The sequence below is a fragment of the Athene noctua genome, chromosome 3, assembly GCF_965140245.1.
Source record: "Athene noctua chromosome 3, bAthNoc1.hap1.1, whole genome shotgun sequence".
In the NCBI taxonomy this organism is placed as follows: domain Eukaryota; kingdom Metazoa; phylum Chordata; class Aves; order Strigiformes; family Strigidae; genus Athene; species Athene noctua.
The window spans coordinates 37,171,509-37,459,866 of NC_134039.1; the positions used below are offsets into that span (position 1 = coordinate 37,171,509).

The 288,358-nt window shown below is 40.4% G+C and overlaps 2 protein-coding genes across 5 annotated transcripts; one reads left to right on the forward strand and one right to left on the reverse strand.

Annotated features, from left to right (window-relative positions):
- Positions 1 to 51,831: 51,831 nt before the first annotated feature.
- Positions 51,832 to 132,435, forward strand: EEA1 (early endosome antigen 1). Of its 4 annotated transcripts, XM_074902751.1 has the most exons (30): positions 51,832 to 51,972; positions 60,450 to 60,542; positions 74,551 to 74,678; positions 78,398 to 78,452; positions 78,628 to 78,693; positions 79,535 to 79,574; positions 80,422 to 80,529; positions 80,611 to 80,732; positions 82,297 to 82,452; positions 86,201 to 86,215; positions 87,510 to 87,626; positions 96,200 to 96,538; positions 100,701 to 100,850; positions 101,866 to 101,985; positions 102,214 to 102,417; positions 102,994 to 103,194; positions 104,627 to 104,740; positions 105,911 to 106,066; positions 107,908 to 108,047; positions 108,642 to 108,972; positions 110,461 to 110,562; positions 111,956 to 112,150; positions 112,996 to 113,178; positions 119,237 to 119,422; positions 119,852 to 119,983; positions 121,800 to 121,985; positions 122,274 to 122,512; positions 123,975 to 124,095; positions 124,439 to 124,537; positions 125,609 to 132,435. In XM_074902751.1, the coding sequence occupies exons 1-30, from the start codon at positions 51,949 to 51,951 to the stop codon at positions 125,729 to 125,731; spliced, it is 4,245 nt and encodes a 1,414-aa protein (XP_074758852.1). In that variant the 5' UTR covers positions 51,832 to 51,948; the 3' UTR covers positions 125,732 to 132,435. The 4 variants fall into 4 exon arrangements, with proteins under 4 accessions (XP_074758852.1, XP_074758853.1, XP_074758856.1 ...); XM_074902752.1 differs by lacking the exon at positions 86,201 to 86,215; XM_074902755.1 differs by lacking the exons at positions 51,832 to 51,972; positions 60,450 to 60,542; positions 78,398 to 78,452 and having other exon boundaries at positions 74,591 to 74,678; positions 78,628 to 78,766.
- Positions 132,436 to 135,095: 2,660 nt separating this feature from the next.
- On the reverse strand, positions 135,096 to 169,026 carry PLEKHG7 (pleckstrin homology and RhoGEF domain containing G7). Its single transcript, XM_074901178.1, is given in 19 exon segments — positions 135,096 to 135,167; positions 135,169 to 135,204; positions 137,822 to 137,919; positions 141,759 to 141,918; positions 142,964 to 142,967; positions 143,243 to 143,318; positions 145,594 to 145,687; positions 147,027 to 147,142; positions 149,024 to 149,198; positions 150,809 to 150,899; positions 150,901 to 150,920; positions 154,254 to 154,349; positions 156,309 to 156,458; positions 157,597 to 157,677; positions 159,640 to 159,680; positions 160,977 to 161,104; positions 166,456 to 166,478; positions 167,631 to 167,893; positions 167,896 to 169,026. Coding segments are annotated over 19 exon segments (2,160 nt in total). The 5' UTR covers positions 168,332 to 169,026.
- Positions 169,027 to 288,358: the final 119,332 nt, after the last annotated feature.

The following is a 288,358-nucleotide window of genomic DNA, read 5'->3' on the forward strand; positions in this document are numbered from 1 at the left end:
GGCAGGCAGGCTGACAAACAAGCATAGTCAAGGGATTTATTTACCATAGGCACTTTGCTCTTTACATGTATGAGGGAGCTATACATATCTCTGATATGATGCAGGTCCATAAAGTACCTTTTGAGGAAGTCTGTGGCAGAAACAGATATAGAATCCATTTATTCTTAGAAGTGTTCAGCTGTGGAATAATCCTTTCTCTTCTGGAAGATAAAATCTATTTTACCACACATTTCACAACTTCTTCAGTGAAGAAGAAAGGCTAAAGAGCCAGTGGTCTTCTCTGAAAGGCATCTCTGAGTAGAATCTTGTGTGCACTGAATATGAGGTACAAACTAATGGTATGTATTCCTGCAGTGAAAGATTATATTGTAGAGCAAATATATTGTAATGCAGGGGAGATGAAGACAAGGTAATGCAAGCAACTGTGCCATTTTCTAATTCTCTTCTGCAGCCTTAGATTTTTATTTTTTTTTTCTGCAGCAGGTTTGTTTTGTGCCACTTCACAGTGCTTAAAAGGCAAATAGAAATGCTTCATAGTATGAGGCCTACTTTATTAGATTTTTAAACAATTAGTGGTGACTTCACCAACATGGCAACGATATTGATGTTCTGTGTAAGCCATTTGAAGCCTTTAGATTAATTGGGACATATTCCCATCCTTCCCGTGTGCCCTCACCAAAGTGGAGGCGGTTAGTTTGCTCACATCATGTTTGCTACATCAGGAGAATGGTGAGATGCCTTCTCTGAAGGGGACCATGTCCTAGTGGGCTTCAATCCTTCCGCCTTGTGTAGACAGCTTTTTACTGTTCACCCTAACCTTTTTTTTTTCTCAGTTCTGAAATACAATCCTTATGATTGCTGTCCCAGGCTACCCTTCTCCCCATCCCCTCTCCTCCCATATATGTGAGAAGGTCTTTTCTTACACGAGGCTATTCCCTGCTAAGATTCAAACCTCTATCCCCAAATATGGGGATATAAAGGTTTCCAAAGAAAAAGTTTACCTGAATTTTTTAACTTGAGTAAAATGTGATCTAAACTGGCTTTTCTGTGGTTTCATTCTTACATGTTGTTGCACAGTTTTGACTGATACTTTCTTAAAGCAGATGTCCAGCTGGAAAATTTAAGCTATGGGGATTGAGATTTGGCAAAGTATTCAGTACTAAAAAAACACCATGGAATGAGAATTGTTAGACAATGCTAATTATAGGTGTGGCAGGCAGCTGTAACAACCAACATGGCAATTTCTGCTGTGTCTCTCTGTTTTGCAATTTAATGCTCTTACACTCTGTTGCCTAATTTTAGAGCACATGCACACTAGCAATTCACAACCAGGTAATGCTTGTAACCATCTGGAATGGAGATGATTTTAAATGGCAAGTAGAGGAAACACTTTTCCATGTGGTTGTGACGCTGTCTGTTCCTGACCTCTTGACTGGAATTTAGGGAAAGCAATCATTGGAGAGAGGAAAGGAAGGAAATGTGGGGGAGAAGGTGGAGCAGGACAGAGTGCTAGAGTGTCAGTCAGCAGAGTCAGTAGGTGTACTGACAAAAGTAGGGCCAAAGATTTACAGTGAGCAAGAAGTAGTCAGTGTGTGGATAAAACTAGTATCGGGGAGTGTAAGGAGCTCCAGGAAGGGAGGAGAATGCAAAAGATTACTTTGAAGAAGCAAAAATGACAAGAATGGGTAAGAGATAGTAAATAAGAACTAGGATTTGAGACTAATAAAAACCACCAACAAACTTCCATGGTGGTCCAGTCCTGTTCAGAGAGGCTTCTGTCTATCCCTGAAATTGTGTCAAGGAAGATCAGCTGCTACTTTTGAATTATAGTAAGTATTTTCTCTGAATAAAGGACAGGGGGAGGAAGTCTGTCCCCAAAGTATTGGACTGAAATCTATGCTCTTCATATAAAAAGAATAAAAATAATTTGCATTTTTGTAGCTTTTTTTGGTCCATTAGTACGTGAATCCTGCCCAGAGCTTTTACTCAGCCCATCTTACCTGCCTCTACTTTCTGCATATGAAATCTGTGAGAAGATTCTGCAGGGTTTTTGGTGAGAATAGTCTTCAGAGCTCAAAGATGATTTCTGTTGCAGCTCATAAATGCCTAACCAAGCAAGTTTTAGGATGTGGCAACAGGTAGTAATTTAATATAACTTCATTGTTTTTAGTATAGTCCCATAATCAGAGAGCATTGTCAGACTGACTGGCATGAACAATAAAGATAGGCATAATTTTGTATCAACTGTCATTAACAGTTGTTCATTCACTTTAATGTCAGCCACTTCCAGATACCATAAAAAATAGGTTGCATTACAGCTAGATGGAGTAAATAGCACAAAAGAAATTGTGCATATGTGTTGTGTGACAGTCATTCTCCAAACACCATCATAGTTCATCACAGTAGTAAGGTAAAGCAGCAGCATGATTTGGAGTGGTTTGAGGAGAGCAGAGGAGAAAAGGGGAGGGGAAGGGAAAGGAAAAGGAAAAGAAAGGGATATATTGTAATAAGAGTTACAATGAGACGGGGAGTCTAAACAACATTCCCTTCAGAAGCTATGTTGACTTTTGTAGATAGTGTTTTGTGTGGCAGAAAATCACCAAGTCTCTCCTGAATATAAAAACCATAAAAAAGTTCCCTTAAAAATGTTCATATTCACAGAACCAGAAAAGAAGTTAGGCAGGACTGTGTGGGAATCTACCTGGGGTATCAGGGGCTGGTGGCCTCTGGCAGTCTTTAGCTGCCTCAGAAATGATGGGGTTATGCTTATAGCTAGAGAAAACACATAGTTTAGAACAGAAATTTGTATCTCTCACTTCATTAGAAAAGGATAATTGTAGTGCAGACTCTGCATTATATAACACTGGTTTTGAGGTATGTCAAAAAGAAATGTCTTGCAAATCTGAAAAAGTTCTGAATAATGGAAATCTTGGGGAGGAAACAATACATGATCAGCTTGGCTGCAGTGTTACAAGAGCCTTACGCTGACTGGGGTGTAATTCTCCTCCCGTGAAGTTAAACTGTGTTTAATACCCTGCTTGCTCACAATGTTGTTTTTCAGTCACAGGAAAACCATTTAAATCAACTTTTATGATTCTGGAAAAAAAAATTGATATATAGATTGGATGAGCAAATGGAGATATTTCTGAACTGGTTTAAATAACTTTCTGTAAGATAACAGTTGGCTTTCAACAGATAGAGCTGGGTAATTAGTCAGTCATGACTAAAATCAGAACTGTATAGCTGAAACCTGTTGTTTAATTAACATTCTCCCACATTTGGAACTATCGTAAGACAGTAAATTGTTCTGAGTCTTCCTGAAAAAATGGCTGAATACCTGTAAAATCCATTATGTAATAATAGAACTGCTGCTAGCATTACATCAGCAAATTTGGAGAGCTGGCTTTGCTAGTCCTTTCTGGATTCTCTTGGGAACTTTTCGTCTCTGGCACCTCCAGCTGTAAACTTTACTGATGATTTTGCTCCCACAGTATGTTATAGCTTTCATCTCAGGGGATTCACTGAGATAAATTAAGTGCCATTTTGAAGAGATGTGCCTTCTGTTCCTAAAAGATTTGAATTTTGCAGAGTTTTGGACAGATTGTTTAGTATGTTTAGGGAGTTCTGACCTTTTTTCCACACTTTAGACTCATATAAAGAGCTTGTATTGCTTCCTTCACAGCTCAAGATGCATCATGTAAGGCATTTTTCTGAAAGCAAAGCCAATGTATTTTCTGTGGGGTGTGCTCCTGATTTAATAAAGAACAAAGGAGCTTGGTAGCACACTTACCACTTCATCTTTTATGTGTTGAAATAAGGACACTATCTTTGGTTGTGGCCTAACCCGTTCTATGAATCAGCTAGATTGGCATTTCCTAAATGCTTATGAAAGCTTCATTTAGGATCATGCAGTTCTGAATAATATGTTGCTATGATAAGTCTAAGTGATTTTCAAAATCAATGGGTCTGTGTTCCCCATGGTTCCTCCTGGTGCAGACACTAAAGCTTTTGTCTCAGAGCCACCATCATACTATTGTTTCTGATAGTTGCTCAGCCATATGTTGCAGACATAGAAGTGATTTCTGTTATCTCATTTCAGGTAATTGGATTTGAGACTTTGCTTTGGTCCTTTTTTTTTTTTTTTTTTTTTTTTTAGTAATTTTGAAACTTTAGAATTATTTAATTGCTTGCAAATCAATTAACAACTCACTCTGATTTAGATACTTAAAAATTAAACATCCAGATCTAAACTGGCCTTCCTGGGCTTTCTTTGCAGTTGAAAGAGAGAGAGTTTGACCTCCAGGGAGCAATGAATCTGATGGTAATCACAAGCTAGGGCAGTATGACTTGTCTCGAAGAGGTACTCAGTATGTTCACTGACTATATGTAGACTCAGGAATGACCACCCTACACTTTAGCATCTGAGTTTTAAAATCCTGGATTAGAAAAGATGAATTCTATCCTTCCTGTCACAAATATATTTGTTTGGGTTTTTTGGGTGGGGTTTTTTTTAGTTGTTTTGTTTTGGTTGTGGGGTTTTTTTGGTGGTAATGTGAATATCTTGATGCTTCTTCTATTGCTGTTTTTCAGTGCAAAAAATATAGATTGCTTGGAAGTTCCAAATCTTGGTTAAATTCAATACACATATGGAAACTCTGTGTAACTGGAGAACTCCATCATTCTCTTCAGACTGATCAAAGCATGAAAAATCATTCAGCTAGAATGAAAAGAAAGATATCATATTTCACAAAGTTATGTGCTAAGAAAATATTAAGTTATGGTGGATAAAATATCTCAGAAATGTGAATAAAATGAGGTATTTACTTTCTGGAGCAGGCAATGGAACAGAGTACAGTATGACAAACAACAGAAGTTGAGCTATTTGCTTCTGGGAATGTAGGATTTTTCTTCTTTAGTCATCTGTTTATTAATTGGTTTTAACACTTTAAAAATGCAACTTCTGATTGTATTTTGAGCTGTGCTTAACTTTGAATGGCAGAGGATTAGAGAGCTGAAACACCTGTAGATCTGAAGCAAACATCTATCTCACATGCTGGTCATTGCAGCATTTGTGGAGCAGTTTGGAGTTGGCAGAATGAAGAGAGAACAGCCCATACCAGACTCCTTATCACACTGGAAACAATCTACTTTTCTGTTTAGTAACCAAAGGCCATCAGTTCCTTTTTCCTCCAAGTACCTGACAAGTAAAATAAAAATCTAGGGGTGGCTGGAGGCCCACTGGCCTTTGGAAAGCTGAAAGTGCAAATGGGCTGTTGATTCTACGGTAAGTCTGTGCTTTTGTGGAGATCACTCACTGGCCTGGGATCAGGAAAAAAGCAAGATTCTAGCAGGGAATCTGCCTAAGAAGAGAGGTGGGATCTGGATCTGCCCCAGATGGCAGGGTTCAGAGATGGTCATCCTAGGGCAGGAGTGGCAATGAGAAACCTCTTGTAAGAGGAGGAACAACAGAGGACTCCTGGTGGAAAAAACCCAATAGGAGAACAACAAGAAGACCTCATGTAGGAACACAGGTTATGTCTTCACAAGAAAAGGAACCCCTTCACAGCCAGGGAAGAAAGGAGGTAGACCTTCTGCAGAGGAATTTCTCAACTTAGAGGTAGTTAACATTACTTGATTGTTCTTCATGGGGAAAGAGAAGGGCTTGGAACTGTTGAGAGAACCACAGAAGTGTATGCTGGAAAAGTGGGTATGTATAGACTGTGGCCAGAGGTGTGATGATGAGTCAGGTAGCAATACCTGGGGAAACTGCATTCCAGCTACCTTGTGTACAGTCACAGCAATGCAGCGATGGTGGGGGCTACACTGCAGGCTGGGAGGACCAGCCTACTCCATGAACATTAGCTGGGCTGTAGTGATACCTTAGGGACCCTCTGCGATGAGACTCCCACAGTTGCAGGAGGGATGACCCTGACTGCATCCCATCACTGCAGTGGAGATATAAGTAAATTCCTAGGGCAACAGCCCAAATATAATGACCAGCCCAGCTATAATAGGTAAACAGTGGACTCTAGCTATTATCAGCTTACTCTTTTTTTAACTACATCACCCTTTCCTCTGAGCTAAGAAAAGCTATCTACACCTCCTGTCTTTACAGACTTTGATAAAAAGGTAAAAAGTGCTGTGATAAGGTGAAGTGCTTATAGAAAAGTCTGAACAAAAAATGTAGTAATGTGGAGAAAATGAGGAGAAGGAGCTGGATCTAGGGAGTTGTCACTAGTGAAAGACGGTGGGTTTATTCTCTTCTTTTTTTGTTATATGCAGGAGAAAATCTAATATGTTCAAGCTACATCTGTTGACTGAGTTACTGTAGATCATGTCAATTCTTTCTTTCAAATAATAAATTATTAAAGATTGGGATTTGGAAAATCCTGGGTATGGTATATGCCTCTTTCTCCAGTGGCAGAGCCTGGCTACAGGCACTTTACAATGCCACAGATTTTTTTTGCACCAGACATGCTTTTTCAGAGCAGTTTACTTCTAACCAGCCCAAATCCCAGTTTGATGCAGTTATATTTAAATGGGAATGCTTTTGCTGATGTATGTCATTCTGGTCTGAGAAGAAAAATAAACTCTCCCTCTATACAGCTCTGTGATGCTATACATGGGGGTCATCTTCCCAAATTTAGGCACATGTGAATTAGTCGAGTGTTCTAGGCTTCCTTTCAGTCAATGGGAAAAATAGTACCTTCAGTGTGTGTATGTAAAATATTTACGACAAATCAGAGAAATCACCCTGGAGGTGTCACTCTCTCTCCATTGACTGTACGGGGTGCTTAACAGAAGTGAAATTTATAACTTTTGAATGACTATATTGGAATGAGATCAATCGGACCACATATATTTGCACTGGAACTCTAATCATTCAGCCACACTGGTGCAAAATTATGAATTCAACCAGCAGAGTTGTATGGGTATGACTTTCTCCTCCCATTGTAAACCAAAGCTTATACTTAAGGCACATGGCAGCTTTTGTAGGTAGGGACTTTGCTATGCCGTAGGAACAGCAGGCTGAATACTTATGTAGGTGGGTGGGTTTGCTAACTGTGTGGTAGAAATATTACTATGATAAGTATCTGGTTGCTTTTTAGTGCACATCCAAAATACAACAGCTGATAACATGTTTTGAGCTAGTGGTATAGAATTAGAAGCTGCTGAGATAATGCAGCTGGTAGTTAAGCTTGCCAAACATGTTCCTCTTTAAAAGCAGCAGTGTGTTTCATGCCAGTGTAAGTACAGTTGATTCTTGACTTCAGTGAAAATAGTTCTGATTTTTATGGAATGCAGAATAGTGAATTTAGACAAAAGACATGGGCTTTCCAAGAGGACCTCTTGCTACCTCCACCACCCCAAATAGTGAAGAGGCAGTTTACAAGAAGAGTGCTCATCATGGATTAACTTTCTGTGGCATTGGGAAAAGCCTAGGCTTGGTTTCTGGGAGGTATGTCCATTCCTTGTGTCTGGGAAGGGCTTTCTTACAGAAGACTGTAGTGCAGTCAGGCGTTGGAGGTGGCCTTCACTTGGTGGAAAAACAGCAGTGTGGATCTCATGGATTTTGTCCACAGTGCAGGCAGTACAGAGGGCATTGAAAGCTGTGTATTGAGGCAGGTATACACAGCAGCCTTCACCTATAGTGAGAGGTGATTGCTGGGAGGAATAGTGTTTCACACTGTGTGGAGAGTGTACTGTGCTGTTCTGAGCTGGTGCTCTGGGGCAGAGACCCCACGTGCCTGTACTTTATAAAAGATGATCTAAGTGCATGGGCCCTTCACCTTTGGTGGTAATAATTAGGAATACTGTTTGAGATACATATCTAAATATGTTCTCAGAATTATTTATCAGTAATCTAAAATTTTAAAATTAGTTCTACAGCTTGATGAAATCTGAAGTGCAGTTTTAACCCTGAAGTGAATGCCTTTATCCCCAAATCAGCAGTATCAACATCCTTGTGCTTGTATATCAACCCTTTACACCCTTCTACTCTTCGTCTGGTTTATAAATGGTTACTTGCCTGGCTCTATATGAACATTATTTGTGTCTGCAGCCAGTTACTAAGGTCTCAGCACATAGTTGAGTTACAGGGGGTTGAAAACATGTCCCTGAGCTAACTGTTGGTACTTGTCCAGGTGTGCAAACTTAGCCTGCTGCAGTTGTAAGGTGATTTAACTTGAGCTTTCATGGAAGATGTTTAAGTGAGCCATGTTATTTGGGTCAGTCTGAGAGTATGCACGTGGATAGCTGGCATGGTTAAACTGACAGGGTGCAACTTGTTAAAGTGCCATAATTTGATCATATGACTGAGACCAGAATATTTGGTCTGACATAGGCCTAGGTTGACACCCAGTATCCTTTGAGGTAGGGTCAGTGTAGTCTTGCTTGAAATGCCAGAGAAGATCCCTTTCCATGTGCATGTGCAGTTTTTCCTGGTCCTCTTCATTTCTGGCTGTGTGTGTACATGGTTATCACAGCACACACTGCCCTGTGCACATCCACGCGACTGCATCCTGAGGGAGCTCTGCTCTCAGCCTGGACAACATGGAGAATTTCCCAGGGAGCACTGGTACAAAACAGGTAGGCAGGAGGGAGTCCTGGCTGTGGCTGAGGTGGCAGAAAGTTGGCATGTGGTCAAAAAATTAATTACATTGTTGTCTGTTACTTTGTAGGGTGATTGTTCCTTTAAAGATGTGCAAAATCGTGGATAAGCACCATTATGAAGGATAATTCTTATTATTTAGTTTCTTTTAAGGTTTCTTGAAAGGTCTAAATGGACCACATTGTGATGCCCTCCCACTCTGCCTGCCTGTGTTTTCACCTTATAGAAAATAGTTTATAGAGGAAAAAGGATGAGAAAGCAATCTGTAAACTTTTCATTCCTTGCAAGCTGGATGCCAACAAGTGGCCCCAAGTCTTGATACGCCCCAGGTCATGACATGCCAAGTATGCATACACCTGAGATTTGCAAAACATTGCTGGTTCCCATAGTATAGATACAGCTTGAGAGAATTCTCTGAACAGATTGCTGAGGTAGCACAAAGGCCAGAAGTAGCATATGTATGTGGACTGAATAGGAACAATCAAGGGCTGGGGAAATAAAAATTATTTTACAGTCAGTGTATTATAATAGCAGAAACTCCTTCAGTTCCTTCCTTTTATCTACTTGGATCAAGCTGTCTGGAAGCTTTTCATGTCTTTTGTTGCATCATATGAAGAAAAACATGAAAAGAGAAGAATGCTGTGCTCAACTCTTGCTCACTGGGTTTATTATACTGAACTCACTAGGATCTGATGCAGATTTTTTTTGTTTGTTTGTTTTTTTTAAAGTATACAGACCTGAAATATAATGGAAGCTATGCTTCTAAATTCTCAGCAAAAGGCTGGGTTTATTTACACATTTTTCAAGGTGTTGTGCAAATATACAAGTTTACTAGCAATCATCATGGTTAGGGTTTTAACGAATGCTTAGTTATTATCTGTCAAGAACAAAAAGATTTAAATATGTTACAGATCCGGCTGCTGGTGACCTCCACTTCCTGTTTTGTAATGTTTAACATGCAGTTTCAATGTTTTGAATTTTTGCTTAGCAGGCCACACTGTAACTCTTTATTTTAAAATAGCCTTTGTAGCTTAAATGTTAACTGAAGTTTCTGTTGGGGGGGGTGGGGTGGGATTTAAATGCTGCCAATATAGCTTTATATGAAGCAAAGTGAGAATTAAGACAATGTGAAATATGTCCTTGTGTTGCATCAAAATGAAATTATGGAGTGCTACCAAACCTAGATTTGTGTGGTGTACCACAGAGGTGTGTTGTGTGGTATCCATGGAGTAAGATTGTTACCTTGTAAGGCAGAAGATAATGGAAGATAACCCACATCAATCCACATTACCCATTTCCTGTTAGGAAACAATGGATATTGTTTTTAATAGCCACACTTTTTGAAGCATGTGCTATGATAATTGTCAAGCACTGTGATACTTATTTGGTAAATCTTGTACATGTGGATGAGCTATTATTTTTCCATGGGTATGTTTATATGAGTTGCAGCCAGTGCCTCTACCTAGAAAACTGTGTCAATGTAATGCAACGTTATGTAAGTTTTGTTTTGGTTCTGATATGTTGCACGTCACAGGGTTGAATGTCTTCCAGAAGTGCATTAAGTGATGGGATTGTCATCTGCTACATATGGTTTTCTCTCTCCCATTCTTTCTAAAGGTGACTTTTTTGTGCTCTTTTTATTTTCAGTGTCTTTTAAAATAGTTATTACATGATCTGTACATGGTTCTGTATGTGTTTATGTGACTCACATTCAGAGTAAAAGACAGTGAGCTTTGTACTGGGGATAATTCCACTGGGAACTTGTCCAAAAGTTCTGAGACTGGCCTGAGAAAGCTCCGTTTTCTGCAGAGGTTTTCTTTGGTGATGGATAATCCCACTGCACCTGCACAATGAAGCTGCCGTTTTTCCTCATCCTGTCCTGTAGGTGACATGTCACATAAGCATCTGCAGTCCCAAACTTCTGAATCGCTTAAGAATAAAGATGCAACACTGAAAGTAACACCACAGATCTTAGACCTGCACCCATTCAGGGGTGGTTCTCACAGCATCTGTATCTGATATTTCTCCGCTCCTTTCTTTCGTTCGTTCCAGCTTTTTCAGGCAGAAGTCTAACACTGGGTCTTCAAATTCAGGTGTTAAAGCTGAAGCAGTGGCTGCTATGTGTCACACAAGTGATTAATTATTAGAGTAATGCAAGCCCTTTTTGTCCAAGTATTACTGCTGACTAGTTACTGCTTTTGAACTGTCGTTATTGCTCTTGAACTGTGGATATTGCTTTTGAACTGAAATGATCTGCATGTCTCTTAGGAGCTGAGCTGGCTGGAAAACACTTTGATCAAATTTCAACACAGTTTCTTCAAGTGTATTTCTTTTCCCTTTTGCTAGCTGCTTCCTGATGCTGTTTATCCAAAACACCACCTGCTGTCAAGGGCAGTGCTGGCCATTTGAAACATCTCCATGTCCATGAACCAGATGTACCTACTAGGCTTAATTTCTGCCATGAATTACCAAGTGTATGTAATTTAGAACCCACTCCTCTGCCCTCCTACCACCGCAAGTCATCTCATTTCATCTGCAAGCAGTGATGGAATTAGGTTGCCAACAACCTGGAAGGTTTGCTTTCTCTATACCAAATTTAACATAATATATGTATGACTTATGCAAGAAGGAGGACAGTTTTCCTGCCATATCATAAAACCTTGGAAACTGTTCTCCTCGTGAATAGCAACATTAACTATTAATTTCAGTTTATTTGGAGAAGAAGAAGAAAATAAAAAAAGGGTAATTAAGGCTAAGCTTGGGAGGTGTGCAAGATACAATTCTCTAATAAAAATTTTAAAATTCCAAGGGAGTCTGAATGTGGGAGTGATATGCAAGAAAACAGACAACATTTACATGTGGTGTGGATGTCCAAGAAGTCTGAATCAAAGTGAAACTGAGAATAGAGTTTTGCATTATTGTAGTCTGTGCTATATTTGGATCAAGCAAAGAGGGAAGAAAAGAGAAACAATTATTTGAAAGTACGAGTGGACTCCAACATCATAATAATTCCTGAAATAATTATTTTTCTTTCTTTTTTTTTTTTTTTTGTTCAGGAGATCCTCGACTACTATGGAATAATGGAAGAGTGCCAATAGTGGATTTGAACATGAGCTGACAGCAAGCTGTGTGAATGGTGTGACTGTCACACCCACTGAATATTCTGGAACTTTCCTGACAAGGTTTTAATTTTCTACCAGTGCAGACTGAATTTTTTTTTTTTTTTTTGAGACATAGTAAATTTTTAGCCTCTAAGCTATATCAGCAACTGAAATGATCTTCAAGGACTAACATAACTATTTGTTCCAAACAACCTGCATAGCTCTTTTTTTCTCCTTTGGCAAGTATCCATGAACACATTTAAGTTTTAGAAAACCTTGAAGTAATCATTACAGCTGTTTTTGACCAATGGATTATGTGGACTGCTCACCATCTGTAAGTGATGAGATCTTTTCAGTACAGACTGCCCAATCACTGCAAGGTTAACAATTTGACCCTCCAAAGAATCCTGATACTGACTTAAAAATCATGGGACTGGTAAATTTAGGGGATGACATTTAAAAGTTATACTTTATAAGTCATATTGTTACTGTCTTCTGATCAAAACCACCCATCTTTATAAACCAGTTTTTCCCCTTCCATCCTTCTATCCATGTTCCTATATCTCTTGTCAACCAAGTTTAGGAAGTTGCTTTTTTCAGAATTCTGTTAGAGCAGAGTGTTGGAGCTTGGAATATTTCTGAACAACTCATAATGAAGAGGTTAATTATTCAGTGAGGCTGTTTCAAGAAGGTTTTACATTATCTGAACAGCTCCAAGACTTGCTTACCTGGCTCCCCTGCACTAAAACACTTGATTTTTAATATTTGCTGGGGCTATCCCTAGATATTACATCTGATGTGAAAGTCTGTGACACTTGATTAGGTCTGTGAAAATCTCTGAACCTCACTTAAATAAACACTAAACAAAAATATACATTGCATACTTGGCAGCGGAGAGATGCCACAGTTAGATGGCAGAGCCACCCTATGAAAAGGGACTCACCATGCGTTCCCAAGGGACACATCTTAATAAAATAAAATACAAGGAAAATAAGAACATATCAAGAATAGTAGTCTGTGTATTTCAAAGACAATAAGGTATACCAAGAAAAACATTGTAGTCATGCTTCCAGTTTAAAACAACATTTGGGAAGCATTTTAAAAAGCTTTCTACTTCAGCTTCAGTTTGGTACCAATGTGGGTTTTCAGGCTTACAGGACCTTTTTTTTTTTTTTTTTTTTTAATCTAGGCACAATATAGAAAATAGAGAATTAAGAAAAAAGCTTTCCTAATGCTGGGAAGCGTTTGTTATCCAGTCTGAAAATACATAAAAAAGTAGGATGTCCTGGAACACAGAGAAAGAAGAATGTCCTAGAAAATAGCTTAAAACCCTGGAAAATCAACACTGGATGTATTTATATGCAATAACAGATAACATATTTATCAAACTGGTATCGGTTGAAAACCTAAAAAAGAAATTAGTCTTTCTTGCTATAACAATAGGTAAATGGTAAGCTGGTGATGAAAACCCTTGTTTTAGTTACTGGAGATCAGGCAAAACAGTCTTAGCTGCAGTGGAACATACACTGTCTTTTTAACAACATTACACAGCAGCTTCTGCTGGCTACATGCTATATAAAATCTGTTCTGCTGAATATTGTTCCAATTATTAGCAGAATAGGAATGGCACAGAGTTGGAAAGAACAAATCAAAATAAGTGTTATTTCAGACCACATTGTGATGGATAATCAGTGAAAACTGAATGGTAAGGGAATGCACATGAAGAGTAAAAGGGACAGGAGTAATGCTATCCAGCTTTAGATGACATCTGGCAAAAGGTGACATACAGAAAGTATAGCTGGTTTGGACAGGAATGAACTACAAACCAGCCAAACTGAATAGTGCTCAGAAGGGAATATAAAGGCTTGTGTTTCTGCGTAGTCCTTTGTTGTCATCTTTCCCTGCTCTAAAGAGCATAGCAAGCCTTAGTGCCTCTACATGGTTGCCTGCTTCGGCCATTACCTGAGTATCTGTTTTATTTTGCTGGATTACAGTATTCCCACCAATGAGGGGGATTACAGAACTCTAGAAAGGGAATCTGTATAAATTGGAAGAGTAACCTAACCCAGCTGTAAGGCAGGAGGGGAAGGAGGGATGCTGTATTGATATTGCTCCTGTGCAATGTGTTGTCGCTCTTGACCTCTCTAGTTTTCTTGTCTTTCCCTCTGGCTGCATTTATTGTATGGCACCACATTTTGTTTCTCTAGCTGTCTGTGTGTGATAGTTCAAGCTACAAACCTGGATATTATTCTATGCACTTGGTTCTGCATACTTCCAAAGATTAGAGGAATGTGCTTTTGGGTTTTAGATAGCAACATTCGCGATGGGCTGTGAGACACGGGTTAGAGCTGTGTGTTGAGCCTCAGTGGAGCAGGAAGTTTAGGACACTCCAGACCAGCCAGCTTTAATAGACTAAAACTAGCTTGTCCTATCTTCACCAGGGCTTTTTGATGTGCTAGATAAAGCAACCAAACCAAAGCTTTGTAAGGGGACAGAAAATGGGATCTCTATAAGAAGTTCTATAAACAAACTAAAACTTTCTGAAAAATAATGAGTTAAACACATTTCTGGAAATTATTTAGCTCTTAAATAAAAAACAAAACCATTTTGTCTTCCTTTCTCTGGAAAGTATCTGAGGTTTCTTAAGATGCCTGATGGGAGGCAGTGAAAGCCTAAGATCCTGTAGACTGCTATGTTAGGGAAAAATGTACCCTTTAAAGATGTATTTTATCCTGCCTCTCATATTACTATGCTGTTTTCTGCACTGGGTATTTGTAAATTATACTGATCTTCAGAAAACAAAAAGCCCAGACAGCCCCAAAGAAAAACAGCTGAGTTAATTTGAAAATCTTTTATTTGAGAAATAATGTGTGAATAATATAAAGATTGTCAGATTATTACAGTATCGGATGGGGGGCAAGGCACATTTCCCCAGCATTAGATACTTAAGATAGGTATTCATGATGTCTTAGCCAGCCCAGCTGTTGAATCCTGTGGCCTCAGGCACCATGTCAGCCAGCCAGGCTGCTTAGGCTTCCTCTGTAGGTAGCAGAGAGCAAGACCCCTGGACAAGGCAACTGTGAAAATACCTGAGTTAAGAGAATGCTGATCAGCCAGCGATAAAGAACCTCTCCTTCTCTGCTGCATATCCTGAGAATTGCTTGCTTGGGAGGTACCTAAAATCGGGTGATGCCTATTATACTTTCTATATAAATTTTTAAGCATCTAATAAATTGGCTCAAGTATTCTATGGACTATCATGTACACACATTCTGTTGGTTTCATTTCCCAGGAGTGTATTTTTATTTCTTTCATTCTCCTAAATTGTTCTTACCTAGTTTTCACCTCCCATTCCTTGCACCATTATGTTATGATCATCAGAACAACTCTTCATGATAGGTGAATCAAAACTGATGTACAATGGGAAATAGTGATTACTAAATTTAAACATCAAAGTGAACTGTTATTTACATGCAAGACAGCTTTATTGTTATGATCATTTATTTATTGCACTTCTAGTGTACTGAGAGCTTTGCAGCACATATTGCTAGGTGTGCTCTCTGCCCTTTGAATACTGGTATTTTGGAATTCTGAGAATGAAAGGCTGGTTGATCTACGTTGAAGCTTGACAGATTATATTCTTATCTTTTTAAAAATGAGAAAACAATATGTAATCACCATTCTTTCTGAGCATCTGGAAAAATGTGTATAGCAGACATAAGCAGTTGCAATTCTCTTCCTCTGTTAATCACACCAGGTAGGAATATTTACAGGTTTTATGATCTGATTGCCTTCGCGTAATGTAATTCGCCACCACAGTGGGGGATAAATACTGCAGGGAAGGTGCCATGAAAGGTAAAGTATACATTCTTCTTCAAGATTGTGCATTTATCTGTTTAATAAACTTGGTTCACAGCTTCCAACAGCTATAGCCAGCCATTAATAATGTAATTTATGTCAGCCCATAGCGGCCTGGTAGCAGAGCAATTAGGACACCTGGCCACAGAGCCAGAGTCATGAGCATGGGTTGTGCTCTGTACATGTGCTGAGAGTGGTTCCCAAGGGATCCTGCTTTAAATGAAGACTTAGTCACTCAGGCTGGCAAGTGGAAAGTGGGCAGGTGCCAAACAGCTCATGCCCATCCTTGCTGTTTTCTGCAGAAGTAGGCACGCTTTTAACTGTATTTACCTCAGTCTGATCCCAATACTCAGGAGGACGGTGGATGTGTTGTAGATGCGTATCACTGCCCTCTTTTGGATGGAGTCAGCAGTGATCAGGAATGTATTCTCAGTCCCCCACAGTAAGGTGCATGGTATGCTTCAGATTTAGAAAGCCTCTGTGCATCAAATGGTGGCAGCCTTAGCCTTCACAGCAGTAAGATGTAAGACCAAAATGTGCTGTTGCTCTGCCATTCTGGAAGGGGGGCAAGCATACAAAATCACCCAATCACTACACATTTATTATAACACAGTGGTTATAATTTGGCAGAACAGTAGTCCCTAACTAAAATCAATTCTTAACATGCCCCAAGATATTCTGCTGGGCCCCACTGGATGCAGCGGCTTTCAGCCAGCAAATAATGTCTTTACTATGTCCCGCTGCACAGACCCAAAGCTTTGTCTTGCTGAAGATGGCCACCTGGTATCCCCCTTATTCAAATGCACAGGCTGTCCTTGAAGCATGTTATGAAAGCAAAATAGATTAGGAAAATGGTATTATATGCAAGCAAACTGAGTAAGAGTATGAAATCTGGTGGGGTAGCACTGTGCAGTCAATTGAAACTAAGACTTAAGGACTTCTATCTTAAGGGATAGAGAGAGCGTATTCTTCTTAGCTGGCAGTAAACTTCCCTGCCTATATTTTTGGGCTGCTACAGTTTCAGTCTCTTCTTTAAGAAAGAATATAAGAAAAAATACAAAGCTCCAGCTCCATTATACTGGTTGTAACCTCTTTGCCAATCTCTTGGAGTCTCTTGGATCTCTGGTGTCTGTGCTGGATCAGGCCTTAATCACCACTCCTTGCAACAAACAGATGCTGCTTCTCTGTACCTATGAACTGCTACCTAAGGTGCCCCTCAGTCAAGGGCAGTTATGTGCTATAATTCCCAGTGTAGTGAATTACTGATTAGTGAAGAGGGGAGATCCTGGTGCTCTCCCCTGCTCTGTTTTTCCATCCTCATGCTACGTAGTTCTGGCTGTCCTCTCCACTGTCTCTGGGACTCACTAACTGTACAGTGACCTGGCTCAACTTGGCAGCACTAAAATAACCCCGAAACAAAAACAAAGTATAGCTTTTTGCTGCTTAGTAAGTTGAGGTGGCTTTATTGTGCACACAGAGCATCAGAAGTTACACAAGAGAGGAACTGAGGCTGTGTAGTTGGGGATGGGGATACAGGCAAGGAGGAGAGAGGAGAGTGGAGGAGCGGAACCATTGCATCCAGGTGTTAAATCTCCTCCATTACACATCTAGCTACACTCATAGGATCTCAGCACCTCTCTCTTTCTTGCCAAGCTTCCTTATGCCACGCCCGCAGAGTAATGGTGGTCTGCTATTGTCATTTTATAGGAAAAAGCACAGAGACAATCAGTGGGTCTTCTGGTGCTATGCAGATCAGCTGAGGCACAACAAGGAATTGGAGTCTGGTGTCACAAACCAGAGGTGAGTGTCTGAACCACTGCCCATTCCTCCTTACCAGAAGGTGCAACTAATCTTTCTTCCTCCCTCTTTATTCCTGCTCTTATATGGTAACTGTACTTCTGCTTATACATACAGGGGTCTTTTAATGCTGCACTGCAAAGGCAGAGGTTTGATATCCTTCTTCTGTCCTTTTATCCATGGACTATTGCAAATAATCTGCTAGCTAGGGAGTAAAATGGAAGTTGCTTTCCATTTGTTGCTGCCCTGCTGTAGTCTGACCAGTTAGCTGCCAGAATCTTCTCCTCTCTAAGCTAAATGTGCTAGCACTTGGATTTCAAATCGCAAAACCGTGTTCAGCATATTAATAATTGGAGTTTTTATTAAGTTTTTCTTTGTAGTCAGGATTGGTATCATGGAAATATATTATGCCTTCTGAAAGCCTCAAGCTAATATGCACCAAAGATTGGCTTGTTTCTACATAATAATCATGTGACACTTAAAAGTCACTGTGCAGACTGTAGATGACATTCAGGGATGTTTAAAAGCAGTGTAATCAACTTCCAGTCTGGTCTTTCACTCCGCATGCATTTGGAGTAAGTCAGACAGAAATATTCTACTTGCAGGTCTTGCTGAGATCTCTTTAACTACCCACTTGTAAAATCTTTTAGTAGCATAGTACAAAGGCAGAAAACAGCTCATATAACATCTTGAAAATCAAGTAACGCACTGGAGCTGTAAGCTTCTGAATGATGACATGTTAATTGCATTTCATATTAGTCCCAAATAATTTTTTTAATTGGCTCTGTTTCACTCAGTGAACATAACCTCTTCCGTTTGTGGAGTTTGTGCAGACAGACTGTGCTTTCCTTGTTCATATTCCATGAATATGCTTGCAGTATGGAATACTTGGTATCCACAATACAAGCTGCACTGTTGAGCTGTGATTAGTTACTTAAGTCATTTGTTTTTATTTCCATTACCTAATTGGGGGAGAAGGATTTGTAATTAGCAGGGTGAGTTTGGATTTCTGAATAAGGCAGTAATCTGTGGGATGGGATTTAGCAGGGAAATAGAATTAGGACATTTTCTTAATTATACAGATCTTGCCCATAGAATCAATCCTAGAAAATTAAGTTATTCTTAATACTTTAGGAAGCGAATGTATTAATTTTAAATACAGTAATCTAGTTAGAAAGGAACACAACTGTGCTCTTGATATTAGCTGTGAGAAATACTGTCATTACAGATTGGTTTATGTCAGTCTGTATACAACATGTACTGTGTCTATTATGTACTTAGGTATCTTTGATCTGTGGGCTGTGGCTCTCCTAGTCACCCTTCAGTTTGAACCTGTAATCAGTGATATAGCTGTAGGCAGAGGCTAAAGGTTTGGTACAGGGTTCTAGTTATAGCCACTCCTTGCTGTTAAGGCAGCTTTTCTGTGCTACTTATGTGGTACATGTGCTGAAATCAATTAGGATTTTTGACAGTTAGGAGCCAGGAGCTTACTCCTACTTCCACATTTGGTAGGACCAGAAGTCTTTATAGGGATACATTTAATGTTAAAGTCAGGGTAACAATGAGATTCAGGACTAGTTGGAGATCTTAGCTTCTGCTGAATCTATATGGGAATATTATACTCTGGTTAAGAGTATTATCCTTAAATCTGGGCAGATCAGTGTCACTCCTGTAGTTTTAAAAATAAGCTCAAGCTTCAGTATTGGGTTGATTTCAGTAAGCATAATCTCTGGCAACGCAAGTTTCAGTTCAATCTGCAGTTGGCTTTCAAATTGCATTTTGAACTCTGTCCGGTAGAGACTGAGAATGGACTCAAAAGTGACAGGGCAGTGTGTCTAGCCTCTCACTGGTCAGTGATGAGCATGAAGGTTTGAGTAGTGCTTGCAGGGCAGTCTTGACCTCTGATGGGTTTATACAGAAATGGTAAGTTAGATGTCGGGATGAATCATCTTCAGGGGATGCTTGTTACTCTTCATGGACTACACAAAGACTAGTGTGATATGGCTTCCAACTCGGATGTCTGCATTAAATACCTACTGCTGGATGGGATGAAGCAGGTCTTTTCTGCATGTTGGCAGCACCCCTAATGAGGATCAATTGCCTGAATTTCCAGTATATCAGTAGCAATCTAGTACTACTCTGGAATTTACTCAGATTACTTTGATCAGTGGTTGCTCTTTTTGTCACTTATTTTGAATAACATTTTGAATCCTTTTGACAAATATGGAAACACTGTGAAAGTGGGGAAGCTGGAGCCAAAGTAGGTGAGTTCATTCCAGCTTTGTTCAGGCTTGATCTAGTACTGAAGAAAGTACCTTTCCACAAGATGTTGGGTGGAGACGCCCCAGGTTCTGTAGCTCATCCAGTCTGGCTATTTCAGTTGGGAAATTTTCTTTTATACTTCTGTTCAGACCAACTTTATGCTTGCTTCTTCTTTCTAACACATGTACAGATTCACCTGGTTCCTATATATTTGGTAGCGTTTTTCCAATAAGTTTGGGTGTGAAAATAGTCAATAAGCAATACCTGTCATGCTTTTCATCTTTCATCTGCAAACTCTATGAAGTCAGCCAGCTCCCCCTTATACAGATCAGGAAATTGTAGTTGTGAAGGGATAGGAATTGAATCTTACTTCTTTGAGGGTTGGGCTTGGCACAGAATTCATTAATCTGCAGCTCTGGCTCAGACAGGCATTTTCCTTGCTCTTTCCTCCTCTTTTCCCTTCCTCCTCTTGGCTGCTTGTCCTTGTCTGGCTCTCCCTCCACCACGCTAGCACAGTTGTGGGTAGGATTGCAGAATAAGTTGGACTGGGGAACCATTCCAGCTAAGAAAAGTATTATTATACTGGAGGTACAGATTATATTTCAGCTGAATCACTTCCTTAGGAGACTACATAAATGTTTGTGCTGGGCAGGCACTGCAAGAACCAGGGTTGGATGTGAAGTAGGAACAGTGTCAGCTGGCAAAAGCATCATGGCTGCCAAAGCCTCAGTCACAGAAAAGTGCTGCGAGAGCAAGGGCGAACCTGAACAAGTGACCTGATACAGTGTGGGTGATGGACCTCCTCTGAGCAGGGGATTAGACTAGGTGAACTCCAGAGGTCCTTTCCAACCATGATTATTCTGTGGTTTTATGATTCAAACTTAAATCCTGTTTCAGGCATTCTTTGACTCTGTCATGCTGTTACACACAGTTCTTCAAGAGCACGAATGCAAAGATAAAATCAATACTGTCCAACAGAGATAGAGGCCCTCTGACCATCTGGTATGCTCAACATAGTAAAAGCCAGAACACATCATTTTTATTTAGTAAGAAGAACAACACTGTTGCAACTTTTCTTTATTCTTTTCTACTCTGTCCTAAGTAAGAATTGCAAATGTGACACTGTGTAAAGACTGTCGTATTTTGATTTGTTATAGCTTAATTGTAAATGTTGTGAAAGCTGAAAGGATGATGTCTAGGTAGAAACACTAGATAACCCCATACCTGCCACACTGTCTAACTCTCTGTGATACGCATGCTACTGAGCCTGTTCTTCCATAGCCAGTGACAAAGCAGGCAGTGCCTTCTGTGGTGCAGGACTATCCCTGAAAGCCATCTATCATCTCTCAGGATCAGGGGCACCGTGTGTTAGTAGTAGATGCGTAGCTATGTTGAATATATACCTCTGTTTCCTTCTTCCCTGTTGTGATGCTGGTGTTGAGAGTGATGTTCCTTTCCAGGTGCCTGGCCCCATGCACAAAATGCAGAGGGAGAGAAAGACAAGCCCTCACTCTAGCTGCATTGATGCAGATATCGAAGAAAGTGCTGAAGTCTGCAGTTCCCCTCTGTCTGAGATGTCCCCCCTGGTAGTCTAGTTCCATCAGTCCCTGCTACCTTCCAGTTCAAAAAGATCACAGCGTACTGCACAAAGAGATCCAAGGCCAAAGAGGAGCACCGTGTCCTGTGCTCAGAATGATGTAGCTCACTTTTTCAGCAGCCTGCACAATTTCAATTAAAAAAAAAAAAAAATTCTTTTTAGTATGCATGAATGTATAGGTGGGAGACCTAATTCTAAAGTTTTGCTATGTTTAAGTGAGAATCAACTCCAGCTATGCAAATGAAACTGAAATAAACCAGTTCCAAGCAGATATAAATGTATCCAAGTGGGTATTTGTAAGAAGTGGTGCAAGCAAATGCAGTTTCATTTGTTTGACATCTAGAATGGGATTCATTGGTGAGGAATAAATACTCTGCAATACATGAGTCATCTCATTCTAAGGTAGATATATAAACTAATTCAGCTAAGTTGTACTCCAGAAGTGCTTCTTTTACTCCAGTAAAAAGGTTGACAATTAGCTCAGTTTTGCATGTTTACCTTAAAGGCCTCAGAAGTTTTAGGGAGATGAATCTCATCCCTGGTTTATTACAGGCCTCACCTGCATCCAGGTTTAACATGGGGATCTGAGAGCCTCATCCTATTACTAATGTGAACATGTTTAGCTCTATTTGGATCTGATCCGTACTGAAGGGAGGGGCTTGTGATGAGGAAGGGCAGAAGCATACCAACATGCAGAGCCATGGCCAGAGCCAGGCCAAAGAGGATGTCAGCCACACAGGGGCTTCATGAAGAGTGTCATAACTTGGGGAGCGTACAGCCGGGGGATGTGTAAGGGCATGCCAGTAGCTGTTGCTGCCCAGACATAGGGCCTGCAGGTCCCTGGTGGCAACTAGTAGGAGTGTGAAAGGTGGGAAGAAGCAGCACAGTAGGCTGTCTGGGAGAGGGATGCTCCCAAATCTTCTTGTGACAGCTCTGCCTGCATTTCTTGCATGCCAGCAAGCATTGTGTGTGACACAGGGAGAGGCAGACAAGTTGCATTCTTTATGAGCCATCAGCAAATTATTACCTGCAACAGTGAGGGACATTTTAGAGAAACTGTACTTCAGAGAAGCATAATGGAGGGTCAAGACTTCTTGGGCAGCTTGGGGATGTAGTCTCAAGGGGAATTACCTGGTGGCAAACCTGATCCCGGCTGAGATCTCAAGTCAGATGGTTCTTTTCTCCATGTCAACACAGCTATTCATATCACTATGTGAGAGACTGGACAGGGAAACTGATGCCACTAAAATAATATGTTCTTTATTATTTTGCTGTGTGGTTTGCTGCCTTATGTGGCTCTGCTGCTGGATGTCTGTGGTGAGGTTCACACAGCAACCTTTGCTCAGAGCTGCTTTTTAAAGGCTCAGCATAGTCTATTGCATAGTCTTAGATTCCTGTTTATGTCCTGTCAAGCAGCTCTTGCTAGTGACATGAGTCTTTACACATGTCCCTGGCTAGCCTTCAGCCAGTCCTCAGAGAAGATCTTACGTAATGACCAGTCCCCATCTCCTTTGAGTGTGGTGAGCCAGGCTGTAGTCGCAGCACCTTTATTTGTTGTCAGTGACCTCCCTGGAGAGACAAATCAATCCCGAAGAAAGACTTGCTCTTTTAAAGGAAGTCAGTGAGCCTTTGCACATTACAGGTTGGCATGATATGTATTGGTTATTTGAACTAGAGAGGGCAAAATCCCTTGGGCCTGTTGCCCAGGCTTTATGAGTTTATTTGGGGATGGCTGACAGCTTGCTGTCCTCAGCTCTGTGCCTCACCCTGGACATGCAAGGTGCCTCTGAGTCAGCTGCTGCGTCACCTCGGTTTACATCATGGTTACGGTCTGTGGTATAATAGGACTGATTCATGTTGATTCATCGGCAGCTCAAATGTCTGTATGGTCTGTGCTGGGCAGGAGATTGGAGCATTATTCTTCTCCTCTTGTCCTATCTATCTAACACATTTCTTCTCTTCACCACAGCCCTTAGCCAAGCTTGAATATGGGGAGATCGTTCTGCAGAGCATTGCTAGAAATTCTTCCTTCTCCCCCCAGCGCCCTTCTTCAGTACTCACTTCAGTTGCAGAGAGTGTCCGATGCATCCTCGGTGTGCTGACAACCTGTGCATGTCTGCAGGGTGCTGCCCCCTTCAGTTCTTGAAGGCCCATTCAGTCAAATACCTGAGAATTTTCCTTCCCTTGCCTTTTCCCCTCGATCAACAGGGTCTTTAACCTGTTCTTGTCCCTTTTAACCACTCCTGCAGAACTAGAGAATGCTGCATTTTCTGCACAGCAGCTGTGGACAAAGCTCACAAAATGCCGTGTTATTATGTACCGCAGGGAAATATACTGCCTGTTGTATGCTGGCTGCTTCCTTGCTACTGAGAAAGCTCTTTTCTGACCCGCTGGTGTTCTCTGCAGACACAGATACCTTAAGTGGTTCTCGGCCTCAACCCACTGCTTTCCTCCTTCACCTTATGCTTAGCCTTTCATTCTCATCCTTGCTTCATCCTGGCTCTACTTCTGCAACTGTGTGCCAGGCAGCAGATTGAACACTATCACTGACATGATTCAATCTGAAAGGAACTTTGTTTCTGAGGGTTATATTTACTCAGGATGGCTGGAGCGATACAGTCAGAAGCACAGCCTCATCGTGCAGTTATCAGGCAGTGCCTAGCAGAGAAAACGGCTCTGGCTGGACAGGAATCTCTCTTGCAGAAGACAAAGTTTTGTGGATCTGGTCCTGCCTGACAGAGGTCTTTCAAAGGGGCTTCAGTGTACTAAGAGTGAGGGATCTAGAAGTTCTGCTCAGTGAGGCCTTAACCTTAAGGAGGTGGTGGGGCAGAGTGAGAAGAACAGAAAGAAAGGTGGAAATGAAGGTATGAAAACTCAGTGGGTCCAGACAAGACTGGGAGTGCTGTCAGAATGGAGATGGTGTTAGGGGAGGCTTTACTGGGTGAGAGAGAGAACTGAGCATCAAATGGAGGAGAGGGGTGTTGAAGGGAGGTGTCATATCTTTTACTAGACAGATATAGCTAGAAAAAGCTCAGACACACTTTTGAGTACACTGACTTTTCAGTGACATTGAGATGTGCTTGTGTGCCTGAAAATCTGTCTGTTTTTTCCCCCCAAATACACAATTTAATAAAAACTAGGACCTGTCCTTAGAAATATTGCCTTGGTTACGTCCTGAGGCCATCACAGCTGCAACAGACACACCATTACAGCCAGAAACAGAGACAGAATGAAATCTGGGGAACTGGCAGGTGAATAGGAGGAAAAATTCAAAGGCAGCTCTTCTTGCCGGCTTTCCCAAGGATATGTTAAAAACAAGCCTCTGACTTCCTTATGCAGTCCCTGCCCAGCAGTGGATTTTATATCCTCTAGGGTCCCTAGAGTTCAAACCCATTTAATGTCTAAAAATGCTTGCTTGCTTGTTACATAGCCAAGTCCTGCTTGGCTTTCTCCAAAATTAGCAGAGCTACCCACATAGTAAGAGATGACCAGGTTCAGTCTCTTCCTGTTATCTTTGTGCATGGTTTCCCCTGATCTTTACTAGATGAACTGCCTCATGCTACATATGTCCATCAACATATATGTCAGAGCTCTATCCCCAAGCTTGTCACGACACAGACACTGTGTGAAGGAAGTCCCCTAGCATATGAAAACATACTGCCTTTGTGTTTCTAGTTTAGTGAAGGGTAAGTGGTGGTATACGATTTCAGGGAAGACTGTTGATTTGCAATCTCTTCAGGAAATGGTAATGTTCCCTTAGACACTACCCTTAGTCTGAATACATTAAGCCTACTGGTGAAAAGATAGCCACAATTTAAGTTAATTGTACAGTTGCTGGAAACAATAAAAGAAGAAAAGAGTTCTCTTTGTAGTCAGTCCTCCCACTCATGGGATCAGCTAGTTTCATATACTTGCTGTCTCATACCACAAACCACTGGGCAGAAAACAGTAATTCTTGACTCTCTCTTTTTTGAAGTGGAGGAGACAAGGGAAGGACATTTTTGTATTCTGTACAGCTTTATTCAGCAGCAAGTTTGCATTTAACTGCAATTTTCAAGTGTCTCACAAAAGATTATCACACCTATCCTGAGAAATATCAGCAGTGGAGCTGTCACTTTATTGTGAGGAAAGAAAATGAGACAAAAAGAAATTAAATTGAAGGAATTGGTGTCTGGGATTTCTGTCTCTAGTTTTAGGCTTACTTTATTAGACACTGTTAAATGGGGAGGTGAGTTGTTTTCAAAAGGCTTTTTGGTAAAATGCACTCAAATAATAATGCTTCCAGACTTTTTCCTCCCTTTTATGATATAGGGCTGTGGAATATGTAACCAGGCAGTATTCTGTCTGATCAGTCCTCAAATCCAGACAAAGTGAGAGAGGGAGAAATAAGTTGTTTGCCTCTGAAGTGCTAGCATTTGACTCCAAAGGATCCTTGAGCTTGTTGTTGATGGGAGAAAGCTCTTCAGGTGTAAGGACTCTGTCTTGAAGATTATGGTCTTGGCCTTAAATGCAGGCAATAATTAGATATCACTGTACAAAGAACTTTTCCCTGGGTATTCAGGAGGAACCTTCGGTAGCTCTGTGCCTGTTTAGTCCCCAAAACAGGGGTTTATGTGTGCTTTCTGGGGACAAATGCTGGTGAAAGCAAATGCCAAACTATGGCACCACATTAAGGCCTGCAGATCTGCTTAAAAAAAGCAGACTGTTTCCCCTTCCTTCTCTCAGTCAATTATTCCTGTGCTTACAGAAACCTCCTTACAATTGCAGCACAAGCATTTTTATGACCTTGTGGGGAACTATATTGGAAAAACTGCATATTTTTTCCCTCAGGGGCTGTTTTTCAGCTGGATCAGTTCCCTGATCTGGTTCACCATGTAGCCACACAAATATTTATGATGGCACAGTACAACAGATTATCTGGAAGATGTGGGAGTGGGAGAAAGCAGGGACTGCTTCACTGGCAGTCATGTTCACTTAAAAGAATACCAAACTGTAGCTTAAAGAAGAAAGGAATAGCAGTGAGATGACACATCTGAGAAGGGAGTTGAGGCATGTGCATTATTCCCCAGAAATGAAAACACAGCTTCAGATGTCAGATGGTGCAGTTACAGGGGTGACGATCAGCTAACAGCCATTTCCAAATGATGCAATATTCAGGCAAGGAGATTTTCAGGATTTTAGCCACTCTGAAGCTTCACTTTGAGGGAGGTGGGAAGTGGAAGATGCAGATGGTGGATCCAAACAGCTGAAAAAGCAGTGGATCTGCATGTGGATGACCCTCCACCTCCATGTGATATGCAAGATCTGAAGTGAGATCCTGTGTGAGATTGTTTTGGATAAATATGCTGGTCTCTGTGTGTTGGTGTGTGTGCATGTGTACAGGCTGGGATTCTGTGGGGGGTTCTTATGTGTCTTTCTTCTCTTGAAGGTGGTTGTTGCAGGTTTCTTTTGAAAAGGGTTGTCACCAGAAGGATATAACGCACAGATTTATTTACCACTATTTTCTTACTAAGCAGCCTCTGGGCTGTGCACACTGCAATGGCATAGCAGCCTAGCCAAGTCCTGACAGAAGGATGATGTGGGGCTCCCTGTCACCTTTTGCCAGTGTTCACCCTGACCTCTGTCACCTGGCACTTGGGCTTGCCTGGCCTTGTGACAGATGCCCTGTCTGTACCTGCTCATACCCCTCAAAACTGACTTTGCTGGGCCTTTGATGGGTTCTGCCATTTGCTTTAATATGTCTGGGTTTTATGCCAAAATATTCTACTTCCAATGCTTCCAAGTGGAGAGGAGAGGAACTGAATAACTGTTGTTTTCTGCTTTGTGAGGCTCTACTGCATTTTATAAAACCCTTCAGAGACAATTCCCAGTCCAGAAGGGAGCTCACAACATGCTTCATTATTATTAAGCTAACACAGTTGCCAAGTCTATTCAGAGCCTTACAGCTCCATGTGTGTTGAAACGCTTTTCTGGACAGAGGTCCAAAAATGCTGGGCTGCTGCAGTCTCAAGCACCAGTTTGTATCTGCTCTTTTTCACCAGGACCGAAGGTATAACTTAGACACATCTGAGCTTATTTTGAACTTGTTAGCTCAGCTGCCTATAGCAGTCTAGCTAAGAGAGCAAGGAGTTCACCAAAAATTTCCTGTTAGAAAATCAGGGTAAATCAGGCAGCACTGAACTCCACAGAACTGCAGGTTTATGGCTGTCCCTGCCCCAAAAGATGAATGTTTGGATCTTTCCACACAGTACACTATTTTTGGCACTGTCATACCACTACATTGTGATGGACTGTGCTTCTTGCATACTACTAAGTATCCCCTGTTTACACCTGCCTTTTAAAAGACTTTCTACCCCACTATTGCATATAGTTGTACATGAGGTAAGATAAGGGTTTTTCTGGTCTATAGCCAGTGTTGTGTGAGGATGGACTATGTGAAAGTACTTTGATTCTAGACTAAATGCCACATATGATTTAGCATGGCACTTCTTGTATTAGCATTCCCAGGGACACATGAATGAGTTCCTTTCAGAAATGTTTTTTAATGAATTAAGTTCTAAATATCCAAGTGACTCTTCACTATTCACTGGTACTTTATTACAGTAGATGCAGTTTCAGTCAGTATCTCACTAGTTTTTAAGTGGATGATGTTATTATACCTCCACTTCTTCAGAGGCATTCAGGATCTGTGGTGAGATCAAAGATGTCAAACCGCCCTGTGATCTTCATTAAAAAGGAAAGACAACAGGGAGAGGGCTGGCTCAGGCAGTGAAAAGATCTTTTAAAAATCTTTGTCTCTTCAGAACATAATAATAGAGCAATGATTCTCACTTGGTTAAAGGATGCAGGGTGTAAGAAGCAGAACAGCGCTGGAATCAGACAATTTGGTAGTTTCCTTCTTTGTGTGTGGGGAAGGTCCTTTCCAGAGCATTACAAATTCTTTATTGCCCCTGCATTTAACAACACTGTAGGAAACCTGATGGGAAAGAACGACCTTGGGAATGGGTTTATAGCTCCAGCTGCTGCAAATAAAAGGACAGGACAGCTGAGCTTATAAAGCTATGAGTGACAAGGAAAAAAAAAATATTATCTCCATCAATTCCAGGAGCAGAAAGACCGAGAACACTTTTCTTAGTAATTCTGCACCTCTGCATGAGTGTCAGGGCCCTCAGGGCATCACCAGCCCTGACTGACCCTGCCCAGCCCCCCAGGGCTGCCTCCACCCTGCCTACAGCCCAGGAACCCATTTCAACCCCCTGGTCCCTGCCCCCAGCGATGCTGCAGCAGGGACGGTCTCCAGCTCCCCAGAGCCCTGCCCAGCCATGGGCCCCGCAAGCTGAGCCCACCCATGGGTCTCTGTTCCCATCCCCAGGGAGGTGCTCATTCCCCAGGGCTGGGGCGGCTTTGGGTGCCTCTGTGCCCCTCTGACAGCCCTGTTCTGGACTCTGCCCTGCCACCGCCCATGGGGAGCCCCCAGCACCCTGGTCCCAGGGAGCCATCAGCCCTCACGGGGTGCTGACGGTCGGGTTGATTTTGCTGGAATTGAGCCAGCACCTTTCTGAGTGCTTTTTCCTGGTGCTTTCTGAGATACATGAATACATCTGAGCTGACTAAAAATATTCTTATCTATTATTCAATAATCTCTTCATCTTTCACCTTGCTGCTGGGTTGCTTTGTAAAACTTTAACAATAAGCTCATTTGATTGAAGTGGAGATAAGGAGTCAGCTCATATGTGTAGATTTTTGCTAGAGAACAGTTTGTGAAACCCATGTGTATTTGGTCTGTCTCCTTGTTTCAAGACCTATAGACACTACTGTAAGAAGAGGGTGCTTGTTTGTTTCCACAGACATTTTGAGTATGTAACATAAGACAAACATGTTCTTTAACCTTTGTTTAAAAATATTTATTACAAAAGCACTGAACTCAATTCTAATACCCAGGAATAGCAAATGAGCTCTTCACTAATGTGAAGCGATGCTCTAAACAGAGTATTTTCATTGCTGTATATTTTTCATTTGAATGATTCTTTTTCATCAGTGTCAGAATGTTTGGTGAATGTATTTGACAATATTCCCTTAAAGACTTTATGACAGCCACATGTTTGAAGCTGAAAGAGGAGGAGGAAGGGAAGAGTTAGTTACCTAATGTGAGAAGAAAGAGCAGATCACAACCATCTCCTGCCCTTTTTATCCTGTTTTGGATAGTACGACACAGTTCTGGTTTTGGAAATACGTGGTTTCTTTTTTTTGCTCCTGAAGAAAAAAGTGAATGCATTTTTTAATGTGATGGTGATAAGTAACTGTCGTTCTCCAGCCTGCACAACCTGTGCGTGCACTGTGCACAAGCAGTGTGAGAACGTCTGTCTCATGAAGACACTTGTTCAGGAGTGGTGAGGGAAGCCTAACTCTAGTCCAGCTCTGAAACCTTAGTCCTACCTACTTCAGGAAATTTTACTGTGAAGTATCTGAGTGGTTGCCCTAGTACAGATAGGTGGATACCTGTCACCTTTTGCTGCTTTTGCCATGGAGGTGGTAGGTTCAATGGCAGTGTCTTCTCTACATTTGATGAAGAATCTCTTTCACTTAAGATATCCCTCCAGGTTTCCTGTGTAAACAGGACTGAAAAGTAAACCATCTATTTTTTTAGTACTTCCCTGAGTCATAATCCTGAAGGAAGGGAGGGTAGAAAGCATTTAAAAAAAGAGAGTCTTGTGAATTAAAAAATAATTAAAAATATCTTATTAAGCATCTTTGGCCTTAACTATACTGAAAAAAATATACTGATTTAGCACGTAACTTGCACAAAACACAGTTGTGTTTAATAATGTAGTAGCTTGTCACAAATTTCTGTCCTTGCTCATTCCAAGGACAAAATTAAGTTTAACATTGGGATAGTTAGAGAACATTTTACCTCATACATTTTAACACTGCTTTTTCCCTGTATAGTGTCAAGCTTAGTTATTCTAATTTTATCTTCAGTAATGGGTTCCTAATTTTATTGTTGTGGCTGTTGTTCTCTGAGGGCATTTGGAAATAAGATTCAGCATTAAAAAAACCCTTTAGCTGTAACAGACTTCTAATAATGAAATCAATGAAAAGAGTATTTCTGATTATAAATCCTGAATACTTTAATGTGGTTACATGAAGAGTTGCTACCATTTGTTCAGTGCTGAGTTTTCCAGCCCTGTTGCATTTAACTGCTTATTTGTCTCGGAGGTATTCTGAGCAGATCTGAAAATCTTCACTCAGAAGGGCCAGTGGTTTCCACCAAAGCATTTGTTAGATGTGGCAGAGTTGATAGGAAACCTTTTGAAACACAAGAGGACTGTGTAGCCAGTGCAGTATTATGGCATTATGACCAAGAAGCTGTTTTAATTTTGAAGCAACAACAGACATTTCCCCTGAGATAGAAATATGTGCAATTTTTCTTTCACTTATGTGGAAAAGCTGGCTACTCCAGATCTGGAAGGAGGCGTGTATATGGGGAAGTAGACTCTGGGAGTTTCCACCTGTGTGTCTTGCTAGGTGTGCGTTCTTGGGAGATGGGCTTTTCTTCTGGGGAAGGTCTTCTGTGGGTTTCCTCACTGACTGCAGCTTGTCTGCTCTGTCATGTGCCTCCTCAGCATTTTTATCTGAACTGTCCAGGGCATCTGGAGGTAAAAGGAAAGCCCCGGAGCAAGCACTCTGGGGTGGCCGGGTGCTCACTTCCCACTGATGCTGGTAGTATCAGTGGAGAAGAATCAGCAAAGGTGTCAGTGGGGCCCACACTTGCAGACTTCTTGATTTACATGTCTGTAGATTACTCAGATAGGATAATGTGTTCGAAAAAGGATTATCTTGATGGGTCTTGTTTGCCAAGTATCAGCTTGGAGCAAGTTTTTACAGCTGAGATACAATGGCCCGATAGCAATGTTTATGATAGAAATTCTGCCAGCTTTGTAATGCTGGCAACACACTGGCCTCTTCCAGTGACTACTGGAAGACTTAGTTGTCAGAATGACTCTTTCTTTTGCAAATAGCAATATGTTTGGAGAATATTGCTTGGTGTTTCTAAGAGTAAAGGCTCCACACTGGTTAGTGGTTAGCCAAGCCCACAGGTGCTGCGTGCAAACGTCCCCACGCAGCTCTGCCAGGAACAATAATGGCTGGCGCTTACGCAGCACTTTTCATCTTCAGACTGGTTCACAGAGGGGGTGGGACCCGCTGCTCACAACCTGCGGTTGCTGCCGGCTGCAGAGAGCTGCGATGGCAGCTTTCCTGCGGCTTGGGGCAGGAAGGGTCGAGGTGGTACGTGGGACACACGCTGCCTGTCCCTCCCGCAGGTTGCTTGGAGAAAAAGCAGGATGTGCTCTAAGCCAGGACACACAGCACATCCCAGCTCAGGCACTCGTTGCTTGCCAGGGCTACCACATTGTGCCCACCTGGAGATAGGACTCCTCTGTCAGCCTAAATAGACAAGGATCTCTTACTTCAGATATTTTTGATGGGAAACATGCCTATAAAGCCCGAAGGCACTATGGCTTCCTCTTTTGACTACCCTGTGTGTCACCATGGGGGATTTTGTTCCTCTTAAGGCAAATGCTTTTTGATCCTGATCTTATTTCCCAGACTTGGAGCACTCCTAGGTAAAGAATACCAAATATGCAAAATTATACAGTGTTTCTGCAGTAGTGTCACTGAGTACCATTCAATGCCCTTGTGCAAAAAAGGTTATGACACAGCAAACTCATGACAGGAACCTTTGTCCTCATGGAACTGTAGGACAACCTTTCTGTGGATATGCCCTTGGGAGATACTCAGAAATGATGGTCTCACATGTTGGTATGGACAAAAGCTACCTAGACTTTGGATAAAAAGGAAAATGAATTTGCTGAGCCATTCTTGGTAACACCAACACAGCTTGTACAGGAATGTATTTGTTGTCACTGGCCTGGTTTCAGCAGCAGGGTATGTTCAGGTCATATTCAATCATATAAAAACCATGAAAAATTACATTGTGATCCAAGACCACTGAGCTTGATCTTACATGGTACATTGCCTGCTTTTAGTTAGGCTCAACTTGAAGAAAACTGCCAGTTGTGTTTCATTGGTGCACCGCAAAAAGGGCTGCATTTTTGTTTTCCAGAAAGTTGCTGAATTACATCACTGTGCAGAATATATTCCTCAAATGGCCTCTCTCTAATGATGCAAGGAAAAAAAAAAAAAAAAGTCAAACCTGTATCAAATGGTGAAAGATGTTATATGGATTAGTTAAGGAAAAGTAATTTTGTCCTTTTTTTTTTTTTTTTTAGTGCCTCATGCTCCAGTCCCTGGGAATTGAAGGACATAGAGTATTCCTTTTCTCTTTTACTGCTGCGTGACTTGTGCTTAACTGTTTATGTTGCAATCCTAAAACCTGCTCTCGCTCCCCAGGAGACCAACATTAAAGTATTATTAGACCTTAGTGCGTGGGGGGGGAAGAATTCTTAGTGTAGTTTAAATGTATAAATATCGTATGCTTTATGACAGTTTTCAGATTTTTACAGAAATGTAAGTTAGCTGGTGCACACTCTTTCTTTCTATAGTGGCCAGTCTTTCTACAAAGAGAACTCACAGGTCCAACACTGTAAATAATGCATGTGTATTTGCCATGTATTGTGCACCACTTTTTCATTTGTAACTGTCAATTTTTAAGTTGAGAATGCATATGCTACTCAGTCAAGAATCTTATGAAAGTCATTGCTCCCAAGCAGGTATTTTTTAGTTTCTTGTATTTTGATCTCAAAGGTTGAGTCTGGGTTTGTTTGACAAGATCCGGTTTCTGTTAAACTTTTTTAGTCACAGCTCCCTATCCATTTCAACAAGGAAAAGAAAAAGAAAAAAAATCTTGTCCTCTCTTTTGTTGGGCTATTATAAACATGGTAAGGCAAAGGCTCTTGGTACAGATTTGTGTCATGCTCAGCAAATGCAATTCTGACTAGGCTGGGCCTTCTGGGCTTTACAGTTGTATAAATAACTACCAGCTTTCTGGACCTACAATATGGTATACGTGTGTTAAAGATTTTTAGAAATTTTTCTGTATGCATATGTAAATTAGAATAAACATAATGTTCAATTCAGGCTTCTACTGACAACAACTAACTGGTATTTCTGAAATTCTCTCTTCTGAATGCAGTTTTAATATTGGTTCTGCTTAATACTGCTTCTCTTATGTTGTCTGTGATATACAGTTATACATTTTCTATGTATATTCTTTTTGTTCAACAGGAAATGCCAGGCTTTTCTTACTTCATTCTTCCCTTACTTCTAGGCAGTGCTCTATTACTTCAGCCATAGGTGTTGGAAGATGAAATTCTGCTCAATTTCCAATCAGGCAAATCTCCATCCTGCAATGTGCACAGAAGGAGCTTAAGTGAGGGGACATCCCAGTGACTGCAGAAAGGGGAAAATACTGAGATTCTTGACTCCTTGTAGGGCTCAAAGCATGAACATGAAGAAGAGGGAAGAAGGAAAAGACAGCAGATGTGGATCTGCAGCCCTCTCGCCTATGTCCTGAGAGGCAGGTACTGCTGCTGCTCCCCCTGTTTGCAGGGTAGCTGCTCTGGCTCTTGGGTCTGCTCCCTGAGACATCATCCTCCCCCTTTGTTTCTTCTTTCTCTCAGGATCATCACTTAAGGTTGAAAACTCCTGTCAGGAAAAGAAGGCGACCTGCTCCCTCTATAGGCTTTCCTGGTTGTTGCTTTCATGAACCGACCATCCGGGGTTTCGGAGCTGCGTGCAGGCTTTGAAGGCTGGTAAAAACTCTGAAGTGAGACATATTTTGTATTTTTAAAAAAATTTAGAGATGATTTTCGAGTGCGTATGTGTGTGAATATATATATGTGTGTGTGTGTATATATATGCACACATTCTCTAACACCTATGTATATAGCTGCTTTTTCTGCAGGTCACATATGGAGCAACTTTTACTCTTTAGCTTTAGTCTTTTTTAAACCAATGCATCGTTTTGTGTGTGAACTTTCTGTTTGTTAATGGTTTATGATAACACCCTCCTGAGTGCATTCTACGCTTATTAGTGGAAGAGACACCAAGCCAGCAGTTCCATGAACCCAGGCACGCTTCCTCCTCAGTGCCTGCTATCCTGACTGTTTTTCTCTCCTCTCTGTCCACCCAGGGCCCTGCCTCCTCAGTTGCACCACCACTGCGGTTTCTGGCATTGTTCTGGTAAGAAAAGCAACCTGTATTAAGAACATCCCTGTAAATAAAAAAGATTATTTGTAACTTGACTCATCTCAGTGACCTGATTTACAGCACAGCCCCAACAACAGTTGCAGAACAGCATGAGTGTGCAGAAGCAGCCGGAGGCAAGGCAGGGATGGGAGAGAGACATTCCTAAGCAGGCCTTGGAGCTGAAGTCCACTTTGTGAAACTGCAGCTGCCAGCGTACCTTTGCTCTGGCACAGATATCAGAGGGAATTCCCCTGCAGTGCCTGAAATAACGCTTTAGGGAAGAACTGACACATTGGTGAGTTACATATTAACCATTATAGATGACCTTTCAGAGAGTGGCAGAGTAACAATCTCACTGAATTACTGATAAAGAAAAAAGGCAATTTTGTCATTATGCAGAGCATAGGTATTAACTCCTAGGAAAAACTGCCCAGCCCTTTCCACCAAATTACACTGTTTTCAGTTCTCCCATACTTTATTAAATGTGAATAAATTGTTCAGATATTTTCAATGCTAAATAAATGCCTCTGGTTGTTTCTTGTGGGGAGCTGAGGGGAAAAGGCAGGAAATGTTTTTCCTAAAATCATGCAGCCATTTACAAGTGAGAGGAGAGCAATATACAAATTACTGAGTTACAAAATAAAAAAATAATCTTAGCAATCACTCAGCACCGTGCTCCCTTTTCCTTCCCAAGGTCTGACCTTGCTCTCTCTTCAGCATTATCAGAGATCTGCTGCAATGAAGTTTATGTAGATATGTCACTTAGGACACAAATGAATGGCTTTAACTTAAGCTTAAAAGTAACACCATGCCAGAGATGACAAATATGACTACTATATATCACCAGTTAAATGACTAATGATTTATTTGTCTTTGAAGCTTCTGGTGAAAGCTGAAGCGTAATGGTGAAAGAAAAAAAATAACCTCACATACGGAATTGATAACGCTCTGTTTTCATATGGAATAAATTGCTCTTCAGTGGTTATATACACAGTTATAATGAGGATGATTTCATTTGGTGTCCAATGTGAGCTGTGCATATATTCAGGAGATTAAGAAGATTTAAACTTTTTGACTGAAGATTAGATTTTCACAGAAGATCCTTCTTTTCATCAACATATTTCAGTATTTAATGAAAGAAAACCCTGGTCATGTTCAAGTCAATTGTTTGTTTTTCAAGAGACTTTTTTTTTGACCTTCAAACCCACAAAAATTATCCTTGTTTTAGACCAAAATATTTTCTCCTTGAATTGCAAAAAATCTTTTTTTTTTTCCGAAGCACTTCTTACTTCAGTAGTAATATATTTGCTTCAACTTGTATGTTTGGAATTCTATTGTTTGGAATTTATGTAGGCAAGGCTCTAAGCACCCTTATATAATTAATAATATAAACCAAAATCCCTGTGGTCTTTCTATCAGACACTCAGCTAGACAGGCACCTAAAAGACTCTTTTCCTCACCATCATTATGGGAAGCATGCTCTGCGCTCAACAAGGTGAAATAAGAAGGAATTAATGTAATGAAAGGCTGATAATAAATACCAACCAGCACAGGAGAGTTGAGGGTAGGCCGTGTTCAGGGAAGGATACTGTTCAAATGTGTTTGGGGAGGGAAGGACTGACAGCGGTTGCTTATCCACCCCTTAGAGCTGCTACTGTTTCATGTGGGTCAGAGTTGTCCTGGGATGTGGAGGCTGCATCGCCTTTCATTCCACCCAGACCTCTTCAAGAAAAGAGAGGCATGAGTAAGGGAGAAGATGAATAATTTTGCTTATATAGCTGGTGCTGTGGCAGCCAAGGAGGTGACCGGGGGCACAGCAGAAGAGAAGTGAAAGGCAAAAAGGGGTAGCTGGGATTGGGTCAAAAGAAAGACTAAGCAAAACCAGAGAGAAACACTGAGACAAAGATAAAATGAGTGATGCAGTTTCAATGAAATCGGTACAATCCAGGATATAACAGTTCTTAGGAACAGTGTGGTGGTTATGTTTGGATGCAAGGGCATTGTATATAAACTAGCATTGCAGATACTGAGTATCTATAAGCTGGTGCCAGAGGTTTTTCACATACGTCAATCTGGAATTGCTGCCAGTTTTCTGAGTACAGCGTGTCCAAATGATTATTACATGAGACTCCAGTTAGAAGCATGCAAATTGAGTTGCATGTCAGTTATACTTCTATCTGATATTTGGGCTCTAAGAAAAGGGGAGAGATGTGACAGTTTGATCAGTCTCTTCAGGAAAAAAATTGCTTTGTACTTGCCCATAAATTAAACTTGTGTCATGATGAAAAGACAGCAATATCATTATTATGCTGGCTTTGGCAACATAATTTCTCCTCATGGGAAGAAGACTCTAAGAAATCCCAGCACTACTTTTCAAACAGTTATGCCATCAACCTGTTCTGTTGCACCACCAGGGCATTGCAAAGAATGCCTTAAAAGGTGGAGCTACCCAAACCTAAAAAGTCTTGGGAGCGACATATTCTTTACTGTATGCATGAACTCATCTTAAAAGGAAGATTATTGTTAGCAAACTTAAGAGGATGGAAAGTTGGGAGGAATTGTTAGAAATTTCATTTCAGCAATAAAATGGTTCAAAAAATACATTACTGTCAATGTCCTCTTTGCCAGTTCTACCTATAACTCTTCTATTTTATTTCAGAAGAGGCAATCACTGCAGAAATCAGGATGAACAAATTTCCCATGTATGTGCCAGAGCAACATCAGAAGGTGGTGTGCAGAGCAGCTGGTATTGCTATTCAGGCTGCTTGGCAGGGCTACGAAGATCATGCTCTGGGCTGGAGGCAGGTGCCTGTGACTGCCGAGCAGAGGAGGGAGCTGCCAGTAGCTGCCAGCAGCCAGCTCTGGTGTCAGATTTATGCAAAGTACGACTAAAACAATGTCACTGCTGAATACGAAATTCCCCCATTTCTTTCTTGCTTTAATGAGAAGAGCCCTGCAGATGTGGGGACAGGGACAAAAGTAGCCAGTATTTCCTCCCCTCTCTTTCTACATGCTAATCAGCCATGCTCATGAGGCACTGGCTAATCCCTCTGGCTTCTGAACTGAGAAAAGAAGATGCTCCTCTTCCAAGTAACTAATGAATCACCCCTTTTAGTACATAGTATGCATGACTGCATTGTTAAAAGTGGTCTTAATCACTCACTGAGAAAAATGATATTGATCATTACTCTCTTTTAGTTGTTAACTGGAAGTCTTGGGAGTTGTGATTCAGCCTGTGTGCTGTGGCAAGCCCAGAAAGACTTCAGTAGATTTTTAGCTAGTTATAGGAGCCCTTGGCATCTTATTCTTCACATCTTCTTAGTTTGGCTATAATTTGCAGAAATGTTAATTTTCTGGGGTTTGTACCTTTCTAGCAATCACTGTTCTGCAGATGGATTTGGCCTGAACTTTACGCCAAAGGTTAAAGAAGAGAGAACCATTTTTGGTAGGCAACTAACTTCTAGCAGGGGCTAGGGCAAAGCAACTCCTGGGCTGGAGGAAACGCAGCCTCCATTTTGCCTCTGTAGCAGTGTTGGACAAGCCACACATACAGCAGGTCAGCGTGGGTTACAAACACGGGACTGTGTGTCAACAGGACAGTGGAATAAGGAAAAAGAAGTCATAAAGAATAAATTTGAAAGTTTTTGACAGCTTCCTGGAAAGAGGGTGAATGGGTCTGAGGTGAGAAATGAATTCTGTTGTTGACTAGGAATTGCCAAAGGTGAAGAAAGTGAACAGATAAAAAGTTTTCAGTGGGACTGTTGTTGTTTCAAATGTAGACAGATATACTGATAGACATACTTGTGGATTAATTGCATAAAAAATACTAGACTGAACAATTGTTACAAATGCTGAATGGTCAAGTTTTCAACTGGTGGAGAACACCATAGTTAAGGCAGCCTATACCCTCTTATATCAGTCCTTCTGTGTATGTATGTGTATTATAATAGTATAATATGGAATAATTTTGTTATTACATCCAACTTTTTAAATTGGATCAGGCTCTCAACTTGACAGTTTCTCCACAAATGCAAAAGAAGCTGTGGGCCCTCTGTGGAGGAGGATGTGTAAGGACAGTTCTGTTAGTGAGTGATTGAAGCATGTTTCTTGTTACCAGTGCTTTCTGTTATTTCCCCTAAATAGCCCCTCTTGTTTACTCTGTGCAGAGACTCCCCACGTGCTCCTCCACTTCTGACACTACATGACATGTTGCTGGTCAGCAGGTCCTCTGCTGTCCCACCACAGTCTTTCTTAGCTGCTGAAAATGGCATTAGCTTCTGCTGCGAGCAGACACTGAGGAGGCAGGGGGAAAAGGGGAAAAAAGGCACCCAATGAACTAGCAATTGCCTGTGTAATGATTGTGTAATGATGGTAAAAACACATGCATTACAAGACTTAATCATGTTTGAATGTAGCTGTGAGCAAAGGTGATGTAAAACAATGCTGACATGCTGAGTGGTCAGGGTGGAGAGAGGAAAACTTTACCAGGAGATGCCTGAATGCTGAATGTTGATGCATCCTCGCCTACGCTATCTGCTAAGCTGAAGTTGGTGACATGACATCTTAGTGATCTGTTGGGTACTGTTCAACCATCACAGCTCTTTGTAACAGAAGGCATAATATCCTCAATCTCCTGAAGTCCGCAGCAGACAGGTCTCTTCAAAGAGATCAAGTTCATCCACAGGCGCTAATGACCTTTCCTTTCCTCAGCAGGCCTTTCTGGCAGCTCAAGCTCCGTTCTCAGGGGGAAAGGACAGAAGACACTCCTTCCAGGACTGGTTAAATGTAGGATTAGGATTCAGTTGCATGTACCCAGATGCAGTTAAGTATTTTTTATTTGCTGCCATGAAACATCAGCCATAAAAGTACATGTAGTCTACTCATAAATGCAAATTGCTAAGGTCAATAGGGATGGCCAACAAAAAAAAAATAAATCTCCAGATAAATGGTATACAAAAACATGCTTCAAGAAGGCATTAGTAATCATTATATGATCTGTCTACCCTTTGGGCTATGCTGGTAGAGGTGGAAGGGTGGGATGGCCCAGAGACCCTCAGCTTTAGCAGGGACTGTGGGGACACATTTGCTCCATCAGATGATAATAGTTTTATTTCAGCATATTTGCCTGGCATTGGATGACTGGCTTTTTGGTTTCTGGGCTCCGTTGCTGCAAGAAGTATTGCTGTCAGCTGTGGGTCTTAGAAACGTCATTTGGTACATGGAAAGGAAATGGGATTTATTTTGTGACCGAGTCTTACTCCCCTGGTGGGTTGCTTGATGGATGTGGTCACCTGATGGAGGCATGCTGCCATGGAGGACAGCCCCTGGGATCTGCCCCTGTGTCAGCTCAGCTCTCAGAGAAAGACATAAACCACTGTGGAGGAAGCAGATGTTCCCTGTGGTATCACAAAGAAAGAACAGACAGGAACACATCTGGGAAGAAGGGCATGCTAAAGATCCTTGCAAATCTGCATTTGGTGGGTTCAAGGGAGGATTTGGTGAGAGCAGGGATGAAGAGGGAGCCTTGCTGGGGAGTAGCTCCAAAGCAAAGCAAAGAAACCCCAGAGGCCTCCCCAGCCACCTCAGGCTGTTCGGGGAGGGGGGGTTGTTCAGGTTTTGTGTGATGACCCTATGGATGCAGAAGAGTGTAACTCAAAGCCACAAATCCCAGTCATACTTGGCACTAAATAGTCAGGGAGAAATACCAAATGGTAACTGTAAAAAGTTCTAGCCTTTACATAGTTTTGTCTCAGTAAGAAATAATCTGGACCTTGGCAATTAAAAAATGGACAGACCTGTTATAATAATCTGTAAATATTTTTGTGATGCAGAGATAGAGTAGCCAGCACTTGTTCTTTGTAAGTAGGGTAGCAGACATCATGAAACCAACATCTTTAATAACAAGATGCAATTTGAATTCCTGACTGCAACTTCAGTTTAAAATCTCTTTAGTATTCTTAAAATACATTTCGGGTTAGAAACCTCATTCAGCATCAATTTCTGCTCATATCTGAGAAGACCTTTTTGCTGTTTGTTACATTCATGAAAATAGTACTTAAACATCAATGGGTCCTTTGTAAACATGACTCTTGAATCCCTTCAGTAGATTACTTATTACAACTAATTGCCCACCACTTCACAAAACCCCTTTCTGTTTCAGGGCCTTTCCTTGCAAACCCCCAGTGAGATTGAGATAGCTCCATGTCTAGTATCCCAATATTTAAAGTATAAGGTTGTGAATCTCAATGCGTGGTTTTTTTTTTCTCCTAGATCCCATGTATGTCTATAGGTGAGCACAGGTCTCCTTGTGAGACCTCAGAGCAGGGGCCTTGTGTTGTGCAGCTGGGGGATTCACTCTGGTTCCCACACTCAACCAGGCCTACTGCTGTAGCCTCACACACCTTTCTGACATGTATTTGTACACGTTATCTGCCTTTCCATGTCAACAGAGTCCCAAACTGTGTTTCTACCTAACAGGAACACCAGTCCTTAATGGGAATCAAAAGTCAGGATGACCAGAAGAGCCCTGCCCAGTCATGAACCATGTGTAATAGTTCTCTTTCCTTAGTGTAGACCGGAATATTGATTTCAATGCCTTGCTGAGGTCAGCAGTAAAACTCCCACTGTCTGCAAGGGAGCCAGGATTCCAGCCTTCAATATCTGTCACCTATTAGGAGATTTTTTTTAATGTCTTGAAATGAAGAACTGAATGCCTGGTCATTTCTTTTTCTGCCTTGGGCCAGGCTATAAAATTAATGTCCTGTACAAACTGGCTGTGGACATCATGTTGCTGGACAGCTGAGACCATCGCCTCCTTTCAATCTTATATTTTTGCAATTACACTGTCAGGGTCTGTGATTATGCTACACAGGCTTAAAAAGGAATGATTTTTATACAAATCAGAATTGTCCAATTGCCTACCAAAAAAAAGGGTTTATTACTCACTATGGGAAATCACTATATTTGATCAGAAATATCTAATATGAATAAAATATGCCAACTTCAAAGAGTACATCTGATTTTCCATTTTTTGCTCATCCAAATCACCTGGCAAACTCATCAAGAGATTTTGGTGCACTGAACACATATTCTAGCCAAGTAGTTAAACCACCACTGAAACATTTTGCAGGTTGGATGGGTTTTAATCAGGTTTGTAATCTTTAACCTTAAAAAGATCTTTTATTTAGAAGATGCTTTTTCTTGCTTATTTGGTTCAAAAATTTACTGAGGCGGAGATGGCCCATGCTATAGACTTGTACTGTATATAATGTCTAGTTTTGGAGGAACCATTTCAGTATCTTATGATGCCAAGCCGGAAATAAGGAGCATATACATTACTGTCATTCCTCTTACCATTACATCTAGCAACTGTCTAATAAAAGACAGGTATAGAGGTCAAGCTGTTGTTACATGGCTTGGTAAATCTGGTTTCAGAGTGCTTAATGGTGGATTAGAAAAGTTACCAGCACAAATAGTAAAATTGCAGGTCTGGGGCAAACCTACCCTACCTAACAAAATGCGTTAGTATGGTTTTAAAGCAATGACTTTGTTCTGGCCAGCTTTATAATGCATTTGATGGGTGAAGTTTTTTTGTCTGCAATCAACTTACAGTCAAAAGAAAGTATAAAACTGCTTCAACACTATATCCCACACTCTTGTTAGTTCAGAAGATACAGATATACAGTGGTGCATGCATATTTGATCCAGATTAAAACTGTATTGTCAGTTGACCCAGTAAAGCATGTAGCTGGCATTAATGAAAGGGAAGCCTTGGCTGTTGAAGGGTTGATTCTTAAGAACCATGTGACCATATAGCATTTAATTATTCCACAGGAAATCCCAGTGCCCATTTGACCTAGGCTTTGGTATACACATTTTATTTTCCATATATAAAAAACCCAGAGTTTATTTGTTTGCAAACTTTATCGAGTATTTTATGAAATTACGAATCTTACCTGCTCTATACCAGGAAAAGAAGAGGAATGAAAGGTCCCACTCTTTTAGTGTGAACATTTTAACTTTAAAAAAAATGCTTAACTGAGAGAGATTTTTAATCCTCCTTTGCTTATACCTAAGATTCTTCCTCATGTCTGAATCATTACTACAATTTTTACTTAGACAGGTTTGGCAAGAAAATCAAGGGCTGGCCAAATGGGCATTTAGCAGTGTAATACTATATGGCTTAAAAATGGCACTTTAGATCCTAGATTCAGTAAACTTCTAACATTAAAATACAAATTTAAAGACTTTGATAGGTTTAGTTTATAATAACAGATGCCATTAAGCACTGTGTGATTACTGTAAAGCTACAAGACTATTTGTTTACTGTTTTAAGAAAGCCTATGAACCTCCTTATATAGTTAAAACTTGTCCTCTGTTTAGTGGCCTCTATTCTGACCATTTAAAAATATTTAACCGAATTGCTGATGCAATGCATATACACAGTGACTCCCAGCAAAACCAACATTTAGTGCATCTGCTTATATACAAAGCCATAAACAAATAGGGCATTAATTTTCAGAGAGAGGACAGTGTTTGAATCAGTGCTGTATAGACCTTCATATATTAAAAAAACCCAAAAACCTTTAGGTTTTTTGCAATTATGCAGAAGGGTGATCAAAACAATGCCCATAACTCTATTATCACTAAATCTTCGTATGACATTGAAAATCCATCTTACGTTTCTGCTGTACTGAAGACAGTCGTAATAAGATTAATTTAAACGATTGGTACTACTGGAATCCCCTACAGCCTGCATCACAAAGGGCTCCCTGCTTATTTCATTTGGCACTTTAAGCATTTTGCTGAAAAATCTTTTAAATAGACTCAAACGTGCCTAGACTGATGGAGATGACTAAGTTTGTGTTGAAGACCGAAAGAAACAGAAGCTATGTATGTATATTAATACATGCCAAAGTCAGCAGATAAGTAACCCCAAAGAATGTGATTAAAATACTCGAATTTTACTCTGCAGTAGAATTACACCAATCCCTTTTCCTGTTTGTATTTACCCATTTTCTGTGCTATTTACTGGAGAGTGCCTAGGAAACTTGCCAGCAAGAGCTAATGTCTCTGAAGTAATGGAATCAGAATGGCCATGGTATCACAACATCTTTTTAGGGTGGAATTTGAAAGTGTTTGTTTTGTGTCAGGCTTTCAGCTTCATGCAGAATAATTTCTGAGCTGAGGCATTTGGCAAAGAGTGCTCTGCATGACTCAGCAGTGGATCTTCTCTATCTCAGGTTTTGGTTATATTAATATCAGGTTTATTTTTTACATCAACTCATACATATTTATGACTTAAGTTTTCTTGCATGCTGCTGGGCTTTCTGTAATTCCAGTGCCTGTCTCTCCAGCTATTCCAGCAAAGTATGTGGCATATTCCACACAGTGATTCAGTCTTGGGGTGGATGGGAAAAACATCAGTCACTGGAGCAATTTTTGTTGTTCTATTATTTCTGTCTTTAATTAGGGTTAGTTGGGGGACCCATGCAAATCCTACAACATTCGGGTTCTGTAACACTAGATAGAAGTAATGACTTTGAGCGCTTGGGTTTGGTATTAATGCTAGCCATGCAATCATTTATTAGTACATATGCTTATTACTCATGCAAGTAATTGGACTGACTTGAAAGAGGATTTCTATAGCACAGGAACTGGCCTCCAGTCATCAGCTCTTTGTTACATACGTTGTCACAGTCAGCCTGGTTCTAAAATAGCTGAGCAAACATGTTCCCCCTAACACTTGTGGGGTGAAGTACTGATGCTCTGGCCAACCTTTTCAGTACCTCGAGTGAAGAACTAAAGAGCTATTAGTTTTCTCTGTAGTGAGAAGGGAATGGGTCATGAACAATTGGTGACTAGTTCAAACACAGACTAAAACCACCCTATGGGTTTTGCCTAGCTCCTTAGGGAAGCAGAGATGACCTCTTGTGTCTTTCAGTGTCCCTCCCCACCACATACCTTTTGAACCCAAGGGACAGTTTAAGTTTAAACTGAAAGAGGCATAGACACCTCAAAGGTAGTTATGATTCTTGTGTTTCAGACAAAATTGATGACTGGGTAGAGGTAAAAGATCTGCATTTATGCTACTGGAAAGATAGGTGAACCAAACTGATGTCCTGTGCAGCTCTGCACTGACAACAGCACATCCTGTCTCCTGTGTGGTGGGGGCCTTGAGTGGCCTTGGAGAGACAAGAGAATGGGCTGACTTTGGCTTGTTTAGGCAACTACTTGACAGAATCCCTTGGGAGACAGTCCTGAAGAGTACAGGGGTCCAGGAAGGCTGAACACTCTTTAAGAAGGAAGTCTTAATGGCACAGGAGCAGGCTGTCCCCAGGTGCTGTAAGAGAAGCCAGTGGCAGAGAAGGTCACCCTGGCTGAACAGGGAGCTTTGGCTGCAACTCAGGGAGAAAAGGAGAGTTTACAGCCTTTGGAAGAACGGACTAGCCACTCACAGTGATTACAAAGATTCTGTGAGGCTATGCAGGGCAGAAATCAGGAGGTCTAAAGCCCAGCTGGAAATTAATCTGCATTCAGCAGTCAAGGATAACAAGAAATGTTTCTGTAAGTATGTCAACAGCAAAAGAAAGACCAAGGAGAGTCGCCATCCCCTGCTAGACACAGGTGGAAACATGGTAACAAGTGATGAGGAGAAGGCTGAGGTGCTTAATGCCTTCTTTGCCTCAGTCTTTAATAGCAAGACCAGTTGTACTGAGGGAATCCAGCCTCCTCAGCCAGAAGACAGAGACTGGGAGAACGACTCCCCTGCAATCCAGGAGACAGTCAGTGACCTGCTGCATCACACAGACATACACAAGTCTATGGGACCAGATGGGATACACCCGAGGGTGCTGAAGGAGCTGGCTGGGGTCACTTTCCATCATTTACCAGCAGTCCTGGCTGACCAGGGAGGTCCCGACAGACTGGAAACTGGCCAATGTGACGCCCATATATAAGAAGGGTCGGAAGGATGATCTGGGAAATTACAGGCCTGTCAGCTTGACTTCAGTGCCCAGGAAGCTGATGGAGCAGCTCATCCTGAGTGCCATCACACAACACATGCGGGACAACCAGATGCTCAGGCCCAGTCAGCATGGGTTTATGAAAGGCGGGTCCTGCCTGACAAACCTGATCTCCTTCTACGACAGGGCGACCTGCTTATTGGATGAGGGAAAGGCTGTGGATGTTGTCTACCTTGACTTTAGCAAGGCCTCTGACACCATTTCCCACAGCATTCTCCTGGTGAAACTGACTGCTTGAGGCTTGGATGGGCACACGCTTCACTGGGTAAAAAAACTGTCTGGATGGCCGGGCCCAAAGAGTTGTGGTGAATGGAGTTAAATCCCGTTGGCGGCCGGTCACGAGTGGTGTCCCCCAGGGCTCGGTTTTGGGGCCACTCCTGTTGAACATCTTTATTGATGATCTAGACGAGGGGATCGAGTGCACCCTCAGTCAGTTTGCAGATGACACCAAGCTGGGTGGGAGTGTTGATCTGCTCGAGGGTAGGGAGGCTCTGCAGAGAGACCTGGACAGGCTGGAGCCATGGGCTGAGGCCAACTGGAGGAGTTTCCATAAGGCCAAATGCCGGGGGCTGCCCTTGGGCCACAACAACCCCCAGCAGCGCTACAGGCTTGGGGAGGAGTGGCTGGAGAGCTGCCAGTCAGAGAGGGACCTGGGGGTGCTGATTCACAGCCAGCTGAACAGGAGCCAGCAGTGTGCCCAGGTGGCCAAGAAGGCCGATGGCATCCTGGCTTGTGTCAGCAACAGCGTGGCCAGCAGGGACAGGGAAGGGATCTTACCCCTGTACTCGGCACTGGTGAGGCCGCACCTCGATTCCTGTGTTCAGTTTTGGGCCCCTCACTACAAAAAGGACATTGAATGACTCGAGCGTGTCCAGAGAAGGGCAACGGAGCTGGTGCAGGGTCTGGAGCACAGGTCGTACGGGGAGCGGCTGAGGGAACTGGGGGTGTTTAGTCTGGAGAAGAGGAGGCTGAGGGGAGACCTCATCGCCCTCTAGAGCTACCTGAAAGGAGGGTGCAGAGAGCTGGGGATGAGTCTCTTTAACCAAGTAACAAGCGATAGGACAAGAGGGAATGGCCTCAAGTTGTGCCAGGGAAGGTTTAGACTGGATATTAGGAAGCATTTCTAGATGGGTTGTTGGGCGTTGGAATGGGCTGCCCAGGGAGGTGGTGGAGTCCCCATCCCTGGAGGTGTTTAAGAGTCGGGCTGACATAGCACTGAGGGATCTGGTGTAGTTGAGAATGGTCAGTGTTAGGTTAATGTTAACAGGATAATCTTCAAGGTCTTTTCCAACCTAGATGATTCTGTTAGTTTCTGTAAAGGTGAAGCTGTGGGATATGTTCTTCATGGGAAACTAGACTTCCATTTATCTCACTGCTCATAAATCATTTGGTTATCACCACCTAATTGATTGCCAGTATATTTACATCAGTAGTAATACTTTTTTATAATGCTTTTCATCACAAGATTCCAGTTTCTTTTCACAATAGAGAGGTATCAGTATTTCCTTTTTATAGGTGGGGATTGTTACTCAGAGGACTAGTTTTGGGCCGAGTACAAAATTAAATGCTGTCTCCTAAGTCTTAGACTAGTGCCCAAGCCACTGAATGATCTTGATTTGCTAATACCAGTTTAAAACCACCCTAAATATTTTTCCAGGCTAAACACATTTCTTTCCCCTAATAAAGCTGAGGAGGAGCCAAATGGTAAATAATGAAATACTGAGAGTTCAGTCCTAACCATCAAACTCTTCTGAAGCCAAGATAGATACTGTCATTTTAATAGTTAGCCATTGTCCATTTTAAGGTATATTCCTACGTAAATAGCAAGATCAGTAACAAATACAGATTTTCATACTTGGATATCTTAGTTCTCCTCTGGCTGTTGTGGAGCAGATGTGCCCTATATATATATAGGTGGCAGGCAGGGAGGGATGGGCAGCTGCCTGCCTTAGAACTGTCTGGCAAGGTCCATGTACCCCAATTATATGGCAATGGCCCATCTGTGCTGCTAAGCAGCCCTGCCTTCAGTTGAAAATGTGTTTGTGCTTGAATCAGTACTTCATAAAGCTTTCAAATTTTGTCAAAAGTCTTTATGACTTTGTGTCTTTTAAGTCTAGAGAGATTATAACAAAATGACGAATTTCTCTCGTTTCCAATCTTTTCAACTTTTTTGACTTTTCACCTTTATGTGTCACTTGTAAAATTAATTTTTCTTGATGTACTATGAGTCTCACTGATGTCTTATCCCAACCATATAACACTTATTTCTCAGTATCACTAGATTCACCAAGAACTTCTCTTTTACCAAGTACCTCTTCAAGCTTATTGGTGCTGCCTGCAAGACTGGCAAGTTTCAGTTGTAGTTTCTCAGCAAAATGAAGAAAACGTGAATTTGAACTGTCCTCTGTGTATTTTGTTTGCAAATGTTTTTGAGGGGCCAGACTATCAATAGCCTAAACATTCTTCTTCAAGGTAGCTTTTCCTTCACGAATTTTCATCTGTCCAGCCATCTTCTTAAACGACAATTTGTAGTAGGCATTTTGATGAAATGATGCTTTGATTCCTAATTTTTTGCAAATTCCTCATAAGCCACTCGGAGGAATTTGAAAATTCCAGATGTATGTTTTCTCTCGGTTTCACCAATGTTGTAATTTAAGATGTACTATTTATGAATTACAGTTTTGCACTTACAGTAGCTTGCTTCTTTTTCTAGTCACAGATTTACTAATGTAATCTGTTTATGAAATGTTATGTACTTTACTGTCCCTTTAGAATCCAAAATCCAGGTGGCAGGTTTTCTAAATCATTGAAAACTGAACAGGAGATGATGGCTGTAATCTTAATCTCTGTATTGACTCCTTGGCTGCCATTTCATAAATATGCACAGTAGATGTTGTATGAATATTATATACAATTTCCAAGAGCTAACAAATTTGCTGTGCTTGTATGAAGTACTTTAAGATGAAATACTTCTTTTGATCAATAATTTCCATATGGTAAACTGTATCATTTCTTGGGGTTTGGGGTTGTGTGTGTTCATATTTAAATTGTGTGTAGAAGCCAGTTTTCTCCAATAACTCAAACACAGATTTGTTGGAGGAGCTTGGCTGAGGAGATAAAGGGGAGTTTATGGAAAGTTTTAATCTTTGAAAACAGATGGTTGGCAACTTTTTAATACTTACAAATATTATTTCTCTTTGTCTGTTCCATGGTTTGTGATGTGGATTTTTAAGATATTACTTTTACCTACTAGTGATTATGGATTTTAACATACAAATCCTTTAAACAAACTGTGTTCAACTGAGTTTCATAGAGTTTAACTTGAAAGGAGAGAGCCTCAGAAAAAGGTGTGGGTAAATTTGAAAACTACTTGCCAAATGTATGTGAGCAGCATAACAGTGAGAGTAAAAAATGTGCAATTAAACAGCTAGGAAGAAAAAAACCAAAACCAGAGGCTGATGACTTTTATAGGTAGGATACTTACAAGCAACATCTTGAAAAAATGGGATACTTTTCCAGTACAGCATGTCATGAACCCAAGGAGCTTGTGACCAAGAGATTTTGAGGTCAGGAACTTTACATGACTGAAAGTAATCATCTGTATAAACACTGAAAACATGTAGGACAGTAGCCCAGAATCTTTGCAAAGTTATAGGCCACAAGTCTAACCAAGCATATGTGCTGTGGACACACCACATATTATTTCCCTGGTATTTTGTACCAAGTGATGGTGGTTCCTTCTTGCCTTCCATCACAGCAGAAGATTTCATGAGTACTGATTCCTGTGAGAAATGGTCCAGAAATCATTGCTTTTATTTGGCTATATGCATAGCCATATAAAAAATAGAAAAAAAAAAAAAAAAAGGCAGTTTTATGTTGGAAGGTCTAAGTGCTGGTGTGTGCTGGGCCATCCTGAATACTGTTTGTATAGTCAAAAGATTGATTTCAGTTCTCTACTGAAATAAAGGCATGCTGGCCTCTGCAGGTGTGCAAGAGGTTGATGTAGTTCAGACTTAAAGCCTTCAGCTTCTGTTTAGAGGATGAAATACCCGCTTCCAGCTGGATGTGGGAAAGTGTTTGCTGTGATTGTGGTTTGAGACTTTCTGCCACCAGTGGGCTCCATAGAAAGGCACCTTTTAACCCTCCTGTTGCCAAACCCCTCAGAGATTTTATGAGGTTGGATGAAATGAAAATTTACAACTCATGCCTGAACACATAACCTATATTCTAACAGCCTGAGAGTTCAATATTAGGGCAGCACATGACATAAATTCATAGGCATTACCATACACACCATAATTAAAACCAAGAACTTCCACTGGAAATGGGACTGATTTAAGCTTATTTTTTTCCCTAGATCTCTGCCCCAAGGGTGAATTTTTATGTGGATTCTCTGGTACTTAGCAAGACTTTTAACTAGTGTCCTCAAATCTCTGTCATCTTCCTCTGAGCACTCAGTAATTGCTAAACTAGGAGAGTAAAAAATGTGTTGCACAGATGGGCTGTTTAAGTTGCCTAGATAGGGCAAATTGAGCACTCCAGCAGTTCATTGTCTATGCTGTTACTTGTAAAAGAGAGTGAGATAGTAAAATTTGCAGTCATTTTGATTAGATTTAATGTCTACAGCTTGCCTAGATATTTAAAGAACTGTACAGCTGTACAAAACCAATCCTATTTCCATTAATCCCATGTACAAAATTCAGAAACAAACCTAACTGCCAAATTTCAAAGCCCTTTCGTACTATGGACACATAAATGAAAATCACAGAATCATCAAGGTTGGAAAAGACCTTGAAGATCATTTAGTCCAACTGTTAACCTAACACTGACCATTCCCAACTACACCAGATCCCTCAGCGCTGTCAACCTGACTCTTAAACACCTCCAGGGATGGGGACTCCACCACTGCCCTGGGCAGCCCATTCCAATGCCCAACAACCCGTTCTGGAAAGAAATGCTTCCTAATATCCAGTCTAATAAAGTGATGTAATGGATGTGATCAGGATGTCACTGCTCATCAGCTGAAGCTATTACCAGCTGCATGTGCGCTCTTAACCTGCCCCAGTTGTGGACTAAATTACATGAGCACGAAACACACTGGAGCCTGTAGCTGAAGGAAACTGATTTCAATCACATAACGCTGCTGTGCTTCAAGCCTTAAGCTGCTGCAGTAGAATCCTTCTGGTCATGTGCTCATAACTCACACTAAGTCTGAGGATTTTAAAGTGCTTAGAAATGTCAGCCTTTGAGTGGAAAAATGCTTTCGATCTTTGCAGTACAACTGGTGCTCTGCTATGATATTTATTCTACTTGACACAGTTAGTCACTGAACAGGTTTATTATTTACTCATGAGCCTTTGTCTTGCATCCAATATGTAAAAGTTGCAGCTTTAGAGTAAAAGGAACTGTAGTGTGTTGAATTATGTATTCTAGAGACTACTGGTATTCCAGCAACTCTCCTGGCACGTCTCACATAGGTTTTTTCCTCAGCACCTGCAGATACAGATTGTTTCTCAGTTGAAGTGGTGTTTTTGGGCTGTACTTTTTTTCGAATGTTGGTGTTTATGCAAGCAAAACGTTCTTCTCTGATATTTAGAAAACACCTCACAGGTCATGCTGCAAGGTCACCTTCTCAGTTCAGGGCTCCAAGGAAGCAACTGCTCTTTCAGAATTAAATTCCCAGTGTATTATCCAAGCAAGTATGCTTCAACAATACTCCTTTAACGTGCATTCCTCACTACTTTCAATACCGCGCGAGTACAAAATAAACACGGAGCTGCGTTTGCGCCTTGCCTATACAGCGAGCCCTCAGCTGCGAGTTCATGTTGCAGCTTGTTTCCTTCCCCCGGCCGGGACCCGATTCCTGAGAAATGTCAGTAGCGATGGGGCCCTGCAGTTGCCGGGCGCCCGGGGCAGCCCCGGAGGGCGGGAGAACGGCCGTGCTGCCGCGGGGCTGGAAGCCCGCGGGGCCTCCTCCCCTCCACCGGGCCGGGCGGGCACTGCGGGCCGGGCGGGCAGAGGCCGAGGGCCGGCGGGGAGACACGGCAGCCCTCCCTCCTCCCCGCCCCTGCCCTCAGCAGCCGCGACATTCCCCGGGCGCCCGGCAGAGAGCTGCAGTGCTGGGCCCGGCGCGGTAGGACGGAGCCCGGCCCGGCCCAACCCCCGCAGAGGAGATGGGGGCGCAGGCCCCGCGCCGCCACAGCCGCCACAGCCGCCCCGTCGCGAAGGGCAGCCCCCGCCCGCCCCGTGTGCTCTGCCGGCCCCTCTGCCCCGTTTCGCTCCCCGCGGCGGGGCCCGTCCCTCCCCGGGGCGGGGCGGCGCGGTGCCGCCCCGGCGCGGCTGCTGCCCCGCCTCCCCGGCCGCGGCGGCTGTCACGGGGCGAGCGGGCCGCGTCGGGCTCCTGCGGGGCGGGGGCGGCGCTGTGCGGGGCCCCGCGGCTTCCCCCTCGGCTTGGCCGCGGCCGCCCGGCGGCATCCGGGCTCCGCCACCATGTTCAGGCGGATTCTGCAGCGGGTAAGGCAGCGAGACCCGCCCCGGCGGCGAGGGCGGCGAGCCCTGCCGTGGCGTGGCGGTGCCGCTTCCTGGTGCCGGCCGGGCTCGGGGCCGGGCTCCCCGCGGTGGGGCCGGAGCCACCGGCCCGGCCCGTCCTGCGCCGCACGGCCGCGGCAGGCCCCTGGAGGCCGTCGGGCTTGTCCGCCGCCGCCCCCTCTCCCGCCGCGGGGGACGGTGCGAGCCCCGACGGGCCGGGCCGGGCCGGGCCCGCGGCCCCGCGCCGCGTCCTGGCTGGTGGTGGCGGCGGCGGCGGCGTCGTCCCCGGGCTAGGCGGGAGTGCCGGCGGAGGGCGGGCCCCTGCCGCCGGGCGAGGGGCCTGTCGGTGGGGCGAGGGGCGGCCCTGCCCAGGCGTGGCTCCTTCCCGCAGAGCGGCGGTGTCTCCGCCCGCCGCCTTCGCCTGTCGCCGCGGCTGCGGGCCGCCCGCGCCTCGGGCAGGCTCAAGGGAAGCCCGGCCTGGGGAGAGCCGCCGCGGGGACCTGGGGGTATTTCCTTGGGGGCTAGCGGGGCAACAAGAGGGTCCTGACGGCGAAAGCCCGGGTGCCCGGCAGCCACCGGCCAGCCGTCCCCCTTATTTTAGAACTGGCTTTTCCGGCAGCTCTGCCTGCTTTGCAAAGCCAAGTTGTGACAGTCCTTTATGAAACCTTTCTCGCCTTCCAAAATCCCCGCCGATCTCCGCGGCGGTGCGAGCCGCCGTGCCGTCCTCTTGCGACTCGGGTCGAAGCCGCCGGGGAGGTGCCGGCTCAGGACAGGTGTCAGCCTGGCGTAGGGCTGGGGCGCTCGGTCCTCGGTCGCTGGCGCTCGGCTGGAGGATGCACCGAAAAGGGTTGAGTCACGCCGGCGGTGGGAAGGCAGCGCTCCAGATCCCGCCCGGCGGGAGAGCCGTGTGGCGTGCGGAGGGCGCTCACGGGTAGAGAGGAACCAGCCGCCCTCGGCGCTTTGATCTGGTGTTTCTTTCGACGCCTGCTGTCTGCGTGACACCTCTGTGAAAGGGTGTTTTATTGGAAATGCCGGCGTGCTTTCCTTATCTGCCACGCGAGGAAGCGTTGCTGCAAGGATGAGAGTTAACAGAAGGCAAGAAAGGACATCGGTATGCATACTGCCAACTTACTTTAGTGTAAAGCGTGCCTCAGGTTGTTTATCGGTCATAGACCCTGGGCAGGTGAAGATCGCTCTTCGTCTATTCGGAGCTTTGTGTTTACAGGGAAGAACTTCCTTCCTGAAATTTGATGGGAAGCCCTCGTATGGACCTAATTTAGTATTGGCAGCATTTAACTGGGTGTTTATTGGTTATGAGAAATAGCAGGCCATCAAGGAGAGCCTCTGTAATAGAGGAAAAAGCTTGATACGGTGCCAAAGGAAATTTGCTCCTAAGTACAAGTTAAGTTAAACACTTCCTATAAAAATCTAAAGTCAGTGCAAAAGTTTTTATGTTAGAAACAGCCATCTCCTCAGAAAAGTTTAAACAAACTATTACGCAGAGGTTCCCGAAAAATACAGGGTTACAGCAGAGTTAATTGTCAACGAAGGTGAAACAGACTTCTTCCTGCCCAAAAAAGAGAAATGCCAAGATTTTTAAAGGTGTTAATCTTTTAATTGGTGCAAATAACTATGCTTTTAAAAATCTGCCTCTTATTAAAAGGGGCTTTAGACCTTTAAAAGGTAGTGATTGCATGTACAACCTCATACAAACCTTTTTGATTTACAATCTGTGGTTGGCAAAGTGTGAAAAAGACTTCTGATGTACTTTGGCATTAAAAGTGAGCCTTAGCTTAGTTCATAAACAGAAGTATTAAAATCTTTCACATCTCTGAGGCAGTAATTTGAAGGCCAAGGAACCTTCTCTTGACCCTTGTGCATCACTAATGTAGCTGGCAAAAAACTCTACCTTCCAGTTACAGAAATCTCTTTTTTTGAATATGTATTGGGTTTATTATTTGTTTATAGGTGATGCCATCCTTCCTAGCCGGATGGCTAGTCATTAGTGGTGGTATAACTTGAGTTATGAAAGTATGGGGGTGTTTTTAAAAAAAGAAAGGTATTCTTTATTACGTTCCTGTTTTTTGTAATTCAGATGGCCATCAAGCTGCAAAGGAGGAAGACAAATACTACAAAGATACTGTTTATAGTTTTAGTCACTGATTAGAAATTCTGGTTCCTGAAGTCTTAAAACATCAGATGTTTCTTCTTCTTCTGTTCCCTGATCACCTTGTTATTTTTTCTACAGTTGTGATTTCTGTTTTTAAAAACATCTTCATGGTGACTCTGAATGACATATTTTCAAAGTAGAAAGTATTATATACTTTTTACTACTGAACATTAATAATTTAGTTTTTAAATTTAGTATCTCCATGCTGTCTTCAACTAGGTCGTCATTTTAGGTCCTTTCCCTGAAAGCTGTTTCTAAATTTTTGGTATGTTTTCACTATGACATCTCAGGGATCCATCTGTTCTGTATGTTTGTATTGTAAACCCTCCTTTCATTCCTTCTTGCCACTTCTCAGTTTCATGCATTGTTCTGGATCTAGAAAAAGGTAGTCTTTACTAAAAGACATCTGTGTGAAATATCCAAGACACAACCTTCCTGCCCAGATATTTTGATTTTTGTCAGCGTATTCTTTAGAGAGCTGTCTTTTCTTTATTATGTTCAACTCTGAAGGCCCTTTGTGGTCATTGTGTCCGCTCCCCGTAGTTCATCTGCTAGTGGGACAGTGGCTGTTGCCTCTAGTCTGTGAAAGCAGAGCTCACTTCTTACATTTGGAAGATACCAAAACTTAGGGGAAAAAAAATCAACACTGCAACACCACCGCCCCCCCCCTTTTTGTAAGGAGGAAGCATTTATATTCAGCTGGTGAAAAACTGATTGCTTTGACCTTCTTCTGAGCCTTCTTCCCATTGCTCACGTTTTGTCTGTTGGGCCACTGTGACTACTGTTTACATTAGTTTTTGCCTTCATTCTTTGTGTTTAACTGGCTGTCTACAGCTGTTAGCGGTTGTACTGTATTTGGGTTGTAAGATCCTATTGCTCTGTTACTAACAGTACTTCAGTTCTTGGAATCTAGGTGGAGAACAGGACTTTGCAGGCATTTCTGTAGCTCAGGTAGTACTGTCACTTTTTCTTTTACTCCAGGCTCGGGAGTAGAGATATTTACATGTCTGGGATGCATTGCATCTTATACCTTACCTATAATTCTTTTTTATATTTATGATTGCAGGGCTTCCTAGATAGTGTATTTACTTGGATTCATGCAGAACTGCAGCTGTACTCAAGCCCTCCCTGTGGGGTCGAAAGGAGCACGTGTGCCTCTTCCTGGGCACAGGGTCTGCTTGCGTGGAACCGATGGTGCAGTTGGAAAGAAAGGTTTTATGCCCTGTGAAGTCAGGAGTATTTTGTTTTACGGAATCATAAAATATCATCACACTTCTTTAGAAGTAAACAGTATTACTCTTCTCTATTGCCCTATACTCTGTTTCTAGCATTGAGAGTTGTTTGATAACAAGGACTTTGGCCTCATTCTTGTGTCTTGTCTGTTCCTTCAGGAACTCAATATGTTTGGACAATAGGACCCTTCTGAAGTATTTAAATCTCTGCTGGGAAAACTGGATAAATACATATTTGGTCACACTTTCTCAAGGCTTAACATTTTTTCAAAGGTTTAATTTATTCTGAATTTAAAACTGCTGAAAAAGAGTATCATAACTGAATGAAGTGTAGCTATATACAGATAAATGACTATGCAAAAATGACATAGTAGCGATCCATGTTTATACTCCATCATCTTAATGCATTAAGATTAATTCACTGTATAATTCTCTATTCCTTTTCAGAAAACAAGCTGCAATCCTTGTTGTCCTTTTTGTTGTTAATGATGTTTCTTTATATTAGCTTGCAGTTTTAAGAAAGTAGAGAACAACATTATGAAGTTTAGCATATTCTACAACTCTAGTGCTAGTAGTAGAAACATGCTTTTTTGCAAAGTAAACAGATATAACTCTGACAGCTAGGGAAGAAATACGTTGGGTGAGAGAGTAATTTTCCATCAGTCTTTCAACTCCAGGTATGCCTTTAAGGGTCAAATGTTAATTTTGTAAAAACACATATACAGAAGCCTGTGTGAAAATTTACTTTTCCTGTGGTATTCGTAAGTCATTCTTTCGCTCCCCTGTATAGTCCAGCTGAAAACAAAGAGTTTTTCCGTGTGTTACGATTTTTTTTCAATGGAATATGATACAACAGTGTCTGGGAGCCTCTCTTAAACATAGGTGCAAACCTATTTGATAATGTAATGAGCAATTAAAAAAATATTCCCAATCCCTTGTTCTTTATTGGGCTGGTGAAGGATGTTTGAATTATAGTACAGCTTTGAAAGACAAGTTAATTGCATTTATGGTCTTGGTTTCCATAGCATCCTTCCAAACTTGTATTAAATTTGTCTTGCTAGTGTGTATTACTTTGCAAATGGATGCTACAAGGTTTTTCCCAGATCTTGAGAGTTACTTAATGACCTCTTTCCTTCCCACCCTTCTTCCCTGTGCATGCCACTCACCAGAAAATACCACCTATTTGTACTAAGCTTCCTAAATATATCATGGAATTATGCTTCTCTTCTGAAGAGAGCATGCTATTTTTTAAAAGGTTAAAAGGATTTTACCAGGTACAGTTTAGTAATTCCTGTCTTGTATGCTGTGTGTAATAACACATGCCATGTGGTGCCTTTTATTGTAATTATAGCATTTCTGAAGTGTGTCATAAAGCAAATAGTTTAATCAACCATGTAGTAATAACACTGTACTTTCAATATAAGACCTTTCATTCTGGTGGTTTTAATAATCTCCAGTTTGTAGTGCTAGAACTAGCAGAATTTAATATGGGAATCTGATTGCAAAATGCAGTCAACTCTGGGGTGAAATGTGACGGGTGATTAACAGTGCACAGTAGCATTGTATAAGAAGTTCCAATATAAGGTGAAGAAAATACTGTGTTAATTGTCACAGAAGATTCTTGGGTTTGGCACAAAATGTTTCATTGGGTATGCTGGAAACATATGGTCGGGTATTGCAAAAGTGGAGGTGTGTGCTGCCTGTTGGGAGAGGCGGTTGGACCGGGTCTTATTGCCATTACGCAGGCTATAAAGTTTTGTCCAGGTTCTCCCTCTGCTCTCGTGTCTTTCTGTGCAAGGCTACATGAAGGCATATACTTCAGGTTTTGGAGCCGAACAGTGGAACAGAAGACTTCTGTTTCTTGTAAAGTATTAGTAAAGAAGTGCATATCTATTAATGATGACACTTTCTCCATTTCAAAACATCCCATTTCTACTTGTGGATGTAATGCTGGAACAGATAAGGGTCCAAGTTCTCAGGCTTTCTAGAACAGAACAGCCACCATAGCTAACTGATATATGAAAGCCTTTTTATCATGTTCAGATTTCTAAAGCCTTTTAAAAAATTCCTCTCAATAAGAAGTTGATTCTTATGTTATGAAAATTCAGCTTCTTTATGGAAAAAAGCTGTGTCATCTGACTTCTTCATCTTCCCTTATGTAGACATAAGTGTATATACATAATCTTTGGATTCTTTGTTCTCACACAGAATGGATTCACAAGTGAGCCTTACCTCTGAGTTGCTTGACTGTGGTTTATGGATTGCATGGAAAGGAACTTCTGAACTATATAAACCGAAGAAAACTGTTTATAACATTAGATGCAATCTTCTAACTTACCTGTCTCGCTGAAAAACTTGGCTGCACCTTGCCAGTTTTAGATATTATTCCTCCAACTGTCAATGCACACAATCCATGTCTTCATTAACGGAATTACTAAACTTGTGTTTTGCAGCTCTCCTGCAAGACGTGTTTCTGTAGGGCAGCGTTTCAGAGATGACAGAACAATTTGGGTGGGAAAGATGCTCAGGAGCTCTCTAGTCTGAGCTCCTGCTGCAAACAGGACCAGCTTGGACGTCAGGAGCAGGCTGCTCAGGCCTGGCCTCATGCTGGATAAGCTTTTCCTTATGTCCAGTGGGAACCTTGTTTCAGTTTCTGTGTCTTGTTCTCTCACTGTGCGCTGCTGGGAGCAGCCTGGTTTCTTCTTTCTGATGACCTCCTCATAGGTGGTGGTAGGGCTGCTGTTACGTCTCCCCGGAGGTGTCCCTGCTCCAGGCTGGGCCAGTCCTGTTCACTCAGCCTCTCCCAACAGGGCAGGTGCTCCAGCCTCAAGCTGTCTTGGTAGCCTTTTGTCAAACTCACTCTGGATTATCAATGTCCTCCCTGGACTGGGAGAGACAAAATTGGATGCAGTATCTTGATGTGGTCTGAGGGGTGCTGGCCAGTGGGGGATTATCATTTCCTTTGGTTGGTTGGCTGGGTTCCTGTTAATGCACCCCAGGGTGCTGGTGGCCCCTTCTGCTGCCAGGACACGCTGCTGGCTCCTGTTTGCTTGCTGTCTGACACAAGCCCCAGGTCCTTTTCAGTAGAGAAGCCTGTGATGCTGCTAGGGGTGTTCCTTCCTAGGCACAGGACCCTGCGTTTGTCCCTGTTGAATTGCATGAGGTTCCCACTGGCCTATTCCTCCAGCTCATCTAGGTCTGTCTGAATGGCAGCCCTGCCCTTGTGAGTGTATCAACTGGTTCTCCCAGTTTGATGTCATATGAAAACTTGATGAGTGTGCACCCATGGTCCATGCTGTCATGTGCCTTGTTTACTGTCTGTATCAGTGACCTGAAGGAGAAGTACTAATGCCTTCACTTTGATGTGCTTTGTATGTGCATCGTATTCTTTGCTTACACCCTTTTTTGCCTCTCCTACTATTAACTTGGGGAGCTTGCATCACTTTGCTTATCGCTTTTGTATGCTGTATTAGAAGGAAGCTATATTGTGTTCTTACTTTCTTTAGAAATGTAAAATGTCTAAAATAAAAAAGGTAAGGGAGTAGGAAAACCAGTGTATGTGATCATTTAACTGATGACCTCAGAGAAGTCTGGAATGAGGAGAGATGATCCTTTCCTTCACTTACTGTCGCCAGCCCCAACAGCTTGATGCTTCACTCCTCCTCACTTCCCTTTGGCCAGTCTTTGGAGCCTTTCTAAAACTGAACTGTATCTCACTGAGAATTAAGTCCTTAATCAGTAGCTTGAACTTTTTCTTACATATTTTTTTATTTGATCGGTAATAAAAGGCGATTATCTTTATGAAAGTTGGAAATAGAACATTCTTTACAAAACAGAGCAGGAAAAAGTACTTAATTTTCAAGGTATGGAAAAGCATGCATGTTGTAGTTATCTTATAAAAGGTTATATAGCTGATTTCTTTGGAAAAAAAGAAGATATATATTTGAGCAAGAAAATTCTAAAACAAATAAGATTTTAGAGACACCAGGATCTAGAAACTAAAACTATTTATCTCTTTCTGTGTGTGTCTCTGTAGAGACTCTCATATATATAAAATTCTGTATCTTTAATCCCCCTATGTTATGTTAGAAAATCCTTTATAACATAACAAGTATTTCCAGATGGGCTAAATTACAGCAGTAGCATTATTTCTTCCCATTTGCAGTTGTCATCATGGAATTGGGTAATGAACTTTAATTTTTTGTTGAAACTAGGATTGCATATCAGTATTAAGATAATTTCTTTATTGATGTTTGCTTTGAGAATGCTAACTCTTCTGCTGTTGGTCAAGCAGTGGCATTCTGGAGATGAGTAAGGGAAGTTAAATCAAAGTTACAGTTAAATAATTATTATAAGCTGTGATCCATCTATCCAGATTTTGAATCATGTAGTATTTCAAATTTATTTGTCTCTTTTCTCTAAATCTATAGTTTCAAGTCAATACTGTTGTTCTGATCTTCAACATATTCATATGAGTTTATTTTTATAGGTTGTCGTACTGATTAACATATTTTCTCTTTACCACAGGCTTGATTTTTATTTTTTCCAAATGAAGGCAATGTTCCTGCTTGTGGGCTTATTTTATTAGCAGGGTCCTCACTCTTCTGTCTTTCATATATTTAAAGGCTTGTTCGGATTGTTGACGAGTTATCAAGAAAGTCGTATGATACTAGTTTACTACTTCTGAAATTGTTTAGACTGTAATTTCTAGTGTTTTCCTGTTGGATGTAGATATCTAATTTAACATCAGAGTGAGTGATATATGGGCAGAATTTAGCCTAATTCTGTCTTTGAGTGTTCAGGCGAGGAAGTGGTTTAAAATCCTGGCCTTTGGTTCTGGTGTCTGCTTGTCCTTTGATGCGTGGAGAATCTGGGATAGAAGCTTTTGTTGAAGTGTTGTAGTGAAAATTAAATAATTGCTTATTGCTTCATTACTCTTGCAGAGGTAAAATACTTCTGTATTCCAGCAAGTAGAAGAGAGGCCTATGTATAGCATATGTGCCATGCTTTTTAAAATACACTCTGTAGACACTAACTTTTGTCTCCCCCCTCTATTTCAGACTCCAGGTAGAGGTGGATCTCAGAGCTCGGATTCGGATTCATCTGCCACACCAGGAAATGCCGTGGACGTGAACAATGAAGGCTCCTCTGAGGTACTGTACACCATACATGAGACTGGAGTCTTAAGCCTTGGGTGCTGTTTCTCTGATCCATGAAGCTGTTGGCAGTAACTTTTGATGCCCTACCTAAATAGCAGCTGTACTAAATAAATACTTAGAAGTGTCATCTTCTAAGAATTGATTGTTATTTAAATAAAAAAGGAAGGCTAGGCCATGTTTATATGTAACTGTTAATTAGACTTTCTATCTAAATGGTCACAAGTAATCTTTCCTGTAATTCTAGAGATGAATTATTAAAGTTAAAAGCCATGAGATGTAAGATTAAGACTCCTTGTAATGAATGTTTTATGAGAGTTTTGAAAAATGAGACTTAACATTTTATCAACATTTGTACTCCCTTTTTGCCTTGTTTTTGCTAAGCTATAATGTATACTGGAAACCTCTTCCTCTGTGAAATATCAAACATGTTTTTTGTTTGGTGTTGGTGTATAAATCTACCACTTGTAAATCCTGTCCATTTTTTATGTGCTGTATGCCACACTTAACCAGCGGAATAAGTTGTTACTCTTCTTCAATCTGATAGTACAGTGTTTTTGGATTTACAGTGTTGTCAAATATTAACTCTGAAAAATGCAGACTGACTTCACTGGCTGTTGTAGTTGGTTTGTGCTAATGTAGCCTGATTACCTAGCTTGAAAATGTTTCAAGCTTAGCATACAAATGCAGTGCAAGGTTAATTACTCCCATTACACCATTAAAGGGAGCAAAGTGCCCTTTCTTACAGTGAATAAAGTGTATCATGATTCAAATGCTTCTATGTCTGCTATGATAAGAGATAAGAGAAACTTTCACTGTGCTGTTTAAAATCCTAATTGCCTTCCATCCATGCATCTGTGTATTTATTTCTTGAAGCCTTATTACAGTCAGTATAATCAGACATTACTTAATATTTTGCTGCATGTTATACAAGTCACACATTTGTGAGTCCAGATCTATTTTGTATGCATATTTACACTGTCCCTGAAGCAAATAAATATTCCTAAACTGCAGACTAAAATCTCCTTACTTTTGTAGTTAATTAAAGCATACAAATGTGCAATGAGATAATCACTTTTTTCCAAAGTTTGGCTAAAATTGCACAATTCTGTTAACAAGAGTGCAGTATCACTTACTGTACAGCTGATGGGTGTCACAATGTACTACAATACTAATGTAGTAGTATTTCCTTGACAATATGATGAGCTTTCAAAGTGTGTCGGTGTGCCTGCACTATCGCACCATGGGCTTTTCTCGCTACTGAGTCGAAATGGGGTCAGATCAAAGGCTGCTGTCGCTTTTGGTTGGTACTGTATAATGTGAAAAAGCATCTTTTGGTTGACAGTAATTCCACCATCTGTTGCATTAGTTACAAGTGGGGTGTTCTCTTAGCATATAATTTCAAAATCTGTTTGAAATTGAGCTCCAAAGCTGATGATGGGTTTTTACTCTCCCAAGATTCACGTGTTACAGCACACAACTCAAGCCTTCTTGTTAGTCTTCCTTTTCCTGCACAGCTGGCCTGAGGTGGTGTCTCAGAGCTTATCTCCAGCAGCATCACAGCCAGACTTTGCAGAATGTTTGCTCTCCATTTCATTGTTATGTTCCTACCTGGTTCTCCAGTGTTACCTAGTCAGAACTCCAGTGGACTTGTTTTCACTCCAGTTTCTTGGATAGATTTTCTAATTTGTATTGCTTCAAGATTTAAATGGAGGATAATTAACAAATCTGTGCAGATTCTCATGTTTCCTACCTCCTCAAACCTGGTTGAAATCCATTCTGTTTTTTGAGAGTTGTAAATATGAAACAAAAAGGAGTGGGAAAGCCTGAACTCAAACTGTTCCTTGCTCAAGAAGAGGTGAAAATCTGCTTTAGTCCTGTCTGTGGCCACGTCAGCACTTCAGAGCACACATAGGACCTGTATTCAAGACTAGATATATCTTTTATTCACTGTGCAATCTGCCCAAGGAGGAAAAGTTTGAGCTGTAGGATAGGTCCCAGTGCAACTCTGTCTGCAGTACAGGGTTGCTGAATTTTCCATGCTTGCAGCGAGTCCACCAGTGTGTTTACACTTTCATTAGTGTAACATGGCTGTGTTAGCAAGACAGGTTTGCCACAGACATCCTCTTTGTAAGGGGCTTTAACCTTCCCATACATGCATGGAAGGTTGTGTTCAGGCTATTCTGCCTGCCTGTGTAGTGCTCTGCTGCTGAGGTGCAGGCATCTTCCCGCCACCAGTGTGAACAGATGCCCAGAGCACCTTACTCTCCCCCCTGCTTTTTCTAGGTGTTTAAGCATGTAGCGTGTGTCTTGAAGATGTAAAACTGCTGTTCTTCAGAAACCGATTTAACTATTGGCTTTGGTAAATTTCTGGTGAGCATTCTGAGTTTCTTTTGTTAAATGCTGCCAAAGAAGGTGCATATTTTATCCTGAGTAAGCATGCTGCCATGCTGGTGCCTAGGCCTCTCCTGCTGCTACAAACTTGCTTTAATTAATTTACAGAGGTATTTCTGCAGTCTCAGCACACCACCCTTTTCTCTCTGTGAAACATCTGAATGCCCTTATGGGAAACCGTGTGGTGGATCTGACGTGATGCTTCATAATGGTCCACTCACAATTTGTGATGCAGCTGATTCCTCTGTCATATGAAGGGGGGACCCAAGAGTGTCTGGAAAACACATGGTAGTATGCACCAGTGGTGCTGGTTTTTAGCGTGTTTCAGATTTGTTTATCTTCATGTTCTTAATAACTGTTCCTTCTTGCGTTCTCCGTGATATTGATGTGTGGTTTGCAAAAAATGTCTTTCTGAAAGGAAAACAGACTTTGCTTTTGGTGACTGTAGAGAAGTGTCAGTGTAAGAATTTGAACAACATTTGATTCCAAATCTGCTTGTTTGTCTTTATTAGTTTCTTAAAAACAAATATACATTTCACAGGGCTTCATCTGTCCACTATGTATGAAAGTATATGTAACTCCCACTGATCTGTCTGAACATTACCAGAATGAGCACACTGGGACAGAAGGAAGACAGGAGCTTCGTGATCTCCCAGCTGTTACTGTGGGTGTTATTTATTTTGTTTCAATAGCTTTGGTAATGGGGCTGCTTTAAATGAACATACATCTTTTCTTGTGGCTTGGGTGTCAGCTTTTAAATTGTTTGTTTTGATTCCTTGCTGATACATAATTTGATCTCCTATGCATGATTTCAAAGTATACATTCAGCAGATGAATTAATCTATTTCTAGTTTTCTGGTTTGCAGTTCTCTCTTGCATGAAACATTTGCGGTATTGGGGGACTTGCTGTATTGTTTTTGAACAGCTTTTGCTTGATTTTCTTTCAAATAAGACTGTTACCTTATTTGGTTTACTTTACATCAGACTCAGTATAGTGATAAATGTGGTGTTGGATCTGGTATATCCTTTGTGAAAAGAAACATTTAGAGCTCTTACTAGCTAACTATGTTTAAAGCAGATTCCTAAATACATACATTGAGTAAAAGATGGAACAGAGGACAGGAATATAAAAAATGTAGAAGCTTCTCTTCTTGAACGTAAGAGCCTTACGTATTGCAGCAACATTATAAAAATAATTATAACCCCAATTTTTTTATATAGAATTTTATTTTTTTTTATGTCCCCAACAAAATGCAAAGGATGTTTCAGTTAATAGACATAAATAGTAGTTCATTTCTAAATTTTTCCAATTGTGGAGTTTAGAACTGCACAATTAAAACGAAGTGTGCAGTTTTATACTACCCGATTGGAAGAATTTAGATTCTGTAAGGTAACAGCCTCCAGCTGCACAAGGCTATCTGAATTTTTTCTACTGTGAACCTTCAGAGAGTAGATGTGACTTCTGGAGGCAGGTAGCCTGCCATGCACTAAATGGGTTTGTAGGGAGGTGAAGTTTTGCATTCTTTCTGCCGATGGTACTTTTGTAGTTTTGGAATCAAAGAGTTTATTCGAGGCTCTGTGAGTGATGCAATTTTATTGTGTTTGTTGCTGTATGCATTTGCTAAGTGGTGCTTTTTCCTTCACTACACTTGATGTGTATTTACACTTTATTTTAAAAGGGAAAACTTCAAATAGTGGGGTGTTATTCCCAAAGATGATGAAAGCCATCAATACACTGCTTATCCTAGAGTTATCCGAGATCTCTTTTCAAGGGTGAAGTGTCTGTCACCTGTTAAAGTGAGCAGGATCTGTAGTAAAACTGAACTGTGCTGCTTTCCTGGAGTGCTGGGGGACCTCCTCAGAGCCAGGACAACTTGGGGCTTGCTTTTGATTGACTCCTCTCTGCCTCCTCTTGAAGCAAAGACCATCAGTAGTGCTTTGTTCATGGTCAAGTCAGATTTTATGCTTTATTACCGGGTTACAATGCAAGTGCCTTACTTTGAATAAGCTGTGATTTACCAGTGACAGACAGTAGCATTCCTGATGTGTGATGGTGTCAGTAGACTGTGGGATGTGAGCCATTAGAGGTGGTTTGGTTACCTGAAGAAATTAACCTTTTATTTAAGCAGGGTTATGGTTAAGATAGTTTCATGGAGTTGACTGTGGGTTCTTGCCCACTTTTTGGTTTTCCACTGTAAGTTACCTGTCAGTACTTTTTATTTGTCAATAGCTGATTACAACTTTTTAACTTGATAAAACTTGTGTATTGAGTGTAGCACGTGAAATGCGATTTCAGTTGTTTCTAGCTGTAGCTGTTTCCTGTTGCTAGAGCTGTGTTTCTTGTTACAGTGGTTCTGTAAAGATCTAGAAGAGGTGAGAAAGAAAGAATTTAATTTTTTTTTTCTTTCCAGTTTGATCTTTTATCAGCATGCATAGAAGCATTGAAAAAGAGGGGAAATCAGTTTATTGCTATCATCAATACTAGTATGTAAGGTTTAAAATGCTTGACTACTGAGAAGGTGATGGTTTGCATTTGTTGATGGAAAATGATAGTTTGCATTTGCAACAAGCTTTCAGGATTGTAATCCTGAAACAGCAACACCTTGTCACCTTTCATTCCATCTTTGCCATTCCTGGGACAGCATTATAAGAATAATATAAGATGACATTGATAACATTATGCAGCAGACATATGAAACATTGCTGAGTTTGGCTTACTTAAACTGATGCTTGGCTTTCTATTGCTTGTGGATACTACTGTGGAAAGTCCAAATATATCTGGTTGGAAACAATGCTGAAGAAGCTCCCAAGTTCAGTTTTTTGCCAAGTGCATTCTCCTTGAACATGTAGATAGGATGTGTGGGAAGGCCAGTGTTTGGCTGTGTTTTGTGAGACCTGAAAAATTGTCAGTTGGTTGACAAAAGCGTTAGTAGCTTCCTTTTAATTTTGCCTATAGCTTTCTTTACTAACTTGTCTTCCACTGATACACCCTCCCTGCTGATGAAAATTTTAGTAAGTCAGGTCATATGTCCCTCTGTTCACCTTGCTCTTTCCTCCTCTCTGTCCTCCATGCAGTCAGAGTTGGTCTTGTTCGTCAGTCACAGGTGTCCACACCTGCGTTTTCTGAAGGTGTCTGATGTCCTGTTGTGGGAAAGGATCCTTGCTGCTCATCTACAGCCTTATTTATGGTCTTCCTCTTAAACAACTCTCTGTGCAGCCCTCATTTTTCAATCTAGGGATTGCACCATATAATAACTGGTGAAAATGACAGTGAAATACTTTCCCCCCAAGCACTGGTGAAGCTTTACTTTAAAAGACAAAGGTTTATTCAGCTGCAGGAACCACCACCAAAATGTTGGCAAATGTCTGTCCATATATAGCCAACTCAGCCAAACAACTGCCATACGGAAGTCATTGCCGTGTTCCCAAACAGGGACATTGTTCCCCACTTACATGTATACAGTGGCGTCACTAACAAAAGCTGTGTGGCTTCTTCTGTTTTGTTTTCTTTTTCTTAAAGGAATGATACATTTCTAAACTGTGTCCAGCATTTCCTGACTGTGTCTGTTGGATGATCAGTATGTATAAACAGCGAGTCAGAGAGGCTTAGTTTCAGACTTCTCTTCCTAGTTTCTCTTGTGGCATCCAGAAAAACCACTGTATGGTACTCCTGCAATGTTTAGAATATTGTGGCTGTTAACATCTATTGTCTTATCTACAGCTAGGCTAAATCTAAAGCAATTTTTAAACAATTCTTTTGGGTAGTCTTTATAACTTTCCAGATGTTTAGTAAATATGTATTTCTTAGCTAATACAAGCAAGATATGACCCTGATGTTTTCTGAATAGGCTTTTCATAGTAGGATTGCCTGCCTTACGTAGAGTGTAAATTGACATACTAGTCATGCGAAAGTGTGGGTTTTCTTGTCTTTCTTTGAAAAGACCTCATTCTTTATGGTGTTTTTTTCCCTACTTGTCTCTTACTGTAGATGTAATTGATTGCATCTTTTGCTTTTATGGATGCCCTTGGAATGTTTTGAACTGGCTTTGCACAGAACATCATGTCAGTGCTTTAATGCTGATATTTTGTTCTCTTTGGCTGCTCTTTCAGTGGCTTCTCAAATTAGGTTGTGGCAGCTGTTTTTACCTCAGCATTAATTGTCTGCTTTGCACAGGAACAAAAATCATTGGTTGAGCTACACTGATACATTAATTTCCTGCAACATCTGAACAATACTAAGACAGTTAAGCATTAGAGATACTGATGTGATTTAACTTGGCCATGTGATGAGACTTTAAGAAATAGAGAATCCACTGGATTAGAGTTTCTAATTTGTGACAAATTTGTAGTCTTGTAGGTTGTGAGACAGAATTGTAGTCTTACTCATCAATAGTAATAAAACCAGAAGAGAGCTGAACTAGAAATTATGTTGGTTCTATTCTTCTGAGGAAGAATTCAGCTTCTTTTCTGGGAAGACATGGAGTCTGCAATCTGGCATAAAATAAGCTGTAGTGAGACACCTTTTTTCTTTTTGTGCAGGAAGCTAAATACTTGTAAAATTGAAATGGACTGCAGGTCTTAATTATATAAAACATGACCTTTTAACCTACTTTTCTAATGATTAGAGATGATATCCGAGGAAGCCTCTGTCATCTTACTGTTTATGTAAACACAGAGGAAAAGGCTTTTTCTGGTGGAAGGTGTGGCAAAGATGTCAACTGTATTTTCCTTTTAACAATATGTGAAGGAAGTGATCTAATTTTTTTTATTCTTTAACTTAAAATATCTCCTGATTTTTCTTCTTTTTTAATCAGTGTGTAAGACTATGTAATTTATTTCAGAAATGTGGTCTTACCCTTGCTGTCTAGGCAGACAGTTTAATCTGCCTCTGAGAACTTCCTGAGGATTCAGTTAATTGCTTCCATAAATATTTGGGAAATAAAAGCTAGAAACTACTTGATACATCTTTCAGCTCTGAAAAATCAGTATCTTTCTGTCCTCTGGCCCTAAGTATATACAGTTCCTAATCTTCTGTTTAACATGTTTCAGTCCTTAAATCACTGTGTAAGTGGAGAATATCTGAGTTTTAGCTTAGATTTACTGCTTAAACCGCTGGTGAAGATGTGTTTCTTGTATCAGGGAACATTGTGGAAGTTCACCTGCAGTGGAGAAATGTGAATGGTGAATTTAGAACTTTTCCAAATATTCATGACACACAGAGACTAAAAGCAGCTCCATAAAAGTGTTCATGCTTCTGAACATGTGAACATGCCGTACAGTTCTTGAACTTACTTTCAGTTTTTAAACATGCTGGACTTTATTCACAGCATACATCTTATTGTACCAATACAGTTGTGAAAGTGTTGTTAATGTAAGTCTGGGTTATGAGATGTAGGCAAATACAGGTCATGGATGGAAGGTGTTAGCGCTCTGGGCTTGCATCACAGCTATTGCTTTTTATTCATGTGGCTCACTGGAAACAGGTTGTAGGCTTGAGTGCTGGCCCAGTATTTCTGGAAGGTCAAAGGTGAGGCCCAGAAATTCAAATTTATTTAAACTTAAAGCCCGGTCATGTGAATGCCAAGCATGTTGAAGTGCTTACTGGATTGGGCTAATCTATCCTATAGCATGTATATGGTAGAAGACTCGGTACTCTTTTCTGTATGGTAAAAGTATCAATTACACTGAAATTCTGTGGGGTTTGGTGTTTATTTTTGGATTGTTTTGGTGTGTTTTTTTTTTGTTTTTTGTTCACCACAGTACTTCAGTATTTTCCAAGAAGAGTGTTTGTGGAATAAAATTGACTTCTTAGTGGAAAACAACGAAGTTCCTTGGTTCTTTAAGCTTGACTCATGTCATAATTACTGGAATAAAAATTCAAGATGTTGTAGAAGCTTTATTTGTATTAGCAAATACAACTGTGTGTGTGCGCTATCCTTGCTATATGACTACCACATACAGCTGTAGATGAGCAGCAGTCATCGCAACCTAGATGGAAGCGCTTGTTTCAGCTCTATGCAGTATTAAAATGGGATTGGAGAATAGACTACACAGTCATAAGACATTTCAAGAAAATGCTAGTGAAGATATGTAGCTATGACTTTCAAACTAAATAGGGTACCTTTTTTCTTGGACTCCAACTATACGAGCAAATCTGAATTCCATCCTGTAAAAACTGTTTTGCCCATGGGACTGTTCTTCAAGAAGTGTTGTCATCTTTCTGCCAGATAACTCATTTTAAGTTGTGAAAAAGGAGATTAAAATCAAGTAAGCTGTGCTTTCACTCATTAATTACTTAAGAAAAGATTTCATATTAGCTCTACAAAGACCATTTCGTTAAAGCTCTGGGGAAAAAAGAGCAGTTGGCAGATGAATCAGATTTAATGCATGTATATGTAGGTGTCTTGAGCTCCAGTTACCATTAATGGAGCCCAGGGAGCTGTTATGCTGACCCTACATATGGTATACACATCTATTAGGTCAGCTGATTAATTTCTTGTTCTATTAACTGTGCATTGGTAGTGATTGGGGAATAGACACCTACATGCAAATCTTTGGTTATTTTTTAAACTTCAAGTGTGAGCCTTCAGTCTGTTGAGGGAGTATCTTTGAAAAATCTTTCTTTGCTAGTGAGTAAGGAAAATACTGCTTTTCAAAATGTCGCACTACACAACTTCATTAGATCAGGTTTGTGCAGAACAGTGAGAAAAAGACTATTACAAGAAAATATTCTGAGAAGGCTGAAATTTTTAAAAATATATTTTTACACCCTGACCTGCCCCCATCCCCCCCTCCCTCGAGTCCTACAGAATACAAGGAGAAGCTAGAGAAACAGAATTCATTCAGTCTTATACATTGATTCTTCTGTTATGTAAACTATTTCTGAATCAGTTTTAAAATAGTCTGAGGATTAGAAGGGCTCTACAGTATACCGCAGTATGTCTGGTTGTGTACAGTGTGCCTGTGGATCCATGCCTCTGCTCTCGCTGGGCAGTGTGTTTTGATGTGGGAGGCCAAAGTTCTTCCAACAGTTAATAGCTCTGTAAATTATATTGGTAGAATATAAATAAATATGGTAGTTCTTGTGGTGAGAGTTTCCTTCCAGTGTTGCTTTTAGCATCCTGGCGTAATTCCCAAAGAATACTCTATTAATGATTTGTACAAGTATGAATGTTACCTAAAAGGAATCATTTACCTTGTATGCCTTTTAGGAGAGGGAGCACTGAGAAGCTTAACTTTATCAGGCCTGAACTATTAGAGGGGGAAAGTAGCTACAAAGGTTTTTCTACAGGCTTATTCCTAAGTCTTGTTTTGAGAAGGTCAAGTAAAGAAGCCTCCAGTGCTTCCGTGGAGTCCGAGGTCTTTGGAGAAATTTGGCATTATAACTCAAGCTAAGGCAAGACACTTTCATACAAAACTTCTGTGTAGCAATTTCTGTTCTGCTCTGAGTGAAACTTGTGTGTTTTGGAGTCTTTGCACTGAGGAAGGCCTGTCCCACAGTGAACAGTGTGGTACTGTGGAAGTGCTGGGTGCTAGGCATGGCTCACAGGCATCCACCTGAAAGAGAAACATTTCCCTGGGGAACAGAAAATTGGGATTTTAAGTTTAGCATGTCTCTTGTTGTCACTGGAATGCCAATTGTGTGCTGACTCCTAGTGGTTTGTTTTTGCATGTATATGGGGTTTTGGTTTGATTCCTTTTATTTTTACTGTTCCTGCTCTGTCTTGTTTCAGTAGTTCTGTGGTGATCTTAAGAATGCTTTCCTGACAAAAACTTGTGCATGTGGTGGTTGTGGTTTTATTTTTATTTTCCTGTCAACTGACAGACATCTGCAAAAAGCTTTGGGTTCAATAAATGGTCATTTCCTGGTGGAAAGATCCTCTATTTTTAAAAACAAACCCCAAATAATCATCCTTTAACTTCTGTTGGTATCTCTTCTCCCTGCGTAAAGTGAAAGATAAAGCCCACTTAGAAACGTCATTTAGGGAGTTATGACTTACAGTGCAGCACTGCAGGGGCTGTAAGTGATGTCTTTGGTTTTATTAAATGAAGAATATTAATTGCCTTTCACTTCTCTGTGGCTGTGCTTTATGCAGAATATCTCCTAAATGCATTTTAAAATGAAACCTATCAAGTGTCTCTTTGCAAATACAGCCTTTTGAAAAGTATAACTGTGCATGTTTTATATGGTAGCTTCCTTCTTCAAATATAAGAACATTGCACTCATACTTGCTTCTGTAAAGGAGTCTGTTAAGGGAGCCAATTGCAGGCTTACTGGAAAGGACCCATCTGCTCCCCCAAGTTGTAGTGACCAGTGTTGCGTTTTATGGTTGTAACTGCACGATCTCCTCTTTATCCAGGGCAGGCATGGTCCTGATATAGGAATATCTTGCACTTGGTATAAATTCCTACAAACTAACAAAAATGCTTACAAGATTTAAGCATCTCAGACCATCAGGTTTCTTTATCTCTCCCTTCTCACACATTTGTCTTTAGATTAGTAAAATACACTTTTGCATATATTTTCAAAATTCTTTTCAGGATGATGCTGAGATATTTTTCTGGCTGTATTTATTTTATTTTTAAAAGCAATAAAGCAAGAGACCAACCAACCCAAGTCCCTGAACATTGATTATCACTGAGGGCTAATAGTTGCAGGCCCAGGAAACCTTTACACACTTCTGTCTGGTGCCCAGAAGATCCTGATGATTCTGACTTTCTTACTCTAAAGAGAACTGAATTAGTGCCAGTTAACAGTCAACATCTGAATATTATCAGCCTGTGAGATGCAACCGGGTCTTGGGTTTGTGCAGTTTAAGGCTCTGATGTGTGGGTGGTGGTGCCTGCAGCTGTAGGAACCGGCATTCCTGCCCACCCCAGCTCTGCACAGGGGTGGTGACATTTTCTCTGATGAGGATGTCCTATTGCAGAAGGGTGGTGTCTTACTCTGTTAGAGCTAGGAAATGCTACATTAGAGTAAGGGTGTGTGTGAGAGCTCTAACCCAGCGCTGACTCCAGCAGTGCCAGGTCCCCCAAAAGCGAGGCCAGCCATGGTCATGGCAGTGCTGGTGGAGGGGCCGGGGCTGGTGTGTGCACTATTTATCCCTGCTTGTGTGAGAGAAAGGGTTTTTCGATCATGAAGAGGAGGTTTTGACCATGCTTTCCCCCTCTGCCGGTGACAGCATGCCTGCCTTCCCAGAGCTCCCCATTCACTCTGCGGGCTCTCAGCTGCAGCATGTTCCCTTGGCTCAGCAGCTCTGCTCTTGTCTGGCCCCTTGCCCTTGCAGCCACCGCCTTCAGATCTGCCTGCCTGGGAAATCGTGGGCTGGCTTTGCCTAATAATTGAGACAAATGAATGATTGCTGTCCTAATTGCACATGTAATCTATTCTTTCCTGTTCTCCAGGGCTTCTCTTTCCACAGAATAATACCCAACCACAAAAAAGCAAAGAAGCAGATTTTGTTGTTTAAATGGAAGGAAATAAAGGGCAAAAGGAAGGAGAGGCCAGAGCAATTTCTACATCCGTTCTTTCTAGATGCACTTACTGGTGCTGTGAGGAACAGTTGCTTTTCTCTGTGAACAGCAGACCTTCCCATCACTGAGAAACTCAACACAACAATGAGAACCACTTGGTAGTGTTTCATCCCAAAAGGATGCTGTTGCACTGTTGTTGTATGAGACCGACTTCTTTCACCTACTAGGGAAGAAAAATCCCTTGCTTTTTGACCCCTCCTATGGTTCATTGCTGTTGCTTTTTTCCAGAAATCTCCCTCTGGTTCTTTTGCTCAGAGCGACTGTCACTGCCATCATATAATTATATGCTAATTGTATCAGATAAACATTACTGGGAACCTAGTGGTTTAACAAATTTTCTGTAGCTATTTTGGCATGTATACATATATATGAGTTAACTTGGTTTAATCTGGGGTGAAACCGTGCTGATCAATTCTGGAAATAAATAAATGGTTGTTCAGGGTGAATGCATGTTGTCTGCTTAAGGAGGAATATACTGTTTTGTTTGATCTAGTTGTGCCAGAATTGGTCTTCAGTATTATATGTGGTGGTTTTGACAAGCAACTGTATTTATTTAGTAATTAATTTCTGAAACACTAAATAAGTAATAGCAGTTATGAAGTCTCTGTTCAGTGCTCTGGAGCTCTAGCCATGTTTGAGTAGCAGAATGTGATGGTTTTTCTGTGTTAAATCCATGTAAGCATTTGGTTGTTGAATTCTTAGTGACTAGTGAAACAAAATACTATGAACGTCAAGTTAGAAAATGAGTGCTGTTGTGGTTATCAACATACACGTTCGGTATGTTCACTTTGTGCTTATATTTCAGGTTTTGTGGATTGTCTATTAACATCCAAATGCAAAGTTAAGAGGAGAAAAAGAGTGTCAGAACTCTTCATACATCCTTCAGATAACATATGGGAGTATACATTAGGTGAAATTTGATAATCCTTCAGGAGTACTCTCATCCTGGATACTAGAGAGCCTTGGTTTAGCTACCATTTGGAGTGCACTGCAATTTGTATTGGCATAAGGGATTTAAGGGTAACATATAAATGTGCAAAAGCACATTTGAAATTAATTTAAGAAACAGGGGGGCCTTAATCTCACACAAGTTTCTCTTTACATAGTTTGGAATTACAGGAAGCCTTTAATATGAGACTAAATTGTTTCACTTTGAAATGTCTCTGTTTTGCCACCATGGTGCATATGGGCTGTAGAGTAAATGGGAATTGGGCTCAAAGTTGGCATAACCAAGTGAGTGAAGAACCAGTATAAAGTCCAGCACTTAAAAAGCAGGTGTAATAGGTTGCTAGAGAAAATGAGATGGATGGTACATCTGATAAATGGCAGTTTGGACATAATATTTATACATAAATACATGATATTTACATTTTCACTTGTCTGTGGGCTAATGGGTAGAATGAGGGCAGTGCTCTGCTTAATTTTCACTCCGGTAAGCTTGCAGTAATTATGCTGGAATGAAAATGGTGATTTCTGATTCTTTAGGCTGTAGAGATCTGATTTTCTCAAGGCAGTATTTCTCTGAATTGCATTTACTAACTAATTATATGTAAGGTAAAAAGTGGTTCTTAATCTTCTGGCCCATATTGAAACCAGTAGTTTAAATACGGTGGTAATAGGTGTATGAATAGCAGTGCTTTAGAATGGATTTTTGCATCTCCTTTTTTTAAGACCAAACTCCAAACCGCCTCCTCTTTGGAAGAAGAATCTGGATTTATGGAAAGTTGTATGGAAAATTCTTTTCGGGGGGGGGTGGGGTGGGGGTGGGGGGAAATTGCAGAGCAGTCCTTCTGAAATGACTTCTTAATTTTCTAAATAAAGGTTTTGTTGCTAATATGTAATGTTACTGGGGAAAAACCCACTGAATAATGGAATATGACTTTGTAGGCATTTTATAACTTTTTATTTGCCAGAACTGTTATCAGAGCATGAAAGAATTAGAATGAATCTTATAGTTTTTGCTACCTTTTAGATGCTCAACCAAAATTTACAATTCTGTGTAAAAATAAGATGAAAAAAAAGTTTTTAATACTCACCTTTTTTAAAAGATTTGTTTTTATTTTCTTTTTTATAATAGGGCTTTATTTGTCCTCTTTGTATGAAGTCTCATGGATCTGCTGAGGAGCTGTTCAAGCACTATGAAGCAGTTCATAATTCTGGCATTGATTCAACTCATGGAGGGGAAGGTCATCTGTCACCGGAAAGGTGAAACAGTACTCACTTGTGCATGTGCTTTTGTGTCAGTGTTGAGTTGCTTCTGATTACACTGAAGGCTGTATTAATCTGAACACTTAATTATGTATACTCCATTTGCAACTACAGTTGAAAAGCAGCTTGAAACTTCATTGGCTGATACTGATCTGACAATAAATGAAAATAAGATACACATGTTTATATTGTTAATTAAATCACCTATTTCTCCAGCAGCTGACAATGCAATATTACACACTGGAATGATTTTTAGGAGTGTGCAGAAAAAATACAGGTTCCTCCTAATTTCTGGCATCGAGCTGAAATTTCATCTTTTGAGGGTGTGTGAGGACAACCCTGAAGATAGAGAAAAAACCTAGTTTTGTCCTGGGTAGTTAGAGTACTTACTGTGTAATTACAACATCAGTATTTGCCTAAATAGGCTTCCATATTACCTAGTTAGTTTCAAATCAGAAGTTTCTGTCTGTGTCACTAATTCTTCTCCTGTGTTCCAGAAACTCCATGCTGATCTTCAGAAATCTCTAATTTAGTTTATTTAAATGTTTGGTCAAAATTGTATTGTTAAATTTGTTCCTAGGAAATGTATCCGATTGCTTTATTTTTAAAAGCAGCTGTATGTAGCAGGAACTGATAACGTGAAACTTTATCTACAAAACTTGAACTGAGTAGTTTGCCTGTGTTGGTTCAGGAAGCTTTTTCTTAGGAGTAAAATTTATGTAGGTTTCCTTTTGCCTCCTGCTAGTTATTTTTCTGTTCAGTGTTTGTTCTGGACTGTTGTAAATGACAGACCATGCTGCTGTTTTGTCACGTTCCTCCAAACTCCCTTGGTTTGCACACAGCAGTGTTAGAGTGTGCAGCTGCCTGTGGCCTCATTCAGCACTCAGAGGTACACACCACAAGACCAATAATATGAAATACATATATTTATGTAATTAATTCAAGAGACGGTGGTTCTTTGGTGAGAAAGGAGTGTGGAAGGTAACATATTTCAGTTGTTATCCAAATGAAGATCCCTGTCTCCCCAGTGTTGTGCAGAGCTGGCAAGTCAATAAGAGCCAGCATTAGCAGAGGTCTTGTCTTCATGCACGATGAGCCCTTCCTCGTGGATAGCTGCCTCCTCTCCCTGATGCTGCAACAAAAGAAATTATGGCTTTATATAGGAGAAAGTGGTAGGTTCTAGTGGAGTTATGTTGGGTTTCCTACGTTCACATGTATTCAAGAATGAGTATTTCTGCTCTGTCTGATTTAAGCCTTGTTGGAGCAATATAACTTAGACCTGAAATGATGCTCTTAGTAGAATAATAGCATTCACATGGAGGAATTATTCATCATAACTAGTTTATGAAATATTTATTTTTATGCCTGCAAATTTCCAATGTCAACCAGATGTAGGCTGGTGAAATTCTTTTTTTCCCCCGTTTTTTTAAAGTTTAAGGACAAGTGGTTTTGTTTTCTCTTATATAATTGAAAAAGTGGACAAGGTCAGGAAGTTTGGATGGAGTGAAGGGAGTCTGGTGAGAGCTGTTGTGTAACACATGAGCTATTTCTTCCTATTACTGTGGTGTTCCTTAATGTTTCTCAGTTGGCATGCTTGCTTGAGAAAACTCTCATTCAACATAAACATGTTTTTCCAAGACTTGGATTACCATATTAAAGAAATACTTCAGCCTGCATCAGGGAGCTACTCTGTTTAGCCTTCTAGGAGGGAAACTTACATGTAACTCATAGGAACAAGGCTGAGGTGAAATTCAGTAGAGAAAGCTAGGTACCATGAATTATATTGTGTCCTCTTCCTTCCACACCATCAATAAACCACCATGGTTAAGTGCCAAGAATAAATCATGTAACTCTTCCCCAGTGCAGTTCAGCAAGACCATTGGTACTTGGTGCTGGGATGGAGACACTGGCGTTACAGGTGGGGAATGGAGAGGATTATAAGGAAAAGGTAGTAAGGATTTGCCAGATGGTGAGGCTCAGATGTACTGAGAAGAGGAAGGGGTTGTAACGGTCGTGACAGAAGGGGAGATTTGTTGAGGATTTAGATGGCAGTAAGAAAAAGAGTTACAATGTCTACTGTGATACCTTACACTTTTTTCCCCCATTCATTTTCCATTGGTCAGTTAAACTGAATTTAGGTTTCATCTGAAAACCATCAAACAAAACTATGTTGGGAATATCAAGGTAACTGCTGTAGAAGGGTCCTTACATTACAAACAGTCTTCCCCTTCTCTTCCCCTTCTTCCTCTCTACTACAAACTATTTTTATGCAGCTCAGAGCCTTTCATCTGCTATGAGGACAGGAGCATCTTAAAAGCTTTAGCATTGCAGATCTGGTATATATTCAGCCCAACTTCAATAAAGTTAACTGCTTCACCTGCCTAGGATTTAATGTATAATCTCAGGTGTGAATATTAGTTTATTTACTCATGCTGGTGAGAAAGCTGCTCCCTCTTCTCCACTTACAACCAGTGTATAGGTTTTGGATTACAGCTACAACTGCCTCAGTAAAGTTGTATTTGCAAACCTTCAGTGAATGTCTCACACAGGCAGAATAATGTGTAAATAGCAGAAAATTATCCTCTGAAAAAAATAAACCTCCCAATATCCCATGTTTGTTTTGCCATTAAAATTGGTCCACCTTGGAGTTCTTGCTTTACTGGTTCAAGTGCATGTGTTTCACTTGCTTCTAGATCCTGATCCAATGTTAATATGCTGATGTAGATTGAATCTACATCAGTTTAGCTAAAGGAGTAGCTTGCTTTGGTTTTCTTTTTCCTTCGAAGTGAAAGAAAATTTGAGAGAACATCTGTGGAGGAGGGGATAATGCAGCACAGCAGCAGTAAAATTGTATGGTGTAAAACTAAGAGAATTTGTTGGCATTGGTACCTATATGTATATTCTGCGTACTTCTCAGTGTTGCCTCTATACAAACAATAAGAAAGGGTATGTTTGCATTGTTTTCATGACCTGTGCATTCTAGATTTGGAGTGGCTGTATCTCAGTAATGCAACATTATCCTTGTATGTATATTGTGCAATTCTGTAAGGAGACCTGTGGTTTAGAAGGGTGCTATCTAAATCAGTTAGGAACAGTTGTAGCCTTGGATCTTGTGTTCTTGCATGACTGGAGGCTTAAGCATGAAATTTGAGAATTTAAATCCCAAGGCTTTAAGCATTCAGGCCATTAAGTGAGTGTGTCTGTGGTGCATACCACATTGCTGTGTGGATGAAAAATTTTGTGACTGCATATTTCAAAAGGAGTAAGATAGCATGCTGTCTCTTAGCAGTGTTCCTTTACATGATATGGGAAGTGAAGGAGAATAAACCTGTCCTTTTCATAAAAAGACATGCAAAACAGTTAAATGTCCCAATGCACATCTGCCATTCTGAACTCATGTGGTTGAGCTGATGCACCGATTTAGATACACATTCTGTTTTCATGAAACTTTTTGCGTATCTATTTCTTTACTTATCCAGTTAACATGTTTATCATTTTTTCAAGTGATGTGCAAAGTGACTAATAAGGATCTATTAATCTGGTTTATGCCAAGTTTCAAAAAATCTAAAAATAACTATTTATAATTATGTAAGTTATATTTATGTAGTACATGGCTATCACTCCAGTTATTTAATACACGTCATAACCTGTATGTAATTGACAAAATATAACCACTACGTATTCATTTTTTCCACTCTGTGGGTATATTTATTCAGAGATGAAGTATCACTGCTCCGACAAGAAGTCCAAGATTTGCAAGCTTCGCTGAAGGTTGGAAATGTATTTTACTTGCACTTGGTTCTTTGTTTCAAATTGCAAAGTGTTCCACTGTCTTAAACAATGAAATTCACAGTTCTCTCTCCCCGTTTCCTTTTTTTTTGTGGTGTTTTGTTTGTTTGTTTTTGTTTGTTTTGTTGTTTGGTTTGTTTTTTTTTTTTTCCCGTAGGAGGAGAGATGGTATTCAGAAGAGCTGAAGAAGGAACTAGAGAAATTGCAGGGGCAGCGGCAGCAAGTAATTGCTTTAAAATACTTGAAGCAGGTTTATCATCAGCATTGACATTGAAGATTAATACCTTTTTTGTAAGGCACGTGGCCTGATTTAGTTAGTTCCATCATTTGAATATTGACATGTTCTTTAAAACAAAGCTAGTTATCTCTCCACAATGTAACTGCATATACAATTCTGAAGAACATAGTCAGAATAGATAATGATTCTTCCGTACTAGTCTCTACAAGTTCAGTTCAGACTTTTCCTTCTGTTGGGCTTATTCAGAACTCAGTTTATTAAAGAAAAGAAGTGGAATGTGGTGTTTCATCTGTTATGAGAAAGGGTGATGGGATTTTTCTTGTAAGAACTTTTGGAGAACAGTAGTGGGATTTCACCAGATGTCCATATGAACTGAACAAACAAGACAAAGCAAATTGTGGTGTGCTGTGCCCTAAGAAAGCGCTTGCTTCTTTTATTACTGTGAGCTACTTAGAGACTGAATTGTTACAAACCCCAGAAATTGCTTTCTGACAGAATGCCTTCCCAGAATGTATTTAATGATGTCTGTAACCTCTGGTTTTAGGGCAATTTCAATACTGAGAAAAGGGAGGGGGAGGGGATTGTTACTGCAATCTTGCAAGTCTGGAAGCCTGATAGTGTAGTGATGATACATGAAATGGAAAATCATCTTGGCCTTTTTCGGTCTTCCAGATAAAACTGTTTCAAATCAGGTATTTTTGCACTGCTGTGCAGTATTTGAGCATGGAAGTCTTTATTTCCTTTTGTTTCCAAAAATGGGATGAACTTTGGAAGTAGTAGTTTTCATTCCTACTGTCTAATGATGCATTTATTCTGTTTTCTTAAGGATTCTAAGTCTGATGGATTGACAACGACTACATCTACAGGTGGCTAACATTTATTATATTAATTTCTGCACTGTTCTGGAATTTCTGAAATTTTTTTCAGTGTAGCTTTTAAGTTTATGAAAAAGCACTTTTGGTAAAAACTAACGAGCTAGAAAGCTGGAATGGTACAATTGCTGGGAAGAAAGTTCATTAAGTGCTTAAGATAGATGGCTCTTGATAGCTGTAGTCTGGGGAAATGTTCCAGAGGCTTGAGATATGTAATTGCTAGAAGTGAGACAGGAGTTTTCCTGACTCTGGAAGCAATTCTCATGAGTAGTTTTGAACATGTTTTTAATAATTTCATATATTCAAGCATTCAGTACAAGTCTTTTGCTGAGAAAGACAGTGATTGTTGATATTTAAACTATAGCATTTGTCAGGGCTGGTTTTATTTAGAGTTTTTCTTTACTCATTGCTAGCAAAGAAAACAATTATTTTTTTGTTTTTTCATTTTGCAGACCAATAATTTTTGTTCTGTATTTTTCTCCATGAGGCATTTATGGAATTAAATTTTCCTTATGTGTGCATAAGGTATATCATGTGACTGATCATGATTAAAGAGTGCTTTATTGCGGTTTGGGGCTTGGAATTCAGCAGCATGTTGCAGTGATCCGAAGAGCTATTTGTGACCAGTGAAAACCAATATGTACTTAATAGTGCAAAGTACTCAACTAGTGACAGATTCCAGCATCATGCTTGTAGATATTTAACTTCAGTAAAGTTGTTCACTTTGCTAAGCTAATTGGATAAGTGAATTTGTATTACTTATTTACCTGCTTTATGGGTGTGAGTAACTGTATTGTCCTAGTTCTTCCAGAAAATAATACTGTTCTTTTTATGGAAATAGAATCATTAGAACGGCAACTAGAAGAAATCCAAGTAGAAAATTTTAACATTAAGCAAATGAAAGACTTGTTTGAGCAAAAAGCTGCACAACTGGCCACTGAAATTGTGGGTAAGTATATTAACATGAGGTATGATTCTGTTCTTGTGCAACTTGTGCAAGTGATCATTTATTCAACTTCCTTCTTATTAGATCTTAAATCAAAGTATGATGAAGAAATCAGCCTTCGGGAAGGTGCAGAACAGAAAGTGACAAACCTGACACAAGAACTGCAGAAGGAGAGAAGTACAGTGGAATACTTAAAGACAGAGCTGGTATTCACATCACACTAATGTTTTTGTTATTTTCAAGTCAAGGGAGGGATATAATTAAATGCTTGCAAATGCAGTTTTAAAGCAGTCAAACTATTGAACTGGGAGACATCTGCTTGTCAGAACAACATTGTTTCTGATCTGTTTCACTGACCTGTATTTTCAGTGTTTTTCTAGTGGGGAAGTATATGTTGTTTCTGACATATATTAAAATTGACTGTACGTTATCTTATAGTCTGCTTGTTTGATGCTCTACCCTTCAGCTGTTTTGCAGGGTATTACAAATACAGATGTGCTGTGCAGGCCTGTACTTGGAGCATGCCATTTCTAACTTGCACAGCTGTCTTTAGATCACCCTTTTTCCATAAGGTGTTATTCTCTGGCTGTCCCTGGACCGTTGCATTCATAAGAAGTGCTCAGAGAGGTGTTTTGTGACATGGTGACTGAAAGGCTAGCAGCTGTCATCATCATGCCTGTGTTAATATTGTCCCTCTTGTGCTTGGATACCATCGTGTCTGTATTCCAGGATTTTGGCTCCTGGTGACTTTTATATACAGCCATGGCTCCAGGGAGCAATCCCAGAGACTCAGCAGTTGTGCCACTTCTAAAGCAGTAGTGAAGGGGACTTGCTAGTTTTTCCCCACTCAACCACTGTTTAGACTCTGGAGGAAATTAGGACCCATTTATCCCCCTTCTTCCCTGCAGTTGGCTGCCCTGAAGGGCTCACAAGTCCCTCTTGGCCCTGCTCAGCCACGAGACGTATCTATTCCTTTCTGTGTAATTGTTTCTTGTCTTCCTTTCTCCTTCTGCATTCTCCTGTACCTTTTGTCTTCTAGATGCCAGCACTCCTTTTGTCTGCTTTCTTCAGTGCCCACTGTTGCCTTCCCTCTCCTTTTCCTCCATAGCTTTTTATTTTGAGGGATGTTATGGTGCGTTAGATGTAATTCCCAACAGATTTTTACCTATGGGTTTTGTGTGAGGCATGTCTGAGAGTACCTTCAAGACATTTCTTTCAGCTGCCCTTTTTTTGTCTATTCTTGTGGTTTTCTGAAATAGTTCTTGAAGACAGAGGCAGTGTTATTATAAAAGTCTGTGTAGCACTGGATTGTTAGGTGTCTCAGTTCTGAGATGTGCTTCTGAGTATTACAGCAGCAAAGTATATATGGAATACGTTCTGTAGAGTAGTGGAGTCAGTGCAGCCTACTTCTTAGAGAACTGTGACTTCAGATAAATTTTTTGCATTGATTTCCTGTCACTTCAGTGTTTTTTTCCAGGGAAGGTCTCCCTCCTATAACCTAGCCATCTACCTACATAAAAATTACAGAAATTTAATCTTTGAGACCTTTTCCCATTTGTCAGCCATTAAATCCTATTTCCTTTGGGAATGATAAGTACTTTTCTGTAGTTTTGGTGTTTGTTTTTTTTTGTTCCCACTCCCCCCAGCTGTAATCCTGTATATGTTACTTTGTCTATAAATTGACAGTCTGAAAGGTTTTTAGAGATAACTGACACTGGAAGCATATCTGCAACAGTGTGTTGCTCACTGCTACTCTCTTCTGCTTTTCAGCTACAAAGGCCTGGTGTGGAAGATGTGGCTGTCCTGAAGAAGGAGCTGGTCCAAGTTCAGACACTGATGGACAAAATGACACTGGAACGTGAGAGAGAATCTGAGAAGCTGAAAGATGAGTGCAAGCACTTGCAGGCAGAGCAGGCTAACTCAGAGGTGATAATCATACCTGAAGATGTGTGTGCTAGCTTTGCCACGATTTTCATATAAAATAGAAAATATTAATTCATCATAATGAAAAAGCCTCTTTCTTAAATGAGTCTTCTAACTTACCTAATGGACGTGTTTCTTCATTACAGTAAATTGCATAATTCTGTCAAATATTTACCCTCCAAAAGTCCCCATGCTTTTCATTTTGAAACCTTTTCTTGGCATAAAAAGTTTCTACGAGAGCCCAGTATGAGAGGAAAAAACCTTCTGGCGGAGCTGTGCTCTTTGTACTGGGAGAGACAAATAGTGCAGTACCTGTGTGATTCAAACACTTTTTTCTCTTACTGAGCTACACGCCGATAAAAACGTTACTGAAAATGATAATTTTGGATAATGTTTGAGTTGATGTGCCTGAAAATGGATCCTAGAGTGTTAAAAATACATAAAAAGAAGTGATTAGTTCAAGGTAGGTAATAATTTCAATATTCTTATAGGATGTATGTAATTCTTGAATTTATACAAGATTTTAAAATCTCAGTGGATATTGTAAACTGGTTTTCATTTTTGTTCTTTCTAGTTTTTACTGTCACATGAGAGGCCTTTTTACACCTATTACTTACTGTAGGAATAGTTTCTGTGTAAGGTACAAATCTGTTCTGGACACATACCCTCCCCAGTCCACTGCATAACGGCCTCCAAGCATTGCCTGTTACCGATCGGAGCAGACAGTGAATGACAGCCAGGCCTCACCCTGTCATAAGGTCAAGATGTCAGGTTGTCACCTGTACTCTGTTTTCAGGCACCACCGCCTTAGTTTTCCTCTCTTTGTTGCTGAAGTCTGAAGTATAAAATAAAACCTATTGTTCTCGTGTTAGGTTTTTTAATCAATTTACATTTTTTTCCTCCATATTTTCACTTTTTACATTTCCTCTGTTGCTGAAGTCTAAAGTATAAAATAAAATCTATTGTTCTCATGTTATTTTTTTTTATCAATTTACATTTTTTTTTCTCCATATTTTCCTACATATTTTTAACTTTTTAAATTCATCTCATTTAAGAGGGACCTCACTGTCTACTTGAGTTTCAGAATATGCTGGTTTCTTCAGAAGTACTTTGTGAAGGCTTACCCAGCTTTGGCTCAATCAGTGGAAGTTTTAGATTGCTGATGGGAGTTTTGAAAATATTTGTCCTTTTTTTGTTGTTCTTGCATGTAGAGTTTATAACAACTCTGTATTTAAGGAAGCAAAGCTAATTGCCTCTCCCATAGCAAATACTCAGTTTTCTTGGTTTTGGTTCATCTGGTTTTCCACCAGTGAACACTTAGCTTCCATACAAGATGGAGGAAAAGGGATGTAACAACTCTGATTTGAATCTTTAAGAAGGAACCTTACTTCTCAAAATGTCTCGGATCACTCCTGACTAAAGCCTATTTGATGTTGTTCACATGACAGTGAGGGAAATCTCCGACAGAGATAATGGCAAGAAATCCTGATAAAAATGCAGTATCACCAAAAAGGCTTTTGTCTAACATATGATTTATTCTACTGAGGAGTTGGTAAATCCATACCTGCAGAAGAATTCTCTTGCTTGGGTGTTGCACCTCACTGGTTGATTGGTTGGTATAGTTGTACTGATAGGTGACCTAACAGTATAACAGTCTTCACTGAAGACTGTCAGCAGTGTTTGAGACCTTTTAATTTTGCCCTTCCCCTTTTCTGTTGTCCCCCACCAATGCAGCAGTGCCAGCAAAACTTGTCAACACAAAGCTGTTGACCCTGGTGAAGTGAGATCCTTGCAGAATTCCCCAGCTTATGTGAGTGAATGCCTAGGGTTTTTGTAGGACTCCTAGTATCCTCTGTCCTGTTGAGATTCGTGAATGTCAAGGTTTTCTGATATATTTTTATTCTGGGGTTTCATGTGCCCTAAATTTCAGAACTGCAGTTTTAACTTTCTATTTCTTTGCGCTGCAGAGCTGTAAGTGCTGCCTGGCATTATTCTAAACTCCTTAGGGCTTTCCCTCCTGCCTCCCCACACTCCAACAGATATATTGAGCTCCAGGAATTGTACAAGGGTACAGTATTTTACTAAGCATGAATCTACCATTGTTTTCAGGTTAAAATTATGTATGTCAAGAGCTTCATCAGATGTGAAAAAAGTAATATCACAGTTGGAGTTAAGAATATAATGTGGTTATGTGACCATGTAAGTTGCTGCATAATTGTAATTTGGTTTTAACTGTGAGATCACACAATTATGCTGCAGGATTTAAATTTCATTTCAAAATACTTTCTCTGTAGTCTTCTGTGGTTTTGGATATTTAGTTTTCATGTGAAGATAAAATGACATAGTGACATGGGTGTAACAAAAATCTTTTATCTTAAAACATTCTCACAGAAGCATGAATTTCCCCTGTTCCCTCTAATTAGGTACGTTAACATTTTGACATAACTAGCCATTTTAAAATGTAGCTTTAGGCTTCAGTCTTTAACAGGAAAAAAGAAAAGTGAGGAAGGTTTTTTTTCAGTCCTCCTGGCAGTAATGGTAGATCATGTAGAAGGCTGCATGATGCCCCTAGCTGTTATGATTTGTTCATATAAGAAGTCTTAGATGTATGGAAGGATTATAAACTGCACTACAGCAATTATAATAATATCAGATGTCTGTGTAGTATCATCAGTATGTAGGCTGAACCAGAGAAGACTGAGTTGCTGCATAGCAGAACATGGTAAGCACTGGCAGTCTGGTTCTTCTTGGAAGTGTTACTGTCTTCTCTGTTTAATTCCAACATACGGCAACAATAGACCAAGACATGTTAAAAATAAAAGCTGTTCTGTTGATGTAAAGTTACAGATCAGACTTTTTAAAAAATAAAAATTACTCAGAGTTGTAGCAGTGAAAACATTTCTACTTTTGTTAAAAAGTCACAGTTGTGAAAAGTGTTAGCCGTAAGAAAACAAGAAATAGAAGTCCTTCATTGGCATAATGGGAACAATTTTGTCCATAAGAGTTTGGCCACATTTCATCTCAGCTCTGCTCTTTAAGGCCATTGCAAGGGCTGAAAGTGTAAAGTGGTTCTTACACCATCCTTGGCGATTTTGCCAAGCTGGCTGGGGCTATGTATATTAATATTGGTTTCCAAAGTGACATATCTATAAAATAAGTTAAATTTATGGTGTGGATGAAGAGAATAACAAAGATCATCTTAACCTTGTATGAGCATCTTTAAATGCTGCAGGAGAGAGATGTGAAGAACAGTATAGCTCTACAGTTGTTGCCTAAATGTGTTCATTGCTGTCCTTTCTTTTTTGTTTGTTTGTTGAGTGTTTATGCCTTATTTTAGAGTTGTACCTGAAACTCTGGTGTCTAAATCTCTCAGATGAATGTTTAGATTTTTGCTATAGTGACTCTTGCATAGTAAACACAGTATGAAAACAGCTGCACTGTTGTGGAACTCATTATTTCTTTGAACTTCGGCAGATTGGGATTTGCTTCAGTATCTGATAAATCTTCATAAAATACAGGGCCTAGGCTTGATTGTTAATTTGAGTGCCCACAGAATTGAACAAAATTAGTAGATTAAATTATGGGTAAATTTAATAAAGCTAGGACTGTTTCTTTTTCCACTAATCAAAGACATTAAAACCACCAGAATACTTGCAAACAAATTTGAGGAAGTGTGTCTGCTAACAGTTTTTGTGACTGCTTATTTTCATTTTTCATCCATCCATTTTATTTTTTCTGCTTTCTAATGGAGACTCTTAAATTTGAGGTAAATTTTTTTTGAAAGCTTTTTATTCTTAGAGTAGATTTCTGTTGTATCAAGATAATTTCAAGAGGTGGTTAAACATATAGATTGCTGTTTGCTTATTGGTTCATTAGCCATACAGACACATCAGCCAGACAATATCATGAATGAATATTCATCCATGATATACTTCCATGTTAAGAATGAAATGTAGGATGGGCTTACTGAATTGTGAATGAGATAAATGTATCTTTATGCATATAAATTAGAATTCTAGTTTGGAAGGCTGCAGTGGATAGTATCCTTAGCAAGCTTCTGCATGTTTTCTGCATTATAACTCTGTTTTCTGAGAACATCCTGGAATGTTTGTCTGCCAAAGACAGATCCCAGGTTGTGTTTTAGATAACAACTCTGTAGCGAAACAGCCTTGTAAAGCACAGTCTTACAGAAAATCAGAATTATTAACTATATGTAGTCATATAATGTGTTCATATGTTCTCCTTGGTCTTCCTTTTTCTGTAGGAAGGTTGTAAATAGTATGTTTATTGTCTCTACTTCTGTTCTCCTTTAGTTCATTCTTGATTTCAATATTTATATGTTTGTGCTGAAATCTGTGGTCATCAGAACAATAGGAAAGAAAACTTCTTTAAAAAGGTCACTATTACATAGCATATTCAAAGCGAGTGCATTCATACGCAGCATGCTTTAGAGCAGCCATTGTTACCCGTCTAAAGTGCTTTTCTTGTTTGCTTTCATTACTGTATTGAAATACTGTGCAATCACTGATGTATTTTGGTTTTACCCATCCTGTTTAATAGGGTAGTATCGTTCCCCTGATTATGCTGACCGGAAGGGTTGATGTGTCCAAAAGTCACACACCAAATTTGCATCAGATGCCAGACTCACTTTTAGTACCTTTTCCAGTGCTTTTTTCTTAACAGGAAGATGAAGATTTTGGCCATTGTAAACTGCTGTGACTGGGGAGGGTTTCACCTTGAGGGTTTCAACTGTGATAATGATTAATGGTTAATCTGTTGTGATTTTCATTGGTTGTGCACTCAACCTGGCATTTTCTATTGGACTGGGGCCAATTTTTGTCTTCTGAAGTAGAACGTGAATTAATCTCAGCTTGGAAACTATACTCAGTGGTACTTTTGTGGCTCATGGTGCTCTGAGGTTAGTTTGCAGGTGATTTTCTTCTTAAGCTGTTTATTTGTATATAAGATGCTTTTTATTTTGCTACCAGACATTTTGCTTTTGTTGGGTTATGCATGCAAAGCTTTGTTTTAAATGTGAACTTTTCTGTTTATCTGTTCAGGCTACCATTAGCCAGTTAAGAGCTGAACTTGCCAAAGGACCTCAAGAGGTAGCTGTGTATGTTCAGGAGCTGCAAAAACTTCAAATTTCAGTCAAAGAGCTAGAACAGAAAAAACAGGTGAGAATGCTGTTATATCCTTTGCTTGCCAGCTGACATGAAAATGGAAACATATCTTGCGTTGTCTTGAGAAGCACTGAGGACTGTAACAAGACATTTCTTAGTGCTGCAGAAGTTGAGAATTCCTTTGCCGTTTTGCTTAACTCAAGGGATATCGTAATGTACAAACACTATATTTTAACAGTCATGATGAATATGTTACAACTGAAATTCTCAGGGTTGTTATGATTGCAGATTTCTAATTGCTGCAGCTTATGCTTACCTATTATTGGACAGTATTGCCATCTCACACATTAAAAGTATTACTCTTTGAAATACTACGTTTGCCTAAAAATTGTAATTCTGAAGGCCTTTTAAGCTCTCTTCATTGGTTTTCCTGTTTCTTAGTTTGGGGATTGTACTCCTGTCATATTTTCTGGCTGTTTATCAGAGTCATGAATAGTAGAAAACAGAAATAAACTCCAGAAGTTTTTTCAGCTTATTAAATATTCCTTGAGAGGTTTTATCAAAGCCCTTTTTGCTTCCTGTGTTTTGTATTTGCATTAAGAAAGCATGTGTTGTGGGGTAATAAATGGACGTAAGGGAGGAAATAAGACAAGGAGAAAGATGCATGCTGCTTTCTGTTGCGTGTATACATAACACCATATATGAACTCTACACATTATATATGTGTATTTACCAGCAACGTTGTCAACCTTGAAAAAGGAAAGGACAGAGACTAAACAGTGTGTATTTAATGTAGTCAGTATTGGGATAAGCGTTGTTTAACATTTTTGTCAGCAACATGGACAGTAGGATTGAGTGCACCCTCAGCAAGTTCACTGACAACACCAAGCTGTGTGGTGCAGCTGACACATGGGAGGGAAGGGATGGGCCATCCAGAGGGACCTGGACAGGCTTAGAGAGACGGGCCCATGCAAACCTCATGAAGTTCAACAAGGCTAAGTGCAAGGTCCTGCGTGTGGGTTGGGCAATCCCAAACACAAATACAGTCTGGGAGGTGACTGGATTGAGAGCAGCCCTGTGGAGAAGGACTTGGGGGTGTTGGTTGATAAGAAGCTCAACGTGACCTGATGATATGCGCTCACAGCCCAGAAAGCCAGCTGTATCCTGTGCTGCATCTAAAGCAGTGTGATCAGGAGGTTGAGGGAGGTGATTCTGCCCCTCTACTCCACTCTGATGAGACCCCACCAGGAGTACTGCATTCAGCTCTGGGGCCCCCAACATAAGAAGGACATGGACCTGTTGGATTGAGTCCAGAAGAGGGTCATGAAGATGATCAGGGGGCTGGAGCACCTCCCCTGTGAGGACAGGCTGAGAGAGTTGAGATAGTTCAGCCTAGAAAAGAGAAGGCTCCGGGGAGACCTTATAGAAACCTTCCAGTACCTAAATAGTGCATACAGGAAAGCTGGAGAGGGACTTTTTACATAGGTATGTAGTAATAGGACAAGGGGTAATGGCTTTAAACTGAAAGAAGATAGATTTAAATTAGGTATTTGGAAGATATTCTTCACTATGAGGGTGGTGAGACATTGGAACAGGTTGCCCAGAGAAGCTATAGATGCCCCTTCCTGGAGTGTTCAAGGCCAGGTTGGACGGGGCTTTGAGCAACCTGATCTAGTGGAAGGTGTCCCTGCCCATGGCAGGGGGGTTGGAACTAGATGGTTTTTAAGGTCCCTTCCAACCCACACCATTTTGTGATGGTAATCTGATATTAAAGCAGCATTTGCAAAGATTATAAGAAGGTGCAAGTAAAATTTGGTAAATTAAACTTGCCTTTAGTAGGATGACACTTGGTTTGGCTCATTAAATAAGGTGCAGAACTGAGATGGTGAGAATTGTCATGCCGTACTTTTCCACAGACCAGCAACACTGAATCAAGCTTTTGGCAGAAGTACTGCTATACAGTATAGAGCCCTTGCCTGAATATATTGCTGTTCCATTAACAGTGTGAAGTGAATATCAATGCACGCAGTATGAGCAACAGACAGGGGCAGCTTGAGGCCATGATGCAGCATGAGAACTGTGAAATAGTAGCTATAACAGAAATGTGGTGGGATGCCTCACACAACTGGAGTGCTGCAATCAATGGCTACAAGCTCTTTAGGAGGGATAGGCAGGGAAGGAGAGGTGGTGGAGTGGCCCTATATGTAAGAGAACACTATGACAGCTCAGAAATCAAGTATAGCGATAACCATGTTGAGAGTATGTGAATTAGTTTAAGGGCCAATAAAGCAGATCTTGCTGTGGGAGTCTGCTATAGACCCGCCAATCAAAGCGGTGAGGTGGATGAAGCTTTCTATAAACCGTTGGGAGAAATCTCACGGTCACTTGCCGTTGTTCTTGGGGGGGACTTTAATCTCCCGGGTATCTGCTGGGATCACAGCACAGCAGAGAGGGAACAATCCAGGAGGTTCCTGGAATGTGTGGAGGATCAGTTCCTCACACAGCTGGTGAGTGAGCCAACCAGGGAAGGTGCCCTCCTGGAGCTGCTGCTTGTGAACAGGGAAGAGCTTGTGGGGGAAGTAAAGGTTGGAGGCCGTCGAGGGTGCAGTGATCATGAGACGATTGAGTTTTGATCCTTGGAGAAACAAAGAGAGGGGTTAGTAAAACTGCCACCTTAGACTTCTGGAGGGCAAACTTTGACCTGTTCAAAAGACTGATGAACAGAATCCCTTGGGAGGCTGCCTTGAAGGAGATGGGAGTCCAGGGAGGCTGGACATACTTCAAGAGAGAAGTCTTAAAGGCACAGGAGCAGGCTGTTCCCGTGTGCCAAAAAACAAGCAGGTGGGGAAGGAGACCGGCCTGGCTAAACAGGGACCTGTGGCTGGATCTCAAGAACGAAACGAGAATCTGTTGCCTTTGGAAGAGGGGGCAGGTGTCTCATGAAGACTGTAAAGATGTAGTGAAGTTATGCAGGGAGAACATTAGGAGGGCCAAAGCACAGCTAGAGCTGTTAAGGATAACAAAATGTTTCTATAAGGATAATAAAAAATGTTTCTATAAATTGGTTAACAGCAAAAGGAGGATTAGGGAAATTCTCCCTCCTTTACTGGATGCAGAGGGAAACATGGTAACTAAGGCTGAGGAAAAGGCTGAGGTGCTCAACGCCTACTTTGCCTCAGTCTTTAGCAGTGGAACTGGCTGTTCCCTGGACACCCAGCCTCATGAGCTGGGAGACAGGGAGGGGAAGCAGATTGAGGTCAGCACAGTTGAAGAGGAGGTGGTCAGAGACCTGCTACACCACTTGGATGCACACAACTCTGTGGGACCGGATGGGTTACACCCAAGGGTGCTGAGGGAATTGGCAGATGTGCTCGCCAAGCCACTGTCCATGATTTACCTGAAGTCATGGCTAACTGGGGAGGTCCCACTGGACTGGAGGGTGGTAAATGTGACACCCATCTACCAGAAAGGAGGATCCAGGAAACTATAGACCTGTCAGTCTGACCTCGGTTCCAGGGAAGGTCATGGAGCAGGTCATCTCCGGTGCCATTAAAAGTCATATAATGGAGAACGAGATGCTCAGGCCCAGTCAGCATGGGTTTATGAAAGGCAGGTCCTGACTGACAAACATGATCTCGTTCTACGACAAGGCGACCTGCTTATTGGATGAGGGAAAGGCTGTGGATGTTGTTTACCTTGACTTTAGCAAAGCCTTTGACACCGTTTCCCACAGCATTCTCCTGGTGAAACTGGGGGCTCAAGGCTTGGTCAAAGGCACACGCTTCACTGGGTGAAAAACTGTCTGGATGGCCGGGCCCAAAGAGTTGTGGTGAATGGAGTTAAATCCAGTTGGCGGCCGGTCACAAGTGGTGTCCCCCAGGGCTCGGTTTTGGGGCCACTCCTGTTTAACATCTTTATTGATGATCTAGACGAGGGGATTGAGTGCACCCTCAGTGAGTTTGCAGATGACACCAAGCTGGGTGGGAGTGTTGATCTGCTCGAGGGTAGGGAGGCTCTGCAGAGAGACCTGGACAGGCTGGAGCCATGGGCTGAGGCCAACTGGAGGAGTTTCCATAAGGCCAAATGCCCGGGGCTGCCCTTGGGCCACAACAACCCCCAGCAGCGCTACAGGCTTGGGGAGGAGTGGCTGGAGAGCTGCCAGTCAGAGAGGGACCTGGGGGGGTTGGTTGACAGCCGGCTGAACAGGAGCCAGCAGTGTGCCCAGGTGGCCAAGAAGGCCAATGGCATCCTGGCTTGTGTCAGCAATAGCGTGGCCAGCAGGGACAGGGAAGGGATCTTACCCCTGTACTCGGCACTGGTGAGGCCGCACCTCGATTCCTGTGTTCAGTTTTGGGCCCCTCACTACAAAAAGGACATTGAATGACTCGAGCGTGTCCAGAGAAGGGCAACGAAGCTGGTGCAGGGTCTGGAGCACAGGTCGTACGAGGAGCGGCTGAGGGAACTGGGGGTGTTTAGTCTGGAGAAGAGGAGGCTGAGGGGAGACCTCATCACCCTCTACAGCTACCTGAAAGGAGGTTGCAGAGAGCTGGGGATGAGTCTCTTTAGCCAAGTAGTAAGCAATTAGACAAGAGGTAATGGCCTCAAGTTGTGCCAGGGAAGGTTTAGACTGGATATTAGGAAGCATTTCTAGATGGGTTGTTGGGCGTTGGAATGGGCTGCCCAGGGCAGTGGTGGAGTCCCCATCCCTGGAGGTGTTTAAGAGTCGGGTCAACATAGTGCTGAGGGATCTGGTGTAGTTGGGAACTGTCAGTGTTAGGTTAATGCTTGGACTGGATGATCTTCAAGGTCTTTTCCAACCTAGGATTCTGTTATTCTGTGAAACAGATTGGTGCATAAGATAACCATACTTTGAGAGATTCTTCTACTATGTCGGGTTAATGCCAAACACCACTTCAGCAATAGGAAGTGGCAGCAAGCTACTCTTCCTCTTTCAGTTTCAATGACTTGAAATAGTTTGCATCCACCTTCTTACGCAGCTTTTTGAAAGGTGATATCCATAAGACTGGTATGTTAGCCAAGGAATCTTGGCCCTGGACGATTTGAGCCTAGAATTGGAAAAGGTATGACTAGCTTCCCAAATTACAGAAAAATTGTTCCCACTTTGAACAGTTTGCCATCCTTGAAGAACTATAAGGGAGGAGGGAGGAGCCATTAATTCTGGATAGATTATATTGCATTTTGATATGTTCATCCATTTATAATTCCATTGCAATGTGGAAAGATACTGATACAGTTTTTCAAGCTCATGTACAACCTCAAGCAAACAAGCTGTTTCTTATATTTTCAGGAGCTATACTGAGAAGAGCAGATGAAAAAGTAGATGAGATCAGTTTTCTGAGACCAGCAGGAACTGCCTTTCCTTCATTTATAAAGTACTGTAATTATGAGGCTTGGCTTGCCTTTCAGAGGCCAGTAATGGCCTGTAGCACAGAAGAGACCTCCTGTGTAAAACAAGTGTATTCCCTGAAGTATAAAACTTGCTGTAATTCTAAACCCATTGCATGTGGGAATTTTGTTTGTTTTCTTCTAGGAAAATTGTAATGCATTATCTGTAGGGAAAAATGCTTAGTTTTTAACCTTCTACTGACATAACTATTCTGAAATTTGATCAGTGACCAGAAGAGTTCATTTTTCAATGCCTGGCCACTGTCACTACCAACATGTATTATGTGTATTTTTCCAAGTAGCAGTTATAAAAGAAGGCATCAATGTGGTGTTACCCCTTCTATCTTGTGAGCTTTGAAGGCTTAGGGCTCTTCATTGAGTGCTGAACTCATTTCCTCTTTCTTTCTGTGGAAATCAAGGCTTGGGGAAGAGAGGTGTCTTGTGTGTGTCCACATAGCCCTTTGTATATCTGGGATGCATCTGGGACATGTATCCAGGTAGGAGACACTGCTGGGTCCGCTGATATAACCTGAGTGACTATAACTTAGCAGCTCTGTGGCCTTGAGTCTGATCATGGGCTTCAGTCACACATGGAGGTAGTGGGCTGTCAGGCAAACCCAGCTCTTCTCTCATGAAAGCAGCAGTAGCTGTTTGTGGCTCTGTCTGGCCATTCATGACTTAAAGAGGATGTTCATCTGTCAGGGGCAGTGGCTCTTTAAACACTGGTATTCATTGCTGTATTGATCATCAGACCAGGGAGTGAGAGAGAAGAGTAGTGCAGGATGTGGAGCAGCAACTCCAGCTGTGTGGAGCTGCTGCTCTTGGCTGTCCTTTGGATAGCTTGTCTGTCGTGGTGAAGAGGCTTTGCTTCTTTTTTGGTTTACCATAGCATTCCTGAAAGCTTCCCAGAGTCTCAGTCTGCTTCAAGGGAACAGTAACTGTTATCTTTTTTTCCTCCCCACCCCCCCTTTACTTGAAAGTTTAAGATAGTGCCCTGCACTGACTCTTTAGTAGCTCATAGCAGTTCTCTATGTGATGCGTGGATCTAGTTATGAAGTAGCAGTAAGATTATCTTGCCCGGCTATGTTGAAAAATGTTCTGTGGTGTGTTGATATTTCAGGAACACTATTCAGTATGAATTAAATGATCCTGCCTGGTCATTTCTCTTTAATGGAAAAGGAATTGCAACTTTGTTTTGTATTCTGAGGGCGAAATGTATTCTAAAAGCAGTGGGAGCCTTGCCACTAACTTCAGGAGGGTGAAGATGGCAGTTGGCCTCAGTATGGTCTTTATGTGGTTTATTCCTGAATTTTATATTTGCATATATAAAAACTTCTGCATACCTGTAACAGCAGCAAGTTGTTTTATTTTTTCAAGAAACATTTCAAAATACACTACTTCAGAGCTAGAATTCAATAGCAAAACTCGAGTCTTGAGCCAGAATTTTTGGCTCAGTTGTATGCTTTAGAAAGTATGTATTTTTTTTAAATGGACACATAGGGCATTAATTATATTTATTCTCACATGGGTTTTTGGAGGGCTAGAGTTGTCATTTGCAAGGTTGCTTGTTTTCTAACCTCTCTTTTTTTAATAGATTTCTTCTGTTTATTTTATCGCAATTGTAAAATAGAAGTGTCTGTATATGGTTTATAACGACCAATACAATTTGTTAAAATCTGTAAAGAACAAAAGTGTTCAACTGTTCAACTTATTGGAATAATTTTACAGCTTTATCTTCTGGCAAACAGATTTCATCCCTGGATAGTGTGCAGAAGTGAGCTTTTAAGATGCTCAGCATAAGTAGAATTGTAGCACTAACTATCTTAACTTTGGAACAGTATTTCAAAGTTGCAGAATTATCTGAAGTTTTGATACATAAGACTGACCTCAGTGTTAGCATTTTTTTCAGGCTGACATGCTAGAAGTGCTCTTAATTTTTCTGTATTTTAATTGAAAGGGTCACTAGAGAATATAATAGTCACTGAAACTGCGGGAAGAACACAAGCATTTAAAGGTATACATAGTAGTGCTCCACTGAGATAGGTATCAGTAAGATGCTGCAATAAATGGAACCTGCTGGTACATTTCAAGAAGATGGAATGAATTACCTGGGTTGGATGATGATCAGAGCCTCCTTGCAGCTGCATTTCTATACTTCAAAAAGTGCCCCTGAAAAATTGAAATGGTTCTCATGGTTTCTTCGTCCTGCTTGGAGATCTCTGAAATTCGAGTTAGTGCCTCAGCTAAGCCTGGACAAACCCCAGACTTCCTGAAATTATACCCTGTCTATTAAGATATTTAATTTCTATCTGAATATAGTTTTGATTAGTTTGTGAAATTTGATAAAAATCAATATTTAATAGCTGAAAATTATCTATAAATACTTTTTCTTCCCCCAGTATTTGTCTTGGTGTGTGAATCAGATAGTATGACTCAGCAATATTTACTGTTGTTAATGTGGTAATTAAAATCTGATGCTCAGCGATGTTCATGTCTTTCCTTTAGGGAATCACAGTTTTTAGTGTTTTCAGACTCCCAAGTAGCCATCGTCTTTGAGCTGATTTATATGCATGGAAATTAGATGGTATGAACTAAGATGTAAAAATATCCTCTTCTAAAATGAAGGTTAAATCATGAGTGTTTCATTTTGTAATTTATCAACATCACAGACTTTATTAGTTTTCACAGGTCCTCTTCCATAATCTGGATATTAGATCATGCTGTAAAGTATAGTGACAGGGCAAAATTAGGATACTTCTAAAAATGACCAGCGTGATGACTGCACAGGATTAGACCTGAATTAAACCACAGAAGTTGCTTAGGGAATCACGTGAAGGACAGCAATACTTGAAAATTTTTTCTGTATACTAATAACTCAGATGACTGTTTCAGCTTTTCCCCAAGCAAATGCGGTTGTAATAACCTAGAATTTGAACGTTCAGGGAAGGCAAATTAGTCTTCAGGATACAGAAATAGAGATTCTGTGGTGTTCTCAGAGGAAGTGGATTTATGTGAGAATACGAAAAAGTATTTCTAGTTGAAACTGTGTGCTGTATGGGCTCCAGAATTAACTTGTGTCATATGAAATAGAGGTCAATATTTTCTTTAACAATGTTTTGGAGCAAGTTCTTCACTGTTCAGCATCAACACTTGAGAAGAAATCTGCATTGCACAGCTGTAAGCAGAATTGCACTTGAATTGCTGTGTAACTCTCTTCATAGAGTCTGACTGAGAAGCTGCTGAAGAAAGAACAGGACTACACCCAGCTAGAAGAAAAACACAATGAAGTATCTGTGAGTAAGAAGAATGTGCAGGCAAGCTATCATCAGAAAGAACTGGACTGCCAGCAGCTTCAGGCAAAGTTGTCTGCATCTGAAGCCTCGATACAGAGATTACAGACAGAGCTAGGTGAGAAGGGGGAAGCAAGCCAAAAACTTAAAGAAGAGCTGTCTGAAGTAGAGACGAAGTACCAGCATCTCAAGGCAGAATGTAAACAGCTCCAGCAGCAGAAGGAGGAAAAAGAGCAGCACGGCCTGCAGCTCCAAAGTGAGCTGAGTCAGGTAAGGTTCCTTAAGCCTCCTAGACCATCCTACTGGGATGGTTCCTTAAACCATCCCATTATCATTTTTTAAACTGTGCATGCATTTTTTTCATTCACATACATTTGCATTTCCTTATTGAAGGGGAGTAACTAACCAGTACTTATATTTGAATAAATATAAAGCTAGCTGGTATCTGAATAAATATATTCTTCCTAACACTGCAGAGAATGAAAGACAATCACCTTTACCCCTTAAAGAAGTAAAGAAAAGAACAGCCAAAAAAAAGCGGCTGTGATAAGAGTGCAGAAATTCTTTGGTATTTGTTTCTTGTTATGTTTCAATCTTTTTAGTAGGTCCGAACTCTTGTCAGGAGCAAATGAGGATAGTTGTAGCCCCTGTTTCACAGTCAAACTCAGCAAGATCTACAGTTACAAACACCTTTCCACATTTTTGTTTCTGGGAGGACTAATGTAATATCTGTCTATCTGTAGTATAATTCCCCTTTTTCTGAAAGGGAAACATCTTACTAATTCTGTTATTTCTGGAACTCTTCTTAAAACTGTCTTTATAATTTCAGCTTTGAAGATTAAAGTTGAATGAGCATAAACTTTGTATGTTATTTCTCATGTTCTCATTTGACTTTTGTGTATGTGAATAAACAAAGGCTTTAGCTGACATGAGACAGGTTTTTTTGTCCACTTTTTTTCTCTTACACAGTTAAATGAACTCTTCTTTCATCCCACAGTTTTTCCCGTCCACGTTTTCTGTTGATACATTCCCTGAAATAAGAGTATTGTCAAATGAGAGGCCAATGCAGAATATTGATGTTCCATGACAAATATGGTAATAGACAAATCCTAAGAAGTCAGCAAGGTTAATTATTCTGGTTCGGTAAGGTAGATGAAGCTATAATGAATTTTGGTGATGATAAAAACAAATTCAGGTGGAGTATCAGAAGTAGTTTCACTTTCAGTAGTAATTTTACTACTCTATAGGAAGTTTGAGAAAAGTGAGTCTTTGTTTTGCATTAGAACTGAACAGTGCTTGATTTGCTTTAAAATTGAACAGTGAATACAGTAGGGAATGTTTAGTATGAAAAGCAGGGATAATGTGAAGTCTTAATATTGCTTCCTTTGTGTCTCTCCACAAACACCTCTTTCTGTTGCTGATACCTCTGAAAATACAGAGCATATGTCCCCCCGCCATATATGTATTGTTCTGCTGAGTCCAATGAGTTATGAAAGCAGGACTTTCATATAACGTGGGGTATGCTGAAATTTGAGGCTGGTTGAACTCTGTTTTATCTGGTGTCTTGAGGAGTAATGTGTTAGAACGGAGAAATATTTATGCATCAGGAATTGTGTCCAGTCCTAAGATGGAAAAAATAATCTGTTTTTTTTGTTAGTATGACATATTTCATTTTAATCTTTCACCAAAGCTTTATCATTTTAAAGTGAGTGTTTCTCAGTTTTCAACCTTTTGTCAAGTCTGAAATAGATTAAGTTACAAGCTGTGCATGTATAGTTTATCTTGGAAGAACTGTGGCTTGGCAAAACTTTATCTATGTATTACATCCTCAGAATGATTTTCCTTCTCCCATCAGTCTTCTCTTGGGGCAGGAGGTGGAAATTATATTAGTTATCTGCTTAGGAATTCTCACTTGGTAAAACTGCCTCAGTCTGCCTAGCCAACACATATGCAAGCTTCAGAGGCACATCCAAGATGTTGAGCTGAAATACAGCTTTAGCCTGAGAGGGCATTTTCAGGAAGGATTTTTGGGGTGGGAAAATGAAGGCAGAGGAAGGTGAATAATGCATTGCTGAATGGATTCCTATGAAAGGAAATGGAGACATTGCACATTGTCAGGTAATACCGTTGGGAAGGAAGACAGTCTAACCTCAACAAGCTCCTGGATCTCAGGATGTGTTTTAGAACTGTATTGTAAAAGAATAGTGGAGGGAAAAAACCCCTGCATACATGGTATAAAATAAAACTAAAGCCAAGCAAAAACTTCTCTCTCTCCTTCCAAACAAGAGTTCAGTTACTGTTGTAATGAAAAGACTAAATTCCTTGTATCTATTCACTTAATACTTTAATGGAGTTATCTTTTTATGCATGTAGTCCAATAGCTTATGCTGACACAATGAATGCTACTTATGAAGGTGTGTATGTATAGTTGTTTAGTCAAACCACACTTTCAAAGAATCCTTGCCATCTTCTCAAAATTCTTTTGAACAGATGCGTGTCTGGAGGAGTTTGTATATTTTAGAATTTGGGTGAAGGAAGTGATCTTCACAATGGAAAGAAACCTCAATGATAACGGTTTCAGCACAGCAATAGGAAGAGGGTAGCACAAGAAAATATGGACTCCTTCAGTCTTGAAGAAATGTTAATTGCTAATAAATAGTGTTGTTGAGAAAATTTGAATCTACTTGATTGTATCTTTGAAAGTCTAAGTGTTTTTTATGACTTTCGTATTCTGTAACATAGGTTAATCCTGGATTTTATGGTTCTGTTTACTTAAAGTCAGCCTTAAACCTCTTCAAAAATACTTCATTGTGCCTGTAGTAAAAGGGACTTTTGTGAAATGTTTACTGATTTCCCCCTTTCCAGATATGGTCTCCCAGTATCAACATAGCTGTGAATAGTTATAGTTATGTCGTTGCACCCTTTCTTCGTTAGACTGTTTTCCTCCAGCTCTTATTCATATTTTCAGTGAGGAGAAGTATTAATAATTCAGTGATTGCTGTGGAAAAAGATAAATGTTCTTGATTACTGGAGGAGATATTATGATCTCTTTCCTCACCCTGTCCTCCGTCTTCTCCTATCTGTCTCTTAACTGTGCAGTCACAGTTAGCAATCAGCATCTCGGTCACATGCTGAACAGCTTTTCCTTCACATTTTTTGTGGTTATGGACATAAATAATTTAGCTTGGTTTCCTAAGAAAATAAGACATAGACACATTTCTTTTCCTGTCTCCATTCCCTGTAACTTTTGCATTGTTCGTTAACTTCAGCCAAATTTTGACAGATGGCCAAAAGGTCTTCAGTGTTTAAATTCTTGTGGAAGCAGGCAGCTGGGTGAAGGAGACAGATTTACATTCATGCCTGACCTCCTCAGTGCCTGGGGGAAAGATCTAATGTTATCAAAACCACTGTTCCTTTTTCTGTTCTGCTAGGTGGCCAGATGGTCAACAAGTGGTAGCTTGCAGTGAGAAACAAGATTGTGCTGCCTTTTGCCTTGCTGTTAGTAGGGGTTTGAGGAAAGTGTGAAAAAAGTTTAGGGATATTGAAGGGAAGAGCTGGAGTTAAAAGGTGAATGGTTCAAGGGTCTTGGACATTATTTCATAGGGATGCAAGCTTCATTCATCTTGATACCTGTAGAAAGCTCTTGCTGTTGTGTAAGGCCCGAGCCATTTTCTGTTTTCGCACTGAGTTGAAAGTTCATTTGTGTATCCATGAATATGTTCATGTAGAAGTAGGCAGGAGGTAACCCAGGACCTACAGTGATATTTTCCAATAGGAGAACAGCTGATTTTCTGGAGAGAGCTTTTTATAACAGTGAATAGTAAAAGGACATCCTTGCACCTTGAAGATGGTGCAGTACTGCTTTTGATGGCTGAAAAAAATGATGAGGCAGACTTATGTCTAGCTGGAAGAGTGCATCCCTCTTAGTTACTCTCTGCTGCTGGGAGGTGCTGGACTATAAGCCACCAAAGTTACTGCCGTACCGTACATTAAAGTTTCATGTATCTCTTCTCTGCAGAAAATGAATGCCACTGATGTAGCCAGGTCAAGATAATAATTATGCTCTTCCTAGTCTAGCAATGCAGAACACTATATTGTGGGAGCCAGTGGAGCAGGTAAAGGCATGGTGCTTCAGCCACTGGATCTACAGGAGGGAGGATATATGCTGTGCAAGATGAAGTTGCTCTAAGCATCACTATTTTATATGAATTTTTTTTAATATTTGTTCATGCTTGTGCAGCTGATGCTGTTCTTTAGTATGATTTGTGTTTCGGAGGTGTATGATGTACATACATGACTTCAGGAGTTCATGTAGTCATTTTAATTTGAGTTATGAAAATTTGGGATAAACATTGCACAAAGTGAGTCTGAAATACAGTGCTGTTGACTAAAGAATGTCTAAAAAAATGGATGACTTCTTTTTTTTTTGCAGTTGCACAGCAAACTTCTAGAAACAGAGCGGCAGCTAGGGGAAGCACATGGGCGGCTCAAGGAGCAAAGGCAGCTGTCTAGTGAGAAGCTGATGGACAAAGAGCAGCAGGTGGCTGATCTGCAGTTAAAACTTTCTCGTGCTGAAGAGCAGGTATGCAAACTCTTATGCAAACTCTAGTTCTGGTTCTGATAGTAGCCTGTGTAACCACTTGTGGTGATGTTGCAGTTCATAAAGTTTGTCCTTATGGGAATTTCATTTGTCTAATACTGTTTAAAGTCTTATGTAAAATTGTCAAAATCTGCCTAGATGCCACTAGCATTACAAATTTTTTGTAAAGCTAAATGCTCATTGGATGCATATATATTCACGGTACTTTACAGATGGGCAAAAGATGGTCATTTTGCACTTACAAGCTTTGTCTAAGGATCTTATGAAAAAAAAAAAAAGACTTTAGGTGCACCTAAGCCCATATGAATAAAGTTTTGTGCGTAGATACTTTTGTGAGATAAAGCCCTATGTGAAGAAAAAGTGAACATGGCATAGCAGGTCACTGATAATTAATAACTTGTGTGGGGTGGATGGGCAGAAAACACTTGTTTTATTAATTTTTATTTGTTTTAATGAGCATCTTGTACATGTTGCTGATTTTCTGCTGACTGTAGCGGGATTGGTCAAATACCTGAGTGGTACGTTGTCAAAGCTTTAAAGCTTTTCTGTAGCTAATTTGCAACGCCTTGACCAGTATAGAAGTGGAGAGACTGCTAAGCTGAAGTTGCTACTAAAAATGCTAATAGTAGTCATAATAATGTTGGTTTACAGGTATCTACATTATCAGTCATTTTGCATCTTAACAACTATTGGAAAAAATGTACTAAAAATCTCTTGTGTTTTAGAATTTTCAGACCTAAAATACATATGTTTGATACTGGTTTTATAGATCTTGCTTGTGATATAGAATCTCACCTATTAATAGTAAGGAATGCTTTGGTTAGATTTTGATTCTTTAACTAGCATTACACACTTTTATTTTTATATCAGTTTTCAAATATTCATGTTTAGACTAAAATCTTTTAGCATTAGAATGAACATGGAGCACTGTTGGCATACTGAGTGGTGCTTGTTTACTCATTAGTCTGGTTTGTTTGTTGGTTTTGGTTTTTTTCAGCTAAAGGAAAAAGCAGCAAATTCCACAGAATTGCAACATCAATTAGATAAGGCAAAACAGCAGCACCAGGAACAGCAGACACTTCAGCAAAATACTACAGCAAAACTACGAGAAGCCCAGGTAACATAGTTATATATCCTTATGTGAATTTGTATTTCAGGTTTTCATTTTTTAAAATGTTTTCTCTGTAGAAGTGACTTACATGACTTACACTAGTTTCCACAAATTAACTTGTAAATCTAGAACATAACATACAAAAAATGTTTAATAAATTTATCCAACATTTTATGCATTAGGAGTAACTTCTAAGGTCCTTATAATTAAGGAAGCTATTATGCGTTTTTCTAGAATGATTTGGAGCAAGTACTACGACAAATTGGAGATAAGGACCAAAAAATTCAAAATCTTGAGGCTTTGCTTCAAAAAAGCAAGGAAAACATTTCTCTGCTAGAAAAGGAAAGAGAGGATTTATATGCAAAAATTCAAGCTGGGGAAGGAGAAACTGCAGTACTTAACCAGCTACAAGAGAAAAACCATGCATTGCAAATACAGGTAAGAACTCGGAGAGTTGTTTCTTTTCTTTCATTCTCATTCCTTGTTTCCTTTTTTCCCCATCTCATCAGATATGACACTAATCTTTTTGTGTTTTGCTGTTTCTTTGATACTTATTAAATTTCACAGGACTTGTGTTTTGGTGACTTCCTTGCTATCAGCATAAAAGAAGGAGTTCCTAGATATTTCCTATATACATATGCTAGTAATATGTGCTTACAAATAATTTTTGAATACATATACATGTTTGTTTCTCTTATTTTAAAAAGAGGTTTAATTCCTGCTTTCAACACCAAAATTTTTAACCTGCATCTGCTGTCTCCTTAGTATTTTTTTTTGTTACAGTAAGGCCAAATTGATGATTCCCTTTTGCTTCCATTTTCAACTGGCAACCTATTTAAACTCTGGTATTGCGTACAATATAGCTTGACTGTAATAATTCAGAAAAAGAAATGTGATAGTGTTGAGTCTCCAGAGCCATAAGATGACACACTGAAATTCAAAAGATTTATGACTTCCTTGGACATGCTGTTCCAGCCTTCTCTTCTACTTGCCTCCTTTCTTTTTTCACTGCAGGTGACTCAGCTGACAGAGAAGCTGAAGAATCAATCAGAAAGTCATAAACAAGCCCAAGAGAATTTGCATGAGCAAGTGCAGGAGCAAAAGGCACATCTAAGAGCTGCTCAAGACCGTGTTCTTTCCCTGGAAGCAAACATCACTGAACTAACCAGCCAGCTAAATGAAAGTAAAGAAAAAGTATCGCAACTTGATGTACAGGTAATGTACTATCTGGCTATGATAAATCCTGCTTGTGATTTCTGTATTCTCTCCAGAGAAAGTACGAAGCAATTTGGGAAAAACTGCATGTTTCTACTAACAGATGAATGAAGTAGGATAAGGCAGATAAAATTGAGGAAAATGTAGGTGGAATCAGAACAGCAGTGGATGACAAGTGTGTGTGGGTTTTTTGTTGTGGATTTTTTAATCTATATTGTTTTCTTGTGGGGTTGTTTTTTTTTTAATTAAAAAACCTCAAAGTTCATAATTGAGCTCGAAAAATCTGTCCTCAGGCATCTCTTGTTGTATTTGTAATGATTAGCTATCCAAAACCCTACTCTTATCAGTCCTGGATTCTTTGCACCAGAGTTACTAAGATATTGATGCCTAGAAATTTCTGATGCTGGTGCGTTTTGTCGAAAACAAAACAAAAAAGCTGTAGGCCACGTTCTCAATTTAATTTAGTAAAGTGAAATTTCCCAGTATGGACTTAACATGGACTCTCTTACTGTTAAGTGCTGCTTAAATTAAAATTAAATCAAATTAAAATTAAATTAAAAGCTGCTAATTATGTTCAGTTATCCCAAAGAATAAATAACATTTAATCAGAAGTTCTTGCATTGGTACATGCTGGATTAATAATACACTGTGTAGTCTTGAATTAGTGTTACTCAGTTTCCAAACAGGTCTAGGAACTCCTTCTGATGTAGCTTTGTGATGTTTTTACTGGGCTTCACTACACTATCTGGGCTGTTTTTTCACCAAGACATTAGAGCTAGAACTGAATAATTTATGGACTGTTGCAACTGCTTTTTAGGGCAATGTGAGCTTCCTTACAGTCTTCAGAGAAGCAGCACTTCTATAAGGCAGAAAAATAGTAAACGACAATAGCAAGTGACACTGAATATTGCCACTCTGCACCAACACCATTCATACCTACCTTCTAAATTTTGTTTACTGGGTGTTTTGGAAGGGAGGGAGGTTGTTCCCTAACAGGCTGATAGGAGCACAGAAAGAGAGTATGCATGTAGAAGCGTATTTTTGTTGTTTCTCATTATTTTTGCTTTTAAAAATTTTGGAGGCCCTTGTATGTGCATGTAGTCTGAAGTTATCAAGGTATACATGGCTGTGAATGCAGTAAGTATATCCCGTTGTTCCTTGTTAGTAAGTAAAAGTATTTTCCTAGACTAGATGAGTGGGACTGGTGGAGTGGGTTTTTTTGTTTTGTCTGGTTTTTTAGCTCAAAGTAAGAACTAACTGTGGTTTAAAATCCTGATATTTGTCTAAACCTTGAATATCTTTCTTCCTTTCTTTTTTACACTAGCACATGCGAATAACTGATGTCACTATTAAACTTACTGAAAAGTATAAAAAATATTAAAGTGAGTTATGGTAAAATAGATGTTTTAGTGAAATACAACTTGTCTTTTAGGTGAAAGCAAAGACTGAATTACTACTTTCAGCAGAAGCATCGAAAGCTGCTCAAAGAGCAGATCTTCAGAATCATCTGGACACTGCCCAGCATGCACTGCAAGATAAGCAACAGGTTGTAAGCAGCATATAAACTTAAAGTTTCTATGTTACCTTTAAAACGACTTTAAAACCTAAAAATGGTCTGTTTACAAACTAAATAAACATGCGAATATGCATTTAGAAATTATAATTTAGGATATTTTAACCATGTGGTATGTATTCAGTTCTTTTTGCTGTAATCTGGACCAGGTGTATTTTGCAGTGTAAAGAATTTGCTTGGGAATCCACTCCTTGCTGTGGGATTATGTTTCAGAATCTAAGATGTCCTAATGGGGTATAAGTCAATTCTCACCTGTATGTTATGAAGAAAAGATTGTAGAGTGCACTTGGGTACAAGTGAAAACTCTTAACTCTTATTGCAGATTCAGATAAATTCAGAATCAGATGTCTGTATTCACAAATAATTATCTGTGTGCCAATGGACACAAAAACCCAAAAGACTGTTGTTAAAATTGCATGTTCTAATGTACGTTAATCCTACTGAAGCATTCCACTGGGTGCTTAATCAAATATTTGCATTGATAGAATCAGTGCTGCTGTGGTCTTCATGAAAGCATCCAGCAGATGATAACATAGCACGATTTTTTAACTTGGGAATGTAATTAATTGCTGAAGACCTTTTTTCACAACTATTAAATAATTAATAAATAAATCAGCTTGGTTGGAGAGCAATGAGCTTTGATGTAGCTGTCATCAAAGTGTTTACTAGATAAATGTGTTCGTGTCTCTTGTGGAAATTATGTTTTGTGTTGAGCCAAATGGTTTGAAATAATCTCTGGTTTGTGAAGAACTGACTGTTTCTATGGTATTGGCTTTCTTCGGTGGTACTTGATTTCATGAAAACAGCTAAAATTTTCTCTAAGGTTTTGTAGTGTTACTTTCTAGTTACTTGTGCATTTGTTACCTACAATTCCTCTTCTAAACACCTTTGTTAAGATTTAGCTCCCAGCCTGTAAATTTTGAGGTATATTGAGGCTTTAAAAGAAACTTTGTCAGTTTAACAGAGAGAATTTGTGCATGTGTTTGAGTTTCCCTTCTCAACTTCCTGCTCCTTAGATTAAAAAAGAAACATTATTTTCCTTTTTAATTTGAACATGTTAGATCATTTAACGCATATATGACATTGGTCATTTTTGGAAGTTACTTAAAAGCTAACAACCCTCATATTTTTGTTTTACCTCAGGAGTTAAATAAGGTCAGCGTTCAGTTGGATCAGGTTACAGCTAAGCTGAATGACAAGCAGGAATACTGTGCTCAGTTGGAAGTCAATCTTAAAGAGTACAAAGAGAAACATCTGTATTTAGAACAGAAAACTGAAGAGCTAGAGGGACAGCTTAAGGTTTGTATTGAACACAGTATCTGGACTTACAGAAATGGATGTTCTCCGCTGTTTGGTAGCATGTGATGGAAGCTGTGCTCAAATTATGGGGGAAGGATTTTATGAATACCAGTTTTATAGAGTTTCTTTTTCCCTAGTGTTTCCTGATCCACCATTTAATCCTGTTCTCCTCTTCTTTCCCGCTAACATATCACACTAAAATGACAGGCTTAGGACTTTGCTACTATCCTGTCATTTTTCTGGATGGGTGCTTTTACCAACCTCTGTGCTACCAGGAAAGTGTTACGAGAGGGAACGTGAATACATCCCAAAATTAGTCTTCACATTTCAAGCTTATACGCTTTACAAGTGTTATCAGGGAATATGTGTTACATTGATTAGCCCAAGTTAATGCTATCTGTCTGGTTTAATTTATTTCTAAAGCCTTTCAGTAGCCTTACAGAAGCTTTTTATCAAAATTACTAACTTGATCTTGAGTTTTACGTTTCAGTTCTGGAATCGGTTTTTCTTTTAAAGTGGACATAATTCTGGTGGAAGGCGTTTTGGTGTTTTGAGATACTAGCATTTTCAGTTAAGGATATAAGTTAGTCCTGATGCTTGAGAGCTTTTAAATTTGGGCTTTAACCTTTGTTCAATATTTGTTAAAAATAGTTGGTAGTCAAAATTCACAATACGTAAAAGTCGATGATACAGGGATCTTAGCAGCAATGCAGAACAGGTTTTGCAGTGTTGTCTATCTGTTTTGAGGGACGTTAGCAGTCTTTATGCTCAAGACTGAGTTGGGTGTTTTTCCTAGCATGTGTGCTCTGTAGAAGAGAAGGAATATTGTTTTCCCCGTATGAAATTTTAGATCTAATTCTATTAAAAAAATAAAGCTGTCATCCATTAGCTTTATCGGCATAGTTATTTTGTGCTTCATCTCTCTTCTTTTGCACACTTTTTTTTCCTGCCCACTTGGATTTGTGTGTTTATTTTGCAGTCTTTTGCTAAAGTTTCATGAGTAATCAAAAGACACAAATGCTTGGGAGGAGTACAGTGCTCACTTGCACAAGATTTTATAAAGTTCCTGGTAGCTGAAGTGTGAAACTGAGCAGGGTTGTTGATGCTGTCAACAGAAGTGCAATTCTGTGTAAAATCTTGGCATCATCACCATTCTTTGGGATTATTCCAGTTGAATGCATTTAAAGAAAAAAAAAAAAAAAAAAAAGCCCTCAGGAATTTTCTCAGAGAAACTTGGCGATTTTGTTTTATGCCCACTGTGTAAAAGCAGAAGTGCCTGTAAAACAGCCAGTGTATTGAAGAGTGTAAGCAGTGCCCATTTGCACAGGAAGACTCCTGTGTTGTTTATAGGCTGTGTAAATGAACAAGTACCTTTGGAAAAAAACAAGCAAGAAAAACCTCTTCCAGGCAAGCATAGAATTTCTTCACAGCTGTAGTTTGTGTCTTTGTTTTCATTACAAAGAATGGCAGAGTTCTTGGGGTAAATCAGCAGTCATCTGAAACTGCTGAAACTACTTGGTGGTGGCTGAGAATCTGGTCCCAAAGCTGAGCACTCTGTATGGCCTTTTTTTGTATAGGTGTTTTGTATAGGCTTTTAAAAGATTTCTTCTTTTTATCTTTTCAGAATGTTTTACCAAAATAGTTCAGTTTTGGAGGAGCAAGAGATTTGCAGGAACTAAATAATGCAAGACAAATAGCAAACTATTGAAATAGGTAGACATGATGTGAAATTGTGACTGCTTTCTACAGTAAATGCTACTCATAGAGTAGATTACTTCTGCTTTTTGTTGCTATTTTTATTTTGCTGGCTGTGTTCTGATGGCTCTATTTTTCTGTCTCAGAAACTTGAAGCTGACATTCTTGATGCTAAAGCAAGCAAAGAACAAGCTCTTCAGGAGTTACAGCAGCAGCGACAACTATCTACAGAATTAGACCTCCGAACAGCAGAACTGAGTAAACAACTTGAAGCAGCAAGAGAAGCGTATGCATTTCTTGGGTTATAGTACTTCTCAGACATAAAACTAGAGTGGTTTGGACTAGAATTGAAATTTTGTTCTTCTCTCCCGTGAATTCTTAAAGTCATAGATAAGTGATAATGTTTCCTCTGCTAGGAGAACTGAGTTTTATCCCACCTGTTTTCTTTCACTCTATATGCCATGCAGACCCCATCTGCCATGTTGTCGCCTGTGAATGGCTGCTGTGATTCAATCCACTTCAGTTTATGCACCATGCTTGTTGTCAGCTGAATATTTGAACAGTTTGATGTAGTGAGGTCAATCTTTAAATATCCATAGCTCTGTAACTTTTTTCAAAGACTAATTTGCAATTTATGCATAAGCCGCAAAGGGGTAGTTTCTTTTCATTATAGTTGAGGAAGAAAATTCCATCTCAAAATAGTATTTAGAGTTGCTGGTATTTCTTCATTGGAGAGACAAAGTGCCCATGCTCTGGATGAAAAAGGTATGCGTTGAAGTAGTTCTACAGTTAATATATTAAATAATAGAGACATTTAATGATACAAAAAACCCATGAAGAAGAATTTTTTAAAAATATTATTTTTCTCTTTGTATTGCAGGATGTCTAACGCAAAACTGGATTTGCAGAAGAAATTTGAGGCCCTTCAACAAGCGAAACAGCAAATTTCAAAGCAGGAGGAGGAAAAGGCCAGCCTCAAACAAATCCTTGAGAAATCAAATCAAGATGCAAGTAAACAACTCAAGGAATTAGATTGTAAAATGCAAGTGGCAACATCAGAGCTGCAACAAGTGAAATTAGAGAAGGATACTCTATTAAAGGATCTTGCAGCTACCAAAGACAAGCTCTCAAAAAGTTCTGAATCCTTCAAAAAAAGAAAGGAGGAATTAGAAAAAGAAATACAAAAAGGAAAAGCAGCTGTGGCAGAAATGGTTTGTAGTTTCTTTCATTAGGCTTTGTTTGGTGTATTTACAGTCTGATAAAATGGCTTTGCTTTCTATCTGAAAACGGTGTACACACAATGATAAAATATGGAAATTAATTCCCCCAAGGAAAAACAAATTGTGATTTTTTTAATAGTTCGCACATGTGTCCTACCTTAAATTTTTCTTTGGATGTTTACAGTAGTAAACATCAGTCATATCACACAACAAGATCCCTTTTTCTTGCTGCATGCCTTTAATACGGTGAAGAAACTGAATGGAGACAAGTGGTAAAACAATTTGATGGGAGATGTCCTCCTTTTTAAAAATACATCAGCCTTATGATAACAATGCAAAGGTACAAACCCTTTGCTGAAGTGCCACCATATTGAAGATGATGTTATTTTTCTGAGGCTATTTAGTTTCCTTTCTGGAGTCTTTGTATTTAGAATCTTCCTGTGCACTTGTCTGGACAAGCTGGAAGGCTAATACTGCAGGCAGAGTAACATTGTCATCTGGGGAGATTCCCAGCTTATGGTATTACCAGAGTACTAGAACTGTTCCAGTTTCAGAAAGGTGTCACCAGTGGCAGTATAACAAAAAGTACTTGACCACCAGAGCAATCTATTATGGTAAAGAAAGTGAACTCTCACTAGCTTTAAAATACATATTTCTCTTTCCTCTTTTGCTTTGTTGGTAGCGTGAATGGCCACTGTATGAATACATGTTTCAAAGATTTTCTTACACAGTTGTTCAGACACCCCTGCCTCAGACATGGTAGGGGGGCTTTTCTAATTCTCTTCTCATCTTATATGTCACCGTTTCCCAGAAGCCTTTCAGAGCTGCTTTTATTCTGGTCTAAAAATAATTCTGCTCCTAGTTAAAAATAAGATTTTTTCCTTTACTCTTTCACCTTTTTAAGATAAGACTTTTTGTTTGCTTTACCTAGTTACTGCTGTTTAAATATTTGTTTCTCCTAAAAACTTGAAGGATTTTCTCCCCAATTTAGACTTAAAGATAGGAGGGCAGATTCTGCTTCTAATTTTGTAGTCATTTGGAGTCTTGCCACTCTCTTAAGTTCATGCCATTTGGGCTTAAAATGTAGTTGTATTTGCATACAAGTCCCACAAATGTACTTGTTTGTGAGTTTTAGAACACCAAGAAATTTTGGATCCTGAGGTGAATGATGAGCCTACTGCTTCCCCCAAGAGGGGCTGCCAAACAGCATTTTCAAACAGGGAGACCATCCCTAATTAGAAAAAATCTTTGGCACATGGTTGCATTCGTTAGTATATGATATCAGCTGTGTTCAGCTTAGATTTACCACTGTTACAAGTTTTGAGAAGTTTTAACTGAAAATATGTCTGCAGCTGAGAAGAAAAGCTTTTCTACTGAAAAGAAAAGCATTATTTTTCAATGCTTTGTAGATACTGAGAAAATAGCTGGTACCTAGTCTTAGAAGCTCACAGGAATATTTCCTTGTCTTATGTTTTTTAGGAAAAATCTTGCCAAGAAGTAAAACACCAGCTCCAGGTACAAACAGAGTCTGTAGCAAAAGAGAGAAATGAGTTGAAAAACTCACTGGAAAAAAAGGAGGGGGTAAGCTGTGCACTTATTTTCAAAAATCTGGAAACCAATAATAATAAATGTTTAAATGATTTTTTTTTCAGTCTCACATGCTGGGACTGATGAGAGATAAAGAGGTTGCAGTTCTCAGTTCTCTGCCTACCTAGGGCACTGAGATAAATTGATACTAAAAATTTCCCAGATGTTAATGTGAAGCTTTAATATACAGGTTTTACTCCTACCTTTCTGTGCCCCACATACCTTAGTGGGGGATTTTAGACTTTCAGGTTTTTTCATTAGTGAAACAGTTACTTGGTGTACCATGTCCTCATTCTTTTTCATACTTTCATACAACAGAAGTTGTTAGTCTCCTTAGATCTATTTTAGTCTCAGGCCTAATCAATACATTCTGTGTGGTTGACAGGACATTTTCAGATAACCTTGGAGGATTTAGTTGCTTTTGCAAACTTGTATAAGTCACTTGCCTGTGGCTGCGTAAGGACCAAATGTACTTCTTTTTTAAAGATGAGGATTCAGACTGCAAAATCATGTAGTCCAGCTGGCAGCCTGAAAATCAAATCTGCTTTCATGGATTTCTTTATCCAAACTATCACCTGTTCCCTAAAGAAATCAGCGAAGATGTGGTCAGTGGACACAGTTTGATGGACTCTTACTGCCTGAAAGAGGGTTTGTGGATGTGTAGGTGTGATAGTAATGGCTATGTGACTACTGCTGCTACTCCCCTGGCTCCTCTTTTTTTCAGCAGAAGCACTGTGGTTCTCTGTGGCAAGTGCAGGAGGGTGAGTTTGGTATCTGCTGCAGTTGGCAGCAGGAGAGTCCAGACACTGCTGGCTTGAGAAAAGTTGTCTGCACTTTGTTCTGAATGGTGAAAAAAGACTGCAGTTGCTCTGAGGGTGGGAAATTGGGAATAACAGATGATTTTAATGTGTTATGGTAGCTCTTAAAATCTACTCGCCAGTGTTCAGTCACCTAGCTCTGAAGCAGAAGATAGCATCAGTGGCACTGTGGGATGGTCTGGTTCTGTGTACAAGAAATAACAGTAGCGTACTTGGAAACTGTTTTTCTACAAATATTCTGCAGCTCTTTGTGAAAATGTGAGTGGGCACACTGGATCACAAGAAAGGTATAGCTTGGTATCTGGTCTCTGGCAGAGGAAAGTAGCAGATGTCTAGAGAAAAGTAGAGATTCTTCCCAACTTCTAGCCGTCTTCTGGGAGCTGATTTCCGGAAGCTGTATCTTCAGCTTTAACAGCTTTGACCAGTTTTTCATCTGTGAAGCTGTCTGCTTTTTGAACTGCATGATTTGTCATCCATACAGTTCAATAGGCAGTTTCACATACTACAGCATGTACAAATAGAGATTTAAATTAAAATTTTATACAGTTATTTAATATTTTTGAATATAGATTTCTAAGCAGTTGTCGATAGAACTTGATTCAGCACGAGCACAAGTACTGGAAATTCAGGGTCTTCTGAAGGAGAAAGAGAAAAGTGAGCAACATCTCCTGGGAAAGCTGAGAGAGTTAAAGGAATCTTTTGAGCAGAAGAAAAAACATAGTGAGACACTGCAAGCTGAATTAAAAACTGCCCTTTTAGAAAAGGTAAGACTGGCCTCTCTTACTCCTTTAAGAAAATTAATGTGAATTTCTCTGATAAATGCTGCAGCTTTCATGTCAGTGTCTTTGTGATAATCATCTGTTTGCTGTGGTCTTGTTGGAAATTATAAAATCAGGATGTGGGAACAAAGTCTTCAGATGCTGTTGGAGAAAGAAAAAACAACATCAACAACAATAGTGTAAGAAGAACCAGTGCTGAAATATGAATTCTGTAGGAATTTAGTTTGAATAAAGTGATAAAAGTGGCTAGATTGAACATGTTTATTTTGCTTCAGGAACGTGCTATGAGGCAAGAGCTGCCATTTTCTTGTAAAGCAGTAGAATTTTGTGAGAGTAGTTTAGACAAACTCTATAGTGTTTTGAAATGTCCACAGCAGTTTTAAACCAAGTCTTCTCTTATTATACCAAAAGAATTTATCTGAGTGGCAGTATGAAACTCATAAACCATAATGGAAAGGGTTCAAATGTCTTACAATATTAGGATATGTTGTGTTGTATGCCATGCACTATTAAATGTTGCTCCAGCTTTGGCTGATGTTACATGATCATATTTGTGCCTTTGTGGAAACTTTAGGACTTGAAAACATTATTTGCATTTTTAATTTTTTGTCTTAATGTGTTTCACTTAGCCTTTTAACATGAATTAAATTTTGTTATTAAATTAGTTACAAAATATTATTGTAAAATCACAAACATAGATTACCGAACTGCTGTTTCATAAGTGGAAAAAAATCTCATCTTGCAGTAGAAATGCAGTTAATTGAAATTATTAAGCTTACTTTACTGTCTGTAACTTGAAACATGCTTATGAAACTATACTTATGTTTCAGGCAGAACTGGAGAATAAACTGCAACAGCAGTCTATTTTGTCAGCACAGGAGCTTAAAGCAGAGAAAGTCAAGCTAGCAGACTTAGAGAAGACCCATGAAAAACATAAGGAAAACATGGAGAAGTTGCAGCTGGACCTTTATGGGAAAGAGTCTGAGCTGCTGGCAACCAGGCAAGACCTTAAGGTACATACAGTCATATTAATGTCATATATGACTTAGTAGATCTGTTTAGATCCATTTTGAGGACCAGTAAACAGTGCAAGAACTATATAGGTGGAAAAAATGTCTTTTGCTATATAGAGAATTTAGTGCTGTTCAGTCACTTACCCTGGGACGATGGACGTCCTGAAACTAATTTAAAGCCAAGGAGTATTTGCCAGTTTATCGGAAATACCCTTGCATTTGTTCAGCAGCAAAGTGAAAGATTATTTATTTTTGTATTCTTTTAAGAGTTAATTTTTCGTGTTGCTTTCTCTTGTTATATATTGTAGCTTTCACCTAATTTAAACAGCATAGCTAATTAGGACAAAGACTGCTAGCATGTGAATAACAGCTATCTTCTAGATGATTTAACTAGAATTTCACTTGTCATTTTTTTCCCATGGCCTTGCCCCTTCCGCTTCTTCCTGACTTGTAGACTTTCAGAGATGTCATACTAATAGAAACAGTAGGTTTAGAGACCTGTGTGGAATACAAGTGTCTGAACTTAGTCCTTGAAGTGTTTGCTCTTCCTAAGCTGATTTTCTCTGATTTTTATTAGGGTGTAGTGCCTTCAAAGAGGCATTGTTGGGAGTTCTGTCAGTCAGTAAAGGTGGCTTTTGTCTTTTTTTTTTTTTCTGTCAGTGCTAAGCCAATGCTCCAGATAGTCCCAGGACATACTGTGCTGCAGAGACTGGCTGTCTGCTGGCATGATAGCTTTGGTACATTTCACTTCAGATGAATCCCCCTGCAGTTTTGTCTCTATCTGTCTGCACTGTTGTTCTAGACTCTTCTGAAGTTTATGGAGAGAAATAGGCACTTTGGAAGGACAGATCATCTGATCTGGTTTAGATGTCAGCTTTTGTTTACTTCATTATGTATAAAGGAGCCTTTCGTGACTGCTTAGATTCCATCGCTCCCTTTCACCTGTCCCAGTGGAGGTCTTTCAGTCCCACCAGTAAAATCAATTCAGATAGGCTCATGTGAGCTGTGGAGCCCTAGCAAAATTCCAGGTTTGGGGTTATTTTAATAAAAAGAGAAATAGCTCCTTTACGTGTAGGCCATTGGAGTTTTATTAATCTTAGTCCTCTGTAGCATTAGATTACCTGCCATGTTTCCCCGCACGTTACAGAAACTTTGCTTTCAGTGCAACTTGGTTGAATCACAATGTTGAATTGTAAAGAACTTCAGCATGATTAACAAGCAATGGTGGTTGAAACATACCCTTTTTTATGGTTAGTTGCTATAGCGCTCATGCCTCTGAGTTAATTTCCTGCAGTGCATTTAGATCAGCGTTTGGTAATGCAGTGACCTGTAAAAGCATTGGATGTGCTCACTAACTGTTTTTTTTGTTATAGTTTTCATTTAAGTATCACTTGTTGCAAAATCAGCTCTGAATAAGTACTGTTAAAGCAGCTTGATGACCTCTAGTTCTGGCTAGTATAAAACAGGACAGTAGATATCCCACATGCTTTTAAATCTGAATGGGGATGGTAGTGAGAGAGAGAACATTCATGTGAAAAAGTAAAATAAGGTGATGGCAATGAAAAAAAAAGATTTTCAAGATAAGCAGTCAGGTAATTTGATTTATGATGTAGGTCTCTATGGAGCCTAGAGAACCTGGGGAAGTTTGGGGTCCTCAGTGCTGGAGGTGTATACTAACATGAAGGGTGTTTGCTCGATTTAAAAAAAAAAAAAAAAATTAAACCCCATTTTAATTAGTATTAGTGAGGTCTGCTTGACACCACTTTTTTCTGTAAAATGTAGAAGAGGGAAAAGTTGGAGAGCTGATCTTTAATCATGGATGTACTGCCTCATTGCAATGTTAACCTAAAGAAACAGTGATAACTTGACTTAGAACACCACAAAAGGAAAAAGCACATTCAGAAAGCCTCAGTGTGATGTTAGTATTGAGAGCTGAGTATCAAAATGCCACTCAAGGCAGAAGAACTTTATGGTAGAGTTTCACATCCAATTCAAAGTCACGTGTCTGGATTATGTTTTGCCTTGGGTGAGTTACTTAATAAAAGTAGATAATTTGAGCCAGAGCTATGGATTTTGATTATAGTTTAGAACCAAAACTGATGGGTGGGCTAGGGTTTGGAGTGGTCTTAATCTTATTAGCAGGCAGTGGTAGAAGTTTTTAAAAATTGTATGTAAAGTGAGCTTGGGTGTCTTTCAGTGCAGGATTTTTGGTAGAGATATGAATTCCCTTTATAGCCACATTGTGTCAGCACTGTTTGGAGCATTGTCCAGGACAGGCATGGCCAGGCAGTATCGTGGGATCCTAGCAATGCTAGGTTTTCTTTACTTAAAAATACTACAAGGGAAAACGTAAATATTCTCACGTGGTGTAGCACCATGGTATTGGTGAGGCCAAGGTTTCAGGCGTGGGGAGATAGATGATAAAAGGCTGTACAGCGAATGGGTGCATGAGTAGGGTCTAGTTCCTAGGAGGGGATGGCAGGAGTTGGGCTGTACACAGAGCACCATCTGCTGGCATTTGTTCGGAATATCACGGCTGGGATCGCTGGCTCTTCTCGGTCTGGTAGAGTGAGGTGTGATTGAAAAGTGAGCAAACACTTCAGTGAGGTTTTGCAGTTGGAGATACAGCACTGCACGAGAGAGAGCTGCAGAGTGGGCAGCTGCTCTCTGGAGTGCCATCAGCACGGCTGAATCCTAGTTTCTGGGTCAGGAACAAAAGACCCTAGCTATGTAGTTGTAGCCAGATGCAAACTTTGAAGCTGTAAGTCTTGCAGAGTAAAAGTGAGAAGTGTAACAAAACTGAAGTGAGACCGTAGTTATAATTTTATGGTTACTATTTGCTGCAAATTTACTTTGATTTAAAAATGCACCATTTATAATAGTAACTACACTCATACACTTTTGTCTCTGTGACTGGAAAAAAGAAATTGGGTAGGATTTGACTGCTTACAAAAACTATAGTTTTTGATAAAAAACAATATATGTAATAAAAAAAGCCCCACTAAATATTCTGTGTGTGCATATATATGCACATATATACAAATATATATATAACATAAATATTTTTTTTATGCACACACAAAATAATTAATGGGGTTTTGTTTGGTGGAAAAGGCATTTTTGTTTAATATAGGAGAGTTTATAAAAACTTATTTTTGCTTTGATTTTGAATTGGTGTAAACATACTTCATGTGAATCCTGCTTTCCTGAGCTGTGCCAAGTATCCTTCAGTGTTGGCATTTGTGCTTTACGTAGTCAGTCCTGGTTTCCTCTGTGTTCTCAAAAGAGTGTTTCTTTGCCTCCAATATTGGCATCACTGTCAGTGTATCTTCAGTGGATGTTCTTGGACAAAATTCATGCTGCCAAACCTTAGGTCTGTAAGTTGGGAGCCTCAGTTGCGTACAGTCAATCTAACCCTTCTTCTTAGGAAGCGAAGAGAGATCAGGTTAGCATCTGTGAATGGTTTCGCATCTCTCCTTGAGGACTGGGATTCGGGAGCACACAGACTAAAATGCTCATTTGTGCACTTAGGTGGAATGAATCCAGGTCCTACCACCCAACTAGGACCAGTTCTATACTTCGCACTATTATTTGCACTGCAACAGCCCAAGTTGTCATATCTTTTTATTTATTTATTTAAACTCTGTGCCAGTCATCCTAGCATCTGTTTTTATTTACAAAAGCAAGTACAGATTGACCTCTTCCGTACCTTTTCCTTGCAGTCGGTTTTGTCTGTCATTCTGAAGAACAATCTCATGACTGAGTGGTATCTTGTTGGTAGAACACCTATCGCATTCTGGGAGTAATAGCAAAACTGAATGGTAATTAAATAAGGTGGATGGCATCAGATGTCTTGAGAGGTGATTTTATGTTAAAGATGTGAGCTTCTCAGCAGTCCAAAAGAATTGGGCTGAATTACAGTCTCAGCGGAGACTGGGCCAGGAGCAAAGACAATAACTGGAATGTTTAACCATGTGCCAGAAGATTTCTGCTCATTTCCAAAGGCTGCTGTGAGGGACTTTTGAGTGAAGCAGAAAAAAAAGACATAAATAGATAGAAGGTTGATCTGCTTTTGAAATTATATTCAATGGTAGCATCATTATTAATCACAGCACAATTAAGAGGCATTCATATATGTAAGCTATAGTATGCTAAATTGTATGTGAAATTCCAAGTCTCTTATCTTGCAAATGACTGAATTACAGAAATGTTTGTGCATAATACAGTGCAGAGCAGGCTGTATACTGTCTCCCTGTATAAGAATGTTTACATTGTCTTGGCCTAGGTATAGACACAGTGAGATAACCTGTCCAGTGTAGACACTTTGAGGGGGTGTTGAGAGAGGAGTATACCCTATGTGAGGCTTTTAATTTGGGTGTCACTATGCACTTCATCAGATTTCATCATCCAGTGCTAAAAAATTGGATGTAACCACGTTTCTTCCACTGGAAACAAGCTTGAATAAAAGCCGTGGCTTCATTATGTTTCTTTCTAAAACTGCAGAGACTATTGGGTTTTCCTGTGAAAATGTTATATAATGATGCTACACTTCCCATCCTTTCTCATTGCTAGGAAGATATGGTACTCCACTGCTCACAGTGGAGCAGAGAGATAATTTTACTTTCTGAAAAACCACCTTGCTGAAACCTTGAAATTGCAAAATTACCTGCTATTTTGCTTAAAATAATTTGAGTTAACACCTTGTGAAGTGTTAAGCAGTAAACTCTAATAGCCTACAAAGCAGATAAAACAATTTGTGTGCAAATTAATTTTAAAAGCCAGCATGAGCTTTTTAAGAGCCACTGGGGTTGTTGAAAATGCTATTGAATCAGCAGTGTTCCATCACTGGTGTTTCAAACTATGTCTGACTCTACAGGCAAAATACTTCAGTCTTTACAAGGGTGGATTAGGAGGCATCAGAAATCATTTTGGTTTTAAATCGGCACAGGAGTGACTCCTGAAGCATATGCATAATTAAGTGAAGTCAAAAGTTTTCCTTATTGTTTCTTTTAAAATCACTAACATTCAACAAGAGATTTGATTAGGATTTAAGTAAGAGCTTCAAAAAGAATTTAGTTTAACTTGAAAGAATTTAGATCCTTACTGGTGCACTGAACGTAATAAACTTGTTACTAATAATAAATCTCCTCACCTCACATTCGGTATCTTAGTGTCAAAAATGTCCATAAAACAGTGACATTTTGGGGGAGTGGAGGATGAGTTTGGTGTTTTTCTTTCTCATTGATTCTTTGTGAAGGAACATACTTTTAAGTGGAGCTAGTCTATGCCTAAGCTGAAGAGTTTAAAGAAAATAACCTTCAGAATACTAAATCAAGAAGAACCCTGAAGCTTGGCTTTTGCTGTGAGCAAATAGAATGACCCTTGGGTGCAAATTTTAGGATGTTCCTTGGGTTTTCTAGGTAAATGGGTAGAGTTGGAGGCAAAATAAAATACATTCTGTAGTAGATTTTGAATGGAAGTTTAAATTTGGTGTTTAAAATGCTGATGCAGCTGAGACTGTGAAACATTTTTGTCCTAATATTAGCATTTTTAACTTGTACATATCACTACAGGATTTTTTAAAATCTTACCATTTTCCTAGCGCTAGCTTCATTAAGTCATTGGTAAAAAATAGCACTGAGTGACTTTTGAAATCTTCACTGTATAGTTTCATTATCTCTTAAGTTTAACAGCTGTCTAGAGTTAGAGACCAGTTGATTTGCTTGGAGAATAAATTTGTGTGAGCAAATTCAAGTTTATTCTCTTTTCATCAATCACCTTACATTCTCTGCCCTTTTGAATGTTTTCACCTTTTCTCTGTGGAAAAATGCAAGCCAGAATATGTACGATAAGGTATTGCTGCTGGAAATGGTACTGGTATAGGTTCTTTTTGCTTAGGGTAACCTTGTAACCTAGAAGTTTCTCTAACTATGCTCTGTCAACATTTGAAGCTAAATGTTGCACTCTAGATAATGATTTTTCCATGTGAAAATGTTTGACTGTTGAGTATCTGAAGCTCTTATGTTGAGATAATTTGCAGAATTTTCTTTGTAATTAGTCCACAGAAGAAAAGCTTGCTCTAGCTCAAGAAGAATTAATTTCCAGCAGAAATCGAATTGCTAGCAATAATCAGCAGATTCAGGAACTGAAAAAAGCGAAGTCTACACTGGAGCAGGATGCATCAAAGAAGGAGCAGCAGCTGGGCGAGAAGACTAAAATGTTACAGGATCTTCAGAATGACAGGGTAAATGCCTCTGTCTTTTGAAATCTTCACAGACACATCCACCCCACACAGGCACCCTCTGTTAATTCCTGTTACATCTTCAAACAAGGGGTATTTTGAGGGCATAGCACTGTTGCAGTGCATAGCAGTGGCAGTTTTACTGAATCTCTGATGCAAAGACTTTTAACAGACAGTTGATGTGACTTTGGTTTGAAATTTCTTCTAAGTGGCTAGACAGGTGGAAAAACATTATTGAAGTCTGAAACTGCGAACATGCTGCTAATTGTTTGCACTATGAACTGTGGATAGAGATATGTGGCAGTTGTTTTCCCTTAATTACAAAGGCTCCAAGCAGGTTTTGGGCCCTAGATGTTATTTGTTTCATTGTTTTTTCTTATTGTGTGAACTTGGAAGACCTAACTTTTCGGGCTCTTTTTTTTTCTCTTTAAGATTTTGAAAGAAAAAGACTTGGCTAATGAAAAATGTAAAACAACAGAGCTTCAGGAAATAAGGACTAGACTTGAAAAAGAAAGTGCCAAGCTGGGTGAAGAGCTTAGAGCCTGCAAGCAAGAATTTGAGAAGGTATATTGAGACAAACTGAGTCTTCATGTGGTTGGTTATCTGATAACAAATATGTGCCTACTCAGATGTTATCTGGAATGGCTATGCAAAGATGGTTGTTGAAAATATCAGTATTACAGGTAATGGAACCAAAGCACAGATTGCATTGAGTTCCTGAGTAATGCTGACCCGAGCAGTGATAATTCTGGAGCATTGGTGCCCGTTGTTCTCAGCCAGGTGGACCACATAACTTGCCTTAGCTTCAGGATGGGTTGTATGTCCTGGCTCTTCTTCTGTTCCACTGTAGATTCACTGTACATACCCTTGCTTGACTCTTCTGAAGTGCAGAAAAGATGTCCTAAAGTGTCATGAATGTGAAGTTTCCAAGATGTTCTATGCACATCTGGTACTTCTCAAGGGTACATGGTAGAGTTGAAACTCCCTTGATGTGCTGTGGTTTCTTAAAATCTCTTTAAATGTCACAGTTGGGGAAGAAACAATGTCAGGAACCTCATAAAAGACTAACTCTCTTCCAAAATCCTAACAATCCAGGGAGCTCTCAAAAGGGTACATGTTTGGAGGCTTTGATTAAATAATTTTTGGTCTTCAGTAAAACAGGCTATTTCTCACCACATTGTACGTATTTAATTTTTTAGTCTCTGTAGAAACAAACGCTCCTGAAGACCGTAGTTTGTGTTTTCCACATTATGCTACTAGTAGTTATATTTGCATCTGTTAAGCACACAGGGTGTAAGTTGCTGCACAAGTATAAATGAAGGTAGAGTGCCTATGTGCTAATAAAAAGAAAATAATGTGATATGAGTTTCAGATGTTCTTTTGTTCTCCAGTGTTTAGAAAATTGTCTCTTATTTTTAGATAGAAGTCTGTACTTTGTTTCTTGCAATCTTGTTTCAAGCAATCTATGCCCAGTACTTTCTTGGATTTTTGGGGAAAGGTTATTTCTATTCTAAAGAAAAAAAATTATAAAGATTTATATAAAATGTATACATATCAATGATAGCTTAATATTAATCTCTTGATCTCCCTACAAGAAATCAGACTGAAACAGAAATTGTCTCCTAAAGACTTATACTGTTTCCCATGTGCTACCAAGGAATGGATAGATGTGCATCTGTAGGTCATCCCTCTGTCCTCAGGATATGTTCTCCTGCTGTCTTTGGTTTGGTGTTAATTTGTGATGTGAATTTTGAATCCCTATTACTCTGTTAGTACCTGAATGCTTGGCTAAATAATTTTAAGGAAAATAATTCCTGTAAATTTAGCTAACTATTCTACTTCAGGATTTTTTATGTTTTATTACAGAAGAACAAGCAAAACTAACGTTTAAAACCAATATATCATCCTACTTGCTTAAAACATAGGGCAGTTATTTATACATTAGGATAATTATTTATACATACAAGACTTATAGAAGCTAGCTTTCTTCCACAGTGTTTGGTTTTTACATAGTCATTAAGATGTGTTTAACCTCATTATTGCAATCAGAGGTCAATGTGAAGTAGAACAGACTCTAGAAAATGACAATGGACGTATCTTTTCAAAGAACTGTAGAAAATAATCCAAAAGAGCTTCCACTACTTTAGTAGAAACAAACATTATTTTAAAAATTGTGTGTTATCCATACTATAGGTATAAGACTAAAGTCTTTGATCATGAAAATCACCGATACTTTGTGTTGTAAAATCATCCTTTCTTCCAGTGATAAAACTAAAGATTATTGCTGTTCTCTTCTTGGAAAGAATTACAGCGGTTTTGCATTTAAATCATTTACACTTTCAATGTTGCTAGTTTAACTTTGAGCTCTGTATCTTAACAGGAGGTGGCAAATCTCAAGGATGCAAAACAGCTATTGATTCAACAGAAATTAGAGCTGCAGGGCAAAATAGATAATATGAATTCAGCTCTGGAACATGAGAAGAACACTCATCAAGCTGTCAGAGATCAACTGAAAAAGAGAGAAGAAGAACTGAAGAAAGAATGTGCTGAAATTGAAGCTAAACTGGTTAGTATGTCAGAGACTATAAGACTGTTTTGTGAACATGCCTTTGGATATTTTCAGGGACAGAGAGGAAGCAAAGAGTTGACTTCATTTCACATTACATTAATTTTTAAATGAAAAAGAAATCTTTGAGGTGTAGGAAAATTCAGTGGGATGACAGCCTTGTCTAATGGAGTTTGTTGATTAAAAATAGTGATTCTAGTACAGTAAGATTCTTTGCCTCAATTAAATGTAGGGAATAGGGAAAGAATACTTGGAAGGTTGTTTTTAATCGATCCATTGTTTTCTTAGCACACAGAGAAAAAAGAGAAAGAAGAAGAAAACCGGAAACATGAGGAAAAGGAGACCAAGCTTACCATGCAGGTCACAGCTCTGAATGAAAACCTGGCTACCATGAAGAAAGAGTGGCAAAGTAGTCAGAGGCGAGTGAGCGAGCTGGAGAAACAGACAGATGATTTACGAGGGGACATTGCTGTCTTGGAAGCAACAGTGCAGAATAATCAGGATGAGAGAAGAGCGTTGCTGGAGAGGTAAGCTATGGTCATTGCAGTGTGGAAGCATAGTTTGGGAAATGGATAGCCTCACACTGAAAACTTGTTTCAGTTGATTCAGGATTCTCTATGCGTGCTTTATTGAAATCCGTGTTTGTTCCTGGTGCCTGGGTTGTGGGTGCAGTTTCCAGAGTGCAACCTTCTGTTGTCCCTGCCAAGGCACAGCAAGGGGTGTTGGGAACACACTGTGCTCTTTGTGGGCTTTGACAAGGTGACCGTTCTGTAGAAGATCAGGCAGGCTTACAGGACCTTACTTACCAACAAAGCCACAACTCTGTGCTTGAGCTCGAAGATTTATGCTCATCCATAAGAGCTTTCTAAATCCATTGGATTCCTCTGAACTTTGAGGTAAGTTGTGGCTTCTCATCTCATCTGTTGTGTGAACCTTGCAAGGCCCGTAAGAGAGAGCTTCTCTTACCAGAGTTAACTGTCCTTTTCCATCACATTGAGGTTCCTCTGCCTTGACTCAGATACACTAGGTGCACTAGGCATCCAGAAGCCTAGAGGAGACTGCTTAGTGCCTTCAGTAACATAGAATTTGCTTAGGGACTTCTAGGTATGCCCACTGCTTGATGTTAGGAGATTGAACGTGTAATTGGATTAGATAGGCTAAGGTTCGCACAGAAGGTATTTTCTTTCTCCTGAAAACCTACATTATTCTCTTGTCCAGTTCTGCTATTGTTTCTACAATATATTTAAATCTTAAGTAAGCTGAGTGCCTTTCCTTCAAGCAGCAGGAGGCATGCAAGGCAGTGGGAGTTACCTGAAAGCAGCGATTACAAGGGTGTAAGAAACATCCGTGAGATGGGAAACTTTCTCTGTCCTTATTTCCTGACATGTTTGGTGAAGGCAGAGTGGAAATTTTTTTTCAATATTATCAAGCTTGCTGATTTGGCTTTGGAGCAGTAGACCTTGGGAAAGGATGGAATCAATTCAAGTGAGATCCTCTTTCTTTGGCAATCCCTTGCCATATCACGTTGAATTCATCCAGTAGCTGTTTACAGCTTGGCAGAAAAACACCTTGTGAAATTTGCCTTTCAACAGTTAACTGAATTTCAGCTGATGGGACGTGGCCATGCTAGAAGAAAAAGGTTTCTTTTTCTGCTCTGTTGTCTCACCCAATCTGCTGCAGCTGGTATGTGAGTGTCCTGTTGCACGGGGGTACTTACTGGGGCTTGCTATTGATACACTGCATTCAGTACTGTCCCTGGTTTTGGGGGTAACTCCAGGTATTAATAAGCTGCAGATATTTGAGAGCAATGCCAGATAAACTGATTGTTACAAGAGAGCATTTTTCCAGTCAAGGTATCCAAGAACTTTTCACAGCAAGGATATTTTTGGCTGGATTTTATGAGTAACTTCAGACGTCACAGCCTGCCTAAAAGAGGCAGTGTACGTTGCCTTACATGCTTTGAGCTGACTCTTTACTGGTTTTCCCCAGGTGTATAAAAAGTGAGGGAGAAATTGAAAAGCTTCAAGCCAAACTTGTAGAAATGAAGAAAAAGTTGGACAACACTACTGCTGCAATGCAGGAACTTGGCCGAGAAAACCAGTCATTACAGGTACAATTTGATTTTAAGCAATTAAACCTGTTGATTCTCTGTGTGGGAACTTAGGAGAATTTAAAGTTTGTGTCAGATTGGTGGTGGGTTACCTTTCCAGAGTCATTAAGGTGTTCTGCTTGTGTGTGCGAAGGCCATATTGCTGTCTGTGGGTTCTTAAATCTGCTCATAGTTTTGAAAATTGGAAGATTTTCTTTCTGAACAAATATAAGCTCTCAGTATCATGGCAGAATTCATGCTTTTATACGGCACTGGGGTAGTGTGTGCAGTAAAAATAGGGGAAATTAGTAGGAATTAGACATGCATTTTAAATAAACCTGCTTTTTTTATATCTTCTGTATAGATCAAACACACCCAAGCTCTCAACAGGAAGTGGGCAGAAGACAATGAGGTACAGAATTGTATGGCCTGTGGAAAAGGCTTTTCGGTGACAGTGAGAAGGGTAGGTGTATTTTACTGTGTGTCTGTGGGGATTTTCTTTTTCTGTTGTTTTCAAACTCTTAGATGGCATACAAACTTCAGAAAATGGCCTTAATAGTTCTGTGACACTCAGGACATCTCCAATACAGTTATTGCTTGCAGTGCCTTAAATATTAGAAGTAAAGTTTGTGGAGCTTACCTTATTCATGATTCTTTTGCCATTTTAACAGCATCAGTTTATAAACAGTGTTAAAATAGTTCAATCCCTTAAGCAAGCAAGCAAAATTACACTGTTGTAAGGGTATTTAGAGTAAACTTATTTATAACCAGTCTGAACTGGATTTACAGGTGTAAAAGAAATGTAAATTCGTTGAAATTAGGTATATGTGAAAATATGAGCCATCAACATGATCTGGTGCTTTGTAACTAAGCAGTAACTAGATATGGAACAGAAGAAACAACTGGATGTATTTTAGGTCTGTAGTCAGACCTTCTTTGTAAAAACAGCTTGGTCAGCTAAGATGTTAGCGTCCTTCAATGGGCAGGGTCTGCCCTTCATCCAGAGATTACTGTCCCTCCAACAAGTGACTTGGCAATGAAGTAGGTAAGGGATATTCATGAGGTCCATTTTGCAGTGCTTCCTGACCTGGTCTCGGGTGGCTCTCCCTGTCCTGCATTATTTCAGTTAGGTTCTTTGGGTAGTCTTTGAACAAAGGCTGCTGGATCCTTCGATTCAACATTACTTCTCAGTGTGAAAGCAGGTAGTTACATGTAAGAACAACATGTTTTTTGTGACCAGAACAAGCTGCAGAGGAGAAACTCAAGAGGAGGATTAACTTCAACCAGTTCATTTCTGAAACTGGTACAGTATCCCAACTCCATAAAGAGCTTCTGAATATTTTACTCCTGTACCCTTTAGAAAGATTTTAGTCCTGTGTCCTTCTGTATGCTCTGTAACTACTATTTAAAAATTCAAACTAACTTCTGAAACATGAGAGTTGACTTGACATGGTAGCATATAGCATAGCATAGCATGATAGTGATCGATGCCCTGTCATCGATGTTCAGCATGTATGTTTCTTCTCTTTCACAGCATCACTGTAGACAGTGTGGAAACATCTTTTGTGCCGAGTGCTCAGCAAAGAATGCCTTAACTCCTTCTTCTAAGAAGCCTGTCCGAGTCTGTGATACTTGCTTTAATGACTTGCAAGGATAACTGGCTATCGTGAGTGACAAAGAAATGTTACACTAAAATTTATAATTTCTGTTGTTGCACTTCATTCAGCACTCAGACTACTATTCAGTTTGGACAATGATTGTAACACTTGGTAAAATTTAGTATATTTTAAAATGTTTATTGATACCAAGTAAAACTATTGTATTTTTTGTGAGACATGAGCTCAGATCATCCTTAGCTTACTGCCATTTATCCTGGAAGGAGCTTCTATGTCTAGATTAGAAATACCCAGTTATTTGTAAATAAAGTTTAAACAGAGGAGTAACAATGTATTTTTTTATCTTTAATTTTTTTGTTCAAGAGAAACAGAGTTTGTGATATTGCAGTTTATTCTTGTTTCCTTCAAAGAAAAGGAAGACACAAAAACTTGTGAGGATTTTATGTATCAAATGTTGCTCTAAAGCATAACTAAGTGTTGCATTTGATTGCATATCTGATGTTCTTTATAACCCCTTGTGATTTTGTTCTTTCTATCTCTCTGGTTCTTGGACTTCTCTCTAAAGTTTGAACTCCACAGTGAGGGAAATGGCTGGACTCAACTCCAATTTGGTTTTATTTGCCCACTTAGAGCTTGTAGTATCAGCATCTGAGTCCTTATCCAACTACAGCGCTTGGATACTGGAACATCCATAAACATACTGTATTGCATAGTTTGTGTGTGTGTGTGTGTGAGAGAGAGAGAATGTGTGAACAAATGATGAAACAAAGTTTAGCTGACATTAGGTATATTACATGATACAGTACAATATTCCATCCCGTATTGATTGATTTCATTTTGACATATTTGGTGGATAGATTTTAATATTCCAAAAACCCTTATGTGTGGGTTTTTAAAAGCAAACACACAATACTGGTATAGCCCATAGTGCATCTCTCCCCCTGCCCCATACCCTGGAAGCCCTGAGAGGTCCTTGTGCTTCTAAGAAACATCTAGACCTTCCATGCTAGGTATCCTACTAAAAAAAAGTATTTTTGAGACTGCTGCAGTTTATCTGACCTTTTCTTGTGTCTCTTCCCTCAGCTTTTGGTGGAAGAATCTTAATTCCTGATACACCTAATAAGCTTATTTTCCATTGCTCTATCTGCCCACCAGTACCAGTGGGGTCTTAGATGTTATATGATTTAATCTGCTCAGAACAGTGGTGTGACTCTCCTGCTGCTAGGTTAGTTATGAGCCAGACAGCTCTAAATAAGAAGCCAATATATGCATCTTTAGATATTTATTCATATTTTCTGTTCTTGCAACAAAGCTTTCTTGTAGAGTTCATATAGGCTCCAGACTTCTTTTTTGATGTGATTTTTATTTACACCTGTTCATTCTTGCCTGCCTGTCTCTAACTTTTCTTCCCTTTTTATCTGGTATTTCAAAACAGCTAGGGTTATTTCTTCTGAGTAGGGATTATTTCTTCCTATATTTAGGGACCCTTTGTCTTAAATACCCTCATAAATTCCCCACACCCCAGGGCCTTCTGTGTCTTCCATAGTTGTGCCAGCTGTTCAGAGAAAAGGACCGTGTCCTCAATTCCTCTACTACTTGCTTGAGGTAAGGAAAATCCTGTCACAATGATGGAAGCTTAGATATCATAAGGCAGGTTCATTTGTTTTTATCCATTGACAGCTCTGTATGTGAATGAAGAAGATTTTCTTTTATGAAAAATGTCTAGTCCTAATTAACTCTCAGGTGAAGAAACTTCTTAATCCCTCCTCTCCAGAAGTAGTGATCTATATGTTTCATATCCCATCTTACCTTACCTGTCTAGTTCTATATTTGCAGCCTCAAGGAGTCTTCCACTAGGAGTTTTCTTAAAATTAAATTCTTATTTCCCAAAAGCCAGTCGAATTATGTAACTGGTTCTCCTCAGTGTAAAAGGGTTTGGGATACAACCATGGTTTATGTGAAATATTGACCTGCTTTTCTGGTCTGAACTTGAGAGTTGCTTGCTCAAAAGCAACAATTGCTGCAACGATTCCATATGAACAGAGCCTCTGCACTCACTGTTTGTTCTCATTCTCACGGCATAAGAATCTTTTGAATAGAAAAATACAAGCAGAATCTCTGCCTCTTGGAATTTTTAAAATTATTTATTTATTGAGAGAATCCAAAGAGTTTGCTTTTGAGTCTTTGTGTGACATGTGACTGAGGAAATGTGGGATAAGTAAAGATGTGACAGTCGTGTTCCAGCCTAGATGCACTCTGCCCTGTTGTGTAATACATGGAGCCTCGTGCTGCACTCAGACTGAAGGACAACCACGTGGAGCAGAAGGGATTTTGCGAGGGAAGACGAACTTCCTGCAACTGCACAAGGGCAAAATGCATGAGGCAGAGGGAGGTGGAAGTGTTTCAGGGGGAGCTAGGAAAATGATTGAGAGAGTCACTTGTGTTCAGGCATTTTGTTTTTGAATGGCAACCTGTGAAAGCTGAGGAGAGGGTTCTGCAGTAAAGAGGAAGTGGTAGAAACTCTACTAGGGTTCTTAATTCAGCCTTTTGGGATGCCTTTGTGTAAAGACAAGCAGAGTCACCTCACTCAGCTGGCTACTGAAGCAGGGTGGTTGGTTGACTGCAGATCAGACCTCGGTCTGGAGCTCCTGAGCTTCAGGAGCAAAACCAGCTCAATTTCTGAAGGTTTTTTTTGCTGACCAGGTTTATATAACCAACTTTTTTTAGAGGATGGAAATGCTTTTCAAACACACATTTGTAGAAAGAGGGATTGTTGAAATCTGGAGGAACAGTGGTGGGGTAGAAACATTCGTTCTTGAGCTTTGAGTCTGCAGCAATAGGATTTCTACAGCTTTTCACTGGAGTAAATTTATGACTCCATTTCTAGATCTTATTCTCCTTCTTTTGTGATTAAGATTCTTAGTGGAGGTCTGTATTTGTTGACAAGTTGATGGTATGCTAGATCGTATAATGCTGCCAGGTTGGAAGCTCAAGCTCAGTAAAATTATTTGTGAGATACATAATAAGGGAAACTGGAAGGTGAAAAGCTTTGTATTTATATATCTGCTTGCAGAGTCTGACTGTTTTGATGGACATATTTCAGTAAGAATGTGGGGTTTTTGTTGCACCTGCTTTAAAATATAAGTAATAGGAAAACCTAGTAAAAAGCCTGGTAACTTTTACCACACTGAGTTGAAGGATTCCAGACAAAATAGTTTAATGCACTGAGTTCTCAGACTGCAAACAAAGGAACAGAGGGAAAAAACTAATAAAATGGCAGAAGAGGAACTGGAGGATGCACAGTGATGTAACAGCCTCTAGCAAGAACCAGATTGCTTGATCCACTGAAGAGAGGCTGTTATAGAACAAGAGGTGGAAATAATGGTAAAACCAGTGCTTGAACCTGTTAGGTGTGTGGAATCCTCAGCTGTCTTTGATTACTAGCCATTACCATGGGACAGTGAAGTGTGGGGTTTGTTCCTGACACTGTCCCCTCTGCAGGACAGTCCATCCACTTCCAGAATTGCTGGGGGAGCGGAATATAACAGATCAGCTGCTATGTGGGTTGAGACAAGCTACAGAGGCAATCAGGAAAACATGAAGGATAGTCTTAAGGGTGGGGAGAGGTTCTTTAACTTCCTGGAGACATCACCTCTCTTCTCAAAGAGCCACAATCCCTTGTGTTGTTGCCTCCAAAATGCCAAATCCTACTGTTCTACTCCAGCCTCGTGTCAGCAATAAATACTTCATACTGCCATCCTGCCACCCCTCTGGAGGCAGATAGCATTGCAGAGGTCAGCAACAGGCTTTTGATCTTAGCTGGCTGTGCTTCACTGTTATTAATTTCTTTTCCCCACGTGTTCCTTCCCTCCAGTAATCTTCCCCTTTCTGCAAAGGTTGAACAAAGAGGATAAAATTAATGAGTCACAGTAGGAAGAGTTGCTGTTTGCAGATGAAGAGACGGAAGGGGATTCTCTGCTGCAGCTTCCAACAGAGGCAAGAGGTTTAGAGGGATCTCATTTTTCAGCTGGCTTCACTGACTGGCACAAGAGTCCAAGGCTCTAGGGTACAGTGTGTTTCCTCTGGTTTAGGAAGGTGTCAAATAACTAAGTTGCCGTGGAGTGTGAAGTGCTAGGTACAGAAGAACAATGAATAACTATTTTTGTTGTGTTTGGGACAATTAGGATTATTTGTGAATCCTCACTGGAAAAGCTTTCTTAGTGAAACAAGAAGGGATTTGGGAACAGAAACACAAAGTAACCTTGCTCTCTTTGTTTTACATTAGCAAGAGCAGTTGAGTCTCTTATGCTAGATGTAAGAGATGTGACATTCCTAAAGAAGGGACCTAGAAAAATTCAAGTATTTTCTGGATTGGTAAACGTCAGTTAAACATGAAGTGGGAACAAATGCTTGTTGCAAAACTTAAAAAAAATTTATGACCAGTAATCAGTGGCAGACAGAAAGCTGCTGGAGCTTAAGTTCAAACAGAGTATAAACTATGCCAAGAAGAATGATACCATGGTTTGAGTATGTTGAAACTGGTAAATTGTTCCTTCAAGTACCAATCCTTCCCCTCTGATATTCGTAGAGGACTAGGAAACAATACTGTCATTTGCACTACGCACTTTTTGCTGTCTAACTGAATATAATCTACAGGAGATGGAATGGCATAACTTGCACTGTGTGTGTTAGCTGTAATCAGTGGACAGAAGGTTTATCTTCAGCTGGACTTTTCACTGTATTACATTTGGCCCCTTGCTATGTAAGGACAATTGCACTCATAATTCCTTTGTACCAAAAATGCAATCATCATCTGAGAGCACATGTAACAACAGAAATCATGTAGTCACACACATGTTGTCTTTGTAGAGCTTCATTTTAAGATTATAAAATGAAAAAACATGAATTTTATGTATTTTCAGCGGTCTTGCTATTTGTCCAATTCTTAATTTTTGGTCTTGACCTCAGCATCACTTCTAGGATTAGTTTAAGTTTATTGTCCAACCACAGCCTCTCCAAAAGCACTAAATGGTGTACTTCTGAAAAACAGCAATAATTGGATAGTATATTCCTGCCACAATATCTCAGTTTTGGGGGTATTTTTTTTGTTTAAGTGACACTGAATAAGGGACACTGAATAAAGAAGTTTTCATCTTTAGAAAGAATATAAGATGCCACTTAAGATCACAATAATGAGGAGGATAGGTACTAGTTAATGTAATAAATTCTGCCTCTTGTCTGTAGCTCACCACATACTATGCCCTCACTGTGCAGCAGATAGAGGAGTATCTGCTCATTTGAAGGTTACTGACGCCCTGATAACCCTTTTGGATCAACATTACTATGAAAGCAGAAGCCTGGTAGGCATGTTTTCCAATTTTTCCTCCCCCTGTGACCTAAACTAAAACCAAATTAATCTGTATTTCCTGCCTTTTTTGGGTAGAGAGAGTTGGGAAAGAGTGTTCATTGTTATATGTCAACAGGCCAGTGCTGGCAGGTCCAGGCTCCTGCTGTTGGCTTTATGGCACAGTACTTTGTTGTATCATGCTAAAGCTAGATTCCTGGTGCAAAAGGGATGTTTGAAAGAATGTCTCGCTGGGTTAGCAAATACCAGAACTTTTTATAGTAATGTGTCCAAAATGCTGCTTGTATAGGATTTGTCACTTTTGTAAGAAAAGGAAAAAAAAAAAAATCACAAAAATATCATAAACCCCCACCATTTGATGCTGTTACATAAGATTTCATTTAAACTACCTCTCAGCATGAAATTCAAACATTAGGTAAGTATAATAAGGGTTGGTCACTGTCATGTTTTGTAAAAGTTATAGTGAATGCCAAAATTGCAAAAGTTGATCACCAAAAAGGAAAAAAGTCTTTTTTAATGTGTTTGAAAGTATCCAATAGTTTCAAGTTACTATAAACTCTGTTGTATTCTTTTAACTTATGTAGTTTCAATCTTGCACACTCTAGCTGCTGGACAGGAAATAAATCATAACCACAAGCTTTCATAATCACTGTCTGCTGGGTATAACAATTTTGTATGCAGCTTTGTCATTTGGCTATAGATAACCTCATTCACCAAATGTACCATTAATTTAGTTGTCCTTTTTTTTCTTCAGTACTCAAGATGTGAACTTGATGAATGGTATTCTGTAATGGATGCGTGCCACAAATTACATTGTTTTGTTTGCCTCTTTTCTGAATTTTAATGATCAGTTTATTATTGCAGATTTGAATATCGCGCATACAACTTAATTTCTGTATAATTGTATAAAATAGAAATGGAAAAAGTTATAAGTTCTTACACAGTATTTAGAGGTAATGTATTATACTAGCCTTATGTTGCAATTTTACCTACAGAGTACTGCACTTCTTTTAAACTGGATCATACCATCTTGGTAGGTGTAGATAGATTTTTTTTTTTTTTTTTTTTTTTTTTTTGCATGAGTGTGTTTTGGTTTTGTTTCTTTTTAATTGAAGTTCGATTCTCTTAAGTTCTATTTTCAGTGTTTGTGTTCACTATTTGTGGTCATGTAGTTGTGCCTTACATTGTAAAAGAATTTAGTCCAGCGTGCACTGTAATTCCTAAACTCTGTGATTTGGAAGGTGGCTGTGGATTTGGATGAGAAGATGACACCATGAATCAACCAGTTCTGTAAAAACTATGATGAAATGTTACTGAAATGTCATTTTTGTTTTCTAATCTGTTAAAGGAATGATTGACAATAAAAAAAAATAAATTAGACCCTTCTAATAGACCAGTTCTATCATTCAAAACTACCTTGCCCCATTTCAGACAGCAAAGCTATTTTGAAATGAGGGATTTATCATTTTACGAGTGAACTGTTGGGAAGCCACACATCTAAGAACAAGCTAAATGCTCCACTTTCTTAAACTTGTGGGGAGCTGCAACAAAAGCATTCATGTTCTTGAGACAGCAGTGATAATGACTTTTTTTCAAATCTGTATTTTCACAGGTTAAATTCAGAGTAATTTTCCCATTTCCAATAACTGCACAAAGCCGCTGAGTACCCTGTGTTCAATTAAAGTCCTTCTGTCCCTGGCTATGTTCAGACATCACATGCAGTGCTGTCGGACAACTAGCATAGCTGGAAGACTTGGAAGTAGCACTTGGTTTAGTTCTTTAGATTAATGAAGGGCTTGCTTGTCAGATGGAAATCTTTCAGGGTGGATCTGCATTGCAGAGAGAAGCCAGGTGATTAACGTGTGTGTGATCAGTCCCATGACAAAGCTACTATTGAACTGTGGGGGCATTCACAAAAAAAATGTGTTTAGCTATTGAATCAGATCTTCCTAGGGGCTCTGTATAGACAGTGGAGAAGTATGAAGAGAAGAAGTCTCCTGCAAGGCAGTTCGAGTTGTGAAGTTAATTTCTGCCTTGACTGTTTTCTGAGGCATCATTCTCTCCAGACCACAGGAGAGCCTGTTGAGTTTATGTCTCCCTGACGACAGCCTGTGTGTGAACCTTCCTCTGGTGTGTCTTCCTTGGAGATATGTGGGCCTCCAGGAAATGCTGAATCTCTGGGATTGCTTAGTTGTCTGGTAAACTGAGCAGACCCTGCTTAAGGTTGTTTTTGGCAAAAATACACAGATGCAAAACACCCCCTCACTTCTACCAGTGCACAAAGTGCAAAGCTTAGTTTGTCAGGTGTGACTTCTCTGGGCTTTAAATATGTTTCTGTCCTACCAGCATTGGTTTCAGGGTACTGTGAGGTTTTGGTGAGGCACCAGGATGTAAAGAGGAGGGTGTGACATGGTGTCCAGCTGAGCTTGGGATCAGGGATATTGAGCACAGCTGTGTAAGCCAAGTTGTGGCCAAGTGGTTGCAGCTTGAGTGGTGTCCTGGAGCAGATCTGCAATTTCCACTCTGTTCTGCTGCCTAACGCTTTCACCACTTGCTGTGGAGCCTGAGTGGCTGTTCCTTTCCCAGGAAGCTGTGACAAAACCTTGCCCATCACAGGCACAGGGGTAAGAGCTGGAATGTGTACTCCAGGCGGTGTCTGGAGAGTAATGAACCAGGTAAGTACATACATATCTACAGCCTCTAGACCATAGTTTACAGGTACAGGTGAATCAGCTCAAGTGGATAAAATGTAATATCCTGTTCTCATGGGTGGAGCTGAGGAGAGAGCCGGGTTGGGGCAACAGCTGATCTCCTGTCTGATTCGATTGTGGAGTAGAGGTGAATGCTGGCTTCCCTGTGAATAATGCAAACGACTGGAAGGGCGCTTCTGCGTTCTTCAGCATAGTCTGCATCTATGTAGCTTCTCTGTTCAGTTCTCCCTGAAGTAATTTCTAACACTGAGGGGATATTCTAAGGGCTAACTTTTCTGCTGAGGGAGAAGAGCTGATTAGGGACAGAAAGTGGGGTGCCACAGTCACTTAGAGTGGCTTTAAGGAAGTTTCCCTTTCTGTCTTTGGCTAATCTTGAGGGATTAGCCAAGGCTAACCTGCTGAGAGCACCCTCCCTCCGTGGTAGTAACCTGCATGAACATTGTGGCAAACAGTCTCAGGCTCTTCTGTGGGTTTCTTTCAGTACCTTAGAAAGAGGCAAAAATAAAGTGATTAATGGGAACAGGGGCACCCTTCTGTGTGAACCACAGATCTGGGATGGCAGTGAAATATTGAATAGTTTAACACCTCAGTTTGTGAAGCAAACTTGAACTCTAATGCTGCAATGGGTGTGAACAATGCATAATGACAGATCTGCTGTTAATAAAGTGGTGAAAAACCTGATAAAAATACCCAGTAAAACCCATCATTGCACTTCTTTCTTTTTGGTTATTCTGTAGCATCTCTAGTTTAAAAGAATATTATATGTAATTATGACCTTTCCCAAAGAAACATAAATAATCTAATTTAAAAAATTAATGGGGAGTCAACAAGATACAAGCTTTTACTGATCTGCCTTCACAAGCTCAATGTTAATGCAAAAAACATCTTGTGATATCATAGTTTAGTAGGTAGAGAGTCATAACAATCAGGAGCTATGGTTATGCAACTTTAATTTAATCAAATTTATTAATACAATTTGAATGATCTTGGAGTAACCCTTCTAGACTTCTCTGGTTCTCCTCACCAACATAGGTTTTTTTCCCCTGTCCTGCTTTCTAGGAAATGACAAGCTGTATTAAAATAAACTTCCCTGGATGGCAAGAGCCTTCTCTTAGCTGAAGCAAAGGAGCATCTAAGAGTGATACATGTATTGCATGGCTCATTTTCCTCCCTCCAGTTTATTCCTACATCCCTTGGTCAGAACTCCTCACTTCTGTCTAGTCAAGTCAGAAGTTGTTAGCTTCAGAAACTTAAGGCATGCTGGAAGAAATAACTATGTTGTCACCACAATAGTCTTCCACTGGCTCTGTTGGTGTCATGCTGACATTATTAAATTTCAGAGGATTCATCTGGGAAGCAGAAAGCAGCGCTTTTCTTGGTTTCGTGTTGCGCGGTGTAATTGGGAGATTGCTGTTTCTATCTGTGACAACCATGTTTTCTATAACAAGAAAAAATTATTTGTAAACCAAGACAATCTAAAAAAGTTCCAGTACTTCAGATACATAAACACCCAGAGCCTTTGGTTTTATTTATCCTTTCTTCAGGCCCATGCACATAATTCCTGAAGTGAAAATGAATTACCCCAGGACTGAGACTCGCAGTTCAGGCCACTACATGCTACTGGAGCCTGTGTCTGGGGCTGGGGATTTCCAGTGAAGGTTTCCTTTTTGGTTGGAAGGTAGGATTTTAATGTTCTGTTTTCTTGCAATGGTGAAGTTGCAGCTGCAGGCTTTTTCTCAAGTTTTTATGTAATATTTATTAGTTTAATGCAATCCCTGAAGTTTGGGCTCCCTGTTCCTCTGATGAAAACAGCCCCAGTGCTATCAGTATCACAGGTTCTGTCCACCTCTGAGATCTGTCATGTGCTGCCACATGAATTTCAGTTTCTAACATCACACTGATAGCATTCAGCTCTGCATCTGCTGTCATCCAGGTATGAGGGCAGGGGGTGATGGCTGGAGAGATGGATTTAAAGTACTTCCTTCTCTCTATGCTAGTCTAGATGGTCTGCATTGCATAAGCTGAGTTGTCTCTCTATTGCTATGATTAGACATTATAAATCAGTTGGCAGCAATATAAGCTTAAGGTCTAGCTGTGTTTCTCCCACCCTAGGCATTTTGCCTAGTCAGGAGCTGCTCTCCTTGCTGTAATGCATGTAGAGACACTGAGTTTTGATGCAAAGAGTAGAAATGCCTGAGAAGAGGCAGCCAGTTCTACTTCATGCTATGCTGGGATTCATAAATTTTGTTATTGAGCTATCTAGTTGTTTGTTGTGTGTGTTTACACCCTGAACAAGTTAAAGACATCACTTTGAAAAATAGAAAGCTGGAGAGATAAATTGGATGACCTACAGGTCTAAGGAGTCCCAGCAGAGGATGTGAGAAGAGTCTGCACGTGTCTGGCAGAGCACAGAGCCTGGCTTTGGCATGGGGTGGTTGCTCTGGTCCCTCTGGAGCTGCTGGCAGAGGAGGGGCCGATGTGCAGTGTGGTGGTTATGCAGGGGACTGTATAAAGGAGGCAGGATTTAAACTGTTGAGCTTTGTAAGGCTCAGGGAGGAAACGAGGGGATGGGGGGAAGAGAACGGAGGGCAGGACAGTGGTATGGGTGGGATGAGCAACAGCAGCGTATTTCAGGTCTGTGTTTTCGTGTGTCTGCTGAGTGTTGGGTCTCTGAGAGAGAGGTGGGAGTGAGGCAGAGGGTTCACTGCACCTGAGCTCAATGCATTGCACGTGGTCCCCACGCAGCCGGCGGAGTGCAGTATGGCAGTGAGAGGCAGGTGGGCAGGGTGAACTGGGAGCCAAGGCAGGCACTTCATAAAAATCAGGAAATTGAATAAGAGGCAGCTTGTAGCATAACAGCCCTCTGCTTGGGATGAATCAGTGGGAATATGGCGTGTACGGTTTCATTCAGTTTGCTGTCTCCATTTTGATACAGCTTAGGTAGCTCGAGGCCCTGGTCTGACAGCCCTCGCCAGTGTCAGTCTTATCCAGATCATCTTCCTGTCTGCCTTCCAGATTCATGTTAGCTAAACCCATGAGCTCATCTTGCCTAGCAGTTTCTTTACAAAATGTATTGATCATGCTGAAATTCACGTTCTTGAGAGCTGAAATAAGGTAGTTTGTTCAGCTGGTGCCGGAAAGTCTACCTCTCTTAGGGTTTAAGAGTGCCCAAAGTCAACAAAATGCAGTGATGCCACCACATCCAAGTGAAAAGAACCTTTCACTGCAGGGTTTTTCCTTTGATAAACTGCACTTGGGAGACTTTGAGAAGATGGTAGCCACCTGGTGTGAAGGCAGCTTTGGAAGGGAAAGGTGATACTTCAATAACAGAAGGTAACACCACCTTGAGTAGATACCTATTCCAAGTACCAACCAGTGACTTGGAAATGCAAAGAATTCACTCACTGCTCTTCCCTGAAAAGTAAAATGCAGTAGATTAATATTAGTGTTAGTCAAATTTCTGTGCATTAGGTATTAGAGAATGAAATTCAGCTTACAGGAGAAAAAAAATACTTCAGTGAAGTGCCTACCATGCTTTCAGATGTTGTATACAGCACTGTTACTAGAAATGTGGTGTGAAAATGAGCGATAAATTTATATAATAGTGGAATTAATCATACCATCTGTTCAATCTGAAATTGCAAGACGTGTGTTGTGCATAGATGAGCGTGTACAGTTTTCTGATTGAGTACTACTGCATATCAGTTGGGTGTGGGGGTGTGTTTTGGTGTTGATTTCTCTGGAGGGGCTGGCCGTCTTCATTTCTGTGACGCAAACCATGGCTTTTCTTTAGCAATCAGAAATGCTAGTGTTTTTCAACAAGAATATGACCTGCTATCAACCCTGCTATAAAATTGGTACATGTTCAATAGCAAAAATTCTGTAGCGAATGTGTGAGCCAGAGCACTGGGGTGTTATTTTGTTTGGTTTTGGTCAAATGTCACAGCTGTAATAGATTCTTACTGCAGTATAGGTGCTTTTAGGCTGCAGTCCTCATTTAGGGAAGGCATATTAGTGTAATTAGAGAAGAAAAAAAAAAAAGTGTGTTACTTAACCTTGGCAGTCTCTATCTAAGCTTGTAACAGGAAGACTGCTATGCACTGACGATACCTATTTTCTTGCCGTATTAGGAAAGCATTTCGCAGGCTGAAGACTGTGGAAAAATATAAAGTGATACAAATTCCCTCATGCAGCTGTTAGTCCAATTTGACATCACATTGATTATGATTAAAGAAATGATACATGTAATCATCTTTTCTGATTCTTCATAGGGCAATGCACACTGATAGGGTTAGGGGGTTTTTGTGTGGGAAGCTTTGTTATTTAAAAAAGTTACTTCTGCTTGCATTTGTTTTATTTTTAAATACTTTATCATTGTGCATCTAAGGCATTTTTGAGTCTAGCTGAGGATCATTAAGACAAGTTTTCATTCAAAGTGGACTAAATCAAAGCTGAAGTTAAGAGAAAAACAAATATCAAAACTTAAAAAATAAAGGCCCCATTTTTATTTTATTTCAAATGGGTCTGTATGACAGCTGCCATGTAGATAAGTGGCTGCTCTCAGGCTGATGGTGGGTTTGGGTGTTCCCTGGGGTGTGTGCATGAGCCAGTGCTGCTGCCTAGGGTGGCCTCAGCTGGCTGCTGGCAGCAGAGTTTTGCTGGGCCAGGCATGTTGCCAGCAGCACTCTGGTTCCTGCCAAACATCAGCAGGAGAAGTTAACCAGTGACAGGAGCATCTCCTGGGTCCTACAGGTGACTTTGAGCATCATGTAGCAGGTTTCCCTGCAAGTGGTCAAAGTCAGCACAAACGGCGCATGTCCAGAGTGAAGGGGTGGCTTAAGTCTGCTGTGAAACAAGCTTAGGGGACGAGGAGGGGAAAGCATCTTCAGGTAGCCAAAATCCTGTGGCAGAAGGCAGGCATGCTCGGGTGGGCTGTTAGTAGCAAGGAGCAGGGCACAGCAACCTGTTACAATGAACTGGACTCACGTGGTTGCACGTTGTGTTGCCTTTTTTTTAGCTAGAGTTGACACGGCTGTAAAGGAAGCGATGGCAAGCAAGGTGTGGGATTGCCTCCCTCCGAGTGGGGGCCCTAAGTGGAGCCCTGCTGCTGAACCCACACATCCATCGAGAGCATGGATCTCGACCTGCCAGCACAAGACAGTATTTTTTTAAGTCTATTGCAGTTGACATATCTTTATGATAACCTCATCTAGATCATATAGTTTCCTCTGAAGCCTTGTGCCATGTAGAATATCTTGCTGCTGTGTAACGCTTCTTGTCCAAGCATTTCCAAGTGCTTTACAGTCAGACCTCAAAATGTTTCTGGAAGATAAAACATCCTATAATTCTAGTTTTATAGAAAAGGAAAATGGAGCACAGACTAGTTAATTAATTAATTACTGTGACCAATAAGTGGAAATTTGTAGCAGTAGGGGGCATATGTTTTAGAACTCATGCCATCCATCTGTCTGTGATCAATGGGAAATGCAACTTTGCAGTCCTAAAAATGAATTTTCTGGGCAATGCTTGGCATAAGGCTCTCAGTAATGTTTTGTAAAATAAATTCTGCAACTACAAAGATTACCAGTCATTAATACAGTGACATACCAGTCGCTCTGGCTCCTCCAAACTTAGTATAAAGCATTATTAGTGGAGCAATAATACGCAATTGCAAAGATCAAATCCAGAGCAGAACATTAAAAGGAAAGCAATTTCCTAATCATAAAGTATGTTGCTGCTTACTATCTTCAGAGATAGATTCCTACTATTACACTTACATGCAAAGTTACGTCTCTTGTGCAAAGTCCTTGCATTTGCAGATAGATCTGCCCTTAGGATATCTTCCCAGTGGTAGGAGCACACCATTACACCTCTTATGCTTCAACTGATACATGGCAGGCTTTGGAGCTAGAAATGCCCTGCATAATTATCAGCCTCCTGTCTGCTGCCAAATGGGTATTTCTATGATATTGCAATACATATATTTTTTTCCTAGTCCTTGTATCGAGGTATGTTTCTTTCCAAAGTGAGATCAACTCTCAAGAAAAGTACTCGTTAGATCAAAAATCAGGGTTTCATTTTTGATTAACATGATGGATAACTACAAGTCATGTGCTGCCCTTTCTGAGAACATGCTAAATAATCTTTTACTGCCACCAGTAGTAAAAGTCTCATTGAGACTGCAAATAAATTGGCAGCATTCCCCAAGGACACACATTCCTGACAATGTTTAATTTTTTTTTTTTTTAAATTCCATGCAGAGGGGCATTTTCCATTGACACGGGAAGTTTTGCTTCTTGTTTTACACAAAATAGTGGAAATCTTACCTGTGAGCTCCCTATAGTAATTTTTCTCACTATTTTTATTGTACCTCACTCCAAGGGGTCCTGTATTAGGGTGGAGATTCCAAGGTGTTACAAGAGTACAGGTAAGTAATTGAGTCTGGCATAGCTACAGCTGTAATAAAGCTGGTAGGAATATACTGGGGAGGTGTCAAGCAATGAGGTCCAGTGTGCAGGGAAGGGCCATAACGAATGGCCAGAGCCTGGACTGGGGTGCAGCAGGTAACTTTGTCTATTCTGCTTGTTACAACTGAATCATGGGGATAGAAGGACCCTGGTTAGAAATCTCTGAGTGTAGGAAATGCTGGCTTGGAAAAAAATCCCCAAATCTGATTCCCATCTCCATTATGGCTTTTATGTCTAATCTTGTATGTGCAAACTGGAGGGTGGCTGCACTGCCCTCTCCAGCACCGGGAGCTGTCGAGCTTGCATATAGTCTGGGTTTAGGCAAGAATGTGGGGTTGCCCTCCCCTCCACCCTGTAGGGGAGAGGTGGATGCTTCGTTTGCTTCATTTCTGCCGCGTTGGTAGGGAGGCTTGTTAGGCAGACAGACAGTGCCTGGAGCATGTTTAAAAAAAGGATATTCTTCTCTGTGTTCATCCCCTTATCTCATCTTTAGTCCTTTGCCTTTTATTGCCTACCTTTACTTCCTATCAGCATTGATGCTGAATGCTAATTACTCTGGGTGAATATATTTCAAAGTTATCATAAATTTTATGGGCTCCAGGTTTATTTCCATAGCTTTTGATTTCCTACAGAGCACTCTAGCTCTCTGAGCTTTTCCTCTCAGTCTTGAGGATTAGGATGGCTGACAGGGCCTGGAGCCTGGAGATTTGCCTTTCTCTTATTTGTCCATGGTAAAGAAGGCTCCTGGGATCTGGGCAGTGTTAGACTGAAGTGTGTGAGAGCCTTGGCTCAGGCCAAGGGTGGGCCTGGTATTTTCATGCCTGCTCCCTCACCCAAGCTCTGATTTGGTGACTCCAGAGATGTTGTTTTGACAGGATAAGGCTGGTCAGTCCTCCTCTCCTCACCCAAGGACACAGCAGCAGATGTTATTGGGGTAGTTTCCCCTGGCGATGTGTTTGGATGTCTGTGACCAAGGAAGCCTTGACATGTGGTGGGTGATTTCCATCCTCTCAGTAGTTGGTGGGGAGGTGAGTAGGAGCAGCAGCAAGAGGTAAATCTCCTCTCCAGCCTCCTTAAATTGTGTGCTGGGGTATTGGGCAGCGGGACAAGTGAAAAAATGCTGCATAACTACTACAGAATTGAAAATGTAATTGGGAAAGAGGCCCATGGTTTGACAGAGCATGTTAGGACAGTTAGGGCAAGGATATACTTGGTTTGTGAGAAAGAAATAATTGGAGTCTTGATATCTCCTTTGGGATGAATGGATAATATCTGACAGTCACTGGTGTGTACATGAAAGTCGCTGTTAGAGGCAGGTGTATGTGGGGTGTAATGTCTGTGTTAGCAGGTCATGCCTGGCAGTAAGAGCAGAGCTGTGAACTGAATAGTGCTGAGGCACCAGCGCTTGCACTCCAGGTGTCTGGAGCTGGTTTGTGGGAAAACAGCATCTTATTCTTACACTGCCACGTACGAGATGCACTGAGGTGGTATTTATGAAGATGTTCAAATGCATGTGGGCACATACCTGTAATGTGGATGGAGTCAATGTTTCTCAGTATCAGTCTGTCTAGTGGGATGGGCTGGTCTAGGACTGTGCAAAACCCACCCTCTCTTATGAGGGACTGCAGCTCAGGAGAGAGGGAAGGACAGACAGAGATTAAGCTGGTGTCTGAGCCCCCGTATTTCTGGAAATAGAAATTGAAGTTGGTTAGCTGGTTGTCTGCCATCTGCTCATGAAGTATAGACACTAAACAGCCTTAGATGATGTGTTTTATCAAAGGTACACAGACAGCTTATTTGCGAGGAACCTCAGAAAAACTCATCAGTACTGCAGTTCTCCTGCAAGGTCACACCTTGTACTAAAAAAACACAATAGAAACAAGTCCACAGGCAGAAAAGTCAGCTAAAGGTGTTCAAAGGTCTTTTTTTACCCCCTTCCCCTCCCTTCTTCTTTTAATAGCAGGCCTCCTCTCCATTCCTTGGAGGTGCTTTTTCCCATGTTCCCTTGCATACTTGCAGAACACACAATTGCTGGGCTCCAGACAGGCTGCAGCACCTCACAGAAGTGTCACCAACACGAATGTGGGGAAACTCTCAAAGAGACTTGCCTGTGGGCACCAGGCCCTTTGAATCCCTGCTCCCTTCGTTCCTGCCCATGCTATGGGATGGTGTTGCTGTTTTACCATCTCTCACTGCATTCATTCTCTATCCTACAAAGGCAGATCACGTGCTTTTTTTCTTTTTTTTTTTTTAAAAAAAGGTCTTTAAATTGGACACAAACTTCTTGAGATTTAGCACGGGTCTGCTTAGCCTTCATTTACAGCATCTTCATAAGCTTAATTAGCTAGATGTACTCCTACACTGAAGCTTTAGGAATTTCAGGTCATCCAGTGCATTTTTTTGGTGGCTAAACTTAGCATCTATAGAATTTTCTCTATACCATCTTTCATCAGTAAAAATATTTTTAAGAAGAGGCATTATATCTCCATTTTAAACTATAGGAAATCAAGGCCACATACAACAGGCGGTGTTGAAACTGAGAAAAAAGTCAACCTTCCATCTATTTTAGCATTTCCCTGTTCCCCTCCCCTCACCCCCCCCCCCTTTTTTTTTTTTTTTTTTTTTACTTTCCAACAGTTCCAATATCTCTGGGACAAAAATTGAAACTTTTCAAGTTGCTGGACTGAGTCATAAAGGGGAGCATTAGAAAACTTCTTACATTCTTGAAACCTTTCTGAGCTTTCAAAATCTAGCACATCAGAAAAATACCAGGAGAATATTAAGGTCTTGTAATGTAAATTCTGCCTGTCATAGTATTCCTGTAACATATTGGGACTAGAAACAGGATTTTGAGTAAGTTATGGTTTGCTATTAACATAAGGAAGTATCACCTGTCCTTCATGCTGATTAATCATCTTGTATTTTTATTGTTTAATCTTCCAAAGGACATTCAAAATATTTATGAAGATGAAAAACATAACCACCATGTATATCTCTATCCATTATTACCTGTTACGTTTAATTTTGGTAATTAAGAGGAAGTTATTGAATAGGAAGAGATAGACATCAAGGAGTCTTGCATTTTCTGAGGAGGAAAACAAAAAGAACAATTTGATCGTGTGGTTATTTTAAGGAATTGCTACTTCTAAGATGAGGCACATCTATGAATCACTGCATCTTATAAAATGCTTTTTAACAAGAAGCATGGTTTCCAACATAGTACACAACTACTCATTCCCTAGTCTGCACTCTCAAATGCAGTGCTTAAAAAAATCACATCTCTCTTGATTTTGGCTACTAATGCTTGTACCTTGTAGCAGCTATCTCATTATGAAAAAAGAACTACTTGCCTGACAGGAAAAGTCATCTGGATCACCTGGAATACCTACAAATACAACAATCAGCATGCTATAAATTAACAAATCCTACCCAGTAAACAGTGAACCTTCTGAAAATGGAAGAGATAAAGAAATAGAGAAGTGCCACCTTTTTCTGGTACCTTTAAATACTGGTATGCTGCCTTCTTCACAGGCTTTTGCAGTGATGAAATGAAATGTTAATTGATAGCATCACAAAAACCTTTCAAAAACTACAGAAAATAGTTTTGGCTTGTCTTCCTAGCTTAGAGGTCATGAGGATGTGAGAAATATGACAACAAATGTATGTGAGAACTCTTCATAGTCTTTCAGGTTGATCTCCAAACCATGTTGAAAACTCAGATGTTATTTTAATAAATAATAGGTAGCAATTTAACAAAAGCAAGAGGGATTTTTCTAAGCAACTGCCTGCAGGAAACCTGGACGCTCGACTGGATTTGCAGTTTAGTCCTTTGATCTCTTCCTTGTTTATGGCTCCTTCTATCCCTTTCCATGAATCTTTCTTTCATTTCCCTTTTTGTTCCCAACTTGCTGTCCTATTTCACTTCTGGAATCACCTCCTTTCTCTGCTGCAGGCTTTATCCTTTATAATCTCTCCTTTGGCTACTCTGTACCAATAGGGCATCTCTGGGCATGAAATGCCCAGCTAGTCTTCACAGCAAATGAGGTTGATCAGAGCTATTCCAGACAATCTTCATGGATCCTAAAATACTTTCATGGGTTCTAAAAAGTTTGGCTTGAAAATTTCTTGTCTCACTATTTTTGTCTTGTAAGATACTTCATTCAGACAAGTAGCCAAGAGCCAGGCACTTTTATATTGCAGATTGCAGACAGCTGGCTGTCTTGGTGGGTAAGAGTTACACTACCTCCTTCTCCATTTTCTAATTACGTATTGCAGAAAGCAATGTGGCCCCCCGATGGCCACCCTTACCTCCTGCACTGGGGCCTGATGTCTCGTATAACGAGCAATGAGTGGAGAAGGAAGCATTGGCAGGAGAGTGGCTTGCTTTCTCTTCTGCCTGCCACACCGTAAACATCAGCAGCAACCTTTTCTTCTGCTCCCCATGTCCCTGTTGTTGTGCCTTCTCCTCTGCTACTAGAATTCTCCTCATGTGGGAAGGAAAACAAAAACACTGCAGCCACCATGGCATATATCTTCCAGCATCCTTTCAGATGACGGTCTTCTCCAAACTACCCAAGCTCTGCTTCCTGCTCTTGAAAGGAGGAAATCCTCCTCTCCTGTGCAGGCAGAGATTCTTCAGCAGCTGTGCCCAGCAAGCAACCTGTGCCCTGCTACAAAACAGTGTCTGCGTGTCTGGAGATGTGAGTTTCTTCTCTGCTAGGGTGATAGACTGCTCTAAACAGTGCTGTAGAAATCAACATGCTTGCCTGGGACCACTGTGCTACCTGTGGAGATAATGGAATGTTGTATGAATATTCTGTTCATAAAAGGACATCCACCTGGTAGGATAACACCTTGTTGTTCTGAGATATCTATCAAAACAGCAGTCTTTACAGACATGAAGTATGAAATGAAAATAGGAAAAACCTCTGGACTTTTCAGTAATTTTTAATGAAACACATAGCTGTTATGGTGCCAAAGAGGTGAGGTATGTTGATATTGTTTCCAGGCATATGGAGCACCTTGTATAGGACAGTCTAAACTTGCTGTTACCCTGTTGCCACATTCTTGAACATGTCAATAAAATGCTCCCTTTGAGTGGCAGACACTGGCCAGAGTCAAGCTGGTTTCTTCAGCACCTGGCAGACTGCATGTCCAGATGTGACAATAAACAATTGTGCAGATTACTTACTCTTTTGGTGGTTTGGTTGTTTCTCAGTCTCTCCCTGACAAGCTGCACATTTGCTATTTCTTTCCTGCACCTGCTCAAATACTGTTGCAGAGGTTCATTCTGGACCTGCCATAACAAAACATTATTCTATTGAGCTAACCCCTGATACAAGGACATTTAGGGACGTTACCTGCTAGTGTTAGCCTCCCTTCATGAAGGAATATTCTGTTTGCTGAAGACAAAATGTTTTCATTGCTGTTTTCCCTTAAGCTTTGCTTCAAACACTTGACCCAAAAATGAGAGAGAGAGAGAATGGAGAATCTTGCATATCTGATGATGAACTGGGAGGCAACCAGCAGTTAAACAAACTGAGCACACATCTGCTTTTATCTCAGGCTAGACACATCACACAGCTAATAGATGAGCACGGTTGTGTATTTTCAGCAGTGCTATTGCTTAAATGTGTTTACACTTTTGAAATGTTAAGCTGGGTTTTTCTTTTCTAGAGTGAGTTTAACGTTTTTTGCAGCCCTGCAAGTTCTTGAGGTGAGACCCACTTGATGATGATGCCATAGTGATGCTTAAATTCTGCGTAAGGGAGTGTGATGGTTTGACTCTGGCTAAATGCCAGGTATCCACCAAGTCGCTCTATCACTTCCCCCCCGCCCTTTCCCCTTGTTTTCTCAACAGGGTAAAGAGGGGAAAGAAGATAAACTAACCCTTGTGGGTGAAACAAAAGCAGTTTTAATGTAAGCAAAGCAAAGCAAAGGTCCGCGCGTGGAAGCAAACACAAACAGATTTATTCTCTACTTCCCATGGACAGGCGCTGTCGGGCCTTCTCAGGAGCAGGGCTCCCATACGCGTAGTGGTTGCCTTGGAGGACTAAGGGTGACCCCCCCCCCCCCTCCCTTCCTCCTTTCTCCCGTCATATGGTCTGGAATATCCCTTTGGTCAGTTCGGGTCAGCTGTCCTGGCTGTGTCCCCTCCCAGGATCTTGCCCACCCCGTCCCACTGGGGGGAAATGTCGGCAAGAGCCTTGGTGCTGTGTAAGCACTGCTCAGCAGCAGCCACAACACCAGGGTGCTACCAACACCCTGCCAGCTCCCAGCATAAACCACAGCACCGTGAGGGCTGCTGTAGGGGAAACCAATTCCAGCTCAGCCAGACCCAGTACAGGGAGTAACCACAGCAGAAATGTGCACATTCCCCAGGTATGCTGTGTAAATTTTTGTAATGCTATTTAAATGTAAATAGAATTTTTTCTGGCTCAGCTTGAGGAGTGAAAGATGCAAATAGTTTCTACTTCATATCCTTATGAAAAGGTAGTAATACATCTATCCCACTTCATTCTGCCCCCCTAAAAGCAAACACTGGAGACTCCTCCTGGATCATACGATTGTGCTCTCTTGGATGCTAGCTGAGAGCAACCCATGCTGCCACCAGGGCACTGTGCATTGCCTGCGTGTTCAGCTATGGTGTTTGCAGTGCTCAGGATCTCTGTTAGAGCAGAGCCATCCCCAGTAACTAGAACATAGCCAACCAGCCAACTTTAGACCATGCTATAAAGATAGATAGGAAACTGAACCTTCCTCAAGGAAAAATGCCTTTTAAAAATCTGCTTACCTCTGGGACAAAGAATCTTTTGTCATGATCCCAGACCTGAGGTCAAATTATGATCTCTTGCAGCTGCCTAAACTTCTGAAAGTTGTCCAACCACTTGACTTTACCTTCCAGATCCCCTGAAATATGTGAAACATGAGTTATTGCCAAGGCTGGCAAAAACAGTCCTGTTTCTAGAAGATGTTGAATACTGATTTTCTTCAGTGGAAGCCAAAGCACCTTGTAAGTGAAGCCCCAGATGAAATTTTGGCCTCATTGCAAAAAACGGCTGAACTCTTCTTAGGTCAGCAGAGCCAGAATTTCAAAACCTGTATTCAAACATGCTTAAATTCACTGCTAAATTAAAGGTTGTGGTTACTAATCTGACTTGGGAACAGGGGGAATCATATTAAGCTCATTTAAACTGTAATCTTAAAAAGTTCTTTAAAAAAAAAATCCTGCCTTTCTAAACTCTTTGGGGTAGTGAAAGAAAAATAATTTTCATTATATACAGCCTGATCAAAAGACTGTTGAAATTAATAAGAATTAGTTTTTGGAGAAGTGGTGCCAGAAGTGACTGAAGTATTTAACTGGAATGGGGGCACCTCAGAATGTGAAAAATGAGAACTAAGTCTTTGCTGATTCAAGGTCATTATGGGGAAAACTTTAATGGACCTGCAACTTAAATTCCAAATTTTTGTGTTGAGTGATATTGCAGATAATGATTCCAGACAGACACACACCAGAAGGGGAAGCTGGAACTGCAACTCTTCCTTATGTCACTGATTAAAATATGAAGGCAGATATTTGTCAGGTGTCTGTGAATAAAGAGGGGGTCACTCCTCTATCTTTAGTTTTCTTGGTCCAGAGGTATCTAAACTCTGGAAGGACCTATTTCTCTGCCAGTAATATTCCCCAGATATCCTATGGTCTTTGGGGGCCATACCTAAAACTGCTGTTTTCCCAGCAGAAGTCCCCAGACTAGTGCCAGAACCATCTTATTTTCCTATGGGACCTGTTCTGTGCCAAACATGTTCTCCTTGTGTGGCCATTATGCTAGATTCCTCATAAGACTTGGCAAGAAGAGAAAGAACCCGAGTCTCTCTCTTAAGTGGTAATTCTGTCATTGGAGTATTTACCCAAGAAAAAGGACCCCCAGATTTATCTGTCTCTGGAAGACGTTAACTCTCTGCCTCATCTCCCAAGGACTTATTTGGACCTTTAGCCTCCAGGATGGGGAGAAGTATGGTGGCAGAGAGTGAGTCACCATGCTGGGTAGCTCAAGGCCTTGGTGTGTTGCTGGTGAGGGTGAAGTGCTGCCTGGCCCTGTCAAGATTGGCTTCTTTGATTTCAGTGGGGGCTGCATGAGGCCTTTGGAGAATAAACCTATCTGCTAATGTATTATATGACCATAAGACACTTGGAGATTCATTTCTAGCTTCCTAAACAGGACTGAATTAAAAAACTATTTAGAATCAATAAATTATTAAGAAAAGAAAAAAAATATTCCTGGACCAACCCCTTTTATTTTATGTACAATAGCTAGAAAAAAATCTGTAGCTGAGATAGCTCCTCCAGCTACTTTACATGGTAAGGTCTCTGACATAATATTCCCCTTGCAAGTGAAATTTTATCCTATTAAGGATTAGCCCCAACAAATCCTCCCTAGACATAAATCCCACTCAAAGAGCTCTTTATTTGAGATCTTACTTGATTTGTTCCCATTTGTGATCTGCTCTTAATTGTTTGCAAGTCACTGCAGATGATTCTGAGCAAATACAAGTGACTCACTGATTTGGGAGTCCCATGACCTTGCTCAGAGAGGCTTTGACAGCACAAGGGTGGTGCCAATCATTTCTTACAGAATGGGGAAGGGCTCAGGGTAGTAGAAAGACATGCACATCCTCGTTGCATCTCTGCAGGGAGACCAGACCCATTTACACTCAAAGAACACGCACAAAAAGGCCACATAACTTGCTAATTGTTAATTGCACCCTTGACTCTTAACCTTAGCTACTTACATATGGACCACTCCACCTTCTGTTTAAGTGACGAGATAAAGCCTTTCTCTGTTTCATCAGTGCTCCTCTTCCACACATTGTTAAGGAGGAGGGGATACCGCGTCAGCCGATGCGAAGGAGCGACCAGCAGATCCGGCAGAGGCAGCCTCTTGCACTGTTTGTTTTGCTCACACCGCTGCCTTAGACCTCAACTTCCTCCCTGGCAGGGAGGTAGCAAACAGTTTTCTGCATCATCAGCTGACTGTAATTCGACAGGGACTACTTAAAAATGAACTCCTCACACAGTGAGAGTAAGCAAGCAAGCATAAAGGCTCTCTACAGTCTGAATTGCATCACTCCTACAGATTCACTTTCTGTATTTCTGCTTCCCATTTCAGATGCTGTGGCCATGCTAACAGATTGAGCAGTGCTCATATTTATCTGCCATTTTAATTTTATCAGGAAAACCTCAGTTATGTTTGAGGGCTGCCTTTTGCTTTAGGGTCATCTGCTACTTCCCACTGGGGAACTTCGTAGCTGTGAGTGTATGAAATCCTTGTCAGGGAGCAAGCAAAGTGAAACTCCCAGGCCCTAAAGGCTGCAGAGTTCGGCTGCTACAAAGAGGTGTGCTCCCAGCTTTGGGCTGCCTTTTAACAAAACATTACATGTTGAAGGTAAATCTAAAGTATTTACAGTACACATGGGTCTGCTAAATAACAAGACAGAAAGAGCAGAGCCCTCTCCCCAGGACTCCCACTGGTGCACTGGCTGTTGTCGTCACTTCAGGCTGATGCAGTGTTCGCAAAGACAGATCCTGCTCTAGTGCTGTAACTTTACAAAATCATCACTAATAGCTCTTTCCAGGCTTAGAGGGAGGTAAATGCTCACTTACTGATAGTGTTTTGATACCAACTTCTATATTTGCTTTATGGTTAAACAAAAGCTGTCAGAGGTGCTAAACCACTGTCGTTGTAGAGGGGTTGCTTGCTGTTCTATTCAGGATATTGCTTCCTCCCAGTGGGCACATGGGTCAGCAAATACCCATGAGGGAGGAAAGCAGCCTGGCTTTCTTGCCGGGGCTCTGCCAAAACCCACCCTGCTCTCTGACTGTGGGCTCCCAAGACACATGAAAGCACTGATATGCTCCTGGCATTCTGTTCCCCTTGTTTTGGCTTGTATCATATACGCCTTTCCTTAAGCAGCAGGAAGCTATCGTATGCTCCTCCAGTTTTGAGGTTTGTGCATGTTGCTGCTGATGTGGCATGCTGATGAGGCTGGGGGCTGTTTTGTACTCAGGGAATGTGAGCCCAGTTGCCTGCTAAAGCACATAATATCCTAACACGTTTTGTTCCCACCCAACATCTAAACCAAGCTGATATGCAGGACACGTATCAAAGTAAACCATGTGAGAGAGATTTTACAATGTGACTTGATTTTTGTTTCTTGTTTTCTGTAACCAATTCACTTTGTTAAGATAGAGTTAATCAAGTCATGGGATTGTGTGATTCATCTGAATGATAGAGGCTGGCAGTACATATTTTCTGCCTGCAAAAATACAGTGTTTCCTTTTAGCTTCCCCCTCTTGCCTGTTATAAATTACAAGTATGGGCTTTCACATGTGCAGGGGAACATACACTCAGAAGGTTGACTTTATACCTATGATACCCTCTGCAGTTCAAAAAATCTGTGTAAAATGCTATCTACACAGGTTTGCTTCTAATGAACTTTCCTAGTCCACTGTTAAAATCCTCTCATAAGGTAGGAAGGCTGGAGACAACAACAACAACCTCCACCACATCACTTTACTTTCAGGTAGATGCCAAAATCTTCTCTCTGTCTCAGGTTTTCCAAGTAGAAGACAGCAGAGGTATAATTAAGGCAATAAATCTGGTGTGTGGCAGAGCTCACCCTGGAAAAACTGCAGAAAAGACTGGTGAACTTATCAAGACAGAAAAATGTCACGACAAAGGGAGGAACAACAGTTTTGGTTTTGTAATGTGCATTTTACCTGAGATTTCCTCGTACCTAGGAAAATAGAGGGAGAAAGTGGGAATTAAAAAAGTGAAGGGCAAGATAAAAAGTAGTAAATGTGGTAAAGCAGTAAAAAAACCCACAACAGTGCTCAAGCAATGAGTGGGAGAACAGTTCTAACAGCTCTGCAGAGGTGTGAAGCATTCTTAGACTTTGTTCTCATTAGAAGTAAATTATGTGAAATTCACAAAGAAGCTGAAGATAAAAACCACTATCTATGCAACAGCTTTACATGGCCTCATATCGCATGTCACTTTATATCTGAGTGTCTTAGAAATGCTGAATGCCATCTGTGATAAAACTCAGTTTTGTCTAGGATTTTGTCTATTGCACACAAACTATGGATAAGAACACCTGGTCAGAGGTGATGGGGGTGAGAGGCCAAACTCTAGCTTCCCTTTTCCTTTTAAAAATACTAACCCTGAGGTAGGCTCTGTTTTAGTATTTTCCCAGAAGTTTTTTAATGACCTCTACTGCTAGGGAAAGTTCAGGTCCATGAACCTGTACCATGAACCTTTCTGTCTGTATTAGTATTTCCAAGTTTTTGGTCATTGGGAAGCTATATAGGAAACAGAGCCCCCAGAGACTGCTGTTTGGACAACTGCCTTGTTTACCATGAAGACTGCCCAAAAGGGTTGCAGGGCAGTGCTTAGCAACTGCAGGACAGCTGTGTCCTTGCCTCTCTCTTGCTTCGCAGACACAGGCCAAAGTGCAAGAGGTATTTCAGTCCCATGGAGCAATTAATTAAGCACTTAAACACACTTGTGGGTCTGGTCCATGGAGTAAAGGAAGGATCTATGCAGTGGAGTGGGAGGAGGCAAGGAACATCCAGTGATGGGGCTGGGGTCTGGTCTCTCGCAAACATCTTCTATAGAGCAAGAATCTTGCCTCTGCCAGGGCCAAAGTCTCCTCAAGTTCTGGGCTACTGTTCTGCAGGAAGGCAAAATCTTTCCACACTTTGTTCCACATACAGAGCACCTTTTCACGACCACGTTAAACATGCCAATGAACAAAAAGAAAAACCTCTTACTGGCAGGAGGTGCTTGAGGCTGAGACCAAACTGCATGGCCTTGACTGACTTTATTTCCCATCCCTGGTCTCTTCAAAGGCTCCAAGCGTAATAGGGTGCCTATAGTTATCTCCCTGACATTGCCAGAATTAGTTTTAGAATTACACCCAGAATGCTTTAATTAGCTAAACCAAATCTATAAAAATACCCACTTACATAATGATAACAAGATTAATTATTCCATTTAAACTTATTTTATGGTGGCAGCTGTATTTAACATGAATTGACATGAAAAATATCTACTGGAAAATACTGATTGTGTATGACAGCTGTGACAAGGAAGTCTTCGTGGCTATTTGAATGAGATACCATCTTTCATAGTTTGAGTTTGTTTCATGCCGTTGGAGGTAAGGGAAATTTCTATAAAACGCTATAAAAAGTCACATATTCCCCATAACTTAATTTTAACACTGGATTCAAGGGTGCCCACAGTGTCAGTCAGATGTGGGTGAAAGCCTGCTCCTAAGCCCACACTTGCCTCCTGAACACACTGTTTGCGCACAAATTCATTACCAGGCTCAGCTTTAGGCCAAATTTTAGGCCAGAGGGTACATCATCCTCTGTGATGCTGCTTTGAACTGCTGGTGTAGCTGCACACACTGCTTTGTTTGGTGTATTTATGGGGGCAGAATGGCTTATAGGATGATGCTTATTCTTTCATTTTGACAAAAGGTGCATTTTACACCTTTTACAGCATGCATTTTTTCATGGATTCAGCCTGCTGTCAAGAAGAATGTATGCTGTAAAATGCATGAAGAAAGGCATTGAAAGCAGCTACCTTCCCCTACACTTGATCATTATTTTATATCCAAGTATGCATAATAGGTGATAATAGGTTTACAATCCTCATTAATAAGGACAACAAAATTAGAAAACAAAATAGAAAATGTATTAAAGATAATTATCTCAAGACATGATCAAGCTCCAGCCAAGCTCAAAGCCTTTAAGATTTGCTAAATGACATGCAGCAATATACCTCACTCCCTTCTTTGAACAAGAACAAAGGAATCAGCAATGACACATCAACTGAACTCTGGTAGTTGGCTGCACATAAGAGTCTTAGCCTGCAGCAAGCACAAGGTGAAACACATCAGCTAAAAATCTCTTTCCTTGTATCTCCAGACCTGCTCGGGTGGTCACTCGCAGCAGCTCATCTGGTGTGTGGTCAGTCACTGAGCAGAGGTGACTTGCTCATGTGTTTGAGCTCTGGCTAATTGTCCCTACTCTGAAGAGCTTTCTTGCTTTTCTTGTTTTGGCTAAAAAGGAAGATGGTAATTGTTAAGGCAAGGGAGTTACAATAAGGGAAAGAATTTGAAGTGGGCAACTGGTTTGAGGAATGTGATGTGATTGTGAGCAGTCATTCAACTTACGTGGCTGAAGAGCCCCTTCCAAAATTCACTTTGCTGTTAAGGGTAAGGTGTCCTGTAAAAAAGCTCTCAAGCTAAGAAAAACTTCTATTTTGCCTCTAAAGTTATATAAAGGCTATTTTGGACTTATGGGTTCCTTTAACTTCCAGGAGATGAATGGTCTCCCAGCAACTGGCCACAAGCAGGAAAGAGCTGGAGCCTTGTGGTCTCCTTCCCCCTGGAAGCTGGAGGGTAAGTAGCACATGAACACAGAGCATCCCATCTGTGTAGCAGATACCCTTTCCACCCATGCCAAGGGAAACCCCAGCTGGAGAGGGGTCATAGTTTTGTTTTAACTTGCTCTACTGGAGTGTCATAATAGATAGCAAAGTCTTTGTGCCCATCTGCTTGTGAAAGGAAACTTCTTACTGTAGTTATTTTGTATTCTTACTGTTTTGCTGTACAGATTGTGCCATTGGAGTTTATCTTCACAAATCCTTTTAAAAGGATACTGCTTATGAGAGTTAGTCTCAAGCTCATGTTTGCTTCAGAAACACCTGCCAAATGAGCTCTCCTTCACGTTCAAATGCCTGTTTATCTTTTGCTGGAGGCACACGAGAGTAATTTGCCCTGGTGAAATTTGACCCCCACTGATATACCAAATAGAAATGAAAGAAAGACTAATTATTTGAACTAAGTTCTAAATGTGAGAATTAAATCTGAATAAAAACTTTATGGATGGCTTCTTGTGTCCTTTTATTGGACTGATTGATTTCTGATCTCAGTAAGACATTTTTTTACTCACCTTGTTTAACTCCTCTAAGTTTGTGAAAAGCCTCCACAAACCAACATCCAAGAGAAGTTCATTGCTCTGGAGGTATTTTAAAGTGTTCATAAATATCTTTAAAAACAAAGCAAATCCATGTTATTTACTATTTGTGCCAGTTCGATATATCTCATTTTTTCTTTCTGAGAAGAACATATTTGCACTGTTAATTCTCATGAAATGGTAATTTGATTTGGAGAGGGCAGAAGACGACACTCTGAGAAACTTTTCCTGACCTGCCTGAAGGCTAAATATTGGGCTTTGTGTGAGGAGGAAGGCATGAGTGATGTCTCTGCGGTGTCTCTGTGGCTGCTGCAGAGGCAACTATGTCCCTGCTGTGCTCTCTGGCAGAAGAGGGGCAACTGAGCCCCCTGCAGATCTGTGTGAAGGAATTAATAATATCAGAGTCATAGTTACAGATTTCTATGACCTTCCTAAATGCTTTCTTTCCTACCCCATGCATCTGCTGCTATGGAAGTTGTTTAAAGTTACTATAAGAAAAAATTGTCGGAATAACATAAGTAGAGGGCTCATGAAGGTTTGGATTTTTTAAATTGTTTTATTAACCTGTATTGAGTGAAATCTGCATGTGTATGTTTAAGATTTTGTATTTTTTAAGCTCTGACGGTGATCTTGGAGCTGTGCTGAATCTAACCTAAATCTGAAAAAGTCTCACAAATTGCAGATTACAGAGTAGAATTTTTTTATATATGTGTGAAAAGCATTAATGAAAATACCAGTCACCCAGATGCCAAGACTGAAGAGCTAGTGAGACTGTTTGCTTACCCTTGTCTAATTCTTTAGTTGCCATGAACAGCTGACCTGAGAACTTAAAGGGTGGTCTTAAAGTTCCCTGTGAAGATTCATTAAAATCAGTGGAATATTTCTATACTAGGAAGTATTTAGAGCAGCAGGTATTGGTAAAACTGGCTGCCCAAATTCAGTGGGTTCTTTCTTTGTCAGGAGAGTTTGGGAAGCTGGCATGGACTGAATAGTTTATCATTCATGGGTCATGCAGGGTTGGCTGAGGCTCATCTGTGGGTTCCTACCTCAGACTCACCAAGGGGCCTGCATGTCTCCTGCTATCCTCATCCTTCTCAGAATTCACCTGTTCTTAATCTTCTTATATCTCTGAACAAAGTGTATAGAATGAAGGATGCTACCATTCTGCCTTGGACCAATGGTTGGTCCCGTCAACCCTGTTCCTCTCCCTTCCTGTTCTGTCACACTAAGGAGGAATTCAGCCCACTCCTCTATTCCCTTCACTTAGCAGATCTTCTTGTACTGCCTAGGCTAACTTTTCAGCAACATGGAAAATTTTTCACTAATCTTTTTCCTTTGACTTAATAAGACAACAGAAATTGTCTATGCGGAATAAGAGAAAAATGATATGAAGGTGTTTAGGGAAGCTTTCGTCCTTTTAAATGAATACACTAACTTTTGATGTGTGATGAATGTAAATAGTGCAGCTATTCTTGTAACAGTGTGCAATATTCTTGTCCATATTTCAAAGCTCTTAAAATTCAATATGATAGAGACAATTTGGAGTTTTTGGGAGAGGAGCTGGTTTTAGTTTACTTGTTTTCTTGTAATATTAGATCTTCAGGTCTGCTGAATACTGAGGTTTTCATGCTCTAGTCAGGATAATCTAACCACAGCTCTATATGAAGTTAAATAAAGAGTATAATGCTACAGACTAGTGGTAAAGAAATATCCAGTACAGTGAATTGGAGAGGGGCTTCTGTTCAGCATTAGTGAGAGGAATAGTGGAATATCAGCTGAAATTGCTAGAAGGATCTGCTCTCAGATAGTGTTTGAAAAGCACTATAAAGTGATGTCCAGAAGAAGGGATACCATCCAGAAGTGAAAACTGAAGGGGATTGTGGAAACAGGATGAGCAGGACAGATGGGGAAAAAACTAAGTCATTCCCCTTTAGATACCCAATGAGAGATTACAGGTGGCTTTATGTCTGCCATGCTGACAGCTGGGCAAATAATGTTTCATTATTTTTGAGAAATGAAATCTGAAGTTACCATCTTGAGAATGAGCAAATGATCCAGAAAGTAAGTGCATTCACTTGTGAAAAGCTCCCACATTGCTGCTTCTTTTTTCACTTCTAACCAGCTGATGATATCTTTCTGCTCAGTCTGTTGTGCCTTTATAAATTCATGACAAGGTTTACTCTATTGATTGGAGAAGAAAGAGAACCACTGACTATTGCATCAACTGCTTCAGACCTTATGAAAAGAATCTATGATCTATTTGCCCATGTAAAGAGCCAGTACTAGTTGTTTTTCTGAAAGCTTAAAAAATCTTTAAAAATATTTTAAAAAAACTTTTAAAAATCTTTAAAAAAGATTTAAAAAACTGACATTTTCCTTCAAAATATTTAGAATATAAACACACTGAATTTGAAAGTAACACAGTATGTTTGTAAGATGCTTTATCAAAAAATAGTGGGTAGTTTGCTAAGGAATTTAATCTGTTCTACTGCTGCTGCTGGAAAGCAGGGATGGATTTACTTTTCTTCAAATGGTAAAATCAAGGTACCAAAGGACTAGGTCTTAGGTACTTGGATATTGTTGTTTAGTTCTAAGGTGTCCACTATCACCTTACTGACCTGCTCCTAAGTCAGATGTTCACATATAAGTTAGGCACTGTCAGGAGACCTCAACAACCAAGTCTAAGGAACTGCATATAAACAGCCTGTTTGAGAAGCAAAAGGTTTGCTGGGGGGGGGGGGGGGGGGGGGGGGGGGGAAGTCGATGGTGTTAGGTGTGGGTTATCTGAATGTCACCTTGGTAGCCCAAGCTTGGCATTTCTATGGCTACGGGTGCCCAGAGGCCAGCAACCTTGTTTATCTGGCAGACAGGCTTTGGTAGGATTTCTGCAGCTAAACCTTGGTGTTGTCACTGACCTCTACGTGGCTGTCTCCAAACATGCCCCTAAGACAGCAGTGGGGGTGACCGTGCCCCATTTGTCAGCTCTGTGATGCTGCAATTTCTTTCCCCAGATCTGCAGGCACTGCTGAGAAGTCTGTCTTGATGCCTTTTTCTGAATGTGGTACCTCTCTGATCTAGGGCAGTCTGAAAGCCTGGCAAAATCCAGGTGGTTGTGAGGGTCCTTGTTAACCTTCTACAACACTCAGTTTCCCCCTTGCCCTTCCATTTCAAACCACAAAAATATACTTTACACTTATGCATTACTTTTGCAGAAAGGTCTCATATCAATATTAATGTAGTGAAAAATGGTAACTTGAACACAAAATTTTTATCCCCATCTTTAAGTACTCTTGGTAAAGTATACTGAGTATTTTGATACCTTAAAGCAGAAAAATTCATATGTGCTGCAGTCTATGATGTTAATAGTTGAAAGACAGTGTTCCAAATCAGTTGCTTGCTTCTAATTGCTTGCATCTGTTTGTCTTACTCTGTTGAATGACAAAAACCCACTCCTGAGTCATACAGTGTTTTAAAGACCATTAAGAAGTTTACCCAGCTTGGTAACCTTGCTCTGATCTGTAAGGAGCTTGCCCTTAACTGCGTGGTTTCCTTATATTTCCAGGCTCTCCTACACAGAGATGAGGCAGTGATGGCAGGTTTATTTGTAGCTATGGGTGGGGTGTGTAGGTGGTTTAGGTGTGGGTGTGTAAGATCTTATTTATGTAACACAGAAGTCTTTGGCAGGGCAAATCATTGGTATGGCAACAGACAATGGACTACCCTTGGAAGACAGTACAAATAAAATATATTGCTTCCTTCAACACTGTCAGAAGTAGGGGACAATAAACTCGTAGATGAAATCATTCTGCCATAAGTATATGAAGCTTGTGTATTTATTTATTTTCAATTTTTTATTCGAGCTACATATTGAAAAAACTTTGGTTGGCTGCAGAGTACTCTCTTTAAAATGAGCTTTTAGAAAACTTAAAGAGCAGGAGGAGTTTGTCTGTGTGAGGGAACATGAAATAAAACCAGTTTCTTTTGGTTTGGCTTTGTTTTCCAGGCTGAGTCTGCCATGTAAAAAGTTTAACCAGTATTTATGAACTCTAATTTAGTGCTGTGAGCATAGACTTAGAAAGTGTTTGCCTAAGTTTTATCTGCTCTCTGGAACAATATACTCATGGATTTTTATTGTCTGAACTTTAGGCACTGAACTGAAGCCAATTTTGAAATATGTGTTTGATTATAATATTTGAAATTCAGAGTTTCAGCTCAACTCTATCTTGAAAGATAGTTTGATAGTTTGAAATGGTGTGGAAACAATAATGCAATTATATATATACACCCTTAACAAATGCACCAGTAAATCTTCATAAATTAAATTTTATGGCATTTAATAGTATCATAAATCACATTTTGGCTAAATATCAAATGCGTATTATTGCAAATTTCAAATACTTTGCCGAATTTAAAAATTCTGGGTTTTAGGCCATGCTCCTTCAAATGCTATAGAAATGCTATCAAATGAATTGGGAACTGTCATACATGCTAGTCTGAGCCCTTGCATTGGTTTCACTTGCACAAATTCTCCTTTGATAGTCAAGATTTAGAAGATAAAATGCAAAAAATATTAGGAAGGGACTGTTCACAATTACTTGTTTAGGGGTGCAAAGTTATCACGACAGTTGTGAATAATTTTCTGAATAATGAACAACACTCAGGAAATTTGGATACCGTAGTAACTGAAAATTTTCATAACTGGAAGAGACAAGGAAATGTGTTAGACAAGGAAATTAACTGAAGTGTATTGGTGTGTATGCTTTTACTGGTGCGTGTAAGGGTGCTCATGAGGCAGGAAAGGCCTAAGAAAGCATTTAAAAAGCTACTTTGATAGGTAAAACCTAGATCCCTTCCACGTAAGTGGGAGGTAGGCAGATACTCCAGGGCCCTCAGGCACTCAGGACTAGGTTGGCATGCAGAAAATACAGAACACGCTATAGTCAAAGCGACGATGTGACTGACTTACCTACCTTGTGCTCTCTTACCTGGGGGACCTGCACTGGACCTGCTGTCAACCCTGAACACCTTGAATGAGAGCTCCTGCTTTACCCACCCCACTCTGCCCTTCTGGTGCCAAGGGTACCTCTCCTCCCACCACCCACAGGGATGGGGGACAGCGGTACTGACTGTGTTTTCACATGCATCACATGCAGCGGCACTGGTGGCTGCACTGGAGCCACCCTACTTTCATTGCAGATTAATGTCCAAGCAGTCCCAGGGTGGGCAGAGACCTCTGAGTTCAGCTCACCTGCTAGCTGCCTTTCTTCAAGGACAACAAAGTAAAGAAACTCTTTTTACCCAGGTTAGTTGTGGGACAAGGCAAGGTCAGTGCAAGGAAAAAAAATCATGGTGAAATACTCACAACTCCTCTTTTGGTAAATGGCCACCTTAGCTTTTTGGACTCTAATGGGTAAAACAAATGTGTTATCAGTAAAGAAACAAATAGCTAAAAATAAAACTGTTTTGTTGTTGCTGTTAGATGAAGCCTGATATACTACACTTGGCTCAGATTTAATACTTATGTTTTAAGCAGTTTGTGCACCAGACTTAAAAGTCATTAAACCTATTGGGCTCCTCCCAGCAAGAATTATGTCTGTCTGTGATGGGATCTTGGATGATGCTAAACACTGCCACTTGCTGCAGATGATCAGTATGTGATTACCAGTTCTTTACATGAGAAAACACATCATACCTCAAGCCAATACTTGAAGATATTAAGTGTTTTGAAGCAAGAATTAGGCCCTGTCTTCTCATCACTGATATCTTGGAGCTATGCAAGTATTTAAAGCTCCTGTGAATAAACAGTCTTATAAAACCTAAGCCTCACATCTGTCAAGGGGCTGGCACAGTGGTGCAGGTTGTAATTCATAGTCCTTAGTGAGGTACAGGGAAAGCTGGGTATCTAGATGTAGGAATGCACTGGTGAGAGGTGAGAAATGCTGTGTTTGTCCAGCAAGAAACTTGAAAGAGTTTTCTACATGTGGCACCTACTCTCAGCCCTGTGTGTGACTGGGAATCATGGTCAGAACTTTCTCATTTTGGATTTTGAAGGCCTTGGTCATTCTTTCTGGAGATGGCTGTCTTGTTTGCTTTCATGAAACTGCTGGCTGTGACTTTGACTTATTTTTTGAGAAAATTTTTATCTCTGGTCATCAGCATCTTCTGATCTCTATCTCACTGCACACTATACTATATTCCCAATAGGTATCTGTGGAAATTGCTTGCAGGTCTATATTTCAGTGTTGGAAGGTCTTGTGAGCAACCTCTAACCATGAGTTGGGTCTGCTACCCTAGTGATTAGAACACTACTGGAAAGGGTGGCATGGGCTACTCTCTTCCCTCTTCCTGAAGCTGTGCAGGTAGGAATTTGTAACTCCTTGGCAGGTGGAGATCCTGGCCTGGGCTCTGGTTGCTCCTGGCCTGTGGAAGAGGGAGGTGATCAGTGTCCTGGCCCCCTCATCTACCTCTTACATTTTGCATTCAATAATAAAATGCAGGAAAAAAAAAAAAATTGAGAAGAATATTAAAGTTAGTGGTTCAGTCACTTTGGTGTGGGATAACAGGATCCTCCATGGAGTCTGCGCTGCCTTGCATGTTGCTGTTGCACTGATCCTCCCCCCCCCCCCCCCCCCCCTTCCACACACACACCAGTTGTGGCTTTTGCTAGGCTGAGACAAACAAACCCACCCTGCGTCTGACCTGCACTTAGCAGGAGGGCTGTGTGGGGCAGGTAGTCAATGGCATGGCCTGACACCAGGAGGTCTCCAGGGAGCACCTCGTGTCCTGGCAGACTCACTACCACGGAGCTAGGCTTGTGCTCGGCTGATCTGTGAGACACAAGAACAACACATGTCATGTCTCTCTGCTCGTGGCTGCAGAGGACACTGCTGAAGTACTCCTTGCTGATACAGGAGGAAATGAGCTAAAAACCCAAATGCTATGCCATAAAGTGTTAATGAAACAATGAGTAGAGAATTTCAGTGACAGACAACAAATATCTAATTATCTTTCCAACTCCACATTGTTGCTGTTTATGGTCATGGCTTGGCTCAGATAATAGGTACTTAGAGAATTTAAATGTTGGAAATTCATGGGTTCTTCTGAGATTAGTAAAAAAGTGAGTGAGATTTCAGAATCTATGTTTTTGTACTGGATTCCAAAGGAGCAGTTAAATACCATGTCCCTAGCTGATATGTGGGTTGTCATTAATTTTAACCTTTATATAACTCAGATGATTTCAAGAAAAGAGGGCATACTAGTGACACAGTTAAAATGTTTCAGTTTGGTTTTTTTTGTCAGGGTTTTTTTGTTTGTTTGTTTGGGGTTTTTTAATGTTTAACCTTCTGGCTAGTTTGTGCTATTTTCTTTCTAAATCTTTTCAGCATTTTTTCTGCTAATTCAAATATTTTGTATTTTGAATATAATATGACTTAGTGGCCCTGCAGATTGAAAACAAATGACTGTTTCCAACTATTGTTGTTACTAACGGAGGGCATTGTCCAGGATGTAGATCCATCAAGTGAAGTGACACAGGCATTCTATACCCAGCAGCATGTTTGTGCCAGAGGCTGCTTGCATTCAAATACAGAAACTATTGGTGCACATCAAAATCCTTTTGGGATTTTGCTAATAACTCACACCGATACCTAATGAATTATGTTAGTATACTGTTGCAGAGTGACTGATGTCTACAGCTGTTGTGCTGTCTTCAATTGACTGATGCATGAAGACTGTGTTAGAGTTCAAAGGGTCGGTAATTAAGTAGCTGACAGAGGAAGCATGAAGGAAGTACGCATGTAAAAAAATTCTGTTTTCAGTCACCATTTATTATACATGTTATTTTTGGTCAGTTAAGTATAATTCTTACTGTTTCTTTTGTCTAGGCAGATAGCTTGCTGTGAATATCTAGCCATTTGCCAACACCTGATGTGAAACCTGGCAGATATATTTTTCTCTTTAAGTGCATGAATAGTCACTTGACAACTTATCAACTAGCAGATGAGCTCTGAGGTAGAGAACTGGCATTTGATATGAATAGCAGGACGTGGAGATTATGCTTTTTGTTATGATCTGACAGTAACATTGCTTGCAATTGTCTTAGCTAAACCAATTTATTGTACAGATGAAAGGAAAAACTGCTCCTAACAACAGAGAGGTCTGCAGGCTATAGGCTATCAGGAGGGCCTGGCCTGGGACTTTAACACTTGAAACATGGACATGTTAGGGTTTGAAAGATATGTATTGAGGAGTTTACAACGTACAATGTAAGAGTTCTCTAAAAGCTTTTCTTTTTCTGGTAGCCCTAGTGCATGGGGATCATAGAATCTCTATATTTAACTTTAGGGGTCTAAAATGAAACTCTGAGGTTTCTCATGAAATTGAACCCAACACATAGTTTGAGAACTTTTATCGATGGGGTCTGTTTCTTGGTTGTCAGGAAGCCCATAGCAGTGCAAGGGAGACTGCTTCCTGATGAGGTGCGCTGAGTGCTACCCAGTGCAGATTTTAAGTGTTAGTAATGATTGTATTAAGATGCTTCTGACACTTCTAGTGATGTCACAATACAGTCTCTTGGGCAGCTGGTTTATTATAGAAGCCAGATGCCGCAATAGAATACAAGGATAATTCTTACAGTTGTTGCTCCTGTACTGAGAAATTCAGGAGATTTATTTCAGGTTGGATTTACAGTAAAATTCTGCCAATGTATTATTGATTTTTAAAGTACCTAGTCTACTTCAATTTCAGAATATGTTTTGAAGTTGGAGGCTAGTGGTTTATGAAGATAAGTAATGGGAAGCATAGTTTCATTTAATGGAGTTAAATGGTGTTATTTTCCTAGATCAAAAAGGCCTTGAACTTCAGACACACATATGTCTAAACAAGCTCTTCACATAGGTATGCGAGCCTGTGATGTGTGGGAGCATGCCAAGGACACTTGGATATGTATCTACAACATACCTTTGCAATCTGGCATGCCTGGCTGATTAATGGCTTACATGCCTAAATTACTATGCTTCACAAATGAAGGTACAGGTATTTGTGATCACCTGGCCTGATGCCTGTAGATATATTAGATACATTAGATGCTTTTGTTGTTTTTACTGGGGAAATTAAACTACTGAAATGCTGGTAATGCAATTTACCACTTTTTGAGTCTGTATGCCATGTTTCAGCACCTTTTCATGCCTGCAGACCGTGTAGCTTTGCCTTTTTCTTTAGTTTTTAATTGATCATTTTACTAGGGGCAGAGGACTGAAGTGTTTGAGTGAAAGAAACACTTGTACTTTAGGGATGAACTCAAGCACCTGAGGAGATATCATCTGCAATAATGCCTCCTTTAAATCTACGTGTTTTGTGAAACAAGATAATGTCACAGGTTTGCATTACAAAGTTATGGAAAATGATTAAAGACACTGGAGAAGCTCATGATCTGAAGAAATAAATATTCTGTGTATATAGTCGTTTCCAGGGCATGGAGAGTTTCAGCTGATTGCTTTTTAGAGGTCCGTATCTTTATATGTCCGTAATCCTAGCCTAACTAGCTGTTCCATGGAACAGACATCTACATAAATCACCTTACTGAAATAACAGATACGCTATTTAAAGGAATACCTTCTAGATGATAATAAGAGCAACTGAAGAGGTTACAAAGGTCAACATTATGGGGTGGTCACAGTACTGAGATAGCTGCCAGGTGACGACACTGTTACCCAAGCCACACAGGGAGAGTATTTGGACTCCCTGGTTCAAAGAGTTAGCATGACACTTTACATGCATATGAGAAATTAAAAGAGGAAGAGGATCGTTTCAAGACATTTGAGGCCAGCTCCCTCAATTCATTGAAAATGAGCTGCTTCGGCAGTTATTGAGAGGACTCTTTATTAGCTGGTTGTCTTTAAGAAATAGTGCGATCCAGTTTTCCACTCAGTCTCTGATTTGCTGAATGGTGCAAGAAGAAAATGAGCTCAGAGTTTCCTTCCATGGCATTGTTGGCTTTAGCATCTCAACTTGTCTCCACCACACACACCTTTCTCTGTGCTGCCCTTCTTGTCCCTTTTGTTTATTTATTTTGGCTGATTATTTTTAATCAGCATCAGTTCAGTATGTTGCTATGTCCACAGAGATGTACTGGCATTCCTGACTGAGGGCTGTGTGGGGAAAGGCTGTTTAAAATGAGCATTGGTGCTTTAAGAAAGGCTTTTGAAAGTGCAGCCTGGAAATGGGGAGAGTTTATTAGAACTGAAGGATGGAGGTGTGTTTTTACTCTGGACGATATATAACTCAGCCTTGGAGGAGGGTTGCCAGCTGTCCCTGTGTGCTTCTAGATGGAGAGAATAATCTGACATTTCAGCAGTTTTCTTTGGCTGTGATAAGAAGAGATTAGCTTTTAAGGAGTTAGACTAATGATTCGGATAAAGGAGAAGCTGAATACAGCCCTTGCCCAGACCTTGGACCAAATGCAACTTGACAAAAAAAGTTTAGAGCAGAAACTGGTGATTTTTGTTTTATATTTCAGCACATTCTAATATTGGTCAAGACAAAAAATAGAAATCATAATACATCATCCAAACCTCCTTTTGTCAATCTTTCCTGCTGGTGGTTGTGGAACAAAGCTTGTGTTCCTTGTGTGACTCCTTGATTTTAAAATGCATCTGAATAGAAGTCCAGAGCCAATATCCTAGCTGGCACATAGTGGCTTCCCTCTGAAGCTGCCAGGCTAGTGGCACTAACGGAAAATGTGTACACTAAATGTGTAATGTTTTCCTGCTTAGTGATTTGCATTCAGTGTTCTTCAAACTCTCCCACAAAGTTTTCTACAGATCACATAAATCTTCCCTCTGTCAGTGAGATATACTTATGTATTACAGTTTTGAGTTTGATCAGAACAGACTCTTCCCATAATAGGTACAGATCACCTGTTTTCACACTGAGATGAAAAGATCTTTCCTTCCCCTTGTCTCCCCATCTCCATTGTAAATTCAAAATGTTAAAGAGTGTGTTGGAATTCGCAACAATTCAGAAAATCTAGGAGGCCTCTTCTATGATGAAAGTGTGATTTCACATGCACACACACATCTCTTAAGCCTTGTCTAGGGAACTGCGCTGTGCAATGACTCATAGACTGTGTCAGCCTTCTCCAAGCCACCCAGTCCCAAACAGAAGCATACTTGAAACAGAGACCTGTTTGTAAAGTGTAGGCTATAACAGAGCTTTTACCTGAAAAATGAGTAGGCATTGTGAAGAAGAGGAGGTATAGCTCAACTAATGATCTCTACTGCCTTAACACCTGAAACACGTTATGGTAGAGTCACAGAAGCAGTGTATTGTTGTTTGCTGTGAGGTGACTTCTGTCTTCACCAAGACTTGCTCACCAGTGCTTTTGTTTTCAATATACCTCACTCACCTGCATGTTCCACCTGAAATCATGCAGTAAGGTGAGCACTGCACCATTAGTGAGAGAGGTATGGTTATTAAGGGAGGTACTGGCTCCTACTTCTTTGTTGTATGGGAGAAAAGAAACTTCGTTTCCCTTCTGTAAACATTTGAACATCTTAAAGAAACAAACATGATTGCATCAAACTAATTTCTAATCAAGCTTTTACTTCCTGATAATTGTTTGTAAGAGCTTGACCCAATTCACTACACAGATCTACAGTATGCAGCAGCTTGTCTTGCCTGCACTAATTTATACAATTCAAAGTTTGTAGGATTAACAGTCCCCCAATCCAATAGCAGTCCTAGATCTGCTTTGACCATGAATGAGGACAATATTGAGCTGTTTTGATAGCTTCTTTGCTCCCTTTTTCCTCCCACAAAGTTTTGAAGAATTTTGCTCAAGATTTTGAGGTGTTTCACATTCTTCAAGCTGAAATTTGACACTGCTAATCCAAACAGCCAGACCTTTTGGCAGTTAGTTCCTAGTGCAGAGTTCTCCAATGGTCTAGCTGAAGTATTGTCTGAAATATAGCTAAACATGTTGGGGAGAGGGCCACCTTTGAAACAAAATCTCATTTAAAAGTTTAATTTAACAAGCTGGTGACAGGTATTTCACAAAGCAAATCTACAAATTTAAATTGATTTACACATAAGTGCTTCACTGTTCAGTTTTGTCTTTGAGTGAATTCATTGAAAATGTAGAGAAGTAAAGCTTGGAGTAAGGTAAAACATACATGCGTACCTTTGTATAGGCAATCCATTCTTCTGAAAGAAAGAGAGATATTCTTGTTACTTGGTCAGAAATCAAGTGAACAATTTGGTTTTGTGAAAAAAGTACTAATTTTTTAAGAGACATGTACTACATAGACATTGGCTAATTATTTTCACTGTTGAGGAGAAAGGGGGAGAACTCTCATGTTATCCAGAATGTTTTCTATACTGGAAGGGGGAAAAAATAGCTCTTAGTCCATGACACAAAACTAGCTGGTTATTAAAGGCCAATACACCTATTGATACCAGCCACGTTCAGTGAAATGTGTGCTTTGCATAATGATGGCGTCAAGCATATGTCCTAATTTAACTGCTTGTGCAAGTAATGCAAGGTCCTTCAGAGCAGATCTGGTAGCAAACCTGGTTTATGCAGTGCCTCGCCTTTTCCTCTTGGGTTGAAGTTATGGGGGATAACTGAATAGTAGTTTTCTGCCAGGGAAAGACAGAGGGTTAGCTCCTCCCGTGCTTATTTCTTTTTACTGATGCTGGCACTCCTGGATCAGTGTTTCTCTTTTTCAGAAAAGATTACACAATTGCCTGCTCATTTATGGAGCTGAATGCAAAAATGGAGGGGGCCGGTGAGTGACAGAGCTAAGTAAGTGGAAATAAAGAAAGGGAATGGGACCTCTTCCTTTGGTAGTAGCAAACCTTAAATTTAGCTCAGGCATCTTGAATGACTTCGTTCTTGGTTTTGTTGGGGTTAGTAATGCTATTCAGTAAAACAGGATAGAGAACTGCCCTGGCTTAGGAAGAACCCTGCTGAAGGAACTTGGGAAGAAAATAACCTTTTAAAACTGAAACCAGAACCGGATAAATTACTTAGTCTTGTTCTTTCATAGCCCCACAAACAGTTATGCTGGCCCACCATGGTGAATGGACAGAGGTGGGAAAGACTGTCCATGTGCATAGGCGAGTAGGCCAACATGGTCACCAAGAGACAGGGCTGGAACCGTTGTCTTTTGCTGATCTCGAAGGAAAAATCTTCCTTTCTGATGAGCATAGAAGTTGCTCTGTTTTATTGAATGAACACAGGCCAGGTTGTAGTTCAGGTTAAGAACTGTGGTGGTGTTTACACACTGGGCCATGATGGACCAACGCTGACTATGCAAGACTGAAAAGGAGGTTACATCATCCTATTCCTTTTACCTGGACACCCTCCTGTGATGTAGGACTGGGTCAGAGGAGTCTCGCAGGCAGCGTAACAGAGTTGGCTCTCCAGGAGTTTTGAAGCGTCTCATTGGGGCTGCTATTGCTGAGAGTATCTTTTTGGCTTGTCATCTATGATCTGGGGCTGTCAGACTCTGGGTTTGCTATAGCTGTCTCAGACTTGGTTTTGGAAGACAGTAATTTTGCATCGACACAAGAAGGCAATGACAATGAGGAAGCTGTAGTGCCCCGAGGTGGACTCTATAAATGTGGTGGAGAGAGACGGTGTATTTCTTCTGATTCCCCAGCTGAATTGTGTCCAAGCAGTCCTGAAATGACAGTGCTTCTGAGGCAGAGGTCATCCTTAGACGCATTAAAGTTGGAGAAGTGGAAATTCTGGCCAGAGCATGCTGGTCAAACTGTAAAGGTGCGTGGTGGCTCCCAATGCACTCCTTTGCGGAGAGCTTCAGAAGTGAAGGCTCTGTATAACCCTGTCTTCTAATGTAGTCACCTGGGTACATGGTGGTACCCATACAAACTGATACTGCCTGCGTTTCACCGGAATCAAAGACACCTTCTGGACTGCCGCTTCTGGACAAAGCAACATCTTTATGAAGATCAGCTTTCCTGTTTAGAAGTTCCACACTGATGCAGGTTTCTTTGACCAGGTCTGGATAATAATCAGAGCTTGGTTGTTGCATTCTTTATTTGCAGAATGAAGATTTATAGCTGTGTGTTCCTAGGAAACATGATCAGAAAAGCTTCTTAGAAACTTGCTGTAAGACTTTTTATATGGGAAAATATGCAAATGGGAAAAAAATATAAACATAATAATGTAGATATCTTGCTAGTACAGAAACAATTGCCTGTGCTTTGAATTCTGTTTAAATGCAGGTTTCAGCAGTTTCAGAACCCAATTTCAGCAAGCTGTTTAAACAGACGCTAACTTTGAGTATGCAAGCAGTGTCAGTATTAGTCAATAGAACTAATTAGATGGTAAAGACTAACTGTGTAATTAGGAACTCTGCTCATCTGGTACTGCAGCTGCCTAATTTCCTTTTGCCACTCCCTCATCAGTAAGCGAGATTGTGACACTGCTGTACATGGGATAAAAATTAAGTCACTAGCTCCTAGAACTCCTACTTGTTGCAAAACAGTTTATATACAAATACTAATTCCTTGCTGAATGCTTAAGCAAATACAATCTAACATTTATGTAAGGTGAGTCTCATCACTTTTGCTTTTCTTTTCAACAGGAAAAATATTTTGTGGTAAACATTATGCACACTTTATAATCAAATAATGAATAAAACAGTTTATCAAAGTAACTTATCTGTTGATTGATCAGTAAATAATCTTATGTTCTGTGATTCATGAAGATCAATTTTAAGGTATTTTGATGGCCAAACTCTAACTGGACTGACATTTGAAGTTATAAATAAAGACTATTAATTCAACCTCTTCTTTAATTCGGTTTCTCTGTTTGCTAAGATAAATCTTAAATCTGTTCATGACTGGCTTCTTTGGGGCACTTTTATTTATTAGAGTGAGTTTATTTAAACATATGTTGACTTTTTTCTTGAGCTATTGAATATCACACATTGAATATGATTTTTGTCTAATTATATAGTCCTATCAGATTGATTTATAAAGTGATTAGAAACAATTTATTTCATCAAGTTTGCTAGCTCAAAGTATGGCTTTTTACAAACTCTTCAGCCATTAGAAGACAATGATTCAGATGTTTACAGGAAGAAAAAATGTCTTTATGATGGAAATGTTTTTTTTACAACTCTAGTTAATAGCTACAAATATATTAATGTCTATTCATTCTCCTTTAATGAATATGGGCTAATTAACAGATATGCTTATTAAAGTGGACAAGCACTAAAAATCATTTTCAGGATATATCATGAATGACAATAATGACAAATTATTACCATTTTCCTCTTTGGAGCAAAGATGTGATTGCATACCAGTTCTCTGAGATTTGCTGCTACGGCTTTATAATCTTTCAAGTCTTTAATTTTGTGAAGTGCAATCACATCTGACTCATCATTTTTTGGCCAGGCATTCTCTGTGCTTATTTATGTATTTATTTATTTTAATAATCACCTCTTCTCCATGCAGAATTTTGCAGCTAAGCATGGAGCTTCCGGATATTCATGTGAACAGTGTTCTGTTGCAGAAGTAGAAAGTTTAAAGATACCTTTTCATGGAAATCTTATATCAAAAATATTATTTTAAAAAATTTTCAGTATACTAAGCGCTTTTTTTTCAAAAAAAGTTGATACTTATGAGTGTCTTGATGAGTACTTTTATGAGTAGAGTTACTTTTATGAATAGAATCTCTCAGCAGCAAAATACTTGTAAAGAAGATAATTTTTTTAAAAAAGGGCAGAAATATGCCACAAACAAGCAGAAAAATGAGTGTATGTCATTAAACTTACCAAGGTACCCAGGTGAAGATTTACCAACATCCAGGATATCGCATCCTTTTCATATGCAATTAAGTAAAATTTTCAACAAGTGCTCGATTAACTGATACTAGGCTTAGCAATAGTGTTTACTCTTTTAAAGCCTCCTTACTGAATGCTGGTATAAGGAACTACTTTTTCTTCTTGTAGATTTGTTTCTAGGGGATTTGTTTATCAGGTCAGACAGAAGTGGCTTCAGGATCAATGCCTGTTTACAATAGGTAACGAGCCATACATTTTATTAAACTTCATTCCTTTTATAATTTATTTTTTCGTACTTTTTCACATTGATAAAGTTTGGCAAGAGAGATCTCAGTCAAGTATATAATAAGTTTCAAGAGCAGATGAAATGCCTCCACCCCTCCAATAATCCTTTTGTTTCCCACTTATCTTGATTCGTTCATGTGGATCTAACTGTGCATTGTTTATCCTTCATGGAAGAATAGTAGTGATATATCCCTTGTTTACATTATTTACAGTTAGATTTTAATTTTAACAAGTGTGCTAACCAACTGAGTAATTCTGAACACAGACAGATTTTAGTATCGGAGTGTTTGAGAATTCACAGAATTGTTTAGGTTGGAAAAGACCTTGAAGATAATCCTGTCCAACCATTAACCTAGCACTGACAGTTCCCAACTACACCATGTCCCTTAGCACTATGTTGACCCGACTCTTAAACACCTCCAGGGATGGGGACTCCACCACTGCCCTGGGCAGCCCATTCCAACACCTAACAACCCGTTCTGGAAAGAAATGCTTCCTAATATCCAGTCTAAACCTTCCCCGGCGCAACTTCAGGCCATTCCCTCTTGTCCTATCGCTTATTACTTGGCTAAAGAGACTCATCCCCAGCTCTCTGCAACCTCCTTTCAGGTAGCTGTAGAGGGCGATGAGGTCTCCCCTCAGCCTCCTCTTCTCCAGACTAAACACCCCCAGTTCCCTCAGCCGCTCCCCGTACGACCTGTGCTCCAGACCCTGCACCAGCTCCGTGGCCCTTCTCTGGACACGCTCGAGTCATTCAATGTCCTTTTTGGAGTGAGGGGCCCAAAACTGAACACAGGAATCGAGGTGCGGCCTCACCAGTGCTGAGTACAGGGGTCAGATCCCTTCCCTGTCCCTGCTGGCCATGCTATTGCTGACACAAGCCAGGATGCCATTGGCCTTCTTGGCCACCTGGGCACACTGCTGGCTCCTGTTCAGCCGGCTGTCAACCAACCCCCCCAGGTCCCTCTCTGACTGGCAGCTCTCCAGCCACTCCTCCCCAAGCCTGTAGCGCTGCTGGGGGTTATTGTGGCCCAAGGGCAGCCCCCGGCATTTGGCCTTATGGAAACTCCTCCAGTTGGCCTCAGCCCATGGCTCCAGCCTGTCCAGGTCTCTCTGCAGAGCCTCCCTACCCTCGAGCAGATCAACACTCCCACCCAGCTTGGTGTCATCTGCAAACTGACTGAGGGTGCACTCGATCCCCTCGTCTAGATCATCAATAAAAATGTTAAACAGGAGTGGCCCCAAAACCGAGCCCTGGGGGACACCACTTGTGACCGGCCCCCAACTGGATTTAACTCCATTCACCACAACTCTTTGGGCCCGGCCATCCAGACAGTTTTTTACCCAGTGAAGTGTGTGCCCATCCAAGCCACAAGTAGCCAGTTTTGCCAGGAGAATGCTGTGGGAAGCGGTGTCAAAGGCCTTGCTAAAGTCAAGGTAAACTACATCCACAGCCTTTCCCTCATCCAATAAGCAGGTCGTCCTGTCATAGAAGGAGATCAGGTTTGTCAGGCAGGACCTGCCTTTCATAAACCCATGCTGACTGGGCCTGAGCATCTGGTTGTCCATTATATGACTTTTAATGGCACCGGAGATGACCTGCTCCATGACCTTCCCTGGCACCGAGGTCAGACTGACAGGTCTGTAGTTTCCTGGATCCTCCTTTCTGCCTTTCTGGTAGATGGGTGTCACATTTGCCACCCTCCAGTCCAGTGGGACCTCCCCAGTTAGCCATGACTTCAGGTAAATCATGGACAGTGGCTTGGCGAGCACATCTGCCAGCTCTCTCAGCACCCTTGGGTGTAACCCATCCGGTCCCACAGAGTTGTGTGCATCCAAGTGGTGTAGCAGGTCTCTGACCACCTCCTCTTCAACTGTGCTGACCTCAATCTGCTTCCCCTCCCCATCTCCCAGCTCATGAGGCTGGGTGTCCAGGAACAGCCAGTTCCTCTGCTAAAGACTGAGGCAAAGTAGGCGTTGAGCACCTCAGCCTTTTCCTCAGCCTTAGTTACCATGTTTCCCTCTGCATCCAGTAAAGGAGGGAGAATTTCCCTAATCCTCCTTTTGCTGTTAACCAATTTATAGAAACATTTTTTATTATCTTTAACAGCTGTAGCCAAGTTGAGCTCTTGCTGTGTTTTGGCTCTCCTAATGTTCTCCCTGCATAACTTCACTACATCTTTATAGTCTTCATGAGAGACCTGCCCCCTCTTCCAAAGGCAATAGATTCTCCTTTTATTCTTGAGATCCAGCCAAAGGTCCCTGTTTAGCCAGGCCGGTCTCCTTCCCTGCCTGCATGTTTTTTGGCACACGGGAACAGCCTGATCCTGTGCCTTTAAGACTTCTCTCTTGAAGTATGTCCAGCCTCCCTGGACTCCCATCTCCTTCAAGGCAGCCTCCCAAGGGATTCTGTTCATCAGTCTTTTGAACAAGTTTGCCCTCCAGAAGTCTAAGGTGGCAGTTTTACTAACCCCTCTCTTTGTTTCTCCAAGGATCAAAACTCAATCATCTCATGGTCACTGCACCCTCGACGGCCTCCAACCTTTACTTCCCCCACAAGCTCTTCCCTGTTCACAAGCAGCAGCTCCAGGAGGGCACCTTCCCTGGTCAGCTCACTCACCAGCTGTGTGAGGAACTGATCCTCCACACATTCCAGGAACCTCCTGGATTGTTCCCTCTCTGCTGTGCTGTGATCCCAGTAGACACCCGGGAGATTAAAGTCCCCCCCAAGAACAACGGCAAGTGACCGCGAGATTTCTCCCAACTGTTTATAGAAAGCTTCATCCACCTCACCGCTTTGATTGGCGGGTCTATAGCAGACTTCTACAGCAAGATCTGCTTTATTGGCCCTTAAACTAATCCAAACACTCTCAGCCCCATTATTACTATACTTGATTTCTGAGCTGTCATAGCATTCTCTTACATATAGGGCCACTCCACCAATTCATCCAAACATAGATAATTCACTATTTTCTTGTGTCACAGAACTGATTGGAAAGCATTAGAATTGATTTAGGCATTCTTGGGTTGGGTGAATTGAAAGTGAGACTTGGGAAAAGATGATTTATTTGGTAAATAACTTGTGAGGAAGCACTAACTTCCACAAATGTTCAAATCTGTTGTGTAATTAACACACATATTCAGAGAGCTGAGTGAGCACTTGCAAATGCAGATAACCATTGCAATATAACATTTTCATAATCTGTAAAGATTTTTTTCAAAACTCATCCACAAACCAAAACACAATATCCCATAACTGGTATAAGTAAGTGTCTTTGATTTTGCTTAGCATTGGATGTGGTTGTGAATTGAGGGGGGATTTTTAAAAAAGAATGAAGAAAGAAAATCAACTCAAAGACTTTATTTGCAAGACTGTGATGGAATTACAGTATTTATGTTAGCATTCATCCAGTTTGGCTTATAAGAAAAAGAGGTAAGTTATTAAAAAAAAAAAAAAAAGTGCTCATCCTGTCTGATAGCTGATAGTACAAGTGTATTTAGTTTAAATAGAACTTTTAGGAACACTTTTTTTTTTTTTCCTAACTCCTTGTGCTGTTCTCAAGGTGATATTAGGATCAGATGAAATGGAACAGACCTTGTTGCCTGATGAAATATGCAAATATCTGGAGATTTTATAGTGTTCAAAGCTGTCCTTTCCAACCCCAGAGAAGAGACCTAAGTGCACTGTGGCTGGGCAGGTTGGGGTGGTCAGGATTTCCAGGAAGAAGTACAGCTTCAGTGGGAAGGGGACAGACAGTCAGCAAGTGAAGCCATACCCTTCCTGGGTGGAAAAACCACTTCTGTGTTGGGGACATCTCTGTGTTGAGAGATATGCTTTCTGCTCCTGGCACTCTTCACATTTTCATGTAGTGCATAAACAGGCTCTTCTGCTGCCTAACTGAAATCTTTTGAACGTGCTTTAAAGCTGCTACTACGATTTTACTTCCACAGCTTCTTATATGAAAGGATCTAGGGTGTCTCTTTGCAAGCACCAGTCCTCAAATTAGTACAGGGTCTACCAGACCAGACCTTACTTCTGCTCTTCAGTTCATGGAAGCCTCATCCCAAATCTAAATCTAACCCCAACTTCGGAATATCTGAACATTCAAATATTGCTATTCTGTTTGCCTGCATGCAATTCAGACAGAGATGGCTGGGCTAGAAAGAAGGCTGTAGCACATTTCTGAGATACCAATACCCATACCTGGGCCTTGATATCTGCAGTACAGGATCATTTTTGAAAGGGAGAGGTGGGTAAATATTAGTAAAAGAAATAAGTTAGAGTACTAGCCTGAGATCAGGCTGGGTGTGAACTGCTTTCTGACATATAGTACTGGGACTGGTTTAGGTGGCTTTGAGTGTAGCTAGGCAGAAACTTTGTTTTAAGGCCATCTTTTATCAATTAGTTCTAATTGAGACCTGGAGGTTTTGTTTGTTTGTCTTTTAAATTCTAGCTGAGACTTATCTTTAATGTGGTCAGTATACTTATATTAACCTATGAAACGCTGGGGTTTCAACCCCAAGCCCCAAATTAAGGTTGACATCTGGGTGATTCCCACAACCCTTCACAAAGGGGGGGTGAGTTTGCCTTTAGGTTTCCCTCCAGGGTGGTGCCGGCCTTGCAGGGAGAGCCATTGGGTAAAGGAGCCCCAGGTGTCTGCATTGAGTAAGCAAAGGTCAGGTGTCCCACTGAGGGATAAAAGCTGGGACCACTTGCAGGCAGGGGCAGTGTCTGTCTGTGAGGTGGATGCTCTTTGCAGAGTTCCCTGTTGGGGAAGGGCCTCCTGCCTCCCTGGGACTGGGCTCTAGCCAGGTCTGGCTTTTGTAAATGTGGGCTGTGTAGAGATTCAGTATGTGGCTTCCTTGGTCTTATGTGTTTGGCTTGTTGACTCGGTTGTCTCCTGTCCCTTCTATGGGAGACTGCATGTCACCATTTATTCCACCCATTGTTGGTTGTGTGGTGTCATTGTTGGGGTCAGTGGGATTGATGTTGCTTATGTATAATCTGACTGACTTGTTTGTACCCCCAGTGCTCACCCATGTACTGACCCTTTTGTATCAAATACAATTTGGTTATTGGTTTATCTTTATGCTGGCTGTGTCCTTTATGCTAGGCTTAATAATTGGCAAAACAACCTAGTAGAATAATTTCTTTTATATAATTGCTATTTCCTTCCCATTTCCTGGTGCTGTACATTGAAAACTCTTTACCCAGAATTAAAAATATTCTCAAAGGTGTAAGCATTTTTTTGGCTTAACTTGGGGGGGGAGGGGCTACTTTTGGATTTAGGGAAAATCGTAATTGCCCTCATTTTGTCCAGAATTCACTTGCACTGTCTAACTTGCCTTAGTCCTAATGGTAATAAAGCAAGTACCTCTCTCAGCTTGGACTATGTATATGTACTTAACTGGCTCCTATAAACACCACTTCTCTACTACTTTTCCAAACAAGTATCATCCTAGCTCCAACCACAAACTCAATTCTAAACAAACCTTTGCCACAGCATTAATTCCATGAACTTTAATTTTCATCCTTGGAAGCAAATGTAGCCAAGTTATTTAACTGACTAAGCTCCAATTACCTTGCATCTGCTTTTTAAAATAAATAATTACATTAGGTGAATGGCCTCTTCTAATCTAAATCCTAACATTCATGCTTAAGTCTCAACTTTCTGTCAACTCTAAAATAAATCTCCAATCTGAAGCTAAAGTTAATTAGTTGTCTTTTTGCATCTTTTCCTGGTAGTCTCCTTTGAGCACTGACAGTGCCTCAGTTCATTGGTCTTTGTTGACCTGCACTGTCATGCTGCCATCAGCCTTAGCCATAGTCTGCTAAACAGCTGCAGGGTTTGCCAGGTGACTCCTTCCAGGGTTAATCTCCAAGTTAGACTGATGTCCCTTATGGATCAAGATGATACTTCATGTTAATGATATCTGCTAACTTTGAACATAACCATATCTCCCCTAAGTGTTTTTCTCCAGCCCTACTTCCCTGGTTGTTCCAGAAATGCACACAGCCTGATGTCCGCACCGGCCCCTGCAGTCACCTTCTGAACTAGCATATTAGTTGTGCTACTAAGCCTCTGTATGCTGAAACCTTATGCTTCATGGTACCTCAGCAACTTAGACCAGTGGCTGCTCCAGCCAGCCCTCTCCCCTTTTCACCTGGCAAGTCACTCCTTAATGTAGGAGATCCCCAGATTCTGTGTATACAACTCCTTATCCTCTCATTTGGTTTAGCCTTTGTGTTTGGGTAGCCTCATTTGTTTGCCAGAGGACTAACTATAGCCAGGTGGACCAAACCCATTCTCAGCTTTGCTGCCTTACCTCTTAAGAGCTAAGCAGTTCTTACAGTTTATAGTTTTCTACCTTATTTAACCCAAAACTCGGGCTGAGCTGTAGCTTTCAGGCTTGTCTCTTTAAATAGGTCTCTAGAGCACAAACGAAGCTTAGGCTCAGGGCAGAGAAATGAGTGCAGCACTGTCTAGAAGTGCCTCAGAGCTCTGTCACGGATCGCCCTCTAGCTGTAAGACACCTAGCTGGCCTTTTGGCTGCTGACAACCCCTTTAGGGTGGAAGGTCCAGAAATAAAATCATGTGGCCCAGGATTATGTACCTCCAGCAATGTCCCTGCAGGTCTGTCAGAGATATGTAAGTTATCAGAGCTGGCTGGAAAAGTCCTCAACTTTTCCCCCATGTTTTCAAGCACCATTTGTTGCATTTGTTTTTTCTTGTGTTTCCCTGAGGTTTCTCTCTTGTTCTATATCAGATCACGTGTCAGATGTAACTTGTCTGCTACTGCTGACAGGCGTAGAAGGCCTCTCACACGTTGGCAAAGACAAACAACATCTTGGCTATACTTGGCTGGCTAGGGGCCTGGCTTGCATCTAGGTCCTAGGATAGGCTCATAGGTGGACCTTTGCTGTTTTTTCCATGCACCAGAAAATGTCAGGCTGATGATTATCTATTACCTCTTTGAGAGATCTCTGTACATCAGCTGAAGGGGTCTTGTATTACCATGCCCTCAACTTTTTGGCTATTGTCCTCAAAATCTTGCATGCTCTCTACATTGAGGTAAAAAGCTTTCCCTGATTCACTCTTCCTCCAATCGTCCACTGATGGAGCTGTTTGGAAATGGGTTTTGCTGTGTCCCATTTCAAATACACCAGATTCTGGACATATTCATCTAGCTATTACACTCTCTGAGCCCGGCTCCCAGGTTAGTCCCTCGAATAGATGCTTGCTTCTGAGTTCATATGACATGTTTATGGCTGCCTGATAGCCAGAGGAGCAAATAGCATGTCTTTGCAGTCCTGATAATAGCCCCGTGGGGTCTGTGGCAGCTTTGCAGTATGACCTGGCCTTAAAAATCAGGCTGCATATCCCACCTCATCTGCTACACTCTTGTAGGAACAGACCAAGCACAGTAGGTTGCCATTACTGAGGCATGGTGTCAGGTTATGGATTTCCAGCTAGAATGCAAATCAGTGCTGAGAGCTGCAGAGCAAGCCAGGTAAGAGTTTGCCCTAAGATAGTCTACACTCTGTGTGTGGTCATCTTAATGAGGGCTTAAAACTTCAGAACACACTTGGAGTCTTATCTCTTGATCTATCATTGAGATTTCTCTAGAAACATTTCTGTGGTGAGAAAGTTGGCAGATGTGGTCTCAGTGTGGATGGTTTCAAAAGACAGGGTAAAGGTAGCCACACCAATCAAAAGTAACTTGGCAAAAATAACTCATTCCTGCTGTCCAAATCAAAACATCTGAGATACTGCTTTCCATGTACTTAGCTTTGAATAACTCTTAACAGGGTCAGAGCACAGATGCTATTGACATCGGCTGCAGCTGTAAGTGTTCATTTCCCTTGGTAATCAGACCTCAGGTCTCAAGTCAAGTGCCCAGAGAATAAAGAGCATGCATTTAGTGAACCGTCTGAAAAGTTCAGTTTAAATGGCTTGGCCAGTACCACAAAGAAACTGTGCATTAGATAAAGAGGTATAACCTATTTTTCTGTGGAAACATTCACATGAGAACTGCCGTTTCTCTCCCTATGAATGTCAGTCTCAGTCACCTCATGCTTCTCAGCTTTTGAACAAATAAAGAGTAGTGATCCAAAGACAGCAGTCTCCTACATGCCTTAGTGATGATTCATTCCCAGAGCTAGGACTTCCTGTACCCTGAGGAAGGGTCTCATGCAATACATGCAGTGAATGTGTGATTAAGACCCATCATAATGCCAGAACTGGATGAAATGGGGCAGGAGGCTGTTCAGGTTGTGCTCCATCATCTGAACTGGGTGCTTCCCCAAAGAGACCAAAAAAAGTACCAAGAGGGATTTATGCTCTGGTACTTTCTCATTTATGGGTGGGTAGCTTTGCAGCCAAAATATTGGTCTTCAAAAAGCCTACAGCCTCCTTTTATCATCCCTAATTACAGAAAAAAGAAGGGAAGCTTCCTGTTTTCAGTTAAGAGAGGAAAATCTTGGCTTGTCCCAGAGCTGTAGTTGCAATTCAGCTGATCCTCTCAGTAAGTGTGGACAGAAACCTTTTGAAATTTAGTTAGGGAGATGCCATTTGTCATTTTTCTAGGGGTTTACTTTAGACAGATTCTGGCAGATTTCATGGGACCAACATAAATTACATGAAAAATATTTTTCTATTTGCTAGGAAAATTTCAAGTGACTAATCCAAAGCTAGACTTATAAGAAATTTCCATTTTGATATTATGGAGCAAACAGTACATTTTAATGCTCTAGATTAGTCCTCAAAAATATAAAACATTTTGTCTGAGAAGTTTAAAAAACTTCAGTTATGGTAGACACCCATTGTATGAAATCTCTGCCAAATGGTTAAAATCTGGCAAAGTAAATGGGAAATTAATAATAATGAGAACAAGTATTGGATGATTTTAACTTGCACTGTCGGTTTTGCCTTTAGTAACAAGAGTGGGGTTTTTAAAAAAGCAGTAGACAGTAATACTTTTACAGAAGTTAACAAATGATGCAGTGTGCATTCCTACTTCTACACAATCGTTTCTGTATAAAGCCTTATTTTTTAACTTTCTCTGGAGCAAATGAAAAGATGATTTATAAAGAAAAACAAAACAAAGAAGAAAATTAAAAAAACCCCCACTATTAATAGAAAAACTTTCTAAAATGCTATGAAAAGCAGAGACTTTCCTATTCAGAACAAACTTCTGTGGAACTTCAATGGCCAATTTTCTGTGTATTCCAAACTGTATGGAGAAAACCTCTCTCCATTCAGAAATCAGTGATATCCGCAATGCAATTAATATCCAAAGGAGATAAAAGGCAGAGGAGGAACAGAGTTATTATTTCTCAAACACTTATCAGTTTTTGTATGAAACTATCTACCTGGTTTGCAGTCATCTGTAGGTAATTGTATCAGGGTAATGACATGTAAAGTAATAATGAAGGAGCAGCTTTGGTTTGGGCTGAAGTAAACCAGAAATGACTTGACTGTTTTGGCAAAACATCCCTCTCTAACTTTGTGCTGGGTCTAGTGAAGCATTGTTTTGGGTAGGTAATGCTTTTAAAGTTAAAAATGGAAATGTTTCAATTTGAAGAGTTATTTTCAAAAAACATATTTAGAAGAAAGCATTTGTTGAGTATTATTACATATAATGAGTTACTTCCAAACTGCATAATTCAACAAATCTCTTTTTAAGAAAGACTTTATTCAGCTTTATATATACTCCCTTTTGTGGTTTCTTCTCTTCTGAGAGTTTCTTTATGACTTCCTTGGGTGTCAGATTGAACTGTAGCATCTTGATCACAACATTGATAGCTCTTAGTGATTGAGGCAATTGCGTTTCCTGTCAGATGCTGTGCCTGGATTTCTTCTCTCAGCACCTAATCTAAAACCACATGCTGTCGTGCAAAACAGAATGCTGAAGCAGAACTAGGAGGCAACAGCTGAGGGAAGAGGTTTGAATCTCACCTGGGAGATCATACAGCTGCTGGCTTGCTTTCTCCAATTTCAAGTTATTTATGAGAGGGATTCATCTCATTCATGTTTAGACGGGCACGCATCTAACCAATCATTCGCCAGTCCTTCTGTAGTCATTGATAAAGCCTATAATTCATGCAGTGCGCTTCAGGGGATAATTCATCTGACTGATATTAGGCACCCATTTTAGGATCTCTGGTAGATGTTACTATTTCTCCTTAGTGGCTTTAAGTGTGACTATTCCAGATTTATCTATCCATCTTACATGAATCCTTTACATGGTCTTCAAGCTGTCTGGACCCCAGCTGCTAAGAGCATGTTTACTGGCCTGACTGTTAAGCATGATGCTGTCAGATGCATTAAGTTTGCATAGAGGTTGCCTGACCTTGTCTGTTCAGGAAGGAGTGATAAACTTGTGCCTTATCATGATTTTGTGTTCTGATTCATGTGCATGACGGATGGAGCCTGGTCCCTCACTGCTGCCCTGCTGGCAGAAAACTCCGCAATAAATGAGGGCTCTTGCTGGCAAGGAGACCTACAAGATCTTCATCTGGCTGAAAGTGGTACTGGCTAGGAAAAGAATATGCTGTGCTAGATAGCCAAGAGGTTACAGAGTTTTTTGGTGTGCTTGGAGGCCTTGACATAATCTGGGTGATGTGTGAACATCCTTTGTTTCTCAGAGCATTTTAAGAGTCTTGCAAAATATTTTACCTCCTTTCACAAGTCACAAAATGAGAGAAAAAGTAAATAAAGAAACCAGAAATGATTTAATGAGACTCTGTGTCAGACATTTTCAACCCTGGATTCCAGACCTCGCAACCAGTGTCTTCTGTGTAGCTCTACTTGGTTTCACACAGTAATATTCTCCCCTCTGGAAGTTAATTATTGCAGGAATAGAGGTATAATGAGGGATAGAACTGTAGTTTTCCATCTGAAGGCAAAGTGACTTTGAAATGGAGAAAGGAATCAGCTGGCAAACCATCAGTCAGGAATACAGAGCTGATATCTCTGTGCTTGAGTGTTTAAGAGTAGAGACGACATAGTGCTGAGGGATCTGGTGTAGTTGGGAACTGTCAATGTTAGGTAAATGGTTGGACTGGATGATCTTCAAGGTCTTTTCCAACCTAGACAATTCTGTGATTCTGTGAAAAATGGGACTTGTTCTTTTACTTTAATGTGGTTCCCAGGACAGTTGTCATTAAATTGAAAGTTGCAGAGGTTTTCTCCCAATGACCCTCATAATCATCTTTTTCACAGCTCAATGTACAAGCTGAGGCAAAAGAACAACACTGAATCAGAAGAACCTGGCATCCTCATCACCATGAGCACTATATAAGGCTCTTATGGTGACAGATACTGATTGGCCAGCTATGGGATAAATCACAAGATAAAATTGTAGGTGAAAAAATCATAATTTTACATTAACTTTCTATTAACTAGCCTCTATTCTAGCCTTAAGAATGTTTATTTTTTCCTGGCCAGCTCTGTATGGTATACCACCAGGAAACATGTAATGTTGGGAAGAAAAGTTTTGAATCCCCCACATACTGTTATACTTTGGCACTGGTTTATCCAGACAGCTGGATTTAGTGGATATGGTAGTCCTGCTAAGACAAGACAAGTTGTAAAGAACGACATCTGTTTCTGTTTGCTCATCAATGGTTTCCCATGTGATAGTCATAGTAATGAAGATGACAGGATTCCCATCAAATATCCACAAGCATTTTTCCATTAGAGAATTGTAACAAAACCCCCTAGTATTTTGGAAAGTTATAAACTCATATCTAGTCTTATCAATTTCATTCAAATTTACTATCTAAATTCAATAAATTACAGCTGTTTTTCAATTGAAGAACATATTGGGAGAATAGAAGGGCAAGGTAAAGGGAATTTTTGCTGAACTTACTTGGTTGCCAGATGTTGCTGTTACTATTAGCTGGGCAAAGAGCTTTTTGATTTTGGTAGTGCAGACAATGGATCATTCTCTTTTAATAGTGGCATTTGGAACATTAAGAGATGATGCTTAGATGTTAGCAAAAAAAAAGTATGTGAAATGCTGTCTTATGATGGAAATAGAATGTATGAAGCTCACCATAAAGATAGCACTGCTTCTTCTACCCCTCTAAGACTGCGTGTTCAACTGATGTAGTCAGTTCAGTTCCATAAAATCACTTGAATTACCTTGAGTTATCCTGGCTGAGAATTTGTCCTGTTTATTTGTCTGACTCAACCATATATAGTATTATCTAAGTATGATGTGACTGACCATCCCCCAAGCCAGGAAACTTTGCTTTGCATTTTAATTTAAATTGTTATTGATAACAATTTTTCAATGAAGGAAGCATAGATCACTTTTTCTTATGGATGTTCATGGGGATGAAGGAAAAATCTCTCTGTACTATGAACTGATGAGAGAATTCATCTCCTATGAATTACCATGACTACACCCACCCCTATGGTCTGTTTCTTTTAGTGTTAGCTTAAGGAGAAAGGATAATGGAGGAAAATAGGGATGGTATTTCTTATAATGAAAATAGAGGTAAACATAAAATAGCTGTGGTAGTTTGTTTTGCTGCCACACGGTAATTTTCTTACCGTCTTCTTCGTAGCCACTTAAAAACACCTAGGATATAATTACAATGCAACTGACTTTTGAGGTTGTTTTGGTGTTGCAGTCGGTAGGCAGTGATTAGACTATTAGTTCCATAGTGATTGCAACATAATACAAAGATGAGCAAAATAAATCAGCTTTTTGTTGCATTCATCCTCAACATAAAGCACAGCATCCTTTGACTAAGTCATTAAAAGAGCTACTTCATTTACAACATGTTCAGTTTACTGTGTGAACACCCCTAAAAATCTCCAGTCTGCATCCATGAGTCCTAGGGAACGAATACAGAGGTGCTGCTGACTAGCTAAGAGCATCGCAAAAACAGGCAACAATTTTCCCTAGAGCTGGAAATAGCTTTCTTATATTTCTCTGGTGCTGTGCCTTTGCTATTTAAGAAATAATTAATTATTTTACACTACAGTGGAAAAAATCCACAGATTCATCATCTCAACAGGATATTCATACACATTCTTATATTTTAGATCCTGTCGTAACATACAGTTACAGCTACAAACTACTATGAATAGCAGTCTCCATGGACTTGGTGTCAGCTATTTTGGTAATCAACACATCTACATGATTTATACATCTCTCTTAGGAATAAGGTTTGGAATTTTAGCTGTGTTGCTTAGACCAGAATTGCAACCGCCCCCTCAGATACATGTTAATCTAAAAAATGGTTTAATAGAGTCACAAGCTAAAGATTAGTATAGTGACAACTCTGTTCTCTTCACTTGCAGAAAGAATGAAACTATTCAGAACTCAGAATATAATTTCCTAAATGGGAAAACAACAGTGTAAGTGCATTGAATGGGTTTGCTTTTACTCTGGATTTTTTTTATTCAAAAGCTGTGGCCGTTGCAAAAAGTGTTCCACAACTCTTTAGTGAAGGTTAGAGTTTGCCAGCTGGGCTCATGCTGAGAAAAAACTACTTGGTGAAAATGTCCAAAGAGATAGCAGAAAAACAGTACAGATGCAGAGGAGTATGTTCCCTGATGGAAGGTATTGGGCAGTACTGAAGACAACAGTTTGTGTGAAAAACAAATACTTTCAATAAGCAAGTTTACAATCAGTTATCAAAATGGCAAATAGATGTCAGAGGATAAGATATCCTTATTTGCAAAGTGTTTATCTTTAATATCAAATTATTATTTTTCAAAAGAATAATAACTGAAGAGGACAGTTGTAATACTAAGAAATGTTACCTTTATTTCAAGTTGAACTTTTGTATATCTGCTAAGAGAAAAAACAGAACTCATGATAAAGTGAAAAGTGACAAGCAGTTGTATGTAGATCTTTTTTTAAAAAAAATTATAAGAATTTTTCATTTGTTTTAAAATTTGAAATATTCTGATAAAGTAATCTGCTAGTTACTGAGTTCTCCCTTTTGAATATTGTTTAGCTACCAATTGTCTCATGGGCTATTTTCACATCCCGTATATGACAAAACTAAGTGATTGTTTTCTGCTATACAAAAGGGTTGAAGTCCTTGTTTTAGTGATACTGGCAGTGGTTCTGTCATTAATATCAGCATGTTCTGAGATTTTGGGCTCACAATAAGGCCTTACTAGTGTAACATAAATTTTATGTGTTCCAGACGGTGTTCACTTCCACCATCTGCGAAATAAGACCTCTTTTGGGAGCCTGTCAGTCATTGCCTCCAAAAGGCACTTTGCTTTGTGCCAGGGCTGGAAAACTGAATTTGGGGCTTATGAGAGATTAACGACTACTTGTTTCTGGGTTTTTCTGCTTTTCCTGAGATGTAGTACTGCATATTGGCTGGGTTTGTATGATCTGAAAGAGTCTAGGCCTCATGCCTCATTTCTGTGGGAGAATGATCCTGGCTCTGCAGAGCTGCCAGGCTGGAGACTCCCTAGCCCAGCTTATTGCTAGTGTATCAGTTACTAGAATTTCTTGTGGCAGTGTCTGCAGCTCATTGTATCCTTTAGCTTGCAGTTATATCATACTTATTTAATTTATATCATACATTTTATACTTTGCTCTTTCAGCATGTTAGCTTTTAGCATGTAATGTGAACCAATAAAAATTCTGGCTAAAGGAAATGGTTTTTCATGCATAGGACTGAAATTTGGAATTCTGAGAAATGTCTTTAAGTACCTTAAGTTTACAGAGGCTAGAGCCAGATATTAAATATCATGAGATACATCAGTATTATTTTCACAAAATATTTCTGCATTATCTGTCCTGTTAAACAGTTCTTCCTATGTACTTCTTAATTTCTGTATTGTAAGGAACCTTTCAATATAGAAAACAGATGGGAAAATCTCATGAGCGGGTCATTTCTAAAGAAATCCATCGCTAAAAAGTTATGATAATCTAAAGAAATTCTTCTGAAACTTTCCTTCCAAAGAAAACCTTTCTTCTTCAGAAACTAAGATGCACTTCATTTGAAGAGGGTGGCAAGACAGCAGCCTTTAGTAACTTAATCCATGTCACATTTCTGTCTTCTTTAATAGGAAAATTTTTGAAGTTGCCTTTTTGCTTTCTTTAAATACTGCCTAAATGGTAAGTGAAATTATCTCCATAAAATAGACTCAATAATGATCTAAACAGTGTCCAAAAGTTGTTTGAAACACTGTTCACTTCTAGCTCATCTCATGAATAAGTTCTCCAGTCAGCAAATGATGCCAGCACCATTTTCGTCCCTGCAAAAGAAAAACAGATCTATTTAAACTGCCAGAATAATGAGTTAATCTCATAATGGAAAGGATAATAAATAATATGGCACATTATTAAAATGCCTACCTATTAGCATATATACATATTACACTATCCTGGATAGACAGTCTGCTGCATTAAAACCATTGCATTTATTTAAAACTGGTGAAATGGCATTGTGCTTGAAAGTTGGATGAAATCCTTGAAATCCATTGAATTCAAGGAAAAGCTGCTTTTAACCTAAACAGGGGCATAATATTAAGTTCCATTTATTTAGGATTAAATCCAGAGGAACACAACCAGCCTTCTGGACCTTTGCAGGTATACCAAGCCAAAAGACACATCTCTCATACCAGAAAGCAGAGAGAGGCTCATATTCTGGAAAGATCACATATGAAAGTAGCTCAAAAATGGGACAAAACATCACACTTCCAGGGATCCCACTGCTCCATATTGACACCTGATGTATAGCCAGGTCTCAGGATGAGCTATCAATGTCAGCCTCACATGTTTTTACGGGTGTGATGGTTTGACCTTGGCTAAATGCTGGGTACCCACAAAGTTGCTCTATCACTTCCCCCCCTTTCCCCTTGTTTTCTCAACAGGGCAAAGAGGGGAAAGAAAATAAGATAGACAAACTATTGTGGGTAAAACAAAATCAGTTTTAATATAAGCAAAGCGAAGCAAAGGTCTGCACGTGGAAGCAGAAAAAAGAAAATGGATTTATTCTCTCCTTCCCATGAAGAGGCGCTGTCAGGCCTTCTCAGGAGCAGGGCTCCCATACCGTAGTGGTTGCGTCTGAGGACCAAGGGTGACCCCAGCCCCTTCCTCCTTTCTCCCAGCTTTGTACTGAGCAGACGTCATATGGTCTGGAATATCCCTTTGGTCAGTTCGGGTCAGCTGTCCTGGCTGTGTCCCCTCCCAAGATCTTGCCCACCCCGTCCCACTGTGGGGGAAATGTCATAAAGAGCCTTGGTGCTGTGTAAGCACTGCTCAGCAGCAGCCACAACACCAGGGTGCTACCAACACCCTGCCAGCTCCCAGCATAAACCACAGCACCATGAGGGCTGCTGTAGGGGAAACCAATTCCAGCTCAGCCAGACCCAGTACAACTGGTTCACTTACACTGACACATGGGTATTTAGGTAATGGTTGTTGTGGGACATAGCCTCCATGTGGAAACAGCACTAGAACATCTGACAAGTCAGTTCTCTCTTCTAGTTCAAAGCCTTTCTCAGAGCAGTAGTAGGACTTGCAAGATGTGGTGTAGACAATGGTTTGGATTGGAACTTACTTGGTCAGAGTTTACTTGAGTCTGTGCTGAATTTTCTTTGTGATCTGGATGAGCTGCTTGATCTGTACATCTCTATAAAACAGACATCAATCCTCTGTTCCTTTGTGCTGTATTGTACTTTTTCCATTTAAAGAAAAACCCCATCCACCCTGCTTTGAGGAGTTTGCGAGAAGCTATAACTGAGTACCTTACTGTATAACAGGATGTATTAGTGGCCCTAATTAGCTGTCACGGGGTATCCTTTCCAAGTTTCTAATGACTTCATTTTTTCCATTGTTTCTAATGACTTTTAGTTAAGACTCAGCAACGATGTCTTATAAAACTGAGTATTATGGAATATAATTAATGAAGGAGCTCATTGTAGCTGCAGAGTTAAAGAAGAGTTAAAGTTTTTATTTTAAGAGTGATTTTCCCCCCCCCCCCCCAGTCTGTTGCACACACTCTTTATGTCATAACAACATGCCTTGGAGATGTTTCTTTCTGTGTTGCTTATAGAGAGACTAAAGTTTGTTTGGGGGATCATCTCTAAAGACCCGCCCCACAATAAAAAGACTTTTCTGAGTCATGTAGCTGTTCAGATTGTGGACAATACTTTTATTTTTTTAACTTGACATTTATACAGAGTTTACTCTTTTATAATTTTTTTTCTCTTTGATGCATTTCTCCTAAAGAAATAATACTCTGCTTTGAGTTAACTTGTTGGTCATTGACTAAGTTTGTATTGCCAGGATACAGAAAGTTGTCATGCCTTGGTTTAAACTGAGGCTTCTTAGGAAGATCACAGTGAATTTTAGGGTCTTCATTCCTAGACTGAATGGAGAGCAACATGAATTCTTGCCTGAGAAAGCTGATGGTAGACATCATTCAACTGGCCAGGAAGGAGTCCAAAGTTTCTTAAGCTGCCAAACAATTATAATAATAAAAAAGGAAAAACAAAAATAAAACCCAACCCACTACAGAACCCAAGCTCCAGCATGGCAAATAGTCTAGTGGTCAGGCACTTTCATAGGAAGAAGATTTATTCCAGACCACTATTTATTTGTTGTTTGCCCTCCAGTTCCTACAGGCTGTTCTTTCAACCTCTCAAAATGTTCTGCTTTTAATTAATTTCATAAAACATCCCATTCGGACACTTTGATTTTCACTGATCAATCTGTTCAGGTGTGAAATGGTTTCATTTGAAAGATACGTTGCTAGAACCTTTGGGTTAGTGACTAAAGTTAGTTTCCTTTTTCTATGAAACATTGCCAGTAGATACATTGCAGTAAACCACTGAAGCCTCAGCCTTCTGAGATAGCTCATCACTCACTACTCAATTACCACTGATGCCAGGCATTGTTTCTTGCAGTAATGCCAGCACCTCATACCTGTAATGCAGAAGTTACATGTTCTGCACCAGAAGTTGGGTAGAAGTAATTGCTCTATCCGTTTCTGAACCTGTTGAAAGCCAGGCTGTGTTTCTGATTTAGAGATATAATTGTGGCTGAAAGGCTGAGGGAAGACACAGAGTCACAGAGTAACTCAGGCTGCAGATGAGCTCAGGAGATCTCTAGTCCAAACCCTGCTCAAAGCCAGGTTGGCTCTGAGATCAGACCAGGTTGCTCAGGGCTGCATCCTGTTGGGTCATGAAAGCTCCAAGTGTGGAGACTGCACAGACTCCGGATAAACTTTCCAGTGGTTGAATGACTGTTCTTGGATGGTGAAGTCAATCTTTTTACCCCATTTCCATGCACCTCCTGTGCATCTGAGAGAGGTTCCCAAGTCCCATTTACCTGACCGTCATACTTATTGCAGAGTTTATAAATCAGGAAAACAACACATAGGAGAAGGAGGACAATCTGCCTTGAGCCTTAAATTCTAAGGCAGTAGACGGAAGCAATGTTCAGTATGATGTAAATCACCTACATGTAAAGAAAGCCAGTGTCATGCTTTTTCCTTGGATCACTGGTGCATTTATCCCTGAGGCATTTAGGTATGTGCAAGATAAAACCCAGTATTAATCTGCCAGGCAGTGATACAAAAAAGTAATACAAACCAGCACAAGGGTTATATATATATAGGCTTCGATTTTTTTTATCAAGACCCCTCTTGCTCCTTACTTTTAGGGACACCAGCATAGAGAGAACCATTTTACTATCTAACACCCTCCGTGGAGTTTTCTGTGAAAAGACAGTTGCCTTTGAAAGGTTTTAGAAACATTAGTTCAGATAATGATTTTGGATGGAATAAAAAATCCCCACATATTTACAATGGAAAAGGTACGTTATTTTTAAGCATAACAAAAGCTAAAAATTAAATATTGGAACTGATATTGAAATAGACCTCCCTGGACTGCAGGGCACTGTATTTTTGTGAACAAAATCAGGGTTTAATTGATTAAAATATGAGCATTTGGAAAGCGCCTCACTAGAAAAAAAAAGAAGCTATTTTGAAAGAAGTAGTCTGTGCTGCAGTAATATAAGCCAAGCTCCCTGAATTCCAAAACAGTTACAAACTAGATAGGACATAACTTATGTATTATATGGGTTTGAGCCTCTTTAGCCTAGTAGAAAGCGACAGGACAAGAGGGAGTGGCCTCAAGTTGCTCCAGGGAAAGTTCAGACTAGATATTAGGAAGCATTTCTTTCCAGAGCAGGTTGTTAGGTGTTGGAATGGGCTGCCCAGGGAGGTGGTGGAGTCCCCATCCCTGGAAGTGTTCAAGAGTAGGGTCGATTTAGAGCTTAAGGATATGCAGTAGGTGGGAGCTGTGCTAGGTGAAGGGTTGGACTAGATGATCTCCAGGGTCCTTTCCAACCTGGATGATTCTCTGATTCTGTGATTACTTTAAAGGCAGTTTGCTAACAGAGAAGTAGAACGAAATGATAGGACTAGTGTTGAGTCAATCACCAACAATGTTTGCATGGTTGCTGTATAATTACTGTCTAAACAGCATAGCTTCAAAGCAGTAAGGATTAGCCTTTTGAAATGTTATCCTCAAAGGAAAATCACAAACAACAAATCTAAGGGGAATCAAATACGAAAGTTGACGTTAACTCAGGCGTACTTTTACACAGTTAACCACTAAATGTCAGGAAATGCCACAGTTCAGTTGGGGCTGTGTAATTGTACTGCTGCTTTTTTGTGTGCATAATCTCACAGGCTAATTACATGGGTGACTAAAGTTCTCCAGAGAGAATCTATCAGATATAATGGCCCCACACAGATACAACCTATGTATGTGTTCAGTATTCCTCTCCAGTGTATCAATAGGCAGTGAGAAATCTGTGGGTATGAGGTGGATATAGGAATGCATTCAAATGATGACTAAGAGGACTCAAGCTCTGTTAAAATAAAAGTCAAAGCTCCATCATCTCAAGTGCCACAAAGACCTCTGTAAGGGGATCTCCAGATGAAATATGGAATATAACCTGAATGCTCCTGTGAAGGAGTATAAAAAATGGCTCTGGATACTGCAAGTTAATGCATTTCTTTTCCTTGAAAATTTAAGTCTGAAATCAACATGACATGCAACCATGAGTTCCTGCCTAAATCAGAGAGCAGCAGTTGAGGTTTCAGAGGTGGCCTCCAACTAAGACTATGTATGGGATTTACAGATAATATTCACCTGTGAGACAGGTCTGTGTCTCCAGTCTTGCAGCCGTTGTTGACACCTGCTATACCAACCTGTTGCTGTCATATTTGATTTTGGCATGCTGCAGAAGGTCCACTGAGCTGAATCTCTCATCTTTCCCTTTTCTTGATAAGCCCTCCCAAAACTTGAGCTACAAGACTCAAATAACAACCTATAGCAGAAACATTTTGAGTGTGTATATGTATGGAAAATATCCAAAAGAAGAGAAGGTGCCAGGAAAGGACAGCCCTCCTAGGAGAACAAGGGATTATTTCAGGGATGTGGAAGGGGGAAAGGAAAATGAAATTGTCTAACTTCCCGAGTCATAAGGGACAAATTTCTTCTTCTCATGACTTTACAGGTAAAGCAACAGGTATGTCCTCATTTCTAAAATGAGTTTTGGAGAGAGACACAAAATTCTGCTTTATGTGCTGCTTTGAACTGTTGCTTGACTAAAGAACAGAGCAAAATGGCTGGTGAGTTTTAATCAACAGTTACAGTGTCCCAGTATGCGATGTAATTTCTAGCTATGCTTTCTACCTATACAGTCTAAATTCTTTTTGGATGCTAAAAACTGTCCATAGGGCTATCCCTGTTATGCTCTTTTCATCTCTTTTCATTCTGGTTGGGTCAAAGCGGAATGGATTTTCAGGTGGTTCATGTTGTGACACCTGAAACAGGAAGATATATTTCCTAATCTATAGTAGTGTCAATCACAAGCTTTCTACTCTCCTCAACTTTGTTTCTCATAGCTGAGTCTGCAGTGAAGTATGCTTGGGGAGCAGGGACAGCTGAGATGCATATGCAATAGCCCCTGGGAAGTGGTAGAGGCGGGTAGCCGGGACGTTTTGTAGGGCAGTTGTAAGAGGGCAGCGCAGTAGCAATAAATAAAATGGGAACTAGGAGAAACAGGGACCATCAAGAGAATTAACTGTGGTAATCATCCATGCTCTGAAGCAAGTGGCTGCAGAAAAATGCATCCTTCAGCCATGTACTCATTCTCCCCTCTTTTCTGAACTTCCTTATTGCCAGAGAGTCTTTGATAGGGAGAGGATTCAGTGGATATAGCAGCAGGCCTACAGGGCTGCTATCACCTTTCTCTTCCTCTGATGTAGTAGTTCTGTGCAAACAGAAAAAAAATGCATAGCTTCATCCAGTACCCTGTGACTTCTCGCCAGGCACTTTGTCAAACCTAATAAATTGTTTATGATTATTCGCTGTACATGGTCTCACAGCCAGTTTTTTCATTCATGTAACTGGTTTCAGTGTAAGCTCATGTGACCGCACAGCTGCGTAAGACTTCCCAAAGCAGTACAGAAGTACCTTACTGAAATTTGTATAGAAACTTTCACTGGCACAATTATTCTGGCTTCCAGTTGCTGACAGTATGAAGTTATCAGATTAAACACAGTTTGCCTGCCTGTGAGGTATTCTGGGTGCTCAGAATAAGAAGCTGGATGAGCAAATAAGTCATGTAGCCTGTGAAGGCACACAGGTGTTTGGTCAATGGGAAACTCTGGAGTAATTCCAGGAATTATTGAAGTGTTGGGTCAGTTCCACCTCACTTCCTTTCATCCTTTCACACTGCCATGTAGGACTATGTTTTCGGAAAAGGTCGGTTTTAATTGCAGTTAATTGGTCTGAGTGCTGTATTCCCAACCTCCTCCTGTCAGACAGACAGATTTAACACGAAATCCATGTGTTTTAGAGAGGGTGGATCATGCTGAGTAAGACTCACACTACAGACAATTGTGGAGGCCTGGTTGATGCAAGCAATATAAAAATATATGCAAGGGCTGGAAGCATTCACTGACCAACTGCTGCAGGTGAGAGGTGATCCCTCTGTCAGGGATGGAGGCAGACCACAGAGGAGAAGTATCCGAACCAGGAGGTATCATCCTCCATTGGTGCAAATCCTCATTACAGTATTTGGTGGTAAGTAGCTGCCTCTTCAGCAGCTTTATTCTTGTTCCTGGATAGAGTGGTGTAATGGTCCTTCTCATAAGGCTTAGGGCATTGTGTACTTTACCAGATGCTTTTTTTCAGCAAGTCAGGATCTAGGAGATCTGGGGACAAATAAATTGCCTGGGAGGGTAGAGGAATAAGCTGTTTTGGGAACACTACTGATTAGAGGATGTACCAGGGACAGTTTATATCTTGCTTTATCTCAGTAAGCCAGAGGGAAATGCTCTTTCAAACATGTTAAAATTCATTAAAGCTTTAGGGAGGAAAGCCAGGCCTGGATAACCAGATGTTTGGATGGGGTAAACTCTGGCAGTTGCTAATTAGCTATTATAGAAATTGGACAGGAACAGATAGTCTGGTCACAATAGAAGTAATAATATGCTGATCTTTTCTGTTTTTCTGTGTTCCACCCTTCAATGGCTGCCTGCTTGTTCCTCAGAGATATAAACCACTGGCCACAGCAGTTAGAGATGTGGTTTAAAAGCTGTCATTTTACATCCTGCTGGCTGCTCAGCTCCCTTTTATCCTGTCCCAGATGCAGGGCTCTCTTTCCATCAGTGATTTATTTGCATAGTTCCTGTTCTTGAAATACTGACTGTCCTTCCTTAGCAAGTCCTTCCTTGGTGTTATGTAAGACACCCCCCCCCCCCTGCCCCCAACAGTAATTAAATTTATTGTCAAACATTTTTATTTGTTGATGGTTTTTTATTGTTAAATCCTGGCAACTAAGCAGCCATTGTCCATGATGGTGTGGGTAAATCTACACAGCACAATGAGCTGCTGTATGAGCATACATTTTCTCTTGTGTTTTCATTATCACAGGCAAGTTAAAACAATATATTAGAGTTATTTCAGTCACAAACCCTGTGCAAGGAATTGAGAATTTAACAAAGAAATCCTTCAAACTCTTGTAAGAAAAAGCAGCTGAACCTCATTCCCATAATGAAATTAATGACTTCTAACCTGGTTTTACAGACAGAAGTAGGAGAAAATACTAGTCTGCTAAAAGTCACCAGTGGCTACCATCAAACAAGTCTGATTCAAAGACCAGCAAAGACATAGGGCTTCCAGACAGGCTTTTCCAACTGAACGCCTTCAAAGCTGTGACACAGTCAAGGGTTTGCTGGGATCAGATGACAGATGTTAGATTTCCTGTGGATTTATTGTCCCAATCCATAGTGCGCAGCCTTGATATTGATAGGTATTTCACCTGTTGGTGAATTTTCTCCCTACAATGTGGAAGAAAGGGACATCTTCAGTCTTAAACAACCATTTTTAGTAGGTTTTACTTATACCCACATCCTGCCAGAGGAAAACGTGGCCTCTGGATGAGCACTGGTAATTTGACAATGCTGCAACAGAAGAGACGGTCTCAGTTAGTTCTCCTTTACTCTTAAAGATATTTCAATGCATGAATCTCTAATTACTTCCTGGTATTTGGCCTCACAGATCTTTGTGTTTACAGGCAGTCACACTAACCACAAGTGTGTTTTTTGCAGGATCTAGAATGAGACCGTCAGAAACTTCTGTGAATATATACATGGAGCAGGTTATGCAGACTGAAATAGAAATATATTACCATGTTACATATTTAGGAGCCCTACAATCAACTGAGACTTAGAGTGACAGAATGGAAGCTGCCTTGGAGCTGAGAAACTCCTTATTACTAACATCTTTCTTGCATATAGCCATGAGGGATCTCTGACTTAGGTGACGCTGAGCACTTTTGGGACTGTAGAAGGGGTATGTCTTGCTGCTTCTTTTTGTAACAAAAGGAGAAGATAAAGAGCAGAGGAGAAATATAATGCAGTGCAGTGAAATTAAAGAAGACAAGGACAGTAACAAATACAGCAGTAGTAAGAGGAGAGCTGCCATCTAATTTCTCCTTGACCAGCAGAACTGTAACAGGATGATATGAGTCTGTTGTGAAAGCTTGAAAAACTCCTAAGGAAACAGATGGCTAGGAAGAAGGGAGGGTTTGGGGCAGTAGAAACATTGCTGTGGAACCTAGTGGGAGCCTAACATGGGTACTGTAAGAGATCACTCAAGACTATGAGTTCCAGGGTTTGAAAATTCCTCCCTTAGAAAAGTCCTTGACAGGAAGGAGGATTTGGGGCACAAATAATGTGTTTTCTGCCCCTTTTCTGATCCTCTGCCCCTTTTTGATTCTCTCATCTCTCTTCCTGTCTTTGAGTTACTTTTTTTTTTTTTTTTTTTTTAAATGATCTTCTCTGTTCAGCAGTTGTTCAGCAGTCACAGGCAATGTGACTTGGGTTGTTTACTTGGATATAAAACAATCCCCAGTTTTGGGCCTCTCAAGCTATGCCTTAACATCTGCAACTCACTACACCTAGACCTTGTTCATATATTCCCATGACTGCCTAAAGCACAGATTTTCCTAGTTAGAAATAATAGTAGCAGATAAAAGTTCCTTATAATGAGCAAGGAGTTAATATGGGAATGGGAAGACATTCTAGTTACAGACATCAAAGCCCAAGTGGTAATTCATATTATATATATTTTATTATTATTTTTTATTTTAACTTTTTTATTGCTGTGGAAGCACTTTCACCAACCCTGTAAATAATGCCTGGAGGACAGACTGCAGTGACTGAAGTCAGTGAACCCTCAAGAGACAGAATTGTGCCTCCATCAAGTACATTAAACAAGCTCATTTTTATGATTTGGGGTTAGCAACTGTCATAGATGTCTGAAAAGAGTCTTTACCATCCACACAAAATTAAGTAACTAGTTCATCCATTTATCATACTGCACGAAGTTCTGGGACTAATGGCGTCACAGGCACTGACTTTCTGAGAGGTGAAACTTGCGTAGCTTTAGTCAATTACTGTTTCATAATGCTCATATGAACCATTTGATGATGATGGAATTAGTGGAACCACTTCTCACTAATCAATATTGCCACCCTAAGATACTTTGTGATTAACTGAAGACTTGTCTAATAATCATGTTATCTACTGTACTAAAGAAATCCGTGCCCATGGTAGCATGACAACCTTGAAAAGCCTCAAGCAGTTTGTAACTGGTGATTGACATCATACTAAGCAGTTAAGCTGATAGTAACATTTCACTGGTTTCAACGGTATTGAAGATAAAAGTAAGCAGTGTCCTAAAGAAAAGTTTTCAGATCAAGTATGAGCTTTAATTCAGCGCTTTCCTACCTCTTTCTGTCTGTGAATCTTTAAATTTTGGCCAATGGAGGAATAAAGCCTTTTGAAAATTTTGCATGTATAGTTAATTACAAAAGCTACACACTTTTTTAAAAGTGTGCTCTTTCTAAAAATCTGATTTTGCAGACACCTTAGAAATAGTCTACAGGACTTTGAGGGGTCTGCAAACTACAAGTTGAAAATAACTGATTTAAAGCATAAAGGATGGTGTTCTGTGAGCCATAACAGTAGGGACAGCATTATCTAGTAATAATGGATAGAGAGCAAACCTGTAGTAATGGTGGCATCTTTAATACATACTTGATTAACTATGTTCTTTTATTATTGTTCTGCAAGGTCAAATGTTTGCTGCAGGAGAGTTTGCTATCTCTTGGCTTTGTCTGTGCATGCTTGCACATGTGTGTGTGTATGTGTTGCTGTGCAGTGATTGCTTCACAACCAAAACTAATCCCTGTGGAGCTACCAGAGCACAGATTTTCTTCTAGCAATAATTTTGTAAGTTGTTAAAGTGCAAGGACCAATCCTGTCATTATATATGATTTATCTGGTGGGTGGAAAAGTTGTCTGCAGCACATGGATTTATTCCAAACTGTAAGAAGCTAAACCACTGTAGGAAATTTTCATTACTTGGATGTACCGATGTGTGAAAAGTGTTGTTTGCAATGTTTGAAAAATAGCCCAAGAGTAGGATAAAAATCTCTCTAGCTTCTCAAGAAATCCCATTATTCATCATGTAACTGTAAAAAAAAAAAAAATCCTCAAAGGGAATAAAATCATAAATGTGCATTCATTTTCCCCATTAAAGATGTTGCCCTTCTTCAGCTTTTAGCAGCCAAGAGACTGTTAACCATTAGTGGACACTTGCCACTTACTTATGAAGTTAAATTTGAAATGAAAAGAAAGCATTTTCCTCTTTTTACGAACTCTTAAACCATTTTTATAATGTTTCATATGTATTCATGTATTCATACACACCTTCCTGAAAGTTTTCCTTCTTGTTTATTTTCTGAACAGCTTTTTTTTTGTTGTTTGGTTGGATTTTTTTGTTGTTATTGTCTAGGAAATGTGAGCTATTCATAATTTTTGCTCAACACAAGGTGGCAGTAAGACATTGCCCAGTGACATACAATAGCTTGGGCTGCTTTTTTTCCCTCCTGTTTACTTAGCCTTCAGATAACAAAAACCCTCCTGATGAATGAGCATTGAAAGCAAAAGAGTTTATTATGAGAACAGTTTAGGAAAATGTGCAGATAAAATACTCCAAATAAAATCCCAAATTATTTGTTACATTATAGTGACCCATGTTGTATAATACCGTGAACAGTATCACAAAATATTGTGCTTCTCTCTCTTCATTTCCTTATATTATTTTTAGTTCCTCAGGATTTGCACATTAAATAAAGGCTGATCAGTGCAAGGGTGAAAATTTACCATGTTTTTAAGTTTTAATTTAGCAATATTCCCAATATTGGTTGGAATTCTGCATTTTGGAAAGGGCAAAGTTTTCTACCTCAGTACTCTGTTGTCTAGAAAACACTTCAGTGTCCCTGCATTGAATAGTAGCTACAGCAATAAACTCCTTTTCAAATGCACCAGGAGGGAGGAATGAAGTGAGATGTGCCAGAGTGTTCCACTGGCAATGTTAAGAGAGGGATTTTTTTTCTTGTTCTGGGCAGATACAGATCATATAGCAACAATCCTGAGTGCGAACCAGCAAGTTGCAAAAGTAGATGCTGTTGCATTCATTATTCATATTCCACCAGGCCCAAAGCAGATTCAAAGTATGGCTGGGCTACTGAACATGCTAATATGATTAAAATTCATCCTTGTGGGACAATTTAGGGTGGTTTAGGTCCAACTTACTCCCAGCTTTCAAGAATACTTTGAAGCATTTATGCATCATGTTTTTGGCTAGCTTGTCACCTGAAATGGAATTTCAGCAGGATGACCCTAACCTCCCAGCAGCCACTTGGTTTGTCTGTAGCCTCTGCACACACTAACATACTTTTTGAGTACTAGACAAAAATTATGGGTATTTCAGACAAGCTGATTTAGCGGAAACTCTGCTTCCTTGTTTCACATGTTATACACATGGTTTATTTTCTAAGAGCTGGTTGGCAGAGATCATGTTAATTTTTTTTTTCCATCAGGATGATTTACTTATAGCTTCAAAAGTCCAATACCACTGTTGATACTGTGAACTCCTGTGCATGTGAGTCACACACACAACTTTAAATAATCATTCCTTAGTATCTGTCAAAAACATAGTACTTTTCTGATGTCAAAATACTGTTAGACAACAATGTAGATCTACTCTTCCCTTGCTTACCCCTTCATAGCTTTGCCCTTGAATACTTGCCACCTGGAGATGAATTATGGGCTTTGGGACTATGCAAAATAATAGAGTTTTCAGAAAGAAAATTCCCAACTCTATGACCTTGATTTCATACTAATGGCTTTTGTCATTACAATAGCCTCTCCAGAGCACTTTTAAACTGGTGTTCGCACTATTCTCAAAGGGTGATTCATGCATGAACATGATGTTTGGAGTAAGAAAATGACATACTATAATACTCATCAGCTTGGCTGATTGTGTATGATTCCTTGAGATAATAATACAATTGAGGGGCAGAAGGACTCTTCTGGCAATCTTTTTAGGATTCAGCTATTATCCAATAACTCTTTGCTAAATGCTTTGTGTCAGTTTCATGATTTTTTGTGAATCACAAAATCAGAAAAATAAGTATTGTTATTATTAGAACATGAGGTGCTGAACTAACAAGTTGGGTCTCTTCATAGGACTAAATATAGCAAATACTACAGTACTTTGCTATTATGTGATATTTACTCACAGAGAATCAGGGCTTCTGCTTTGATATATACCTGCAGTTGCCTTGGATGGAACTCCAACAAATGTGAGACTGTTCAAAGTGTGGCTATTCTAAACGTAAAATGGAAACCCTTCTATAAGGGAACCTTCTCTGAAAATCTCCAACACTTCTAAAAGAGTTTTAGTATCTGGTAACATTCCTTTGAAGTTTTTACATTATTTTAATCACATGCCACTGACCATGCTATAAATTTAAGTTTATAAACCTGAAATAACATTACATTTTCCACACCCTCATATTATATTTGGAATGGCTGAAACACTAGTAAACACAGCTATTCCATTGAATGCCCAAGAGAGGTACATGGAAAAAAAAAAACCAAACCAGCTACATGCTCCAAGAAAGAAATCTGAGGTCAAACAGTTTTCTATGTGACTGGGATTATCCTGGCCAATTGTGGGTTACAAAATCTCTCTTGAGAGTTTATCGTGGCCAATTGCTGTATTAGCTTTCTGCTTCTACATCTGTTTGTGGGTGTGGACAGCACTCCTAATTGTTGCTTTTCTTGAAGGCTTTTTGTACAAGAAAGCATAGATGAGATGCCATGACAGACTCTGTCTGAATGGACTTGCCATGTTGCTTGTAGGCTTACTGACTGTGTTCACATACATAGCAGACAGGTTCTCATTCTTTAAGCTTCTCCACACAGTGGACAGTTCTCTGGCATGAACAGTGTTTTGTACGCACATGAGAAACAACGTGATCTCTGCTGAGAAACAGGATAACCTCAGGGTTAAAGATACTTGAAGGAATTTGAAAGCAAGTTATCTACATAAACAAGGCTATTCTGTCCATTCTGAAGTATTTCTTGCTTTCTGCGTCTAATTGATACACTCAGTCACGTCTTTTCCATACAAACACATGCTTTCCAATTCTTCTCCCACCCCTCTTAAACTGGTACAGCAGCCACTGATTACAGCTGAGTTCAGACTCAAGCATCTGTTAAGAGTTGCTGTTCAGATTAAGGCAAACCAGTATGAAAGGATTTCTGTCTTAAATACTAGCAATTTCTGGGACCATATAAAAAGTACACCTCTTTCTTTTTCAAGTATCCAATTAAGTAACTTATTGTGTGACACAAAGTCTGGACTAGAGTATGCCTGTTACCTTTACTGTGACATTCACGTCTTGTGCACAGAGGAAGGACTTCTCTTTTGGAAGTCAGGATTGTGGACCACAAGAAGCTGAATAATGGGATGGCTGCACACTGTTTGGCAAAGAGTCACTACTCTGTTTTATAATTCTGGGAAACAAAAAGGACCCAGAGATTCAAGCTTTACTCGCAAGGTCTCCATGCCTTCATGCATAGAAAAGCATTAGAATTATATCTTAAATGGCAGTTGTAGAGACTGTGTTGAGTTTTTCTCCTTACGGTAGGTCATGAAGCTAAATCAATCCCAAACAAGTGGAGAAAGACACAGACTTTGGAGCAATGCAGATCCTGGGATTTGTCATCCCAGAATAACAAAAGGGACTGTGCAAGTGAATTGTAAAAATTTAGCATACTATGAACTGCTTGCTCCTCTTACATCATCAGTCATTCATAAGCTCATTTCTCATCCTTGAAGGCTGGACTCCTCATTTTCTCTGCAGTGTATATCCCAGGTATGTTGAGAGCATCCAAGTACATGAACTATTTCATAGCAGAAAAATCTTAGATTGGCACTGAGTGCCATTTCTATCTTGTCATTTATAGTCATCTTGACTGTGGCCACAAAGTAAGAGAATTAAATTCTTGTTTCTTTGTTTTTTAAGAAAGAGCTATTTGAAGGTTAGATCATGTATCTTATCCTATGAAATGTTTGTTTTTATTCCTAACAACATAAGCATTCTTGCACCAGTGTGTTGGCAGTGCCATCTAGCAAATACACTGCTCAGAACTACAGAACAGGTTCTCAGAGATTCACAAGTATGACTCGAGCAATGATGATGCTTCCACCATCTCTGTCCCTTGCTTGGCCCCTGGACTGGCACTGGTACCTCTAGCTTATAAGCCAGTAATGGCTATACACAAAAGTGGAGATTCAAACATTCAGGTTTGGAATGAGCATAGGAAGTGAAGGAAAGCAAAGAAAAATGGTTAAATTAACTATAGGAAATGCTGAAGTTAGAAATGCTGGTATGTCTTGTCTTGCTAAGATTTAGATGCCTACCTGCAAGGGCAGACCGATGCCTCTGTGAGGGAAGAACCAGGCTCCAAAGATGCTTTGGGACTGTGGACACCTAACCCTGTCACTTCTCTGTTATCCAATTCCTAAAAGTGAGATTTCTTACAGCAGAAAAGGAGAGAGAAGAAAAAATGTGAATGACTCCAGATCAATGACTGAGGCATTTTCCCAGATGCTTAGGGAATTTCTGGTTTTGATCTGGATCATAGGCATGCTTCATCCTTCAGTATCTCTCTTTTGAAAAGCAAGAGAGTGTTACTGAGTTCGTAGGTAAAAGGTTTGTTATGATTATTTGCCTGAGACCAAGTAAGTTAAACTTTGATTTGGTTTCACGTAATGATCAAGATTGTAAAGTTCGCTTGACACAGAAGGCAGAAGAACTTTGGTTTGGGACCAGGCTAAAGAGATGGTATTTTCTCAGCTTTTCCTGCCTTTGACTCTTTGGTAGAGAATCAGGTATATGAGGAGAAAAGTTTATTTTTGGCAGGGGAGGAAAGTTAATACTGATTTGACCTGAGGTAAGGTCACAATTGATATTTTATATGGAGCCCAATATTTTATATAAGATGGCCAAATCTGGGACTAAAATTTTTGTTCTACAGAACAAATCAGTCCATTACCTAGTTCATTAAGCAGCTCATTACATGTTCATGTAAACATTTTTCCATCTTTGGTTCTTTCACCAGAAATTAATGACTGCCATTAATTTGTTTTCTGTTCATGTGCCAGTGGCTCCATACAAACTTTCAACTGTATTTTTTTTAGTAGGCAGTAGTTATGAAGTTTTCTCTTTTGCATCACACAATTGTTAAAGAGTTTTTGTTTGCTTTACATAAAGGTCATACCCACAAGTTGAAAGTCGTGGTTTTAAATAAACCCAAGAACACAGAGAGAAAGAACTAAGGCCTCCTATAAAACCCCACCCACTCCACCTGTTAATTTTCCAGGTGCACATGAATGTTACATCCATGCTAGACAACAAAACAGCACGGAGTTCTTGCCTCATCTGGCAGCAGTAACCCAGAACTCCATCTTTAATTCTAACTCATTTACAGTAATAACAACAAAAAAAAAATTAAAAAGCTGGCCAAAGCAGAAGCTTTAAGTTTTCTAAAACTTCAAAGATTTCTTATATTATTGAGATGTAAGTAATGGTAGCACACAGAATTTTGCAGTTATTATTGGTGCTAGAGAGACCACAGAAACACCATGTGAGTCCTTGTGATTAGTCTCAATGGGTCACTGCAACAAAATTTGTCTGTAGTAGGCTTCACTGAATAATGTGAATGTGTACTTTTGTTGTCAGTACTCTCAATAGTTTGAAGCTGTGGTTCAGAAGTTCACTTTTTTCTTGGCTGAATGGGATGTTAAAAGCCTTCTCTGGGGAAATGATACTACTAAGCAACGAGTTAAAATTACTGATTTATCATGTTTGATACATTAAAAACAAACAGAGAAAATGTATCTATGCCAGATTTAAAGTTCAAGTTTCAAAGCAACAAGGGATGTGATTCCAGAGGGACACCAGTACCTACAGAATCACAGAATTGTCTAGGTTGGAAAAGACCTTGAAGATCATCTTGTCCAACCATTAACCTAGCACTGACAGTTCCCAACTACACCAGATCCCTCAGCGCTATGTCAACCCGACTCTTAAACACCTCCAGGAATGGGGACTCCACCACCTCCCCAAGCAGCCCGTTCCAACATCTAACAACCCATTCTGGAAAGAAATGCTACCTAATATCCAGTCTAAACCTTCCCTGGCACAACTTGAGGCCATTCCCTCTTGTCCTATCACTTGTTACTTGGTTAAAGAGACTCATCCCCAGCTCTCTGCAACCTCCTTTCAGGTAGCTGTAGAGGGCGATGAGGTCTCCCCTCAGCCTCCTCTTCTCCAGACTAAACACCCCCAGTTCCCTCAGCCGCTCCCCGTACGACCTGTGCTCCAGACCCTGCACCAGCTTCGTTGCCCTTCTCTGGACACACTTGAGTCATTCAATGTCCTTTTTGTAGTGAGGAGCCCAAAACTGAACACAGGAATCGAGGTGTGGCCTCACAAGTGCCGAGTACAGGGGTAAGATCCCTTCCCTGTGCCTGCTGGCCACGCTATTGCTGACACAAACCAGGATGCCATTGGCCTTCTTGGCCCCCTGGGCACACTGCTGGCTCCTGTTCAGGTGGCTGTCAACCAACCCCCCCAGGTCCCTCTCTGACTGGCAGCTCTCCAGCCACTCCTCCCCAAGCCTGTAGCGCTGCTGGGGGTTGTTGTGGCCCAAGGGCAGCCCCCGGCATTTGGCCTTATGGAAACTCCTCCAGTTGGCCTCAGCCCATGGCTCCAGCCTGTCCAGGTCTCTCTGCAGAGCCTCCCTACCCTCGAGCAGATCAACACTCCCACCCAACTTGCGGTCATCTGCAAACTGACTGAGGGTGCCCTCGATCCCCTCGTCTAGATCATCAATAAAGATGTTAAACAGGAGTGGCCCCAAAACCGAGCCCTGGGGGACACCACTTGTGACCGGCCGCCAACTGGATTTAACTCCGTTCACCACAACTCTTTGGGCCCAGCCATCCAGACAGTTTTTAACACAGCGAAGTGTGCGATTGTCGAAACCTCAAGCAGCCATTTTTGCCAGGAGAATGCTGTGGGAAACGGTGTCAAAAGCCTTGCTAAAGTCAAGGTAAACTACATCCACAGCCTTTCCGTCATCCAGTAAGCAGGTCGCTCTATCATAGAGGGAGATCAGGTTTGTCCAGTTGACTAGCTCTACATCTTTCACTACACAGAAAGGGAATCTTCTGGATCTCTAAACTTTAATGCTCCCCTTACCTTATACTGGGGACATGAACAGTAAAGTATGGATTCTAGATCCACAGTGGAGATCCACTGTCTGAAAAGTAGCTGTTGTAGTATCTAGCTTGTAAATCTAAATTGACAGAATAGGTAAAGGGTTTTTTGTTTAGTTTCATGGATGTCAAAGAAGTGGGTCAGCCTGTCTGGTCTGGCTGCTGGTCAAGCTGGGTTCTGGCCATCTGCAGGTCCTGGGGCAATGGCCACTGTGTCTGACAGCATTGAGATCGTACCAACCCTTGAAACGGGAAAGAAGGAAAAAAATGCCTTAGCTGAGGAGTGCCAGAGTTGCAGCAGAGTCCTGTAGCAAATTCTAACTCAAAAACAGACCTTGGAAGAAAAGTGCAGTCTTATTCTTTGCATTAATTAGGTTACTTTTCTGAATCAGGCAGCCTGTATCTCTCATGGCTGGATTTACAAAATGGAGTGAAAACATCTTTTCCTTTTTGCATCAACAGTGTCAAGGTTCAGCTCAAGCTCAATGAAATGCTGTTGAGAACCACATGAAAGAGAGTTTTTTTAAATGCTCTCACTTATATGAGGCACTTCATAATATCAGCTCAAGTGTCTCTTGTTTTCTGATAAGACTAGTGACTAATATGCAATACTGAAGAAACAGCGGGAGCAGTACAGTTCTTAATTCAGGCTTTCATGTTAAAATGGAAATAAAATGCAAATGTCTACCTTGCTGCTGTATAAATGCATTAAACCACAGTGATAACACTGTTGAGCTGAATAAGAAAGCACTTTATGATGGATTTTATTAATGGAATATGGTACAGATAGGTCAGATAGACTGATGCATGTTTTTATGAAAACTTGTCAAATTTCTTCCCTTCCTTGAAAAACTGTGGGAGATTTTTAGCAGTATTTACAAAACATTTTTTGTAATCTATTGATATTACATATTAACAAGATGATCAGTAGTAAAGCTGGGTGTTGTGGCATACTGTAGTGAATTAGGATTCATGTCCCTGAGGTGAAAAGCGCCTTTTAAATGAAGAGGTGATTTGGCCCTGTATTGATCCCTAGGGTACACTGTGAGATGCTGGTCTGATCACCACCCCCTGGGGCCTGGCCATTCAGCTAGTTTTCAATCCACCTCACTGTCTGCTTATCCAGCTCATACTTCATCCGCTTCTCTATGAGGATCTTATGGGAGACAGTGTTGAAAGCCTTACTGAACTACAACATAGACAATGTCCACTGCTCTCCCTTCATCTACCAAAGTATATAGCAGTGTTTCCAGCAGATGCTTTTAGCAACAATGTCTCTGTCTCCCCTTGAAAGTCTCAGCTCTTTGCTCATTCCTCCCCTAATTACTCTCTTTTTCAGACAACTTCCTTCTCCTTAATACAGTGACTAGCAGGTAGTCAGGCTATGACAGATGTCCCTGATTTACCACACTATAAGGAGCCCTTTACATGAAAACAAGCAAACAACCCCAAATCTCCTTTTATCCTGTTTTCTCTCACCAGTGGAAGGAAGACTTGTGTTTTATCACTGTAATTCCTCTTCCATTCCTGTGAAATGCTACCAGCCTCATACACAAGTATGCACAGAGATGTCTCTCCCAGAGGACTGGATCAGGAGAAGGCTGAGGGAAAGAAGGAGACAATCAAGAGGAGGGATGAGAGTGACAGTGATGAGACCAGGGGATCAGGGTGATAGGAACAATCATGTATTGTGAGGTGCAGAACTACCTCATTTTTGTCAAGTATGGCATGAAAATGAGTGAAGACATCCATGCCATAGTTCCTTGGGGATGTGTGTGGGGTCCTTGAGTGCTCTAGATGTGGCACTCCAAGGTTGGGACCATCCAGGCTTGTTGGTAGCCTTGTATGAATCAGATGCTCCTGAGGTTCTCCTTCCTCATCTTCATCTGCCCTGTGTCCCCTGGGTATGGTACAGTGGGGACTCCTGCAAATGCAGGCCATACACTCATGCCTGTGGAATGTTGTGGTGGAGGGAGTGACTGCCATTGTCTAGCTTTAGATTGCAGCCACTGGATTTTGCTCTGCCACTGCAGGCACAAAGGACAGTCTGTCAGAAATGTCTTCCTCATACTCGTATATCATGACAAGATCTCCTCTAACCTTTTCTTTGACGAATTTCAGTTTGTTTACCAGTCTCTCCGTAAGACAGATTTTTCTTGAGATCAAGCTGTTTTTCTAGCTTTCTTCTGAATTCAACATCTTAATAGTACCTAAAGGACAGAGTAGGACAGAGTAGTGAAAGATATTTAATTCAGATTTTCTGTTTGTGATTTGGGTGTGCGAATCCTCACAACACTAGAAGTTGTTGTAATCTAATAGCAGCTGGAATATGCTTCTATGTGTCCGCTTTGACATAGAAGCATTGGCCTGTATTTGCAAAAGCTGGTTAATGCTCAAAGGATGAGATTAAAATGCTTGTGAGGTTAGAACCTGAGAGAGGTTAGAACCTGAGAGAATCTTGTAATAACAGCACATGAGGGATGTATTCACATAGAACGTAACAATAGCACTTTTTACTAAATAGTTTGCTTTTGTTAAATAACTTTGAGCTCAAGCATGATCTGATCGAAAGGATTAAATAAAATCTTAGAGTCTGCGATATAATTTTCTTTAGGCACCCTAAGTCACAGCAATGGCAGCATCAAACAGTTGATTCAGACCCTCTGAATCATGAGATTTAATAAAGAAAGATCTATTAAATGCAGTATTGCCTCCCTAAGAGCTTCTTCTAGACTTCAGACCAGTAATCATCTATCCTTCCTCCCACACTTTGGATAGGAATTTAGTACAGATTCAATGAGCAGGCAAGCGTGCCTGCAACTGCCTGAGCGGGGGATAACTGTGCTCAGGGTGAAGCTTCAGGAGGGGACTGAATTAATCCACGTGATCAGGAAGATGGCAGTCCTGCATCCACTGCCCTGAATTCTGGCTCCTGTGAAATCACCTTGCCCCATCTAAGCCCAGTGGTCCAGCTGAGAACAGACTTAGCTGGAGGAGGAAGAGGAGAGAAAGAGAGTAAGGAAAAACTCTGAGAAAGAAGAAAGGCTGTTTTTACTACAGTTTAGTGAGCTGAACTGCTTCACTGAGACAGTGGTGAGTCCCAGAGCAGGTGGAAAGGAAGAAGAGCTACCTGGATTGTGGAGGTTTGGGAGGCAGAATCTCTCCCTTGGCAGCAGCAAGCTGTTAGACTGGCACATTTCTCTTCCATTTTTGACACTCTTCTTCATCTCCTGTCAGATCACTTCCTTCTTTGTTCTACCACATTCTCACACATCTTGATTTACCTTTTGCCCTCTGCCCTGTCTCCAGTCATGTTCTCTTACCTTCTCCTACTGTGCCCATGTATGGGCCAGTTCCTGTGGTCCATGCATGCCAACCTAGAAACCTGGGGGTAGTCTAGCATCACCTGCAGAGGAAATTATGGAAAATGGCAGATGGTTTTGGCAGGGTCATTGTTCTTTCAATAACTCAAAGATATTTCTGTGCTGTGAACTACAGTTGCCTGAATAATCTTTTCTTGCCTTAGGCCTGCTGCACCACTGTAGATCTCCTAATTGCTAAAGGCTTCTTGCTCCTGATGCATGTGAGTTTCAGTATTCATGTTAATGAGAAACTCAGAACCCAGATTCCTAGTGTTTGTGCAATGTCCTTTGCATGGCCACAGAATAATCACAGGTGTTCCCTGTCTCCTCCCCAGAGGAATGCTTTGACATTAAAAGTATCACCACTTTGACTTCTGCTGGCATGCTGCTGGCTTGGCTGTTTTGACACATAGGTTGCCGTGCTCTGGCAATTCACATAGGCTGAAACTTCAAGGCTGAAGGTCCCCATTCTAGGCCATTAGTAAAAATCCAAAATAGGTAAGAAGTGAATAAAAACTTCAGCTGTGGTACTTTACATTGATTTCACAAGAGGATCAGCCAATACTTCAGCAAGCAAATAGAAACTGATTTTGCAATTACACTATTCATTTTAATCTATGTATTGACATATTTCTGCTCATTCATATCATACACACATGTACTTTTATTCAGCATACACAGAAAAATGGGCAATATTTCATACTGCCATATCTTTATCTCTGCAGAATGACTACTCAAATACAGAATCTCTGGTGAAGAACAAGATCTGGTCAGTGACGACAAATATACACTGTAGGGAGTGCAGCAGAGGTACCCAGATGTCTGTAGTCCTGTCTTTCTCACTGATCACTCTGTGCCCTTCAGCGAGGTATCTAATCTGTCTTCATCATAGTTCATCACATAATAAATGGAGATAATAACCCTTAGCCCCAGTGTAAATAGGTTGATGATTTAAGGATGAAAAATATATAAAATGACATTGTATTGCTTTTACTCTCAAGGATTACAAAGCATTCAGCATGTTACAGTACAGTCAGCACTAAAAGCTTTAATGTCTAATGGCTCCATTAAAAAGCTTAAAGTGCAGCACCTGTAGATACAATGCATGACCTATTATTGCAGTCTATGACATTTGGGGAAGTTCTCCCTTCTTTAACATATAGTTTTGGAACTTTGATTTCTCCAGCTGGAAAATCTCCTAATTAGTTTGTTTTTCCTCTAACAGTCCCCTCAGCATAAAAAAAAATAAGGACCAAATGTTTAGACTAAGTTCAAGATGCAAGAACCTGTCAGAAGCAGAGGAGGTGATGGCATAGCGCCACCTGTAAGAAAAGATTACATCAGTTACAAAGTAAGGAAAACAAGCAGAAAGCATGCCATCTTAGGAGAATTTCTTTGCTATGCCTTCAGTTTCAGGGCCATACATCAGAAAGTATCTTGGCAGTTATTCTGAAACTTTAGGTACACCTCTTCAAAGATACTCCAGAAGTTCTCTCTTACCAACTAATTCAGAATACTTATTTTTTTGTGGTAAAAGATGACATGTATAACAAGCATTCCCTCCCTACCTGCTGGATGGAAAGAGCCCTGTGCTTGTTGGATCGGTGCCCTTAGTCCAACACTAGGAAAATGTTGCACCATTTCTTTCAGTTTATGAAAAACATCTGTTCAAAAGCCAGTTCAAGTTCACTGAAGTTCTCTGTCCCTTCCTTCTTTTTCTCTAGTAGAAACCTGTAAGTTAAGAAAAACATTGGGTGCAAGAGGTTACTTTTCCTTGGCCTATATATTTTCCTTTGCTTCCACATACTTACTTTTATATAAAGATTGTCAAGTTTTAGTAGCTGCCTCCTAACAAAAGAACTATTTACATGGGAGTGCACCAAAGCAATCATTGTTTTATTTGCCTTTGAGCTCATACTGTTCTCTATAAAACTCTAAACGAGGGTCAGAAATGCTGCTATATAATGAGGTGAAAAGGCACTCATTGCAAACAGAAAACCTTAAATAAATAGCTTGTTTTCAGCTCATAGACTGACTTGTTTAATAGGGCTTGTGACAACTACCTGCCAATAATAAGTTATTATGACCTTGTAGAAGTCTTACCACATGAAAAATGCAATATATGTTTAATATTTTATTTTTGGTTATTGTTAGCGAGATCCCTAGGTCAGTAATGTGTTAAAGGCAGAATACCAAAGAATGATGAGTAAATTATATGTCCAGATCTCCTGTGTACTGAGGTGATGTTGTAATGCACTTTTCCAGGTGTTAGTATCTTTATGATTCTGATCTTTTTATAAACTTGCTCTAGACGTCCTTATTGCTCTGTAAATGTAAAACCTTTCCTCTGCAATTAGTCACACTCTTTCTTGGAGTTCTTCTGTGAATCAGGCTGTGGCAGTGCCTGGTGTGCCCGGATACTCTTCATGGGGAGTTATTGGCACTTTTGAATTTCTCGACTTGTGCTGCCACCTGTGCCTTTGAAATTGCTCTCTTCTCCCAAGTTGTAAGCATCCTTCATGCTTATGTCTGTGTACCTTTGTTTCTCACTTTTGCTGTGCATCAGCCTTTTTCCAACTGTGGTCACAACTGGTAAGGAGTCATGAAATGATTTGAACGAAGTGATGAAAAGATTCAGAGGAGACCTCAAAATACTGGAAGATGTAGAGTTATTTGGCAGCAGTTTGGTACTTTGCTGGGTGAGAAAATGAATGCTTATGCTTGCATCCAGTAATGACAACCTGTTCTTCCTTTCCTGACCTGAAGAAACTAAGCTTCTGCCAACTCAAAGGGAGCACAGGGACAAAAAGAAGGAAGGCATCTGAGATAGAAAAAGAAGAACCAAAAAGTCAGGGTGGGGGTGGTCACTCTTTCAGAAAATTTGAGAACACTGGCTTTGAAGTTTACAATGCTTTCATGTACCCCAAACTACTGAAAATTCCCTCTCTGCTTATCGCTTCCAAACCAGGAAAAACTCTCACAAATGGGAAACAATATTAATGAGTGTAGTGGTTTAGGGCCTGCTGGGACTGGAGACCACTTTGCCGTTGTCCCTCCCCAACCCTCAGCCGGTCAGGGTTGGAAGTTAAGCACAAACCCCGTGTTGAAATAATGAAAGATTTAATACAACAGCGTAATAATCAATCTGAACAACAACAATAGCAATAATAACAACAATAAACTTCCTTTAAGAAGGAAGTGTTAATGGCTCAGGAGCAGGTGATCCCCAGGTGCTCTAAGAGAAGCCGACGCCAGAGAAGACCACCCTGGCTGAACAGGGAGTTTTGGCTGCAAGTCAGGGAGAAAAGGAGAGTTTACAGCTTTTAGAAGAAAGGGCTAGCCACACACAGTGATTACAAAGAGGCTGTGAGGCTATGCAAGGCAGAAATCAGAAGGGCTAAAGCCCAACTGGAAATTAATTTGGCCTCTGCAATCAAGGATAACAAGAAAAGTTTCTATAAGTATGTCAGTAGCAAAAGAAAGTCCAGGGAGAGTCTCAATCCCCTGCTAGATGCAGGAGGAAATATGGTAACAAGTGATGAGAAGACTGAGGTGCTTAATGCCTTCTTTGCCTCAGTCTTTAATAACAAGACCAGTTGTACTGAGGGAATCCAGCCTCCTCAGCCAGAAGACAGAGACTGCAATCCAGGAGACAGTCAGTGACCTGCTGCATCACATAGACACACACAAGTCTATGGGACCAGATGGGATACACCGAAGGGTGCTGAAGGAGCTGGCTGGGGTGCTTGCCAGGCCACTTTCTATCATTTACCAGCAGTCCTGGCTGACCGGGGAGGTCCTGACTGATTGGAAATTGGCCAATGTGACGCCCATCTATAAGAAAGGTTGGAAGAGCGATCCGGGAAATTACAGGCCTGTCAGCTTGACTTTGGTGCCCGGGAAGCTGATGGAGCAGCTAATCCTAAACACCATCATGCAACACATGTGGGACAACCAGATGCTCAGGCCCAGTCAGCATGGGTTTATGAAAGGCAGGTCCTGCTTGACAAACCTGATCTCCTTCTATGACAGGATGACCTGTTTATTGGATGAGGGAAAGGCTGTGGATGTAGTTTACCTTGACTTTAGCAAGGCTTTTGACACTGTTTCCCACAGCATTCTCCTGGCAAAAATGGCTGCTTGAGGTTTCGACAATCGCACACTTCGCTGTGTTAAAAACTGTCTGGATGACTGGGCCCAGAGAGTTGTGGTGAACGGAGTTAAATCCCGTTGGCGGCCGGTCACGAGTGGTGTCCCCCAGGGCTCGGTTTTGGGGCCACTCCTGTTTAACATCTTTATTGATGATCTGGATGAGGGGATCAAGTGTACCCTCAGTCAGTTTGCAGATGACCGCAAGTTGGGTGGGAGTGTTGATCTGCTCGAGGGTAGGGAGGCTCTGCAGAGAGACCTGGACAGGCTGGAGCCATGGGCTGAGGCCAACTGGAGGAGTTTCAATAAGGCCAAATGCCGGGGGCTGCCCTTGGGCCACAACAACCCCCAGCAGCGCTACAGGCTTGGGGAGGAGTGGCTGGAGAGCTGCCAGTCAGAGAGGGACCTGGGGGGGTTGGTTGACAGCTGGCTGAACAGGAGCCAGCAGTGTGCCCAGGGGGCCAAGAAGGCCAATGGCATCCTGGCTTGTGTCAGCAATAGCGTGGCCAGCAGGCACAGGGAAGGGATCTTGCCCCTGTACTTGGTGTTGGTGAGGCCGCACCTCAATTCCTGTGTTCAGTTTTGGGCCCCTCACTACAAAAAGGACATTGAATGACTCGAGCGTGTCCAGAGAAGGGCAACGAAGCTGGTCAAGGGTCTGGAACACATGTCCTGTGAGGAGCGGCTGAGGGAACTGGGGTTGTTTAGTCTGGAGAAGAGGAGGCTGAGGGGAGACCTCATTGCCCTCTACAGCTACCTCAAAGGAAGCTGCAGAGAGATGGGTTTGAGCCTCTTTAGCCTAGTAGAAAGTGACAAGACAGGAGGTAATGGCCTCAAGTTGCACCAGGGTAAGTTTAGACTAGATATTAGGAAGCATTTCTTTCCAGAAGGGGTTGTTAGGGGTTGGAATGGGCTGCCCAGGGAGGTGGTGGAGTCCCCATCCCTGGAGGTGTTCAAGAGTTGGGTCGATTTAGAGCTTAAGGATATGCTGTAGGTGGGAACTGTGCTCGGCGAACGGTTGGACTAGGTGATCTCCAAGGTCCTTTCCAACCTAGATGATTCTGTGTGATTCTGTGTGAAACAGTAATAACAGTAAACAAGACAAAAGATATACAGAGAAATACTGCAGTGAACACAACCAGCCTGCCTTGCGTGCTTCCCGCGACAAAAGCCACAAAGGAAAGCTTCCCGCACTGCCACGACAGACCTGATGTCAGCATGGTATGAATAATCCCTTCCTCCTGCTGGGGAAACTTAACCCTATCCTAGCTGAACCAGGACAATGAGAAATTATTTTCTAGTTATCACCTGATTTCCTTGGTGTACCTTATACTCTCTCTGCTTGACAAAATAAAGCTCTGCATCACAGTGTCCAGAGGCTGTAATCAAATAGCACTCATAAATCCAATAAACAGTACTAATAAAACAGATCTAAAAAATGGATCAATAAATTAGAAGTCATCACAGTGCTCTTGAACTATGTTTATGACCTTATTATTTGAAAGCAAAACAGACTTGCCATGTTCACCAGTGGTCACTCACAAATCCTTGACTATTTGGGGACGTTTATAAATATGGTGATGGGGCAGTGACTATCTCCCACTCCTTGCATGAATCCATACAGTACTCTCACAGAAGCAGAGGGAAAGTAGAAGAGTACTGAGTCCACCACCATTGTTGCCGCCTGTTGCGGGATTTCCAGAGCTTTATGCAGCCTTGTTAAGGATTAGATTTCAAGGCAAGAAAATTCCTGAAATGCTAATCATCTTCTCGTTAACAGTACTATTTCATTGTTTTATATACAGATCCCACCACATAACTTGAACCTTGCGTAGCACCAAACCGTATCATATTCTATTTTCTCTCCAAGTTTATCCACCCAGCTCATGTTTATACTTCTCAGCTCTGATGTCTTTTGATTAGTTCAGGGTGTTTAACTATGGCAAGGTCATATCACATCCTTTTTCTTCCCTTATCTTGGGGTGAGCTACTTGTCAGGATATACTTTGTTGCTCATGTGGCTAAGGATCTGCTGATGGAGAGTTGGTCTGTGAGCTCCAGCAGAGCTGAGATGGGGCAGTTTGTGTAGGTGTGCCTGTGGACCATCTCCATGCCCCACAGCAACCCAAGGTGGACGTCTGTCCTCGACCAGTGCCAGTGGCTGCATAAGAGGGCTGGTGAGTCCATGCAAGATTTGCAAGGAGGCTGAGTTCAAACACTGAGCCCTGGTGCTGCTGCTGACATCCTGCCTGTCAGTGGCACTAAAATATTATCCTCTCCTCTGATCTGAGCTGCACAGACATCCCTGGGTTTTTCTACTGAGTTCTGTGATAAGCTATCTATCTTACTGCCTTAAATCTCAGTGCAAACAGCATTGAGGTAAGTGTAAGAAAATCAGAAAAGACAAATGATTAAACTGATTTTCATCACAAGGAGTTGATAGGAAACTCATACTGAATCCTTGTTTCTGAGTCCTGCACCGTCCATACTTGGGCTTACAGGTAGCATGTGGGTAAATATTTACACAGACAACTACAGTTATGAGTGAAGTTCCCATTATCTTTTCCAATTGTGAATGGCACTTTTCCTTCCCTTTCCTTCCTCCAGTGGTATATTTGAAGAACCTATTTTGACTCTTCCCTGAGTTGTGACAAATACATATGTACCAGCCAGATAACACTTGATTAATTAAGGAATTTGTTCCTTGTTAATAAAGGAATTTGAACATGGACTCATTATAGATTAACAATTATTGTATTAGGGAATGAGAAGATAAAAATGGGGCAAAGACAGAAATGTGTTATTGTGATGGAATGATATCTTGAAACAGTAGTTTTGAAAACACCATGTTCACGGGAAATGAAAACTTGAAACTGGATTATGGATTGTGCAACACAATAGCAGGAAACACTGACAAAAAGAAAACTTGTATGCACTGTGAATTGGAATTGGAGTAATATTCAGGGAATAAATGTTTTCTCTAAACCTGAAAGCTGGATTTTCAGAGGTGGGGAGGAAATGTTGGTCTCCATTCAAATATTGGGAGCTCATACTTCCTAAAAGCAGATCCTCAGTTCAGCACTGAGACAGATTCTCATTGTCCAAATTAAGGACCAAGTGAAATGAAGAAAACTTGCCAAAAAGTCAAGAAAATTTATTATATCTAAGTGAAATCACTGAATTTATGTTTTAAGTGTATGTAAAGGCCTGGGTCTGGGTAAACAAAAGAGAAACGTGAAGATCACCTTTTTCAGAAAGGAACAGAAAATAAACGATGGCTTTGTTCCTTTCTCATGTACTTTTCAGCTGTCTGGACTATTCTGGTATCATTAGAGTTTACCCATATCCGAAGTAACACAGTTCATTACATACACTTGAGTATACCTTCTTGGGTTCCTGCAAGTTTAGTAAGGAAATATTTCTTTTTCACTACAGTGAGTGCTTGAAGCTGGAATGAAGATAAACAGAAAATCCACCCCTTTGTTAGAGGTTAAAAGGAAGAGAGCTAGCTCAGGAAGAAAAACTCTCATTGTTATTATATTGCCTTCTTCAGGAACTTATTAACTTAATGAATTCTTGAGTGATAGGAGTAAATCTGTATTTCCACAGTATCTGCAGCTTATGAATCAGTGAGAACATTGCTTTCCCAGCTGTGATTTCATCAAAAGCAAACCAGAGGTAAAAACACCTCACTGCAGCTCCTCTGCTGATTCATTAGCAGCAAAACTGCATCTACCTGATTTACGTCCAGCTATTACATCTTTCTCATCAGCAAGCCTTTGCGGTGTTTTTCTGCTGCCTGCCAAAGAGAAAGCAGGTATTGTGGTGGTTCGTGTCGGTGTCCATCTCTCTCCCCACAGGGACACCGTGCTGGGATGGTGTTTTGTTTGTCTTATGTCATGGGCAAGGCAAGACTGATCTTGCTGCTCTGACTGTCTAGCTGAAGGAAAAGTGTCTGGAGCACCTTATTGCCCTGGGAAGTCTGCCTCCAGCACTCTCCCAGGAGCCCAGCTCCACCCTGAAGCCGGATTCCTCCTTTTTGGTTTGTGGCCAGGGAAAGGAGGCAGGATGTATGCCCAGCTACGTGTGTACAGTAACACCCAGAGGTCCTGCATGGGGATCAGGGCCCTCTTGTTTAGGCACCGCAAAGATGAAGACCGATGTCTTCATTGCAAACCATGAGGCTGAGGTGGGTGTAAATCACCAGCACTCACTTGTTGGTATCCACAGTGGCAAGTGGCAGCCATAGAGCGGGAGCAGACACAGCTCTTGCAGGGTCTCTGTCTGATATAGGGTTGGGCCAGCATCTTGCCTCTCACATAGTGGGGTGGGCTTGATTTCTGTCTGTGGCATGTAGTCTCTTTAAAGCTGATGGGAGTGCAAATATATATGACAAGGTAGAGCAGCAGAATTCGGCTCAGTAAAGCTAAAAGCATTAATGGATGAAGTTGTAGAAATAACAACGGAAAAGAACAAAATAACATAAAATAACCAAACTGCTGTTTTATGAACTATCTGAAGGATGTTGTTCATAGCAAACTATAAACCGTTTCTCTCTTAGGCAGCTATTTACAGAAATGCTTCCAAAGTTGGGAAATATATCTCACATGAACACACAGATATGCTGCTTGAGGCTTTTTACGAGTCTTCCCTCCTTCAAACTTCAATTCCTCCATCTCTGCCTATTACCACAGTTGCAGTATCCTACTGTAAGGAATATGTTGAATCTTTTCCATTTGCCTTGCCTCATAATATCCTGTTCACTTTCTGCTTTGGTTCATTTTCATGTACAAAATCTGTTTCGTCTGAATGGGAGGCTACTAAACTAAATTTGTAGTTTTATTTGTGGCACTAATTCTCTTGCAGTAATGCTTACAGAAAGAGTTACGAGAACATGTAAGTTGCACTAAGCCTAGAGTAGATAGGAATGGGAAAAATTAAACCATATTGAATGTATTCAGTGAGTGTGTTTGATTAAACGTTTTAAATAAATATAGCCAGTCTTTTAACAATATACAAATTAGGATGCTTTCTTTCCTTAAGAGAACCTTTCAGATAGTCTGTTTTTCAAAGCTAATGCTTTATATTTCCAGTGCAGGAATAATTTTGTTAATTTAATGAAGTCTTTGTCTAAGACTGGAATTGTTTAAGAAGGAGGTACAATTAATTTTTAAAAAGAAGGAAGCTCTTACCCTTACGATGAAGGGAGAGGATTTTGTTCCTGTCTTAGTCTGTTAAGTTCCAGTGAAATCAGTCCCTCCATGTGTGAATCATGCCCTGGCTGGTGCCTCTAAACTAGAAATTACCATATCAGCATTTATGTAATATTGGTCAAAATGTCTTTGTTACATTGGCATCTTGATTTCAGGGTGACATATGGTAGAGAGAGGAGGGAAAAATATCTTCAGATGTAACAGAATGGAAAAACTCCGGATGAGAAAAGCTTTAGACCACTTGAGGAATACAAATGGTCAAGCTGTAGTGCCAGATGAGCCTCTTTGTTTGGCAGTGGATATAATCCAAAAGCTGCCTGAGGCAGGAAGGCAATCCATTTACCAAGCAGTGGGAGGGAAGACACTTCTAGGACACTAATTTTTCCCCCTTGGAGCTAAGGAAAAGGTTTCATTTAGAGATGGGTGACCGTGGTGGTGTGAGGTTTTGCAAACCTCTCCAGCAGAACTTTTTTTTTTTGCTTCGTAACATTAGCCTACATTTCGAACCTTCTATTATGTATTTTAAACTCAAGGCTAATTCTATTTAGAAAAACAGCCTGCTTTTTTTCTGTCTCTCTTTTTTTGGAACCTATATCATTATATACTGTAACTAAGACCAGCAAAACTGAATGTCTGGTAGATATATGTATTGGACTTACATTTCAGTTGCATTTTCCTTTCCTTCCCGCCCTTTCAAGATGAGGTTCCCTATTGCCTCTCTTAAAGGTGTAGCATAGAATAAGAAACATGGGAAAACCACATGTGTGTGGGAGTCTTATGGAGGGAGTCAAACCTCTTCATTCTGTCCAAATAGATGGAAGCTGCTAAACCACCCTTTTTCACCCTAATCCTTATTCTTAGATGGTAAGGCTTTCCAAGCAGTATTACCAGTCTGGAATTCAGACTGTAGTGAGTTTCAAAGCTGCTGTGTCTGGCAGGTCTGATCTACTATGGATCATTTACTGTAGCAAGGTCATGAACACTTCACTGATATCCCTGAGGACCCAAAAGATGCTCCACGTTTCTGTGCAGATCGTCTCACTCTACAGCATTTCTTCTGATTATCCCAATCACCACTACCTGCTGTTTCTTGCACCTTTGTGCCATAATCTTTGCTTTCAGGAAGGTGTTAAGAGAGCTGCACCATGAAGCTAACCCACCAGTACATGGAGGTCTTCCTCTGATTGAAGGCTATTCCTTCTCTTACAGGTAGTAGCAGATCTCTTTCCTAGGTGGCCATAGGAGACACTTTCCTGGGTGAAGTCAGACTCGGTTATGATGACTGGGGGATGTCCAAGAGCCTTCCAGGCCAGCAGTACATCTGGGACATATAAGGTGGAAAGCAGAACCACATAGACACATTCATACGGTGCTGGCATGTGCATGGTGCTAAGGCTCTTGCCTGTGTTTGCCAAGCAGCCGGTGCAGTGCTTTAGGATGTTGCCATCCCCTTTCCAGCCTTGGCCTCCTCTTCCCTTTCATGACCTAACATCTAAATATTTGGCCACAAATTCTTCTGTGCCATACTGTGAACTAGGGCAAATTAGGCCCTGCTTTTTGTTTTTCCTACTGTGCATTTACCTCAAGCAGAGAGTCAGAGCAGAGAGCTGGGGACTGCCAACATGGTAAACCACTGCACTTAGCTTCCTCAGGACCACTAGTCCAGAATAAGAGCATCTTATGTTCTTCAGGGCAGTCTATATCAGCTTGGAAGGAATTAATAACCAAAGAAAGCACTGTAATACCAGAAAAGAAATGTCTGTGACTTGTATTAGGGAAGGAAATTTACCTTTTCTGTACATACAAATCTTTCTGGCTTGAATCTTGCTTGCTTTAGATTTTAAGAAAATGTACCAGGGTCCTTTTCATTAATGGGGTATATATTAACAAGTGGAACAGAAGGAGTTCCTTTTGGCAAAAATATTAGCTAAAGGAATCTTCTACCTGATCCCCAAAGTTATTTTTCTCTCTTTCCTCCCTCCCATCCTCTCCCTCATGCTCATTTGCAAATCAGATTTTCTCAGACCTTCTTTGCATCTGTGGGTGCTTCAAGCCTTGAACTCGTCCTGGCAGAAACCTCTAGTTCAAGGCTTCTTAGAAACATCCTGTGTTGATAATGCAGCTAAGCAAGTCTTCATTGATGATGCATACACACTGATAAAGAAACTAAGACAAAAAGTGATTTTCTGACTTTTTTTACTCTTTGAAGTCAAATGCACACAGGTCTTTTTTATGTAGAATGTATTTTTACATAAATATCCAGCATGTGGGAAATTATTACCTCTTATGGGAATACTGAACCAATGGCCCTAGATAGTGTTAGTGAGGCTGCTGTGATGACATTTGAAATCAAGCAGATTCAGAGAAGGTGCAACATCATGCTGAGAAGTCTTGGGGCTCTTTCAGGTTTTGTTACAAATTGAATATAATTCATTGCAGTCTACCTTTCCTCTCTCCAGACTGCTTCTGTTTTTGAAATATGCTATTAGTATAAACCAGTCTGTAGTGAAATGTTTCTGGATTGGGTTTAGTGCTGGAGCATTTCTTATTTCTCCCCTTTGCTCATGGAGTCAGGTGTGTTAAGTTGAGATTTAGATGTCTAAATCTAAGTAAAATTTCTTATTGTGTACATAGGTTGTGTCAAAAAATATGTATTGTGTTATGTACAAATCTGTGCCTGTATAAATATCTATATATACACCTATACACACATGTGTTCATGTAGCCTGTAACCCTGTAACTTACATAACCTTTATAACTTTAAAGCTGAGACCTTTTGACTGAAACTAAAGTCATATATTATATTGTATTTTCTGTAGGAGAAATTTCCTGATCAGAGTAGTTTACAGTCTAAACAAGCAGAGAATGGGAAATTATGAAGAAGCTAAGACAGGTAAAATGAGCCCCGGTCAACACTGTAAGTCTTGGACACTTCACATAGTTGGTAGTTTCCCAGTGCAGGTGACTGCATGCTGATGGAGAGACATCTGCTTGTCTTTCATACATTCCTGAATGAGGTAAACTGAGCAGGCTGTCCTGGCTTCAGCTGGGATAGAGTTAATTTTCTTCCTAGTAGCTGGTATAGTGCTGTGTTTTGGATTTAGGATGAGAATAATGTTGATAACACACTGATGTTTTAGTTGTTGCTGAGCAGTGCTTACACTAAGTCAAGGACTTTTCAACTTCTTGTACTACCCTGCCAGCGAGGAGGCTAGGAGTGTACAAGAAGCTGGGAGGGGACACAGCCAGGACAGCTGACTCAAGCTGGCCAAAAGGATATTCCATACCATATGATGTCATGCTGAACAATAAAAATCGGGGGAGTTGGCTGGGGGTGGCATCTCACTGTTTGGGCTCTGGCTGGGCATCTGTCAGTGGGTGTTGAGCAATTGCATTGTGAATCACTTGTTTTGATATTCTCTTATCATTATTATTTTCCCTTCATTTTCTGTCCTATTAAACTGTCTTTATCTCAACCCATGAGTTTTACCTTTCCTCCAATTCTCTTCCTCATCCCACTGGGGGGAAGTGAGAGAATGGCTGTGTGGTCTTTAGCTGCCTGCCGGGTTAAACCACAACACAGGTGCAGGCTCTTTTCTGTTGAAATCATTGCCCTATGCCCAGGCTTCCCTGGGCTGGAAGCACCCAGAAGCAACATAAATTTGCTGTGCTCTGAGCTGGCTAGCTAGGCTGGTAAACTGTGGGATAGACAAGGAGTTGTCAAAGTCAAGAAGGCTCTTCAGGTGTGTTTTGCCTGAAGAACTCCAAGCTGTACAATTTAAAATTTAGGGTCTAAAATGAAAGCTCTACAAGAGTGCCTGTTTGTGGTGAGATTTCATTTGTGGTGAGTGATAGCAATGGGTGTGTTCTTAATTCACAAAATAATGTCATAACAGACCACTAAACTATTGCACTACAAAGACTTCTGACTTTTTAGAGAATTTAGGAATGAAGTTCCTGAGAAATCCTGAGGCTCTTACTAGAGAAACTTTTCTCATTATTTTTTTTTTCTTAAAAGTTAATCTTTACCTGATGAAATATTTACTTCAAGTCCTCAGCAAATTCATAAAACTTCCAGAAGAAACAACTAAGCTTGTGGGCAGAAGTGCAGTGAGAAGTGGGTAGTGGCCAAGCACAGTGCCAGCTCTGCAGGGTAGCTCTCTCAATGTAAATTTGTATCCATTAAATATTCAGAGTCCACTTTATTCCTATTTATGTGTTCATGACACGCTGTTTAGTAAGTTCCCAAGGAAGCAGGCACTGGGAAAATATGGTGATATTGGTGAACTGGAGGAAAGATAAGTTGATTAGGGGAAGCTCAGATAAGCCATGAATAGATGCATCTTCAGAATATACAATTCTATTTGCAAAATTATTACAGCTTTTCAATCTCTCATTCTAGTATCTGGGTTTGTCTTCTATATGCTCCAATACAAGTATCAAGTTTTAGGTTTTCAGTTACATATGACCTCAAAAAGAGGTATTTTTGAATATTCCAGAAATTTGTATATGTATTTATTTGTAATAAATTTCAGTCATGGCCTTTTCAGTGTCTGCTAGGGCAACTACTAAAATTGATAACCAAGAATACTTATTTCTTGTAATATATTGCAGTGTACATCCTCCTTTAGCAGATGATCGTGTTCCAGAGTGAGTGTTTTTCAAATTTAATCAGAATTTGAGTAAAATTTAGTGGTGCTGTTAATGTGAATAAAATCTATTATGACTTTGTAGATCAGTCATATGTCAGCCAATGGTTACATGTTAGCTGTAACACTACATCATGCATGATATCTCAACAGAGACCTTTATAATGTTAGCACTGAAGTGCTAGTGACCTGTGAGATGTTGTCACTTGGTAAATTCTTCAGGTCAGGAATTTCCTTGATCATCTCAGAGGTCAAACTTTTCTTACAGAGACCTGTCGTTATCCTTATCTAACTGTCCTGGTTCAGCTAGGACAGGGTTAAGTTTCCCCAACAGAGAAGGGGGAAGGGATCTCCAGCCGGGTTATTCATACCATACTGATTCACGTCCGAGCAGGGTAATTTTTCCCTTAAACCACCACACTAACTTAAAAAGAAAACTCAACCTTTATATCAAGAGGATATTAGTAAACTTGAACGTGGCATGTGTTAAGCTGCATAGGGTCCACAGCCTTAGCTGTGTCCTTTCCTTTCTGTTTCCACCCTAATGGAGAAATAATCAAACAGGACATATAAAACCAGCCATGGCTGGTCATTTAGCTGTTCATGGGCAGCTGTTTTTCAGCTGGAATTCACATGAACTCTTGGAGGATCTACTGGGAGAGGAATTTAATAAACAAAGTACACCAAATTCTGAAACTGCTTTTTAGATTTAGGGCAGCCCATTCTTCCTGAACTTCAGGATTCTTGGATTTAAAAGAATGATTAACTGGCTTTACATGCTTCTTTTATTAAAAAAAGTGGGGGTTTTCCCTCTTTTTGTCTTCCTTAGTGTCTAGCTTTTAATTATTGTGCAGTAACAAAAATCAGTTCCTCTGTATCCATCATATGTTCTCTAAGATTTATCATTAATGGTAAACATGGAAGCTTGAGTGATTTCAGATAATCGTATTTATTTTTTCCACTCCCTTCATTTCTGATAACTGAAAAGATTTTTCTGAACAATGTCAGTGACATCTCTCAGTTGCTTCTTTGTAACCCCCTTGAGCCATCACTCTATTTTCAACAAACCTTTACTTTTGAGTTTAGATTGAAAAAGTTCAGATCGAAATAAACAAATATGTTACGTGAACTGAAGAGTTTTTTATTTTTTACTTTGTTCGGCAAATTTCAAAACTGAACATCCTTTGCTCTGTAGTTTTTTCTGGATTTATGCCAGTCTTCAAAGACCATTGTTTTGACTATGTGTTTGGTGTTTGACTCAATTGTGCTCCCAGATAGCAACAGGCTTTATTTATTTTTGGTATAATAGTTCATACAGAGCAGCTCCTCATTAATGGAAAAGCGTGAGGAATAGCTACCTTTCCTCTCCATGGAAAAGATATTCTATTCCATGTTCAAAAGGCAAATGTGAAGGGAAAACTACAGAAGAAAGCTGGTCTCCATCAGATTGCAGTGTCTATAACCTTTATAACTTCTCGATTAAACAAAAACCCCAAACTGCTGGACTAGCCATCCCTTCACACTGATTTCTCATGTGTAATAATCTACATCCCTTTGACACAGATAATTACATCTCCTGTGGAACTGGATTACTGCCTTCAGAAATAAAAAAACCCCCATAGTTGCTAATATTAAGAGCAATACAAAAGGTATTAAAATGTTGAATTTCAGAGCTCTAAAAATATAAATTTTTATTATTTGCTCAAAATAATTTTTCTGTCAATCTCAGTGCTGGGGTAAGTACTATAACAATTACTGAAGTTAGTGACTTTCAGAAAGTTAGTTAATGCATAGCTGTAAAGACTCCCACAAATTTCTGCAGAGTCTAATTTTGATTGTATGTTGAAGACAATATTTGATTGCATATTGAAATTACATTGGCTTGTTTATCTTTTTTGTGGTCTCAGGTCTGTCATTCTGAGTCCATCAGCCCCTAAAAGCATCACTCTTGCCAAGCCTGCCTGCCTCCTGTGGTACATAAGGTGAAAAATTAAGCCAAAGAGAAGGAATATGGTTTCATTTTGTTTTCCTGAGGAAGATGTTTCAGAAACTTGGCTGATACAGTCCTTGGTAGTAAAAATAAGGAAGAGTTTATCACTAACTCTGACATTTCGAAGGCTTCTGCATATCTAGAGGAATGCTAAAGGAGAAACTGTGGTCTGATTCCAAGTTACCTGAATGATGCACATTGATGTGGGTAGTCTCCTAGTCAAGGTTCCTCTTCACTCCAATAGGACGTTTTAGGACTCTCTTGATGGCCAAAGAGAGGAACTACTCAAGAAGGCCAGTTTAATTTGGAAATCAAACAGCTAGCTTGTCCTGAGGCACCTTCTGGTGGCTCTTAGGTGTTCAAATATATATGGAAATCAATGTCAGACTCGCTCTATGTGTTGTCAAGCGCTTATGCAAGTTACAGCTGTCTGTGAATAGTTCATAATTTTTCTTGAGCCATAGCTAAGCATCATTTAAGTCTCCATTCATTCAACTAAATTTTAAACCGGCTGAGTTTCTCTCTTATCTCTGCCAGAATGGGAAAATAAAGTGATTTTTTTCCCCCTTCACTTAGAGTGTATTTCTGTTGTCCTAGATGTGTAGTCTGGGGTTTGATAGAGGCAGGCACTACCTAGTACTATATTTCATGATCACTTCTGATTTCAAGTTAACTATGGATACATTTAGAATTCCAGTCCCTATATTCTTTATTTGTTAAAATCCAGTGAACTGGAAGATTTTCTGGAGTTTGACTAGATAATCTAACTTTGCCACTGGCTTAGAGTTTTATGTGACTTCATATCTCTGCTCTTTCTGTTGATTTACAACTATTATTTGCATTTCCATGACAGATCTTTTATTTCTGCCCATTTTTCCCTCACCCCATGAGACACATGGGAGATGCCTGATGAAACAGAATGTCTGTCCTGCCATCTGTCAGCCAGCAAGACACTGCCTGAAATTTAGTTATGTCCATTGGTCTGTCTGAAATGTAAAGCTATATTCTATATAAACTATCAGGAAAAAGCCCTGCAAATGGACTATAAGAAACCCCTCCACTCTGCTAGAATTACTGAATTCCAGTGAACATAATAATGTCTGTTGATGGGAAGTTGAGCAAGAAAGGAGAGTTTTTTAAGCCTGTAGACAGTATTGAAATATTTAAGCTAATACTATGAACAGATATATGGCATATGTAAAACATGAAATGCTGTACAGGACAACTTCTAATACTGTAGTAACTGTGCAAAGGCAGATGGTGTAGCACAGCAAAGGCATAATATTGCTCTGACATTTGGTAGCTCACAGTCCTTCCCTAAACAATAGAGTTAGTTTAGAATATATTAAAAACAAAGGAAATTCTGTCTGCCTGCTGCCCAGGTTGGAAGGAACCAGACAGTTCTTTTAAACATGCCTTGTGTCATACCCTGTGCACGGTATCTTAATGCCTTCCTTTCAAAAGAGTCAGACCTCAGATTTGCCTCTAAACAAGCAAGCAGACAAGCAGTCCTCATGAGCTATATTTCAGATGGCAAAAGGAATTAGTATCTGGCAGGATTTTTAAAAGAAAATTCTTCTAAATAAAGCATATAGAACCACATGTTCAAGGTTACTTTGAAAAGCCCCTCAAGAGAGCTAAGCCTAGTGCTAACATATCAATCTTTTCCACACAGGAGCGTAACATGGTTGTGGGATTATTTTTTTTTGCATTGCTTTCCTTGTGGAGAAAGGGAGTCAGTTCAAACCTTAGCCTTTTCCTTTGTCTTGCAAATGGAATGACTGTTTCTGAAATGAGCAAATATGTCCCAGCTGGGTTTTATGGCCTAAATAAAACCTGTGTAAATTTATCTTGACAAATGTAAACAGTCAAGCAATAACTTTTTCCATTAACCTAGTCTGGAAAAATGTAAAACAATTTGTGTTATATTTCTGTATTTTCCATTGTAAGGTGTTGCTAGCCATTCTTTCACTTGCCTGTGCTTTTTTTAACAAATGAAGGTTGGGCCTGGTTCTCATATCTCTTAACACAAGGCCACTCAGATATATCTAGAAAGAATTTTCCAGTGAAGGATGATCAAACATCAGTTCTGATAATATTCACTGTCATGGAAACTTCCTGGTCTACATATATTACATGGAAAAACTGTTCAACAGCAACATCTTGGCGCTCTCTTTCCTCATCACTGCCCACTCGGGGCACTAATGTCTAGATGAGATGCCAGTTCATATCCTGCCAGAGGAAAAGTCTCAGGGAAAGCTTTGAGCACATTCTACATTTCTGAAGTGCAAAGGAGTGATGGAGAGGGCTGTGCTGAGGCTGCTGAGGTCTGATTTAGCAGAGCTAGCTGTTAACAGCACAGCTGGGTTCCAGTTCTGAAGCTAAAACTGGTTCAGCAGAGCTCTGCTCCTTTCTGATATGATTGCCCCTTGGGAGCTCTGCTGTTTTAAGCTCTTGGTAGCTGGCTCCTTTCTACCTCTCCCTGTCTGTCAGTCTCAGATCTCGATGTCTCTGACCCCACTCCCACTCTCTGTCCCTGTCAGGGTTGCTGGTAGTTTCAGAGTGTGCTTTTGGCAGTGGGAACAGGTACAGGCAATTAAATTTTCTAGATAAAATACTTGGGGACTAATACTCAGCTGCTCTGAATGGCAACAGTCTTAACAGCCATCAATGGCTTTGATGCCAGCCTGTGTGTCCAGGTAGACATCTGAGCCCTTAGTTAACATCTAGTTATGAAACAAGTAACAATTCCACTGACATGCCAGCTGGTGCAAGAGCACTGAGGCAGTGTGTGATGTTGTGTATCTCTGATGAACGGAGCTTCCCTTGACAAGAGCAAGGCTTCTGAACTGAACTGCTCCTGCATTTGCTGGAAGGCACATCAGCTCTTTCAGGGTGGCTGTTGCATGTCCCCAAGGCACTGGGTGGTTCTTTCTTGTCATCTCCTCAAAGGAGAGCAACTTCTTTGTCAGGAGAAACAAAATTCTGCTGTGACTTGCACCCCCACTTGCAGGCATCCCTCTTCTTCATTTCTGTCTGCCTTAGATAACATGATGCCTACCATAAGCATTGAGCCTTTCATGAAGACATCAATACACAGCTTCTCATGAGCTGCCTCCATTTGGGCAAAGAGCTTAAGCCACCACCCAGCCTCCAGCATGGACAGCACTAAGCCCAAGGCCACACGCTTCCCCAATATGAAAAGCACAGGGAGAAGCTGCAATTTAACAAGACTTAATTGCACTTAAATACACTTTAAATAATGTATACGTATTCAGAAACCTCATTAAATAGTCATAGTTCTTCTCTTTCTTTTTCCTCCCATCATCACTGAACAATTAGCCTTGCATTTGTCCATAAGTGGAAGTGTTATCCCTTCTATAATTAGAGAATGCCTCCAATTCTAATTAGCCTTGGGTGGCCACCTCGGAGATCAGCCTTTGCATATGCAAGTGTATACAAACCTCAGCACCATGATGCTCAGAGGCATTTTTTTCCCCTTTAACAAAGTTAATTCAGCTTTGTTTTGCTGTTCTTGGGGTTTGTAGAAGATCTGTTATGCACAGTGTGGGTGAAGTGATCTTTAATTTATTTGGTGAAGCCTCATACATCATCACTGTCTTCCTCTTTCATGATGAAAAAATGACTGACAGGGAGGAGGGATGAAAGAGGTGTGGATTCTGCTCTTGACTCTGCAACAGATTTATGGACTAATTTTGCAAACATTGCATCGCCTCTGTGGCACTGTCTGTAAAATAAGGATAATGATTTTTAACGCTTTTATGAAATGCTTTGAGCACTTTGACTGAAAAATGTATAGCATTATTAATATAGGATATGGATCAGTGAGGGAAAAAGGGCTGATTAGCAACAAGTGTTTGTATTCATACATATTTGCTAACCTCAACAAGAAAAACAAAACATTGAGCAGAGGTATGATAATATATTTATTTGATGAAATTTTATATACTGTTTTCTTAAGTGTGGCTGAAATATTTTTAAGACTAAGTAAAATCTTGCAATTCATCTAATTTGCCTTAAGATATTAGTAAGATATCTCTATCTTTTCCTGATGTTTTTTACTGCTGTTTATCAGTGTGAAATAATCTTAAAAAATGAAAGAAATAAGCAATACATCAAGAGGAAATAGAAACTTTCCATTAATGACTGTGAGAAAAATTTCCAATGAGATGTTCCTATTAGCCACCTCAGATGAATATGCCACTGAAAAATGTGTTCTTGGATAAAACATTAGAGAGAAAAGAATGAAACCAATATTCTTTTCTTTTGTAAAGAAATATTTAAAGAAAACCTCTATTCCTATTCCCTCTTCAGTCTCTGTGTGTTTCCTGATACCCAGGCATATTTCACCTATAGCAAGATCATCTTACAATGTCTAATACAGAAAGATTTTGGCTGGTTGAGTTAGGCTGAAAGATTTCTATCTCAATACATTGCAGTACCCAAGCTGAAATCTTTATTGCCAGCTAAAATTCCACTCTCTGTATTCAAATGTCTGCTCTGAAGTCTGTTTGATTAATACCTGTCAATGAAGTGAAAGGTAAAGGTGCGACCTGTGACACCCTGGGAGGGAGTTGATATGGGTAGTGTATTGAAATGTTCCCTGAAACTAATTTAAAATGTCTGAGGGTGGGAGAAGTTATTCTTATGTTTCTAATTCTCACTCTTAATCATAAAACAGCGCTACATGGCCTTAAAAATTAAGCCTAATGTAAAAAGATGAGATATAAACTAGCAAGACAATAATCCTTTCATTTTTCCATACATGCCAGCTAGGATAAATCTCTTGAGGTGCTTTCATACTTTTAAAGTTTATAGATAACCCATCCGCAGGACTTTGAGTGTTTCTCTGTGGTGAGTCTTAAACTTCAATGCATTTGGGAATGGACTGGCTTCTTCGCTTGTACTTGGCCCACTCTCTGCTCTGGGATGCAGACACAGATGCTGAAGAAAGTATAGCTCTTTACCTGACTCTGTTGTATTTAGCACAGTGGACATACCCTAAATGAATGAGCATTTAGATTGCATTGTCCACAAGATGGGTTTCTGTAGCAAACACTGGGTTGGGTGATGGGACAACTTTCAGACCATCAGTGACATATACGTATTGATTACACATAGATAATGTGAAACTATGGGTGCAGTACTGAGTGACCTGTTTGGCAACTGTGTGAAATGACCATCTGTTGACTAACAATTTAGACTAATTAAGCCTTCCAAAAAAAATTGGAACAAGGAACCGGCAGGAAAGGCTGATCCTGTAGTGTGGCAGTAGGTCTGGGGCTGTGCCTGGCTGCAGTTTGCCCGTTAGGCTCCAGGGAGCTGAAGCCTTGGTGATCACATCTCATGGACCACAGACATGAGTTGAGGTGCAGCCCACTTACCAGATGCACACTTTGTCTCCCAACCACAGAGATTTTAGCCTACTTGTTGATCATGTGGAAAACAGCTCAGCCTGGTCTGCGGTGTGTAGAAGAAGTAAAGTGAGCAGCCATGAGATCCAGGATCTGCTCTCTCAGGTGGGACAAGATGCATGAGCTACTTGATCTTGCAGAAGCCAGGAGCTCACAGCAGTCCTGCACGTGTCTTGCTGTTGGCACAGCTTCCAGCACCTTTCTCACAACAACCAGGGATGGACTTTATTGAAGGCATGGGTCAGGGACTGAATTCAGAAATTAGGGTCTAGGCTGGATCTTAATTCAGGAGAAAGTGGGGTGGAAGGAGCTGTGGCTCTTATATGTCTCAAACTTTTTGTAGTCAGCTTGGACATCTAGGAAACTTACGCAGTTTTCTGCAATACATGGGTCATAGGCTACCCCTCGCTACCTGTCACAGGTATTTTTGATGTTTAAAAAAAAGTATATATGTAGCATCTTTTTTCTAAAACTATTGACTAGGTTTCTTATATTCAGAAGAAATGCTATAAGAGACTTTTACTGAAAGCTTTCATTAAAAACTCATCATTAAGAACTTCTCTCAGTTTTATTTTCTTTTTTAGAAAAAACTTTGTTCTCTCTTCTAGCAGTCACCTCACAGGCCTACTGTACAAGGAAGCAGTTTTAAAGGCATTTATATGTGAGGGTCAACTTGAAACCACTGGAAAATGACCACACTGAAAACATTAGCTGACCTTCAGTTTAACAGAACTAGTTGCTGCTACTTCCCTGAAAAGGCACTGAAAAACATTCTCGCTTAGACCAGACAAAAGTACTCAAAGCCTGTATGTAGGCACTGGAAAAATACTCATTGTATCACAGTTAAAAGCTTAAATGAAAGAAAGAACTCAGCTAATCTTCTTAGGGCATTGGGGAGGAATTATCTGAAATTTATCTACATATGTATCTCCAGGATGACCAGGAACTTTTATTTTTAATTGGGCTTGCTTTGTTTTTCTAAGACATAAATTTGATGGAGGTACTTCAGTCCTGTGAACTAGAGTAATTTATTTCTAATCTTGAAACATTTCCACATCAAAGGGGTGAGAAAGGAGATATGTGGATTGTAATAGTTTTTGTGGGTCATGATGAAATGGATACATTCTGAAATAAGAAAACAGAGAAGATGCAGCAGTATTCTTCAGTAGCTTCAAGACAGACAAACTAAACACTAGAGTTACCTCATTTCTGTAATAATTTTTGTTAAAATTTTTGGGAGTATAGAAGGACTGAACCTTTCGGCATGCTCTGAAATCAGCTATTTTGATTCAGAGTAGTAAGGATCGCTAAAACTACTGATTCCTAACAAAAAGCAACCAGTCTTCTATGTGTAAGACAGCTTTCTATGCCTTCATAGTCTCTGTTAACCTCTGGGGTGGAGAAGAGGCCCTTGCACCGAAGTCTAGCTATGACAGCTCTTTGTATGAATAGACCAACTCCTTGTATGCTCACAAGCTGCTGGAACAACTCTTGGCTTACTGTGATTATATTTATTGTCTGATGTGGGTCAAGAATTGGGCAGCTTCCCTGGAGTGCAGGATCCAGAAGGGACTGTTCTAGGGGATGAAAGCTTGGGCGGCTCTTGGATACACTGCATCTGAAATGATGAGTCAAAATCAGAATGGGTCAGAAATACCACGTCATATGTTTGCTATTTGAGAATACTGATCCCACAGTGCTGATATGGTCCACAGACATAGCTTCATTTCAACACAGGTCTTCTGGAAAACAAGCACCCCTTGACAGTCCAACTAGTCACTTCCCCAGCAGTCAGCCTCTGCTGTAATGTTATTATCCTTGGATCTTTTATAGCTCCTGATTTCCTCATAGGAAAAAGTTTGAGGAAGCATATTTAAAAGGTTACAATTTGCTGTGGTCATTAAAATAGTATGTGCCTTAGGATGCTTTTTAAACCAAAAAAATTGAAGTTTTTAAAATGGCTTTTCATCCATTGCCATTTAGAGCACTTTCTTAGATTCTTTTTGAGGGGAGTCCAAACAGGGGAAAGAAAGATTATGAGCATTTGTTTCTCAGATAACTTGGAGCATAGGCATCCACATTTTTCACAAAAGTATTCACATTTTTCCTTTAACTTGATACTTGCACGTAACATACAATGGAACATTTTAGAGCTGTTTTGTTTTTCTCAATACAGCTGCAGAAGTGAGCTTCTGCCATAAATACTGACAAAGATATTAAAATGGGTGAAGGAATTGAAGCTAGGCACCAGCTTTTTCACAGGGTGAAATTTTGAAGGGGTTGACCACTACCCATACCTTGGATGCTGTGCATTGAAACTGGCCAACAGCCACATTTTCCTGCACTTGAATTTGGCATGTGTGAAGCGTTAGAAGTGTGTTTCTTACAAGTTGTGTTGATGATGGCCTGTATTTTTCCAAAATCTCCTTGAGTCTTCTTGGCATTTCTCAAATGTCAGCAATGTTACTACTGTGATATAAATTTGCACATGGCCAGCCTTACCATTTAACTATATCCTTTCCAATATTGTTGAGTATTAAAAGAAGACAAATCAAAGCCACTAATCTACCTCCTTTGACACTGGGCCCTATTCATCTCTCTGTGACCAAATGGAAAGTGACAAGTGCTTCTTCACAACGTGCTGGCTATATAAACAAGTGTTGATAGCATGGGTTGAAAGACACAGCCTGGTGCCACCATGCTCAGCTGTTTCTTTGCTAGTTACCATTGTGTTGCCCCTCTTTCTTTTCAGGTTGGCAAGTGTGTTTCCAACTAGCCTCATATTTTGTCTCCAGGGTACTGTATCTTCTGTGCTGCTTGCCAGGACAATAGATGAACCTCTTTCCCAATGCTGAATGCGATGCTTTTGTGTAGACTTAATCGTTGGTGAAACAGGTTCATCCCTGCTGCTTACAAAATTTGCAGCACTCAGTGCCAAGAAATGCATCTGCTGTTGGCCCTGTCACTTTGCTCTACTGAAACAACACTCTTTTTCTGTTTCTGGGCTCTGCTGTGTTGAATTAGTAAGCAAAGCAGTTTCAGGAGAATAATTTATTTTTATGCTTTGTGATGATGGTACTTATTTAACTTGTTGAATTTTCACTACACAGAACCCCAGCTTCATTCCCTGATACAGAGCCCTTTCTAAGGCAAGGTATATATCCCCAGCCTTTGTCAAAGCTGCATAGATACGTGTCCTTTTCATGCAGTGAGATGGCCAGGGTTTATGCTCTGGATTTTGCTGTGGTCTTCTCTGGATTTACCTGTGGCACATGGGACTGGTGTGTTTCAGGTGGCAGGTGTGTTCCTGACACCAGCTCCAAAAATCCCAATTTTCTTTCAGATTCAAACTATGTACAAATTCCTTCTGATCCTGTAGTGGATATTAGTGGGGCTCCTGGACAATACAGTCTGCACAGGCTTGGATAGGAGATGCCATTGCAATACATGCAGGCAACCAGTGCCTTGTCTCAAGTCCATTCCTGTTCGGATAGTTTTGATTTTGTGCCTGTCTTGAAGCAACTTGTAAAAGACACCATACATGTGGGTTGAATGCTTTCCTTGGGAAGGCATGAATTACCTGCTTCGTTAGAAGACATCCTTTCCATACATGTAATTTGCATTCCCTTTTAGATTGCTGTGGGGTTTTAATGTCAGTTTGCATTAGACATCGTGGTACCTGAGTGAACAGATTACATGCACACTTGTATTTTATTCACTCAACATTTGCAATCCATGACTTTGCTGTCAAATGTCTATTCACACTACGTTTCGACTGGCATGAACCATGCTAAAGAAACGTGATTTGTATCCACCTTTAGGAGCTCTTAAGAAAACAAGAATTCTACATAGGTGTTTCTAAGTCAAAGTTTAATCTTTTTCCAATGGGAAAGGAAAACACTTCAGATACCATTAACTGACTGTGAGCTCTCCATTATATTTAACACATTCAGCACTCACAAACAAGAAAGGCTGAGGTTGATATCAAATGCTGTGAAGCAGAGAAGATAATGAAAGGAGAGGATATTTATTACAGTGAGCTCCACCTAATCTAGGCTCTGAGTTTTCATTCCTACCCTGAGTTTCGGTTATAAGCAAGGATATCGGTGTGTTGGCTGTGCTTCAGTCTCTGCCAAGGACAACGGTCTGAGAGTAGCACATTACCATCCTAAAATAACAGAAGTCAAAGAGGGAAAAGGTTGCTTGTCAAGTCCAAGCATAGCAGTGTCATCTCCTGCTACACGCTGTCTTTCTGCAGGCTGCTTTTTAAAGACTCTTGCTCTCGCTAAGTCTCTTGAGAAACAATTCTTTGCTTTAAAAAAGCTCAGCTGACAACCATCCTAAACTATGACTCCTTGCTTAGCTGTTATACTACTTCCACATGCTCCCCCCAGTAAATATTTAAAAGGAAAGCAGATCATACTGAGGTTTTAAAAAAGGAAGTGGGAAAAACTGATCCTTACAGTGTAATGGACACTGGTGTCTCAAGCTTTATGGAAGAACTGGTATTTAATGGAATTTCATGTCTCCTCCCTCAGAATATAGCTGAAGAAAATTGTTCCTTTGCTGGTCCCTATGACCACAGTATCCCTGAGCAACAGCAGAGCATGGTGCAAAACTAATGGCTCTCCTGAGATACAATTCTGAAATAACTGCAACAGATCTGCCCATTTGCTTGGTTTCTGAGAGGGCTAAACTTTTGGTTTTATTTACTATGTCTGGCTGCAATAAAAGAAAGCCTGAATCAGCTCCTGCTTTAAGCTCTTTCTTTTGGAAAGCTGACTGAGGGCATGGTTGCAAACAGGATTATGAAAGCTGCCACCCACTGACTTGTGATAACCTCCTCAGCACTGCTCTGGAAGTGCTGAGCCCTCTGTAATGGTGTCTGGAGATTGAAATTGAAAGCCATATTCTCCCATTCCAGTAAATATCTGTTTTTCTCTATTGGCATGTATAAAATAGTGCCATATTTATACTAACTAAAGTGGGATCAGAAGAACCTTTGGTAATGTTCTGTTTGTTTTTTATTTTTTTTTCTTCTTTTAATCAAAGTAAAGATTGAAATACCTCTTTCTCTCGTGATGCTGAGTAATTACCATTATTACCACGGACTTAATCTCTTTCATATTTTATCTGGTTTTATTTCCTATCAATCAGCTACATCTGTAAGTAATATAATTGTATATAGATTTGGTCTTTCTTCCATTCTCTTTCTGGTGCCTTTTCTCCTTATGACATGCATGCTCTAGCATGTCCCTTTGGATTGTAAGCCTTGCAGTGTGGGCCTTATGGGTAGGGTTAAGTCTTCCTCAGGTGAATTGCCAAAAGTTAAGCATCTGTTTTCCCTCTATGGTCAGTAAAGTATGACAGATGCCAGCAAGGATGGACCATCCTACCTGTCTTATGCATCTCAGTGAGGGTGGGCAGACTCACCTCTCTAGAGATGGATTTCACTCTGTATTGTGTAGCATATCTTCAGATGCTTGAGATCAGGGTCCAAATTTTAGTATCACACTCTAGATTCCTCTTTGGAGCCTAACAGGTAAGCTAGCTCTGGGTAAATGGGAAATCCGCTGTCTCTTAGGTCATCAGTAACTCATTTTGGGTAGGAATTTAGAAGGCGGCTCATCTTTTTTAGGATGGGGCTGTATTCAGTAATACACAGTGGTGGAACAGAGGAAAGCCTGACAGGAGCTAATTGACATGTTGACGGGATGATTAACAAGACAGTGTGGGGCAATGATATACTCTCACAGGATGCTCCTGGCTGGGGTGTAATTTAAGATAACAAACTGGCCCATCTCCAGCCCATTTCAGTGCTTATACCCATCTTCCTAACCTGGCAGCTTGATGGTTTTTGCATGTGAGAGTCAGTGAGATGCCATGTCTAATTAAGGACAGCTGTGGTCCTTGTACTCCACAAAACTGCTTTGACATTTTGATGGACTTTTAGCATCTGAACCTCAAATATACCTAATGGTCTAGGAAGCCAGATGGGATTCCTAATCCTGTGGCCCACATTCTACAGGCAGTGTCCTGCTGACTTCATTAAAGAGGATCTCCCATTGAACTCAGAGTTGTAATGCAGTCAGGATTAAATATTTGGATTTAACAATCTATCAGCCATTTAATGAAAATGTAGTCGCTCATTTCTGATCTTATGCAGGTTTGCTTTTTACCTACGAGGTCTTTACTATATCATTTTTTTCCTTGGATTACTTCTCTGTCTACTGTACCTAGACCAAGGAGTCAGAGTTTGCCCAGAGCTGTTACAGGAGTTAGACAGTAGAGGGTGCAATGTGAGCAATAAATTTTATCTTCTAGATATTCTCCCCTTGGATCATGGTCATCTTTCTGACTCACCAACTAAAGTGTGCCCACAGTCAACGTCTGAGCACTAGTACCATGAAGATAGACTGTGGCCAGGTCACGAGGCTGATGGAATGCTAAAATGTTCAGGTTTAGCAGTATTTTGCAAGTGATAAGTTGCATATTCTTTCCACCTCTTACTCAGCATAGTTCATAAACATATAAACTCTGGATGCTGATGTGGATAATCTACATAGAATGTGAAGCCTGGTCTTCCTCCCTTCTTTTAAAATCCCGAACTGTTCCAATATTGATGTGCTTTTCATAATTCTGGCTGTGGATCAAGATCATGCATCAACCTGTTCTTGGTTTTGTTAAAGAAGGATCATGAATTATTCATACCCTGGCAAAAGGCACAATGAAATAATTAGGCATTAACTTGCACTGTAAATCAACCATGAACAGAGAACTTTCCAAGCTGAGACTGTATTTCATAAAGATTTGTATCCACATAGATCATAAATATCTGGCAATTAGTTTGCTGGTTTTCCGAAATAAAAACAAGGTTCATCTTTTTTGGCAGCTTGTGATGAACTGGAGATGAAGAATGTGAAGAGAAATTGTAATGATCCCTACTCTGCATCTTTTCCTCTTAACATAGGTCCTTGGATTAGAGAACATTAGGTTTAGATTGTCTGACAAAATCAAACTCTAATCTGGCAAATTCAAGATAATAATATGTAAATTACAGTTTAGTGATTAGTTAGTACAACCACTTGGCAATTAAACTTTCTATATACTTAATAGGAAGCATCAATTAATCTCTTAGGCTTCTTTCAGACCAGTACTATGGATTCTTTCAGCTAATACAATCAGTGCAGTGTGGGAATACCTGATTTTTTATATTTTTTTTTTGTGGGTAAAGGGATGGGAAAAGATACAGTTAATGAAGATTTACATAGCCATTTGAGGAAATATGTTTTTAGCTTGTTGGTTTTGTGGACTACAGTATGTTCAGCCTACATTTCAGTTGTTCAGAGGCGATCAGTTCTCTCTGGCCTTTGCCATTATTAAATAAAACATCAATCACAAAAAAGTTTTAAAAAACCCACAACAAACTCAAACCATGTCTTTCTCATTCTAGAACTGCATGTTCACTAAATAGCTTCATGTAAGGTGGAGTAGGTGTGACTGTTGTAATACAGTTTACTTGTGATAGAGTGAGAAAGATCAGCACATTCAAGGAACTGGGCACCAGGCCGAATCAAAGATGTTGACCTATTCTAAATGCCTTAGAGTAGCTAAGATAAGCACCTGTATCTGGTTATTGTACACGTCCAACTTACCAGGCATCAAAAAAAATGATGACCTCTTAAACACACTCAAACACAAGTCATCCACAACCCAGATACTTCACAACCATTGTTAGACTGAAATCAGAGACAGAAGCCTTCTTTAATGCAACTACTTTAAAAAATGCAACAGTAGGCTACACAAATGAAAATACCATTCACAGTTCTGTATATTTAGTGAAGGATTGGAAAGGAACACTGAAGAACACCTCCTAGCAGGAGAAGTTTGAACCATCTCCAATGTAAACGAGAGCACAAACAATAAGTGCAGAAATGATGTTATTCTAACAACACAGTTGAATCAGTGTGAGGAAACACATACCATATAAATTTATGAGCCTGCGTGTTCTTGGAAGAGCATTATAATACCACAAAAACTACCTAGGGCTCTAAATTGAGTCATAGCTGTGCTTCATTTGGAAAAAAGTACAACTGTGTTGAAAGGACATGAGAAGGGAAAGCCCTTCACCTTAAGCAGTATTGAAAATGAGCAGCTCCTACTGATAAATTCACAATGGAGTCTGAAAACATATCCTTATAAACAGGAAAATAAAGTTATTGTAGGCTAACACAGCCACTGGGGAAAATGTGCAATCAGAGGATCAAAATGAATGTGTTATACCCAGGTACTGAAATCCAAAACTGGCCAAAATATGGGAGGTGTTACTTCATTACAGAAGCACAGAGTGCTTGGGCTTACTCTACTTTTGCAATCAGACACATCTTTTTGCAGCTACCTTTTTATTGCCATGTACTTCTCATACCATTCATTCTGCTTATCTAGAAGAATACACAGTCTTGATTAATAGTGTCAGTAGGTATCAAGCACAGCAGACTTTCCCTGTTGTTTGTTCAGGATTGTCTTGAAATATCTGTTGACTAGATTTTCAGTCAGGGAGAAGTCAACAGCAAAACCTTTCCATCGTATATAAATTCCATTTCTAGTGTCATCAGTGTAGACTGAAAGACCAATATTATCTCAAAATCAAGTTACATGGCATACTGGCAACTTTAGGGTGTTCGAAAAATCTTTGAAATGCCTTGTTTTTGTTTCAGTCACAAGGATCACAGCATTCATCAGCACTGATTTTTCAGAAGACCATTTAAAATCTATAAACAACTTCATGGGCCTGCAGACTTGACTGTGAATTTTAAGACACTATTGCAGGTCATTTACAAGGTATCTAATGATCAATCCCTAAATATAATTCCCTCCCTGAAAGTGTTCAAGGCCAAGTTCGATTCATTCCCTGCAAGCATTCAAGGTCAGGTTGGATGTGGCTTTGAGCAACCTGATCTAGTGGAAAGTGTCTCTGCCTATGCAAGGGGGTTGGAACTAGATGATCTTTAGAGGTTCTTCCAAATCAGACCATTCTGTGATTTTGTGATATATATAAAAAAGTCTTATGTCTTTTTATCTGTAGCAGCTATAATAGCTTTTACACAAGATTCTGAAGTATTTTCATTTTAATACCAGTGTATATGGGAGTTTTCTGACTGTTCAGTTTGAAAGGTCTGGTGGTTCTTGCTAAATTTTCCTCACAGTTCTCTCTACCACCTAACAGATTTGCACTAGTTTAGAGCACAACTGACTTCACCCTTCAGCAGCCCTCACCTCTGAATCCTAGTGAAAGGGACTGTGACAAATATTTCCATTCAGTTTTTCAGGAAATGATGACAGGACTCTGCAATGAGGTGTTGTATGAGTAAGCTAGTATCCCCCTTCTAGAGAAAAGAGTGCTTACAAGAGGAGCATGACTGCAGTGATCCACCAGACAACCAGCTGTTTTGGCACGGGTCTAACGTTGATCTCTGCTATGGAAGAAACAAGTGCTATGATCCGCTATGTTACACTGCTACCCTCAAAACCTTCTGCATGGCCTGGGTGGTCTGTGTGAGTGGGTCCGGTGCCAGAGCAAAGACCACTGTTCCTGTGTTCCTAGGAATCTGCAAATAAGCATCTCCCAAGTGCAATGCTGAGACAGTATCCTTGGTAGGCAGTTTCCTTGGTATGCTGGACTGTTGAGTCCTGCTTTGGACACATGCATCAATAAGAGCTGATGGTGTTAAGTCCATAATTAATACATAGTAAAGAACCGAGGTGTTTGTATCTGATATCAATCCACCTCAGAACTAATTGCTGGTGAATGTTTACACATGAGCTTGCCTTCTGTGAGGTTCTCTTGGTCCTGGGCACCACTGGCTGATGAACAGCAGGAAACAAAACCTAGAGTTTACAGAATGGGAAACCTCTCTGTGAGTCTGACCCCATTTGTAGGCAGGCTGTGCCCTCAGGGCAGGAGTGCCCATGAGGGGTGGGGGGTGGGGGGGCTGCTGCCACCTTCTGCCACCTTCTGCCTCCCTGCTCTGGGGAGCTGCTCCTTGCGTGGACACCCCAGTGGCCCATGTGAAAGCAGCTGGCTGTGTTCCCCTGCTCACAGGGGCCTCTAAACGCCCACACATGCAAATGTGCCTGTATGTACACACCCCACAAACACCAGAGGGAAAGACAAAGCAGATGAAAAAGTGGTAGTTGTCTGCTTTTGTTTCTGCTTGTTCTGCCAACATTATGGGCTGTGCCCAGCAAGTGTTTTGTTTATGGTGTTCTCTGAGGAGCTACTGGAGTGACTGAGCTATGGTCATGCCCCTGCCTGACTGAAGACAGTAAAGACTGAAGACAGAGACCGAAACACAGTAATTGGCAAAAATACACTTGCAATGATAAGACGCACTCTGAATTATATCTGAGAAGAAAACTCTGTACCTGGCTTCACTGTCTAACATTATTCATGGTCTGCCTTTGGAAATTCACAAAAATATAGAGGGTTTTCAAGGCAGAAAAGAACTTGTCATATACTAATGACCAGTACTGTGGCTGGGTTTGATGGGTATTTCTTCTTTGGAAATTTTTACGTCGCCAACAAACAGTTTTTATTTCTTGGTAACATGAATTGCTCAGGGGAACACATATCTCCTTACAATAAATGCAGAAAAGGAAGAAATAATTTTCAGTGGAGGTTATCAGAAAAGCTTTTATCAATGACCAGGGAGGCATGCTGAATGCAAAGTCCTCTGCCTAACTGGAAAAAGGAGCAGCAACTGCTCATTCCTCCCCAGTCCTTGCACAATGACAGCTCAGCCAGCTTCATGGGCAACTGTCCCATTTCTAATCTTGTAACAATTGATTTTTACCATCACAAAGTGCACATTTCTCGAGGCAGTAAGGAAAAAGCTTTAGCGCACTGTGATAGCTATCTGTTTCTGTGTTTGTTGTGGTACTGTCCTGAAGCCTTGGCTTGCACAGAGACCCTTCTCATGCTGTCCTCCCCACAAGCAGAGGTCACAATATATTCCGTAGCCCAGAGGGCCAGCATCTGAGAAATATTTTGTATTTGTATAACAGCTGAGCCTTGTTTCAAAATCCAGAAATACCATAAACTATCCTGCATCCCCACATAGAATTCTCTGACTCACTTGGTACAAATCCACAGCTTGGGCTTTGGCTCCCTAATAATGTCAGTGGGCACGGAACAAAAGAACTAGCTAGGACCCACATCTTGTGAAGAAGTATCTTACGTCCCAGTTTCTTTATGGAAAGGGCGGGTGAACGACTGCTGCCACTGGGCAGCAAGCTGCAGGGCTGGCAGGCAGCTCACCCTCCTGCCTTGCCCAGTGCACCTCAAGGCCATCTCTGGCCCACAGGTGGTGGACCTCAGGTGAGTGACTGTGGAGTCACATTGCTGGGGGAAGACATGTCCTTTGGGAGAAGGAGAGCTGTATGACCTCAGCGCTCTTGCAGCCTGTCTCCCTTAAGGCAATACCACACAGATACACTGGCTCAGCACACATGTCCCAGTTGCCTTCCTGTGGAACCTGAATGTTGGCAATGTGGGAAGGAGGGGAGAGGCAGGTGCACATTTGGACTTCACCTAAAATGAAGTTGATACTTGACTGCAGCCAACAGCTCAGAAGGTTCTGTGGGTCCCTCAGACTGGACTTTACCTCTTTCTCTCAATCAAACCAGTCCTTGGAGGGAGGAGAAGATAACTGTAATACTTGACATTACTCCTTCCAAACAGAGCAGACTTTATTTAATGATGACCACTGAAAAGGTCAAGATCTTGCGAGGAGTATGTGCGAGGTTTGGCTTTTGCAAAGAAGGACATTTACAAAGTAGTACAGGGAGAGTCCAATATTGTAAGAGTATCAGATAATGAAAAGCACCTGGGAGGTAAGAGCAGGGTCACGAGGCTTCATAAACTCCAGTCCTTAAAGGCAGTTCTTTGTACAACCAAGTATTTGTGATGGAATAGAGAGTAGAAGGAGAAACTTTTATTCACCAGTGTCTGAAATTTCTGGGTGTATCTTCAACGAAGAGATAACTGGGGAAAGGAAAAATAGTAACAACTGCTTAATTATAGGATCAAATACTTAAATATGTAAGAAAGAGACATTTTTACCTCTACCTACAAAGGAAAAGATTTTTTAGAAAATGGCAGATGCTAAATATTTTCATATGCTTGATGGACCAGGAGGGTGCTGGCAGGTGTCCTGAGGGAAACAGAGCAGAGGGTTTTCACATTCAGTACCTGTTTGGGGAGGCACAGGTTCCTCAAGCTCTTGTTTGGGTTGACTTAGGCACTCGAGTTGTTTCAGTAGAAAAGGCAACTAATCTTGATAGTCTAAAGATAGTCTAAACAGAGATTTTGATTGATGAAAAAATAATGGAATAGCATGACCCAGAGACTCTGAGCAGCTCTGGAAAGAGCCAGATTGGCTGAATTAAACTTAGACATACAAAAGCTTACGTTCTCTGTAGAAAGTAGGGTACCCAGAGAAAAATTAACATACCACAGAGTACAAGCAAATCCCTGTGAAGCTGAAGGTAGGACCTCATATTTGCCTCAGCACACAGGAAAGGGTACAACAGTTCTCTGGAGCAGAATATGGGAACATTTATGCCTAATCCAGTTGCCCAAATCAGTGACCTGAAAGCACTATTGTGCAAATGTATCAAATCAATGTGGAGCATAGCTCTTCAGTGGGTAGGTTTTGATAAACTGAAGGAGTGTGTTCAAGACTTCACAGAAAGGGGACAATAAGGAATCATGAAAATAACTTGTCCATGGACAACTGTGCTGGTTTAGGCCCTGCTGGGACCGGAGACCATGTTGCCGTTGTCCCTCCCCCACCCTCGGACAGAGTAGGGCACAAACGCCCAGGTTGAAATAAGGAGAAATTTAATACAACAGTGTAATAAACAATCTAAGAAACAACAATAGCAATAATAACAACAATAAACAGTAATAACAGTAAACAAGACAAAAGATACACAGAGAAATACCGCAGTGAACACAGCCAGCCTGCCTCGCGTGCTTCCCACAGCAAAAGCCACAAAGGAAAGCTTCCCGCACTGCTGTGCTGGACATGACGTCAGCACGGTATGAATAACCCGGCTGGAGATCCCTTCTCCCTGCTGCGGAACCTTAACCCTATCCTAGCTGAACCAGGAGAACAACTCAAAGGAAAATATTGGTGCATTGCTTTGAAAATGACATTGCCAAACACCCAACCAAAAAAAAGTCAAGTTTTTAGTTTGGGACCTAAATCCACAAATATGAAAATGTCCCTTTTTCATTACTTGTTTTGGTAAGAGGTCTACTTTAGCTAAAGATACCTACAAGCCTCTTTAATCTTTGCCAAAAGTGTTTGGTAAGCCCCTTCCATGGAAACAGAGGTTACGTACTATGAACTGAATACAAACTTGAGAGAGGCTTGGTTTCTGTAGATAAATGTACTGGAGTGCCTTGGGATAACTCCTGAGTTACATTATGACCATGCCAAGTTAATAAATTCCCCTTCAGGTCTTAGACAAATGTTTATATGAGATGCCATTGAAACAAAGTGCTTCCTGAAAATACTATCCAGGTCAGTGTATTCCCAGATCTTTTGATCACTTGCAAGTTAATCCTAGACATGACTTTCTTTTTGTAATTTCCAATGTGTGACAGGGAAATATGTTAACATGTCATATGAAAAATCATTTAATAATAAGAAATAGCCACGTGCAGGGCTGGATATATTTTATATTGGTTTCAAAATTACAGTGAGAGCCTGGAAACTTTGTATGCTGTCTGTGACAGAAATATAATCCAAATAAAGCAAAGGGGCCTTTTTGTTGGCAAAGGAACTATTGATCTATTGAAAAAAAATAGTTACTAATTTGTTAGCTAGAGATAAAATGAATGTTGGAGTTGTCCTAAACTGTTCCCAGTTTTCTGAGATGCTATTAAGAGGAGGTATTGCCATGCATATCTAATTTTAGGTATCTAGACAGAGTTTTGAGGAAAAGTTCATGTCTGATGTGAGATTGAGTTTAGGTAATTTGGAAGGAAATACAGTTTTAAATAAGTAACCACTAGTTTCTATTATTTCCCATCAAATGGTTGGAAAATATTATCAAAATAGTAAAGTGCCTCATAGAAGTAGATTGTTGAATCAGACTGTGATTTGAGATGGGAGCAGTGAAACTGCGGAACAGCACTAATGAATCATGAGTTATCACGTGCTGAAATGCTGGGGTTTCAACCCCCTCCAGGGTGGTGCCGGCCTTGCAGGGAGAGCCTTTGGGTAAATGAGCCCCAGGTGTCTGCATTAAGTAAACAAAGGTCAGGTGTCCCACTGAGGGATAAAAGCTGGGACCACTTACAGGCAGGGGCAGTGTCTGTCTGTGAGGTGGATGCCCTGTGCAGAGTTCCCTGTTGGGGAAGGACCTCCTGCCTCCCTGGGACTGGGCTCCAGCCAGGTCTGGCTTTTGTAAATGTGGGCTGTGTAGAGATTCAGTATGTGGCTTCCTTGGTCTTATGTGTTTGGCTTGTTGACTCGGTTGTCTCCTGCCCCTTCTATGGGAGACTGCATGTCACCATTTATTCCACCCATTGTTGGTCATGCGGTGTCATTGTTGGGGTCAGTGGGATTGATGTTGATTATGTATTGTCCGACTTGTTTGTACCCCCAGTGCTCACCCATGTACTGACCCTTTTGTATCAAATACAATTTGGTTATTGGTTCATCTTTATGCTGGCTGTGTCCTTCATGCTAGGCCTAATAATTGACTAAACACCTGCTGACAATTTTTCAGGAGGAACCTAAAGATAAGAACTCTTGCCATGTTAGAAACTTATATTGCAATTGCTGGGGAATTGCAATTATATAGAAAGATGAACAAGGCTGTATGAAAACCCCAAATTATGTGATCCTGGAGCTGCCAGAATTTCATGGAAATTGTGCTGTGCCTGGCCATAATAGGAAATTTTGGTCTCAGACAACAGGTATCTAATCAGCTTTGCAGTTTAATGAAGCTTTGACTCTAGTCTTTACATGGTGACATCTCCAGAGGTGGAGGTATAGTTGGAAAAATGGATATGGGGATGGAAATAAGGATGTTGAGCTAATTGCTTCATGTGAGAGTATTTCTGGTAGGTGACAATCCTGACAGGCTAAGTGGGAGCTGGGAGATGAGGCAGGCAGAGCTGAGGGATGTCCTGATGCCTAACATCTTGATGACTTAGGGGTAACCTGCAGCTTTTCCTCATGGTGCGGGACACCCAGAGATTAATTGGACATATCTTGACAATCTATGTTGTTCTACAGTGGTCTATTTTACTCTATATTATTATATCTATATATAGACATTCTGAACTATGTTAATGTTGGTAGAAACTGTTGTTAATTTGGGCTGTAGGAAGGAAGTTGTGGGTCGGAGGTCTTGGAAGAGCCAGCTAGGAGATGTCGTTGCTATGTTGGGCTGAGCAGAAGGCTAAAATTACAGACCACAGATCAGTTTGACCTGCACCATCCTGTGAAGCAGACCTGCCACGTTCTCTGGCACTGTGTAGCTGTTGAACGACACAGCAAGAATCTTGTTTTTAGGTCTTTTTAAACCTTCAGAACACTAGTGTTGCTATATAATCAGTGAGAGACTCAGGCCGCAGACGCCTGTGTAACAGCCCTGCAGGTCCTAGAGGTCACAGGGTCAATCCCACTCTTGTTTCTATTTAGTGCTTGACGCATCACATGAGTAACAGGATACTGTGTGTGCTCAGGGAGTGAGATCCCATCCTCAAAATGCTTTGCTGGGAATGGTTTTTGTGCTGGGACAGGCTATGGCTGGATGAATTTACTCTACAATCACTGCTGTATGAATAGCCTTACTGATAAAGCTTTTGTGTTTATGTGCTTGCTAACTTCAAAGGACACTATTGCCTATATGAATTCAGATCAGATTTCAGGAGCTGCATTAAAATCCAGTAAGGGCCAGATGGCTGTCTGTTTGAAGAAGAACTTTCATGTTTAGCTTTCTAAAAAGGAAAAAAAAACCCAAACCACCTCAAACCTGTATACAAAGAACAATGTTAGAATCACTTTTTTTTTTTCCCAACTATTGCTTTCTTTGTTTCCAGCTCTCTTCTTAACTAAGTGGTAATTCATACTTCTGAAACTTGTCTCAGTCCCAAATTAAAATCCTTGAAGCATTCTGTTTTTCCTTTCTATATATCATATTTCCTTGGTGTTGTCCTTGAGTGGCACTGTTTGTGGTTCAGTGAGGACAGAGCTATCTTCTACATGCTGGCAGAAAAGAACCCAGCAAATCTTGTCTAGCAGTTTTACTTAGTAAGCTAAATGATCCAAGATGAACAGACAGTGGTACATTGCTGTTGTGCACATACATCCATGAGCAGGACTGACATCCCTACTAGGTCCATCATCAATATGCAGAGACTCCCTTCTGTCTCTCACCTGCCCTTCCCCCCCCTTCCCTGCCACTCCTCAAGCTTCCAAAAGTTCATGTTTAAGAACACATGGGAAGTCATACTGCACTTAGATCTTCACTTGCACAAAATGTTTGTCAGGGTACCTGTTCATTTGAGAACCCTATAAAATAAGCTTAGAAGGTTAAGAAATCTGGAACAGGCTGTCAGTGGAATGAGGAACTGAAAGGAAAGATACTAGTCACTTGACTGCTGCTTGGGCAAGACAGTGATTTTGAGGTAATGAATGTCAAACATACATTTTATGGAAATGGGGATGTTTGGGCATGCTTCTGTAGAAAAATCAGAATGAAAGCTAATAGAATTCTACAGGAACTTCAAAAGATTACAATAGAAATGTCATTTACCTAAAATATAGTTTCATTTTAAATTATAGCTAGATTATAGAGAAAACACTGTTTAATTCTACATCTCGTTAAAATAGTGTCCTAAAATAGATTTTTTTAGAGGATCAAAGAAGCAAAGGGTGGAGATGTTAAAAAGATAGTCCTGTGATGATTCCTAGCTAGATGTAAGACACTTGATATTTTTACTGCGTTTTGGCTACAGCTGGGTGAATAGTACACAATAAGTAACTGAGCAGATTCTATTCTTTTCTGCACATAGAATTAACCATGGGAAGATGCTGATTTGTTTCATGACTACAAAACTCAGATTTGAGATCTCTTTATGAGTTCCTATATATATAAAACACACACTGTGCTAGAAAAATGAGGCCGTTCTTCATGAGATTGTTGTAACAAAGTTCAGCAATGACTGAGATATACAGATATGACAGAGGGCCAGAAATGTACTTTGCTGCCAAGTATACCTCATCTTAGGTTAATTACCAGTTTCTCTCAGTGGTTGGAATTTCTAGGTCTTTTCCCTGGAGAATCTTTAGCAAAACTACTTTATCTTTTGATGTACTGGGATCTGAGTGTTTCTCCAGCTGGAAAAAACAAACAAACATTCCAAAGAATGTGTTCAGTCTTGCGCATTTTAAAATCAAAATCATATGCAAAGCTTTGGATAAAACATAATTGCAATTTGGTGTAATCTTGTTCATATTTGCACTTCAAAAGGCTATAATGGAGAAATCCTAACTCAACGGCTGATGAAGTTTCTAATAAATCAGTCTTGAACATATCCTGCAATGTTCAGTTACTGGTCAAGCAGCACAGCATCAGTTTTTGTGTGTTGATATTTGTATTGCCACAGAATTGCAGACTCAGCAACATCCAGCATGCTGCTGCCAACCACAAGTTTTGAACTACTGTAATGACCTTTCTCAAACACACGTTATTTTTGACACAGAGGCAATTTCTGAACCAGTCTGTACACTTTGGTTGACATTCCCAGAAATTATTATGTATTTGTAGGATTGCTTAAATGTATGGCTAGTGGTTATTTTTGAACTGAATGTTTTGTAACACTTCTACTGACATTTTTAACCCATACATGAATAATGGAAAATTATATCTGCTCCTTGCCGTGGGGTTAGAAACATCATCTTTTTTTGGATGTTTATATGGGGCACTCTGATAGGAATCTCTTTATGCTGTACCAAATCAAAACAGAGCTTGCCCCATAGAACATAGTCCTGTGATTTACAGGCTAAAACAAGTTTCACATCCAGCCTCCCTAGTAACTCAGCCTTTCACCTGGAAATACAATCTCTGTATCACTGAAGTTGAGAGAACTTACTAAACAGAGAACTTTCCCTGAGGTGATGTCTCCTTGGGAAAGACATACAAAAAAAAGCCGGGAAGGGGGGAGTGTATTGTACCTAATTAGGTCAGTTAAAGTTCCCTAAACTTGTCAGATCCTCAGCATTAGTGTTTCCAGCATGCATGCACTCCAGCCTACATGCATGAATAGTTATAAGTCTTCACTGCCATGTACATGCAACATCCTGTAACTTCTAGAGTGGAAAGTTGATTGCGTGACATTAAAGAGAAAAATGCAGGTTTTATGTGCCAGGTTATGATGCCACATGCGCACACACAGAGAATTGTTCCTGAATGCAGGTTCCTCTCAAACTTGGGAGCTAAATGAGCCATTTTCTATGTGCCTCCCAGCTATTGAGAGCTCTTCAGGGCCCGTATTTATTTTCTGTTGCTTTTTCATCCCCACCACTGTGTTGACATTTAATTTAAAAGTAATTGGAGAAATATTGTGTACTGTACTTGTGGGTGTACCTTAAAACAACCAGTGCAAACCCTGCTGGAGTGCTTGAGCATGTCTGTCCCTTTGGGAGTGCCTGCCTGCTCTTTTGCTGGGGGTTACCATCTCTGTGGCAGGGGGTGCCCCTCCCTTAACCTCTGTAGTTCACAGACTGACCTTCTAACTTAAACCAGCTGTGTGAGATGTACAGCATGTCTGCTTCTGCCTGAGGACTCATATAAGGAGCATGGCACATGTAGTATCATGTATATAAGAAATTAAGTGTTTGTTCTGAAGGCTTTGATCAGTATCACAGGTCCATATACATATTAATTTCTGCTAGTTTTGCTGCAGTCCCAGTCCAATCCATGCACAGATTTTGGTCTTTGGTATTGTCTGGCACTGTCAAATGCTCACTGGTAGTCACTGGTTTGTGTCCCAGTATGGACTGGGTAGCTACACTAGGAGCATACTTATCAGAGTACTGTGACTTTATCAGAGTTCTTCTCTTGGTCTATGTTCTTGCTGTTGCCAGCGTACACTACATAAATATTTCTTTTCAAAGTGTACCTTAGCCTTTCTGAGGTACAGTTTAGGGGCTTAAGTATGTATAATCTAAGCATTCTGAGTGCCAAACATCAGCCAGCTCAGCTATAGAAAGGAGACCAGATAATTTTTTATTGTGAGAAAGGGCTATTTACAACTCCTCTCACCTCTCTGATAATAATTCTGCGATGCTTTTGTGCCTAGCTTTGAAAATAACTGCTTACCCTTTGAAGAATTACTTTGTCTGGAAAAACTCAACCCCATGGGCATCTGTTTGTTGTATATACAAGGACCTGAAAACAAGAAGTTGTAACAGAAAGCAGGTTTGCAGCTGCACAGTGGGTTTTGGTGTTTTTTTTATTCTGTCTGATTACCATGGTATCCACCTGGTGTGGAAACATACAGTGCTGTGTTCATAGGTCAGCTTAAACTAGGATGGGTCATACTTTTTCTGTCTGCCTAAACACCATGAAGTGAGCTGTAGCATCCCATGTTCGCAGCTGTCAGGAGAAGACAGATCATTACTGAAGCAAGCATGTGCACTAATTCACCACAGCTGAAGGCCCAACATCCCCAAATCATGAGATTTCTCTATGTTCTCACATGTTTATCAGCCTACAGCTGAACCTTTCTCTTTATCAGGCAGCAGAGGGAAGATGGTAAGGAAACTGAAGGCAATGCCATCAGAGTCAGTGATTTCTCCTTGGAGAAGGCAGTCCTAGCTGAGGATGTCTGGTTTCTGGTCTTTGTACACGCTAAGCGTTGTAAATGGAAGCAAGAGGAGGATGGAGTCTGGACAGTATCTGTGGGCTGCTGGGAAGTATTTTTACTCAGAAGATGAGTCTTGTAGGAGTTTCTGCAGGCCTGTTGAGTGTCAAGGGAATTTAAGGTATCAAAATGAGTTCAATCTCTGTTCCAGACATATTTAAGTTTTGTGATTAATCAGAATCTATCAAAATTAAAAGAATATGAAACTGCAACAGAGTCGTACAGTGCAAGCAAACAAGAAACAAAGGACAGCTATGCTTATCGCAAAGTGAGAACCACATTTCTTTAATGACTTTTCATTGAAAATTAGCGGCCTTATGAGTGGCTCTGCAAACTGTGAATATTGCCTGAATGGAATGCTTGGCCATTACAAAAAATATATATAAAGTTGAGCACACAGAGGATCTGCCTCCCATCATTAACACAGCTGGCTTATGTTCATGCTAATACTTTCCTGTGGAATTTTCTCTCTGGATCATTTGAAGTCCTCACCATCCTGTGTTGCCCTTTTTCATTTTGTGCTTGGTCTGTATTTTCAGTGGAACTGAACTTAAATGTTCTTGCTCTGTTTTGGTTACACCTAGAGGTGGGCACAACCAGTTTTGGATTCACCACACTTCTCTGTCCACTCTGCAAACCCCAACCCCCTTTGACCATGGAAAATGTTTTAACATTTTTTTCCCTGTGTGTGAGAGCTTTCACCCGCTGCTCTACTTCCTGCTTTCAGCCAAAACATTGAGGGGAAGACATCAAAAGGAAAGGGCAAATGCAAAGCAGTAATTTCATAAAAGGGGCCAATGGGCATGAAAAGCAAAACCTTCACTGGCTTCCCACATATGCACTTGACCTTGAAAAGTTGAGTGTTTCTTTCTTATTTCAAAGGCTGAATTTCTTTATTTTTCTTTATTTTCTGCAGTAAAACCATCTTTATCTGGACTCTGCTGAAAAGCCAGAAGTGTAGTTGGTATCCTAAACTTTACACAACTGTAGATCATCGCAGAAACTGTTGTCACAATTAAGTTCAATTAAAGAAAGAGCATGCCAATTAGAGAAATCACTTCTGCCGTAATAGAGTAAAACTGGGAACAAAGCCCATACAAACTGTGCTGCAAGCCTTCCTCAACAAGCCAGGGTAATGAGCAATCTCATTTGCAAGAGTGCTGTGCAGTGACGCTTGATGTCTTCAATGCATCATGCATCAATATGTAAATGTTCGTCAGGAATTAATAAGGTCCAAGAACAATCCAATAGTATCCATGAGAATGACTCTTAATGGGACTCCATGACAGAGCCCAGGAGTTTTGTAGCATAGAACCTTGCATTTTAGCAAATGTTTCTTGTTCATTTTTGGGAACCATGACCAGTCATATCTTTTTCTAAAGATCTACCCATCATCCAACCAAAAATATAAAATTCTTATATGCTGTCAAGTGGTCTGCAAGCTTCACAGTATTCTGCTTTTTCATTTCCTTTCAGTATCTGACAGATGGAAATACTTATTACAAATATAGCAGAGTGCATATTTGTCAATATTTCTATAACTTCAGGATCTATTAATTTGATATCTGTTCCTAGGATTTCCACCCAGCACATGATTTGCATTTTTACTGTCTTTCTCTAGACATTGTATGTCTGTGCTGAATATTCATTGTTCAACTAGCAGAACAAAGAGACAAGAACTAAGTCAGGTTTTGGTGACACTGAAAACATCCCTCTTTCAGTGCTTTCCAATATTACTTCTGAAGCTTTTCAACAGCTTCTTAATATCTTTTGGTAGTTCCCTCTGAAGGACAAATGTACTACTCTTGGCATCTGTTGAATATAGAAATTGCAAGGACAGTTTTCTGGTGGAAGGCTCTTGTGTGAGAATGACTCATGTTGGTGGACAACATATTTAATCTATGATGTCGTAAATTAAGATTCTGGCCTTGCACACAAAAGCTAGGTCTCTCTTCATTTGCTATACAAATTATTTACTATGGTTTTGCCACATTGTATATGTACAGAAAAAGAACTCACTACACTTTCTAGGTATTGATATGTTGAACAGATTAACATTAGTTTGAGTAGGACCTTATCTTTCAAGGATACATTGTTGCCAGATCAATCATAAGTAAATCTTGTGGGTATCCTGGAAAGTGGATGCTTCTACTGTTTTCCTTAGAAATCTTCTATCAAAGATTAATGAGACTACCTTCTCGCTGGCTTAAAAGGAGCTTTAAAAAATACATTTTGTACTTCACTCTGTGAATCGAGCCTTTATATGGGAGATCTCTCTAACTTATAGTACTTCTTGTTGACTATGCAGCTGTCAGCAGCTGGTAGAGAATTTTATTGATTTTTCTCCTAATTTTGCTTCCACTGCTTTTTCATGGTAACTGAACAAAACCAAATGAATCTGAAAAAACAGCAGGTCAAAATGAGGATGAATAGGTCACATTCATAAAGTGTAGTCTGCATTTTCAGTCAAACTGATTTGTGTTATCTATAAATGTGATATCCATTTAAAAAAATCAAACCAAAACAAATGTTTCTGCTCTCTGTCTACAAGGTTAAGTTCAAAGCTGTTTTCCACTTGATACAGCACAGGAACTGCAGCAGAGGTCTTTCATTTGCTAACTGAGTGCCCCAAGCACTGTTAAATGTAATCCTTCTCATACTTTTAGGATCAGTAAACATTTACTGCATCCATACAAAGAGCAGTGACTCTGGGAGGAAAGAGGAAGAATAGCACACGTGATGGCTTGATTTGTAGGACAGTATCCCAGTAGTAAAAAATGTAGGTTCAAATCCTCTTCAGCAGAGGAGAGAATGGAATGTAAGGTCTTGCCTGGGTGTGGGGAAGTGTTGTACTCCTCAGCTATGTAACTCTGCCCCAGACTTATATCTAATCCAAATCCCTGAGATACATTGGTTCCAGGTTCATACTCTACACTAAAATTTGCTTTCTCTCTCAGATTAAATCTCTGGATGATCTATTCATTGCCTCTGTTTTTTCAGGTATTAACAATAGTCAGTTGCTGATAGTGGAAGAGTTTGATTGCTGTATCTGTTACTTGCCAGTTTTAAAGGATGGGATTCAGCTCAGGATCAAAACCAAATTTGCTGTCTACAGGAAAGTGTCTGCATGCATGGCAGGTGTATAGGCTCCCTCTACAGTCAATAGAAGTTGACTCAGTACAGCCAAGAATGTGATGCTTCTCAGCCTAAGACGGACCTAAGGCTCAATTTGGATGCCTAACCATAGTTTGGAGGTTTTTGAGATGTAGTAGGGTATTCCACTCAACCTGTAGCTTCTGGCCTAGAAAGATGTAGGTCTCACACAGCTGAACTGAGCTCCCCTGTGTTGTGATGTGAGCAGACCTTTAGCTTTACTGGCTTTATTGTCTACAGACTTGATCAGGTTGCCTGCACACACAAGCACCTGGTACATTGGAGGTGCCCTGGGATAACGTGCTGGGACTTCAGGAAGAGATGGATCTCCTACAGGCTCTGTGCCACATCTGCCAGCCTGTGTGGATGTCTTGGATGTGTGAGCACCTGCCTTGACTATTAAGATGGTCCATTCCTTAGAGGATTAGCAGACATCTGCCTACTTAAATATTGGGGTCTATATGTCATACTGCACTTTCGAAGCCCTATCTCATTTCATTTGAAATAATCCATTTTGATGGAGACCTGACTAAACTAATGAGTCTGGTTCTCAGATGCCTTGTGTCAAAGATAGACAGAATAGATGGAGTTTACTGTTGAATATAGCTGAAATTGCAATTACTGTGCACAAGAGAATGGCAGGGGGTTGAGCACAGAATCCCTTATATATGGCTGGGGTGCTTTCTTAATTTTTCATGTTCCTTCCTCTTTGCTGAAGAATAACTTTACTGAACTTGAAGTTTTTATTTGTGCTGGACAAATCAGCCTAGTACTTTCTATCAGAAACAAGAGGTATGCCATCCTTGAACCTAACTGAATGCAAAAGACTCAGTTTATCTACCTCCTTAAAACAAACTTAGGTACAGTATCTTGGCTTTAGTTTATTCTTTTTAAGCATGTAAAATTTCTTTGTATGGTGTTTTCCAGCACTATTTGAAAGCAGAACTGTGTGTATGTATTTCTGCATCAAAAATTTGAGACAAGAGTCATATCTCTTATAGCATATTTAAAAGATGATTTAAGATCACGTGTGTTTTAAAGCACACAGACTTATGCTTTACAGTAGCCTTTAAAAGGAAATATTACTTGACAGTCTTATTTATCCACTAGACTCTACTGTTTTATATAGGAAAATGGTAGAGGGTTACATTTAGATTCCCTGATTCAAGTTCTAAGTTCTTTTCATCATGTTTCTTCCTCTGTACTGAGAAAGAATTTACATCTTTTAAAAAATTCTCCTGGCCAATGAAAGGGCTTATATATATAAATGTGTGTGTATTTGGAATACTTTACAATATGCTATCTTCTGTTGTCAAACTGTTCATACTTCCAAAGTAATGATAATATGCTAAGATGAACACCATGAGGAAAGATGTTAAATATGGTTGTTAGGCAGCTACACACAGAACTGCCTGTATGTATTGCTTCAGAAAAACATGGAGTAAGAGGAAGCAAAGTGTTAATGATTTCAGGCTGTGTTCTGAAGTCAGATGTTAAATTAGTAGGACAACTGTATGTGTGTTTGTGAACTGAACTCCTTAAAGATTGTGAGGTAGATTGTTTAAATAGCTCAGCAACTTACATTAAAAGAAGCAATAGAAGTAAAGCTGCTGCCAATAAATTGTTAGCAAGTTTTCTATTTTGCTCTGTAAGAAATGAGTTGAATTAGGTTTTCATTATTAAAAGCCATCATGTTGCCATGTGTATGGGAGTTTTTGTTAGAGTAAGCAAATTTTCAAAAATCGCTTACAAAATATGCAGGATTTGCTTTGTCCTACTTATTCCTAATCTCTAAAAATGGTATAGCTCTTATGAGTAGCATTATATTGCTGAGAGGGTTTTGTGGTTGTTTTTTTCCATTTTTCTCACCTGCTGAGTAATAAACTCTTGTACAGAAGTCAGGAAATTATTTTCCTGGAGCTAGAGCTATTTGTCTTCGCATCAGTTTTTGGAGTCTATTTGTGAACCAGAGCAAGAAAACAGATATGAGCTGTGTTCCATGCTATGCATGGTGCCAAGCTGTCCTTTGACATTCATTTCATCTGCATCATACTACTGTGTTTTAGCAATCCACTACTTTTTCAGATCACATTCACCACTTCAAAGTCTTATCTTTGTTTTATGATTCACTTCAAGCTCTGGTTGCTAGCCTCTGCACAGATTTTTAATTGTTGTATCATTATATGTCATTTCCCTTTCCCTTTCAGCTCTTGGCTGTGTCCTTACCAAGTCTCCTTTCTATTTCATGGTGATGATGGAAATAAGTTATGCATGGGTTTAGAAGAAATAACACTTGTGTCCAAAACTTCAGATGAAGTTTGTCTGAAGGCAAACGTGCTCTTGTCTGAAGGGCAAAGGCATACATTCCTACACCTTCTGCTGCATTCACTGTGGAGTCTATTTATGTAGTTCAGTATTATTTTTAAACTAAAGACATAGATGTTCAAGCAACAGTACTGTTCTGAAGTGTTATTTGCAAACTCTGGAGCAGCTTCTCAGACTTCCCTGCAGTGTTGTGCATGTGCATGCTACCCTGGCTGAGGTGCGTCCCTGTTGCTTGGGTTGGCCATGTAACTTCCCAGAATTGTCACATCTGCAAGTAATGAGACAGGTCTTCCAGTAAGTGGACAATGAGAGGCTTCTGTCTGTATATTACTCTGTGTAAGCTGACTGGTTTATATTAACGGCTGACAAACCGATTCCAGGTCAAATAATAAAAGGCTATGATGAACATAGCTTGCTTCCTTGTTCTCACACCCCAGGGCCGTCAATACACAGATCGGCACTACTTTCCCTGAGGTCTCAACACAGACTTGTGAAATACTGCCAGTACTGAGTAGAAGTGGATTGTTACTGTCAGTTGTCTAGCTGGGTGTCATTCGCATCCCCGTTACTTCAGTGTAGGAGCAACATAACCGTTGTCATTGCACATACAATGCCCAGAGCAAATAAATCAGTTGTAAAACTTTTCCTGGCCTCAGTCTGCTTGCTGCTCTTCCTTTGCATGATCTCTTTATCCTTTGCTAAGTACAATCAGTCTGTGCTCAATGTTGTGAGTGATACAGGAGCTGAGGCAGCGGTTCTACAAGAAAGTCCCAGAGCTTGTTCTTTCATTTAATCTATGACTCAGTACACTGCAAGTTAAGGTTGAGCAAGGCAGCAGGGAGACCTTTTAGATATGTTTCACCCTTTGTCCCTTATGGCCATTGTTCTGCTGACTGTCATTCCCCTCTTGATGGGAATGGACTTTTTAATAGGGCCTGTAGTGACAGGACGAGGGATAATGTTTTTAACTAAAAGAGGGTAGATTCAGACTAGATTATAAGGAAGAAATTTTTTATGATGAGGGTGGTGAAACACTGAAACAGGTTGCCCAGAGAGGTGGTAGATGCCCCATTCCTGGAAACATTCAAGATCAGGCTGGACTGTGCTCTGAGCTTCCTGATCTAGTGGAATATGTCCCTGCTTAGTGCAGGGGGGTTGGATTAGATGACCTTTAAAGGTCCCTTCCATCCCAAACAATTGTGTATGATTCTCGGGGCTGAGCCAGGCTGTGAGGGTGCCATGCCCAGTCATGGAGGGCAAGAACAGCTCAGGCTGGGAGAAGGACTGGGGATGTGATAAGCCTGAACTGTCAAAATTTTTCCTTCTAGGACAGGGACCTTGGCTTCTGGACTTTTTATCTCTTTTACCACCGAGTTACATCTTCCCCGTTGCTCTAGAATAGCAATTCATTCACAGGAAAAGACACACTCATGTGCAGGATTGTGTCTGCCCTGCTGGGTACTGCAAGGCTCTGCACAGTGACTGAACTGTGCCAGAGTAAATGCTGGTGTGAAAACAAGATGAACAGCTTTGGGAGGCTGGCAATAAGGAATAGAAAGTGTATGGCAGGGAGTGGGAGAAGACACCAGTTATACTGATATACATTCAGAGTTGTTGGGGGGAAATAGAGCTGGAGTCATCATCTGGAGATAGGAAATCAAAGGATGGTGGTGGGAAGTTGAAGATGAAAGGTTACATTGTTGTGAATCAGAGGGAGCATCAAAGGTATTTTCTGAAATGAAATGGCTTAGTTTTAAGTCTTGCTTCCTGAATCTTCTGTGTCCCTGTGAAGAGGAACATAGCACTTCTTATAAAGCATTGATAAAGAGGCCTGTGGTTGACTCATGTAACCTAAAATGTATTGCATTTCTGAAAAGTTTTCACATCTTCACCATCACTGGAAAGATGTGAGCCATGATGACACTTCACTTCAGCCAGAGAAAAGCAGATTAGTATTGCAGAAATATCCATTTTAATGTGTACTAAGGAATTTATATTCAGAAGAAAATTGAGAAGGTCATACCTATGTATGGTGAGCAGAGATTATTTTTTCCAGTCCAGAAATAGTCCAGCAGAAGGGAGAGGACAGTCAGTTGCTGTAGGAAGGAAAACACCCCAACAATAAGCAAAACAGAACCCCCAAACCTGAAATCCTCCTTTCTCTAATCTTTCAGAAAACGCTGTATTTTTGGTAGTCAAGATGGGGATGCAAACAGCTAATGGAAAGCACTGAGGTTGGAATAACACAGAGCAAGAAAATCATTGCAAGTTAAAGCTACTGAAGAAGGTATCTACTCTGGGATACTACTGGGTATCTATTTGGCATCTACAATGCTGGACACTAATGTGGAGTGCTATCTTGTGCCCCCTAGACCCTCAAATTCATAAAGCTTGGAGGTTATTTCATTGTCTGTCTCATGTTGGTTTTTAGCTCTTCCATGAAGATTTGCTGCCTGATGAAACAATGGGGCTGAAGGGAAGGGGGAGACAGAATTTCTATCTTTGACAGATATCCCATTAAAAACAGTCATGTAACAAACTGTCATTTTCATCTGCCTTTTAAACTAACAGCTCTAATTACTTTCTATATAGACTGACATTTTGATTATTTTAGTTCAGATAAAGCAGGACATTGTGACTTCATTTTTCTAGCCCAATTAGAAAAGTAAAAAAATATCAAGCCAGCTTTGTCTGCCTTTTTACAACTTGAAATTCATGCTGTTTCGATTAGTCTTCAATCCACAACACTGGGTACTAAGTGGGAACCTGCCAGTTTAGTTTCTTCTGTTGGCCTGGGTGTATTTCTAGAAGGGATTGCCACTAATTTTAGAAGCAATTCTCTGAATAAACCAACTCTATAATATAAATATAGATGAAAAGAATACAGACTCCAGCCTTCTGGTTCTTGGTAGCTGCAGAGCGTTGTTATTCATGGTAGTTTAAGGCACTCAAGGAATTACTGTATGTAAAATGTGTTTGTGTGGCATGTATAGCAACATTCACTAAACTTCGTATTCAGATAATGGGAGGCAGTGTGGGTTGGTTGGTTGTTTTTTTTTTTTTTTCAGAAGCAGGAAGTCAAGCTCAAGTGGGACTGATTCCAAACACTGACCAATTTTATCCTGACTCCAATTTTGCCTTGACCTTTCCTGACTAATGCAAAATGAGACTAGCTGCACAGAGAGGGTTTTTTCAGTGTTTATACTGTAAGAGTCATGCTGACTCAAACAGAAACAGGTTTGTGCTCTTCCAGTGAGCCACATAATAGATCCTTTGAGAGAAGCAGTGAAGGTAGTGTGAAAGGTCATTGACTCTCAGTCTCTGTACATGCCAAGAGGATGCAGACGGATGGTGGTGTGAATTCATACAAGCCAAAAACACCTGATCACAAGACACAAGAGGGCAACTCGAAAACAGGAAGACGCAGCAAGGTTCTGGGACTTCCTACGGAAAGCCAAAGGTATACATACAAGCAAACACACACTCCACCTACCACAGGGTTTTTTTAAAGAATGTGATCTAATTTGATTAGTTTGGGGCTATAATAAATTTATGGTTGCTATGTTGCCAGTCCCTATGGCTGGGTCTCTGAACTTTTGAATCCCTTCTCCAAAATGTGTAGTGTCATTGTAATCCATAACTCGTGAGAACTTTTGGACATTCTGGGACATCTCATCTGGGTGAATAATTTTGTTGTCGCACCTATGATAGTATCTAAGATCAAGAGAACAATAAGTGCTTTGAGCCTTATCCTAGCTGGGGCTGCCAGGCTCTGTCTCTGTGCAGTCAGCAGAGGGAAGAAGTCATGACATCAAAGTTAGGCACCTACTGTAGGTGGTCTGCTTTCCTACAGGTGACAACTACCTTTTCCACTGTGACTGACCTCTGGCTGCCCTGGACAGCAGGGGATGTACTTACTCATCTCTCACTTCACTTTTGACAGTGGTAGGCAGGAGATAACTGTCAGCCTCAAAGTGAGATTTATTTCACCCAATGTTAGTCATCTAAAAATTGGAGTAAGTAGGTCATCCAGGCTCCCTCTCTGCTCCAACCACCTTGATTCATAACAGACTCCTTAGGTCTTGGGATGGATGAATCAGACCACTCCTCTATTTCCCCATGAGGAACAGAGAGAGCTGAACTAGCAAGATTTCACAAGATGCCTCAAATTCTGAGAGCTTGATAGGCACCTTGCCCTTCTCTGATGTCCCCCAGTTTCTGTGTAGGTGCTGTTTCCTTTGCTTTCAAACTCCTTGCTTTTGGGGAGAGCCGATGTATTTTGTCCAGTTTTGGTCACCTCAATATGAGAGAGATATCAAGGTGCTGGGGCGAGTGCAGAGGAGGGCAACGAAGCTGGTGAAGGGCCTGGAGAACAAATCCTATGAGGAGTGATTGAAGGAGCTGGAACTGCTTAGTTTGAGGAGGAGAAGGCTGAGGGGAGACCTCATCGCTCTCTACAACTACCTGAAAGGACACTGTAGAGAGGTTGGTGCTGGTCTCTTCTCACAGGTAATTAGTGACAGAACAAGAGGGAATGGCTTTAAACTGCAACAAGGGAGATTCAGACTGGACATTAGGAAAAACATTTTCACAGGAAGAGTGGTCAGAGTGGAATAGGCTGCTCAGGTAGTTGGTGGAATCACCATCCCTGGATGTGTTTAAGGGTCATTTAGATGAGATGTTGGGGGATATGGTGTAGAGGAGAACTTTGTAGAGTAGGGCTGATGGTTAGACTCAATGATCCCAAGGGTCTTTTCCAACCTGAATGTATGATTCTATGATGCTGTGAGAAAGGACAATGCCTTCAACAAGACTGTGCTTCTGTAACAGATGTAAAGCCAGTAGGACTATTCACATGCATTAGGTTACATGTATAGTGCAGTGGGTATGTGATTTGTTAATGTTAATCTGCATCTGTTTCTTTTTACTGCTCCTTGGGGGCATATTTGTACAAAGAATGGCCATTTCAGCAAACGCTACATGCTCCCTAAATGGCCTGCCAAGCATCTGTGGATGGGAAGAAGTCAGTATTGTGAATAGCATGTCCCTTCCTCTCATTGTCATTTGTATTAAATTATTGATATTACTGTAGTGCCTAGAGGCTGCAAATTAGGTTTAGGGCCTCATTCTGCTGGGTCCTTTGCAGACAAATCAGATAATGCTGGCTCTGCCTTAGGGAGCCTACAATTTTGCAAATCTGCCACCCAAATGTACTTATAAGACCCATTTGATTTGGAGGGAAGGTATGGGATCAAGGAATAGCAAATAAAACTTGCTGTGACATTTGTAGCATGGAGAAGCAAGAGAGCATGTTGCACTGGTCAGAGCAAACAAACAAGAGCAAGCAAAAGGTCTAGGCAGTGTTGGCTACTTACCTGTAGCATTGTCTGTACATGGCAAAGGGTGTACCTTTGCACTGTCAGCCTGGGAGCACCTGCAAGTCCAGAAGCAAGTGCTGTACTCTCCACACAGTGATAAGTTACTCCAGCCCTTCCATGGACAGGCTTTCTGCCATGGCCTGCATGCCCCATGCTGGAACATGCTCTCTGAGGAAACAAAGGGATGTCCTCCTACTCACACTGGTGTGATAAAGATAATTCACCTAATCTGTTAAAACCAAAGAGATAACTTTAAATGGTACAACATATTTTAAAGCAGCATATGAAATAGTGTGGTAATTCAGCAGCAGTACTTTGTTATTTTTGCTACCATTAGTTGCTTTTTGAAGCTGATGTCTCAGTAGGATTCAAAAGATTTTTAAAAAGTGTTGCACTTTTTAATGGGAACACACTGTTCAGTGATAATTCTCTCATCTTCCATTTATCACAAACATTTCCATTTGTAGAAATGCAGTATTACCTTCCCCCCCCCCCCTTAGTATGCACTGTAGTGTAATGGATGTTATATGATGCATTTTTTTATCACAGACCACAAATAAGGCAATAAGCTAAAACAGTATATTATGCCTTTTTAAAATATGAGATCTGAAGCCTACTGTGGAGAAGGTGCATGGCATATAATTTCCCTCACTTCCAAAAATCTGCTTTTTCTTATAGTTGTTTCTGATAATGTTCTGCAAGTCCAGAAAAAGTTGTTCCTTTCCTAAGATGTCTTTACCCTCTCCCCTTTTTTTGTGTGTGGGTACTTTGTTTTGTTTTTCCCTTGTGCACTCACCAGACTAAGACTGTTACTGATTCTGACATTGACACTGACCTAGAAAAGTGTTCACTCCAAGCTGTGCCTGGAAATAAAACACTTCTATACTGAAAAGATAATGTGAATTTTGAAAACAAATGTAGACAAGAGAGGACAGATAACATTTTAGGCCTACTGCTTTGACAGCATTCCTTTAATGTGCCAAGTCTTTCTAGCTGCAAATGGATTTCCATCCCAGCTCTGTGAGGAGCAGAGCTAGGAGGCTGAGCAGCATGGAGTGAGTGCCAGGCTGGCACAAATATTAGGTGTTGCCTTTTTCCCTCTCTGTGAACTTGCAACAATCCCTGTGAAATGGAAACCGAAGATTTCAGCCCTCCTGATGTAAGCAGTGAGCTTGAACTCTCTCTGAACTCAGTGTGTGTTGAAGTCTGGAATAGTTCAAAGGGAAAGAATGAAGATATTGATAAAGATGAAAACTGTATAGCTTCATGTTCTGGGTAATGGTGCCTGCATTGCTGTGCTGGCACAGCTGGATCTGAGTGCTGTTGCAGCATGAAAAGGCAATATTACATAGATGATTTGGGTTTTTCCTGAGGCTTCTCTGGTTAAAGCTGTTGCTACCTTGCTAGTGCTACAGGCCAGGTAGCTGGACATATCATAAAATCAAACAAAACACTGTCAATAAATAAGGGTAGCAAGAACCCTGATTCCTGAAGTTCTTTGTTGTTGTGTTTTGGTTTTTTTTTTTTTCCTATCAGGTTCTGGCAAGACCTGTGGAAAGAAGGAGTCTGATAGATGGTTGTGTTTGCTCTCACTGGAGACAAATGGCTCTTCTGATAATGTTATCTCTGGGGACTGACCTTAAAGCGCCAAGTTCACTCCATTTAATGTATCTGCTGGGTTAACAAGCGGTTTGAGAATGATCCCAGAATGTGCCAGGTGCCTGGGCCAGTCTCTTGATGTCAGTTGGAGACGGGGGCTCTGTGTTCCGAATGTGTGTGGGAAGAACCACTGCACTGTTTATCCAGAACGTGCTCATTGGCAGCACCACTGGGAAACTGCTGCTGAGTCTCTCTGAGTCAGAGAAAAACCCGGGTACTTTGAACTCCAGGCATTTAGACTTTTGCAGATCCCTTTCACAAATTCGACTTTAGCTTTTCTCTTGCCTTGTCTGGGCCTTGTTAGAGTACATTCTTTGGTGGAAAATAGTGGTGCAGAGCTGTAACCTAATAGTGACTTCAGTTCCCTTTCTGCTATGAAGCTGTTTAATATATTACAGTGATGTTTCTCAGGAAAAAACGGGCAAACAAAGAAATGATTGTGTATGTTTTGACAAGGCAAATCAAGGAAGGGATAAACACTTTCTAACTGCTATTTTTTTGCCACGTGCATAAATACTTATAATTGAAACCTGCACCTATGAGCTATTCACATGGTCAAATATTAGCTATAAATGCAGTATAGCAGTGTATATAAGAACTTTTTCTGTAAAGGTTTGTGTGCCTTCCATTTTCATTTCAACTTAACTGGCACGGAATGCTCATCACTCCTGCAAAGGAAGCTGACAGTCTCTCTGAATGAGATTTTGGTTCCTTTTAGGGGGTATACATGTTCTGCTTGCCCATCTGCTGCCTCAGAATTCATAGACAATAACCAGTCAGAAAGAAGTATTAGTTATTAAGTAAAGAATAATAGTGACATGAATTCTGGTGTTTAATCATATAACTTTATGTCATTAAATTAAAGACTTTGCATAGAATACATCAGAATTCATATTTGCCATTGCTTTTATTTTTTTGCCTTCTTGTCTGTGAAAGTTTAACTCAGAAGTGTAACTTTTTGATAGGGAGACTTGCAACTGTGAATGCACTAGCTTGTATTTTGGATGGTAACAGAATAAAGGACACCAAAGAAAACTAATTCTCCATTTTTTCAGTTCTGTGGCAGATTGAAATCCTGGTATGAACTTTGGGGGTGTAATGACCCCTTAGATCTAGACTGGCTTTACTTACTCTTATCCATATAAAAGTCATTTGGGCTCAGCTAGCCTTCTGTAGTCTATGTAGATAGGACAGCCCCAGCAGGCAATTCATCCAGCCTCTCTCAGAAAGATAGGTTGGGAGGCGGTAGGCACCTACCTTCTTGATGTTACATGAGACAAATTTGATCCTGGTTTTAGGAGTAGTGGGAGTGCAAGGGTTATGGCCACGTCCTGCTGTGCCCATCAACCTGTAATATGCCAGGAGGGGAAGGTCTGACTTTGATCTGACTGCAACAGGGCAGCCTTTGTGCAAGGGAATCTCCAACTTTCCTCTTGGTTCAGTTTATGGGATCTCTGTGTTGCCAAACCAAACAAATGAAAAGCCAGGTTCTGTACATGAAAAATGTGACTACAAATGCTACAAAGGTAAGAAATAAGCTTCTAGTTAGAACTAAAGACAAGGTTGAAAAGTCATAGTGCAACAGGCGTGTTATGTGTATGTTTATGCATCTTGGAGGTTTTATCAAATGCTGATACATCACATTGTTAGGGCTGATCTCAGATGTGATATAGGTCAAATGAACATCGCACATTCAGTAAAACTTAATTGGCCTGATCCACCTCCCAGTAAAAAAACCATTTCTTATTGACTTCTGTGGAAGCCCAATCTTTGAAAAAAAGAGGTGTAAACAGACAGGCTTCTCCAATTCTGAAATTATGGCCTGAGCGTTCAAAACCCAATGAACACAGGGAAGTGAAAAGGGCTTTCATAATTGACTGTAATGGTGAGTAGCTGAGCTTCTGGCTCTAGCCTTCCCTGGTGCACAGTAACCACTGCCATGGGAAACTGTTTTGTTTAATTGAATTTCAACACCCTGCTGGTAACCAGTATGACATACTACCAAGAATGGCAATACTTGACAATGGCAGAGCTTCAGTGAGATGAAGAGTAGTTAAACTTTTGATTGACTGAAAACATGATAGCATCTTTCTAGTGTAATATTCTCAGAAATGTATCAAGCTGAACAATGTTGACCAATGACCAGTTCACAAGGCATCTTCTGTCACTTTCTGTGATAACTCAAACCAAAAATGGTGGGGAGAGAAAGGAGGAGGGAGAAGTGAGTGTGAGGAGAGTGGTCTCTGAATCAGTCTCTGTTTTTAAAGGGCACTTCTGAGAACTTTTGGGTTGAGATTTTTTCATTTCTCTGACTGGTTATTCATTTCCCTCCACCTGGACCTAAAAAAAAAACATTTAAAGGCATTGTAAGGATCTCTGGGAGGGTGAATAGCAGGACAGCTCTTACTGGACTCCATAGCATTTCCCCTTGCCTCCCTCAGTTGGAGAGCCCAACAGCTGTCTTCATAAATACTGTCACTCAGGATTTGAATAGTTTTACATAATCTGGACTGGAATAGGGAATCCAAGCTTTTTACTGGTCAAGTGGCAGGTGGGGAATTTAAGCTTTTGTAATAGGGCCACAATTGCTGCTCCCACAGGGATTTTCTTTTACTGTCTATTGATTTATTATAAACTCCAAAGTAAAGACCCCAGGATTAAAGTGAGAGTGGGAGGTGATATATTTTGAGGGTCAAAGTATTGAAGATGTAGATAAAATCTGGGTCTATCCCTCTGCTGCCACACCAGCCCAGATGGATGGCCCATGTGCCCTGTTTGTGACCCCTGTGCTGAGGAGGAGAAGCATTTAAACTGCTGGGTCACCATTTGACATGAAAAAAGGAGAAGCTGCTATTTTAGTTATGGGATTTTGGGTTTATTTCTCTTTTTCAGTGTAGAAATACTTGCTTAGCAACTTGTGTTTTCTCAGCTCTGCCCATAGTCCATGCCTTTGTCATGACTGCATCACCTGAGAACTGACTTTTCCAAGACAGCCCACATGCTCTTCACTAGTGTGAACTTCTGGGGCTCCCCTGAGATCCCACAGACCTACAATCCTTTACCCCAGCTGATGGCCTGCCACAAACCTTATGGCAATGTCTGAAATAAGTCACGATTTTTCTGAATAATAGCTGACTGGTAGATATGAAAAGTATGCCAGCCTTAAGCAAATATGGTTAACTAAATAGAGCTGGGATTAAAGTGGAAAATACACATTCTCTTGCTTACGCTTAGCTGACCATCCCTGCTGTTTGCATTTGCTATGACATCAATGTTCAGGTGGGGGCATGTTTACACTTTAAAGCTAATGAAGCTTGATTGCAACAGACCTGCCCTTCAGCCTCCCTCTTCCTCTGTAGCTGCTGGTTCCAGCCAGAACGGGCCTGGGTTCTGCCTGCTCCACCACCCAATGACAATGTTGGGGTGATGAACTGCTTTTACACAAAGCAAACTTTCATTCACTGGGAACAGGTGCAAAGTGTCCTTTTGTGTGAACAGCTGGGAAACCAGTAACCCTTCCCCTGCCTGTACTTACTTCACTTAAGGCTGATGCTGTGGGAGGAATGGAGTCAGAAGATTTCAAGCAATGTTTTCTACATCTGCTCGTTTGCCATGGAAAAACTTTGCTTTTGACTGGTATCACTAAAGAGCTTTTTTGTCTTTCTTTGTCTTCAGTGTGTGTAGAGCTAGTTCACAATAAGAAATTATTTTAGATGCCTTGCTACATGTAGCTGTAATTTTCTGAAGCATACCCTCGCCTAGCAAAGGAGCTGCATATACATTCTGGCATCTGCTGCTGGAATCCAGTCAATAGCTCTGAATATGGGTGGTCTTTCTGTAGCTAATCACACAACTCATTTGGTCATGTCCTCTGTTAGACTCTGGAGTTCAGCAGAGGGTATTAGTCATTCTTTTCTTGCACTAACGGTAAGAGATATTAATAAAAAAAAATCCTGACTCCTGTCAAGCATGTAACTATGTGCTTAAGACTAAGTATAATAGTAGTTCCAGTGAATTCAGATAAAGTTGTAGGCTGGCCTTCATCAAAAGAACCAAAGGAGAAAGACACCCAAGATCACATGCATCTGTGGGGAGCATAATTTAGTAATAGTAATATAGTTAAAACTCAAGGCAGACCCTCATGTTTCTTTGATAGCAAACATTTTCTTATATTAGGTTCAGTGTGAGAGAATTTTATTATATCAGATTCTTTGTATTTAAGAAAATTTTTGACAGTATATTTTTATTTCCATAAATACGTAATGAGGAAAAATAATGCCAAGGTAATGCTAAGCACATCAAATACTAATGCAAAATGATCTACTCCAGTGGGACAAGTTAAGGAATTTTGTAACAGAGCAGTCAGTAAACTACTGGTTTTGAAAGAGCACAGTATTTTGTGGGTAACCATGTATAATGATTTTGCTTGATAGCTATAAAATGGCTACATGTATTCAGGAATTTCAAAGCTTCGTTAAAATTTAAAGGATCCTATAAGTTAGCTGAAATGACTTATTGAAAGCCAACATAAGTGCAAATCAATTGGATATATGACAGAAATTTAAAATTAATGGAGTCTGGTAGGCCAGGAGAACTATTGACTCATTGCTGCAGCGTCCTTTCTTACAAAATACTCTGCCTAGTACATAACAGGAAGACAGATACATGTGTCAGCATAGTATCTCACATCAGACTGGGAAATCATTGACATCAAAAAGATGGTTATTACAACTTGGTTTATTTCTGACTGTATATCAGAGTCAGATGTAAACAATGATGGCAATTTGGGAGACAGTATTTGCAACATTGATCTATTTTGATCATGCTTGGCAGCATGAGGAGCCTTGACATTTTTACTGCATAAGGAGTGTGTTTCACAAATGCCCATTGCTTTTGTTAGGTCTGGGCTGTCTCAGACTAAGTCCATCTGAGAAGATGGGGAATTTGACATGAGTTCAGATGAACTAATTACCGTGTTTTGTTTTGGTGCTCTGTTGAAACATACTTTCCATACTTCACACTGTCTAGCATGGATTATATCCTGCCTTTAGTTTAGATCAGCGCTTCCTTCACCTTTTCCTATCCCCACTCAGCAGCAACCACTGCCCTTCACCCTTTCTAACAGGCTGGTAGTAGAAAGAATTTAGTGGTTTATGCTGGCATGTCACAGACACGGGAGGAGACATACAGCTGTGTTTGCTGCATGTGCTAGTTGTGCCTTGCTCCCTGGGACAAAAAAGTAGGTTTGATGGAAGTGCCCTGTGGATTGTGGTCCAGGCTCTTAGATGCAAGCTGGACCACGCCAACTTCCAGATGGGCTTGTGGGAAATCAGGACTGAAGCCTTTTGTATCCCAGCCCACCACCACAAAACCAGAGACTTTAAGTGAGATTAAAAGACAGTAAATCACAAGGATAAGCTTTTTCCAAAAAATGTAAGTAAATATTGGCTGGCAGAGGATATCACAGAGGACTTCAGCAAGAATTAATAATAAACACATTAGCAGCAAGAATATCCAGAATTATTATAATTATTAGATGAAAACCAGAGTGAATATTACATCTCATGCTGTTAGTCAGCCTTTGATTACTGGAAATGAAGGTGATATTGGGGATGTGCACTTCTGTGTTGACCTGCCTTGGTTCTATCTCCCTCTGTGTGGCCTGTCTGCTGCTTACCACCACTAATGCTACCAGTGGTGTTCATGTTAGAGAGTCTGGCCATGAAGATAATCTAGTCTGGACCTTCTTATCTGTCTCAAAATATTCCCATAACATTATTTGGTATGTATGACTGACCACTTGTGGTCCTTCCTCTGATGTTATGGTTCCAGTCAAGATTTGGGCAAAGCTCTGATTGAATTCAATGAGGACAAGTATCCAGTACTGACCAGGCAAGCTGCAGTCCTAGAAGGAACTGAATTTGTGTTGGACAAATTGTTAGAGATACATGAGCTTTCTCTGCAATGCTAACACCAAAAAAAGGTAAGAAGGAAACTATCAGAAGTCAGAGAATGTTACCTTGAACATCCCTCTGTCAGAGAAAATATCTCATTTGAATAAATGCAGTATGTCACTTAAGACATAGCAGGTACTCAGCTATCAAAATGACCTTGTTTTGGTTATGTGAGCACCATCCCAGATGGGGTGCATTGGCCATAAGGCAGCAAGTGGGGAAGGATATGACAGGGAAACTATCATCTGCGTTAGTATAAACCAGCCCTCTGCTGCATTTTTGCTTTATCTATCCCCTGGTGTTGCTCACTGACTGCAGGATGAGTGCTTCGTCTCACATGTCATATGTCCAAAAAAGTACTCTGGGGACTAGGAGCAGGGAAGGAAACTTTAGGCTTCCTATACCTCACCTTTGTCTATTTTAGAAATGTAAAGGGCCCAAACTCACTGCTGTTAAGTTTCTAGCAATAAGGTGTTAAACAAAGAGGCAGTACATCCAAAAAATTAAGGAAATATTGTATTAGGAGGAATACCATAAAGGAGACCTTGAAGTCTAGCTTTTGGCAAGAGACCAACCCCCACATTACTTCTGCAAAAACTTTAATGTACCTTACTGAGACAACTGGCCAGTTTGGAGAACTGTAACTCCATTGTCCCTTCAGAGGCTCTAAACCCCTCATCTCTTGCAGAGGAGCAAGGTGGAACCAAGTGCAGCTTAGTGGAGTGAAGCTCTCCTGGGAGCTGTATGTGTGCAAGTAGATACAGGGAACCACTGACTGACCCTGAAAGGCTTTCACATGGAAACAAAATCTGTTTTTCATTTGGAATCCTGCTTTCAAAAAGGCAGCTCGTGTGTGAAATTTTAATCATTTCAACAGCTATGAGGAAGACAGGGAAACCTTAGGGGCATGCAAAAAAATCTACAAAATGTGCTTTTGAAAATGTATTTAATGGTCATTAATCTATTATTATCTAGAAATAGCAGACTGTATTACTTGTGAAATATCAGTGCTGTTTTTGTTTTTCACAGCTATCAAAAATTTGGTATTGCATTATCTCTGGATGAAAATGTCTCTGATAAAATGAACTCTAAGGAAATTATATGAAAGAAAAAATTAAGAATTTAAGCAGGGGAAGACAAATTACATGAGGTAATACAGTTCCTGTGAACTTCTCATCATGTCTTTTCTCTTTAGCCTCAGTAGGACACTGAAATCCCTTTGAAAGAAACCCCAACCAATGACGGTGTTTTATGAAACAATGTGGAAGGCAGCCACAGACTTCAACGTCATGTTTCAGTTTATGATCTACATGCACAGTATTAGAAAAAATACAATCAGTTTAGTGTAATATACAATTTGCATAGAATATTTTACCTCTCTGTGGAAGTTGGTAGCTACTTTTAAAGTAGTGTGATCTGATTGCCTCTGAGTGCCTTTGTGTGAAACGTGACACAACACAAAGTCTGTCCACTTCTCTGTTTCTGCTTTCTTTGTGTTGATCTTCAGTGAAGTCAAAGGGAAGAATGAAAAAAATAGGAAATGTGATTTTAAAGTTAATAAACACAATAACTAGAGAGCTGGTGCAGAATTAGCACCTGCAACCAATTTAGAAATTTTCTATTTGACTTCATGTTATTTTGGATTCTGTAACTATCCTTTGGATGTCTGACTGGTCCATTTTAAGCATTGAAAGAGAATAATTCAAAAAGGAAATATGAAGCTAACTGGTTTTGTTCAGTGATCTGCAGTAGGGTGGTAATGATAACTTATCACAGCTACCTTGCAGCAGGGCTATGAGGCTTGTGCTAGATGAGGCTACTGGAGATAAGCAGGTTCTTGAAGTTTTCAGAACTCTTTCTAGTTTGCTTTTAAATTGAGAAACAAATTTTATCTGGTTTAATCTTTAAAAATATGTATTTATTTCTCTCTCATAGTCAGCTCCCTTGGCTCCAGCAGGGGAGATGGAAAATATCCATGGTACTCTATTCACAGGTGATTTTAGTGGGATTAAGGAATACAACTTTGACGTTACGACTGCCTGCCACAGCACGTGCTCTCAGTCACACAAGTGGGGAACAGCTGTTCCCTTGCTGCCCCATCCCAGTCTTCACTGCAGATGTAGGTTAGCTTTGAAAAGGTGTGAGACCACTCAGCAGTGTCATCTGAGATTCTTGCTGGTGAAGTCTAAAACCAACATTATATTTGGTCAGTTAAGTGTCACTTGTCATATATTGAGGGCTTGTGTTTCCACAAAATTGAAATAGGATATAGGGGTAACCCTTAACTGAAGTCTTGCCAGTGTGCAGAAGGTACGTGTCTATCGAGATTAGTTGGCATACCGAGATTAGCTGTCACAACATTATGACCTAAAAAAATCCCCATCCCTAAGATACTAGTACAAAGAGAAAACCATGCAGAATAATAGAATACCAAGTTGGAAGGGACCTCAATGATCATCTGGTCCAACCTTTCTTAGCAAAAAACATAGATGTAATATTTTCTGACAGAAGCATCTTTTTACTAGTAAAGCCTCTAACACAGAGGAGATGGTTTGATTAGATGAGCAGAGCAATCTGATTTTGCCCTTAGCTTGTGGTTTTACAGAGATACATCTAAAGATAAAGCTAAACTGGCATCCCCTCAACAGTGCAATCCTGCTGACTAAGAATGCTCCATTTTGAAATGAAAAATGAAGATGCCTACCTGTGGAAAGCTAAAAATGTATTAAATCAGCTGGCTTAACAAGCTCATAGAGAAAGTGAGAATGGAAAGCTAAGCACTGCAGGTCTTGGTTTGGCTATAAAAGCAAAGTCAGTAAGATGACCAGGAGGTTAGGAGGCCTGGTGTCACATAGGAGCCAAAATCAAGGAGCATGAGAGGCAGACCTCTGAGCCTTGGCATGAGTCAGGGTTTTCAAGGTTATCAGGCTCCTTGCACCATCAGGGAAAGAGATCCTAGAGCTTTTCACGTTGGAAGGGGTACAGAAGTCTGGAAAGCTGCATATGACAACCTCTGAAAATCCCAAGGTCCCTGAGGCAGTTCTGTCATGGGGCTCACAGATGCTTAATGGCCTGTGACACAATGCTTGCCAGAAGGCTGTGACGCCAACAGCCTTGCACAACACCTTTTGATTTTGGTTGATTGACATTTTCTCATTAAATTATTTCACCATAGAATTTTCAGCTGGCTCTGTGATCTTCAGAGGGTACCCTGCCTGCCTCAAATGGTATTTCACTGAATATCCGTTCTAATCCGCACAAGTAAATATGGATAAAAATACACCCACACCCTGACAACGATGAGGCCAGATTCAAGGGGGAGAAAACTATGGTGGGGTATCTGTAAGAGGGCATAAGCATAGCTGTAATATTTTCTGATACATCAGTAGTTTGTGGCCAGAGGATTGAAGCAGTCCTAAACTCTCTGGCTGCAGCCTGTCCTGTCCTATCCTTTTCTAACATATTTACACCTTCCTTATTCACTAACACTCTGTCTGCACATTGCGCTACTTTGTGTCAGCCACCAGAAACTCCTATTCCTCAGGGTGTTTCTGTCTGTGGTCCCTGTGCTGGCTATGATTGGATGCAAGTGAATTGACAGAAATAATAGTTCATCTCTCTAAATGTTGCTCACACTGCAGTGGTGATCTGGAAAACCCCATGCTTACTTGGTTCCTGCAACTCAGTACAGTGACCATGTGGGCTGATTTCTTATGTTGTACCACGTATGAGTCATGGATGGGAATTTTCTATCAGACATATAGGAGTGATGCAAAGCAGGAGCTTTTACTCTTCTCTCATACACTAAATTGCAAAATATTAGAAATGCATTCCTTTTACAGGAATTGCCACGTTAAACATTTTTTTTTTAATTTGAAAATAAAATGAGAAATGTATAAAGGAATTTGTTGGGCATGTAGTAGCTGAAGAGAAGGGAAGTAGCCTGGCTAAATTTTAACTTCTGAAACACTGAACCTTCCAAAGAGGAACTGACTCTTATCTTCTAAATATGATTTTAACAGGAATTAAAATAACAGAACTTTGAAAGGAAGACCTGGACAGGTTTTTGTATAAAATATTTATCAGGATTACTAGGAAGTGGCTAGAAAGAAAGCAGGCAAGCAACACTTCAAGGACTATGATCTTTATTGTAATGATGAAGGAATATGGAGTAAGTTGTACTAAATTTGACTATACTGATTTTAAAATACCTTAACCTTTCCTCTAGTTATATGAGAAAGAATATGTTTAAGAAATATATGCTCTCTGGATTGTAATTGCTTATTTCCATGTCTTGTCATGTTTTGCGTTGAATTTCAATTTAAAAATAAATATTTGAATGTAATTAAAGGATTCTTGTATATTGTTCAGTCTAAATTACTAAATTACATAAGCTTACAACATTAGTTCCATTTTAGTATTGCTTGTATTTGGAAAGATACATTTAGAAAATGAGCAGTAGGAAATGCCTGTACATGCATATACGTGTGTGTGTCCTTATACATGCCATATGCATGCCTTTATACATCCCATATACACTCAAACTGGAACACATACAAAATACGAATTCCCAATGAATATCACTGAAATCCTGTCTTGTGTAATGAACAGTTATTGCACTGTAAGTTCAGATAGTGGCTTCTCTGCCCTAGAGGCTCTTCTCCAGTGTTCATCTACATAGTCATCACATATATATATATAAAGTAACTTTCAATCCTTTTATCTTTAAAGGTCTGCACAAATAAGGTTCTCACAACACTTCACTCCCGTGAAGCTGGTGAGTACTCTGACTAAAGTTTATAACAAAAACAATAGCTGGGGTTGCCTTTTCACTTTTCTGTTCTTTAGGGCTTTTTTTAGTTATCGTCAAGGATTGTAGAATTTTGGGGCTGAAATTTACTGTTTCTGGATTAATCATATGATGTAAAAATTGCTCATGATGCTCACAGAACACACTGTTTTCTCACAGAAATTTGTGTATAACTGAAAGCTGTTAAATTTCAAGGAAGAAAAATAGTTTGGGTGTTACTTTTTGATAGATCTATATGGGAAGAAAAGCACCATTTTGGCTAAGTATGAAACAAGCTTTTACAATAGTGAGATATGAGTCTTCCTGGGAAGAATGTTTGTCTGTTTGGGACTTTGACTTGGTAAAACACAAGCTGATGCCACGCAGGGAAGCATCTTGTATTAGCAGAGAATGACAGGAAGATAATCTAGTAAATCTTCTAGACACTGGATTCTGGACTCTCCCCTTCCTCCCATTCAAATCGAGAGGAAATTTAAAAGGAGAAAGGTGATACTGAAAATATGAGAACATATTCCTTTGTGGTACTCCCATTGCTTCCTAACATGGTATCAGCAGGAAGTTCTGCAGCAATAGTGAGATTATTGATAAAAAGTGGAGCATCTAAACAAATAAAAAAGAAATGATGACATTTGAAGAAATAAGTTTCAGAAGAAGTATGGAGTAGATTGTGATACTGAATAAAGGTTCCAGCTGCTTCTTTTTAAAATCAAACCTCTTCAGCTCATGCTGACATTATCTGAATTTCTAACATAGATATAGGGAAATTAAGAAATATAATAAATGAAATAATGACTGGAAGTCTTGTTCAGGCATGACTGGGTACACAGCTGAACTGAATTTCACTAGCAATCTTTGAAAAATTTCTAGTGTGCTATTTGGTGAGGAATTCCTTCTTGTGGGATGCTTATTCAGATATAGCAGCCTGTCTCTAAGGTGTCACACCAGGGACTGAGAACCTAAAATGATTTGTACTGACGGAATCATAGAATCCCAGAATGGTTTGTGTTGGAAGGGATCTTTAAAGGTCATCTAGTGCCAAACCCCTTTCCATGGGCAGGGACATCTTTCAGTAGATCAGGTTGTTCAGAGCCCCATCCAACCTGACCTTGAACACTTGCAATGATGGGTCATCCACCGCTACTCTGGGCAACCTGTTCCAGTATCTCACCACCCTTATCATAAAAATATTTCTTATGTCTGATCTAAATCTACCCTTTTTCAGTTTAAGACTGTTGCCCCTTGTTCTGTCACTACAGGCATTGGTAAAAAGTCTTTCTGTCTTTCTTATAAGCCCCCTTTATCTATTGAAAGGCTGCAATAAGGTCTCCCCAAAGTGTTCTCTTTAGGCTGAACAGCCCCATCTTTCTCAGCTTTTCTTCATAGGAGAGGTGCTCCATCCCTCTGATCATATTTGTGGCCCTCATCTGGACCTGGACCTGCTTGAGCAAGTCCATTAATTTCTTGTACTGGGGATCCCAGAGCAGGATGGATTACTCCAGGTGGGGTCTCATGAGAGCAGAATAGAGGGGCAGAATCACCACCCTTTTCCTGCTGGCCACTCTTCTTTTTATGCAGCCCAGGATATGGTTGGATTTCTGGCCTGAAAGCACACATTGTAGGCTCATGTCCAATATTTCATCCACCGTTACCCCCAAGTCCGTCTCCACAGGGTTGCTCTCAATCCATTCATCCCCTTGCCTGACCCAGGTGCAGGACCTTGCACATGGCCTTGTTGAACCTCATGAGGTTTGCATGGGCCTATTCCTCAAGCCCATCAAGGTGCTTCTTGACAGCATCCTTTTCGTCCAATGAATCAGGTGCACCACTCGGCTCGGTGTCATCTGCAAATGTGCTGAAGGTGCACTCAATCCCACTGTCTATTGTTGTTGTGAAGATATTAAATATATGGTACAGACCTTTGAGGGACAAAATAAATTACTACTGAATAAAATTATTATGACTATATTTTTATCACTGAGATACATTCTATTTCATCCCTTTGTATTGTTTTCCAGTCTCTCTTTCCTTTTAGGGTACCTGGATTCTTGTTTCACCCCAAAAAGTGAGGTGATGACCAGAGCACTCAGCTGTGAGCCTGACAAGTCTTATCATGAGGTTGGTAGATAGATACATTTAACATGTATCTACCGAGGGAAATAGTTTCAGGGCTACATCCCATGTTACAGTGATGAGACTCATACTGTGCTTAGCGAATTGAATGAGGCGGTTTTAATTATTTGAATAGCCTTGCAAATGTTCTCATGGTGAAATTCAATCAGATTGCAATTTCATATCCCATCTCCGTCTCATGCCACAAATAAGTTTGAAAACAAATTTTTAAAAATTTTAAACTTTTGCTGATCCACTGCAGTCATGTTCTGAGGCAGTAATTAAAAGGAGCTCTGATCCGGTGTTTATAACTTGATTAGACTTCAGTAAAACAAATACTGAAGGAAAGAACTTTGGAGGGAGAGAGAAATCTGTGGGGTTTTCTCTGTTAGGTAGCTATTAACTGACAACTGCAGATATGATCAAAGCAGAATCATCCTCCATGTTGAAAGCACCATTTAGTCCAATTTCAGTGACTATATTTTCATATTACCTTATTTATGCTGAATGACAATTTTGATTTCAGGTTGATGGAGACTGACAGGAAATGGTGGAACTGAGAAATAATTTCCCTTATGCTATTGCTGCTTTTCCTGGAGTAGGCATATAAGGACTATGAGAACGACCACATTTAAATCAAACCAGTTCTGATATAGTGCAAGTATGAGTCAGACTATTTAATTTAAAATAAATTATTGAGTAGCCCGTTCTGTTTTGCGGTTTGAACAAAACTGCTGAAGAAAAGATCTCTTTTTGCTGCAGTCATAGTCCTTTTAAATGGATGTAATCTCCCAACTGCCCACACGCACTTCAGTGTACCAGCATCTCCCCTTCCCCTACACAAATCCTTGTGTGCTTTTGAATGGCCGCATAGCTGGCTATGTCAGTAATCTTGGGCAGGAATATCTTTGCTAGGAGAGGCAAATCCTCAAGAATGAACAAATGCCAGCTAATTCCATGTGTCTGAGATTGATATGGTTATGAAAAAAGAATGCTCATTTAAAGAAAACAATTAAATACAAGAGTGACTCTTCTAAGAACCAATCTTTGCTAGTATCAGGGAGAAAGAAGTCTGTCCCAGAATATTCAGAAAGATCAGTGCTTTTAAAGATTAACAGCTCTAATTTGTCCTTCATCTTTGGGGCTTTTTGTTTCTTTCTGTTACTGAGATGCTAAGCAGTCTAGTAACAAAATAATGAAAAATCTTTTTTGAATAGTTTCACTGTGGTTGGTCTCGGCATAATTTAGCAACTAAGGAAGACCTTAAAAGTTCAGTACAGCCCTCAGCCTGTTACTACAGGAAGATATTTAGGACACTAGAAAGTGTATTTGCCTGGAAGCAGGACAGTATTGTACAAACAACTGCTCTCTCACACGCTTTATTCTTTCATTCTTTCTTTCTGTGTTTACCCATTCCCTCAGCCCAATATACTGGCCTGAGAGCAGTTGCCTGTCTAATAACTTATTCAGCAGTCTTCTGAAAAAGGAGCTACCCATGAATCATTTCACACTCCCCAGGCCCTTTATACAGATAGCATGAAAGTTCAATCATATATGCAAACAGCTTTCTTTCCATTAAGGTAATTGGTATATCTCTTTTGAGGATATGTCACAAGACTTGACTGTATATTGCTAGGCAGCACTTACTCTGAAGAGTGGTACACCCCTCTGCAGCAGATGCCACACAGACCTACTGCGATAACATTGACTTATCACCAGATCATGGCAAGAAGTGCACCGCTTTGCAGTAAATGAGTTATGTTTGCCTTGCCAGTACCCACTACTTCTAGATAATTTCAGGCCTGTCAGTGATCCTTTTACCACCTTATCTCACAAGTATCCGTTTTTGCTTTACCTAGTTATCATCAGAGCAAGAAAATATCTTTTTTTCTCCCTGTTTCTAAACCTTCTAATTCATTGCTGGTAAAACTTCTCAGTGATTACAGAAAATGAAGCAAAGCTGCTGTATACAGATAAAAAAAGACTCTGAGTCTTTGCTTCCTGATTTCATGAAAAAAGCTGAACAAATAATAGTTTTCAGGCTACTGCAAACATAATAATTCACATATTGCTGCAAGGTGTATTTTCAGTAACTTAAGTAGCACTTGTCTTCTTGATCTTGTTTTTACTTTGATTTCCCCAAACAGATCCAGGCTTCCTGGCACACAAGCCCCTGCTATTGCAGGCAACCGTATCTTGTAATCCCTTTCATACACTGATCTAACTCTTCTCAAATCCAGGTGCATTGCTTTTCCCCACTGCTGTTCCAACTAACATCATTTTGCTTAATGCTTCCTACAGCTTCATTTGCCTCGTTATCGCCAAAGGACAGAGCTGGTTATGTGGGTGGCTGGTGATTACTCTGTACACCAGTTCCACAGCTTCTATTGCTGTATTACTTTCCATTTGTACTATATCATTCCTCAAAGTCATCCAGAATTTCTTACATAATATCAAAATTCTTCCTGTGTTTCCAACACCTTGGAGATTCATCTTATCAGGAATATTTTCTATCCCATCACTAGTTTCCCTGACACCAACCAATGCAAAAATTGATACAAAGTGTAGTCATCAAAATAAAATGTATATATCTCTTCAGGATTTTTTTTTTTAACCTAAGTGTTGTCTTTATTTAGCACATACCTGAGTAGACTGGTATTCCCATATCTTTAACTGAAACATACTAGAAAGATGGTCAGAGACCAAATTCTCTTCACACTTGGATATGGCTGACATTAAAGAGTATATGAGATCAAAGTGGTATTTTTCTACCTTAGGGACATTTGCTTCTGGTGATCTGATTTCTACTATAGAATATTTTCATTTTTTCTACTGACTGACATTTGCTTACTGCAGTAGCAAGTCTCTGATAATTGCTTTCTCCCACTGGGCTTACTTAACACTGCAGAAAGGAAAGGTGGTTTTTGTAGGGTGGAATTGCTGTCTTCAGTTGTTAACTTCTATGAACAGCACTGAAGAAGATTTAAAAATCTAGAAAGAGCAAGGGAGGAGGGGAAAGGAAAAAAGAAGTGCAAGGGTTTATTAGCAAATTTCCAAAAGATGCCTGTAGTTAGGGACTTGCAAACAAATATAGGTCATGCAACTGCCCTCAGTAATCTGCAACTGGTGTCGAACGCTCTGACTCTCCAACTTGAATAGCACCTTTCTGAGAATTAGCTTAGTTGTAGAGTCCTAAGAAAATGTCAGGTTCTCCTTTTCTGTCTTTTCAGGGATTTCCCCTCCTGTTTCAATTCTGAACTAAGACTTTTTTTTTTTTTTAAATATGACCAAGAGATATGTTTCAGTAATGAAGACTTTCAAAGCTGGGATTTTCCCTTTCCCACCCTCAATAAAATCATAGCATTTCCAATCTTAACTGATATAGGAGATATGTCACATTCAGGGGAACTAATACATTTCAACACTACCAAAAACCAAGGTACCCACCTCTGAAATGAAAACTAGTGTCATCTTCTCAGAGGCACTCACTCATCTTCTTCAGTAAAGGGTCTCTTCAAGGAACTTTTCTGCCAGGGTGAATCCAGTTATAACATGAAGGGCTTCACTGAATCAAGTCATATGTCATTGTTTGAATTGTATTCATTGGAAGAAAGAACCTGAAACTTGTGTGTTTTCTCTGATTTTATTTGACCTCATTAATCTTCAGGAAGAAAAAGTGAAACACTGTGTTGCATCAGGACCAAAGTTTATCATTGCACGTCCATTCTGGAAAAAAAGTCTGAAAAATCCATAACAAAGCTCAAAGCAAATTAGAACATTTACAGAAGTGGGTGGTCTAATCCACAGAAGGAATGCATACATGGGCAAATTATGCATCCCAGAGGAGTTATGGAGAAAGTGGGATCATAGCTGTATTCATTTTCTAACAGGGTTTTGGAAATGGCACAATGTCTGAAGAAACTTTGTTGTCACTACAGAAGTGGAGTGGCTTTCTACCCAATCACTGTGTCTGGAGAGGGACATCTCTATTGTCACATGAGGCCAGGACATGGTGGCTGGGGTGCCAGATACTCAACAGCATAGCTGTTGCTCAAAGTTGCTGTTTACTGGTGTCCAGCAGGCTCCTACTGAGAAAGTGGCTACAGGAGGAAGGTGGATGCTGATGGGTCACCCCCTCACACACAGTGGGACAGACGTTGTCTGGATTTGGACTCTTATGTACCCCAGATTCTCTCATGACATGTCTTCACTCAACTTACCCTCACCCACACACTATGAAAAACAACTTCAATCTTATTGGTGCCACATGCTGTTCCAAATATCCCAGCAGAACAGAAAAGGGCAAGCAGGGAAAGCCAGAGTTGATTGTCTCCATCAGCCCTTGTGCAAGAGCACTGCAGGCTATGTTCCCAACACACAGGTTTAATGGTTTTCCTGCCCTCTCTTCAGAAACATCTTTGGGGAGTGCAACATGGAGACCAGAGGCACCTGCTCCCGTAGGAACCTTGCATTAGGTGAAAACACAAAAACATTTATTTCTGTAACTGTGGCTGTTGACTGAGACAGGATGTGTGTATATCTAAAGCATCAAATTAATCATAAGGCAGGCATGCGGTCAAGAAAACCAACCTATATCAACATCTAATACAGGGTTTTTGTCATTTCTGTGTGTACTGCTTATGGAGGTTCTTATACTGCCTACTGTGGTAAAAGCTGCAGATCTACATATTGATGGTACAGGCCAATGCATCTATGTATCACAACCTCCTTTCAAGAGCCACCACGCTTATTGGTGAGTTTCATCGCGTAAGGGTGTGCTACATTAATTAACAAAACATGTGGGCTCAAATTTGGATGCTGCTTCTAACTAAACTGCAGAGACAACTTGGCTTGTATTTCACCAGGTGCCCAGTACAGTGGCTGAAGGGAAAGAGAGGAGAAGTTAAAGGTACTGAGTCCAGTCTTATACAGAAGACAGTGGCTAGATTTTACCAGTGGCCTTGGAAGAATCCCTCATCTGACCTGAATTGGAAGTGATACTGTATTTGCAACCATCACAAGCTCTGCAATGATCAAAGGCTCTCAACATTGCCATTATCAACTGACTGAAAGAAGCAGTGTTTGCAGCAACACTGGCACATGGCCCTTCTATCTTACCTAAGATCAACTTTAAATTACTCATTGAAACACAAGGTACAAACTGTCACAGGCATGACTTTATAGAGTGATTTCACAGAGTTTGTTAAGGGGTTCTGACTGCATTTTAACAGAGGATTTTAACAGGATGCAGGATGTGGCCTTTTTCTTTGACAAGCATTTCTAGAGAAAAATAACCTTTCATTACCCATAGTATGTGCACATGTGCATATTTATACACAAACAAGCACCAGTGGAGGAAACCGCAGTGTTCTCAGTTTTGCAGATCAGCTGTTTGACTTCATTGTGTGCCTATCTGCCCAGTAATCTGAGAGCACATAGCAACATAAGTGTTGCTGGGCCAAAAATAGTCCTGCCTTCAGCAAACTTTTCTCAAACTAGCCCTGAGCAAAAGCATATGTAGGAAATGGTGTCTGTCAGATAACAGCTGCTCATTATCAGAAAATGGGTGAATGCTTGATTGACTTTCAATAGTGTTATATGCAGTTAAGAAGTCAATTGCTTATATGCATACAGTCTTTTTACAGTGTATGGTCTCCATTATAGGTTATTTTAAAACTTCGGTAGTGCTTTAGGTGGTTAACAGAGCTATTTATGGTCAGAACTATCTTAGGGTGAAAACCAATCTAACTTTCCTTTTCCATTATCACATTCTTTGTTGGGCTTTCTGCTTATAGAATTTCAAGAAAATGAAACAAGAAGAACAATTCTGTTTCTGAGATTATGTCAAGACCAACATGCTTCTGGCCTGTAATCTGGATGAAGCTGTTTTGAATAAAATGCACAATGCAGTCTGCAGTATTTCCATGTATACATATAATACATATACACATATATATGTATATGTGTGCCACTTAGAGGCAGGTAATGAGACAAAGTGCAAAACTTCCACAGAATTCAATGGAATGTGAAGTCCTGACTACCAGAAGTACTACAGTTTTACTTGCTACTATATCCAAGTGTAAAGTATGTACCTACTGCGTACATATAATAGAGTGATTTAAAAATCTGGGTTAAAGATAATGTAAATTGGCATATATAAGGAGATGAATCGATTGTAACTTCTTATAAACTTACTTCAGTGTAAGTGATCCACAAGGTGTCAAATTGAAACAGTCTCTTCTTAGTTCCCTGAAAATACCCAGGGGTATTTTTTACAGGACTTCAGTGAAATTCACCATGCAAGCAAGGAAGTTCCCTAGCAGAAGAAAGCTTTTGAAAGGGATGGGACAAGATTACAGAATACTTCAAAATGTGGAAATGAGAATGGGGAAAGGCTTGAGACCTCACTATACATGGCATTTAAAATCCCACCAGTAGCACTCTCTAGGACTATCAGAAATAAGGCAGAAGCAGCTTTATTTACCCTTGTGAAGGTTTCTTCTCATTCTACTTGTAATACATGGGAACACATCTATGAATATGTATGAAAGTGAGCAATTGGAATTTCACTTCAACCAAATATTCCCATTTTAAGTGGTTGAAACAATGGGGACACAGCCTGGAATTAGTGAATAAAGGTGGAACAGAGTGCAGATTCACAGTTATCCGCTGCTTAGAAACAAACTGTTCACAAACAACTGAGAGGCAGAGTTTTTTTAAACTTTTTAAAAATTTACTTTTCTTAGTTTGAATAAAGACTTTAAAGCAAAGAAAAATGGCGTTATATTTGGATATATTTACAATGGCTTTGAAACGTCATTGGGAAGGTTTCATTTTGCAACTTAACACTTAGGTGGATATTTCAAGAAGGGTGGAAGCAAAGAAAGAATAGGTTATTGAAGTAAACAGAGCTTTTCAAGGGGACAACTGTATGATGCCAGAGACAGGGAACAGTTGCAGAATGTACTTGGAATGGAAAAGACATTCAGAAAGTGAAAAAAGAGATATCTTCTAGGAAATAAAGTCCTGTATGAATCAGAAACAGTGGGAGTTAATAATAGAGGGAGTGCTACAATAATAGATGTCAAGGGGAAGCCATTGTGTACAATGGCAAATATCAAATGATAGTTTTTTTAAAAAGAGCACTGCATGTTCCCAGCTGCTATAGTTTTACTGAATTTCTAAACTGCTCTGATATGTACCTGTGCTAGTCTTGCCTGGGATAGAGTTAATTTTCTTCATAGTAGCTAGTATGGGGCTATGTTTTGGATTTGTGCTGGAAACAGTGTTGACAATACAGGGATGTTTTAGCTATTGCTGAGCCGTGCTCACACAGCGTCAAGGCCTTTTCTGCTCCTCACACCGCCCTGCCAGTGAGTAGGCAACACAAGAAGTTGGGAGGGGACACAGCCAGGACAGCTGACCCCAGCTGACCAAAGGGATAGTCCGTACCATATGACATCATGCTCAGCATATAAAACTGAGGGAAGAAGGAAGGGGAGGGTACATTTGGAGTTATGGTATTTTGTCTCCCCAAGTAACAGTTATGCATGATGAAGCCCTGCTTTCCTGGAGGTGGCTGAACCCCCCTGCCTGCCAGTGGAAGAGCTGAACAAATTCCTTGCTTTGCTTTGCTTGCACACACAGCTTTTGCTTTGCCTATTAAACTGTCTTTATCTCATCCCATGAGTTTTCTTGCTTTTACTCTTACGATTTTCTCCCCCATCTCACCAGGCAGGGAGTGAGCGAGTGGCTGTGTGGGGCTTAATTGCCAGATGGGGTTAAACCACAACAGTATTTTACTAATTATTTCAGTTATTTTAGTAAACATATATCATGATAGTCTGAGTACTTAATCTGGGAATGGCAGAATAAACTCGTGGTTTACAGTATTCCGCAGTAAGGTAGCAAAATGTGTCTCAGCTGCCTGGGGCCTCAGTTCTGTCTTTTCTACACGTCCATCTGTATGTCAGCCTTCAGTAAACACCTAGAGAGTTTTCAAATTTAGCACCATTAGTTGTGTATCATCCACCAGTCCCTGTTTTATTCCTTCTGTAGACCTACCTGCAAGCAGGGTTTTTTGTTTTTTCCCGACTTCAGAGATCTTTATTAGTTAGGGAGAAAACCATTGGTCTCAGAGTACCCAAACTGTTTCCCAGACATGGGTTAGCACACTGACTGTTACTTTTTTGTGCATTCTACAACAATAATTTGACAATGAAAGTTTCAAATTCTAGCTCAATACTATGTTTATTAAACATAGACATTCTACTTCCAATTTACCACACTTCTGAAGACATATTTATCTAGCTGGTATGTCAAATGGATAAGTTTCCATCCTGACATTTCCTGGCTTCTTTTCTGTGGCATAACCACTACATGATTTGAGTTGCACTTTAACTGGTATTCCTGTTTATGTATTTCAATTTTGCATTGGTATTGTAACTTCTTTAAAACCCCTTTGTTTCACAGAACATTACATGAGCATCCTCATATAGTCACAAATACTTTAAAGCAAAATAACATTTCTGATATTAATCTAATTAGCTAATCATATTTGTTACAGCTGGCAGTTCTCAAAAATGAGAGATTATGGATTATTTTACTCTTAGTGGTTAATCTATAGAAAAATAGTGATTTGGGGTCTGTTTTGAAACTGTGCATCCTGCTTACAGTTTTTTCTGCTCCTGGTATGATAAAGTAAAACTTCAGAAAAGAACATCTGCTAAGTCAGCAAGAAGAGGTTTTGGCTGAGCAGCTAAAGCCACTGTTGAAGAGGGAGGCTGAATGGACATGTGGAACATCTGTGCTTTTGGGGGACTGACTGATTCTGGGATCTGGAAAATGGGTATGAAAATGCTCATTTGTAGATAATGAGGAGTATAACAGCTGAAAATCTGTGTCAGGTGAAGTATGTCTCCAATTATTTATTGCTGCATAGTGTTTTGGCCTGCTTTTTATCAACCTGATAGAAAACATGTTACACAACGGAAAGCGCATGTCAGTGACAAAACTGATTTTTACCTGGAGATGTTTTAAATGTGTTTCAGGTCCAAGATCATCACTGCACTCCAGCAGCTTCTCTGCACAGAGCTGGTTATGTGAAGACAGTCTTGATGTATGTAAGTGTAATGTTATGGAGCAAATCCTAGGAAAGAGAAATACTTCTCCCATGGGTCATTCGTTAGAAAGGGGAGGAAAAGAGACCGGAAAAGTCCCAGAGGAAGAGGGCTGGTGAGTTGCTTACTTAAGAAGAGAAAATTGAATGTGAAATACTGAAGAACTGACAAATGTCTCCCTCTGTTTCTGTAAACAGGGAGAAGGAGAAGCCGACAGCTTAAAAATTTGATGTCTACAACCATTTGATCAAATATACAGCACTTTTGATGTAGAACTTGTCAGAAATTATCTCAAGTGTTTTACATTTCTTCATGAATAAGCTTGGTCTCTCACACTCTCTTCTTAAAATGCTTTCTCACTGGTTTTCATCGTGGGATTTGAAGCGCAGTGAGTTTCTCAGGCGTGTCTCCTGAATGTAGGTGAGCCATTTAGTGAACAGAAGTCAATACCACATGGCTAAGGAACATCATATGATACCATTTATTGGTAAGTGGTGACTCTTTTTGGACAAAGAATTTGATTTACTATTACAGAGAACATCATGATAAGTCCAGTGAGACTTACTAGCTATGTGTACAGTTATTCACCCAGCATTAGTATTCATAGCTGCATGCACTGGACTCTTGACACTCAGAATCATGATTTTTGAGGAAAGAATTGCCTTCTGACATAATACAGGCCTGAAAAGTTCATTTTTCTTCCAAAACCATTCTGAGCTCTACAAGCCCAGCCTTCTTCACGATCACTTTATATTCAGTAACACTGTTCATACCTTGGCATCCTACCAGATACATTTTGGGACTACTATAATGGTGTGAGAATGTTTCCAAAATACTTTTCCAGTTTCCAAGAAAAATACATACTTCTCTGCTAGTATTTGAATTCATTCATTAAAACTCAGCCAGTAAAATGAAATATTTAACATAAACATGTAGGTCTTAACATTTGGCTGCAGTGCTGAGAATATTAATACACTCTTTAAATGTATATGTATCAGAAGTCATGGATACTGATGCTGAAGAGACATTCGTCCATTTTTAGCTTTATGAATGTGACTAGACCTACAGAAGGAAGGAAACTACTCTTAAGCATACGTACACATCTTGCAAGAAGAGATTTTTTTCTTTAACAGAATAATATGGAAGCTATTTTATTTACAGGCTGAGCCAGAGGGGAAGGACTTTTGTTAAATAATTGCCTCCCTTTAGACTTTCAGAAACTTGGAAATGTGTTTTTAATACCCTATACTGATATATCTAAAGGAATTACCCATACTAATTACTTTTGGTCCTACAGTGCCTGAGGGCTCCTCTGTGCTAGATGCTGTAGAAACAGAGTAGACAGGCCGTGCCCTGAAGTTCTTAGCAGCTAAGAGCTTGTTGAAACTGGTGAAATCCCCAGCACAGCTACAGTAGGTTGACTGTGCTGCTGTAGTTATTGTGGCTTAACATGACAATCCTCTCCCAGAAGAACGTTCCTGCGCAGCTGTGCCCTGTGTGTACAGAGCTGGCAGACAGAGCAAGAAGGGGCATAACACTGGAATGGCCATAAATGGAGGATGGAATCCCTGTGCTGCAATGGGGTTGGAGAGGTTTTTTAGATTTGTTTTTTTTTCTGTGTCAGAGAGGCTGAGGTTTGGTTAGGAAGGGTGATAAACTAGCAAGAAGAAAATCCTGTGGGCACAGAGGACAAGAGGATACACCAGGTGGGGAGAAGGCAGTGAGAAGGGCAGGAGAGGATGGAACAGAGGTGAAGAGACTGCAGCCATGAGTGAAATGTGTTTAGGGCAAACAGGTAATTGGTAAACACTAGACTTTTGCAGTTTCAAGGCAGTAGGAGCAATATGATCAGCTTTAGAAATTAGAGTAGTGTTTTTTAGCAAGAAACTGCTTTTTCCAACTATCTTCTCCCAGATAAACTTTGACTTGGCAGACCATGCTGAGACAGACACATCCCCACTCTTGGCAGTACAAGGAGGGGGCCAAAATTCTCTGAAAAAACACTGATCCAAAAGATGTTCGAACACTCCTGGGAGGCTCTGGCTGCATTGCAGGGCAGGGAGGAAGGAAAGCTGAATGGAGGAGAAACTAGAAAAAGAGCTTTCTGAATCTCAGAAGGGTCAAGAGCATACCTGTGAACATGAGAAGTAGAAGCAGGACTTAGCAGGACTTTGCAGAACTTATAGATGAGTGGCAGTCTAAATAGAAAATTAGTGCCAAGGTGTTCCAGTTAGTGATCATGGCTGGATAGATTCACAGATAGGAGTCAGTACTGCTTTAACTGAATTGTAGTTGCTTTGGCCGTTAGCCAGCTCTGGGAAGATGCTTCTTCATTTGACTGTGTTCCTGGTCTGCTGGGGTATATGTGCTTGACCATCTATAGAGCAGGCTACTGATCAGGAGCACTTTCACAGTATAGCAGGCAGTCTAATAATAATAAAATAGCAATAGACAACAAATAAAAGCAGGCCCCATTATCCTACGACTTATCATTAGGTTTATCTCTAGTGGGTATGCAGAAATATGAGAAAAGGTATTAGCTGACTACTTAATTAGGACTCTTCACTCCTTCAGCTAGTCTCAGGCCACCAATTATTTTGCTGTGGACTGGAGATGATTGAAAGTCCTCTAGCAGTATAGAATAAGTGAAAAGAGATGGTTTATAACTGGAGGCAACAGATGCCTGATCCCACCTCCATTTTATAAAAATTTCTAGGTTAGAAGTATATGAGGGTAAAAGGAGAGAGAGGTGAAGGTATGATCTAATTTCAGCCAGTCTATAGAACCCCATCAATAGCTTCATGAACTTCTCATTGTTTGAGACTAAATGAGGATGTAAGGAAGGTATGTTTTAGTTTGGAGGCACATGGTACGTTATCAAGCATCATACACTAATACAGACAGTGCTATATCCCACACATACTTACGCTTGTTTGAGTGCATATCAAAATCTTAATGTTTTCAAATATATCCCGTGTGCTTCATTACAAACTACAGCAATGTAAATACAGGATCAAATAATCTGCACTTGGCTGCCTGTGTAGAGTTGCAATGTTAGTGAGTGTGCTTCACTATCTGGCATAGGGTAAGGCAAAAGCATCTATATATTCATTGATTTCCACAGCTTTATCTTTAGACACCTTGTGTTCAACATATGTGAAATGATTCAGAAGTATTCTGCTGTGCCCTCCTGTCTGCCACATTTTGTCACACTCAGATGGAGATAAAACAAAAACAAAACAAACCAGAAAACCTCAGGGCATTTTAAAAGAGCCACATGAATGATATCCTGGACCTTTTATCCATTTCATGAAAGACATTAGTGACTGGTAATGATAGTCTGTCAGATAATACCAGAGCCAAAAATTAATCTCCACTTGTTAGCTATAAACCATTTACTGCAAGGGTTGCTAAAGTTTGAATGCTTGAAAAAATTCAGCAGAGAAAAGGCTATTATTCTGTCACCTTGTTAAAATATGACTATGGTGGTGCTGTTCAAAAGTGTTTACAATGTCACAATGGAAATACAGGCAGTGCAAAGTCACTGTGCTGCAGAGCACTAGCTCACTTTTAATAACATCCATTGGGAATAGCTTTGTAAGAGTTGTACTCTTTCAAATTAATTTTCAAGGTTTTCAACTGAAAGAAAATAAATGGAATATAAGATATAGGGCTGTTTCAAAGCTGAGATATGATCCTGAGTTAAAACCTGTGGTAACATTTTAGAGATACCTCATTGTTAGATTGTTTTAGATTATTTCCACAGGTAAGGGGATGGGAAGAATTTGAAAAATGCAAACCAAAACTGATGCCATTGTGTTATTAATATAGTATTGCCTTCTGCTGCCTATTATATTTCTGAGTTTTGTCCTGTATTTCCCTTTTCATCTGTTCCTATTGGCCTTTTCTTCAACCCTCAAGCCATCAGGCAGTGAAGTGTGAATCATTTCCCTCATACCTTTAATCACACTTTCCACACAACCTTCTGTTGCAAAAAGACCTTTTCAACTGGGGGGAAATAAATGCCAGCAAATGGAAGGCATATATAAGCTTCCATATGAGTTATAACCGGTGAGGAGGTTCTTGTTTTGACTATGTTGCCAGTATATTTACCTCCAGAAACCCGCTATGGTAGAAAATCTAACCAGGAACAGTAGCGGTTTCCACATTGTACATAAGCAAACAGAGAGGATGGGAAAGCTCCTGAAGTCATAACGCAAAGGGGAGAATGGATGTAGTTTAGTTTAAACATGAGTTATTTAAGAAGATTTTTTTCCCTTAGGAAATGAAAATGCCATTTTAATGTCTATTTCCGGATATTTTACACATTGTTGCAATCATTTTCAGATGACTTAAACATATGCACAGTTATTATTGTTTATTCCTTCTGTCATCTCATACATTTTCATTCAGCTGCTCTTTATTTTGAACCCTCTTTGATGTATCTTGATTAAGGTCTTGCCAAACTGAGAACTCTTAATCAAGAGAGCAAATACTTCAAAAGGACTTTCTGGCATTGAGGTTTTCTTCCTCTCTCTTCTTCTCTCCCTCTTTTTTCTTTTTCCTTTTAACAGGAGAGTGGAAAGAGGGGGGAGAGGATTAAAACATGGACCTTGCTCATCACAGTATGTGGTCATACAAAATATTGTACTGCTTCCCAAATTTCTTTGAAGCATGCCTCTAAACCTTTTCAATCTTGATGAAGCTCATCACACAATTCATGGCATTTGGGTTAGAAATTGTCTTGTTAAGTACTCCTTCCTTCTGCAGGGCTCTGAAACTTCTGTTATGATGCACCGTTGTTCCAAACTATGATATATCATTTGTGAGACACTCAGACTACTAGTTTTATTTATCTTGGTAAATGTAGTAGCAGCTGCAGAAGCAGTAACTAGAGGAACTCTCTGATGGTTACTCTACTTTGGACAGAGGTTCAGTCCTGCAAAGCTCCTAGTCTGATCTGTGAGAACTGGCAAGAGGAGGGAAGGCATTCAAGGGAGTGAAATAACTGCTTCAGGATGACACACAGATCAGTGTAAACTGAAAATTGCTTTGGAAATGTTACGATACTTAAGATGAACCCTGGGTAGATTCTGGCCTCATCACCTCCCTGTCTCGGGCTGCATACCTTCACGTGGTCAGTGTTGCACTGCTTCAGCCAGGATTTCTGTCCTAGCAGTTTTACCTCCTTTTTTTCAGTTCACTGATCACTTCTGATCTCTCTTTCTTTGTGAAAAACATCTGATTAATGCTGAATAACAATAATTCATATTTGATATCAACTTGATAAGCAATAGTTAACACATAGACTTACAAACAGCCTTTCCAACTCTCAGTTATTCAACAAATTCAATTAAGTTGTACTCTCCTTCCAATTTTTTGGTACTTGAGATGAAATCTGATTGCTCCCCAGTTTACTTGCAGGAAATTCACATTTAAATGTCTTGTGATCAAATGTTGTTTGTTAGAAAATTCACTTCAGTTACATAGTGTTGATGCTGTAC

Excerpts from the sequence above, each read along its gene's own strand:
- EEA1 (XM_074902751.1), top strand. The coding sequence starts at position 51,949 with ATGTTCAGGCGGATTCTGCAGCGG. Across the intron at positions 96,539-100,700 it reads TCCAAAGTGAGCTGAGTCAG|TTGCACAGCAAACTTCTAGA; the intron begins GTAAGGTTCCTT and ends TTTTTTTTGCAG. Across the intron at positions 124,538-125,608 it reads TTTCGGTGACAGTGAGAAGG|CATCACTGTAGACAGTGTGG; the intron begins GTAGGTGTATTT and ends TCTCTTTCACAG.